The sequence below is a fragment of the Gobius niger genome (genome assembly GCF_951799975.1).
Source record: "Gobius niger genome assembly, chromosome: 4".
Classification (NCBI taxonomy): Eukaryota; Metazoa; Chordata; class Actinopteri; order Gobiiformes; family Gobiidae; genus Gobius; species Gobius niger.
The window spans coordinates 20,160,635-20,448,992 of NC_136855.1; the positions used below are offsets into that span (position 1 = coordinate 20,160,635).

The following is a 288,358-nucleotide window of genomic DNA, read 5'->3' on the forward strand; positions in this document are numbered from 1 at the left end:
AGCAGTTTTCAGATTATTCCACAGATTTTCAATAGGATTTAGGTCAGGACTTTGACTGGGCCATTCTAACACATCAAGTATGTTTTTATTGAACCATTCCATTGAAGATTTATCTTTGTGTTTAGGGTCATTGTCCTGCTGGAAGGTGAATCTCCGCCCCAGCCTCAGTTCTCTTGCTGACTCCAGCAGGTTTTCCTCCAAAATGTCACTGTATTTGGCTCCATCCATCTTCACAACTATTCTTACAATCTCCCCAGTCCCCGCTGAGGAAAAGCAGCCCCACAGCATGATGCTCCCCCCCGTATATTTGACACTGGGGATGGTGCACTCAAGACGATGAGCAGTGTTAGGTTTGCTCCATACATAACGTTTTGCATTTGGGCCAAAAAGTTACATTTTTGTCTCATCTGACCAAAGCTCCTTCTTCCACATGGAGCTGTGTCCTCCATATGACTTCCAGCAAACTTCAAACGGGATTTCTTATGGCCTCCTTTCAATAATGGCTTTCTTCTTCCACTTGTCCATGAAGGGCAGATTTGTGTAGATACGACTCATAGTTGTCCCATGTAGATTCCCCCAGCTCAGCAGCAGGACTTCACAGGTCCTCCAGAGTTATCTTGGGGCACTTGGTTGCATTTCTTACCAGTGTCCTCCTTGTTCAGTTTGTTAGTTTACGTGAACGGCCGTGTCTTGGTAAGTCTGCAGTGGTGCTTTACTCTTTCCATTTCTGAATGATGGATTGAACAGTGCTCCAGGAGATGTTCAAATCTTGGGAAATCTTTGTATAACTTAACGCTGCTTTAAACTTCTCCACAGCTTTATCCCTGACCTCTCTGGTGCTCCTTGGCCTTCATGATGTTGTTTAGTGACCGATACACTCCGACCACAGCTCTGAGGGCCTAAAAGAACAGCTGAAATTATACTGAGAGTAGATTACACACAGGTGACCTCTATTTAACCGTTAGGCCAAGGTGTGAACATTCTGGAGTCATTATGAATGTTATAAAGGCAATTTAATGCACTCAGAAAATGCTGTATGAATACTTATGCACGCCCCACTTTTCACTTTTCTATTTTTTGAAAAATAACAGAATCATGTATCATTTTGCTTTCACTTCACAGTTGTCTGTTACTTGTGTGTGAACGTTCATTAATAAAATCTAAATAAAATCTTTATGTTTAGGGTTGTAAACATGACAAAATGTGCAAATGTTCAAGGTGTATGAATACTTTCGAGAGGCACTGTAGTTGGGACTTAGGAGCCCCAAACAGTGTTAGTTTTGACAACACATTTTAATCTAGTTTTAGTCTTTTGACATTGTCTTTTCAATTTAGTCGAGATTTAGTCAAATAATTGTATTCAATTTGAGTCTAGTCTAGTTTTAGTCAACTAAAATTGTAGGTACATTTAGTCGAGGTTGCATTAACAATATTTATTATAATAATATATAATCAAGGTTCTTTCCTACATGAACAAAGCTCAGAGCTGTGCCTTTGGCAGAGGATTTAAATGTTATGAGGCTCTTTCAAACTGGCATTGGGAGTTTGGATGATTTTAGTCTTTTCTTTTCATTTTTGTTTAATGATATTTTAGTCATCAAAAACATCTGGGTATTTGACTAATAGTTTTAGTGTCATCAAAAATTTTGAATTTAGTTTTAGTCCAACTTTAGTCCACCAAAATATCACTTTGACTAAAATTATGACGACATATTTTAGTCGAGAAATTAACACTGGTCCCATAATGATTTCAAGATACACAAATTTATAAATATATTGACAGTATGGAAGCAATGTAAATTCTGAACCAGATTTTAGCCGGAGGAGTTTGTAAAAACCTTGTCTGAAATATTGTGCATCAAATACTGTATACTGACCACATGAACTTCATCCAACCACAGCCTGATACTGGCATATCATACAGTACTATAATTACCAATAAAAACCAACTACAACAAGCGTAGGCAAAGTTAATCCCTCACACCACTGGATATAATTTAATAAATCAGCTAAATTAATGATCAGTGCACATAAAATCACAGTAGGTCAGATAAGTATTAAGACATAAAACTAAAGTTTAAAACCAAGCAGAGTAATAGCAGTTTTAACAGATGAAAGACAATTTAGTTTCCCTCTATGTACATTCACTGCATAACTTAACTTTCAAAAATGCATAGAGTAGCAATATATTTTCAAAATAGCATACAAAAAACAAAAACACTTATATAAAAAGCATAAACATGCTTTAAATAGATAACTTAAATGAGGCACCTTCAAGACCATCAATAGCGCTGAGGTAATACTGGGGTACTATTAGCCAACTGTGGATTTTTTTTATTCATTTGTTTAAACCTTTATTTAACAAGGAATGCCCCACTGAGATTAAGAATCTCTTTTTCAGGGGAGTCCAGGCCCCAGAGGGGAATCATGCAGATGTCAGTCTATTGGTGCTAGATAAAAGTATAGTATGGCATTACAATAGACTATGTTACACAGTAGCCAAAGGTACAGAAGAAAAAGGAAGAAAATCTCACTCTTATTGCAGGTTAAACTGTGAAGAGTTTAGGGGCTTTTCGGCAGTGTTCTCTCTTGCACACGGTACTAGTATTTATACAGTGTAGAAACTGAAACATTTTTCAAACAACAGTCACTTTTTCCAAACAAATTCCAGTATGAATGTTACAAGTCCTTTCAGATTTACTTAAAAGGGACTATACAGAGTTTAAAAATGTTAAAAGTTCTCCCCCTAAATGTTCCAGCCATGTTCTAATGTGTAGAATGAGCTCAGATCGATTCACCACAACTGCCTCTAAAATCCTGCACTGTCACTCAAAATGGTGTTAATTCGGGTCAAAGTGCGTCCTGCACGAGCTTAATATAGAACCTGCAGTTACGCGTAAGACCTGAAGTGGCAGTAGTGAGTTTAAAAATGTATCGAGTCCCTTTAAAAAAAAATCACAAATGGAGTTGAACAGACAGTAAGAAAAACACATTTCTCCATCTCACACACTTTTTGGGGGCTTTAAGTATCTATAAAAGACTATTTAAGGATTTGAAATGATAAACCTGTTTAATGGGAGCGTTTTGGCAACTGTTTTAGCCTGCATCAGTTCAAATGTGTACCTGTAACTACTGATTTACAATGTCATCGCTGCCAACAATAATGACTTTTATCTGTTTCTGCAACATGTACATAAAAACATTGGCGATTGTGCACTTTTTTTTTTTTTTTTTTTTTACATGTTATCTTAGAAGTACAGTTCAGTTAGTCATTCAAGGGCTCTTTCTTTCAACATATACTTTAAAAAAGTAATAATAATAATAATAATAATAATAATAATAATAATAATAATAATAATGATGAAAGTAAAACAAAAACTTAAAAATAATTAGATCACAATAATAGAATAGGAAGTATTTTTTTTAGAGAATGAGGCATTTGAATGAATGGTCATCATTAAATTTGTCTTCTAAATGTCGTACTTCTGAAAAGATTGAACTAAAAATGATTTAGGTTTTAAATAAATATATAGCAACATGACTCACAGAAACTCAATATTCAGTATGCATCAGCAGACCACTACGAGACCCCACTCTTGCATTTGTGATTTGCAGTAAGTTCCTGTTTGTCACTGCCACTGTCATAAGCCGTGTGTATGCGGCCAAACACAGAGCCACTTGAAAGACAGCTGCATGTTCCTGAGCGGAGGAGGAGCGCAGAGAAAGCATGAGGTGATAGTGTTCTGCTCTACTCTAGTTTCTTCTGTATTTTCTTCTGGAAGCACACCGGTAAAATAGAGAGCACTGCCAATATTCCCAGCACTGCCAGCGAGTTCCAGGACACCGCCTCACCAGCTGTGGTCAGTTTGTAGAGAGTTGTGCCAGCGTTGATGGCGACAAAGGATGGCGGGGCAACTCCTGAAAGTGATTAAAAAAAGTTATAATAATGCGTAAGACAATGGCTCTCAATAATAATCACTGTTAGAAAGGTTAAAATGTACCTAAAAAAGTACCAATGAAAAACACCCCTAAAGGCACATTGATAACAGGAGAGGTTATATTGATAAACCAGTTGGGAAGAAAAGGGGTGATCCTCAGGAAAATTATGTAATTTATCAAATGATCTCTGTGTTTGTCCACCTGCAAACAAACAAAATCAAATTAATTAATTAATTGTCGGTACTGCATTTATATGGGAATGGATGTTATGTGATGTTTACATGATAAAGTCAATCATTTTGGAACATTTACCTGTTGAGACCATTTCTGAGCCCTTTCTGTAAGGTACTTGTAGACCATGGGTCTGCCCACCAGGTACGACAGCATATAACAGAAGGAAGCTCCTAGGCCTGAGCACTGAAAAGTGAAATGTCAAGCACATAATAAACAACCTGACTTTATTTTTTATATTATCAGTCAATGGTCTATGAATATATTTAGTTTACATTAATTTGACCAAGTACGATTAAGTAAACCATTATGCATAATCAATTCAACAGACAAAACACACATATAATATTATGATAATTATGTATAAATCAAACTTACCAGACATACTAAGAATAAAGCCAAAGGGAAAGGATAGAGATATCCAGACAGAATACTCAGAAAGATTGATCCAGGTATAGCAAAAGTTTGAAGGCTGGGTGAACAGTCAAGGTGCAAACAGAAATCTTACTTGTTGACTTGGGTGTGTATTCAATTTGACCCCACAGCATAAGGCTTGAATGAGGAGACTAAAAATACATTTATCTAGTGTAGATTTAAATCCTCTAGGTCTAGAGAGAATCTGTAGTTTCTGAAAGGATACAAAACATATGTTGCAAAATATGCAACCAACACTTGAGTGTAGTATGTGTCTTTGTATTTGGACAGCACTGTTCCCAAAGCTTTGGCATCATCCATATCTTTGGGGATCTTGATTTTCTCCATTTCATCTCTGAAAAACATTCCACAATGAAAATGTCATCAAGCTAAACAAACCATGTATAGCTACTCACTACTTGTAACACATGTTTTGACCTTTAAAACACTTACTCTGAGAGTTCGGGGAAATTTCTGTAGACCAGGTACATGAATGAGGCTGAGCAGGTGAAGATAAATGCCAGAATTAGAAGTGACGATCGTGCAGAGCCTTGAGTAGGGGGATGAGCTTCTGTGGGAGAAGGGAATTTGTTTTAAACAAATTGGTACAAGCCTTTATACCAAATGTAGTCGAAATTCAATATGAAGTGTATATTGAGTACGCGTATGCCAAGTCTTACAAGTCAGTGACGTGGATATGGTCTTCATTAAAAAGAAAGACCAAACTGTATGTCGTACACAGAAACTATGCTTGTGTTTGACCTCTTAATGTCATAATGTTAGCCTAAACATGTAGTACATGTAATGACGCGTTCCCTAAAAACAGTAGGAACATTAGGTATATCATTGACAGCCCTTTAGAAATGATTTTAACCAGTGACTTGGCTTTTCGTCAGTCTAAGCAGCGGCCGTAGCATGAACTTACCTTTGAATATTTGTGAATTACCCGCGTCTACCGTTGATTCTGCCTCTGTCGATGAGAGGCTCTCGATCTCTTGTTTTTCTCGCCGCTTTTTTGCCATTTCTAAGCTTTGATCACCTCGAAATAGAAGGGGGGAAAGCTATTGCGGACACTACCGGCGAGAGTCTTGTGACGACAACTGTGACCTTTTACCTTCCCCGGGTCCTGGTCATACAAACAGCGCCCCTCGCGGTCAAATGCAGCACTGCGCACTGACTGAAGATAAAAGGATCTGTGGCGGTGGCGCTGATATTTTCTAATAAATAAATAAATAATAATAATAATAATAATAAAAACAAAACAGTATCCCTTTGTCTTTTTGTCAGAGAAATGTTCTTGTAAAATTCTGCTGTTTCTTTATATTGACACAAAATTAACGCATGCTTGCGCATATTGAGGAAACTTTGATATGAACTTTTAAGTAATAGCCAAAAATATGTGTTCACGCAGCAAGGAAATCCTCTCTTAGAGGAATAAAACTACAGTTCCCACACACGTGTGAGAGCGGCCGGATGTTGGACTTGCACAAGTGGCGCTGAACTATCCGGGTACTTCTCTGCTCCTTCCTTTCGCGCCGGGTAACCGGAGAGCTGTGCGTCCATGTGCGCAGTGACTGGGAATTGACGGACCTCTGATAAACTAAATCCGAGTCGTAAACAGAGTTTTCGTTATGGATCCCGAAGCTTTGGTTGAGGCCCTTCGGGGCACTATGGACCCCAATCTGCGCGAGGCCGCGGAGAGGCAGCTGACCGAGGTAAAAGTCGGTGATACTGTGGCGATAGTGGCGCGTTAGCGCGGGCCTCCGCTCACAACATCAAGATGGAGCAATCTCCATTACCTTGAGCAAACATGCGATGTGTCACGCTTGTCAATACAAACAACGCGACTGTCTTGTTCGATGTCCTGGTACATGTGATGCTAATGTTTAGAGGCTGAATGTTATTTTCCATCGCTGTTACCAGAAGTGTCTGTAACCAGCGCAAGTGTTAGCTTCAAATAGAGCCAGCTGTGTCGCTAAATTCAGCTAACTCTGCCCAATATGTGGCAGTAATTTGGGGGACATTGCGCACATTTTCTGTACTTTTACTGTGGTTTACTCCTATTACTGTAGTTAGCAGTTTGTTGGACTGAAGGCGAGCCTGCCTGCTTGAGTAACTATCACGGTTGTCACATTTAAAGCCAAGCTAATCGTGTCTTGCTAAACGTGTGGGAGCTAACCTTGCTGCTTGTGGATGAGCTGGCTGCTGCTCACGTGTCACTGTGACAATACATGAAGTAAACATAATCATTTTTTAATGAAATGGCCCACGGAATACTACTGATAATGGCTCTTGTTAACACAACCATGGCACATGTTTAATTACTGTCTAAGATGGATTGTATCCTTCATGTAGGTGGCATTCTACAAGGCTAAAGGTTATTCTATGCTGTGATTTTTTCTCTCTCATGTTAATGGTGCCATACTTTTTCCTTGTTACTAGGCCATAAGGAGATAAGTATGGTTTTCCTGATTGGTAAATTGATTATACATATATATAGCTCAGCTTATTGGCCCTGATGATTTCTCTAACACCCACATAAGCATGACTAGTGCATTGCTCACATGAATGACATACTGTATTTAGGAATTCGCTTCAGCTCGTGGTTTTACTGTGCTGTCATCCAGAGAAGGCTCGATACATTTTGATACCATGCACTTTTTATATGCACTCACTGCATCACTGATTTGTTGTTTCTTATGCCGTTATGGTCAAAGTAATGTCTGAACGTGAATGTTCCAAAATGATTTAGATTCCAATATGTCAGCCTAATCTCAGACAAATGTATTTTTTGTTCACAGGGTCACTCCCAGGTTAACTTTGTGTCTGCTCTGCTGCAAGTTACCATGTCTGATCAGCTGGATTTGCCTGTCAGACAAGCAGGTAATTAAAAATGTACTGCCAATTAACACATAGACTGTATAGGGTAATAATAATTTATTGCACTTTAGTGGCAACATGGTTCACTTTTCAGCCTTGCAATGTACTAAGACTCAATGACGTTCAATGATTATTACATTTATATTATGTAAACACAATCATTAACTAGGATCAGAATCAAAGTTGACCTCACTGTTGCATTTCCAGTCATTTGTGGACTTCAGTTCGGGCTAACAATTGAAATTAAATTATAATCTGATCCTTGCGAAAATCTGCTATTTTGGGGAGATTGTCATATTGTGATTCAACGCAATTTTGTTTAATGTAGATTATGCTCAAACACTTTTCCCACTCAATCCTCAGTCTGGTAATGTGCCCAATAAGTCTAAGAATATACTTAATCACAGTAAAGTGTGAACTTTCAGAAAAGTTGGTTGATTCTTAAATACATTATGGAGTGCACAAAAATCATAAAAAAACTGACTGCATAATCTAGGGAAGGGTTGAGACAGTGTAATTTTGTCACGACCCCCGATATAAGAATATGATGATCTGGTGAAGATTAATGGGACTCTCAACCCCTAGTTCAAGTTTGCAAGTTCAAGTGTCTTGTAAATGTGTATGCATGCATACATGCATTTTTTTAAATGTTTGAAGTTGAAGAAATTAAAGAAATACAAAATCCAACAATTGTGGGATGAAATGTTATATCTTCCACCCCTAACTTTAGTGTCAGCAGTCCAATATGTGTAGCAGACCATCTACTCGTGCCCCCACTTGTTAAATATGACATTTAGAACATCTGAACTATTGGAGGTTACTTTGTGGCAAGGTGGTTTGGAGTCAGTGTTCTGTTTTGCATAGTTGTAAATATGCTGCATTTGTGTACATAGGTGTAATTTACCTTAAGAACACAATCACTCAACACTGGAGTGACACCGAAGCGGGGGCAGAGACGCCAGCCAAGAACATCCCTGAGGAGGACAGGGAGTTTATCCGGGGAAACATAGTAGAAGCCATCATCCACTCGCCTGAGCGCATTAGGTAATGCTGGCCTTGTACCGTGTCAAAGGAGATTGTACACTGTTTTGTCTTTGGCCTATTTAGTTCAATATTTGTTTTTATTTTCCAGGGTCCAACTGACAACCTGTATTCACCATATGATTAAGAACGACTATCCTGTCAAGTGGAGATCCTTTGTGGACAAAATTGCTTTCTATCTGCAATCAGACAACAGTGCAGCGTGGCTTGGAATTTTGCTTTGTCTTTATCAGCTGGTCAAAAACTATGAGTAAGTCCAACACTTGGATTTTCAAACGTTCTTACCTTCCAGTGTGTGACATAAACTGTGTGCGCAACAGATACAAAAAGCCAGAGGAGCGCCAGCCTTTGATTGCTGCGATGGATGTTTTCATGCCCATGCTTAAAGACCGCTTCATCCAGCTGCTCCCAGACCCCTCCAGTGAGTCCGTTCTGATTCAGAAACAAATTCTTAAAATCCTCTACGCCCTGTTCCAGGTAAAGCCGCACTGCATGTTTTCTTAAGCATCTGTTGTGGGTTTTGTTTATAATATATATATTTTTCTTCTCTTCAGTACAATCTTCCTCTTGAGCTCATCAACAGACATAATTTGACCGAGTGGATGGGAATCTTCAGGACAATAGTTGACAGAGATGTTCCCCCTGTAAGGGAAAGACTTAAATTAGTGCGTTTTATGGTTGATGTTTTTTATGTTTATTTATGTATTCTCTGCAATCCAGGAGACCATGCAGATCGATGAGGATGAGCGCCCCGAGCTGCCCTGGTGGAAGTGTAAAAAATGGGCCCTTCACATCTTGGCTCGGCTTTTTGAGAGGTGAAGCTTCTAACTACTTACTTACAGGAAAAAGCCTTCAAAATGGTAGTATTTATTTATATTTGCTTTTGTTTTGTAGATATGGCAGCCCAGGCAACACGACCAAAGAGTACACAGAGTTTGCTGAATTTTTCCTTAAAGAGTATGCAGTCCCAGCACAACAGGTAACTGGAATGTCTTTTTCCAATACTGCATAAAGTGTAAATTAAGTTAAAAGATATATGTATATATATGCAGTATTGTGCAGCCCAGAATGGATTTTAAATGGCTATAAAATTAAATATATGACGTCTTTCTCATAGGTACTCCTTAAAGTCTTATATCAGTATAAGACCTCACAGTACGTGGCTCCTCGAGTGCTCCAACAGACGCTCAACTTTATCAACCAGGGCATCGCACACGCTCTCACGTGGAAGAACCTCAAGCCGCACATTCAGGTATGAGATTATGTTGCTTAAACTTTTGGTATCGTCCAGATTGTGGTCTGACTTACTGTTGTTTTGCAGCTCATTATTCAGGATGTGGTTTTTCCCCTCATGTGTTACACGGACAGCGATGAGGAGTTATGGCAGGAAGATCCATACGAGTATATTCGTATGAAATTTGGTAAGATTATCCTTGTAATTGTAAATGCCCAACTGGCAATTGACTGAAGTTTACCCTAATCCTTTATATGCCCATAGATGTATTTGAGGACTTCATTTCCCCCACCACAGCAGCACAAACATTACTCTTTACTGCTTGTATGAAGAGGAAAGAGGTGCTATTTTAAAAAGATCTGACGTGTCTGTGTTATATTGCAGAACATTTATCCTAATATATGTTTATCACTCTTTTAGGTGCTACAAAAGACGATGGGATTCTGCTACCAGATTCTTACAGACCCTGCCTCAGATCCCAGGAAAAAGGATGGTGCCCTCCACATGATAGGTTCATTGGCAGAGATCCTACTGAAGGTTTTTTTTTTTTTATGCAGGTTAATTTGTTAATCTGCTCAAATCATTTCTAACATCATTCTCCTCTCATTCTCAAAACAGAAAAAGATTTATAAGGACCAGATGGAGTTTATGCTGCAGAATCATGTCTTCCCCCTGTTCCGCAGCGAACTGGGATACATGAGGGCCAGAGTAAGTGCTCATGGCCATAACATTCAAGTGCCATTGGTTCTGCGTAGATTTGAATGACCTTTTTTGTGTTAGGCCTGCTGGGTACTGCATTACTTCTGTGAGGTGAAGTTCAAAAGTGACCAGAACCTGCAAACAGCTCTCGAGCTTACCCGACTTTGTCTCATCAATGACAATGAGATGCCAGTGAAAGTAGAGGCTGCTATCGCTCTACAGGTTCTCATCAGCAACCAAGAAAAAGGTGTGTACAGCATGGGCATTTTTAAGTTACGATCATTTGATAAATAAATTCACTTTATTTTTTATTTTTGTTTTAGCCAAAGAATATATTACTCCATTCATCAGGCCTGTGATGCAGGCTCTCCTGCACATCGTACGGGAGACTGAGAATGATGACCTAACTAATGTCATACAGAAAATGATCTGCGAATACAGTGAAGAAGTTACACCCATAGCAGTAGAAATGACACAACATTTGGTAAGTGCAATTGATACCTTGTTTATAAGTGCGTGTTCTATTTTGATTCTTACTGCAACAAAACATCCAGAAGAACTTCGCTGAAAGCTCAGCCTTTTTATTAGTGAATCATCTTGGTGTCTTTTTATTTTTTATTTTTTTGCTTTTACAGGCAATGACATTCAACCAGGTGATTCAGACGGGGCCTGATGAGGAGGGAGGAGATGACAAGGCAGTAACGGCGATGGGCATCCTCAACACCATTGATACATTGTTAAGTGTTGTGGAGGACCACAAAGAGGTGAGATGCTGTTGCCCACACTCTCATCTTTACAGAGCCACTTTGGTCCAAAGCTTCAGCCAACACTCGGCCTCCCACAAACTCCTGGGAACTCGCTCTGCACTCAGTGTTTAAAATGACTCAGAGGCTGAGGCAACCACTAGGAATAGAGCTCAGCCAGCGCGCTTCAATTATTGCCGGAACTAAAGCTGTTGCCTATTTTTATATAACTTGAAGGGAATTTCTTTGACATGCCTTTTATTTAACTAACAAAGTACTCTGTATTAAACAGTCCTATGTTAATACTGTGAACACTATATATGTTGTCTTTAATTATGACGTTTTTATCTAACTTTTTTTCCCCTTTCAGATCACTCAGCAGTTGGAAGGCATCTGTCTACAGGTTATAGGAACTGTGTTGCAGCAGCATGTTCTTGGTAAGCTCACTGACCTGTCCAGTTACATTCCACATTCATGTTGCTCTGTTTTCATTGGTGCTCTTTGACTCAGCTAGTGTACTTCTGATATGCCCCTGTGCTCAGTTGTATGCGGGAAAAACAAAATAGGTAAATTTAGCACAGCTTCTTGTTAAAAAAAAATAAAAATATATATATATATATATATATATTTTCTATGGAATATCGATGCGAACTAGCACTGATTGGCGTCAGCTCGTATAATCAGCAGAAATCAATTACTGCTGTAAATTATCACATTCTGAAGCATAAGAACATATTCTGGCACAATAAACACAGCTCAAAACAAATTTCAAACAATGTCACATTTGAGCCACTATAAGGCTAATTTATATTTATTTGTAAATTAAACAAATGTCAACAATTACCTGTTTTCATCAGGGGAGTAGTGTGAACTTGTGGAGGGAAAGTACTCTAGAATAATATCTTAAGTTCTGATTGAAGTACATTTCAAGCTGTAATGTGCACTATGGCACCTGTTTAGGCGCATTGAGGTGCCTTGTGTACGAAATCAGCAGTATCAATAAAGATGCCTTTCCTGTACACTGTGTAGGCACCTTTTGCTGCTTCAGTAGCCGTAGTTATATGACAATCTTTAACATCTGACTGCATTTTGTTTACGATAACATCTGACTGCATTTTGTTTACGAGAACAAATGCTAACACACTCATGACATGTAGTTACTCATTGAGATTACCATTGTGAGGGAGTTGCAGACCATTTTTTGAGTCTTTGTGGCGTGAGGGGTACCACGGACAGATCTCATCCAGCCCCGGAGCTTTGCCACAGAGGACATTTCCAACCACCTAACTTGGGGTTGAGTACCATCTTCCAATTTCTGCTTATTTGTCATTCTCCAGAGTTTTATGAGGAGATCCTGTCCCTCGCTCACAGCCTGACCTGCCAGCAGGTGTCGCCACAGATGTGGCAGCTGCTTCCACTAGTCTATGAAGTCTTCCAGCAGGATGGATTTGATTATTTCACAGGTTTCTTTTTGTTCTTAAACTTAAATGAATTGTTTTTATTATGGCATGGGAAAATGTGGTTACATTAACAAAAATGTTTGTTTTTTTAAATTTCCAGACATGATGCCACTCCTTCACAACTACGTCACAGTCGATACTGACACTCTGCTCTCTGATACCAAATACCTGGAGATTATCTATAGCATGTGTAAGAAGGTAACATGAATCTAAATCTTATTGGATCAATTGTATTGCCAAAATGTTTTTTAGTGTGATCAGCATGACCAAGCCTTTTCTCTCAGATCCTGACAGGGGACCCCGGTGAGGATCCAGAATGCCATGCTGCAAAATTGTTGGAAGTTATTATTCTTCAGTGCAAGGGTCGTGGTATTGACCAGGTTTGTAAAACTTACTTATGACCCAGTCTGTGTGGTGTATAATGGGCCACACTCTGTTATTATAATGTGAATTAACGTTAATGTTGCTCTAGGTGGTTCCCTTGTTTGTGGCTCTGGCACTGGAGCGTTTGACAAGGGAGGTGAAGACCAGTGAGCTGAGGACTATGTGTTTGCAAGTCGCCATCGCTGCACTTTACTACAGCCCTGCTCTTCTCCTCAACACCTTGGAGAATCTCCGCTTCCCCAACAACACTGAGCCCATTACTAACCACTTCATTTCACAGTGGCTCAAAGACATTGACTGCTTCCTTGGGTAAGATGGCATTTTGATCTTGGAAACGCATTTCATTAAACCGTTGCTACTTTTTTACATCTCCATAACGTTATTCTCTGCACAGATTGCATGACAGAAAAATGGCCATCCTCGGTCTCTGCGCCTTGATGGACCTCGAACACAGACCACAGGCAGTCAACCAAGTGGCCGGTCAGCTCCTGCCTGCAGCCATTATGCTCTTCAGCGGCCTTAAGAGGGCGTATGCGTGTCGGGCGGAGCATGAAAATGAAGATGACGACGACGAAGATGGGGAAGAAGAGGATGAGACTGGTAAGACATTTGTTTAACATGAGCCCATGAATCGTATACACAACACCAATCTTGCCCCATCTTCATTCTACGTTAGCTATTCTTCCAAGTTCTGCACTGTCCCTTCCAAGACCCTCCATCCCCTTGTGCCCCTTAATGACAAACCTGTGGAGGGATAAGCGTTGTAAAGAAAAGCTCAGGGTAAACAGGAGGAGCATTGTTCAGGCTACCACCGCAGCACTAAGAATAGTCACAGGGGAAGTTAAGATTACTCAAACATACGCAAATGGATTGAAACACATGTTTTGATGAGGGAACATCATTGTTGCTTTTCATTGTTGAAACTTTTCATGAAGTTTTAGCTCGATTAAACCTTTTTAACTTAAAGCAGTACTAAGTAACTTGTTTACCTTAATAAATCCTTATCGTAGTCCCTCAGGGGGTAATACAAGTGTCAATGGTGTCTCTGGCCAGAAAACCACAATTGCAACTTCCCTGCCCCCGACCCGATGGACCAATACACACTAATGGAATCACGAAGAATACGCTAACAGGCTAATGGGCATAGCTAACTGCGGGCTAGCGCCACTGAAACAACAGTATTTACAGTCGAGTTTGAGAAAAATTATGTCCATTGTGTAATTGGATGTACAATCTCCCTCTCTCCCTTTGTCTTTTCTGTCAGCGTAGTATTCACTCTCATGGACAATTAATGAGTAAAAAAAACACAACATGCTATGACACCTGCAGTGGCGCTTATGGCCTCTAGGGGCATGAGTTACTTAGTTCTGCTTTAAAGGATCTATATCATGCTGTTTTAGCCATTCAAAAGTTAAGTATAGGCATGTATATGATATATTGTACCTCTACCATTATGGAGCACTCATTTTTGTGATAAATATAAGTGTTTTCTGGAGGTATTTTTCAAACCCGGAAGACAAACCGCTTCGATTCAGTTAACTCCGCACATACTTTACCGTAATATAAATAAACAGCAATAAGTGAAATTGCTTCACGATGCAGTTATACGGAGTTGACATCTGCAACACAGCTTCATAAATGGCTAACACACATGCTAATATGCTAACACACAAGCTAACCCGCGTTTGGATTGACTCACCACTCTGGTCCATCGCTGTTTACATTATGGGACTCGCGTTGGTTATAAAAGTTAATCCACTTTGGTTCTGGCAAAGGTTCCCCAAACATCCATCAAGAGACAGTCACAGAAAAACAATATTTTGGTGATAGTCGCTGAATCCTGGAGAAAAAAAACAGCTTCTGAGAGAGTGGCCTCTTCTTGAAAAAGGTTGAATAAAGTCCTCGTAGCCAAACGCGCTTCTTTTTCTCCGTGACATTATCGTTCGGTAAGAATAAAGAACAGATGTCCAGAATAGGTTGCAACGAGCTCCATCTTCACAGCTGCAGCGCAAACATGACTGATCTGTTCAGACACTCAGGGGATGTGTTTGTTTTGGCCTCAGCTGACCTGGAAGCACCTCTCGGGCACATCCTTTTTTTTTTTTTTTTTTTTCCTTCACTTTTTTTTTTCTCTTTGTTTCTCTCTTACAACAGAAATAATTAAAAAGCTGTTTTACAAATTAAAATCCGTCCGTAAGCATAGAATTAAGACATTGCATTACAGACGTCGAGCACTTCCGTTCCGCTGTTACGACACAACTGAACACTCAGTCGTTCACCAGGAGAGGGAGGAGCAGCTGCTCAGAGAGCAGGATTCAGGAGGATTACTGAGAGCTGCGTGAATGAAGCCACAAACCACTCTGGGGGTGTTTTTAATAAGGAAATAGCATAACAACATGGCTAAAAGCTCTAAAAAGTCGATTTTGCATGATATAGGACCTTTAACAAAGAGATAATGATCAAAATGTGTTTTTAAAAATACCGGCAAAAGAGTGAAACTTGCGCTTTAATGCCACCCCAGTTTGAAGAGGATATTTGTGTCTAAAAGAGCAGAAACAAGAAAGTCTATACATTTCCCTTATTGAGGACCGTGTGTATGAAATGTGACCGTGTGAAATCATGTTTCTGATCAACCCAACTCTAACCCTCTTTTTTCATAGCTGAACTGAATAGTGATGAGGATGACATCGATGAAGAGGGCCAGGAGTATCTGGAGATGCTGGCGAAGCAGGCAGGAGAAGATGGCGATGATGAAGACTGGGAGGAAGATGATGCTGAGGAGACAGCACTGGAGGGATACACTACAGCCGTCGACGATGAAGACAATTTGGTAGACGAGTATCAAATCTTCAAAGCCATATTACAAAGTAAGATAACTATTTGGCTACTTGATGTCTAGTTACGATTACAGGAAATAATCGTTGCTTTTTTCCATTCAGATATTGAGCTCCGTGACCCGGCGTGGTATCAAGCACTGATACAGGCCTTAGATGAGGAGCAGGGCAAACAGCTTCAGGACATTGGCACACTCGCAGACCAGAGACGGGCAGCACATGGTAATCATTTCCTATAGAGTACACAAGACATTTGGCTCAAATGGAAATACAAGTCTGATCTATATTCTCTATTTTTGCAGAATCCAAAATGATTGAGAAACACGGAGGATATAAGTTCACAGCACCTGTGGTTCCACCAACTTTCAACTTTGGTGGGGCAGCTCCGGGAATGAATTGAGACCCCATTCTACTTTTTATTACCCTGTGACTGATTGTAGTGAAGTGAAAAAGCTTGTGTTGTTCCCTTAAGTAGTGGTTCCAGAACAAGTTCTTCTCAGTCATTCTTCAAACTGTTATTGAAAATCCAGCGGAAGACTCTCGGGGAAAGCAACTAAAATGTGACCAGTGGCTGGGGAGAACAAACCAACTTGAACTTGAGCACGATGCAAGAGAAGAAGCTCTGAACAACGTTCTTCTGGAGTCCAGTGTGGAGGGGATGCCATTTGGCTTTTCCCCACTTTAACAAAATTGGGGAGTTAATAGCTACACATTAAAATGGGACAAATATTCATTTTCACGGAGGCCAAGAGGCCATGCGTGATACCTCTGGTTGTGTGATAAATGTTATTTTCTGCATAAACAAACAGGTTTATGTATATAAGCCAAGGTTCTTGATTTTTTTTTTCTTCAAGTAGCCTTGAAAAATGACCTGAGGCATTTGTAAGGTGTCAGCAACTGTATTCATATGTAGCATATTGGATACTTAATAGCACTATGTGATGCCTGATCTCTGTAAATTAATAACTAGCACTTTCATATTGTTCAGGTCTCCTAGCCTTCTGTATTGGACTGCAAATTTTTTAAATTGAGGACTATTTAAAACGAACCGCTGTAACTTTGTTACTTGGAAGTGACTTCAGTAAGGGCTGGTTGTCATGGTTAAAGAGATCTGTGGAAAACTTGTAAACGACAAATTCAGGTAAAAGAATGCTCTTGGTGTTCAGTATGGCTATAGGAAATGCATTTGTGAGCACTGGAAGTACAATTGAATACATTTACGCACGTACAATTGGACTTATCGTGAAGGTCTCAAGCTTTTGGTTGGTGTATGGATAAATCATCTATATATACAACAACATATTAAAGAAGCTAAGGGAATGTCTTGAGTGTTTTCTTGTACATCATGCTTTGTACTGTAGTCCCTTGGGGGTTTCAGTTTCTGGGTGGACCTTGAGAAAAGTCTGGTGGACCATGAGAAATGTCTTATCTATGAAAATAATTTCAATCAAGCATCTCGGGTATGTCCACTTCTCTCTGTTGTGCTACTTCAAAGACCATAGTAAAAGAATAACATCTAAGGCCAAATGTGGGACCCGGAGGAACTTTTAAAATGCACCTGGCATGCTTTCACGGCTCTGGATATCGATCATCGCGGCAAAGTGTCCAAGTCTCAGCTAAAGGTTTGTTTAATTTATAACCAATATTTTTCTAATAAAGTTGAGCCGACTTCAAATGTGCAAATTTGGCTTTAAAGTCCTGCTGGTATTAACTGTTTTGTTTAAAATGTTTATACTGAAGGGCCACAGAGGTGGAAAGTGAAAAATCATGCAGATATAGGGTGAATATGAGTGAAGGGGGACGCTTTGAAAATTCACTTTCCACCTCATTTTTGTTTGAAATAAAATGCTAGCGTAAACCTAAAAAAAAAAACTTGATGTTGAAATGTTGCTAAATGGTGATCAACTACAGATAAAAAGTCAGAAATGTAATAATCAGAAATATATTGTTAAAGTGATCTAATTGGATCATGAAAAAAAAAAACATAACATCCTGGATTGTCCACAAAATGACACTGTCCGCTTTGTCAATATGAAGCTGTCCCACTTTGCCAATAGCACATTGGTAAAATGGGCCAGTAATAAAATCTCTTTGAAAATTCCATTATACTGTATAATTTTTGAAAAAGTCAGTGAGTTTTAAAAAGACATAACCTTAAGATCATAAATCCACAAATGCTATGTTATTGGACACACCTCCACTATTTTACCAGATGGTTGTAGATTATGGTTTGCCACACCATATGAAGTGAAATAATATCCACAGAACCACTCTTTTCTTACCCTGCACATTCTAGTTATCGGATGTGTTCATATTTTTAGTCATAAAATATGAATGATTTAAAGAGGGGGTATTATGCTTTTTTCAATCACATAGCACCAGTCTATAGCACACTACAATGATGACGAAACCTTCTGTTGGTCTGTAAATGCAGTAAATTAGAATAACTGCCTTGTATAAAATTGCTCTCTCAAAATGGCTGTAGCGAATGTCTTAAAATAGGCCTCTTTCTTTAAGAACCTCTGACCCTTTCCGACACGCCCCCTCCACACGCTGTCTGTGGCATCAGTGGGGAGGGGGTTCTGCTGAGGAGCAGTGGTTGGTCACTCGGCTGGTGACGAAAGGTCGGAGGCGTCTCCAGGAGGTGGGGGCGTTCCTAGGAGGACTCAGGCAAACTTATCCCTAAAATGGCTGCCATTAGAGTTTTTACAGATTACTCAAAAGTACACGAATGTGCCAAGGCAACACTTCAGACATGTTTTTAATGAGGGAATGACATAATAACATGATGTAAAGCTTGAAAAAGTCGATTTTGCATAATACCCCCCCTTTAAAAAACAGTCATTAAAATTAAGTGTCCCAGTTTACCCATGGTCCAACTTAACCTATATACACCTGACTAATTGGCATTTGTTTGCTTTTTTCAGGTTCTGTCGCTCAATCTTTGTAATGTAATGAAGATCCATTTTGATCCCTGTGTGCTGGAAGATCATTTCAAGGATGACGATTCAGGCCCTCTGTCTAACCAAGGATACATGCGTTATCTAAGCAACTTCATTCTCAATAAAGTGACGGTATATATATGTTTTGATAAGAGGAATATTCTAAATGACAGTGAAATTTATAGAAATCTCCCTTTTTCTTTTCAGCCCCAAGATGACTTTTCTACATTGGAGTTATTCAAGTTCTGCTGGGCTTTGAGTTACAGGAAAAACCTCTCTAGACATCTGCGCATCTCACATGATGATGCGTTCAAAGTCTGGTGCATTTTCAACTTTTTATCTGAGAACAAATACCCACTGTCCATAGTGACCCAGGAGGTGAGCACTGCAAAATGCGCTGTCATTACTACTACTACTACTATGTCTGCAACAGTGCTGCGATCTGTGTCTGTGTAGGTCGAATATTTACTGAAGTTGCTGACAAATGCAATGGGCGACATATGGAGCGAGGGGAAGTATCATGTCGAGATGAGCTTGACTAAATCTAAATCCCTGACTGCTTGGGAGCTGATTGAGCTTGTGGGTTTGCAACTCTTCCAAAACAAAAGTTCTCCAGCTTTGACCGCAGCCATCAATGAAGTGTTCGAGGAACTCATCCTGGGCATCCTCAAGCAGGTATTGGAAATTCACATGCAATTATCTGTCACCTTACAAATTGTTGCTAAACTCTCATCTAACTAACTATACTGCATCATTTACCAAGGGCTACATGGGTAAAAAATGCCATGCAGGAAAAAATTGGACAGAACACTGGTTTGTGCTGAAACCCAAATATCTGGAGTATTATACTTCTGAGGATCTAATGGAGATAAAGGGAAAAGTTGCTTTAGGTGGCAACTGCACTGTCGAGGTAATTTCCAAGTACTGTTATTAAGATAATGTGTTGAATGGTGCATATAAGGTGGAACAGAGATGGAAACTTTGTTATTTTATCTGTTTATCACAAGTTCTACAGGCCTAAAGTGCAGCTTTCCCGCTTTAATTTGGAGGAAGGGTTCAAGAAATGCATCACCTTCAAAGTAGTTTTACAGAAGCCCATAATGGGACAGAAGCTGAAACACCATAAGAAACCCTATCTCATATTATATAACTGTAGATTGAAGAACAAATATTGGTCTCTATCCCAGTATTTATGGACCAAACTGAAGGTGCCATGTGTGTACAATATACATCATTTTATCCAACCATTAATAATAACTTCTTCTCTCAGTCTTTGCCAGATAAAGACAGGATTTGTGCTCTGTTGATCAAGAGCAGTGACACAAGTTTTGAGATGAGTGCATCTGATAAAACCAAAAAGAAGAAATGGTTACAAGGTAGGAATGATCTCAGTGAATCTTTGTTGTTTGAAATACTGGCCTCTCTCAACTCTTTCCTGAACTTCAGCCATTCAGAAGTGCATTCAGATCCAGGAGCTGGGGCTGTTGCCTCCTCAGCGTCAGGCTCGTGAGAATCGCAGGCAGCAGCGAGAGATGCAGAAAGTCACTGAGGACAAGGTCACAGAGCTGATGCGGCAGCTACAGGCAAACAATGAGAGCAAGCAGAGGGAGCTGGAGGCTCTGAAGAAGGTACCACACACAGTACACCTAACTAATATTCAATGTAATGAACATACAGGGGAACCACAAAGGCCAATGCAGAGAGTTGCAGTTACTGGTTTGGGCAGGGCTTTCCCTTTTCACTTCTTCTTTCATAAGTATTTGCAAAGACATCTATTTTTAGTTGGTATGAAACTTTGACTGCAATAAAGTGTATTAGTAGCCTGCTGTTTTTGTAACTAAAAGAAACATAGAAGCATGTTTATGAGTTAAAAATAAAGCAACTAACCACTTTGCAGGGCCGTCACAAACTAGATCTGGAGAACAGAGAGAATATGGTAACTGCACATTGTTTAAAAAAAGAGAAGAAAAACTATAACGGTTGTTCAAATGCTAAAATACGGAATTATTAAAAAAGTGTTCTGATTCCGCAATTAAAAAGTAAAAAAATAATAGTCTTTATCCTGTAGGTGCACCTTGAGATGGAGGAGCAGGTGGCACAGAAGTCCTCAGAGCTACAGTACTGCCTCCACCGCGTCAAGGATCTGGAGCAGATGTTAGAGGACGAGAGACAGGCCAGAGGAGGTGGTCAGGACAAGAGAAAAGAGCACATCAGGTTTGTCTTTTCTCCCCATCTTTGGGGGGGGTTTCTTCTGGGTGCTCTCCCCATCAACCCTCAAACACACACAATAGCCCAATCCTATTGCTATGTGGTCTGGACCATAAGATTAGCTAGAGATATACAGTATGTCCTTCAGTGCCCCAGCAGCATTAAAGGACAAATGTATCTACATTGACAATTAAGTCAAGTTTTTACAGTCCGAGACATCTCCGAGAGGTTGTGTCATACGTGATTTCTCCAAAGGACAATGCGGATTGTTGCATTAAGAGGTGGAAAAAAACATATCACTTTTGACCATTATTATTGACAGTTATAACTCATTTTCATTTAGAAACAAATACAAATAGACTGTTGCTCTTCATATTCAAAGATTTAAAAAACACCAAAAAATGTTTTTTAGACTTTTAGAGGACCGAGTGTTGAAGAGAGCAGAGCTGAAGCAAATGCTGCTGCAGCAGCAGAGGGCGCTGTCCCAGAGCCAGGCCCACAGACAGTTGCTGGAGACCCAACAGCGGGACAAGGAGAGGCAACTACAGGAGGCCATGCAACAGCTGGAGAAACTGAAGGGGCAAAACCATGGGGCTGATCAGCAGAATCAGGTCAAAGTTAAACAAATTCATCAAGATTCAGCTCATCATTTGTGTATTGTGTTTTGAAAGAAATCTTCTATACAGATTGACAATGCCGTTTTTTAATATATAGGATGTATCACAAAGGCTGAAGAGTGCAGTGAACAAGAATCTGAAAAATAAAGTGGCCATACATGATGGACTAATGCGTCTTTTACAACCAGGTATATGTAATGTTGTTGTGCTTGTTGTGGTTTACATAAACCTTATTATACTTTCATATCTTTAGGTCAGAAAGGGCCTCTGATGATCACTAACTGGGGGCCAGCTGCTTTCACTGAAGGCGAGTTGGAGTTGCGGAAGAAGTTCTGGCAGAAAAGTAGAAGCTGGTCCGCTACAGCCGAGTGAAGCCCAGTGGATCATCAAATGAAAAGAAAAGTCACTGACCCAAACTGTCTATACGTAATTCTTTTCAGTCAAATACATGATGTTTCATTCAAAATATAATTACACACCGTAAACCGTTTAAGACAAGATGATCTAGAGGTGTTCCATTTATTGGACTTGTGACAGTATACTGTAATATGTGCTGTGGAATGACTGATTGCTTAACAATTTGAGCTCATTGTGTTTTGAAATGTGGTTGCTGTAATTAGTGTTTTTATCCCATGATTGTTACAAACCAAATTCTAGTTATCCACCAGGGGTCCTCAGCTGAACAGTGGAAATGGTTACCGGCTGGTGGCACTGGGATTATTGATTAGAGTACTTAATCTAATCGTGTAAAGTTTAGTTAAGACACAACCTGAAATCTCCTGATAAATATTTGAAACTGATAAATCAATTAGCCTAACTTTTCCCTGCGATGGAGAGGGTTAATGGTGAGTCACCGAGCTTCTTTGCTCCAAAACTATTCTCAGAGAAAAGTAAGTCCAAAAATAAGTCCTTTCACACTGAGTGATCCGGTAAAACCCTTGTACCCTTAATGTCTGTAACAAATTATAATAATCCCTGTTAAAAATATCCACAGTCAATGTAATTTGACACAGGGACATATTTAGGATTGCTGAAAGAATGTCTGTCAGATTCCTATTTTATGAATTACAACTTCCCATATGAGCTCGCTGCTCCTCCCAAAGGACCTTAAATGCACTGAAAATGTGTTATCAACATTATAACAAACAACCAATTAAAAGTTCCACTCTGAAATCAATCATAAGCCATCTCTGTGAATGTTTTGCTGTAGCAACCCCAGACAAGCACGTTTTGTCCTTTGGCAAGACACCGACGGCATTTGTCTTGCATTTATGTAAATAAGCCTGAGGGTGGCCGTGATTACATATAAATGGAGCAAACTGCTTTGCAAATCCTGTCAAGCTTGTAAAGAAGTGCAATACAAATGGAGGGCAGGGAGGTACATAACATGTGTTATCTTCCAACAGCCACATATTATAAAATTAGAGTCTACTTTATTCATAAAATATTAATGTGGACCTTCAGGAGACTCAGGAATCTGCCCACCTAGAGTTTTGTGATGGACCAGTGAGGGCGCTGTGGAGCAGGTGGAGGGCCCCCAGCAGCTCACGCTCCACACACACTGTGGAGGAGGCCCTACGGAAACGTACCAATAAAATAAATCACCATCATCTGTCACTCCAACATTTTTGGGGGCCCTTGTAAAGCCATTGTTTCATGCAAGAAGCATTTGTCTGCAGCTGCAAAGTTCATGAAAAACAATGTACTTGATTTAGAAAAACAGTTTTTCAAAGTTTAATCAAACAAGATAAAGTCCACTAAGTCACATAAGAAAACAATTACACAGAAATTGTGTTTTCATAAATAAGATAATTTGTACTAAAGCTTTGAAGATAATATGAGCAACAAAAGGCCATGTTCATTCAATGCTTATTTCATTTCTTTGTCATTTACCTGGAGCTGATTTGGTCCTGTCTTTAGGAATGCTGTGAATAATTGACTAAAATGAAAATCTTTAGCTCCATAAAAGACATGCCGCTCTTCAAAATCTCACCGGACGAGTTTCCGGTGCATATCCTTTTCACAGGCAGAGGGCCTAATCTCTGTACCCACAGAAACAGGCGGTCCAGATGTTTTGCTGCTGTGGCTTTGCACCTGCTGCCAGTCTGAACACCCACGCCCCCTCATTTGTCCAAGAGACAAAAAACAACTTCCAAAAACACAAGGATCAAGAGAAAGACGCAAATGCAAAAATGCTCTGTGTGTTTTATAGGGTATCAAAATACAGTCTCAATCAAAAGTTTAAGACCAGCTGAAAGATGGCACAGATGAGAATGTGAATTTTTGCCATCTTTCAACTGGTCTTATTGGGAATGTATTTGATCTCATGAGAAAATGAAATTTGCATTTGCATATCCATATCCTTTTCACTTCCATATCCTATATCCATTAATATAAGTGGAGTCCAAAGAAGCAATGGATGTTTTAGGTAAAACAAAAATACACTCACATAACTTAGACTGAAAACACATTTAAAAAAAATGACCATGTTATTTTAATAGGTGGGTAGAGATAATATTCATATTGTACATCCAATTACACAATTGAGCTTTGCCCGTTAGCCTGTTAGCTTCTTCTTCGTGATTCCATTAGTGTGTATTGGGGCCTCCAACCCAGTGCAGGGAAAGTTGTAAGTGTGGTTTTCTGACCAGAGACACCAAGGTGAGATGAAAGACCCCCCAATCATACCATCAACACTTGTATTACCCCTAGAGGGACTACGAAAAGGATTTATTAAAGGTAAACAAGTTACTTAGTACTGCTTTAAATAGAAGTAAAAAGTAGTGTGGCTTATTATATTCAGGAGACTGCCCGCAAACCTAGTAGTTTGGACCACTACGAAGATGTTGACAAAATGACTCAATATTTCCGTCTTTGCGCAAAAGTTGATGCTCCTGGACGTGTTTAAAATGTATTTGTCCAAAATAAAAAATACTTTATAAATATATATTATATATATATATCTTTCTCTTTCTTTGTGTCAAATTAGAAACACCACGGCACATTCATATTTTATTCCAACTATAAAAATATATATATATAAAACAACATGCATGAAGCTTTGCTTTCAAGTACGTCTGATTTATTTTACAAAAGATTAGTGTCACCTCAACACATGGCATAGATACAGTAACAAAAACCTCTGACATAAGTAGTTTCTAGTGTGCTTCTTCATTCTTTTTGGACGAGTTTGGGACGGGGAGCTCTTAAATACCACTTTGTCCTGTAGCATTGGGTTCCTCAAGCCCTTATTAAATACAGAGCATGCTTGCATTTTAACTTGTAATTGTACTAAATCTGAATCAGGCCACCTGGGTATTTGCACCAGTAACGTTGAACATTTAAAAAGACTAATTGGTCACATTAAAATTACAGTTAGAAAAGTTTAGTACATATAGTATACAAAATGAAATGTCACACATATGTACAGGAAACATACGCACGGACAATAAAACTGTTGACATCTAATATATAAAAAATAATAATAATTTACATTACTTTACATAGGACAGACATGTTATTGGGACAACACACACACATTCAACCAAAGGAAAAGTCACATACAGTATTTAAATATAAAATGTCAGGTTTCTCTTATGACTTCGCTGTGCAAAACTTCTCCTTTACGTTACTTTATCTGTTGTTTTATGTACATAAGTAAGTAACGCCCATGGTTACTGTCTGCATCTGTTAGAAAATCTCAATGAGGAGTGCATATTTCCGAGAGAAGTGCAAACAAATTCCTTTTCCATGTTGTGCATTTAAATCTCGTGAGTTTTTGGCGGTCTATTATAGATTAACTGTTTTTTTTTAAGCAGCAACATTTAATTGTAGTAAAAATATCTGATAGAAACGATTTAATAAGCTATTTTGTGTCACTTTAAAATCTAAACGTTTACCCACAGTTTGAATGGCCAGTGATATTGCTTTGATATAATATACAAACAGCATTTAGCAGGGTATTAAGATAGTGCAGTCTCCAAAACGGTCAGCTTATATTCACTTTGTTCCTTGCTAAGGCCTGGAGGTAAACATGTCCATCTACTCGTATGAGGCTGACCAATGGAGTAGGGACAATAGCTAAGCGACAAGTGTGAAAGGTTTTAGTGTAAGTCGACACTACCAGGCACTTTGTTCATTGTGGTCCCCAAAGATGGCGGCGCAGATGTTTGTGCGGTCGTGACACTGCGTCTCGCTTTGTCCTGTCACCACTTGTATATCTGGCAGTGCTGAGGCTCCGCTGTGTCTCATGCGTCTGAAATGCAGCTCTGGATCTTGTCCATCCACACCTGGGCACTGGGAGCATCTGACGCACAGAAGTTGTAGACTCTCTTGCTAGTTTTCAGCTAAAAGCGGGTGAAAAAAAGTGTTACGAGGGATATTCATTCACTCTTACACATAGAACAATCAATAGCATATTTAATACATGGAAATGTAATGGTAGGTAGATTTTAGAAGAAGTTACAAAATTCTTTTTGCTCATTTAAACTTTGATAATGAGGTATTTTTAAATTGTTGTTTGAGCTATAACTATTAACTTTATTTGGGAGTGAGAGACCAAACAACTTAAACGATATGTTGAACTTAAGTGTCCCTTTTCCAGGGCTTTGGTTTGAATTTATAGTAAACCTCTCAACCCAAGTGCATTTTCTCCAGTTCAGCTTTACCCAAATTTAAAAGCATACAACCTATAGGCTATTGTTTTTGTCACATTTTTGAAGCATTTTGTCGTGTGTTCATACATTTTTTGTCTGGTTGCTGTATTTGCGTTTTTGTCCATTTTTGGCGGTTCTTTTTTTGCTTTATTGTCACTTTTTTTGTATTTCCATCCTTGTTTTTGTCACTGTTTTGACACTTTGTTCAAGAAGATTTTAGATTTGGGTAACTGCAAACTGGAGAAAATATGCACGGTTCAGGTGAGGCTTAAGGGGTTAATAGAAAGAAGATATGATGTCAAATTAGATTATTTATCAACGCTGTATTAAAGCAGTACAGTACGAAGTAACTCATGCCCCCAGAGGCCATAAGCGCCACTGCAGGTGTCATAGCATGTTACGTTTTTTAATTCATTAATTGTCCATGAGAGTAGATACTACGCTGACAGAAAAGACAAAGGGGGAGAAGGATATTGCACATCCATTTACACAATGGAGATTTTTTTTTTTCACTCAAACTAGGCTGTAAATACTGTTAAAGTGGCGCTAGCCCACAGTTAGCTTTGCCCGTTAGCCTGTTAGCTTCTTCTTCGTGATTCTATTAATGTGTATTGGTGACTCCGGCCCGTAGTCAATGAAGTTGCAATTGTGGTTTTCTGGCCAGAGACACCAGGAGGAGAAGAAAGACCCCCTAATCATCCCATTGACACTTGTATTACCCCCAGACGGACTACGAAAAGGATTTATTAGGGTAAACAAGTTACTTAGTACTGCTTTAAGTTATGGTACTGAAATACAAAGTTTTGATGCTTGGCGGGTCCTGAGCTCTGAAGAAAGTTAATCAATTGCCCCAGCACAGAAAAATATAAAAAATATGTTTATATTTTTTATAATTTTCTTATTGGTTATGCATGACTTTACCGTACTAATAATAATGAAGAACTTACATCAAAGAAAGCCTTTTCACTGATGTGTTTAGGAGCTCCGATCGTTGGCGCTGTGATCACCACGGACTCCACTTCCGCCAAATCAATGTGGCCTCTGCAGTTGGTGTCCTCTCCAGTGTCGTAGTACCTCAGCTGCAAAGTTATGAACGTTATCGTGGGAAACACAGATGATTCACGCATGTTGCCGTTTACTGACCTGGTGCTTGGTAATGTCCAACACAAACCAGCGAGGTTTCCAGCCTTTCAAAAGCGCTCCACGTTTGTACAAGATCCCCTCGTAAGACCTATGAGACAAGAAGAGACTTTGTTTAACAATGTCAGTCGTGGTGATGAACTGTATTATGATTCCTGCTTATTTCGTGAGTCGTGTTTTTGAACCAGTCAGTAAATATTGTGTGTCTGCAGATGATTTGAGACCGATGTTTAATTTGCAAATCCATTACAACAACAGCATGGCGCTTTCTTGTACATTGTGTTCTCATGAATGGAATGGAATAGAAATGCCAAAAACTCAGAGCAATGACTAGTTATATTCATCAACAAAAATGAATTGTCCAGGACGGAAAAATGGGTCAAGCTTTATTTGTGGACAATTACATGTATAGTTTGCCATTTTTATGAACATATGGAGGACATGGGGATGTCAAATTCTTCTTCTAGAAACAAAATCTTTATATCTGAGCCAAGAATCCCCCCAGTAATCTTGGACATATTTTCGTGAGTACAAGTATTTCTCAAGAACATGACATGTAGCATACCAAAACGTTGAATCACCTTCCAAAACCAGACTGGTCCCTCTGCAGCAGCAGTAGTAACTGAATCAAATGTGGATTTTTTTTATTGCGGTGTATTAGTTCCGGGGGATTGGGAGGCCCACCTGTTCTCCTCGCTCTTGGGGGTGAACTGGTTGTACAGCGTTGCAGCTCGCCTGTTGAGCCCATTGGCTGTGGAGGTGCCGCGGTCCTCGGTCAGCCCGCCCTCTGGCAGGTGCAGCATGGAGTGCCGCTGGATGGCCTGCAGACTTGATGTGGGAATGAGCCCTGAGACCGACGCTGCCTGTTTAGAGAGCTGGAAAAAAACATGGGGAGAAAACATGTAACTTTACAAATTTGAGGGTAGTTTGAAGATGAATTTCTTGGCGTACATTTCCTTCCTGCTTGAGATCGTCTTGTATGCTGATTCTGACTTTGTCCAGTGTTGTCTGCCACTTTTCAGAGCTTTGGTGCAGTTCAGACTCCAACTTCTCAATATCCTATAGCAAAAAGACAAGAAGTGATTTAAAGCAGAACTAAGTAACTTATGCCTCTAGAGGACATTAACGCTACTGCAGGTGTCGTAGCATGTTCTTACTCATTGTCTGTGAGAGTCAATACTATGCTGATAGAAAACACAAAGGGAGAGAGGGATATTGAACATTGTGCCACAACTCAATGACACAATGTAGATATTTTTTTTCACCCAAACTTGCCTCTTCTTCATGATTCTATTGGTGTGTATTGTGCCTCCGACTCGGAGGCAGGGAAGTTATAAGGGTGGTTTTCTGGACAGAGACACCAGGGGGAGATGAAATACCCCCAATCATCCCATTAAGACTTGTATTACCCCCAGAGGGTAGGGACTACGAAAATGATTTATTATGGTAAACAAGTTACTTAGTACTGCCTTAATATCTTTGGATAAAAAAAGCCAATAGGCCAGAGTAACGCCTCATTTGAAAGCTAAGACCCACAAAACTCATTGAAACTGATCCATTTCCCTGCGTTGTTGCTGCGTCGTCGTCAATTTTGACTTTTTTCTAATTGCATTTTGTTTCATTTTCATCAACTTTTCTGTTACTCTTTCATTGCTCTTTTGAGGCGTTTTTCATCCTTGTTTTCTTCTCATTTTCGTTGCATTTCTGACACTTTTTTTCAAGAAACTTAGATTTGGGAAAAGCCAAAATGGATCAAATGCGCTCATTTCAGGTGGGGGTTAAGAGGTTAAACACAGAGTGGAAAAACATCCCCCCAAGTCGATCATTGTTACATATCGAGTTTGGGTGCTCGGATTTATGAGAACGGTAACAATCAGGATTATGATCAGGATCTTACCGACAGCAGCTTGGTGATGGCGTCGGGTTGGGCACGGCCCACGCTGCTGTAGCATGGCCACACGATCCTCCTTTTACTGTTGGAGATGGTGTCCGCCTCCTCTGAGCTGTCGGACCTCACTGCTATAGTCCTCCAGTCGTAACACGGACCGGTGGACAGAGTCTCGTCTATGAAGAAATCCCACTTTTTCAAACTGGGGACACTGATGGATGGCTTCAAGATTACCTAAGGACATCATTAAATTGAAAAGTGTCAATACTGTGATTTTAGATTGTATGACTATAGGGAGACCTGTGGCTAAAACAACAAAAACATACATTTACCTCACTCTCTGAACTATTGTACAGGTAGTTGAAGAAGATTGGGCTCCTTCTGTGCATTCTGTTGACACAATCCCAGATACAAATGCCTCTACGTGCCTGTTTATCACCTTTGTCTTCAAACAGCAAGCCTGTAAAAAGTTAAAGATACACTTGATTTACTACTGTAGATATGTTGAAATGGGTGTTTTTAGATGCACCACAATCCAATTTCCATGGCTATAAGTGCACTATACTATACTAAACCTTCACCTCTAAATAGATAAACAAACATGAACTGAAATGCTAATAAATTCATAATTCCCCTTATATCCTATGCTGAGAGATAGAAGAAAACATCATAACACTCGAGCTGAGTGAGATGGACACTAACCGTGTTCGAAGCGCTCATAGTCGGAGTCTAAAAGGAAGTTCTTGAAGCGGTTCGAGATGTGATGATAGGCCAAGAACCTCACATAATACTGATTAAATTCAAACTCCAGAGGATATTGTTCCAAAATCTGTCAAGACAAAGAGTGGTTCAGTATCAGAGGAAGACATTATGATAGAAAATACAAGAACACAAACGACTACTTAGGTAAAGGAAGAGCCTCCTGGGTATTTAAATGGTTATGGTCATTGGTATCATGGACAGCAGACACCCACATCTGAGCCAATAGGATTTACAGGCCTATTGTTCTTGACAACGTGAAAGAATGTCAAGTGTTAAATGTTTGCGGACACCTGGGTCCGCTGGCAAAAACAACAGCTGTTTTGGACATGAGGCGTTTCTATTTTCAGCTCTTGTCTGAATCTTCTTTTCTGCTCCTCACAGCCCAGGATCTGGGCCAAAGAGTGTCATTTGCCCACAGTGGGATAAAACAAATGGAGTAACTATGAGCTGATCTATTTACATTGAACTTCGTTTTATGTACCTATTCTTGTCTTTTGAGGCTCCAAACCTCATGACAACTCCAAAACTCAGATTTAAAGCATCCTTGTTCTTAAACTAGCCAACTCTGGCTCTTTCAAGGACTCAAATGTGAAGGGCTGCTGAAACACGCAAGGAGGGAGGAGTCAGCACTGATCACTGGGTTTACACACCATCTGGGAATAGTCATTCTACGGTGCAACACAACATATTAGAAATTTAGCACAAGGAAGGCGAAGTGCAAATGTACAAGTATACCTCATGACATATGAATTTTTATTTATCTATATAATTTTTTATAGAGACTGTGATATAACAGCGAACTGTCATTGGGGAGCATCAACAGAGGAGGTTAAATTTACTTGGTGCACGCAGTCCAGAAACTGGAGGAAGATTGGTGTGAAGCCACTGCCCTGGCTGCTGGGGTTAAGGTTGCTCCGCTGGCTGAACTTGTGGCCAAAAGACAGCCACTCCTTCTCCAGCAACACCTGAAACCCCTCCAGAGTGCGGTAAAACGGATCACTCAACAGCTGCACCAAGGACACCACCTGCAGAGATGTGTTGTGTACATTACTATGCATACAAGTCAATAGATTAAGTTTGAACAACATTGCAATGACACACACAAGTCAGGCATCTGAATTGTTCATCTGCTATCAATAATGTTTATATAACTTTGCAGAAAAATCTTCACCAAACACCATTTGAGCATCACGCATGCAATATGCTTGGCCTGCTTCCCTGCCCGTGTCTCCTCCAACACAACTAATGAGGCTTGACGCTTGAGGAATGAGCGGGAAACACAATGCGTCCCTCGTGCTTTAAAAGAACATCCAGCTCGGAGAGAGGGGCATCGACACCACACCATCCAGGGACCCCACCGTGCACTTACGAGTTGATTAAAGTAGGTAGTCCAGGTGGACCGTCGGAGAGCGATTAAAACAGTTATATAAAGGAAAGAGGAAAAAAAGTGCTTTAGAAAACAGGCGCGCTTCCTGTCTGCTGGGTGTCTATGGTCCATGCACAGAGTGGAAAGCCAAAGCATATGGAGCCCATTTGCCTGTGTGGGCCTGATCAGGACCTGGCGTGATGGAGCCAGTGGCCCGTGGAGAGAGACACTCAGAGCTGAACACGTGCCTGGCATAAGGGATCCACAAATTATGCTTTAAAACAGCGGCCTGAGGCGTCAGAAACCCAGTAAACACATTTGAAGGACACGCTTGCGAGGCAAACATGTGCAATATAACAGGTCAAAATGGAAAATATGAGCTCACAGAGTAAACACGCGGAAAAATGCTGAGTGAAGCAACCCAATGGACAGTGATCAGGGCAGAAATATTTTATACACGCCCAAAATGAAAGAACAATAAGCTGTCATGTCAGAAAGCAGCACGCAACAATGACCTAAGGCCTTTTGCGTTCTATTTTTTCCATTGTAATTATTCACAAAAGCAAGGTCAATGTTGACACCACTGAAATAAAAGATCAGCTTGAAGAGCAGGTGTGGTGGTGCTGCTCAGCCTGTTTTATAACAAGGCTTGCCCTAATGAAAGAAGTCGACTAAATGCCATGCGTGCCTGTGGATAATCCCAACAGCATGACGAGAACATCTCCATGGAGCATCCTCCCTTTGGCCATGGTTACCAATAATTGGGGCACCTCCTTTATCCTGACTATTAGTGACAGAGACAAACACTTCACTAAAGAAGTTGTTAAGGCCTTGTAGTTAGCGTGCACTCCAAGTGGTTTTGGAAACGCACTACATGCACACCTAAACCTGCGTGGACAGAATTAGAACATGTTTATATCTCTGGGTCATTGAAGGGATACGTTTTGTCAAATAACACAAAGATTTTACATCCCTGAATGTATCTCTCTTTTTTTGTTGTTCCTTACTTGAGTGGTGATGTCCCAGCCTTCCTCTAAGCTCAGGAGAACAGATGAGCCGCTGTCTAAAAGCTCCACCAGAAACAGTGCCAGTGACAAAATCTTGTGAAGCTGTGAGAGATTAACACAAACAAATTGATTAATTATTAGTGCGTCCTCTCACCTGAGCTACCAGGAAATCGCTCACTGATTTAAATAGTTTCCCACAAAGTATTTACTGATGCGTGTAGTGCACAAATGTTCAAGGGTCAAGTTTTCTGGGGTCAGACAGATACAGAAACCAGTGTAATAGGGGCGGTTGGTACTAATTATGAAAGCATTTAATAAGTGTTACATGTACCACTGGTCGAACTTAGGCTTCTTCTGGTGATCCTTCTGTTTGACCTTTATTTCTCTTTTGTGTCAGTGATACTGGAAAAGGTTTGAACCACCGTAGTTTCTAAATGAAACCGATTCACCTGTAAGATCCACTCAGAGTCCTCCATTGCTTTGAGGAAGGAGTCCTGGGGGTCAGTAGAAGTGGCACTGGGAGCACAGGCTCGTAGCAGCTTTTTAAAACTGCCTTTGACCTGCCGTGCGTCAGCGAAGTCCACTGGCACCAGCTCACAGTTCAGCGACGCATCCACTCTCAGGCCCTGCACAGGAAAAAACAGCATAAGTAACACTCTTGAAGAATAACAACTAGGATCTATATGTGGGTCAAGATTAAATTATGGCATTTGCAGAAATGACTATTTCAAGATTCAAGATTCTTTATTTGTCAAACCATGTGAGTGGTTTGAAATTATGTTTCTCTCATCCTTGATTGTGGAGTGGGGGGGAGGAGGAAGAGGGGTGGGAGGGAGGTTAGGGAGTTCAGCTTCCCGATGGCCCTGTGGACGAAACTGTTCCTCAGTCGACTGGAACTGCCCCGTAGATTCCGCAGTCTCCTCCCTGACGGCATAACTTTGAAAAGACTGTGTGATGGGTGCGAAGGGTCCCTGGCGATTTGTACTAAAGAGGTGTTTTGAATATGGATATATTTACTTATATCTTAAAGGACATCTATCAATGGTTCAGACTCAAGCAGTTAGTGATTAACATATACTATGTATAATTATTATTATTATCAATATCCTACAAACAAAAAGTAATATTCATATTTAAAACGGATTCAGCCATCTCTGAAGCATGAAGGTCAAATTCCCCCTCACCCTTAAATGTGACTTTTCTCCAAATATGTAAAGAGCAGCCTGCTGTTTGAGAAGCTGAGCCTGGAGACTGCTGCTGCCTGCAGGGGGCGCCAGATCCTTCCCAGCCAGTCGAGCACCCACTTCAACTCCTGTGTGGTGATGGCTCAGCCTGGTGCTGTTCCTCAGACTGGCCCACATCCCTATAATGCAGAGGGAAAAGTCACATAACGAAACATACAGTTGGTGTATGGGTTAAAACATGCACACCACATTCATGCACTCTGCAGGAGTGTCAAGGCATTCGTTTATCAGTCCATTAGCAGCTGGACGGTTTATATAAAGAGAAAACTATCAAAAGCAGACGCTTATGTGTATAGGTTATTTATCAGGAAACCAGCGTGCAATGCTTTCCTAGCAGCATGAATCATTCTGCACATGATTTTTCACTTTTCAGTTACATTTGTTGAAACAAAAACTGACATTTCTTACACATAAGAGGAGTCAACTTTAAAGTACGGACTGTGATCCGCAAAATTAGGTAAAAAACAGTTAATAAACTAAACTAAAATGGCAATATGAAAAGGTGAAAAGAACAAACAAGCCCTGAGGCACCCAAAGAGATAGAAACCGTTAAAAATCCTTTTTTCCTATTTTCCATGGCTAGCTGAAATTAAAAAAAATAAGCATTTCGGCTCACCGCCTTTTGCCAAGTTAGGCAGGTCAAGGAAAAAACAGTTTTAACTGCGTCTAGCTTTTTAAGAGACTCATTTTATTCTATTTACATATTGACACTTTAGTTTAACTATTACACCTATCTAAATCTAAGCAAAAAGTTAGATAACACTGAAAATAAGGGGGGAATGGAAAAAAAATCCAGATGTTTAAGGCTTTGTACTGAATATCCATGAGGTCTTGCCACAGTCAGACAGGTTGGATGTGTGATTGATGTCTGGTTGGCCATAACAAACAGCCTTCCTTCCGCTGCAGACTCTGAACTGAGCACACTTGTGCTGGAGAGCCAACACATTAACAATGATGGCCACATTACAGCAGCCACATTGGTCTGTGAAAAACCACGGCTCCCAGAGGAGCGCCCGCAAAGTCAGGAAACATTAGTGCAATTCTATCAGTGTTTGTGGAAAGTGGTTTGCAGCGCAGTGCAGTCAGTGGAGCGCATGACCAGTTAGTGACCACTTGTGGGGGTTAGACAAAGGTAATGCATCGAAGCTTGATGTTAGAAAGATTTAGGCCAATGGAGGCAGTCGTTCACTGTACCTTGATTATGGGCTCGTTCCTTACTTGAATGTTTTTGGTGTGAGTGAGTAAAAAGCTTATCTCTGTACTCAAGGACTGGATGGTTGGGTTTACATGAGGTTCAGAAAAAGATGAGGGGGGCAGAGAGAGGGGTAGAACAAATTAACTTAGATTGACCAAACCTAGCCCAGACAACCTGCCCAGAGCACTGATACATGGACATGCTGTATAAAGATAAAGTTAATGTATGGAGAGGACAAGCCAGTAAGAATAATGTGTTTGGTTACTACCTTGATTACAGTGAGAACATGAAGAGTGATATAAATGATGGACTGAAAAGAAGATTTGGAAATTACACAGATCTGAAATGAAGTCTTATTTTAGAGGGAAAAAGTGACATATTAATAAATGGAAGATTGAATGGTAATCAGTGGCCATAACCTTGAGATCAGTCAGCTTGGCCACATAACTTTACATCTGATGTAATATTTCAGCTACAGCTACACTACACACACTCAAAAAAGAAATTGGAAGAAATGCCGTACAATATAAAATTTGCAATACATTTATGAATTATAGCGTGTCATTTGTGCACGTTGTGTCAGGGTGGATAATTTGTAGTGAGTGACTGCATCTTAAAGTTGATAATTGTAGGAAAAAGACAATTGAGGATAACTCTCTCACCTCCTCTTGTAAAGCTGTTAGTGAAAGGAATATCCAAATGGACAGGGGCCATCTTTGGTAACCTGGACGTCCTCCTTTCAGTGGCTGCAAAAGCACAGTTTTTCATTTTAATACAGAGAAAGTAACAAAATGAGAACACAAAAATATGGAATAATAAAGATGTCCTGAACAATATATATAAAATGTATCCGATCTACATTAGTACCCAAACCAGTGTGAGAGGAGATTTATGGGTAAGGTGCTGACCCAAGGTTGTCGTGTTATTTTTACGTAACCTTTTTATTGTACACAGTTCCTTCCACATCTTACCAAACACAGAGAAATGAGATTAGTGTCTGCGGAAAGTCTGTCATTTTCAATAGGGGGCACATGCAGTAGCCTCTGTCATTGTCAATGTACAAAAATAACTGCACAGTTGAGTCTGCAGTTCTTCTCACCACCCCAAGAAACACACTAGTGGCCTCTTGTCCACGGCAAACAACCTTACTTTTGTTCCCACGGAGCAGTAACAAACTATTATCTTTATCATCAATTCAAGTCAAGGGAAAGCAGGCCCATGTCAAAGTTTAAGTTCATGTTGCTGATCAGACATACTGTACCTGGAGAAATTCCAACAAGCGAGCGGTTAGAGAGAGTATTATTGCCATTCATCTTGAAGTAGATTGGAATGGAGTCAAGGATTGCTTGGAGATATTTCTCTTGTTCAAGGCTACTGGATGACTCTGATGATGAGGTTGGAGCTGCCACATGGAAACAGACAGTTAGTTTGACAGTCAGGTAGCTGACTTTACTTTCATCAGTGGTTCTCAAACTTTTTACTCAAAAGGTACGTACAGTATCTCATGAGATGGACCGAGACTGGAGTAAACCAGGTCTAAGTTGGCACTCAGCTGTGCCTAAGTTTGATTTAAACAAAGTGAAAACCAGGAAAACTCTCAAAGGCTACAATGGCCAATGATCTGGCGTGCTGAATGCCACCAGAAGAAGACAGAGCACCACTAGGGGTACAAATACTACAGTTTGCGAACCACTGACCAATATGTGGTGTACAATGCTCACTTGAGGAGGAAGGATTTTGTGATTTGAAGAGTCCTACAACACTTTTGCCATGGAAGCCTCCAGATCGAAGCAGGACGGCTTTGGTGCGTGGATGTTTCCAACACACCACTGGGAGGCGATTGTGTCTGTAACAGCGTGCCACTTTATGTAAACTGCTGTCCTGCACAGCCTGGGGAACCACCAACAATCCTGGGTAACTAAAGCAAACGCAAGATAACAAAGTGATACAGATGGCAATACCCAACCCTATCAAATAGATATTTATATTTCAAAATCAGTTTACAGTTTATCACTTGCGATTCATAATGCTCTAAAGTTAAGGGTTTCAGGTTTTACACATTATAAATTCCAATGTGGATAGCTTATTTAGTCTTTGCGTGCTACCATTCAAATTACGATTACTACAATTTTGAATGAAAACCTTACAGTCACTTCATTATAGTTTTTGCTGAATGCTTTACCTTCGACACACAGAGTAGAGTCTGTTCACGGCTGTTATCTTGAACTGCTCTCCTGATTTTGTGCGGGACGAACTGGCAGTGATGGTGCCTAACCCCAGCCGCTGATAGTCGCGGAAACAGGATTGTTCAACCAGCTGTTCCATTGTCGACTTCTCTGAAGTTCGTAAAGTGCTACTCGGAGGTGGCTCTCCATCATCAGATACTGAAATACACAAAAAGTTTTAAAAAAAATATTGACATTTAGCTCCAGTCTCATTTAATATATTTTGTTAATTTGTAAAAAACAAACTTGAAATGTCATCGTCATCATTCCAGGTCATTCTGCTACTTCGATCATTTTTCTTCAGAGTTGACTGACTGCCTCTTCCCATTGTAATCTTTCCTGCTCTTTTTGCTCCTTTGACAATAGTCTTGGATAGTGTTCTGTAAATTAAAAAGACAACACTTTTTACACACTCTAAAAATCACCACCATGATGTTTTGAAGAGCTGAGGAAGTCAATACCGAAAGCCAGTCGGCCTTTCTTTTTGTTTGGGAAGGATTATCTGTGGCACTGTCTGTCCAGCAGCAAAAGCAAATGAGGTAAAAATGGATTGAGGGTAACGGATCCTCTGAAGGTGCTTCCTGAAGAGTTCAACCATCTCTGAGGTCACCTCTTCATCAAATGCAACTTTTATCAACTGCAAAAAAGTTAAGATAACATTTAATTTGAGATTAAAATGGTGCGATACAAGTTATAGACTAAACCACTACCCATAAAGACTTAAAACATCTATTGAAATAATGTCATGTATACTCATATTATAACTTATGTACAAAACTCAAAAATGAATTTGACTTTATTTGACAAACAACAAGAGACAAACATGGGAAATAACATGTGATAAAGGCCACAGTTCAGCCTCAGAGCCAGGATGTTTTGGGTCAGAGCATTTCTGGACAGACAAGGATTGTGAAAACAGCCTGAGGTGAGTGGCTGAATGGCATGAAGTGACAGAAACACTGAATAAAAGCAATGCTTGCGATGTACCTGGAAGGATGCAGAGCGGATCTGCAAACCCTCTTGCATGTTTTGTTGCAGCTGATTTTGGATGCTTATCTTCTTTTCTTTGGTCATCGTGGACACTGGAAAAGCTCTGATCACTGCCTGCTCTCCAACTATAAAACAAAGACAAAATGTGCATGTTTACACGATTTCACATATAGAAGTAGGTCTTGCAACAAGTTGTAGATTTTTTTTGAGAATTTTTTTAAATAAAGGCAAACCATTTAAATTACTGCATTGATACTTTGAATTTTGCAGCACATACAATTTTGAGGATATAGTAATACATTTCATGCAATTAGGGAAACAAATCACCATAAAAATGATGATCTTGTGATCGATTGTGGTAAGCACTAATTATTAGCTTTAAAATAAGGGTACATGAATTAATGATGAATTTATGCATTAACATTATATCATTAACATCATGCATGACGTCATGTATCATGATTAACGTTCGTAAGGCTCACGTTAACACATACAAAAGTGTCCATTAACATACAGACACTACTTTTTTTTTTCAGAATAAAAATGTATGAATTGTGCTCAAAAGTTTACATACTCATAGTTAGTGGTTGTGTGAAGCCATTTATTGTGAAACAACTGAGTTTGCTGTTTTTAAACCATAATGAAAAGAGAAAGTACCAAAATGACCCTGATTGAAAGTTTACATACCCTGGTGATCTTGGCCTGATAATACGCACACAAGTGGACACAAAGGGGTTGGAATGGCTGCTAAAGTTAACCATCCTCACCTGTGACCTGTTTGCTTGTAATCAGTGTGTGTGAATAAAAGGTCAGTGAGTTTTTGGGCTCCTGACAGATCCTTGCATGTGTCATCCAGTGCTGGACTGACATTTCTGGTTTCTGAGTCATGGGGAAAGCAAAAGCATTGTCAGAGGATCTGCAAGAAAAGGTAGTTGAACTGTATAAAACAGGACAGGGATAAAAAAAAATTAAAAAAAAAGATATCCAAGGCACTTAGAAAGCCAATCAGCAGTGTTCAAACTCTAATTAAGAAGTGAAAAATTAGGGATTCTGTTGAAACCAAACTACAGTCAGGTCGACCAACAAAAACAACTGCCATGAAAATTGTTTGTGATGTAGAGAAAAACTCACAAAAAACTTTTGATGAAATACAGGACTCTTTGAAAAATAAAGTGGTGTAGCTGTTTCGAGATGCACAATAAGGTGGCACTTGGGCTGCATGGCCAAGTCACCAGAAGAAAGTAATTACTGCACAAATGCCACAAAGTATCCGCTTACAATATGCCAAACAGCAGAGAGACAAGCCTCAACATTTCTGAAACAATGTCATTTGGAATGATGAAACAAAAATTGGCATTTTTGGCCATAACCATAAACGTTACATTTGGAGGAGTCAACAAGGCCTGTGATGTACGGTGAATCATTCCTACAGTGAATCACGGAGGTGGATCACTGATGTTTTGGGGATGTGTGAGCTACAGGGAACTTGGTCAAAATTGATTCCAGGATGAATGCAAAGAATACTAAGGGAATACCTTGGGGATCATCAGCCTGGACATTGGACGTTCCAACATGACAACGATCTAAAGCACAAGGCCATGTCGACTTCTCATTGGCTACAGCAGAATAAAATTTTGGAGTGGCCATCTCAGTCTCATGGCCTCAATATTATTAAGCCACTCTGGGGAGATCTCAAACGTGCAGTTCAATCAAGACAGCCCAGAAATTTACAGGAACGGGAGGCTTCATTCTTTGAAAAAGAATACAGCTTTTGAGCAACATTCATTATGAACTAATTAATTCAAACACATTCATTATGAACTAAGGAGGAGTTAGATTTTGCTAGTTTAAGCAAAGCTTGGTCCTTGTACCCATTTGTATTTTCTGCCACAGAAATCATCATGATCATGGTTAATTACTCAGCTGAGCTCACAACCTTAATTAACTGTATAAATTCATGAGCATTTATTCATGAAAAGTCATGTTAGTGCATGATGAAGTCCTGGTTAATTCATGCATGAATTCATCATGAATTGTGCATTAACAGTATCCTTATTATAAAGCGTTTCCGGTTGTATGTGTCTCCTTTTATTGTTTTTTATGACCAGAGAGCAGTGAACAGAATTGCCCATTGGGATGAATAAAGTTGTTTTGATTTGATTTGGGTCCTGTATCAAACGAGGAATTAGTTAATTACTTACCAAGTGGATCATGGGGAATGCCTTTGAAGATGATGCGGTAGGTGGTGAGGAACAAGGCGCCCTCTGCTGGCAGGATGTGTGGACCCCCCAACATGCCCCCCGTGGCCTCCTCACGGCCGTCCGGATCCAGGAGCACCCGCAGCCCTTCTGACACCAGCTCCTCTCCAGGAAGCAGCGCAGGACGCAGAATCTTTGGCTGAGGAAGGAACACAGATAATGGCTCACGGACAGCAGTATATGGACAAACTGTACCTGTGTTTGGAAACTGACGTAATCGCTAAGAGGAAAACATGTACACAACTATGTGTATGTAAAATTAGTAGTAATGTTATACATATCACAGTACATCCATGCTTTAGCCAAAAACTGTTAACATAGAACACCGTAAAGAAGAGCAACCACAGCAACCCCCAAAAAATGGGAACTGCAGCCTTTTATTTAAACACTTTCTCTGAAAATACAACAATTCTATTTTACATATACACTCAACCAAACAAATGCTTAAGTTGTTGGTGACATTACAGAAGATAATTTATTACGTTCATTACAAGATTAAATTTTATTTGTTTCTTTAATACTTTGTGACCTTTGGAAAATGGCCAGCGGAACAGAAATGCTCTATCCAGGTTAAATTTTTGGAAAAGAATGTATTGATCATTGTTGCTAAAGAATCATGTGAATCATGTGTGTTACTACAACAGTTTTACAACAGGAAAAAAATGAAGAAGAAATTCGATAGCTGACAGTGTTTTGCATAATGACCAAAGCAAGGTGTGGACATTCATGTTCACCTCATTCAAGTGTACAAGTGCTACTTCACTCCCAAAATAAAGCAGGACCCACAACTATTATTTCTACCACATATAGTGGCACAGACTTTTAGTATTTGGCATGCTACTTGCAGCGAGCAGTCCAGGTCATGCGCTGTCCAACATATTAATGTGAGAAGTTAGCCACAAAATACACCAGACATCGTCCCAGACTGCTCACCAAGCCCTCCAAGTCGCTCCCAAGACAATGCTGGCATGATGCTTGTCTGTGTGCTTAAGTGTGCGCGAGAGGAATTACCTAAAACTGGCAGAAAAGTAACAGTAGTCCAAAAGCCAACTGGCATAATTCAAATGACGGAAAATCCTGCAGACACCTGGGAGATGAATTTCAGGAGTGTTTGACGCAATGTTCTCAGTTTAGATGGAGGAGAGATTTTACATTTTACAAAAATTTTACCATTAAGGAAAAAGACACCTTTTTGAGTTTGATATGCAAGTTTACTAGGTGTAGTTTTCATATTGGATTACATTTATTAAACATTTAAATATAAGCAGTGTAAAGTACACCTACCTTTTGTATGGGGGGTAGCCTCCTGCTCTCTCTATGAACTGCTTCAAGAGCTTCCATCTGCATTGCTACAATGCCTATGGGTCAGAAGTAGAGGTCAATCACCACATGTACACACAGTACAAGTAAAACAGCATGCACTGAGCTTACGAGTATATTTCATGTACCATGGCAAAAAACACTCATGCTGTTATTAATTATTTACTTTGCTGTAGATTTTGCGTACAAAAACACTTTCTCTAGGAGCAGTCATGATTTTACCTGGGATCATGCTGTGCAGGCTCTTAATGTGGTCCTGTGTAACCCCACTCTCCGTGCACACCTTGTCGATGAAACGTGCTATAAACCTGACCACAGAGTTAGCCACGTCACTGCTCTCAGAGTCCTCAAAGCCACTTTCGGTGTCAAAACTCTCGGCCACGCTGCCAGCAATGCTGTAAACAGAGGCATAAATGAGGAATGATAAATATGAAAGGCTAAACCAGTGTGTTAAAGAAGACAGGCCAGTGTACTGGGACTTGTGTGTTGACTTAAAAGAACTTTAGGACGGTCTGAGAGTAAAGAGCAGTAAAACGCAGAGTGATTTGCAGCCCCATAGCGCAAAGCACTGAGGCCTGTATCAATCACCAAGTCTGTTAGCCAATAACAATGTTTTACATGAGGCGCTGATAGTGATGCAAGGTCTCCGCTGTGGATCCATAAATAGACCGTGATGCGATCCAAATGTGTTCTTAAACAAACAAATTTGAGGCAAAAATAGAACATGTGCGAGGAAACAAATACTTGGCAACAACATTTCCGTCATTTCTCCATAGCATTCTTGCAGTGTTTTAACATCTTGACTAGATAAGGCAGAGCATTGTCCCTTTACTTCTGTTACAGAACAGACCTTTGGTTGTTAAATGGTTTTAAATGGTTAATAAAAACACTATCGTCCCATTCAACCAACCAGGCTTTTTGTGGTAATATAAGTTCAACAGATGGACTTTCACTGAACAGTGTAAAGTTGAATTTGGCGAGGGAAGGATCATGGAAACATCAACTTACTCCATTTCCACCCACTAATCAGCACCAGGAACAACAAATCCCAAATCATGAAACTCAAGAGCTAGGCTTTAACCAAGTGAGACTGATTATTCTACCTTTTATTTAATGAAAAATGAATTCATGCTTAAACAACGACCTAATGTAAAAAACAAAATGAGTCTGTCTGATAATCGCATCCATCCATTGATAAATGGTCACAACATGTTGCATAGCATGTGTTTATTTCATTGGAGAGAAGGGCATAAGGATTTTGAAAGATGCTAACCTGTTTGTGACAATGCTGTTGCTGCCGCTCTCCCAGTCTGCGACCGGGGCAGTGCGCAGCAGCTTGTTCTTGCTAGTGTCCAGGGGCACCAGCAGGTAAACCATGAGGCTGGCATAGTGGATGGCTTGGCTGAAGACTGTGCTCTCCTCGTTCTTCACCAACTCATGCTGCTTCTCCTTACTCAGGTTGGGCCAACACCTGAGCTGCTCTGCCGCTAAATCCATGGCCGTCTGATCTTCCTCATCTTTCACCACTGAAGAAATAGGCACAGCCTCCTGGACAGATCAGTTACACCAGAGCAGCGTTAAAACACCAAAAAGACAGACTTTGGAATCCTCACGAGAGGTGTTTTAGACAGAGGATGCCGTTTTTGTTTGGGCAGTGCTATAGCAAAATGGTCCATAAAGCCGTGCAATTTGCAGAAGACCATTTTGTAGAACATTTGCATTGAAAAAAATTGAATTGACTTGATATTTCCTTGTCTAAAACAAAACTGAACCTAAAAGCAGGGTTGGCACAGTTAACCCTGCCCCACAATGAGCCAACACAGACTGAATGGAAATGGCTGCAAAAGCTCTTCGCAGGATTATTGTTTATTTCTGTCTTACCTTAAGCTTTGCAATGACGCTGCCTTTTTCAGGTGTATTTAGGTACAAAGCTCGGATTTGGCCCTGAACCTCGCTGTAAAAAGTGGCTTCCCAGAACTGCTGGTTGGTCCAAATAGGATGGTCCTGTATGCAAGTGTAGGCAAACTGGTTCACCCCAGGAGCCAGTTTCTGCAAAACACAAGTACAGTATACAATATTATGTAACAGATTACTTATTTTTCAAACAGACCACCCAAATGACAATGGGACTTTAAGAGAAAGCTATTTGTTATCTTTTGGAGGATCCAGGAGGTGGGCGACATGATTTGTGAGCTGTAACAGAATGGCCTAAATACCAGAAAAACTAAGGGAAACAAAAGCAACTGTGTATTCACTTAATGGGGTGACAGACCACCCCTCGTCTACTGAACATATAAAGCAGAGGCAGTTGTTTTGATTTCTTTGTGTTAAAGAGTTAAGCACCTGCTGCCTGAAAAACAGCTCCAAAAGGGAACATGCAGTCCTCTCGGGCCAAAGGCATTTAAGTTGATCCATACTGTATACACAAAATCACACAGAGCTATTCATGGAAAATTACCCAATCACACTTTTAGAGTAAAAGGCTAAGTGTGGCAATAAATAACTGAAATTAACGTGAGACTGTCCCTAAGTCATATGTCAAAAGCAGATTTAGATTTAGAAATGGATTAAAACTAGCTGGTGCAGTATATCTCTCTCTCTCTATGAAGTTGGTGTTTGTACATTGTCCCTTATATAAAGATTCAAGTAAAGTAAAATATTTCCAGCTTAGTACATGACATGGTACTTTCAATCATCACTTTTACTTACTGGCTTTATGGCAATGTCGATAATAATTTCATGATTCATTATGCATCCAAATACGATACACTATATTTCATCTTTGGGTGTACATATACCTATGTGATGTTTCTTCATTGGTGAAAGAAACACAGATGAAGTGTTTCTTTGGTGTTTCTAAAGGTGAAAGTACAGTAGATTGTACATTCAGACAGGTTTTAATACTCCCCACATACTCACTGATGACTGACTCGAACCTCCAATCCCAGGTTGAAAGAAAGTGATGCTTTAAAGCTGAAGTAAGTAATTCATGCCCCTAGAGGCCACAAGCGCCACTTCAGGTGTCGTTGCATGTTGCGTTTTCTTTTTTTTTTACTCATTCATTGTCTGTAAGAGTAAATACTACACTGACAGAAAAGACAAAAGGAGAGAGGGATATTGTACATTGTGCCACAACTCATTAACACTTGTACTACACCCAGAGGGACTACAAAAAGGATTTATTAAGGTAAACAAGTTACTTAGTTCTTTAAAGTAGCCTGTGGCCATCGCTTAGAAAAAAAAAAAGAGTCCGAGTGAGGCATGGTGTAATGCCAGAGCGCAAAATCCTCTGCTTCCAATTTGCAGTGTCCTCTCATCTCATGTAACCTGCTTCACTCAGCAATTAGGCTTCTAAGCTCTTACAAGACAAACTTGATTTATCCCACTGTGAGTTAAACACAGTCTACCCGCAGGCCCCCCCATCCCGCCACGTGGAAAATATTCTACCACTATAACATCGCCATTCGCCATGGGTGTCTGTCCAGCCCTCAACCAGCCAACTAACTGCGTCAAGTCTGAAGCTGAAGATTTCACAGAGCACCCACCGTCAGCATGAAAGTCTAGTCTACAGCCTGCGTTTATGAACACAAGATCAGGCCCAATGTGTCCGAAAGGCTCAGTGCTTCCAACACATTTCTCCTAAGACTACGGTGGATGTGATGATTATCCTTATTCCTCTATTAAAGGGAAACACTTGAAAGAGCGTCACATCTGCAGCCAGCGCTAAATCAGAAAGTAAATCAGTGCACATTATTATGCGGCAGATGCTGTGACAAAGAAAGAGAAACACACAAAAAAAACACTATCTTGAACCAAGGGAAAGAATCAGACCAAGTAAATGACCAATAAAAAAAATATGTAATGAATCCGAAAAAGTCTTGTGATGTTGTGATGTAGATGCAACAGATGCAGATGTGAGTGAAGGAGCGGAGATTGTCCATTCCCTCAGCCTATACTCCATCTGACTGTTTTTGTTTTCGCTTCAGATACACTATGTTCAGGTCAGAATGACCCAGGTCATCTCTTCCTTATATGATAAATCGAAGAAAGCATACAAAAACATGTGCTCAGACGTACAGATGGAGAGAGGGAGGAAGGCACAGGAGAGGGGTAAAGCATTGTTGGAATGTAATAAAGTACAACTACTTTCTACTTATATATTTGGAATTGTCAGGGATATTGAGTTGGTGTTCGTTGTCATGTTTTGTTCAATACCCCATCATTAGTTCCCACCACAATAATACATATTTCATACTCATAGGAGCAGCAGGTATACCAATTCCAATCCTGTTCAAGTTTTGCATATGCACAGTACCTGTGTGCATTCTTTCAATTAATTTGTATTAAAAGATTTTAAATTTTTTAATGGAACAATGTTTTATATAGTATTAACGCGTTAGAGCTACTTTTATAAGACCTAGAGTACTCCATAATGAGACAGAACTAACCACTGCTGAAGATGAGGAATGCAAAGCAATGCTTTGGGGAAGATGGTCAGAAACATGGGGGGAAATTAAGTATAATGGATTGGTCTGGGGGAATGACAGTTAAACATGACTTTACGTGTTTGAACTTTGGGATCAAATCATAAAAGCGAACAGTAAAGCCTCTGCCCATCTATAGACCACTCACCCTATATGTCAAAGCTGGTGGAAGGAAAAACTGCGTCATTACTGGAGAGAACTCTAATCTCATCCAGTTCTTTTGTAGGCATTCGGTGCCCAGACCTCATGTCTGATAAGTCCCTAGCCTGGAGGCAACAACATTATTTACAAATGTTTAGAAGCATTCACAGCATTCCTAAGTTGTTTTGGTCCTCTGTGGGATGGCATGTCTGACCTGTGTGTAATCCATCTGATGACTTTCGTCAGCAAGCCAGCATAATGTGTGGAAAGGTACCAGCGTTTGGAAACTTGACTACCCTTTTTATTCAAACAATATATTTACACTTTCAGTCAAGCTAAACAAACTATAGGGAAAACATTAGCAAGATCCAATAACCAAAACCCCCCATAAGATTCATGGCCAATCTCAATGAAGAACAACACTATGTACAAGACACACAAATGTTCTCCAATAGAGTAAACATGGTTAGATATAACTCAAGTGTCGGACATCTCCGTGGGTCATGGAATACGTCATATCCGCGAAGAGGCACGCCAATTTGATACAGCTAATCACCAAGTCCAAACTGATATATAAACTATGGCTCAAAGAATGCTAACAATGGGGATTTTGTGTTGTGTAAGTGAGTCTCAGCTATGTTTGGATTACTACAGAGACACTCAACCTGGTGACACATTCAAATGTAATGAACATGGCAGAAAAGAGCAAAGGGTAGAAAAACAATGACCCAGATGTCAGCAACACCTGCTTATCTCACGATACGCATTCATTCAGCAAAGATAATCAGTACCAGAGCACTGTCCAGATTAGACAGTCGTGACAAAGTTTCATCTCTAACAAAGGGCCACTGTGCAAAGGTTAATTGACTTATGTGTAAACTTTTACTTTGCAAAATCAGCTCTATGTAAATCTTAGAGTCAAAACAATATTTTTGTATGTTCCCAGGGTCAAAGAGAGAGCAATGATTTAATATACATTACAATGTACAAGGGGTCAAAAACATCAGCCATTTAGATTCTCCTTATGAGAGGCTGTAAAACTAATACTGTCACTTCAAAAGTAGGGATGGGACCAGACACATGCGTTCCCATGTTCTCTGACCCATGAGGGACAAGACCACTTTCAGTTGCTATGGAAACAGCAAAATGGTCAACATTGTAGGATCCTAAAACGTTTATAGACTGACAGATCAACTTCAACAAAGGATTGTACAAAAATAGAAGAGATAATAGATTATAGGAGATCCTTTACAATCTTATTTTGTAAGGTGGTTCAAATTGCTAAGTAAAGAGCTAAACTATTTTTATTGCTCTTATGAGTTGTATACCTAACTATTATTTCCATAAAGGTTTAGATCAAGTACCGGTAAAATTAGACTTGCTTGTGGTGTGAATCGGTCCTGATTAAGCTGATCTAACATTGTTGCTCACATCCTTTTTGTAATCTTCAACATAATGTTTGCCAAATAGACTTGAAACAAACAAAAACAAAGAAGTGGGAAAACGGAGTAAAGGCGAGGAACAGAACATCTGCAGTGGCCTCAAAGAAACACTTTTCAGAAATTCATATCCATGCACTGTGTCTGCTCAAATTCAAGGGCCGGTTGATCATTTGTCAAGGCTGCATGAATGTTTGGAATTGCTGTAGCTCTCTAGTTGCAAGGTAACGGCTTCAATACCAGTGGCTGAGTGGTAGTTACGTAAGATTTTATATTATAGCAGCCATGGGAGGTAGAAGAGACTGAAAGATGAATATGCCACATTTGAACATTGTAAGCGCCTAAGAAAAAAAAAACTGCCACGTATCTGCACTCAATTATTGTACATATTATCCCTGCACATACTGTTCTTTAAAGGGGCTAGATGCAAGTTAGCCATTTTATACTCACTACTGCCACCTCAGGTCACATGTGTAACTGCACCTTCTATATTAAGCTTGTGCATGACGGCAATTCAGACCCGAAGTAGAACTTTTTGAGTGACAGTACAGGATTTTAGAGGCAGTTGTGGTGAACAGGTCTGGGTTCATTCTACACATAAGGACATTGCTGGAACATGTAGGGGGAGGAAAAAACTTAATTTTAACATTTTTAAACTCTGTATAGTCCCTTTAAAGCCACACCGTGTAGAATTTTACCCAATAAATAATATTGAAATACAATCATTTATTTTATGACAGATATTTAAAAATACCTCATAAATGTACAAACAAACATTTATGAGGCTCACCCCTCCTAAGATATGACTGTAAACTTTACTGGGAGTGGGTACGTCTCCAGCTCGTCTCCATGGAGATGTGACGAAAGGCAGTAGAATTTGAGATTTAAACAGGTTAGGTTCTCATCCAAATCCATTTTTTTATTACACACTGCAGTAACAGCATTTTCTGTGTCATTAGGAGCATGTTTTGTTTTGCCGCAACAGTTTAGTCCAAAATGTTACGCAGTGTACCTTTAAATCATGACATTAGAGCTGTATTTCAATGTTTGTTTATTTGACATTAAAAAGACATTTGTCAATTCTGTGTGAAGACACTGTGACTGTCGTTGTTTAGCGATCACACTATGCCACCAGCTTTAAAACTCACCGTATGATTATTGGAAAACAGTGATTATAAACTAGTTTGACCATATTTTCCTTTTAAAGAAAAAGCAATAAAAAAAACTGCCCCACCTAAGTCGCATTGTTGCAGACCAGTCTTTGAAGCAAAATAGCTCTCTGCTATTTTTGTTCCATAAAAGTAGCTCACAGGCTAAAACAGGTTGGATACTCCTGATCTACAGTGTCACCAGTTAGACAGTAAGCTTCATTCATTTATTTAGCTACGCAATTAAACAATTTCCTGGACCCATTGACAGAGTTGATGTGAACCATGATGAGTTTGAGAATCATTTTGAACCGGTCTCAAAACTTACCCTATAAAATGCAGTTGACAGGGGCAGTAGGGCAGCAGCCACCGTGAACTCTTCTGAGCTCGAGCAATCCTGTGGATCAAACATAAAACATGGAAGAAATGGTTAGGCTTTGAAGTTTTTATCTGCAAAAAAAAAAAAAAAATGCTTAGACATTTAGAGCAAATTCATCTCCAGTACACTATCTGTTACATAAAGTTGCACAGCCCTGGTAAATGTTAGAAAAGTCTCCCAAAACCACTGTGTCTGCTTGGTGCTCGTTTACATGTGCTTTCAATCAGGTTATATAATCTCTGCCTTGACACAATTGTTGAAGAACTTCTGCCACCAATTTATTGGTAATCTTCGGCTAAGCATTCTTGAATTAAAAGAGAAGTCTAATTCACAATGACCATCCAATCTTTGAGGCAAGACAAAGGGTTCATTATCAAAGAAGACACAATGATTCAATAGACAAACGTCAATATATCTTCTTACAAAACCAACAGTATTTGAAAATAACTGGTTTCGATATCTCCAAGCGTTCTTTGTTCTGGGACAGCTGTAGGGTCAGGGAGGCAGTACTACATAGCACAATGGTTCTCAAACTGTGGTACGTGCACCATTGGAGGTACTTGGGCTTCGTGGGGTGGTATTTAAGAGTCATCTCCAATTTTAACTTTATTAAAATTATTAAAAATGACATTCTATGCTTTAGTGATGGATTTAAGTTGGCTAGTTTTCTGGTTTAGTCATGGCTTACACCCAGATTTGATGTAGGTACTTGAAAGGTCAAACATTTTATGAAGTGAGACTTTAAAGCAGTTCTAAGTAACTCATGCCCCTAGAGCCCATAAGCGCCACTGCAGGTGTTGTAGCATGTTACGTTTTTCACTCAAACTTGGATGTAAATACTGTTTAAGTGGTGCTAGCCCGCAGTTAGCTTCTTCTTCGGGATTCCATTAGTGTGTATTGGGGGCTCCGGGTTGGAACAGAGAAAGCTGCAAGTGTGGTTTTCTGGCCAGAGCCTTGACCCTTGTATTACCCCCAGAGGGACTAGGAAAAGGATATATTAAGTTACTTAGCACTGCTTTAAGAACCACTGCAATAGCAATTTCTACAGAATTGTTTTTAAGAAAAACGTGTGTATATAGATCTTTAAACAGTAGACAACAGGCAAAAAAAATAATAAAAAGGGCTAAGACTGGAACTGGTTGATTTGTGTTGACTAATTTAACATTGCCTTTAAGTAAAAATGCTGCTGATGTCCTGATGCCCTGATGTCCTTGACTTGAAATATCTGGTCAAATGCAATCTTTGGCTTTTTTGAGGTTCAAACTAAATGTCCTCTGGCAATGCTCATTTACAAAGCTCAACAAACAAATCCCGACAAAGCCTTCCAGCCATAAGTACCAATTTCCTGTGGATAATGCAGAATTGCGTGGTTTCTAGTATTTTCTCATTTTCATCATTCTCTGGGCTCGCTTTAAGTAAAGCTTTGTTTGGGCCCCTAAAACCTTTTAGTCTGATGCCATGTGCGCAGAACGCTGTTGTGTGTTTGAGTCCCAGCTATGAACATTTGCAGAATGTCTCTCTCTGCTCCTCACCCCCTTTCACCCTGTGCCTTTTTTTCCCTAACCTGTTTTTTTTCTATACATTTTTTCACTCTTGTTTTAAGGGCAGAGAGTTGTGCAGAAGTACAATGCCAATCTTTTTCATTTCAATACCTCAGTCATTATTAGGTAGATTTCCATACAAACACTTTTGTGTAACTTTATTGTGTCTTAACTATTGCAAACAGTCACGGAGACTAATGCCGCAGCTCAGTCAAAGCCTATTAAGCCTTCAATAGCCCAACAGTGAGAGTTTGTTATAAATCAATATTGTTTTTTGGCGATCCCAAAGTTAGCCCGCCGGGAAACATCCTGACTCTTGAGATTAGCCAGCACGCCACTGGATTGACTGAAAAGGAAGACATTTGTTTTGAATTGTTTCATTATCAAGAGCTTGGATCATTGGTCATTTTCCATCTGGTTTCTGTAATACATTATGATTTGGTCTATTTATCCACATATTAACCACAGTTAATTTATTTTGTCATCATCGACCTGCCCAGGGACTACAGGTAAATTAACATTCATGTAACAAACAGAGCTCATTCATGTTTAGTCGACTAAAACTATGATGAAACATAGTAGTCAACAATAAGCTTGAGAGAGATAGAAAGGAATGTTTGACTTGTGATAGTGGTCTATAATGAGACCTCTTTTACCACTATCCACTGTAAAAAAAAAAAAAAAAAAAAAAAACGACAACGACAACAAAAAACAACAACTGAAGAATGTGCAGACACGAAAATGCAAAACACAAGCTCAGTTCCAGATGAAAGCCTGTCCCCGCTCTCCTCGCCCCCCATGGCCTACGCAACGTATCAGGATTTTCCCCTGCAGTTGTTTGGACTGCATTGTTTACAAGCATCCTTAAAAATGTGGCAAGTCACAGGGTCAGACTTGAAGGATAAAAGTGGAGCCACAAAAGTATTTCAAAGTAGCACAATTAAAAACAGATACAAAATGGGGGGGGCGGAAAAGAGTTTCTGGGTATGTGCTGTTAATACCATGAAAAGGGAAGCTAAGCACTTTTTACAACTGACACAGCGGTTAATGTCGCCGAAAATAAACGTAACAATTTTATGACACTGATTGAAATTAATACCAATGTTTTAAGCTGTCTTTACTACTAGGAAAGCTGAAAATGAAATGCTGCAATCAAAGTAAAGTACAAACAAACAGACTTCTATAAATGTCACATGGCCTGTTGGTGTTTGTGAGCATCCTGCTGCGTGCTTTTCCTCCAATTATTCACGGTTTCTTTCAATATTTTACCCTCGATTCAAGGACTTTCTAGGAACAATGTCAGACACACCAGTGAGTGACTAACGCGGCTCTCTGACTTTGAACACGTAGACTGATAAACAACCAGTATAAATGCAACACCTAAAGTAATATAAACCACAGGCAGCTTTCCTGATTAGTCAACATTCAGCCTTCCTGGAAGCAGAAAGAGGAAATTACATCATAGCTCGCTTTACTGGGCATATGTATCTGCTTTTTGAACAAATAACAAACATTGCAATACAATAAAATGGATTTACTGCTGATGTTTACATGAACTGGCACAAATTCTAAAGGAATAGAAAAATTGTGAGTAAAATGTAAAGAAAGAGGCAGTTAATTAAGTTTAACATTATTAGTTCATTGAAAGAGTCTGTAAAGTCTTGTTTAATAGTCCCCTCTGAACCCTGCAGGTTAGACAATATTTATAAGAAATGAAATGTAGATTGTTAGGATAATATAATATTGTTGCAGTCGTCCAAATCAAACAGATTCTTGTGGCAACACAAATAGAAAATCTGCTGTTAGCATCCAAAACTCAATGCATATGCAGCAGTAGCTTTCCATGAGCCCCATGCCCAAAACCCCTCTTAGAGTAAATGACCACTTAGAGCTTTCACCATGAGGCCCGAGACCATGAGAGAGCATAGCACAGAGGACTCATAATCCTATCGGACAGGAAATGGTTGAGATGCCAGGACACATCCACAGCAGGACGCATTCCCCCACATGGTTTGCGCAAGTCCCCCCCTGCCCCCCCACCAACAACAAAAAAAAAAAAATGTGAGAAGACGCATGCACACACTAACGCTAGTCAGTAATAAGATGGACCAATTTTATGAGTGGTCCACCACTTTGACTAATTTATGGCTGGCTGATAAGCATTTCAAAAGTACAGGAAGAACACATCATTGTAATCCAGGCATACCAATACCATTGCAACAAATGTATTTTTAGGTCTGACATGCAACGAAAAAGTTGCATGTGAGAACGAAAAGCACATTAACAAGTAGTGACAAGGTACAGAATCACCTCATGTTAACCTCTGGCCTATTGTACATTTCTCAATGCACTGCAGGCATCGTGCTGCACGCTTCATCATTCAGAGACACAGTCACCAGTGTCTGGTTCATGACACTGAGCTGTCACTTAGCCTCAAGCAAACCGTTAACTATAAATGTTGTATCATGAAAGATAATGATATGGTTATTGTAATGGAACGCATCACATGTGCCAGCAGTACTAATGAGGCATCATGTTGTCACAGTTTTAAAGAAAAATCTACATTTCTGAGAGAAAAGGTCACTTTGGCTCCATCAGACATGGAGATATCTCACATGAAGCCAACCACACAGAGCTGCTGGCACACACACACTCGCTGATATCATTTTATGGGTTCTTATCAGGCCCAGTGCTGAAACAAATTGGAGAGTGCACAATATGAAAGTAATTACTGTCAAGCAATTTACCATTTATGTTGCTTTTACAGCTCATTTGAAACAAATTTGTTGCAGTAACATTCAAGTTGAAAGCCATGAGTAAACTGTTGAAAAAGTTAACCATGATACAATATTTATAGGTAAGAGATTCATTTTACTACAGTGATGAGACATTGTCCCTCAAATGTTCAATGTTGCACATTGAGTGATCTACAACTTTAGTAAAAAAAAATAGTAAAAACATAAAACGGGTTGAAATAACATTTCTCTGAATTATTTGAGCCATTATTTATCATGTCTCACTGCTCTGTTCATTAGTGCATATATTGAAAATATGCTAGACAATATGTTTTGCGCTTTAAACAAACATATGTACATCGTGATTGGCTTTGATTTGTGTTGTTTCATAACTGTGGAACAAATGACACATCAAATGGCCTTGCGTGTCCTACTCTGGGGCAGATGGTGGGATTAATTGGCGCTCCATCATCTTGAAGGCGGAGGAGAGGAATGATTGGAATCCAAAGTCACTCCATAAAAGCTGCACTTTGTGAAGACTTTGTAAAAGTATCAAAATGCCCTGGAACAGGCTGATGCCATGTAGTAAAACCTAAGGAACCACCAATAAAGAGCGGTTTGCGCTGGTTCAGTAAAGCCTCTGTGGCTCTTTACGGGTTGCACAAAAACACATGGTTACTCCATTTGACAAGCAGCTCAAGAATGAGGGCACCAAGCAGACTATGGACCATGGTTATACACATTAAGATGCAAGAGTTCACCTGGAGAGCACAGTTCATCATTCGAATGGTGTAGTCGAACTGTTGATGGTCGAGTATTGCACGGTTCTGTTGGACGTGAAGACTCAGCTCTTCAGTCAGACACTGACGAGCCATTTTTCCTTTGAGGGCGCGCAGCGCAGCGGGCAGAGTCTGTGTGAGGAGAGATGATTTGAGAAAATGTACAAAGGTTACATGCAATTTAATGAGCAATCATGTCATTTAGAAAATATACTACATAGATTGTATCTATCTTCTTGTAACTTGAAGCCCTTTGAATTACCTTATGTATGATTGTGCTCTACATATAAACTTGCCTTGCCTACATGATTATACAAGACAACACACATTATATGTTATACACATCTGTACACGTTTTGTTTCTTTGTGTTTTGGGAATTAGTTATTACTGTTAAGTATAATTAAATTTGTCAGCCCTGCTATGGTTATATTAAATTCCTTCATTTGCAGAAAGAGATCAATGATGTCGTGTGTAAAGCGCTATTTGCACCGACCATTTGCCCGTGCAGGATTTACAGCCTCATGGGGGGCTGAGAGGATGTATGCGATATGCATTCTTACATTAACACAGAAATGCCGGACGAGGTTATATAACGGCTAAATAAAGCAGATGGCAAACATAAAAAAAAAAGATGGTAAAAAACAAGTGTGATTTCACACATTTAAACAATAGTCATTATAGATTAAATTTAAGAATGGATATGGACAGTAGTTCGTGAGTATACACTGTATCTACTAATAAGATTATCAAAGCCAATAATTATTCTTTCAGGGGCTCTACTGCAGGTGTTTCTAACTGGGAGATGTTAAAAACAAAAAAACATGTGGACAGATGTGCAAGGACGGGCTTACAAAATATAGCACAACAGGCCCAGTGTGTTATATAAACTCTGCCTTTAGCTAATGATCACCCCCTCCAAAAGGTTGATTAGCTGCATTGTAATGGCTAATGAGACATTACCTTCTCCGTCTCCAGGGTCTTGTTCTCAAAGATGAAGGAAATGCAGTTCCTCACCACCTCCAGCCTGCGGGCGCTGTTAAACACAGAGCCACACTTCCCCATAATGGACACTGCAAATGGGGAAATGTAAGACCGCTAGCACAGATTTTCAAAAGGCTGTGGTTGTTTGTCACGGTGTTCGTACCAACGGGGGGCCCAGCGGGAACCACGCACTTCCTCTCTGGGCGTGTAAAGACAGGTGCATTGCTGTGCTTGGCCACACCCTCCTGAAGCAGCATCTCCACCTTCTCATCGTCCAGCAGAGGGAAGGGCACCTGATGTACACGTAGGTGTGAGCCCTCTGATGGTCGAGGCACTTTCTGAAAAGCCATGTGTGGGTTTGGGTTTTCCTACAAGAGGCAAAGTGAAATCCAATGAATCGACTTTGACAAGATGCTGTACGTTTTGTATTTAGGAGAACTGAGTGAGTCTCACGTTTCTATACAGCTGCTCAGATAATTCCCTGATTCTTTTCTGCAGCTTGGCAGGATTGATCTCCTCTTCCTTAAAGTTTTCAATTTCTAAGGCCACCAGCTGAAACAAAAATTAATTTACCAATAATAATGACTAAATATCTATGAACATAGTAGTTAAAAATAACAGTGTAAAAAGTCTTAATTATGTACTGTACCTCATCAAAGAGATCACAGGCTCGGTAAGGCGGACCTCTCTCTGAGACAAAGCCAGCGAAGGCCATGCCATCCAAAACCTTGGCCAGAAAATCATTCTCAATGAGGCCCCGCTGGCCCAGGAAGGCAGTCTGGGTAATGTCAGAACAACATGAGTTACAATCTCACACAGATGGGAGCAATATAATGTAGATCATATGGATATGCTGTCAATTGAAAGCAAATACTGTATGCCATTTTTAGATCACGATTTGAAAAATCTCTCTCCATGGGGTTTTGAGAACAACATATTTTATCATTGAAAACATAGACACTTCTTCAGCTCGGTCAAGAGAGAAATAAATCTCGGCATAAATGAGAGCGTAGATATAAATCTCATTCATCTTATGTATAATCATTTCTGCTTGTGGCGAGGACAGATAAAATACACTTCAATCCTTCATCCACTCAGAATTTGCAGGCGAACAAGCATTTGTTTATAATGTGATCCATGTGGGGTCCACAGAGGATGATGTGCCGAGGGGTTACCACGGAGACAACACAGACACGAACAAACAAAAACCCAGCACCAAACAAAAATGTAAACCTAATACGTTTCATATGGCTCCAAGCCGGGCTTTGACCAAGGTTAGAGGACTGTGGACTGAACTTTGCATAAACAAAAGGATAGCCTCATAAGACGGTCACGGATGTGCTACAGAACATTTCTGCTCTCTATACAACACTGACAGGTTTATCTGTATGCAAGTCCTCCAGCTGGACTCGAGCAACACATTCTTGGCTAACTGGACAAATCCTTTTGTTTGCACAGCAAAAATGAGCAAAATTAAAAATCATGCTGTGGGCAAACTTGAAGTCTCAGTTTCTTTACCTTGTGAAAGTGAATAACGGGTTCAGAGTGGATACGGATGAGCTGCAGGCAGGACCTGTAGCCCTGGAAGAGCTGAGCGAACAGCCTGAGAAAGACAGCCCTCACCTCCTTGTCCTAAAACACACACAGCACTCATCAAACAGGTATGCCGCAGAGACGCACAGATTAATTAATTACGCACGCGGCTTTTATTTGCCTTTACGGTAACAAGCCTCTGTGGGGTAGTACATAAACATTGTGCACTGCTTGTGAGGGGATACGATTACAGCTTACTGAGATAACATGAAGCATGAGCTCCACTTACCAATAGCTTAATGTTTGAGGGTGCAGTGCGGGAGGGAGGGAATGCATTGTCTGCTATCTCCAAATCAGGGTGCAAAACCTAACAAAACACAGAAATTCATTTAATCAAAGCATTCCTTAATCAAACACTAAAACCTCTCAATATAATAAAGGTAGTAATTGCTTACATTTGTTGCACTTTACAAGACTGAGTTAACAATTTCAGTAAGTGCTACACTGTAGTTAATAGTCTTTTATTTACTCCACATTTGGTGGTGGTAAGCTACTACCCTGTAGCCACAGCTGCCCTAAGGTAGACTGACTGAAGCAAGGCTACCAATCTGCACCATCTGCCTCTCCGACCACCACCAACTACTCACACACACACACTACATTCACCAATAGGTCAGGAGAGAGAAGGCTTGCCCAAGGACAACAACAATCTGCACCAGATTTGCTTATCCGTTTGGACCAGTGGACGAACACTGTGCAACATAGTGCAAACAATACGTGTGTTTACCAGGGACAGTGCAGTCTGCGTTTGGTGTAACAGCGGTTCAGGGAGTAGAGATAAGTGGATACACTCAGGAATCTTTATTGTTCCTCCATCCAGGTCAGCAATAATGACATCCAACTGCGAAGTACAATTTAAACAGGGACAGGTTAAGCGGTTTGATCGCAGCTGGAGTCATTACAGTGAGGACAAACTCTACCCAAACCAACTAAATCAACAAACCACATTATCTTACCAGAAACCAGGAATGTCATGGGGTAACATCACTTCGAGTAAGCACAATGTGTTTAAATGAGTCACCAGTATTTACAGAGTAATGTTGCACTAACCAGATCCTGGATTTCAGTCTGAAACATGGAGTGGACACCAATGATGAAAGGAGTGGGTGAACTCAACACCTCTAGGAGCCGGGAGGGCAGGATAGGGATGTATGGATAGCTGTTGGCGACACAGGCACAGTTTTGATTCATCTTAAAGCAGAACAAAGTAACTCATACCCCTAGAGGCTATAAGCGCCACTGCAGGTGACGCGTTGCGTTTATTTTTTACTCATTCATTGTGTAAATACTACACTGACTTATTATACGGCTCTTCACAATGCAAGTAGAACGCTCCATTGATTTGAATGGAGAACCTTCAGGGCGAAACAAGACCCCTCCGCTTTGTGTCGGGATCCGGTTCGCCCTTTTGGTACTTATTTTCCCGATAATGACCAGCGTTCTATACATTATCCCTTACAGAAAAGACAAAGGGAGAGTAAAGTGGCACTAGCTCGCAGTTAGCTTTGCCCGTTAGCCTGTTAGTTTCTTCATCGTGATTCTATTTGTGTGTATTGCGCCTCTGACCCCGGAGGCAGGGAAGTTGCAAGGGTGGTTTTCTGGCCAGAGACAACAGAGGAAGATGAAACACCCCCAATCATCCCAACAACTTGTATTAACTACGAAAAGGATTTATTAAGGTAAACAAGTTACTTAGTTCTTCTTTAATAAACACAAAACGAAGCAATCCAGCACAGCATTATCGTCCACAAAGTCCAACCCTCCCCTTCTACTAAGCATAATCTGCCAGATGAGGCTACTTTGTCTTAATAAAGATGCTCATATACCATTGTATAACAGAGGGAGGTTGACCCTGTATCTGACACAAATCAAATTGATGTGTAAATTTTAGGTAAATGCAGGCATGATCGATTTTAAGATAAAGAACATCTAAATAAGTTACAGACAAGAAATATTTTCAGTGAAATAATGCTTAAAAAAGTGATAACTCTGCCCATGTGTTGCTCAAGGAAATAGATAATATCAAAGATGAGGCTTTGGGAACTTAAGGTCAAGGCTATATTTGCTTGACAGGTGCGTTTTACAGGAAAAATCCCGACACAATGGTTTAGGTTAATCATCAGTCAAGTCACAGGTCATTGAATCACAGAGCTAAAAGGTGTTGGTGGAAAGTCACATGAGATGTCATCTGCAGCCAGCCTTGAGAAAGGGACACTTACCTGTATTTGAGGGGAAACATGAGGGCTTCCAGGGCACGGCACGCCTCGCCGAGCCGCTGGTAACTAGTGGAGTGAAACAAGACTTTGTGCTCGGTCAGAACCGCACAGAACAAGCTTAAGACATTGTGGATTCCTGGAATGGAAACAAAGAATGAGGAAAATAAGAGCCCAGTTATGTTAATGTCTCCTTCATTAGCTCAGGCTTTATGCAGCACAATTATTTAGAAATAAGTACCAATACAGATAAATATCAACACAGATAGAAAAAAAATGTTTTTAAACTTTAGTCCTGTAGAATCATCAAGAAAATGTAGATTCTAATAATATAAATATTATTTCAAATGTCTGTATGATAATGAAACTGAATTCTAAGTTTCCAGTTCCTGTTATTGTTTTCTATCAAGACACTGACAGAGTGATTAATCATACACTGCAGATAAAGAGAGAGGAACAGCAGCAGACAGATGAGCGCCACTGGGGGCGCTGGGCCGGGATGTTTTGCCACATTTTAGTGATAAACAGGAAACTGATCTCGAGCATGAATAAAATGTTAAGCGAACATGCCTGTGTCAGAATGAACGAGCCGAGCATGTTGATATAATTCAGCACAGCTGCTCCAGATGCTGTGAAACACTATTTTTGGAAACACATTTTCTGTGAAGTAAAACAGTGTTTCCCTTTAGAAATACAGGGCTACTGCCCATTGTAACATCTTGGGCTGAGGTGTATGCCTTATCACTTTTCTAAGCCCTCAATGAAAAATTACAGCGGTTCAACTAGGACATAAGCAAAAACAACACGGCACGGCTGGTGATGGCCAGTTTTATCTTTCCCCTGGGGGACAAACTTCCTGTTGAGTGCGACATGCTAAACACACATTCCTCTGCCGTGACTGAGTGACCTGAGCTCAAAGATGTGTCGACCTGCATGTGTACAACCCTGTACGCCATATAAGGATATAAGGATGCGCTAATGAGGGAGTTAGCAAGCCCACGAAATGCCTACGTGCGGCCAATCGGCTGACCTATTATGAAGCCTCATGTAGATCTGCACACACAGCATCATTTCGGAAATAAGTAAGTCTGTTGATCTGGAGATTCTAAATACATTAATGATTTGATTTTGTGGCTAATGTTTGGCACTTGGATCACAATTGTGTCTGTATTTTGATAATACTGAGGTTGAGAAGAGATTAATTCAAATGGAAAACACTGAACATCCAGTTTGGTACAGTCTGCCATTTATCTTGAGGATCAAGGCACTACAAATGCAGGCTCACATGTTGTACACACTCAGGACTATAATTCAGCCAGAAAGACTCAACTAAATTACACATTTTACAATAGAGAATTTAACTCTGATAAGCTCTAGTTCTGGGACTACTTGAATCTCAAAAATCCACCACACACACAACAGGGCGAGTAAAAACACACCAGTGATGCCTCATCCTGTGCCTTCTTTGTAATTTGCAGAGCATCTTACTTCAACATAATGCAATGCAATGCAATACAAATGAACAGACAGCATGAAGAGAAACAAGCACTGATTGGACAAATGTCAACAACATACTCAGCCTTAGAAAATAATTCATCTTCAATTCATTGCAAAATTGACAAAGTTAATAGCCATGTGTTTTGTTAGAAAGAGACAGAATGTTAGGGATAGGGAATAGGTCATTATTGTAAAACATGGTGAAATTACCTAGCTGCTGGAAAAGCATTGCAACACTTTTGCATGTGACAGGCAGTGTGTCATTGAGAGGCGTCTGGATGAGCTGCCGGTCTCCTGCTCCGAGGCTGAACAACTTCTGTACGAAAAGAAAATGGAAGGCAAAACATGAAATCCATTCAAACCTTTCCCCACATACCAGTCTGTCTGAACATGTGACAGTTTAATAACTGTCTCCACACATAATGTAATTATTATTTTAATTGTTTGATGGTTGCGAACAAACCAAAACATTATTAATCTGTCACACATGTTTTTGTTGTTTGTTTAAATCATTTCAAATGATCACTGTCACTGTGACAGATTAAAATAAACAAGAGCCTTTCTTTTCCAATTGAGTGGTAATAATCATCAGTGATGAATTTGTATTACAAAGACATAACAGCTTGTGACTGTAGAGCTAGTCTCAATAGAACAATAGCCTTTTAATAAAAAAGAGTCTGTGTTATATAAAACTATGGTTTACCTGTGATCCTCCAGCTATAGGGACTAGGAATGTAAAGAGATTGGCCACGAGCCCGTCCAAAGGGAAATTCAAGCTGTCGATGTACACAGTGTATATCAAACCTAGACATCCCTGGTGAAAAAAAAAAAACATATATAAATATATATATATATATATATATATATATATATATATATATATATATATATATATATATACTCTAATAAACAGAATTATATCAAACTGACCATTTTAGCTTTGATATCGGCACTATTTAGTAATTCCACAGTTTAGTGAAGAATATTATGAGAGTTTGAGATGTTCTAGTCATTTTGATTTGAACATTGTGACACATGTTTCTCATCCAGATTTAGGTGTGAATATTGCTATTACCCGATATATTTCTGGATAATCCAGTCTGGATACAAGGATAAGACTTTTTGGTGCAAAGACTTCAGCCGGTTGGATCAAACCATCTTCTTCTTCTGCCTCCTCATCTTCATCTCCATCATCTTCAATGCTCTTTGAGCCCTAAAAACATTAAAAACATTCAGTTTGAGTTGAAGAGTTCACAAAGTGTTTGAGAATGCTTAGGCAGCAGATAGACTTAATACCTGGCCTTGGGGCATCACAGGTCTACATCCACAAGGTACAGAGTTAAGTTTGAAAAGGCTGGGTTTATCAAACCTGGTTCACAATAACTGAAGTATCTCAACTGCTGGAACTGCGATCACTGAATGTCCTTTTTTGTAGCAGTATCAATCAACCTCCCTCCACATACATTACAAATCAGCCTTTCTGGTTTATAACTGATACAAGATGCAACAAAAAGGTCATGAACCGAAGTTTGCATTCTAATAGAGTGACATGGGTCAAATACAAGTGCCAGAAATGTATCTGAGGCAACACATGGCATTTGCTTCAAGATATAATCACGTGCTCCACACTGAAGAGGATTAAGTTCTAATTCAGGCACAGATCAACGCTTATTTTTCACTAAACCTCTTATCACAAAGTGGTATATTTCTCCAAATAGTAAAAACATGCCGCATGTGCTTCTGTATCTCTGGATTGAGAGGTATGTGATCCTCAGATAGCAGACCTTGGGTTCATTTCAACATTATTCCCCATTATTGTAAGGCTCTTGGTTCGACATTCCTCCAGCATCGGCCCGCATTCTTGCTGGAGTCTTGTTGAGCAGATAAGGACGTCAGTTTGGAGAGCTAAGCTTGTTAAAACAGCCTCACGTTTCGGGAACATCTTCATCAACTTTATCCAGAAATGTGTGCTTGTTTTACTGGCACATGCTGTCTGCACCAGGCAAAAATAGGCTTGATTAAAATGGGGCACATGAGTAAAAGCGCTACGGCATCATAGACTAATATGCCTATGATCTGATGCTGAACCCTGAACAGAATCAGCTGCCTAAATATATAACCACATTAAGCATAGTGATTACATTAGAAAAGTGCAGACTGGTCCGCAAACCCATCATGTTTGACTCATCGGATCCTAATTCAATACCATGATGCTAAATAGCAATTTTTGGGGTCGGGAAGCCCTTCTTGCCCAAAGACAAAAAGACAATATGTGCCTGAATAGATAGATACCTGCAGATTCACTTCAGCCTCATAGAAAGTGAAGCAGGAGCAGTAGTGTCGGTCTGAATCGATGTCCGTCAACACAACTGTGAAGAAAGTGGGTATCCTCCTCTCTCTGGACAACCTCCACCCGCTCGGCTGGCAGAACTGTAACAGAGCGGAAAACAAGACACTGGAATTCAGGGCAAGGTCATTGATACTCTTGATCAAGGCAACACAAAAGGTCAAATTGCACCATTTTCAGTAATCAGACCCGCGGCATACACTACAGTGAACTGTAGACAGAACAACACTCAGAGATTACCTTAAATCTTTATATGAAAATTTATATGAAGTACTGCCTTTTAAATTGCACCTTGGGGACCAATGACGCATTTTGATTGAGTAATTGATTGTTTGATTGTTACAGAACTCGGTCGAACATGTTATGTTTCATTCAAGACCAAGAGTTCACGAGCAGTGATGCCGGAGCGCACTAGTATAATCTGACTACTTTTCTTCAGTAACTAACGAGTAATCTAATGCACTACTTTCCAAACCAGTTATCAGATTATACTTATCCAAGTACACTATCCAAGTCAAGATATATATCTTTTTTCTTCTTGCGTCTCAGGGAGACGCAATGTGTGCGACAAGTCATGTTTTCAGCATGAGACCACGGCACAAATGTAAACTACAATGGAGGAGGAAAGACCTCTAACCCTAACCTTAAAGATGACAATACTAAGGTTCATTGTACACTCTGCTGACAACAAAGTGTTAGAATCTATAACGTAATTTATCTATAATAAATTTTAAGGAACAACTTGGAACTGCAGCGTGGCACAGTCAAATCTACAGAGAAAGTAGGGCTGGGAGATATGGACCAAATGTCATATCCTGATATATTTAAGTTGAATATCGATATACGTTATATATCCCGATATTTTTTCCGCAAAGTGAGAGCTGTGAAATGAAATGTTAAGTCAAAGTCAAAGCCAAATACGAGTAGTTTTATTGAAAATCTTTTTCTGAGGACAGCATTTATATATAAAGAGATAACAAAACAAAGTGCTCAGTTCAAGATAAGATTTTTTAAACATCAGCTTGAGATTACCTGATTATTTTTGTTAACTTAATTGCTTATCTGAACATGTTCTTTATTTACTTTGATAACGGCATCCGGCTTCAGAGATGCTCTGTGGGAGGTCACAATATTGCCACTGCCTTGAAGCAAGTATTACAGCTCAAATTTGAACTTCATTGGTATATGCGATATGGTCTTATTCCATATCTCATTTAAAAATATATCGATATATCTAATCTTAATGGAAATGGCTTTGATTTAGCCACCGCACAAGGTGAAGATGAGCGGTGCATTGAACTGAATGAGGTTCAGTCAATAGGAGTAATGTAGTGCCTTATAGTGGTCACTGGACAAAATACTGCACTAATCCAACAACAGTCGGCAGCTGCTGACTGTAATAATCAAAGTAACATGGAATCTGACTTAGTTACTTTTAAAATGAAGTAATCAGTAAAGTAACTAAGTTACTTTGTAAAGGAGTAATCAGATTGCTTTTCGAAGTAACTGTGGCAACACTGCATGAGAGTCAGTAATTTAACAATCTGTCAGCAAAACATGTTTCAGTCTCTGATGCAGGAGTGACAGTAATTAATAAAAGAATAATAAAAGAAACACACGTATAACTTGAAAACAAGCCATTTGGCTAAATTTTATATAAATGAAGTTGATTTAACATAATGGTAATGTTCACTTTACAAAAGTAGTTCACAAAGAGATTCAAAGGCTGGTGCCGTCAGACAGCACAGACTGAAAGGCCATAACTATTCAGATTAGATAGACTGTGGATCATGAAGACATTGGTGTTCTTGTCTCATGAGTTCCTTCAGAAAGTAACTGTTTGACATGTTTTAGATCATCTTCAAAACAGGAATAATCAAGAAAATGTATCAATAATTACTGAATACTGACTGATTAGTAATATCTCATTTGGCTACATGTCATGTGACTTTTACAGGGAAATTGTTATGCTTGTTACTCTTGATTTAATACATGATTTGCATGTCGATGCACTGTAAGTGTTTTCTCTTACTACATCCATTGTGTTCATGAGCGGTAGTCAAGAAATATAGAAAAAATATTATATTTGGCTTGATCGTACTCCCCCTGGACCAAAATAGGATCAAGGAAGAAAAGGACAAATGCAGAGGAAAGAAACTGGAGAAAGAGAGGAAGGGGGACCGGGAATGCTCCATCCTACGGCATATACAATAGCATTCAGGAAATCTGCTTAAGCTGCTCATGAGCACGCAGAAACAATCCAAGGACAAGTGCAGATAACCGTGATCCTGTCCAGAACTATTCCAAATATGTCATTTATTGTTGTCCTGAAGAAGAGATAAACACCTTTGGGAGCACATACCGGGCGAGATCAGAGGAGATATAACATCCTGTGTGTATATGTTCTGCATATGCTCCAAAGTGACCTGCCCCGAGCACGTGGAGGACCCATTGTGGAAGGTTTAATTGACTTCCTTTATATTTAATCACAGTTTCCTTTTGAAGCGTTATCCACAGGGCAAGTCTGCACGGAGACACTTCATAATGTGCAGTTATGACATCATACGGTACCATTCAACATGTCTGACTGATTCAGAGGGGTCACCCCATAAACCCCATATCTGTCAAGAGAATCATCATTCCCGGCGTCATTTTACAACTGTATATTTCTCGGTTAATGCAAACTTATCAAATGGTATTTAATTTTTGAATATGAGGCGAATGTTTATGGATGTAACAATCAAAAAAAGAAAACTTTCAAATGCAATATGTAATTCAACAAAAGTAGACTGCTTTTGCCACAGTGACCCACAAGACTTGCTTTGTTGTTTGCAGAGCCAAAACAAATCTAGTTCATAAATGGGTTTGTGTATTTTATAATAACAAACATAACTATGGCATAGGTAAAGGGGAAAGATTGGAAGACTTTTCTGCAATAGGTGTTTATTACTGATTTGTGATTTGATAATATTTGTGGGATGACGACCATTTAAGCGTTACAGTCCTAAAAGCGCTGACAGTGATTCTCATTGCCTCTTTATACTTGGAGCAGCCAAAAGTGCACTACACATAATTTCTTTCTACAAGAATAAAAGATCCCGGGCAGATGACAACGTGAGTCGTATGTCAGTCTATTATAGAAAGAGTCTGGTCTAACAGGTGCAGTGGTCACCCCACAGAATACAACATGCTGATATGCACATACACAAAGAGGGAAATGGACACCACTTATTCCACCATTAGCCTCTAGTCAAGTGACACTGACTAAATAACACACTTCGCATTGATGTCAGAGCAGGGAACAGGGTTGCCCTCCAGCTAAAGCCATCACCATGTGACGGAGCTCGGCATGAGGGCCACTGATACAAGATCTTCTGTCTGACCGGTTAAATATCGTCACAACAAGGAGCTGGAGGGAAGGATGACCTTTCAGAAGTTTTGTGGTTTTGGAAAACGAATTAAATTCAATATTCAAAGAATATTGATTGAGATAAATAAAGAGCATGTTAAATAACTGTCAGAAGGAAATGTTGTGCAATGTATTCTCAAGCATTTGTCTTGTGACTGATCAACCAGTTTGTACTAGGGCTGAACGATATGGACAAAATTTAATATCTCGATATTCATGACAGATATCTCGATATCGATACGATATGATACAACTATGGGTTTGGTGAAAACCAAGCATTTTTTCAGAAAAATCAAAACATAATACAAAAGAGCAAAAAAAAAATCAAAACATAATACAAAAGAGCAAAAAAAATCAAAACATAATACAAAAGAGTGCAGTTTCATTGATGAAAACTATATTGTTTATATCTTTTTCGATGAAAATGTTTTGAATAACGATATATCGTTGCTTTTTCTATATTGATATCTTGAATGTTCATATCTCGATATCTATACGATAATGATATAGCTTTCAGCCCTAGTTTGTATTCAAACAAATCTTGTAAACTACAGTACATACTGTATATATAAGTTATTTTTTCCTTGTATACAGCTATTACATTTTATCATATTACTTGTCCTGTCTGCACGTGTAACACAGCAGCTGCAGTTTAGGGAAAAGTGTTTTGTTGCTGCTAGTTTTTGTTTTTCCCAACACAACAGCACTCTTAAAGGAGTTGAAGGAAATCCACTCTGAGGAAATGCTTGGTCAGTGGTTGCATTCTCACAACATGACGAGACCATGAAGCCCGTGCGTGCTAGATACAACTGGAGCAAAAGCCACTCTCAAACATGATTCAGGGAGAAACAGAAATGCTGCGTCACTTTTTAGACCTTAGCTTTTTTTAAATTAGATTTACAAGAGAAAACATGACTTGAAGCACGTTCACGTTAGTGATGATTAATGCTGGAATCCTGGACATTTTTGCTTAGATATGCCTTATCTAAACGTGCAAGATCTTAAATTAGTAGTTACTATGGAATGTCAGATTAACATAAAACATGCTTTCCAAAATTAGGACACAGATAAGAGAATAGGGTTCAGCAGAAGATGAATATGTCAAAAATCCGCCAGACTTTACAATGTGGTCAGGAAAGCCTCATTGCAGATGTGCACTAGACATTGTTGTCTGGCACTTTGTACCTCTGCAAATGTTTGTAAGAAGCCACATGCCAGGAAGACAACACAATGAGGAAAGTGAAGCGTGAAGTGTCAAAGGCCAAACAGAGACTATCCAAAGGTGAGAGGGTCAGCCAGGGAGACAAGGTGTGTGAGCTACACAAAAAACAGCTCATTGAAAAGCATAACGTCCAAATATATGGGACGTTTATTGCATAATATCAACATTGGCTGAAGTCATTTTAAGTCAACCAAGAATCACAGGTCATCTCTGACAAACCTTTCAGTTAAATAGCGGTGGATGATATGTCAACCTTCTAGCTATGAAGCACGAGTGCTAACCGCTGTGCCATATGACAACACCACCAAAAAGCAGATCATTAGCTCATGATGTGATTTTCACTGTCCTTGTCTAGGTTTTAGTCCTTGTCTAGGTTTTCTGCACCCCAGCATTTTCATGTACGATAGCACCCACTTTGTTGCTGGTCCGACCATCAGACACAGAACTGCAGAATCCGCTCAGAAAGACTGCTAGACCCAAGAAGCATACCTATGGACAACTATTGTTAACTACTGTCAATAAAGCTTAAACTTTTCTACTCAAATATCACCAGCCATAAGGAACCGATATCTCAGCAGTTATTGCACATCCCAACTGGAGCCCGATAGAGCACTGCACTCTAATAAAAAACAGTTTACTGTCGTACTGTTTCACTCCTGTCACAAACACTTCAGGGTCCCTTCACTGATATGTTATGCAACAGCAGACACATAAGGTTTATTTTAATGGTTAGTATTTTTAGCCGGCGTTGATGGACCGCAGCAATTTCACGAAAAAAATTACACAGGAAGACACATAGGAGATACTATAAATATTAATACAGCACACAGCATTCAAGCTTTATGGTTGCCATGTGTGTAAGAAGATGAAAGAGGATGAGTATTTGTAGGTATTTTTTCAGATAATGAGGACAGGACATTTCTTTTCAACGTCTCTAGTTGGAGAACTCATTACATCAGTGCATTCCAACTTTAAGTGCAAATGACAAGTCATGCCCAGTAGTAGCCATTTTGGGGAAAAATGTGGAGGATCAGGGTGTGAACCCCAGAATAACACACAAATAAATTGTAGTGTTTCTTTCTGCAAAGCGCACTTGAAGACTTGAGCAAAGAGCACCTAAACGTATTCAACTTTGTATGGTCTACACTAAAACAAACAAATATATAGTATGTATTGCTTCAAAGGCCGTTTATGGAACAAGTGGATGTAATTGTCCCAGTGAAACAAAATATTTTGTTTGTATATTTTATTGTCCCCGTAGGCAAATTTGTCCTCTGCTTTTTTTTTTTTTTTTTTTTTTTATATTTATAAATTTTATGTCCTCTGCATTTAACCCATCCTTTGATGCCACTGAGGCAACCTGTAAGGAGCAGTAGTCGACGGCAGTGCGGTGCTCGGGGACCCATCTCCATGATGTGGAGCCAGGCTGATGGTCGGAATCACCTGCCTGGAGGACTCACCTATTGCACATGTTTTTAGTGGTAGGCAAAACCAGAGGACACCTACGCAGGCACGGGGAGAACATGCAAACTCCACACAGAAAGGTCCCATCCTTGTGGGAATCGAACCCGGGACCTTCTAGCTGTGAAGCGGAGGCGCTAACCGCAGCGCTAATCTGATGTGATATGAATGTCTGCATGATGATTTGTCTGCCATCGAATCCCGGACCAGATTTAAATTGAGAGTTCCACTTGTGTCGGACTCCACAAGGAGCAGAGACTAACTGAGTTGCCAATTTAGTGAAGTTCAGGGGGTCTGTTCGTTCATTGATGGTTTGGTTTCTAACTAGGCTTGGACCTAAACGTGTAGCCTATAATTGAGAGTCCGTATATGAACCCTACTAACAGGGCTTTGGTGTTAGGGCTAGGCGATATATCGATATTAAAGATATATCGATATATTTTTAAAAGAGATAGGGAACTACACCATATCGCATATATTGATATAGTCCAAATTTGCGCTGTAATACTTGCTTCAGACAAGCCGCTGACCAGAGCTTTCACTTCACAGCTCTCACTTGTGGAAAAATATATTGTATATCAATATTGAACCTAAATATATCGGGATATGACTTTTGGTCCATGTCGCCCAGCCCTACTTGGTAAATAAAAAAGCCTGCACACTTACTCCTTTTAGGATCAAATCAAACATTGTCTGATTAAAAGCTGATTATTGTTATGGCATGATGTTCAAGGGAATTGGAATAAAATGATGTTTTGTCCTTCAGTAAATTGCAAAAGAAGACATTTGTACAAAAAACTACTATCAACTATCAACGCCTTTTTTATCATGAACTAGCAGGTTCGTTGTTGTTTAGGTTATTGTGACAGTACTTTTCCTGGAAGGTTGTGAAACATGCTCATAAACTCACACCTTCAAAGTATTTCAATGTGTCACCAAAGTTAGGAATGAATTTGGATCACAACTAAAACTGCAGAATTCAAGCGCCCACTCTTTTACCGAGTATTTCAAATATATATACTGTTGGAAGTAATGATTAGGCAATATATAGTGGAGCCTGAGATATCACAATTAAGGAACACACAGGTTACACCCCTAATCCTGTACATTCCTAGTTATCTAAAAGAAAAAAAGAGAAAACATCTGTTGTATCACGTCCAGGGAAAGTCTGCGGATTTTCCCGTTACTACTTTATGTTCAAGAGTAACTGTGTAATGTCTTTGACGTCAGGATGCATTGGCAAGTACAAGCACGAAGTGTGAGCCCCTGAGCACTTGGTTGATGCCATCATAACAAAAACATGTCAGGTATGGAATGATTCCTCGGGACATTTAAACATGAGCTCTTCACAATAAAAGCTGAATGACAAAAAACACAGCCCCATGTCCAGCCACAAGATCATAATAAAGCATTTAGTACAGCTGAATGTTTACAATGGTTTACATAATATTTATACAACCAAGAATGTGGTCTAATTCGAAGACGTTGAGGCAATATTTCGAATATTCCTCTATTGCATAAAAGACTTCACTGAGGTCAGACGGATGATTTTCAAAATATCAACAACCATGCTTTTTATCAATCCAGGATTTTATGGTTTTATCAGATTGGAAGTCATCTTTGATCTTTTTATGGCAATGTTTAACAATAATAGGTTGCATGTTTGTGTGTCATCTGCTTGGAGAACATCTGAAGGTTTAACAGCCCACTGAAAAACAAGGCATTCATCAAATACTCGGAATATAACTCTGTGATCTCTGGTTGGTTATGAGGATAAATAATTAGATTATACACATAATTAGAGTTTGACACGAGTTTATAACTCAAATAGTTCTAGAAATTATGTAAGTTCAAAAGCTTTATATGTGAAGGATCAGGAGTTTACGGCTAAATGTGGAGCCAAAAACCTTCAGTCACACTTGAATCAGGCCCAAACCCATACGATGTGAATGAGCTACAGAAAGTCAATAGACCTATGAGCCTTTTGTTTCAATAGATTCCATTTCTTGGAGACCACAAATCCACACATAAAATACAGAGGTCGACCAATATAGGTTTTTCTAAGGCCGATGCTGATTTTTGGGGATTTTTATTGGCTGATGCCAATATGCACAGACAGATATTTTTGGCAGATTTCTCCAAATGTCTGGTTTATAATCCTGTATATACAAGTACTTGGCCACTCCAGCAGTGGCCGACTTTATTTAATTACTTTTGGTGATTCAATCAATAGTTTCTGTCCCAGCATACTGTTGCTAGCTGCGGCATTTTGCGCGGCGATCAAAAATGCAATTGCGGAGGTTAATACGAAGGAGGTTTAGTGAAACTTGTGTTTAACAAACTTGTAGCTAACCAATTTCGGGGTGTAATGGTTCAGCTATCTCACAGTTCAAGCACGGTTTGATTGTACTCACACTACACTAAAGAACCGCGCTGATTGGGCTTTCAGCACTTGGTTCGGATGGACAAGTGTGAGTGCGCCCTTAGAGATCACTTTTTATTTTATTTTTTACTGACAACTAGGGCTGGGCGATTATGAAAAAAAAAGAAAATCACAACTATTTTCCCCATTTTAATCGATCTCGATTTTCGATTCGATTTTGTTTTTTCATAATAAATTAAATACATCTTGTTGATTCGTAAAATTAGATACATCTTTTATTCAAACCTAAGCTCAAACAAAAACGAAGGCTTTCCTCCAGTTTCATCTAACCAATCCTATTTCCACGCACGCATTAAGTGGTGATATGTCGCCACGTGTGTCACTGATCTATAATCCACCACAGCCTGGTCATCAGCAAAAGAAACCACTACAAAGGCACGCAAATTTGATGTGTTTTTGGAGGATGTAACGGCAGGTGTGGACTGTCTACAGCCTTCAATTTAGCCGAAGGCTAAGTGATGATGACACACATGAGCTCTGTTTTGATGAGCCCATATTCAATTCAATTCATCTTTTTTATTTGACCATCTGAGTTCCACAAAGTTCTTCATAGGAAGAGAGTTCAGCACAGTAATCAAAGTCAAAGAAAGATACATGCATAAGTAAGTAAGTAAGATAGTGAGTGAGTAATTAAATAAGAAATATAGTCTAAAACTTGTCACTTTGGTACGGTGCATATTGTCAGATTTTTGCACCACGGCCCCTCTACCAATTTTCATTGCAATGCTTCTCAGTTCCCCCGAGGCCGATGTTGTGGAAGGACTCGTTTTAAAGCCCTGATTTCACTCTTTCCAATATATATCGACCGGCTGATATATCGGTCGACCTCTAAAGAAATGACACCAGTCAAGCCTCATGTCCTGGAAATGGAGACGGTTCTGAATTTACAAATGCCTTACGGAAATCCTTGCAAGCCATTTTCGTGCTAACTTAAACTTCAAATTGCTTCTGTTGTGATTCTTGGTTAAGTGCTTTGATGAAAACAACACTTCTCTTGAAGTGTCAACAAAACATCTGACAGCCTCTAGTTGTGGCGCTTGTTGAAGATTTGGCATTAGGAGCTTATTGCTGCAGCTGCCTCACCTCAATCAGCTGAGGTTTTGTAAACACCGTTGTTTTCATCAGCAAAAAGAAACCATCAAAACAGTCTGTGCTCACATGGAGGCATAAATGAAAGAGCAGCATAAACAGCTTTGTGCTCATGTTGGAAATCAGTACAATGAATGCCCCACGTCACAAGGGGCTCGCCGGCTTCTCCGTGCTTCAAGAAAATAAGATAATAAGCTGCTCTGAAACAGGTGCTTCCTCCTGGTCCTAGCGGGGGATCCAACTCATGTACGTCTCCGTATGCCAGTAAAGCAATGTTCTGTACTGTCCGGGAGAGCAGTGTGTGGCACATATCGTAATGAAGCGTCACACCCTATGCCATGGAGCCTTTTGGGGCGCACTCATCATGTGGGGCTTGTTCTATAAATAGAACAGTTCACTCTCATGCGTCACACAGTTATATATTGTTTATGTTCCACTTCTGACCATTTTGAAAATTGTACATTTGTAACATGAACAATAGGGATGCAACGATCCGATACTGGTATCTGATATCAGAGCCGATACTGGAAAAAATCCGACATCGTGTATCGGCTACAAATATCCGATACTGAACCGATACCAGTTTTGGCTCTCAATGCCTTAAAAAACACAACTTTTACCACCTATATCTAAGTAAATATAGGCATTCTGTATGTCATAATAAAGCTAAGAACCTGGGGAATTCAACTGCTTAGTTTTAACCTCCGCAAATGTATTTTTGATCGCTGCGGAAAATGCCGTGCCAGCAATAGCATGCTAAAGCTAGTGGGTGCATGCTAATGCTAACCAAAACTAATCAAGGCTGGGTCAGAAACTATGATAGAAATACCTAAAGAAGCCTAATGCAATAAAATAACCACTGCTGAAGCCAAGTGTTTGTATTTTAGTTTAAGAAATAACTTCATGTGAATTGTTTGTATTAATGTAATCTAAAGAGGGCCATATACCCAAGGATAATTAGTGTAGAAAAGTCCAGTGATCCTTGTTAAATGTTTTTTCAAGAGTTTATCAATAGATATAGTTGACAATTGATCTGGAACATCATGACAATAAAATATGACTTTATTGATCTTAAAATTGAGAAAAGATTCAATTAAATATCGGATATGGGCAGATTCTCAAACCCCGGTATTGGTAGTAAAAAAGCTGGACCGGTGTATCTCTAATGAGCAATCAAATAGTGTAACTAAGTATTTTCTCTTGGCCCTACAGTTTGGTGACCCCAGTGTTTTAGTTAAGTTCAGCACCTCTACATTTCCCATTCAAGAGGTACTAAAAAGCATTACAGTAAAGTGATGAGACGTGTTCATCCTGTGTTGCCATTTCCCTCGGAGTGATTTTGGGCATGGAAAGTCCTCCTCGCTTGATGACAGCTCTTGGTTTCCTGGTGTGTTTGGCTTCATTGGCACACCGAGCATTGATTACTCATATGTGGATCTTCCTGTCAAACACATGATCCCATTCTCCCGAGAAACGCAAACGGCATCCTGTCACTAGGAATGCACTGTTTAGCCTCTCTCCCATAAACATCATGGGACTCGACGTGCGCCGCGACATGTCAAGCTGCTGCCGCTAATGGACTGACTGATGCAATTGTGGCGCATTCTTTCATCTGTTTGCGGTTTGTGGAGAACAGGGCCTAAACACTGACAAAGACCAAACACAATGATGATGAACAAGACCATTAGTTGTGTCATGCACATCGTGCACAAGTGCTGAAAATAGATGACGTCTTAAATGCCATGGAGTCCTTTATCGAGCAAAAACATAAAGTCACACAGGAGCCAGATGCTACAAGTGCTTCATTTAGAAGGACGATGTTATTCATTTCACACTTAAACCAGGCTTTTAAAGTGTCTTCTTGTGTTCTGGAGCCTGCAGGCTATCTACAGCCCCACATGACAGCAGCCGGGTACACATTGTAGAAATAACTCGTCTTTCCCGGACATTCAAACCTAATTAAAAACATTTTTGTGGGAGAGGGGATGAGCTCAAGAATCTAGATCTGGACATAAAACAAAACAATGGTTTACAGTTTAGTTACGTAAGACTATTTTCGAAATGGAAGTGAAACGTCGAAGGAAAAAAACAATTTTGGTTTGACTGTGTTTCCAAACCACTTTTACGATAACTCCTCAGAATATGAGAGCAATTTTGCCCATTTGATTACCGGTATAATACTACTAATCTCTTTTTGTATGAGACAATTAAAGCAGTACTAAGTAACTCATGCCCCTAGAGGCCATAAGCGCCACTGTCGTAGCATGTTGCGTTTTTTTTAACTCATTAATCGTCTGTGAGAGAAAATACTGCACTGACAGAAAAGACAAAGAGAGTTTGACCATGTTTTTTGTATTATAAAAGACCAGCTTGTGATTCAGAGAATGCTTTTACACGGCTGAATAAGGAGGGAGAAAGTGATGTGACTGGATGACTAGCTTTTAAGCATAAGCTCCATAAAATGCATCTTTGCTGCCGATCAGCTGCCTTACAGATTTGTATCTTGTTGCTGCATGAAGCTTAAATGTAATAAATGAGCACCATGATGTTTAACAGCAGTTTTAAAAGTATATATGCGGCTCAATGATCAATTGCATGATAAATAAATCATAGGCTATATATAATATTAAAATCGCAAATCCAATCGCAATATCTCAGAAAAAAATCCAAAAAAGTGTTTAAAGTGTCTGAACAAAAGCAGCCTTTAGGAGGTGGAAAAAGGTGAGTGACAGTTGTGGACACAAACAACAAACTACGTAAAGGCCCAAAGCAAAGTCAATCAAGTTTTGTCCGCTGCGTTCAGACACGTCCACAATTTGTATCGCGTCATGTCATCCTTAAAAATGTTGTTGTTAAAATTGTTAAAACGTTAAATGTTAAAATTCAACATTTTATGAATCAAGTACAATCTCCACTTATACGAAATAAGAATATTTTTTTATGTCATGTCCCAGTGGATTCTTTTCTCTAGAAAGTTTTTTTCAGAAAGCACAGGTTAATAAAGACTACTGGACAGTATTGGAGTATTTTCAAATGTGATGGTCCTTTCAATTTTCAAGGTTTTTCACCATCAGGATGATTATAAATGTCAAATGTTTCATCATACAATAATCTCTGCCCTTTGGCCACATCTCCCTCTCATTACACAGTAGCTCAAAACAACAGGCTTTTCATTTTATACAAGAGCTGGAAAATATGAAAAAAAATTCTTCATAAAAATTGATTAAAGTCACTTGTATATTAATTCTGCATGCACTATATGTGCTACTTATTGACTGCTGCTGTTGTGCGTAACTTAATAGGTTTGTGAAGCTCTTATTCTTCTGTCTGGTCGACATGCACTGGCTACATGTAATGAGCTGTTCAACAGTGAACTGCTCAGGAATGTGTTTGACCTCATGGACAATGAAACGCTGTTCACGCAGCAGACACTGAGGCCAAACATAAACACACGACTCACCACTGCATTGATGATAGAGGCATTTGGTTCAACGCTAGTAACTTACTTTGTATATAATTAATTCACTATTTTACAGAGTGTGAAGAAAACAATTATTGTCCCTTTGGGGACATTTGGTGCTGCTTTACAAAGAAAACACAGCAAAATAAAAAAGTAAGTAACAAGCAGCAAATAAAAAATAATAAGATGCTTCTACTAGGAGCGGAAGACATTGACAAAAATTAATATTTCGATATCAATATTCAGACGATATTTTACGATCGTTCAAAGACGTGTGCAGACTTGCAAAGAAGGTCTTGCTTGGCCTTTTGACCTGATGCGTCTGACCTAATATTGTATTGGTTTAGCTGCACATGAAAATATTAGTCATTAGTCATTACTGATTGAAGCGTAAATCAAGGTACTGTACTTAAATAATATTTACTCTGCTTTCAGTACAATGTATGTTATAAATGAACTTAAACAGTACTCCACAGTACCATGTGTTAAAGGGGCAAGATGCAAATTTGCCATTTTATGCTCATTACTGCCACCTCAGGTCATAAGTGTAACTGCAGCTTCTATATTAAGCTCGTGCATGACGGCACTTCGGACCCGAAGTAACACCGTTTTGAGTGACAGTGCAGGATTTTAGAGGCAGTTGTGGTGAACAGGTCTGGGCTCATTCTACACATTAGGACATTGTTGGAACATGTAGAGGGAGGAAAATACATAATTCTAACATATATTTTTACATTAAAAAATCTTACTTTTCTGTGCACTTTATTATGGTGAGATAAGAAAAGCCTTAAAATAGGCATTGTTTCTATAATATTGTGTGTGAGCGTCCCCCACTCCTCTGTTCCGCTGTAGCACTGAGCGATGGCGCTCGCTATAAAAGGCAAAGCCGAGGCGAGTGAGAGGCGGCGGGAGCAGAGGCTGCAGTCCTTGCTGAACTGCTGCTTCATCTTGGAGCTATTTTATTAAATGGTTACATTACACCGGCTTTACTGTTGCGTTTCGAGATTGTTGCTTCAACCTGGGATGCGAGTATTGACTGTAGAAGGAGCGACACAGCTAGCACAAGTAAAAACTTTGGAACTGTAATGCAGTCGGCAGCACAAGCGTTGCCTACTATTCTGCAGTTGCAGAAACATCGTGATTTGTATTTGTGTAAAGAAACTTGAAAGCTAAAAATACAGATTAACAAACAGATCTGTGTTCTAGGATATAAACCAATTACTGAAATCGTCAAGAAAAAAAGTCTTCAAAAATCTATTGTGACTGTACGTCCTCTATCTATTGACAATCAACCCCTTGCCTGAGGAGCGATAAGGTGATGGAAATGTACTCTATGCACGATGCAGTGACCCCCATCTCGACAGGGCTCATCCAGAACAGATGAGCGTCGAGCTGGTTCCTATCATCATCACTTGCCTGGAAAGATTCGAAACACATTTTTCCAGCACAAGTTGTAAACGCTTTTTCTATGAGCATTCCTCATCTGTGGTTATTTAGTTTGCTGGGGGCCTGTTGTGACCGCAAAATGCTTTTCGTGCTCAGCCTCATCCACTGTTTTCTACAGATGTGCACCTCTTGTGTTTGTAAATGACTCATTTTCTTTCTTTTTTTCAGAGAGTTGAGAAAATGTGCAAGTAATAATGGTTTACATACCAGGCGGAGACAGGGCCAAAATGCAAATTGCTTAGTGGGGTCTGTTAAACACTATGGTGTGTCTTCATTAGGGCTTCAAAGTTGGAATTCTAGTCATTTGGCTTTGGAGGAAAAGTTTGTCACACACCATCACAGACAGGCACATTTCCTGTCCCTGCTTACCCCCCTGGGTCCCTTGTGTAAGACTAAACTTCACCACCAATATGAACCATATTTAGTATCTGATCTTTGAGAGATGTTTTTTTATTAAAGAATGTAATTACTAAAGCGCTGCCAGAAAGAGATTGCTACGCATTAAAAGCATCCTAATGAAGTTCCTCCAACAATGAGGCGCATTATTGTGGCTTCATGTCAAAATCTTAGTCAGACCTGACACATCATGAAGAATTGGGTTTACATCTGGAGGAACCAAATACATCTCAGTGCACAGGTCACTGGTGACATCTGGAACTGCTAGCAATACATTCAGCAATACTCTGGGCTATATTTAACTCAGAGATCTGTGGGATGACTGGATTTTTGAGGCATGATGCTGCGGAGCCACCCATCCTCATTACTCAGCGCTAAGCAGAGCCCAAAGGAACAACTGCTTCAAATTTGACTTCATAGTTTGAATATTTCAATCCAGCCTCAAAGGGTCAAAAGTTCGACAACTTTAAGAGGTTTGTTGAAACAATCATTCTAAAACTTATTTATAAAGCTCTATATTTATACAGTACCCCCATCTTCCTGTCGAGTATAAAATGAACAGATCCTCACATGATATCTAATAAAACATCTCTATATTTCAGTATCTTGTCCAGTCTACAGTTATTTGATACACGCCTCACTCAAGATCTTTTTAAGAGCACGATAAGCAAGGGCGAAGGGATCGAAACTTACCACCATTGTTCTATTGCAAATTTTTACATTGTACATCGACAAATATACTATTCAATAATGAATCTGTACAGAATATATAAAACTGTCTCTACTGTCAGCTTTGGCCATCCAAAGTAAAATGCAAAGGTTGCACAACACCTAAAATTAGCCTCACAAAAAAAAGAGTTGATTTATGTCATAAGTGTATTTTTAGATGCAAAATGGCACAGCCCATCTTTTTGATATCCACCATCAGACTGCAGGTTACAAAGGAAGACGGCTGTGAGCCATTTAACAACCTCCTCCTCACAGTGTGTCGATTTGTCACCATAACAGACTCAATTGTCCTCATCTGACTTATAAATTGGCCTGTATACACTATAGCTGGGGCAGGCAAGTTTGGGGAAGGCCATGATTGACCGATTGACCAATCAGAGAAATGCAAGGAAAAAAACATGAAATATCGCACTGAAAAATAACATTTTCTGTAAAAAGGTGAACTATGACAGTATCTTCATTACAGGTGAGAGGAGTTATAAAGTATGTTCTGAATTTTACCCGATTTGAGAGTCTTCAGTCTCCCGCGTCTGAGTGCTGCAGTACCTGCATTTGTGACTGGAGCGATATAAAGCAGAAAAGGTAATGATTGGCTGCGAGCTGAATCGACTCTCCTGCTTTTGAGCAGAAACAGGAGAGGCTGGCTGCAGGCTGGCAGCAATGTAGTCATACACAAGCAATGATCATGACCAGCTTTAGATTATGATGTCACAGCACCCAGCATCACCCGATGTGGTTTGAAAACAGACACCATTTCCTCTCATTATATGCGAGCGTGTCAACAAGGGATTTTGAAGACTCTGATTTAGCTTAGAAACAGAAATCAAAACCATATTATGCAATCAACACCTGCTTTGGGGCTTACTTCAATACTTCGAAACTGAATTGTATATCCACTCAGCTTTTTGGCCTTTCATAACAGCATCCGATTGTCATGTGTCAGCAAGAACATCCATATATATATACCCATACTGCCCGTGAAGCATACAACAGGTACGTTGTTCAGTGGGACGGCTTTTGATTAGGTGTGATAACAAAACACGGCCAGGGGCAGACTAGATGAGAAAAATGATACAATGTTGTCCCTGATGTGAAAACAGATTTACAACAAAACCTTTTTGAAAGCTGTATGTCATGAGCAGAAGTTTGTTTCTTCATGCTCTGTGGAAATATTTCTGTGTATTTCTGTGCCAGGGCCGCTGTGAAAACCAACTACAGTTTGTTTCAGATTCATGTGTGTGACACAAATAATTCAACATGCACCTAAAGATCTCTCACAATATAACACTGAAGGCACTCACCATTTCAACCCCCTGAGGAAACGCTGTGCCCTCCCAGTCCTTTTTGGGATATCGCTGGATGATCTTCCCACATCCCTCTCCTGATCCTGTGCATAAAATACAGACAAAATCAGAAATCTACAACAGGTGCATGAAGAAAGACTACAAGAGCAAATAGACGGAAGAGAAAAAAAATACATTTAAAAATGTAAAGTATTTTTCTGTGCAGCTCCAGTGTGTTGGGCGCTGAAACAATCATCCAAGTAGCCAGCGTTTATGAGTTTGAATCCTGCAAAGAGCACGTGAAAACACTTAATAATATTTCAATGCCTTATATATTTACTAAATGTTAATACATATTTAATAAATAGAAATAGGGAGATAGGGAATGTGGGTGAAGTGTCTTCCCAATGACACAACAACAGCACTGCACTGTCAGATGTAAATTCATTTTACACATTGAGGACGGCTTTTATGCTGACAGTCAAAATCAAATCTATATTTAGAGAGTATTTGCTCCGAATCAATTTTGTTGAATTGAATTTTCAGATCAACCACAAAGCATATCATGTCACACTTATTACAACTGCACACAAAACTCTAGTGATGTCCTGCGGAGTTTGACCAATTCAAGATGTTCCTTGAGGAATGTGGCAAAAGTGAGATATGGAACGACTAACACAAAGCAGAGAGAGGTCATTCATTTTTAGTAGTAAAGCTGTGGCAAGCAGGCAATGTGGGGTGGTGAGGAGGGGTAAAAGAAAAAAAAAAACTAACCCAAGGTACAGTATGGGGGGCATTTTCTCTGACTTCTGCTCTGATCCTTTCAAAGGAGTCTATATATTCATAGATCTGAGAATGAATCTTTAAAAATGCATTTACACCAACACCATGTTCACATGCAGTCTTTCAGATGCTTTGTCATCATATTTGTTAAAGTTTTTCCTAGAAATGTAAAATAACAGCATGCAATTCAGACAACAGCACGACAGCTGGAGGCTGATCTATAGCAGGTGTACGACACTGCAGCCACATTTCAGATTTGTGAGGCAGACCAGTGCACGCTCAAACTGTGAATAGAAAAAAAACGAAAAATAATCGCTTTCCCCCGGGACCCCATATGGACTGGTATTGCAAAATGTTGAAACTTTGATCTGTGCAAATAATTCACCTCAGTGGGAAAGTGCAATGTAAAACTATAGGAAACAATATGCGTCTAGTACTGGTTACTCTGTTCATGCTTAAAAGCTGAGAGTAGGCCTGAAAATTGTAAAAAAAAATAATAATAATAATTAAAAAAAATATATAGAGAGAAAAATGGGATGTCTCGATACGATATTCAGCTTCGGTAGCCGATAAAGGCATTCTGAGAGTATCAGATTGGATTGGATTTAATGACCGTCATGGCCAGACGTATTGGGTACGATACAAAAGACGGCCGTGAATCTGCAGTCCTGGATCTGCAGTGTCTCCAGCCTGCAGGTTTACCGCAGTGAAGGTTAATTGAAGATCGCTGTAGATCCAAGACCGTACATTCACGACCTTAATGCTAGCACTAAGCTACACCTACTTCGCAAAAACTTTGTAATTGAAAGATCAAAGCTTAATCCAAAACTTCTTGCATGTTTATAAAAATATGCTATAGTTATATTTTTTCAATACATATATTAAATATGATACATGTCAACCATTAAATATGACGGCCAAACAAAAACTTACCTGGAGCACCAATATGTCATCTCAACATTGAAATCAGAATTACAGTATTACCAGTACTTGGTTTATAAATAAATGATCTTACCAATATTGGGTTGTGAAAAATAGGGAGCTGTGTGTGCGCTGTAGGGCTGTGTGTGCGCTGTAGGGCTGTGTATGCGCTGTAGGGCTGTGTGCGCTGTAGGGCTGTGTATGCGCTGTAGGGTTGTGTGTGCGCTGTAGGGCTGTGTGTGCGCTGTAGGGCTGTGTGTGCGCTGTAGGGCTGTGTGTGCGCTGTAGGGTTGTGTGTGCGCTGTAGGGCTGTGTGTGCGCTGTAGGGCTGTGTGTGCGCTGTAGGGCTGTGTATGCGCTGTAGGGCTGTGTGTGCGCTGTAGAGCTGTGTATGCGCTGTAGGGCTGTGTGCGCTGTAGGGCTGTGTGTGCGCTGTAGGGTTGTGTGTGCGCTGTAGGGCTGTGTGTGCGCTGTAGGGCTGTGTATGCACTGTAGAGCTGTGCGTGCGCTGTAGAGCTGTGTATGCGCTGTAGAGCTGTGTATGCGCTGTAGGGCTGTGTATGCACTGTAGAGCTGTGCGTGCGCTGTAGAGCTGTGCGTGCGCTGTAGGGCTGTGCTGTAGGGCTGTGTGTGCGCTGTAGGGCTGTGCGTTCGCTGTAGGGTTGTGTGTACGCGCTGTAGGGCTGTGTGTGCGCTGTAGGGCTGTGTGTGCGCTGTAGGGCTGTGTGTGCGCTGTAGGGTTGTGTGTACACTGTAGGGCTGTGTGTGCGCTGTAGGGCTGTGTGTGCGCTGTAGGGCTGTGTGTGCGCTGTAGGGCTGTGTGTGCGCTGTAGGGCTGTGTGTGCACTGTAGGGCTGTGTGTGCGCTGTAGGGCTGTGTGTGCGCTGTAGGGTTGTGTGTACACTGTAGGGCTGTGTGTGCGCTGTAGGGCTGTGTGTGCGCTGTAGGGCTGTGTGTGCACTGTAGGGCTGTGTGTACACTGTAGGGCTGTGTGTGCGCTGTAGGGCTGTGTGTGCGCTGTAGGGTTGTGTGTGCGCTGTAGGGTTGTGTGTACGCTGTAGGGCTGTGTGTGCGCTGTAGGGTTGTGTGTACACTGTAGGGCTGTGTGTGCGTGCGCTGTAGGGCTGTGCGTGCGCTGTAGGGCTGTGCGTGCGCTGTAGGGCTGTGCGTGCGCTGTAGGGCTGTGTGTGCGCTGTAGGGCTGTGTGTGCACTGTAGGGCTGTGTGTGCACTGTAGGGCTGTGTGTGCGCTGTAGGGCTGTGTGTGCGTGCGCTGTAGGGCTGTGCGTGCGCTGTAGGGCTGTGCGTGCGCTGTAGGGCTGTGCGTGCGCTGTAGGGCTGTGTGTGCACTGTAGGGCTGTGTGTGCGCTGTAGGGCTGTGTGTGCGTGCGCTGTAGGGCTGTGCGTGCGCTGTAGGGCTGTGCGTGCGCTGTAGGGCTGTGTGTGCGCTGTAGGGCTGTGTGTGCGCTGTAGGGCTGTGTGTGCGCTGTAGGGCTGTGCGTGCGCTGTAGGGCTGTGCGTGTGCGTGCGCTGTAGGGCTGTGCGTGCGCTGTAGGGCTGTGCGTGTGCGTGCGCTGTAGGGCTGTGCGTGCGCTGTAGGGCTGTGCGTGTGCGTGCGCTGTAGGGCTGTGTGTGCGCTGTAGGCCTGTCCTGTCGGATCGCTCACGGTTCAGGCACAACGTGCAAAGCCAAAGGTGGATGTTTTCTCCAACAGCGGTTGTGGCGAGTCTAAATGAATAACTATGCTGTCAGCACTCAGTGCGCTGACAGAGAGGCAAAGGAGTGATTCTTCTCAAGGATAGGGTTGCCAGATCATGCAAATATATCCTCCACAATCTTACTTGTTTCCTTCACTGTAAAATCGTGAGATTAGCGGGAGAAATGACTGCGCGGGAGCACCGTGGGAGATGGCGTTAAAAATCAGGAGTCTCCCGTGTAATTGGGAGAGTTGGCAAGTATGGTCTTAAGCGCTTTACATCAAAGAACCATTGACCCATTCACACTCATTTACATCAGTGTCAGACACTGAAGGCAAGGTGGGTGAAGTATCTTGCCCAAGGACACAATGATAGTGTACACATGTAGGATTCAAACCACCGACCCTCCAGTTACAAGACGGCCCACTCTACTATCTGCACCACTGCCACCACTAAACGTTACTGGTACCTGTACTGTACCTGAACAATACTTTTTTCAGTGCCTATGCAACATTATTTATCTGGAATTAGAATACAGAAACAAATCCATTTCTCTGAGCCCGGCATTAAAACTAAAAATTAAGTTTTTAAGTTTGCTACTTAGATTTTTTCAGTACCAGATGTAGAGATGCACCGATCTGATACTGATATCAGATATCGAAGCCAATGCCAGAAAATATACAATATCCGGGATTGAACACAAATATCCGGCACTGAACCGATTAGGGCTGAAACAACTAATCGATTAATCGTCAACTAATCGATTACTAAAATAGTTGTCAACTATTCCAGTAATCGATTAATCGTTTTCTAGTAAACACAGACTAAAATTGAGCAAAAAATACATGAATATTATGTATTTTGGATGAAAACCTACTTTGTTTTTTAAAGTTAGGGTCTGCAGTGTTTTGTACATCGTAAATTTCATAAATATCTGTCTGTCTCGTCCAATCAAAGCAGAATTAGCACAAAGAGCCTCCTACAGACGTTTACTTTAAGTTTACTCCATCCACGTGTCCTCAAGCGGCGCCACTTGAGCTTTATGTGATAAAAAAATTGAAAAAAATACAATTTCCATGCACCTTTCACAGCCAAGCGATTAATCGATTAATCGTAAAAATAATCGGTCGATTAATCGATTACCAAAATAATCGTTAGTTGCAGCCCTAGAACCGATACAAGTTTTGGCTCTCAGAGCTTAACTTTCACCAACTAAAACAAAGTGAATATGGGCATGCAGATTTTTCAATCGCAGAGTTACTTTTAAACCTCCATATTGATAAAAAAAAAAAAAAAAACTAGACTGATGCATCTCTAACCAGAAGTACATAAACCTTTCATCAAGTGGCCACAGGTCCTACTCGTCCGGTTGTACTGTATTAGTACAACAGATTGACTGACTCAGCAAACCATGGAGCAGGGCGCTTGCAGACGTCTGAGTCACAACTGGGTTGCAGGTCACATACTGTAGGTCGTTTGCACAAACACTCACTGCAGCTCATTACCATAACATCAAGTGGCACCGTTTGCCTAAAGCCTCCTGTCAACAGCTCCTTAGAACTCCACCAGACGCAGGGACAAATTCATCTCGGCAAAGCTCCAGAGACACGGCTTTGATAGGTATTGTGGGTTCATATTCGGTTTGTAGGAATTTGAGATGGCCTTTGTTCACCTGTGCAGGCTGGCAGTGAAGCATATCTTGACCCTGTATGGAGCAAAGACCCGCGCACAGCCTTACTGTAACGCGTCTTTACAGCACCTCTAATTGAAATCACATGCTTCCAGTTCCAATATTCCACCTGGGACCAAAATAAATGACAGGATTCCTTGCATTCCATGAGGCTGCACTCTTGTATTAAACCAAGCCGTGCGTTCAAATATGACCCCCCTGGTAACTGTAAAGAACCCCATGGGCGGCTTAATCGAAACCAGGCATGAAAGGAAACATGCTAATTTGAACATCCGCTGGTCGAGGAATTGGGGATACAAAAGAAACACAGATTGAGTGGTTTGTTTCATTTGTTAATTTACGTTCTGGCAGAAGCTATAAGGAAAATAAGTCCACATACGCTTGCATGTTTAAGAGTATGGCAGTTCTCAAAATGAAATGGAGCTCACTGCATGAAATGTCCGAGAATCTTTAACAGGCCATAATAAAGTTTGAAATTATGGCGCAACAATTATTGATCATACATCAACTGGTAAAGCAATGTTAGTGTATAGGCCACTGACTAAAAACACAGCTTGATGGATTACAACATACTGTCTGGAAGGGACAGCTGTTCTTAGCTCTAGAGAGGGGACGTACTTATTAAGCAGTTTACTGTAACACGTGTAACATGCATCAATGACACAAAAACACTCCAGGCATGTTTGATGAGCACATAGTACCTTCACACAGAGCAACAAACTCTTCAGAATATCTCCCAGCAGAGGCATTTTTGTTAAGTTTTGTGAACAAACAACATGGGGATGAAGAAAAAGCAGCAAAGTGCCCAGAGTGCCTTAAACACTCTATCATGCAACAATGGGCTGGACTAAGATTACGGTTAGGGCTGTGCAATTAATCAAAATGTAACCAAAATTATGAGCTCAACTTTGGTAAATCTCAATAATCACCATGGGGCTTTTTAAGTGTTGGTTTTGGTAGTAACAGCTCCTGGTATGGAGTTTAGAGAAGTAAGACTGAATTTAGTGTGTATGTTAAATGGCACTGTAGTGGAAAGCATTTATTCTTGTATAAACTGAGGTTTAATTAAAAGGTCCGTCTTTTAATGTTAAGCTATATTTGTTTTTAAAATGGAAAAAATAAGCTTCATCATCATTATGTGAAAAAAGATTATCTGTGTTGTTAAGGTTAAGTAGCTATAGCTAGTGTGGCGTGATTCAGAACAATTTCTTTGCGAGTGAAAAACCACTTTGGGTTGTTGGTTTTCTTGATTAGAGGATTTAAACTTTTGAACAGCCTTCTTTCATCATTGTGATTTATCTTACTGCTGTGAACTTAATCAGCACAATAGACGTGGAGAGGCCACAACTATACGCAAGCAAGAGTCGAGTGAGAAAGCCCTGGTTCTGGCCAGGCATGCACACAGGTTTACTAATCTGGAAAAGTTCACAAGTACTGGTTTATCAATGTCCTCCACATTGTCAAAAGTGGAATTTAACACCTGTATTAAATCTTTTTTTTTCAGGCTTAAAACGACAAGCCCAGCACTATCAGTCATTGATTTGCGTCATCCGTTTGTCAAACTGCAATTTTTCCAGTCTGCACAGTTCATTCTGATCCATTCGATTTCTACAAATGCCAGTGTTGTGTACATCATATAAGGCCTTTCTGCAAAGAAAGTTTAAGGAATTGACAGAATTCTTCACATTTCTAGAGCACTAAAACACGCATGTGAAAAATCATTTAGTACTATGATGGGCCTGACGTTGCCCTGCATTATTGGATGGCAGGAGAATCAAACCTCCTTGCTATGAGAGGAACTACTGTGTATCCCAACAATAGTCATTTCCAGTGCATTTATTAATGCATTTATTAATATTTTCATTGAAGAAAGCAATTATCGAAGTAACAAACGTAATAAAGGTAGTAAAGTAAGAAAGGTCAAGTTGGGACAAGGAAGATGCCAAAAGGGTATAAAATTAAATGTAAAAGATGGAAGCTACAAATCAGGAAGCAGTGTATTTTTCCAAAGCGAAGATTTGCTTTGGAAAGGCTGGATCAGATCAGGGACTCACTGTGTCTCTGAGCCCCGGTCATGAGACCCCATTACAGTTTTTCATACACAGGCAAGCATTTGCCGGCAAAACAAGTCTCACAGTAGTGGAGTTTCCCTAAGTATCAATATAACATAGAGCAGGGGTCACCAACGTGGTGCCTGCGGGCACCCAGGGGCCCTTTGGGGCATGTCCAGTAGCCATTGGGACTTTTTCTAAAGTGTAAAACACTTCATTTTAATATAATATGGGGTCAATATCCTATAAGTGAACAGTGTACGTTTAAGTCTTTAGGATTTCTTTTTAACTGGTAGCCCTCGAACAACTTAATGCTCTTAAAGTAGCCCTCAGCTGAAATAAGGTTGGTGACCCCTGACATAGAGGAAGAAACTCCCCCATGTGGTTTTTGTGCACCTCTCCACCCCAAGTCAATACTAAACTCTAAATTTGAAAATGCAAACACAAAGTGGAAAATGATTCAAATGTTTCACTTCTGCAAATGTTGCAATTGTTAAAGGCTGGTGGTGCAAAATGCGTATTATGTAGTTAAAGTGTTACCACATTGTAAATCTCAGATGCCAATCCAATCCACCTTCACTGTGTACAAATATCCCCAACCAAAGACATGGGGCCTAATCTTCCGCCTCGCGCAAGATTAGGCCGGTATCTTGCGCACAAACAGCGGTGCACCAGTGCTTGCAGCCGGTAGCTTGAGGGCATTGCTTACAAAAAAATTGAGACGTGGTGAGCTGAAGCAGAACTGACTACAACGAGCACTGTATACTTCCCCTTCTCTCTCCTTATCTTTACATTAACATCGCACGCAGCTTCATGTACTTCATTAGGCTACATCCTTTTTAACTCTCACAGGACAAACTGCAAACATTATTCATCCAATTGTGAGTTAAATACTGTCCGTGTTCTCGAGAGAAAAGAATATACCGATGGTCCCGCTCTAGCACAGGTACTGAAGAGCACTTACTGCATCAGGGTATGAAGCTGATGTTTTCATAGAGCAACCCCCATCAGCGCAAAAGTCTAGTCTACAGCCTACATTTAGAAACACAAGATAAGGCCCTTGATGTTAAGCACTTTGGCTTTCTTTGGAGCATCTCAGTCAGTGGTATTAAACTACAGAATATACGAAGAGAAAATAAGACAGAACTGACTTGACAATAAAAATCGGAGAAAAATTAATAATTTCCTTGAACTGGGCAACTACAGTATGTCTGACTTTAAATACCTGTATGTGCTACTTAATAAATCCCCTTTTTAAAACCACCAATAAGGCTATTAACATTAATAATGGACTTGTATTGTGCTTTAAAAGCCTGTCACAAGTTTCTCAAATTGCTCCATTATTCATTCACTCCAAACTTGGTGGTGACAAGCTGCTGTCATCGGCCCATCCCACCAACCGCACTAACACACTATATACAGGCAGTGGGTGAAGTGGACACATCTCAACAATATCTCAGTTACTGGACAACCCGTTCTAACTGAGCCATTGTCTCTTAGGTTGTTATTCAGAACTATTTATTTCCCTCTGAGCCGGCACAGCAGATCTCATATATCACAGCTTCAGGACTAAAAACTTGGTTAAAAGTAGGTTCTGGAAGCCGTTCAGACAAAAGCTTCCTGTGACTGACACTGACTGAATTGGTTCCGATCTGCAGCTGGGTCAGTCACGGGCAGATTCAAAGTGGCAGCACTCACAGCAGCACAGGCTCAGAATAAACCCTGCATCGTATTTGAACAGTATGTACAGATAGACCAAGCATGTTAGCTTAATGTTAACTTCAGCTCAGAGAGTCATGTCTCGTGAATTGGCAGTCTACATTTACTTTGCCTCCGGCACATCTTTTGGAATTGAGCTAGGTTTAGACTTTAGGTTTTATTTTCAGCACGTGGCAGCAGAGGCACGGCTGATAAAGGCCACTGAGGCAGGATGCCAGTCTCAGTTTGCTCCAGAGCATTTAGTAAGTTTACAAAGACATGTTTAATGTCAATGTTGAGTACCAACCATGACATGTCAGCCAGGTCATCCAAGAATAAGGCATCCGTCATAAAAATCATCATATCTGGTGACAAAGAAAGTAACCCCTCAAGTCAACGGGTTACTGGGACAATTCACATGTTTATATCAAGTACCGTTAGGATGAAAAGACCAGTTGAAAAATGGCACAAAATCCCATTTTGCATGGTTGGAACTTGGATCTTAACAAGGTTCCAAGTAGAACTTCAACATGCAACAAGTAGAAATGGGAGTGAGACAAAAAAAAATTAAATGAGTCCAGCTTTAATTGAAAACAAATTTGTGCAAAAATGTGGATTATGTCAGGTATTCACACTGTCATGACGTCTTGATCGCAAAACAAGACTTTTTTTTAGTTTTCCTTTGCCATCAGGACGTCGTGTGAATACCTGACAGAAAAAGACGGATTTGGCCTTTTAAACGGCTGTGGTCTTAACCTTTTGATTAGCTGAAAAACCTGCCAATTTCAGTTTAATTGTTTCACTCCCATGTCTTCTTGTTGCAAATTGAAGTTCTACTTGCAACCTTGTTAAGATTCAACCATGCAAAATGTTCATTTTTTAATGTTTATTTTTCAAGTGGTCTTAAACTTTTGATCGGGACTGTATAAAGCAAAAGCCAATTAAAGTTTTCCTTTTATTACACAACACCACACAGCTGCTAGCTATTGTATTATATAGCGGGCCGTGTCTGGTCCAAAAATGTGTTGTTTATAAGAACTGGTTTTAGAAAACAAATGACATTAGCTATGAACAGCAAACTGCTGCCATAAGTAATCCTGCTTATGGTTTCAAACCAAACCGTAATCCTTTCTTGTTTTTGTCAAATAATGTAAACGGATTCGGTTCTATTTTACATCAATATCAAACACTTGAATTTCAATTTGACACTGGTTTGATTTATTCTTCTATTAATTCAAGCCACAGAGACATAAAAACATCTTACAAAATCCTAGACATCTTATGAAAGCATTTGTGTAGTTGTCTGGAAATGCTGTTATTTTCCTTTTCCTTTTAAGTCTTTCTGGAAAGCAAGACCACAGCATCAATGTGCAACAACTGTTCACAGCTTTCTCAGTTCAGAAGTTGTAATATTGATCCAATTCACTGCTTGAGACAGGCAGATGGGCAAAAACATATTGTCAAAATTATAATTTATGAAAAACATATCCGACCAGTGAAAAAAGCATTGTCCATCTGCAAATGGAAAAAGCAGACAACACAGGTTTAGTACACTGGATCCATCTCAGCTGCCCCGCTGCATACCAGTGTTTTTGTGGAGAAAAAAAAGAGACAGGTCACTTGTCTTGAGTGATTGCAGCAAGTATTTTGCAAGAATTGTAAATCATAAATAAAGTAATAAATATGATATATTTATTAGACATTGCTCAACCTTGTCCAGCAGTCCTTACATGGAATTGCTTTTAATTTGCCTTAATCATTATTGTTCTCAATGTGAAATACCAAAGCCTAAAAAAGACTGTAGATCATACCAATGTATGACTTAAGATTTGACGTTATTGGTTGCGAGCCTCAACAGATGGACTGTGTGCTTAAAGTTAGAAGTGAAGAAGTGGGTCAGGGCCGCAGAGCAACAACCACAGCAGTCCACGAGACTCGAGAGCATGACCCAAACAGCTCTCCCTGGTTTGAATTAATGAGCACAGTGCACTGTGCACTCTTGTGTATACTGCCAGTGCCAACTTCCCTGTAAAGTAACAACAGGCTGTCAGTGATGTTATTGAAAAGACCGGTCAAATACTCAAATATACAGTATCTCATGGATCTTCTGTTCATGACAAAATTAAATTTAGGCCACATCTAAAATCCCACTACTACAATCAGAATTGATCAAGTGAACAGATTTGAGAGGCCATTCCTAGAGCATCACACTAAAGTCCTCACACACACTTCTTGGCACTGTCTTGAACACTTTGTCTTTCAAGCACAAAAAATGTCTTTGTCAGTCAGCTCTGGTTTAGTCAAAGCTGATAAAAGGCAGTTTACTTCTGTACAAACCAATAGAGAGGATTCAGCTGCACTGGCCTCTAGTCTGGATGAATGTCACAGTATGACACAAGTTACCAACTAGTTTTGTAGTCTGAATATGTCGTCTTTATCTGACATAAACGAAACCATTATAAAAGGACATATAAGCTCATGTTAAACTCATGCTGAATGCCAACAATGTGGCAATACTTTTCACTCATGTTCTGCATCATTTGCAAATGTGTAAGAATGCCCATAGGCACACGATTGTTCTGATCCACAACTACCCTCACTCAGAACAAATGTGCAGGAAAACGTGTCCTCCCTACAGCCTGAAAAGGAAAAGTGAGGTTTGTCCAAAGCAGAGCATTCCTGTGCAGGCATGGGGAGCTTCCTGTCCCTCTCTCTAGAGCTGTGCAGACTCCAGTTTAGATTCTGCCTCTGCTAGCTGCAGCTGTGTAATGCTACGCCTATTATGAAAAATCTGAGTGCTCTTCCGGCAAAATCTGCACATCCAAATTTTGACTAATGTCGCAAGAGTGGGTAAAAATAGAGCGTAACGAGAGTCGGGAGGGGCGTGAGGGCAGCTGAGGCGCAGGAACAAAAAGATTACCAAACAGAAGCGTAAAGATAGGAGCGTCTCCAACAACTCAAGCACACGAGAGGAGACTCAAGTTGAGTGCAGTTACCGTAGCCCACATTCACTGTGTTTAGGGGAACGACCAGATCAGGCAAATCACCAGTAACAGGGACAGGATATGACAGATTTGGGAATATCTTGAAAGTTGTTATTTGCCAAGTAACATATCTAAATGAATTGGCCGTTCTATCTGGCCCACGATGTCTAAAAGACACATGCCTTTTTAAAGAGTTGCAGCTTTTAGAGCCATTGCATTTTGATTCAGATTCTGGGAGTGTTTTCCTCCCGAGTGTTAGCTGTTAGCTAGCGCCAGGCTAATTGCACTGCTATCTAGCATCAACATCACCCAGTGACAGACTAGCCTGACGCAAAAAAGAAAACACAGCGTCGGAGTTCCTGACACAAAGTCAAACTTACCGGCTTTTTCATGGTCGTATCCAACAACAACGAAATAGTCAGCCAATCTCGCCATGCCTGCTGATTTTCCCGAAATATACCAACACAATTCAGCATTTTTCCTGCTTCCAAAGCACAGCCATGTTTGACAGAAGGAGTGCCAGTGCGCCTGCGTGCAGGAGCGGGACACATCCATGGGCGTGGGTCCCCAGTTTACAAATAAAGCTCTGTAACTTGGCTCACAAACTGGACAGTGGGCATTTCACACAAACTGAAACTGACCTATATAAAACTACCGATATTCAAGGAGTGAATGAGCAACGAGGTACAGCTTTGGACAAAGGTTCGATTCCATAGTCCAAAACAATAATGTATTTAGCATAACTTTATCTTAATTTATTCTAAAGAGGTTTTATTTAAATTCTTAGGCTTTATAATCATTCATATGGTATTTCTCATGGGCGTCGTCCCAAAACTACAACAGGCTTGCCAAGAAGCCTATGTCCTAATGATGATTTGGGAGAGATTACATTTGTCCGCAATTGCAAAAACATAATGAAACACTGGTTATGTGGTAATATTAGTTATTTATGGCACGAAAATGGCATGAAAGTCATCACTTACCAGCAAAGACAACTGGCCGAGGAAAACAAAGGTCATTTTTGTTTACATTGTCTTGAAGTAATTTGACTAATTTTACTCTCCCTCTGAAGGTTTTTTTTTTTTAGCAGATCCCACCCACTGTTGGTACAAAACATGTATTCATCTGTGAGGGATGTGGCAAGATTTTTGTATTTGGGCCAAAATACTACAAATGTCTAGAAAAGGTCTTGATTCGGTCTTGATGAATAATCAGAAAACAACAACACTTTTATTAGACTATGTGACTGTCATCAGCATTTCATGGCATTACATTACTGAGTCACTACAAAGGCGTGTGTTTGAAGATTCGACACTCATAATTTCCTGGCACATACTGTCTGTCAGTTTTTCACTATGTAACTCTGCTAGAAACAAACAATTAAAGGTGCTATATTTAATCCTTACTATTTCACATCTGCTTCAGACACAGAATAGTGCTATTAATGGAGCCAGTTTTTGTCCATGTTGCACAATCTCCCGTTGTAAACTCCATAGAGAGATTGCATCTCTGCTGGCGGCAATTATCATTACAAAGTGCTTACAAAATGTTTGGTGCTTTACAACATGTGGTCGGCATTTATGTATTTTTCTGGGTTTAAATTATGACACCATGTTATGTGGGAGGGGGCCACATGATAAAAATAAACCAGATATTTCTTGGTAGGGGACAATGAGGTCTTGCACGGAATAATGGGTTTACTGGATTCATGTGTTGAAACAAGTAAATTCACCCATTTCTCTGTACCTCGAAAGTGAAAGAAGCTTTACTTTTCCAGTTTCTGAAACAGGCTGTGGAAATTTCCTCTGGGGTTTTTATTTTACAGCTCAAGGCCAACTGGGTTTCACAGAATTTCATTCAGCAATAAATCAACCAAACCATTTCATTCATCTAATAAACAGTTTAAGATTCAATGCCTTTTGAAAAGAAAGGAATAGTATTTGAAAACTTGCAAATTAGTTTCTATCACCCATAGCGGTTCTCACTATATACACCAAGTATCATCGTGAAGTAACATCAAAGCTAAATTGAAAAAAGGGTCGAAAACAGAGCTGAAAATTCCTACAAATACAAAAAACAAAAAACATTCAAATCTGGTAATATCTTTCCACTCTCACCTGATGGATTATTCTCAACGCATTCCAAGGTAAAGAGCTGATTTACCTAGACTTTACAACAACAATAGAACACAGTTATGTCAAAAATGTCTGAGCTAATATTATTCATCCTAGATTCAGATTGTTGATGAAGACCATATTGAGACCAAACTTCATTTGAGACAACTGTAAAATTCCACTTTGCTCTTGTCCAAATAATAAATCATTTGTCGTCGCTCATGGAGTTAAATATTTGCCCCGTACAAACAAATTTAGTGTATTGTGTTTACAGCTGTGCATACCTGCGGCAGCTATTGAGTTACTCAAGGCTCGTGTCTTATGAAAACATTCATCTATCTTATAATGTACTTTCGCCTTGACGTGACGGGAAAACATTTCTCAAACTGTATTACAAGCAATTAGTGGAGCCGCCAGCAAAGTACAGCTATGTCCTTAGCCCTATGTTCAAACACCAAAGGGATGAATGACGAAATCTTTTTATGCTGGTTGATTGTGAATTTGTGATAGCGTTTTATACACAATAGACAGACAAGTAGAACGCCCTTAGGTACATAACTCATGTGGGAATAAAAGAGAATAGCCTACATTCTATTAAATAAACTTAAGCTAGAGAACATTCAAGAGAAAATAGTTCATTTAAGTCAGTAGTTAAGGATCTAATAGGTTATTTGTGAAGTAGCTGTAATTTTTAGTATTCTGTACCTTGTGATAGGCTATTTGTAAGTTTTATTATGTTTCTAGAAAGGCATTTATAAAAAATGAATTATTAATATTATTATTGTTAAAGTAAAGTTATAGTAGTAAAGTTATAGTAGTATACTAGTAATAGCAGTAGTAGTACCATTATTTTAGGTACAACTGAATTTTTATTGTACTTTTCTTCAGTAAGTTTAACAATAGTTCTAGACCACACCTTTTTTTTCTTTTTTTTTCTTTTACACCATGCATACAACATGTACAACATTTCTGTATTTAATTATAAAGTGTTGTAAAATAAGCTGTATGCAGTTGTCAACAGATGAAAATAGATTTTCCACTCATTTGTAAAAACAACTGTTAAATTAGTATAGAAAAGCGTTCACGGTGCAGTCCGTGGCAGAGCAGAGCAGCGCTGCGTGGGGTGGGAGCAAAGGATGAGAGGCTTTTGTGTCAGTCAATGAGCCCCTCCCACCACCACTATAAATGCTGCCTGGCTGCTGTGTACGGGCTATTAGAGAAGTGACACAGCTGCCCTACAGAAGTCAATTCAACCTGTGGAATACTCCCTTGGACCTGAAACTTTTAAGAAAAGCTTTTGCATCTTCCATTTTTTTTTACAAGTCAAGCTAACAGGTATGTGTGCTTTAAAAACTTGATCTGTGTTGAGATTCATTTGTTGCAATTAGTCAGCACAAGTGTATAGATAGGTTATCTCTGGTTATATAAGCAGTTCAAATCTAAACATGCACCAGAGAAAATGCCACTTAATGCTACAACAAATGTCCCATTTTGGGCCAGTCTTTTGCATAGGTGAATGAGTTTAATCAAATGTAGCTGGTTGACTTCAGAGTCAAACCTATTTTGGACCCCCGAGTGTCCTTGGCGTCACTGGCCAGGGGCCCAAAGCATGGTTGTAGGTTTACTTAACCCAGCAAAATGTGACCTTAGCTTAACTATTTAAATAAATGAATGATGAGTGCAAAGGCTTGACTTTTGGACTGTTTTGGATTTTATATAATATTTCATACAAATAATAAGACATTGAGAAGTTAAATATTAATTTATGAAATGAATAAATGACTAATGTTTGTCTTTCTTTTCTGATTGCAGGGTCAAAATGAAATTCATCCTGCGCTCCGTCCTCTGCAGCTGTCTGCTGGCCACAGTAGCACACTGTTTGGAGCTTGAAGTTAGCCCAGAGCTCAAAAAGAGGTAAGTTACTTTACCTAATAATTTCCTTTTCCATTTAGACTCAGAACCATACTACATTTGAGACTAATGGGCTTGCTCTTGTCTACAGGCTAAACATGTGGCTGGGAAACCGGCTCAGGCGGGATCTTCACACTACTTTGTCTGTAGAGCAGAAACTGGTCAGACCTGAAGACATTAGAGACGCAATGGCACACTCCAGGTAAATACAGCTACATTTAAAAAAGGAATAATGCTTTGGTGAACATAAATTCCAGAATATCAATGTAATTTTGATCTTCTTATAGCTCTCACACAAATGTACGCACCAAGAGATCCAACCCGCCCCGGAGAGGCTGCTCCCTGGGCACCTGCACAGTGCATGACCTGGCCCACCGCCTGCACCAGCTCAACAACAAGCTGAAGATCGGCAGTGCCCCTGTGGACAAGATCAGCCCCCAGGGGTACGGGCGCAGACGGCGCTCTGTCCCAGAACGCAGCCTCAGTCTCAGGCTGGACCAAGGCAGGATCAGGCCCCTGTGGAGCCAAAGAGACTCTCAACTCCACAAGCTAGAGGCCCTCCTCAGACGGACATGAGCTGGACTAAGATAGAGGAGGTTGAACAAAGAAGAGGGAGTAGAGGATACACGGTGTCCTCTACTCCACTCAAAGATTTTTCAGATGCCTCAGACTCGTGCCAAGTTTTCTCCAGTACATTGTTCCAAAGGATGGAGACTGAGTCAGAGCTCAGCCGGCTGCAGCTTAGCAATGTGGAACATGCACAAACTGCAGCTGGCTCATAGACACTGGATAGCACAGTGTGAACTCGCTAATGGTGCTGCTCTCTGCTTGCCAGTACAAAGGAAAGTGCTACAGACTGGCCAAGTGGACACATGGTAAAAGTGAGAACTGTATTTGAGACTAACACAACTGCTCCTCACAAACTTTGAAAAGCGTCTCTTCAGAGGATTGTTATCTGATTGTACTTGTCTGCACTTTTCTGTTGAATGAACATAAGATATCTCCATTATGAAGCCAAAGAGGGAGAAGCTGCAGATCTCCAAAGCTCCAGTTTGTATCTATGTATCAGTTCTGGACACTGTATAAGGGAAGTTCCTTAGATTCTGTGAGATATGTCCCGGTCCTTGACGGACTAAAATATACTTGAATGTCTTTATTTTTGTACAAATATAAGTGCAATCTAGATTTGTTTTTACTGCAACTATATGTATATATGTGTTACTTTATTTAATATTATATAGAGGTTACAATAAAGTACTTATGCAGATTTATTTTTGTACAGGAAGAAATATATATATATATGGGCATTGTAGCTATTTGCCGTTATTCTTTTGCAAACCGTGGTTATAGGATACTGTTTTATATGTATATTATATATTTGTTTATTTTATTTTTGTTAAATTGATATGCAATGTCATTTAATAAACTTTTTATATATATATTTTTTAATACGGTCTAAGTGTTTATTTCTTGTGACAATTCCAACATAGCAGCCTATTGTCTGGAGGTACAGCGGAGACGGAGCACCTGGTCTGTGTTAAGTGATTATAGAGTCTCATTAAGGCCCCATCCTCTCACTACATTCCCCCCAGTTATGATGACCCCCTCCACAAAAAGGCCAGACAGAGTGCCAGGCGCATTCCAGCTTGGTTCAGCTCATATTTGTTGGCTCAGATCACACTACAGAGTAGCCTTAAGAGCCATCAGAGGAGGCTGAGGCTTAGCTCCATCTGTATTCAATGCTGGAGAGATGCAGGGAGACCAAGACGGGGGGTTAGGGCTGACATACTAGGCAGTGAGAGCATCTTAGACACGGCAGTGGAGCGACCATAAACCTGTTCCCATTCCAGAAGACCCCGGAGACTGATTTGACGCGTTAACACCATCTCCCCTCAGAGAACCCGTAGAATAGTTAAGTTTGTTAGTTCTGTCGGCTTTTAGTTTATTGACCGATATACTTCTACAAGAAAACTGCAACAAATAACTGCAATATAGACTGCAAAGTAAATATTGGGGTTGCTATGCATTTCTCTGATCTGATTAACATGACAATCTTTAAAGCCTTTTAGAATTATGCAAAGTTCATTATGGGGAAGTATCCAAAGTTCATTATAGGGACACTGAATAATGCTTTAACCTTACACTAATAAATAACGTCTTTATCTAACTGGAACATCTGAAATAACCAGCGTCAGTTCAAGAATCTAGGTCCAATCTCTGCAAGCAGTGACAGTGAGTGAATAGATAGCTATAGCGGAATAGAAGTTGACCAACAATACAAATACGCCATCTAGTGGTCAAGTATAGGGTTTTTCCAGTCCACGCATACAATTAAAAGCCCATGCAGTTTTTATCCAATGGACCAAAACGAATAAAGCATGATCGTATAATAAACGCTCACCTCATTATTCTTCAACAATGTAGCAAATGGTTAGAATAAGTTGATCAGGGGCCCAGGCAAAAACAGTCTGCCAACTGAGAAGAAAGATAGACAATGAAAGGAAATAATAACACACTGTGTCGTTCCCAATACTCTAAATTTAAGCCTCCAGTTTCATGATAGCGTGCTTCAAAATCATCCAACTTTGACCTACATCAAGTGGGTTAGCTTCTCGGTACGTTTTCGTTTCAGCTGAACAGCAGGTGTAATGTAAACTTTGTAAAGGTTTTGAGTGATTAATGAGGTGATAAAAGGAAACTTGTTGGTCCACTGTGCACACTGTAGAGTCTGGGACTGCAGCAAGCCTGCCCTACATACAGAAATTGCATCTAAAAATAATATAATAATAGAAATAATAATGATTGTATTGCAAATAAATACAAAACAGCGGGTAATCGTAATGCAAACAACAGGTGCGTTAAAATGTCAAACTGACTAAGCACTTTAAAAGCAAAGCTGCAGGAGCCGAGGCAGGTCCATGAGGGAGAGGCGGATTCTCCGTGATAGTGCGCCCTCTGCTGGTAGTAGCGGATCCTCGACGGTATTATTGTGTTGATATTTTATGTTTTACAATTATTGCTAGGGTTAGTTTAGGGTCGTTAGGTTAAGGTTAGGGTTGTTTGGATTAGGATTAGGGTTAGGTTGGGTCGTTTAGGAACAAAAATAACAAGCAATTCCTATTCCTATGCTGTTTGAAGTTGTTATCTTTATCAATCAAGTGAAGAATCTAGTCGCACTTTCCAAATGTCTTTATAAGTTTTTTTTTTTTTTTTTTTTACATGAAAAAATTTAAATAACAGCTACTAACTCCTCACATGCGTTAAGTAGCTCTATCTACATATCAGCATCAACCTTCCTTCTGTCTCAGAGTCTGCAGCTTTCCCCTACTCGGCCGGGTGAGCCTGTAGTGAGACTGCAGTTAACCCAAATCTCCACGAGAGGCCACTCCCGAGACACTGACCAATAACATTGAAAGGGCAAATTCTATTTTGGTGCTTTTTGAGCGTTAAGTCAGGGGGGATGCTGCCCGCAGACTGTGCTGAGACACAAACAGAGCCCCCCCAACTAAACTAATGAATGATTACATATTCCATACATTTATTACAGCAGTGAATGGGTTAAAGAGAGAGGCGTGCACTGCAGGCTACTTGCTGGGACATCATCACAGCCACCAGAGACAACAGTCCTGCATGACTTGGATGTTTCTGAATGGGAACCTCTGCATTTAAGACTGTACTAGAGAAAGCACAGTCTTAAAGGTGAGTGGATTGTGATAGTTATTATAGGTATCTGCTCATACTGTAGGCTATGTAAATGTGCACAGATAAATATGCTATGAGTAAATCTTAATAGTGAAGGAAGTGTAGAAACATGTAGCCTAGCAATTGTAATTGTGATGTTCCTCTGTTACAAAATTGTACATTTAACTTCATTGTTTGGTAAAAAGTTGTGCTGCAGCTGTGGCATGACCTAATGATTTTGTTTTAATTATTGTTTCTTGTAAAGGGATCGATCGATCAATCAATCACTAGGAAAGATGAGAAGGACAGACCCACCTCGACTTCTGAAGCAGATGTCTAGTCCCTGTCTTGTGTGCAAGTATTTTGGTAGCACTTCACAGCACAGTAATGGCATGGAAATACTGTATTTACATCCTATTACCATGGTATTACTGTGCTAAAAATTGTGGTCACATCATACTTTTCAGCACAGTAATACCATGGTAATCGGATGGAAATACAGTATTTCCATGGTATTACTGTGCTGCAAATTATAATGTGACTACATCTCTTTACCTCTTATAAATGCCATGTAACTGTTCATTTGTGTGACTCTGACAATTTGCAAGTCCTGTAAGACAACAGTCCAAGGGAGAGTTTGAGAGAATTCCTGATATGGTTAACCTGAGTACCTAAGTCCATTTCACTTAAAGGGACTTTAAGTTAAATGGACTACTGCCTCCTCAGGTCTTATGCGTAACTGCAGCTTCTATATTAAACTCTGGCACTTCAGACCGAATTAACACCTTTTTGAGCACTTGTGGTGAAAAGGTCTGGGCTCATTCTACACATTAGGACATTGCTGGAACATGTAGGGAGAGGAACATACCTAATTTTAGCATTTTTAAACTCTGTATAGTCCCTTTAAACAAAGGTTTTAATGAAATTGTTTCTGTATGATGCGGATCTTGTTGTCCTCCTGCTTAATTGTCATGTACACCATGAATCACTTTACTTTTTGATGCTTCTGCAAAGGCATGCCCAAAGCCATAATGACTAAAGTGCTTTTAATTTGATTTTTTTGGGGACAATAATGTTATTGTTAAAAGTAAAAACTAACTATGTACCTGTTGAAAGTCAAACCTGGGGGCCAGTTGCCATGTTTTAACCTCAAAATCGATCCTCATGCTGGATGATTAGAGTATGAGGTTATGCAGGAAAGAACCCTTAATAATTGATAAGAAGGTACTTTCTCCCAGTTCTTGATTCAGCAAGTATGGATCTGATGGGAGTGTTGTGCATCCTAGTAGCAATCAGCAGGGCAGACAATCTTCCAGTTGATACAACACTAAACTGCATTATATTAAAGTAACAAGCTTATCTTTTATGTGACACAGCTCAACAAAATCACAAAGAGAAAGTTGCCTTAACTTTACTCCGTGTGATTGGACATCTTGAGGTCATGCTCCTTACCCCTATAGGTGTCCGTGAGAAGTTTACTAAACACAAACTGCTGGTTGCTTAGTTTGAGTGAGGACTGTCCTTTTTACCATAAGTCTTCTTAGCTCTCTGTTGTTCCTCTCTCTTGTAGACATGGCACAAGACAAAGTGACCTTGAATGATTCAGATGAAGAAGATTTAGAGCTCCAACCTGAGGATATGTATGAATCTGCTCTAAAAGAGACTGATGACAAGACCTTGTCCATGTTCTCTGTACCCGAGGACTGTCCGATAGGGCTGCATCAGGCCCAAGAATATGAGATACGGAAGGAGCTTGAAGAGGAGCAGTCTGTGGAGCGGGCTAAGAGGTGAGCATAGCTTTAAATAATTAATGGATTATATTGTATTTTAGAATTAGATCAAGACAAGTGAAATTGGAACCAAGTTGACACTCTGATGTTCAATACTTTGGCAGAAGGCAAAGCTTCAAGATCATTCGCTCACAGTCTTTGTCCTTCCAAATATCACTGCCACCAGAAATGAGGGCTTTGGGAGTGGTGACACCATTTCTTACCCCCAGTACCTCTGGCTCTCTGCTTGAAAACTGCCCGGATTTCCAAAGAGTGACTATCAGTGGAGACTACTGTGCTGGTGTAAGCCCAATTTATCAATAAACATTAGTATCATTCAGACAGTCGTCACTCTTTTATAACCAATACCACACACTTTCAGTTTGAATAATTCTGCTGTGAAATGTTTGTACATTATCTTATTTAGCTTGCTGTTGACGACTATGAGCACTCAGCCAAAGCTCTTTTAAAAGCTCTGCTCTTCAGGGAGAAATACTGTAAAATGGCACATCACAGATTTTGCAGAACCACTGCTCAGGTTCTGAGAACTGCTCAGAACATGACCTGGACTGAAGATGAGGAAATCCTGCCAGGTTCAGAGCATTAGAATTGGTCAGTATTTAAGTTTAGTTCGAATAAACAGTGAGTGTAACTTTGTCCTTCAGATATTTGCCCCCGTCCAAAAGACGGCGAGGACCCTTACAGCATGGAGGGCATCCCAGAGAACAAAGTCTGTGTGTTGATCATGGTCGAGGGGATTGTGAGAGTGTTTGATGATGAAAGTGCAGTGGAAACGAACACGCCGCATGAGATACCTCCTTTGGACAGGACGAGTTTTGCTTCAGACTTCTGTGAACTGCTGACTATGATAACAGATGGCCCCACGTAAGTTGACAAAAAATTTAACAGTGTTTTAACAGTGGTTTAACGATCTCTTTTTTATATGCAGGAAAACGTATTGCCACAGACGACTGAAGTTTCTGAGCTCAAAGTTCCACCTTCACGAGATGCTGAATGAGATGGCAGAGTTAAAGGAACTGAAAAGTGTGCCTCATAGAGACTTCTACAATGTTAGGAAGGTATGTGTTTTCTTGATGATCTTTCTTATTGCACATACAGTAACACAAATTAAGATTTTCCTACTGTTATTATCTAGTTTGCCCTGATTTGACCTCTTTGTTATGGTTATTTTCTCCCCATGGAAATGAGCACAGATGTGATTATTAGATTGTGATTATTATGACATTCATATTGCTCCGTTTGGACTTTCCCCACAGGTGGACACTCATATCCATGCCGCAGCCTGCATGTCCCAGAAGCACCTGCTGACTTTCATTCAGAAGACTTACCAAACTGATGCAAATCGAGTCGTTTTAGAAAAAGATGGGAAAATGATGACTCTTAAGCAGGTGTTTCGTAGCCTCAATAAAGACCCCTATGACCTAACAGTGGACTCTCTCGATGTACATGCAGTAAGTATAAAGCATCGGTACAGCTTCCAGCACGTTTCCCGCTCGTTTGAACGTTGTGATAAATATGTGTAATTTTCAATCTAACAGGGACGACAAACCTTTCACCGATTTGACAAATTCAACTCCAAGTATAACCCAGTAGGAGCCAATGAACTGAGAGAGATCTTTCTGAAAACCGACAACCTTATTGAGGGGCAGTATTTTGCTCAAATCATAAAGGTATGTTTTTGCTACACTTTGTCCTTGTTTTAAATCCAGAAATACAAATTTTGAACATAATACTATGATGCATTGGAGAATAAGTGAATTAATCTGTACCAGGAAGTGGCCCATGATCTGGAGGAGAGTAAGTATCAGCATGCAGAGCCACGACTTTCCATCTATGGCAGCAGTCGGCAGGAGTGGGACCGTCTGGCCAAGTGGTTCATCCAACACAAGCTGCACTCCCCAAACATGAGGTGGATCATTCAAGTGCCACGCATATAGTGAGTTCAAATACACCCGTGATCTAAAAGAAAGGCAGGGCGGGATTTTAGGTTTGATACCTCCTCTTTTTCAGCGATATTTTTAAGGCTAAGGGACTGGTGAAAAACTTTTCCCAGATGCTGGCAAATATCTTTATTCCACTATTTGAAGCGACTCTCAGACCACAGGATCACAAAGAACTTCATGTTTTCCTCAAATATGTAAGTCTTTTTCTGCTTCTATAACAATTATATGGAAGTGAACAAGATGGACAAGTTCTTGTTTCTCCTCACCATGTCATCTATTTCTGGGTGGGGTTTACTGTATTTCAATTAGAATCAGAAGAGCCAGCAGTTAATACTGTACTGTTATGCTTGCACTAAGTGATGTGTATTTTGGGATTTACGTATTTCACTCCAATCTATATTATTTACATAGTGGTAGCTGTAAGGCCTAAGGGCACAGACCACCAAGGCCAATCCTATAGCAGGTCTTGAAGCAGTCCACCAAACAATGACAAGGGCTCACACAGCCAGGGTACTATCCATATGAAAAGACTAAAAAAAACTAATGGAGCTTCCATAGAAGAGCCAGGCACGCTAGGAGCCGAGCCATGTCCTAAGGAGAAAGTGACAAGAGAAGCACTGCACAAGAAAGTGTGTGCAGGTGATCAGAGGATCACCTTCCTCATCGGCACTCAGTCAAGCAAGCCAGAAGCACACATACACAACAGGACCTCCAACAGCAGCCACAGGCAAAGCCACAAGACTAGGCAGAAGCAAGCACTAAAACAAATATTGACAAAGCCAATTAAAACCATACAATCAGTTTAGAATCAAACTTACTCATTACTTGCCAATTACATTGTAACTACAACTTTATAAATGTGGGATTAACAGGCTAGCTGTTCTTTCCACAACGTTGTGAGATTCGGTCCTTATACCCCCTTTCACCCTTTGCTGTCCTGTCCTGTCAGATAGAGCATATAGACAACGTCCTTTTAAATAGTTTCTAATGCACAGGATCTTTAAATCAATTTAGCAAACTTTTCTCTCCTTTGCTCCACCAAGTAGAGCTAGTACTCAAAGTTGATATGTGCTTGAATTGCCTGTACCTTATATTTAGTGTTTATTTCACCTTTTCAGGTGTCTGGCTTCGATAGTGTTGATGATGAATCCAAACACAGTGAACACATGTTTTCTGCCAAAAGTCCCATCCCAGAAGAGTGGGAATTTCTGGAAAACCCACCATACAGCTACTATATCTTCTACATGTATGCAAACATCATGGCCCTCAACAACCTCAGGAAGTATGAGCTACTCTGATGCTGAGAAAATAAGATTTATGTTTTACTCATTTTACTACTTTACCTTTTTCCTTAGAAAATGTGGATTCTGCACCTTTCAGTTCCGTCCCCACTGTGGAGAGGCTGGATCTATTACTCACTTAGTCTCGGCTTTCCTGGGTGCGGACAACATTTCACATGGACTGAACCTGAAAAAGGTTTGTCAGAAATGAAAGTGTTTCCTAATTGCTATGAAAATGAGACTCAACAATCATTTCTAATAAGACATTTAGCAGTGGTTTTATGGTATGTCAAATCAACTGTTGCATTAAAAAAAAATCAACTCAACACTGCCTTTTATATTTAGAGCCCTGTGCTGCAGTACTTGTTCTACTTGGCTCAAATCCCAATTGCAATGTCGCCATTGAGCAACAATGGCCTGTTCCTGGTGTACTCCAAGAACCCACTGCGCGAGTTTCTGCACAAAGGCCTGTGTGTGTCTCTCTCGACTGATGATCCCATGCAGTTTCACTATACTAAGGTAAACATATTACATATACATGTTTTTGTGTTCAAACGCAGTATGGACCATGTGGCCCTGGGTTATAGGAGCCGCTGATGGAGGAGTACGCCATTGCTGCTCAGCTCTGGAAGCTCAGCACTTGTGATGTTTGTGAAATAGCCAGAAACAGTGTGGTGCAGAGTGGTCTTTCTCATGAGGTGAATCATTATCGGATTTTAATTTTGTGAGGTGTACTTATGGTCTGTGACTGACCATTGTAATGTTTTCAGGAAAAGAAGCACTTCATAGGAAATAATTATCTGAAAGAGGGATCAGAAGGGAATGACATCCGCCGCTCAAATGTGGCCCATATCCGGATGGCCTACAGATATGAAACACTGTGCAATGAACTCAGTTTCTTGGTGGATGCCGTCAGATACTCATAACTGTTCCAGTGATTGATCAGATATTTACCAAAAGCACTTTTCTAAAAAGTGCAATAAATATGTTGTTACAACCAGCTTCAAACTCTATAACAATATTTATTTTCAGTGACTCAACAATTTTTGGGTTACAGGTTCCACCTTTTCTTTGCATTGCCACCTAGTGGCCAAAGTATGTAGCACCAGTCCAAGTCTAACAAAAATACTGAACAGCAGTACATTAACATATTGTACATATTTACAAGTAAACACAGAGGGCATCTTAAACACTATCCACTTTAGTCGAACCACTTTTCTTGGCGTCTGTATATTTGACATGTGTCCATTCATCTTTCTCAATGTACGGCTCTTTGTCAGCTTTACGTTTTCTGTGGGGGAAAAGAATAAAAATATATATTGCGAAACATTTAAATTGACTATTTTAAGCGGACACCCTTAAATGTGAATAATACTTACACTTTTATGTATACCACAGTCGCTAAGGCAACAAGGAAGACTGCTACAACTGATGTAATGATAACAGTTTTCCCTTTAACAGATAAAATTTCATTAGAGTCATAACTCATGTGAAATGTACCTTTTGGTGATAATCACATTATTAAAGTTTCATACTTCTAGATGATCCCTGAGCACTGCCAACTATCAAAGCTTGTTCAGCTTCACTGTCCACGTAGGTGAAGAAAATGGGCTGAGAGGTGGTAGAACTGTCTCTACGGAGGAGAGAAGTGGACGTGGAAGACATTGACGTAGTTGTGGGGTCAGATAATTCTGCTGTATCTGTGAAACAATAGCCGGACAGACAGTGATAAATGCAGGTTGCTTAACAGAGGGTTTTGGAGTTCAAGTCTATTTTTTCTTCTGATTTTCTGTCAGATGGTTAGATTGGTTATGGTTATTTTTTTCTGGTTTAGCGTTGCATTTCAAAGAGTTGATTTTGATCCGAAGTCTTAAATACCTGATTCATTGAAGCAAAACACATCAAATTTCTTGGAAAGCGCTGCCCGCCATTTGACCAAACCAGTCTGGTTTTTTCCACAGTTCACCTGTGGTCTTATGCGGGGAACGACTGCCAAATGCTCATCGGTCCATCCAAACCTGAGGAAACAAAATGTGAATTATAAGACTTAGAAATTGCTTTCAATTTTGTAAGATTAAAAGGAAGTCTCACCTGCATGTTTCTAATCCTCTGGTCAAGGCCTTTTTGACTTGTGACATTGAGGCGATGTTGACCCCCAGTGAAAGGCAGAGGCTGCGGGCTTCAGATGCATTAAAAACATAGTTTGCCTGATTCAAGTAGTTTACAAAGCTCACTTGAAAGACTCCGGCAATGCTTCGATTTAGTGCTGGGAAACCTTTAAAGACACAACATTTTAAGTTAAAAAAATTGCAACATTACATTTAGAAAGAAATACAGTGAACGTTGACTTACCTCTGATTTGGGTTGTATCAAGATCACACCTGCAGAAACCTATAGACACTACAATTGAAGACAACAGTAACAGAGCCATGACTGCCCGGTGAAAGTAAAAGCAGGATGACAAGTGCTTGGTTTTTCTGTGTCTCTGAGCCAGACTTCTGGGTTAAATAGAGGTGCGCCTGATGCTGTGTGTGCGCGTCCAATCGCATAAAGAACAGGAAAGGGAAGAGGGAAGTGCAGTTCAAAGGTTGGATTAAGAGCCATCATATGTTCTCAAACCAATGCCTCTGGGAGAAATCTAATATGTCATCAGCAGCCATCTCTGCAGAATATAATATTACAGACTGTGATAAAATTCAAGCATAGATGTGTTCTGATAACTAACATCTTGGGTAATCATCTGTATGTGCATGTTTATTAGATTTCTGTGTCTTTGAGTTGCTACATAGATGAGCTTTAAGTGGCTGGAAAAGTGCACAGTTTCTGTAAATGTCCAATTTTGTATGAATTGCTGATCTTCTGTGTACATAGTCTGAGTATATATCTGTAACATTAAAAGAGTTACATTTGCAATAAAACTAAGGTTTCTCTATCAAAGTGACGATACCCACCGACCACCTCTATTACCGCAACAAATAGTGTGATACAAAATATTTGGCTTTGACCCACAAAAACAAAGAGAAAGTGTTACCAGTCACCTTAGAGCAGGGGTCCTCAAAAAAAGATGATTTAACCCAGCCCTTGACCTGTAGAGCACAAATCTCACTCTATGTAAAAAAAAGTAAGTCTCTAGCCCATTCCTGTGCAGAGATATGATTTTTTTTTAAACTAAATAACTAGTATACTCATTCCAGCCACTAGGGGGCAACTTAAATAAAAAAGAATTCCACACGTGTCCAGCAGGGCCACTGACGTAAGAGATCCGGATATAAACAACACATTATAGCCACGTAGTAAATGAAGCTTACCATCACAGAGTGTGGATTGAATGAATAATGACTAGTGTACTTTGAGAAACTTGTGACACAGGCTTGTAAAGGACAGTACAAGTGTAAGCAGATATTACTTGGGTCACATTACGCAATAATGTTTTATTTGAAAATAGTAGTAGTGGGGATGACAGTGCCAGGCAAGTAATCTCTACTTCACAATGAGGCCTGGTGCATTTTGCTCTGGGTCATACAATTCTATTTTATAGCCAACCCGGCACGGCCCCCCATCACAGTCAGGAACGATAATGTGGCCCCCAGAGTTTGAGGACCTCTGCCTTAGAGTATCTGTCTCTAATACCAAAAAGAAAGCTGAGAGTGATCATGGACTCAGATCTGAACAGCTACATAAAAGCAATAACACAAACTTTCTTGCTTCAGCCTACTCCATTACTGTGTAATGATGTGATGATGTAAATTAAGAATGCAAATTGCTCTAATAAACTACTACAAAAACAACATCAGCAGCAGCTTTTTACCATCTGAGGAACATTGCAAAGTTCAGAGGTGTACTGTCCAGACTTAGAGAGACTTATCCACGCATTTGTCTCCAGCAGGTCAGACTACTGTAATGGCTGCTCACTGGCCTCTCTAAACGAGCTGTTAGAGCTGCAATACACCCAGAAGGCTGCTGCTCGAGTCCTGAGAAGAACCAGGAAATTCAACCATATTAGTCCAGTGCTCTGGTCTCTGCACTGGCTTCCTGTCCTCAGAGAAGTCTCTTCATGGTCTGGCACCAAATGACATGTTGGAGCCCCCATCTGGGCCCTGAGAACCTCAGGGAGAGGTCTCCTGGTGGTTCCCAGAGTCAATAATTAACAGCTAAAATCTGGAACAGAAGATCTGAGACAGGCTTCGACTCTTAAATCCAGGATGAAAAGAGTTATTTTTTAGCTGTGCAAACAACTGAAAGTATTTTATCTGCTCTCTTTGTTTTTAATGTAGTTAATAAATACATTTGTAAATTTATGTTTTATGCATTGATCTCATCTGCTTCTTTTAATTTTAGGTAATTGGCACTTTGAATTACCTTGTGTATGTATCGTGCTCTACAAATAAACTTGCCTTGCTTTAGCAGAGAACAAAAACATGTCGCATGTAAGTTATGCAATAAATAAAATCTGAGCAAATTGTTTCACAAAGCTACTTTTATTTGAGAGAATCTCTTTAAAGGTGTAGTGCCAGAAAATAATAATCCATAAGCCAAACACAGGTCAGTGATTTGAAAACCAAAATAACTGAGATCTGAACTTTTTACTGATGTATATTGTACCTAAAACTAGGAATGTGCTGTTATAGTGAACCTTTCAATACTAATTACAAGTCAAAACAAAAAAAACATGATCAATAATATCAATAAATTCAACAATCAAATTAAATAAATTTTAAATCTCACTATGATTTATCTTTTGCAACACTGGGGTGACATCATTGTATAGGTAAAAAACATACGGAAATTTAAATATATGAAATCTGACAGAGTTGGTCCCGTAGTTAAAGTATTCCACAGCGGTGAAACTATAGCATTTGAAAAAGTTCATAAATTAATTCAAGACGAGTTGTTGTCTGGAAAACACGAATGTAATCAAGTGAGTAAAAGTGTGTTGATGTGGGACCATGAGTCTTTGGCTGTTCTACTCAGTCCACACCTTGTTAAGTGTCATCACGTCGGTTGTAGTAGTTTTTGAAGAAGGAAAAAACACTGATGACTAGACACATTAACAGAACAAACACGAGGACCACAAGAAGGAGTCGTTTGCTCCAAGAAACTCTGGGACAAAAGTGTCCGAGGCAGACGAAAACCTCCTCCATGCTCCTGAGAAGAAAACAAAGATCTAGGTACGTACTGTGTACATGTGTTATTATGTGGCTCCTCAACTGTACACACCTGTGAGGCGTGATCTTCTCCCCACTTTCTTCATCTTTATGTTTCACCTCCAGAGGTAGAATATCTGAAACGCTTTCCTCCTCAGATTTGTCTTCTTGGACTTTACTCTGCTTTAGGCCCTCTTGTAATCTAAAAAACACATACACTAAATCTCAGGACTAGGACTTCCAGAGGGCACGAGTTCAGGGGTAAAAGCTTTGTTGGTAATGGCTCTTTTTCCTAGTGTGGATGACCTTTTACTTTGCAAGGGTTGCAATTGTATTTCTTTATTTACACCAAACCACCGTCTCTTGTACTAACCTACAGACCAACTTTGCAGGATCTGTATGCTCGTCTTTACAGTGATAAAGGATACATTTAAAGAAATTCATTCATTTAAATTCTAAATAATTTAAGTTCAGTTATAAAATAATAATAAATTAGGCCACCTTAAAATCATGAGTGTGTATTGTATTCATGTAACTGTTAATAGACACTTCCACTGAGGGCTATGTGCAGTGAGTAATGTGAGTAAACATGTTTTTGTGACGTCAACAGGCCTCACCCTTTATTGTAGGCCTCCTCCTCGATCTTCGCCTTGAGTTCAGCTCTGATCTCGGCTCTCAGCTCTTCCATATTGACTGAAGGCTTGGCTGCCTCGCCTTCCTGGTCCGAAGCACTCTTTCCACTGTATTGTTTCAAATAGGAAAGAATAATCAACCTTGGACACAAGCACACCAGCACTGTGAGAGCTTTTTTGCTTTATTTTGATGACGGTGTAATGATCTTATCGGCATAACACGAGAGATTACCAAAGACAAGAATGCTAAAGGTTTTATCAACACAAAAATTATGTTGCAGGAGTGTCGTGTACAAACAAAATACATTACAAACACATTCTTCTAAGTCTTTGTGCAGTGATGGGTAATGCTACTTGTATTTTCCTCTCTGGAGTTGTCATGGCCAGACAAAAAAGAAATAAAAGAATCAGAAACAAAACAGAGCACTTGTGAACCTGTGGCTTATATTTCTTAATAAACTTGCAAAGCACAGATTGTCACAAAATGTAACCACCACATTTTGGGCTAAAACTTTAATCAGTAGAGCATTCCAGATCATGTCGCTACATCGCAAGAGCAACAAAACCTGACAGCTCAAACATAGACAAATGTGCCAGCAAAATCACATGTGGTGTTGAAATACACACAAATAAAGCTATTTTTGCTGATGATTCTCAAAAAAATTATTTGGAAAGAACCTCACATATTGAAACCTCATGTTTGGCTACCTGTGTAGTGGGCTACTGTATCTATCAAAGCAAAGCAGCAACATCTGCATGACGAAGAGCAGGTAATGTCTAGCTCCAAGCAAAGTTAAGAATCAGGCATGAGTAGAGGTGTGCCCACTCACAGAAAATACTTTTTTAAAGGGGTATTTATCTTTAAACGCCCATAATAATTGTGTTTTATTCATGGAGTGAAATGTTAACATGGCTTTAACGAAAAAGCTGAGGGGGTGAAAGCATTGACGATAGCGTCACAGCTGTGTCAAACAAATACAGAGGAAGATGGAGGTGGCACTTTGCTCCACTGTGAGTGCTGTTCACAGAAACACTTGCAGCTTTAGTCAAGTTTATATGAGCAGGATATGGCTGGAGACATGAGCCTGGACTTCGTCAAAGTCTTAGACAAATGTTTGGAAAAACGTGGGACAGCACACTCCAATAAGATGGCGGCTTTTGATTATTTCTATATGCTTCCATGTTTTTTTCGCTTTGCTGTGGATACTGTAAAACACATCCGGAAAGTAACAAAACAAGCCAAAGGTCCCAGCGCAACACAGAAGCGTTTGATAAGAAACTGCCCAAGGACAATTGTTTTGAATAATGGGAGGTGGGCCTTGAGAATGTGGCAATGGCATGCATGCATAGAACAGAGTACATTTAAAACAACAAAGACATGGAGCATACCATTCGGCTGCAGACTGAGGTGCCTCTGTGGGCGTAGTGCTGCCTTTTGGATCACTGGCTTCACACTGCAGATAAAAATGATAACAAATAAAATAGGAATGCATTTTAAAATGGTTCAAATTAAAGGGTACTGCAGTGTAATTTGTGTTTATGTGATTGTTGTTAATGCTCTAGGATCTAATCTCATCAGGCGGACCGGGTCCCCAAAGGGCCATTTGTAGTGAGTCAAGGGGATTCGTCAAAAATACCTTTTAGAAGAATTATTCTGATGGTTGTTGATAGCCAGCTTTAAAAGCAATAATTAACTCAACTGAAATCTATGAGCAATTGTGTATTAAAAAAATAAATATATATTTTTACGGTTGCACTTTTTATCCTTTGAAGGTGGGTCCCAAAACTACACCAGTTGAGAAGCACCGTGCTAAGGGGCTGGAGATGGAGTGTGGGCTACTGCTCTTTTCAGATGGAAAAATTAGATGACGGCACAGACACAGAAGGGTTGACACAGGCAGTTGTTTCCTTTCCTTTCCTGATCACATTGTATTTGTATGAGTAATATAAACAAATACTGAAATGATCAAACTAATCTTTTGTAGTACTTTTGCCAGAGAACAATCCGGTCATTTAATAACAAAAATCTTCACACTAATAATATTCTCTAGACTGTTGTAATGTCACCTCAACCTAGCATGAATGCTGAGTAAAACCATATGACTTCTCCTTTTCATGTCTAGAGTTCAGTGCTAAATCAAACTTTATACAACCTTTATTCTGCGGTTAACCTTTCGTTTTGACATTTATTCAGTACTCTCTGGACAGGAAGACATACCAGGACAGGAAGTGCGGCACCAGCGGCGGGTCCTACGTTGGGGCCTGGTCCAGCAGCGGAGGGGTTCTGACCCGGGATGTTCAGGAGAGTAAACTTCGGCACAACCGCCACACTCACCCTGCGTCTGGGCAGTGCCTACGTAAGAGTGGGTGAAAAGGAGACAGGACATGCAACTGTGTCAGCCAGAAGCATCGAGCAGAGGAAGTTTATCATATGAATAGGGGATATAAAGTCGCATTATAACGTTCCACTGGAAAGCTGAAGTCTATTACTTACTTAAGTGTCATACAAAAGGCCAGGACTTACTTTTCCAAGCGCGACAGACATCGATCTTGATGACCGTGGGACTCCATCATCTATGAAAGATTATTTTTTTAAATCATTTTCAGACTGACTTGTTATAAATATGTCAGAGTTGTGTCGTATTGCCTCCAGTGTCGACAGAGCTTCCATAAGAGCGATTCGAGTTCTGGTTGGCCAACTTTTTAAACTCCATGAGCTCAGCGTGGTCCTTCTCATATGTCCTCTTCAGGTTTTCAACATATTGCATCATGACCTCTGTCGCTTTGTTCATTCGCTTCTCCTGTTGAAAAGTTCGAAGTCCGAAATCACCAAAAACAGAATTGCCAAACTTTACACTGAAAAGGCTATGAACGTATACACCCATTTGGGAGAATAAAGAGTGCTAATGACAAAAAGAGGAGTAAGGTGCTCAAACCAGGGGGAAACATCAAAATCAACTCTCTCAATTGACTGTCAAATAATAACAATGCCGCCCAAAAAGCAAAAAAAGCTGCCCAAGAAGTGACTTCCTGTTTCAATCCAGCACGCCACAATAAAAGCACACAGGTCGTCTCATTGATTAGTTCAGCAGGTGCTTGCAATATTACAAGAATCTAACTAAATATTTAAATATATATATATATATACAATAATTGTGTCTGTTAATAGTTAGGTGGAAAGAAAATTGAACCAGTGAACTGCTGAACTAATGAATAAGATGGCGCTTTTATTTTGGTGTGCTCGATTGAAACAGGAAGTCACATCTTGGGCGGCGTTGTTATAATTTGAAGTTATGCCCAGAGTCAATTTAATATTTACAAAGATAAAAAGATAAAGCTGTAGTGGAATAAAGTAGTACAACTATTGTCCTTAATGTCCTGTGATGGAGAAAACGTTACCTGTCGAACTGCCCCGACTATCTCTGCACGGCTGGAGAGTCGTGTGGCCAATCGATGCAGCACTGCGACTGTTTCGATCAAGCGCTGGTAGGCCTCACGCTGCTCCATGTTCTGCCATTGGGGGGACGTCATCTGTCAGACATATTGTGAAAAAATTGTCATGAGAAAAGTAGAACATGTTAAAAGTGGATATTTCTGGAGCTCATTTGGCTTTTTTGTCTTGGTTTTAATCACACAATGTTATAATCTGTTAGATAGGAGAGGGGCGCAAATTTCTGCTTTCTACTAGATGTCTTTATGCCATCATGTAATCTGTCACTATGATGAGATATTGATGTACTTCTAGGAAACACCCAAATGTGAGTGTAGCAGAGATACTGTTAATCTGTTAACCATCAGCTGTTTTCATGTTTTCAAAGACTGACCTTGAGTCCGTTTTTGAACTCCTCCAGTTCCTTCTCCGTGTCTTCCTCTGTCAGATTCCTCTCTCTTTCGGACTGTTTGAGCCTCATCTCCAGAGTGTAGTTGTCATTGCGATAGGCCAGTGACAGCTGGACAAATGCATTCTGTGGGAAGGAAGCGGACAGTATTGTTGCCATAAAAACAGCACATAATGTTGAGCAGAGATGACTGGTTGGAGGTGGGAGTGCACCAAGGTGACGGCATCTACCGGAGCATGCAGAGAAAACTCTCCCACACTAAAATATACATAAATTGGTAACAAAGGTGGATCTGAAGGACAACAACCATTTGTTTTTTTATTTAAATAGTGAACAAAAATAAGTGTTTTTCTCCAAAATTAGTGTTTTAAAAGTGATCAGCTGTTTTTGAAAGCATTTGAAGCATAAATGTTGGCTTTCTTTTGAAGTTTATAAATATTCCCCTGCATTTGACTCATCTTTCAATGAGCCTCTTGTGTATGTTTTGAGTTAATGGGTGAAACTGCACCCAGAGGAAATCCATTTAGACATGAGGAGGACTTACAGACTCCATACGGAAAAGACCAGTCCTGACATCTAACTTGGGAGCCTCTTGCTTTTAGGCAACAGTGTTAACCACTCTCTGTAAGGCAATGTTAGGGTTTTAAAATTAAAATATATATAGGTGACACAGTGGGTAGCGCTCATGTACGATGTACACATGTACGATAGGCCAGGATGAATGAGGATGGAAACTAGCCTGATGGAAATTAGTAACAATCCGGTGTGGTGTGTTTATATGCATGAGTCCCGTGTATGTTCATTAAAGGGATCAGATGCAAGTTGGTAATTTTATACTCACTACTGCCACCTCAGGTATTACAAGTAACAGCAATTTCTATATTAAGCTTGTGCTTGACGGCAATTCAGACCCGAATTAATCCCTTAATGACGTGTGTCGCTAATTCACGATATACCGCTTCCTGCAAGAATTTAGCATCAGCTTGGAAGAAAAAACACATCCAATCTCTGAGTGAGAGGCGGGACATGGCCACACTGCAGACTGAAGGACAGTTCCTCTCCTCTGCACACCTTCATAACTCAGACCCCCTCCATTGGATGACAGCTAAGGCACCGAAGACCATATACAGCCAAGAAGAGCAACACAATAAAAACATGAAATATCTTTTATCCCACAAGCTTTAACGTTATTTTATAAATCTGTTTAATAGATGTTTGTTTTTATTCTATTGTAATTGACACATTTCAGCTTGAACATTTTGTTCTTTCCTGCTATGTCAATGTTTAATGAACCTAAACCTAAAACACTGATAATATATATATTTTTTATAAATGGAAATAAATTCAGGCGTCAAGGGGTTAACAACTTTTTGAGTGACAGTGCAGGATTTTAGAAGCAGTTGTGGTGAATTGTCTGGGCTAATTCTACACATTAAACTCCGTATACTCTATTTAACAAGCGCTGTCCGGACCAAATAAAAATAAAATAAAATTCTGCTTCCTGTCATTTTGCATTTTAGCTTGTCATGTTCAAAGTCATGCTCCAAACGTGGGACAGAGCTGAGAGGAAATATATGACCTCTGACTGTCCCATTCTAGATAGATCCCCTTGGGGCTGAAGCCTGAGTCCAACTACGTCACTGATGTTTGCATGTTCTCCACAGGAAATCACTCGCAGTCTCTTTGGCCTGATCAGAGAAAAGCACTTTCCTGTTGTCAAAACACTGCCAAACCAAAAAGCCCTTCGTAACGAGCAACACTGGCTACAAAGCAAGTCATTAACGACTTGAGATGACACTAATGCTCAATGACAAGTGAAAAATCACATGTGCTACTGTTTGTTGGAGCAAGAGTAACTTCATCATTAAGATTTTTGGTAGAATTTTGAGATATATGTTGATATATGGATGACTTCATTGGTTGAAAACAAATGTTTATAAAAAACTAACCTCAACCTCTTTCTCGGTGAGTGGAGGAGCACTGTAATAAAAACAAAAAAAGATATCAAGCAACAATACAATTCTAAAAGCACAAGTAATATTTCATACAAGTAATTATAATTTTCAGTGGGTTGTAGGACTTTTTGATAGTTTTTAATAGATAGCTTTATCATTAAGAGACCTCTGTGCATAAATATAGTATTTGGATATCAAATACTCTACCCTGAGGCCAAACTGCTGTGTTGCAGGTTGACATTAAAGGTGGATCCCTAACCTACACCTGTTTAGAATAACTGGGTTATGACAGGGGCAGTAACACCAAAAGAGGAGCAGGTGGCCATCATATGCAACACCGAGATAAAAGCTTAGAAATCATCCCTCACCAGCCTGGTAAACCACGGTGAAGTTTGAGTTTTCTCAGCATCACATCAGAAATATTTGGCGTGGCATCAGACTTTGACTCATCTCCGCTGTTGATTGTTGGGGATGCTGGAGGACCTCCTGGGGAAGGAAAAAACGTTGCTGTTTCTATGCTTTTGAGAGACTATGAGTGCAAGTTTCGCATTCAAAAGCAAACCAAGCTCTAATTTAGCTTGGTTAAAAGAAAACTAAGCTAAATTATTAGGATATGTGTGTTTATTGAAAATGTATTGAAAAACCATGGCAATTGTACGTAACGTTTGCCATTCTGTTTATAAAGGTTTATTGTAAACCTGTTTCTTAATAATGTCCTTCAACCCAATAAAACAGTTATGTCATGTTACGTTTATCAAGATAAAAACAAAGCCATCATAATTACTCATTTAATCTTTTTGCTATCACCCCACCTACTGTTTCAACATGTAAACAGCATGTTGTTGCTTTTATTGCCAGTAAATGGGTGAGTGAGGGCAGAACAGTATGATTGTGGCTCAGGAAGAGCACACCCTGCTGTACATACTGTTCCACAGAAAACTCACTCTCTGTGAGACAGGCCACAGGGCAAACCCATGACTATTACCTTTTTCCTGTTCAGCAGCTTCACTCAAGTCCGGTAACTTAGATATGCTTTGGTTTCGCATCAACTTGTGCTCCTGTGGACGAGCATAGGCATGCCATTATCTTCAGAGAATACTTATTTGATAAGACAGGGCTCCAGAGGAACATTGCTAGCACGAACTGATGATGTTAAAGAACAGGATATCATTTTGGTGCACCACTTTAGAAATGCCCCGTAAGCATCAAAAAACATGGCACCATGCCAATACTTACATTCCTACTTAATTAATCATCTATACCAATACTTTGACAAAATAAAAAGAATATGCTTTGGCAATGAACTTAGTAGATGAATAAGAAAATAGGACTGTATCATTATTTACAGCGTATGGAGTTAGAACAACAGTTCTAAGTTACTTATACTATGAGGATCTGACTGCTTGCGCTGGAGCCAACAAGAAAAACATGTAGTCGCACCCAATACATTTTAGGTGCATATGCACCCAAATAGAGGCTCACTCTGGAACCCTGTAGGACTGTAATGATGTGAAATATCTTACGTCTCTGAATTTAGATAGCTTCTGTATGCTGCCCGGCTGCAGGGGGACATCTTTGTAACCTGAAGATTTGCTGATAGCAATATCAAGGGATTTGTCTGAGAAAGTTCCCTCTGTTGTTGGGGGGAAACTTGGCGCTCCATTTATGGGCTTAAGACTGCCTACAGCGTCCCAGGACACTGCTCTCATCAGAGGAGGGAAGGCCCCGATGGTTTTGATCTCCGCTGTGCAGGGGGCCTGCTGGGTGGGAGGTCTTGGGACTGGCTTAGCCACCCCCGTGGCAGGTGTCTGGTTAAGGTTTCGGCCTGGACTGGTCTCACCGTCTGACTTGGTGACTGAGGTAGGGCTTTTTAGCGGACCAGGATCACAGTTTTCTTTCTGAACAGCGAAGCGAGGAGTTAAAGTCCCAGATGACACTTTTCTCTTCTCGGTAGGTTTCCAGTCCAACAGTGGCCGGATTACCTTCAGTAACAGGTGCATTTCAATAGTCAGTACAGTATAAAAAGCTTTTCAGGATATTGAATATGACAATCAGGGAGCAATACAACAACATTTCAACTTGCTTAGTATGGTTGCTCAGGCAATATACAGATGAAATTGATTAATTTATCAAGCTTAGGTGTAAATTCGCCTCCTCCACCTCAGCCCACCCAAGATCCCACATTTAAGCTCTAAATGTCTTCTATTGGAATTCCTTCCTGCCAATAAAGCTTTCCTAATTCCTATTCTTGTTTCTGAGTCTCTCCAGATTGAAATGTGTATTACACTTTTCAGAATATTGTAAACAAAGTAAACTTAATAAATAATTAAAACAACGTTGTATTTCTAACTTGTATTTTTATGTATTAGGTGAATCAACCCACTGACCTCCTTTTCCTGTGTTATGTTTGGCTGCTCCCTTGGTGAAGGAACCTCCAGATGCTATGCAAAACATAGAAAACACTATGTTATTTTTCACATAAAAGTAAATTCTAGAAAGTAAATGAATGTGTAATTTTCTTTACCTGAGCGAATACAGGAGCCGCTTGGGTAAGATCGACTGGACTGAAGCCTGTAAAAGAAAACAAACTTCTCATACTCTTATTAACCTTAGATGATATCGACTAAAGGGCTACAGCTGAAGGGACGCACTTGCTTGGGGAGCCACAGTAAGTGAATTGCTTCTAGAGGCGCAGGGTGAAGATGTAGGAGATGGTGTTGGAGTTGGGGAGAGACCTGTCAAGAAAAGGTAGGCGATGACCACATTTTATAGAATAAGAATCTTTCTCTACAAAAAGTTAAACTAGTGATAGGTATGAAATGCAGCTCTCATTGATTAAACTCTGTATCCTTTGATTTTTCACACGTAACTTCATGTCCTTTTCCAATAAATTCTTCACGCTCAACTTAATTACCGTCAACATCTTAACCATTTCGCTCACTGTAATTGTTCTGTCCGAGTTTTTTTAAATTGTTGTTTCTGTGCATCGGATGCCCTTCCTTTAACGGCTAGTAAGTGTGAAAAAAACAGTAATATGTGCTTAAGTCAATACACCATTATTACAACACCCAATATATTTCGACAATGTCAGGTCCGGGAGCCACATTCCTCCCATCAGCATACACTTATCCTCGAGCCTCCTGGATGCAATTGGCCCACCATCAAGCTAGGCTACCCCTGTCCGACAATAACCTAACCGTGCTCACGTGTGGGTGAGTCGGTGAGGCTGCTGGTGGAGCGTCGGCCGCGGCGGGTCAGGAAGCGGTCGCTGGCTTTCTTTGCCTGCTCCAGCAGCTCCAGGTTCTTCTTTCGGTCCTCCTCTGACAACAGCATGTCCGGCAGTGTGTCTTTCACCAGGTCGATTACATTACCGGTGCTGTCTGAAAAATGAACGCACAGCGATTGCCAAGGAATTCTCGCTAATAACTTCAGCTACTAAAACTTCACATTTAGATCAACATAAAATGACTATAATTTGACCTAATTGCTTGAATCAAATAAAACTGAGTAATAGTGTTCCAAAACAAGAGAGCGTTTTTGACCTGGACTTGAACATCAGAGCAATTGTACAGCATGTGCTGAAACATAAAATCTGTAATGAAGTAAAGCCATTATAGAGGAGCAAGGATCATTTCCAAAGCTAAAATTTCAGGGCCTAAAATTATTGCATGTGAACAAGGGCCAAAATAATCAGGTAATCAGCGTTGAGTGAAGTGTTTTCCATCTTTCCCAGATTAGAAAGGCCAACATCAAAAGTACTGAAGGCATTTGAAATATGTGGGAGGACACTAATACAGCACTGAATCCTCTCCTGGGACAGCCCTGACCAAACTTAGACTCTGAGATGGTGAGGTGCTTTGCGTTTTTAGGGAAGAACACAAAAATCATAATATTGCATTAGGCAGGACTTAAATCACCTTAGATCAAAGGCAAGGAAAAGCAGGAAGTAGTAATCCAATCACAAGCCAAGGGGAGAAGTAAATCAACCAAATGCTGTGTGTTACATGTAGGAGTTCTACCTTTATTTTTGTGATGCGTCTCTAGACTGCTAGATGCTATTGCTATTGCTATTGCTATTGCTATTGCTATTGCTATTGCTATTGCTATTGCTATTGCTATTGCTATTGCTATTGCTATTGCTATTGCTATTGCTATTGTATTGTTTTGGTTGGGAGGTTGGTAGGTGAGTGTATATCCTAAACATCCAGCATCACTCAGGTTTTTTGGGTTGTTTAAAAACACAAAGTTTATCGGTTGTGCCCTCCATGTTTGTGAATCCATTCATTAGATAGGTTACATAAGGGTTTGGTGTTCTTTCCTTTCTGAGATCACTTTGCTAGAGTGTTGAGTTTAGGTCCCCGTTTATTTCTATAGTTTATTTTGTTTGTCTCCTACCAAAGCAACATCTAAATGAAAGTGTACAAATAAGCCACACATTAGTTATGTGTCCTGACTCTTGTCTCTTTGTCTTGTACTGGTTGTGTCTTTGTCTGATTAGGGACACTGTGTTTCATACAAATAGTCAATGAGAGGTAATGTATATTTGTCATTGTTTGCTTACCAACTGTGGTGATTGGTCCACTGGAAGATGTTCTTGCCACTCGAGCTCGAGGACTATGTGGTCTGAGGAGAGCACAGAAATATTTTGTCATACCCTCAGTTTGACCTACATTTGCAGATGTAGTTATGAAAAGATACCCAGTTAATAGGTTTTACCTGGCCTGGTCCAGAGGTCGTTCACTTTGGTGAACCGCAGTGGCCTGATTTGGGAAGACGATGGTGGGAGCAGTCATGACAACAGCTCGACTCTCTCCCGGGATGTACTAAAGAAATATGTTAACATTGTGAGACAAGTTTCATTAAAAGAAGACAATTGATGGGTTTCAGATAACATGACAAGACTATGTAGGCAGGTTGTGTTTTGATTGAGAAGGAGGGGCAAGCAAAATGTTAGTATAAATAAATACAATGGATTATATTTGCATACACTTTATAAAAAGACACATTTGCATTTTTTTCTCACTGTTTGAAAAAAAGTATTTGTCAAATTTCAGAAGAATGAGAAATAGAATTTTACACATGGTTTTATATTACTTTTTACAACACCAAACGTTTACATACATTTCATTAATATTTGGTAGCATTGGCTTTAAACTGTAACGTTCTGGATTTCCTTCCACAAACAAGTTTTGGTCCATTCCTCCAAACAGAACTGGTGTATCTGAGCCACATTTGAAGACCACCTTGCGTGCACATGCCTTTTCAGTTCTGCCCATACATTTTCAACTAGATTGAGATCAGGACTTTGTGATGACCACTTCAAAACATTGACTTTGTTATCCTTAAGCCACTTTGTAACCAGTATTGACAGTATGCTTTGGGTCATTGTCCATTTGGAAGACCCATTTTCCAAGCTTTAAAAAGCCTTCCTGGCTGATGTCTTGAGATTTTGCTCCAATATTTCCACATACCGGTAGTTTTCTTTCATCATGATGTCATCTATTTTGTGAAGTGCACCAGTCCCTCTCGCAGCAAAACAACCCCACAGCATGATGCTACCACCCCCGTATTTCACAGTTGGGATGGTCTTCTCAGGCTTGCAAGATTCCCCCTTTTTCCTCCAAACGTTACCATGGTCATCATGGCCCAACACTTTTTTTTTTTTTGTCCTGTCAGGCCACAGAATATGTCTAAAAAAATGTCTTTATTCTTTTTTTTAATTTGCAAACTCCAAACTCCAAACAGCCTTTTTGATGTTTGGATTAAGGGCTTCTTCCTGGTACCCTCTCAGCCCATGTCGGTACAGTACTTGTTTCTCTCTGGATAATGACAAACTCTTCTCAGGTTCAGCATCTTCACCAGGTCTTTTGCATTTGTTCTTTGGTTGATATTCACATTTCAGACCACAGCACGTTCATCTCTGGGACACAGAACCCGCCTTCTCTCTGATCTGTGTGATGGTTGGACATTTCCATCATTGTTTGAACCAATGAACCTGAGCCTTCATGTGTCTTGAAATTGCACCCAAGGATGAACCAAGCATGTGCTTCCAAGGACATGACATCGTCATCTGTGCTTTCCCAAATTGTTTAAAGGTATTGTAGTGGCCAAAATGTACCACCTGGGTGGTATCTAGGTGTCACTTAATGTTAATTCTGGTTTCATGTCAGACAGTGAGAAAAAAATGCAAATTTGTCTTTTTATAAAGTGTATGTAAACATCTGGTTCCCACTGTAAATATATATATTCAACATTTGTGGAATTTCCTTTTGAATATTTTAGATAAAATTAAAATTATAATTAAACAATGAAGGCGATAAAGGCATGATTTCATTCAAATAATTTCCCGTAATAAGTGATCCATAACCTAAATTAGGTAAGGTCACGCATAACCATAACAAAAATTTGCACAAACAATATTTGCCCACTGAAGTTATATAAAGTAGCTTTAGTCATTTGAAACCTTGAACCTTAATTGTGAGCCGTGTTCTGGCCTGTGTGGTTCATCGTGGAAGACGTAACCAAATTGCAAAAAGGGCACCTAAATTTAGTTTCAAGACTTGTTGTGTAAACACCAAGCTACTCTATAATCAAGAATGTGGGCTGTTGACAGGAGAACATTATGAGCTCACATTAACTGCTGTGGTTTCAGATGAAAAAGCTCATTTTGGCCAATTTAGTGGAGGATCTGCTATGACGTCCCGCTGAGGATGAATAGATTATATTGTGTTCTCACTCACATGCTTCCCTAACCCAAACAACGAAAGGACACTCACGGTGCTGGGGGAGCTAGAGGAACTGTCCATCTCCTCTGGGGAGTCCTCCTCCTCCTCGGGCAGCGTGGGCATGCTGGGAAGCAGAGGGGGTCGAGAGCGGGTGTGGGGGAAAATGAACACTGACCCAGCAGTAAAGGAGTCCTGGAGTTGATCACTTTGTTTGATGAGAGACCCCTGCCATAAATGGGTCTTCGCCTCTTCAGGCTGCAAGGACACATACACTGAATGTTAAGAGAATGTCTGTTTTGTACATATATAAACAAATCTAATATAACCAGAAGTAAGCAGATAGCAATACTGTAACATGACTATAATAGAACTCTTTTCTTTTTGTTAGTAAAAATGTCCTTCATGATCTCCGCATAAGTGCTAATCAACATCACAAATAACCTTAGATATAACACTCAATGACTCATGTTAGTCATGTCCTGTTTTCTTGCTGAAATGTTATTAAATTGAATTAAGGCTCCAGATGCATCAATGATTCTCCAACATTAACACCACTTCACAAAATATTTGGCTGTCGATGAACCACCAGGACTAAACCAGGGCTCAAATATACTTGAACCTGTACTAAATTATGACCACACTGTGGATTGAACCAGGAAACATAAACCACATTTTGAGAAGCACGAGCAACAGTATGTCATCCACTTTAATAACAAAAACTTCCCAGTGAGCCATAGCTGTTTAGTATCAGTGTAAACATGATACATTATTGGGGACATATAGGGGCAAGAAAGAGGCACTTAGAGGAAATGGCTTATTTAAGTGTCTCCCAGTGAGCAGCTTGGACACTTCCTGAGTACATGAATACTATCATGCCGGATCAGAAATGTTCCTCTTTCTCAGCCTGTAGTTGTATTGTTAGATATATAACATCATGGACATCGAATCAAACCTCAACAAACCATATAGTGGTAGAGTATCATAGTATCATACGTAATGCACTTTAACTTTCATTTTAAGAATGGAAGAAATCTCTTTTCTTACTTTATTAACCTCTAAACCCCCGCCTTAACCTAGCACATTTTCTCCAGTTCAACTTTACCCAAAATTTAAGCTTCTTGAGTTTACAGTCAGTTACAGCACGTTTTTGTTGGTTTTTGTCATTTTTGTATGGCTTTTTTTGTCACGTTTTTGTCCTTCTTTTGTTGCATGTTCATCCTCGTTTTTGACTAATTTTTGTTTAACACATTTTCAAGAAGCTTTTAGATTTGGGTAAAGCCAAACTGGAGAAAATTTGCTCAGTCCAGGTGGGGGTTAAGAGGTTAAAGAACCTATTCAAGGCACTATTTGTTTATGTATCATGAAATAGCCACTAGATAGAATAAAACAACTAAATTCATTTAAAGTTGACAGATGAACTCCCTTCTAAACATCTGTAATTACAAGAATATGAAAATGTGCAGCATATCCCCAATTATATGGGAAATAAGATGCACTAGGGAATTAATGCAGACCTGTGTCCTATTAGGTAGGTCCCCACAAACAGTGCACCTTACTCTGTGAACTTTCCATGAGATAAATACTGCAGTGTAGTTGTATCAGTCACATTATTTCCTACGGGGAAACAGGACTGACTGTAAGACCCAGAGACCAACCAACTCTGATTATCACTTGAAGAACAAACACTGACAAAACTTCTTGTCCTTCAAACACTTCGTCCTCGGGGCTGTTTCTGCTCCCTGATACAAGGGACCGGTGCCCTCCTCCCCTGCTCTGTTACATAAGCACCGCTCGCTCATGCCAGATTTGTTTAAAATTTGGTTGTGTGAAGAAGAAGAGGAAGTGGTGGCTACAGGCTGACATAACAAGAGTGTGTGAGAAACAGGAGCTGGGACAGACAAAGCAGTCACAACAACAAAGACACAAGAAGCAACAAAACTATTCAAGAAAAAGAATATGACAGATTGTTTGTAACTAGATATAAAGCAAGCTGATAACCTTTGCAAACTCATCATCACTGCAAACATCATCTTCCATAAACTATTATTGCCTGGCAAGTATCATACTATCTAGAGCAGACGTGCAAACAAAGTCCATGCATATTACCTGAATCCACCACTAGCGTAGTAAGACACACACACCACCAGTCCCTTCACAGACAACCAACTTCCGAGCGCTTCAAACTTTAAAATCTTTTGTGCAAAAAAAAAAACCTCCAGTATTAACCGGGTCTTCTCCTTGTTTCTCCCCTCGTCCTCTCCGTTCCCTGTCTTTTTTTTTTTTTTTTGCGGCAGCAGCCTCTCTTTCACTCCTGGGAGCTTTGACCATTTAAGGAGAAGGGCTCTGTATGCCTCTTTGGGCCGCTGTACTGTGAGCGTGTGTGTATGTAAGAGTGTGTGTGCGTGTTCCCATGCTGCTAGGCCACTGATCATCCCGCAAAGTGAAAGAAGAGGGAGATAGCCAATGAAAAATGGTGTTGTTTTGTGGTGGGAATGTTTTGTCAATGTTTATCAATGAGTGGGAGATTATTTAAGAGGTTTGTATAAAGGGGCGTGTTTGCAAAAGATGATGTGATAGCCGATGTGCACTTCCTTGGAGCATCTGATGCAAAACATAGACAACATAAAGGGCGTTTTGTATTAATGATGTGTATAGAAATAAAGCTGAGATGACTGAATAATGATATGCAAATCAAAGCATGCAAGTGTAGGATCAAGTATAGGAAAAGATCCCTGTTGTGGTCTATTTGGTGAACAGTGTTGCACTTTTAATGATTCAAACTTTACACTTAATGTCTCCCAGTTTGAAAAGGCGACGCGAAGTAATAAAAGTAAGACCTGATGTGGCTTGAAACCACCGTGAATAAAAAAATTAATGTGCTATCAAAGAGGCAAGCTGTGCACCAAAGTGTCAGATGATTTTCTTATGCAACCAAATTATATGCAGGACTTACAGCACTAAAGCAAAGTCATCAACTTACAGGGAGTTCAGAAAACTCCCTGATATGTCTGATATGTTTTGTATCAGACGCCTATTTCATCATGCAGGCGTCTGATACAAAAAAAAGTTTGGATTACTATTCATTGGAAAGAAATCTACAGTTATTACCCTATAATAAGTAAAAACTTGCATTTAGAACGTTTTAGACACAATAAAAAAACATTAAAACTATATAAACTCAAATTTAAAACTACTGCGGCCCCATTTCATTGCTTCAACATTCATACAAGTCCACCTGCTGTATATTATATTAATTGGTCATGATTTGGAGAGGTCAACGTCTTTGCATTTAGAATTTTAAATAATAAAGAACTCATGTGAACACTATAAGGATCAGAATGCTAAAATGGGAATTAATTTTACCTCTAGCAAACAGTAGTATTCAGTATGAGCCCACAGAACATATCTATATGAGAGGAGTGTTTCTTACCTCAGCGCAGAGCTTGCCGTGTTCCCCGTCACCTGCTGGAGCAAGAACACAAAGCGTCAGTGAGCGAGTTAATTTGCATCTAACAGGGAACACATGTGCAATGCAAAGATCATGAGACTGTTAAAGACAGACAAAAAGTCAATGAGAGATATCCGCAGTAGAGGCTTCATGCACGAGTCATTATTGTCAGCTAGCAGGAAAATTATTTATATTTGAGGAAGTATCACAGGCCCCAAAAAAATAATTTAAGCCACTGGCTCCATTACCAACGGCAACAATTACCTAGCAACCCTCCTGAGCAGGTCGCTGGTCTGAGCCGCTGCTGAAAGCTCTTGGCCCAGGAAAAGGCTATTGTGTTTCCTGCTGCGGGTGCTCTCAATTAAAATGAAGTAAACGGTCAAATTTTGAAACTTAAAAGATAGGTGTGAAATGGGGAACTGGCAGCTCTTGAGAAAGCACCAGACATATTATTTCTTTGGTTGTTCTCCTGGTTGCAAGCGCAGTCTAATCATTAAAAAAAACAACTCCTTGAAAATGTTTTTAATGACCATGCTGCAATACGTTTGTGTCTTTCAGTTGTTCCATTGCAACAAAAGTTTTGATTGTGGTGGACTGGGTCGTTTCAGTTGTGGATGTTTCAGCTGAGAAGTATAAGTACAGGGGTACACAAGCTTAAATCAAATAAATGTTACTGATATACTGTAAGTATTTGTCAGTAATAGCCTATTAGTAAAATACAATCATCTTTTTGAGAAGGCAGGGTCCTGTGATCTACTGGTTTTATCTTCAAGATCCATAATCCACCCGACTCTCGTCAACCAGCTAGTTTTATGCACAAATTAAGGAATTAAAACTACTATCACCTTGTTATTGTTTACCCGAAGACAATTGAGATGAGGACAATAGCAAGGTTAATATGTTGTAAGAATTTGATTCACACAAACATGTTTAAAGGCACTTAAAACAATATCACGCAATGTTTTATCATATGGGTTCCCTGCCAAAAGCCCTACACAGACATTACTGTGTTAGGCAAAGTATTTACTGTAAAACATCAGAGTAGTGGCATTTTAACAGGTTTTAAGGAAGCAGATGGACTCAAAACACAGAGGTATTTGCAAACCCACTGCAGCTCTAAAAGGCTCAATGATTTTACTGGAATGCAAACATTACTTTGAGAGGAGTGGTTTAAAAGATGAAAGTCTCCACTCTGGCAGACTTGAGTGTTCAGCCGTGTACAGTGACAGTCCAGTGGCATTACAATAATACTGATATTGTTCTTTTTATAGTAGGGCAGTCTATTTTGATTAACAAATGCAAACCTTCACCATCATTGCACATTGCGGTAAACTTTAGAACGAAAGCCATTAAAAACAATTGGACATAGACATGACTTTTGTATGTGCATTTCAAGCCACCCACAGCCACTCAGTACTTCAACATATATCTTACAAACATAACATAACACTTAAAGCCTTTTTAGGGAGATTGAAAGTAATTAATAATAATAATCTGCTTAAACAAACTACTCATTCTTACTCTTTCGTGTTGCTGTCTGGGGTAGATAAGTGTTCTCACAACAAAATCCCTACAGCTCATAAGTCTGGTTTATTTATAGATGATCTCCCTAATGATCCAACTCCATCCATTTATCCTGATTGGTATGAGCAAAATGAACGCACTGCCCTCTTGTGGCTGGATTGAGTTTAAATAACAAAATATCGCCCCAAAACCAGAAAACTAGGCTAGGCAACATCACATAACCTAGTCTAAACATCTGTTAAAAAACAAAACAACCATTTTTGTGTTCACTTTTATCTACTTGCTTTTGTTTGACATCTTGTTCTCCCAAAGGGCACTTGCAGCTGCTGTAAATTGAGGAAGTTCTGTTGCTATTTTTATGTCTGATCAGTGACTGTAATATAAAAAGAAAGTTTGCTCAAATGTGTGTCACAGCTGCACTACCATTCTCGTTGTGCTGCTCGATGAGGTCTGGGATCTCAGAGGGGACAGGAGGCTGGGAGATGTGGTCCGAGTCCAAAACCTCCTCCATGTTAGCAGCACTTGTCCCATCAACTCCATCAACTTCAGGATCAGCCCGTGGTGAGGGACAGGGAGGGTATTCAACAGCAGCCTAGAGGTTTGGCAGAGGCAGACATGACATATTTCTGGTTCAGTGGTGAATTATTGAAACTATTCTATAGCAAGTGGACAATTAATACACATGAACATAAGACGAACTATACACGATATCAAGCTGCATTATTTTTTAATTAAAGGTCCTGTACCAAGAATGAAAAAGGAAGCATGTGATTTTTAAATTGTTGTGGTACAAACTAGTTCGTAACTTTCCTAATGCATTTCTAACATTTAACAAACAGCGAGATCATAAGCGCGTGTCACAACTTTCAGGGAGTAATACAGTCACAGTCATGTCAAGAACTAGCTATTTGGCAATGGATAAAAAAGCCATATATAGGATGCACCAAGATTTTTAATATATATTAAAAAAACAAAACATTTTTTTTCCACTACTGAATTTTTTAAAATATATTTTAGCACCATTTGCCACAACATAGTCATGGAACATAGGAAATGTGCTAAAAGGGTATTGTCCTGTAAACAACCTGCTTAATAATATTGTGCCACTAGGTGAGGCTCAATGAAGGAGTACAGTACATAGTTAAAATGATGTTTATGTTAATACCTGAAAAACAGATATTTGGTATTTGTCACTTACTGTCTGTGTCGGAGCAGAGATCTTTGCCTCAAGATGATCTAGCTGCCTCTCAGTGCTGACGGTCCGACCCAGAGCCTCCTCCACTTTCTGTGTGATGCTGTCCATCCTCCGCTTCACCTGTGTCACCCTTTGCTCGCTCTCCTTCACTCGTTCGGCCGTTTCCAGAGCACAGTTCACCATGGCTTCCATCTTCTTTAGTGTCACCAGCACGTGGTCGGCCGTCAGCTGAAGCTTGTCCTGTTGAGATGGCAGTACACCTGTGACCTCCACAGGGTCAGTCTCCACGGCTACATCCCTCCAGTCTTTACCAGTGTGCTCCAGTGGTTCTTCCTCTGACACAGTGTTTGTTGCCTTGTCGACAAAGAGGACAGGACTGCGGTGCTTTTGTTCATTGACAAGCTCCTGTGCAGATCTTAGTGAGGCTTGCAGGTGACACACCTGCTCCCTCATATCAGAGATATTCTGCTCTGCCTCTCTGAGCTTTGCCTGTGTCTGAGAGAGATCTTGGCTTTGAGTCACGTCATTGCTTCCTTTGTTGGCCTTCTCCACCTTGAAGGCTTTCCACCAGTTCACCACAGCCACCTTCTTGGCCTCTCCGACAGATGTTGAGTTCTCGGAGTGACTTTGCTTTGTCTCCTTTTCGGAAGCTCTCCAGTGCTTCTCCACTTTCTCGTCTTTCTCCTCCCACACAGTCTTCTGAAGCTCCAGCTCTTGCAGCCTGAAACCACCAGCATTGTTGTATAAACATCTCTATTGCACAATGTTATGAGGACAGTTACCATGGGGCACTAAAACTGCACTTATGGCAGATGCAGTCTGGGACAGAGAGGAGTAACGCTATGACTTACGTAATGGAGATGCCCATAAATATGCTGTAGGGACCAGACACTCTCTTTATGAGTTAGAGTTGGCTTCTCAGAGCCGAGCTTAACATCAACCAAAACCAGCCCATTACCATAAGAGGAGAGGGAACGTAAAAACATACACATTGACGAGCTGCTGCTTGATGCTGGCCTGTTGCTGATGGCGGGGTGCAAAAGGCCTCTCCTGTGTTTCGACAAGAGCAGAGTCCTGCTTGAGAGAAACACACATTAGAGAAAGGACAAATCAAAGTGGGAGTATTTAACTGATGCTCCTCTTACCCTGTCAGGATACTTGTTTTGTAAAAGTTGCAATATTTCCACACTCCTAATTTTATGAAGAACATTTTGTATGTCCTCAGTGTGAATTGCAGGCCGGCTGATGTCATCCAGAAGTTTGTGGTGGTGCTAATACAGTAAAGCAGTGGTTAATAAAAGCAAGATTATTATTTTTATTTTTTTTGAAAAAATAAATATAACCTGTTTTTCACCTGTTGTGTGTCTTGAATCTCACTCTTTAAGGAGCGGTGGTTTGGAGGTTCTCGACTGTAGAGACTTTGAGAACTGAAGCAGTGTCTCTCATATCTCAGAAACAAGAACAATGAAGATAGTTGTTTTAATAATAATAATAATAATAATAATTTCCACAAAATATAATAATCCATCCATATTTTTCTTCCACTTTATCCAGGGCTGGGTTGCAGAGGCAGCAGCATGTCCTAGGTCTTCCTCGGGGGTCTCTTCCAATGGGATGTGCCCTGAACACCTCCCCAGGGAAGCGACCTCTATTCAGAGCTCCTCCCGAGTGACTGAGCTCCTTACCCTATCTTTAAGGGTGTGTCCATCCACACTGCGGATGAAACTCATTTCAACTGCTTGTATCCCACAGTCTTGTCCTTTCAGGCCTGACCCAGATCATTGGTGAGGGTCACTCGTGAATAATAACGATAAGATACTTGAACTCCTCCACTTGAGGCAAGGGCTTTTCACCAACACACACAACACTTTTTCTGATTTAGAACCACAGCCTCCTCTTGGTCTCCACTTCCACTGCTCCTCCTGAATCTGAGGTTTGATTATAGGTTGGATTATCCTCTCCAGCACCCTGGAAACTCAGTAGACCTTCCAGGGGGAGGCTGATGAGTGTGAACCCCTTACAATTAGAGCACACCCTCCGGTCATCCTTCTTAAATAGAGGGAACCACCCCACTGGTCTGCCAAACAAGAGGTTCTGTCCCCAACCACTACATGATGTTGCAGAGACATGCCAGCCAAGACAGTCCAGAGACTTAAGACACTCAGGATAGATCATCTACAACGTGTAATTACCTCAACAAAACTTGCAAGGACTGGTCATGTAATCTCATCAACTCTGACTGTATGCCCTTCAGTGATAGATAACAAAGAGTATTCAGTATGGACAATCTTGTTTACAGTTAACATGACAGCTTTTAACACATACCTCAATGATGCTGTGATTTTCAACATGAGTGTTCTTCATCTTATCCATAATGATGTCTTTCTGAATTGGGAGATGCATAGTTTAGACAAAAACAGTGACAGTACATTTGTGTTACAGAGCTGTACGGACCTTTGTAATTTCTTTCTCCCTTACTGTCAACACGACCAAGGTTTCTTCAAGTTCAGACTGTGCACACAAAAAGGACAAAATGTGCTCTAATTAAATTCCATATAAAATACAGTACAATAAACATGGGTAAAACGGATAATGTCCCTACTCTCAGCTCAGAGTTTATCTTCATCAGTTTGTTGATAGTGTCTTCAGAACATGTCCTCTCAAATACTAGTTTTTCATTCTGGGGGAACAAAATAGACTTTTATTTGGCTGTCAGATAGGTGCGCTTAGAGAAGTTAAGGCACAGATATTAAAGATACAGTATTATTGTAAAAAGGATACATAAATACCTTGTCTTCCAATCTCCTAATTTGCATTTTTAGGCATTCTACCTCTTTGCCCTAAAGGAATAATCAATCAATCAATCAATCAATCAATCAATCAATCAACGGTTTTGTATAGCCCAATATCACAACAGGAGTTGCATCACAAGCCGGTAATAAATATTTATTGCATTTCCCGATCGCTAAAAACTAAAAGAAAAATTACTAAAATGCTGACCAGTTTGGTGCAGCTGCCCTGACTTCTGCTGGCTCGCTCCTGGACTTCCTTGAACATGTGACGCAGCTCCTCCAGCTCTTGAGTCAAAGACTTAGTTCTCACCACTGATCGCTGGGCGCTGACCATAAAGGTTTAGGCACAGTTTATGTACAATATAAACATCCCATTGTGTATATTAATTTGAAGTATATATGAAATTGTTTGCCTCGCCAGCTTTCCACACAGGTCAGTGACTTCCAGTGTAAGCTGGAGGTTTACGTCTTCACATTGGGCCACTGTTCTCAACAGGCTGCTGTTCTGTTCACTAAGTTTGCGGTGAGCCTGCTTCAGCTCAGCCACCGTTCGCATCAGGTCTTTTCCATCACTGCAGTTAGTGCTGCATAACATACAGATATAGGTCTATATTATATCAAATATTTAATTAATAATAATGAAGTACTCTAACTAACCAAGTGCATAGGTGGTTCTCTGTAGCACTTTTGCATTGACAAGATGAAAAATCCAGCCCTAGAGCAAAAGCACTTTGTTGAACAGATTGAATCAGTATTATTAACTCAAAACACAGTGCTTACCATTTACAAGGTTTTTAGAAGAATCTGGCCCAGAGACAAGCCTACCATCAGCATCACAGCTGAAAGACAGACAGAGAAGTTACTGGAAACATAATAGCTTTTAATAAACCTTTGTCCCACAATGTTATTGTAGAGACGGTAACACACCTGTCCTGGCTGCACTGACTGATCCATTCCCTCATTTTGGAGAGAAAAGTCTCTTTGTTTACAGCAGGGTCCACAGAGTCAGGATCAAGGAGAAGCTGCAGCGCAGCCAAACGGTCCTGATCTGGACTTTGTACTGTCATTTTCTGCAGATACTGTACAATAGTAGATGCCAACACTTCCCCTAAAGACATATCATTAAGAAAAAGAGAGCCTTTCTATCACATTGTGTTTGTGAATCAGATTTAAAATAGCGTACCTGCGTTGTTGGCATCACAGGCATTGTACATAATGTCAAGAAGTTCATGCTCTGAAAAATGTGTGTTGTTATCATTTGTGTCATTACTGGGTGATTCCCAAGCTGAAAATATATATTTAAGTTTTTGTTGGGTTAATAGAAAGCAATAATTAAATTGTACCAGCAAACAAGAGCACTTACCATCATTGCCATCGGACATGTTTTAAAGAGCCTGTGATGAAACCACATAAAACCACATATTTAACATTTCTGGATGCGAAAGATTTCTTTAATCTCTTCTGTTAAATTATTAATTAAAAAATAAATAATAATGCAAACAATTAAAACATAATTTAATAAAATCTTACCAAGATATTAGCATTGACTGATTACAGTGGACTTCATATCTTCAATAACAATAAATATGAATAATAAGGTTTGGCAAAACTTACCTCCGTTTAGGAACATCTAATACCAAAATATACCTTAGTATGAATTATTCCATGATGTCTTTAAAGATTAAAAGATGCTCTGATCCACTTTTTCACTGCTTCACATCAAAACCAGATGACACCCAGGACCCCTCCCCCTCCTCACTTGTCTTTTCTCCTAAAATTATGCACAGGCTCCACGCGTTGCACACTTTAACAATTTGAACAAAACATTTTTTTTCCAAAATCCCCTGATACAGGACACATGGTTCAATATAATAGGCTATATTTTATATTCATATTTATATTTTAACAACAAAAGATTTCACTTTTGCGCCTACATTAATTTGGTGAAATGACAGAACAGTTTTGGGGTAATAATTGTAGCCTCTTAGCAATGTAATTCAACTCAAAGTAAAATGTTATTGCGGCAATCACATCACCTTTTAACGGTGTTTTACCACAAACAGGCATGAATTGGCACTAGTACTTACAGGTACTTTATATATACAGTCTATGTACTCACCATGTGGGCGGAACGTCTTTTCAGTCTTTGTTTTCTCTACGGACCCTCACTTTTGTAGCACCGTGCGCTGTTGTTTGGTTCCTCTCGGAAGCATGAAGAGCTAAAGAACAGAAAGCAATTATTTTGAGTTTTTTCATCAAATATCTGTTTGGTGGATTTACTAACGAGTCAAGATGTCTCGTGGTTCCATTGAGATCCCTCTACGGGACACAGACGAGGTAAAATCATACTCGAACTTTGCTACTTATCATATGAGCGATATTATCCGTGTAGCATTAGCCAACATTCACAAAATCGCTAATAGCATAAATGTTTATATAATGAATGTACTCCACTCCTTTCCCTTCACTAAACTTACAATTTTCACTCTCTCTCGGTGGAATGGAGTGGAATAGAAACTTATTTTTTATAGCGCTTTTGACATGACACAAGTCACTCAAAGCGCTTCACACAGTAGTGTTTTGTACTTCATTCACTCCACACGGTCGTGGTAAGCTCCGTTTGTAGCTACATTTCCCCCGGATGTTTTTTTTTATGTTGTTTTACCGTTTACGCTGTATTGTACTTCATGCTTCATTCATGGCTGATGATTATTGTGATGCTTTCTGCAGGTTATTGAGCTTGACTTTGACCAGCTGCCTGAAGGAGACGAGGTGATCAGTATCCTGAAGCAAGAGCATACACAACTGCACATATGGATTGCACTGGCGGTGAGTTGTTGTTGTTGTTGTTGTTTGTTGTCTTATTGTATCGAAGCACGTGTAAAAACTAACATATTTCAAATATGCTCTGTCTTCAGTTGGAGTATTACAAGCAAGGTAAAACAGAAGACTTTGTCAAGCTGCTGGAGGCTGCGCGTATAGATGGAAACCTTGATTACAGAGATCATGAAAAAGACCAGATGACTTGTCTGGACACTTTAGCAGCTTACTATGTACAACAAGCCCGTAAAGAGAAAAATAAAGATGCCAAGAAAGAGCTTATCACACAAGCGACCCTCCTTTATACTATGGCAGACAAGATCATCATGTATGATCAGGTAAAGGAAAAAGATGCACACAAAGAAGCAAAATGGAAAGGACTAAAATACAATTTTGCTCTCACTAATCGTGTCTATCTTTCAGAACCATCTTCTGGGAAGAGCTTGTTTCTGCCTTTTGGAAGGAGACAAGATGGATCAGGCTGATGCCCAGTTTCATTTTGTGCTTAACCAGTCCACCAATAACATCCCTGCCTTGCTTGGTTAGTTTGATCTTTGCTAATACTGTAGTTTGACTTATTTAGCATACATAAATAAAACCTCTATTTCCAGGTAAGGCGTGCATCTCCTTCAATAAAAAGGATTACAGAGGAGCCCTAGCATATTACAAAAAGGCCCTGCGAACAAACCCTGGCTGTCCAGGTAAATGTAAATAGATACAAAAATATTATAATACAATTCATTCATACAATCCACATGTTTTTCTAGCTGAGGTACGTCTTGGAATGGGACACTGTTTTGTGAAGCTTAATAAACTGGAAAAGGCCCGCCTGGCATTTGGACGAGCTCTAGAGCTCAATTCAAAGTGTGTGGGAGCTCTTGTGGGTTTGGCTGTTTTAGAGCTGAACAGCAAAGAAGCTGACTCTATCAAGAATGGAGTTCAGCTCTTGTCTCGGGCCTACACCATCGACCCCAGCAACCCTATGGTGCTGAACCATTTGGCCAACCACTTCTTCTTTAAAAAGGTAACCTATATTTGTATGTGTACACTGTACTCATTAATTTGTCTTTATTCTTTGTTATTCACACATTTTATATATTACCACAGGACTACAGTAAAGTTCAGCATCTGGCTCTACATGCTTTTCACAATACAGAAGTTGAGGCCATGCAAGCTGAGAGCTGTTACCAGTTGGCTCGATCTTTTCATGTCCAGGTAATACTAGTGATAAGTGTAAAGTAGTTTTGATGTGTTAACTGAAACTATTTAATCTTATGTCATTTTGCTTTTGTTCACAGGAGGATTATGACCAAGCATTTCAGTACTACTACCAAGCCACTCAGTTTGCATCCTCCACATTTGTGTTACCTTTCTTTGGCTTGGGACAAATGTATGTTTATCGAAGAGACAAAGAAAATGCTGCACAGTGCTTTGAAAAAGTTTTAAAGGCTTATCCCAACAACTACGAGACTATGAAGATTCTTGGGTCTCTCTATGCCACTTCAGATGATCAAGAAAAGAGAGACATTGCCAAAGTATAAATATAAATATATTGGTTAAATATTTGCATGACATGAACAAAACATGTCTTCATGTTTGCACTTCATGTGTCCTTTTTACTTCAAGGGTCATTTGAAGAAGGTTACAGAACAGTACCCAGATGATGTGGAGGCCTGGATTGAGTTGGCTCAAATTCTGGAGCAGACTGACATCCAAGGAGCATTGTCTGCTTATGGGACAGCAACGCGTATACTGCAAGAAAAGGTCCAGGCAGATGTCCCTCCGGAGATTCTTAACAATTTAGGAGCACTTCACTTTAGACTGGGAAACTTGGGAGAGGCCAAGGTGGGTAATTATAAAAACTATACAAATGCACATGACTGAAATCTGAGTTATTGTTACTTTTTACTCACGTACCTTTTTTTAACAGAAATATTTCCTTGCATCTCTGGAACGTGCCAAAGCGGAGGGGGAGCATGATGAGCATTACTACAATGCTATTTCTGTCACAACATCCTACAATTTGGCCCGACTTTATGAGGCAATGTGTGAATTTCATGAGGCTGAGAAACTTTACAAAAACATTCTAAGGGAGCATCCTAACTATGTGGACTGTAAGAAGGCATATTTTATTTCATAGGTACACACATGATTGTACAGGCAAAGACAACCTGTTCTTTATTTGTCCTGTAGGTTATTTGCGACTTGGCGCTATGGCCCGTGATAAAGGTAACTTCTATGAAGCTTCAGATTGGTTCAAAGAAGCCCTGCAGATTAATCAGGTAATCTCTCATTACTAAATAAAAAAAACTACACAAGACTAATGTCAACATTCTTAAGTCTTTAATCTTTATTACAGGATCATCCAGACGCCTGGTCTCTGATTGGAAACCTTCATCTGGCTAAACAGGAGTGGGGTCCAGGACAGAAGAAATTTGAGCGTATTCTAAAGCAGCCATCAACACAAACTGACACCTACTCTATGTTAGCTCTGGGCAATGTGTGGCTGCAGACCCTGCACCAGCCTACCAGAGACCGGGAAAAGGTGCCTATTTAGAAGTTAACCGTTTGTAGCATGATTCAAACATGCATTTTAAAGGATATTAAAATATAATGAAATCTTTTTCTCAACAGGAAAAAAGGCATCAGGACCGAGCGTTGGCTATTTACAAGCAAGTCCTGCGCAACGATGCGAAGAACCTCTATGCTGCCAATGGCATTGGTGGGTTGGATGGTCGCCTATTTAAATTGAACTGTGTAATTAAGAGCAGCTGTGCATTTGAAACACAATATTGGGTTTTGTAGGTGCCGTTCTGGCTCATAAGGGCTACTTCAGGGAGGCCCGTGATGTGTTTGCTCAGGTGAGAGAAGCCACTGCAGACATTAGCGATGTCTGGCTCAATCTGGCTCACATCTATGTGGAACAGAAGCAGTACATCAGTGCTGTACAGATGGTAAGTGCTGCTTTCTTTTGTAGTCAAAACATTTTATACACTTTTTGTTTATTGTTTATTGCATGTTATTATTCCATAGTATGAGAATTGCCTCAAGAAATTTTACAAATACCAAAATACTGAGGTGCTGTTGTACCTGGCAAGAGCACTGTTCAAATGTGGGAAACTTCAAGAGTGCAAACAGATGCTTCTGAAGGTAAATATATATTCAAAAAATTTACTTTTTTGATGGGCAAAATAACTTAAAATTTCCTTTCACAACAGGCGCGTCATGTGGCTCCTAATGACTCTGTGCTGATGTTTAATGTGGCTCTGGTTCTCCAGCGCTTAGCCACTCTTGTGCTTAAAGATGAAAAGAGTAACTTGAAGGCTGTGCTCAGTGCTGTCAAAGAGCTTGAACTGGCACACAGGTAGTAAGACAGGCTGTTTTCTTTTTTTTGTTTTTTGTTTGTTGTGTCTTTCTAGCAATGCCAAGTTCAATGTACCATTTTCGACCTCACACAGATATTTCAGCTACCTGAGCAAAGCTGGAGACAAAATGCGGTTTGACCTGGCGCTTGCTGCTTCTGAAGCAAGGTGAGATATTTATACAATATAGTGTCCTTATCCAGTCAATTCGTCAAGTTGAGTGATCATTTTAAGTAATTGTATCTGGTTATATTGTGTGGTTGCAGGCAGTGCTCGGATCTGCTGAGTCAGGCTCAGTATCATGTTGCTCGAGCCAGAAAGCAAGATGAGGAGGAGAGGGAGCTGCGTTCCAAACAGGAACAAGAGAGGGACTTACTACGGCAAAAGCTATTAAAAGAACAGGTGAGTATTGCTGAACATTCACTAATTAAACATGTAATTTTTTATTAAACCATTGACTTTGTTTTATTGAACTTGATTGTAGGAAGACAAAAAGACCAGAGTGGCTGAAGAACAGAAGAAGCTCTTGGAGCAGAGAGCTTTGTATGTGGAAAAGACCAAGAATCTGCTCACCTTCGCAGACGGACCAAAAGAAATGGCCAAAGATAAGAAGAAGGGTGGAGGAGGACGTGTAAGTGGTATTTCATTTAAAAGACTAAAACGGTATACACAATTGTACTAAAATGTGAGTATGTTTTGTTTATTTGCAGCGCAAGAAGGGAGGCGATGCAGATGACTTTGTCAATGATGACTCTGATGAAGACCTTCCAGTCAAAAGGAAGAAGAAAAGAAAGGGCAGTGGCAGCGAGGAGGAAGGGGATGCTGAGGAAGGAGAGAAGAAACAACGCAAAAAGAAGAGAAAGTAATACGGCCAGGGGAAAAAAACATTAGTAATCTAATGTCATAGATAAAATTATTTACATAAATGGTTTATCTTTTAAGGCCTGCCAGGAGTGGAGGAGATGACAGTGATGAGGAAGGAGAATCGCGGCCTAAAAAACAGCGGAAACCTAAAGGACTCAAAAAGGCTCCTAAGGTTTCTTATTTTTTTTCTATTTTTCTATTATTAACGATAATGAAACACTTCACTCATAAAAATGTTCTTTTTTTTAGCCTCAGCCAGAGCGCTTGCCTCCTTCGCTTAAAGGAAAAATTAAATCAAAGGCCATCATCTCTTCTTCTGACTCCTCTTCAGATGAGGATGGCTTAAAGATTGCCGAAGACAGGTAAAAAAAAAGCTTTTATATTAAATATCAATTTCTCTGTAAGCATATTTCTAATTGTTAGTGGAGTGAATACATGTCATACCTTTTTTCCAGCTATAGACTGTAGATTTGATTACATTAGAGATTATAGTTAACATTATACTTGGTAAAGTAATTGTAAATGGTCTCAACTTGTTTGGCACTTTTCCACTTACATTAGACACTTGAAGCGCTTTACAGTTCATGATTGATCAAATAATTCTGCACTTTCCTCATCTTATAGGAACCGAGACAGTGACTCGGGGTCAGGCGACGAAGGCGGCCACCAGAAGCGTATTGCCTCTGACAGTGACTCTAATGGTGGTAAGAACCGCTCAGGCAGTGAGGCGGGAAGCCCTCGGCGCTCGGGCGGCTCCGATGACGACTCAGGAAGTGACCGTCCCGTGAAGAAGAGGAGGAGGGTGCAGCAGCAGTCCGACTCCGAGCAGTCTGATAACGAGAGCAAAAGAAGTCGGTCCGGATCAGACGAGGAGTCACGGGCTGGATCTCCTGCTCCAGCCTCGGACCGGGGGTCTGAGGCCGGATCTGACAATGAGGGGTCACCACGGCGATCAGAAAATGCCTCGGAACCAGAAAGGTCCAATAATGAGGATGATGACAGTGATTAAATTCTCTTTTCAAGCCATGCTATCATGTATTAATAATATAGCTATAAATACTAAATGGGTAGATGTTAGTAATTCTGTTTTGGTTTCCTCCTCACTATAAACCTTTTCATTGTTTGCTTTACATGTGACATGCTGTATGTACTGGTCTTCTCAGCCATTTTACAAAATGCTGAATAGTGTCATGTCTTTTGTTCAACACATGACCTGTTTGCATTAAACATCTTTGCAATTATACATGTACTGCATTCAAATCATTGAATTGAGGACAGTAACACCTATGGTTCATATTTGTGTGCAACCTTGGACAAAATATGTAATGAATCCTCAGCAGAGCTGTAAAGTGTTACTGTATCGTACCAAAATATTTAAATCTCATGTTTGGCTGCCTTTAGTCAGCATTTTGATTGGGATGAGCTGGAGCCGTCCTGCTCCCAGTAAAGTTACAAGTCAGGTCTTAGGAGATGAGCCGCTCAGCAAAGACACATTTGTTTGTTCATTTTTATATTTTCAACAATAAAAATGAAATAAATGCTTGTTTTTTATTGTAATTATTGGGTGAAATGTAACGCAGTGTTTTCATCAAATTCCATAATGTGCAACTTGTACAACTGCTACCTACCTAAACATTTTCAGTTTCACCTTGGCCTAGATTATACATTCTTAAAGTTAGTTTGGGACCGACGTTCAACTAAAGAATCCGTGACAAAGCACAGTAGTCAGAGTTCTTATTTAAGCATTCTATAGCTTTCAAAAAACAAACTTATTTCCAGTCATTTTTTTAAATGGCCTCAGGCCCCTCTGAAAATGTCCCCATGATCCACCCGTTAAGAACCACTGGGCTAGATGAGCAGAATATTGAGCCATGACGAAGGTTTAAGTAAAAAGTGGTGCACAGGCATGTCACCAAGACATTTCGGTACATGAATTAATGCATAATTCATGATTAATTCAAACATGAATTCTTCATAACTTTATCATCAATTAACATGAGTTCATCTGACTTCATGAGTAAATACTTAAACACAGTTCATTAAGGCTCGTTATCATGAGTAATTAATCATGATCATGAATTCTGTGCAGAAGATACAGAGGTGGGAAAGAACCAAGCTTTGTATAGCCTAAACTTACAGCAAAAACTGAAATCATTCATTCATGAGTTCATTATGAATATACTTAATAGGTTAAAAACTTGGAATTATCAAACCTGTAAAGAAACAGAGAGCTCAAATTAACATTCAAACCATTTTATTCCTAAGTATTTAAATATTTGTAATAGGATTGGGACATAACATCGGATTGGATTTGGATCGCAATACTTTTTGCTGCAATACCAAGTATCGATACTTTATTTGGTGTCTTGTTCTATTATACACTCCTTTGTTTACCAGTAAAAACATTTTGTTACATTTTGTGTTTATGCATTTTTCAATCTTAACACTTCAAATGGATTTTGGTTTATAAACTTTGGACACATGACTTTGTTTTTGTTTTACACATTTTAAGGTAAACATACTACTTATAATCACTTACTGTATCGTAATATGTATCAGATCGGCCCCTGAATATCGTGATACATATCGGATCGTGACAAAAGTAGAACGTCACAGGCCTAATTTCCAAACACATTAATGTACATCTACAGCAGGGGATGGCAAATTTGTGTTGTGGACGGCCAATTTTCATAATTGCCAAAACGCCAACAGCCGGAATTCACCGTTGTTGCCAAAGTAAAGAACCATTTTCTGCAAATGCCAGTGTGTTACATTATATAGTATGATCAAGTGGGATGTTCTGCCAGGAATGCTTTAGAGTACTAACAGGTAACAGGTATTTGATTTGCATATTTCTTAAAATCATCTTGGGGGCCTGAGATTCAGTGCTGGAGGGCTGTATTTGGCCCCTGAGCCTGACGTTGCCTTGCCCTGCACTACAGCTAGATCTGATAATAATAGTGCTCAGATTATACAAGATACTCAATGCTGCTATATTTAAATTATCCACCCCTGTAGTCGTGTATGCACTGCGTTTTAATACCCCGTTGCTCTCTTACAACTACACTTACAATCATTATTCATCAGTTGTTCAGTTTTTCAAATTCCAGGCAAGAGACTTCTCCCCTGTGTGAATAGAGTGTAAGCGAGTGGGAGGGGCTGATGGTGCAGATTGGCAGCCTCCCTGAAGTCTGTCTACCCCAGGACAGCTGTGGCTACAATAGTAGTACCATCACAACAAACTGCTTAAACTGGACAGGCATCTTTCTTTACACAGACACTTGAGTGCAAGCATAAAGCCAGCAAAAAGATATTATCTGGAAACAGAGGATACAGATCTATATAAGAACACATTGCCAACAGGATAATTTACAAATAGCAACATTGTGTATATTGGATAACCTGAGCACTATTATCAGACCAAGCTATTGTGTACATTCACATGTTTAGAAAATTGTAAATACAATTATAATGGACAAAAATGGTTTAAATGTTAATTTGAGCCTTTGATTTATCTTTAAACAGGTTTATATTGTTCAGTTATCAAACCTACAGAGCTTTTGCTGCAGGTTTATACAAAGCTTGGTCCTTATATCTTTTGTTCAGAATTTGTGACCATGATCACTCATGGACTCATTGCCTTAATTCATGACTATTTACTTCATGATAAATTCATCATGAATGATGCACCAATTAATGTGCCCTTAAGTTTCACCTACATTCCAAATAAAATCTATATTTTCTACAATGAGTAAATTAAGTTTTTCAGCTACAAACTCATCAAGTCAACTATCAAATTTTGGCTCACAACAGAAAGATGAATAAAAACAAGGATGATTCTTTGTTAGACTTTATTAAAGGTTGATCTGTAGTTGTACACCTAGGCTTCAAAGCACATGACAAAAACAGTGATATTAAAAAAAAGCCTGGGTTTACACATACATAAATTCTGTAATTTCATGGAGATAAAAAGATCAATTTAAAACTTAAGAGACTTAAAAATCACCACTTTGCGATGGTGAACTGCAGCACAGGAAACTTAACCTTTGGCTGTCTCGGCATGTCCAAACTGAGACATTCAAGTATAGTCCGATACTTTAGAGGTATATCCATCTGATAAATTAAAAGGCCACACAGATCACCTAGCACAAAAAAGATTCATACAAAAGCAATGATCTAAACTAAAGTAAAACTGGAACCACATTGTGCAAATAAAAGACCATTATTGGATACAAATTACTTTAAAATAAAACACCGCTTTCAGAAAAATCCATTATTACCACAACTAACCATTGCAAAAAGATTGTTACAAATCAAGGAGAATCTGAATCTATTGCACATCTCAATGATGCTTGGCAAAGTGCATCTCAAACAGATTTTAACAAATGTAGTTAAAGCGAAAGAGCCCTTGACATTTAGAGCCTTCTCCTGTAAACAGTTCTTAAATTATGGTTAGCACTTAGTGACCAAGTGATAATAGATTAGATCCGATGCTGGTGCATTTGCCTGCAATATACTGTCTGTAAAAATTCCAAAACATAGACAACATGCAAAAAGTCAAATATAAAGAACCGCATAAATAAAGTGTTGATGATTCTGGGTTGATGAGTCACTGTGGAATGAAGTGTAACAGTGGATGAATAATACTAACCAAAACACGACAAGACAAGATTGAAAGACAAAAAAAGATGGACAAAAAAAAAAGAAAAAAAAAAAGAAGTTGCATGGCTTTTTGCCCTGTTACTCAGTAATCCTCATCCTCAGATTCTTCTTCCTCTGCGGTTTCAAGCCAGGTCAGCCACTGGTTTACCTGCATTACGCACATTTACAATTTTAGAATTGGGAACAATAATTTTCATCAGTGAAGAGAGTGAAGAAAGTGAGTGAAGAAAAAGCTAAGTTACCTGAAACAATGCTTTTCCTTTTCCTGGATATTCCTGGGTGATATCCTCTTTCCATGAGAGAAAGGCTTCTTCCTCAATTATCTCCATGTCATACAAGTGAACAAAATAGCGCAACAACATTCCTATAAAAAAAAAAAAAAAATTACTTTCACTGGTCATATTACAAATACAAATAGAACTCCAATTAACTAGAAGTGTCTGCATACCTTTGGGAAAACCTTTGCTGTTACAGTGCACTTGAAGAGCATACAGGCCACTGACTTGGAGGTCAACATGATCATGGAGGAATTTCTGCATAACAGGTTTGAAAGACAGCAGCAGTTGCTTTTCCTCGTCGAGCTGTTCTTTGCTGGGTGCTGCATGCTGCTCTTCGTCATCGTCAGGGTTGATCTCAAACATGATATACTGCAAAAAGCTAAAGACAAGAAAAAGGGTTCATCTTCAAAGTAGTCATGGGAAACAAAAACTGTTCAGGTTAATTGAGTAGCACAAAACTTACCTGGTTATGAGAATGTTGACAAAGCCTTTGTCCGTGTGAAGCGCTGGAGAGATGTTGTCCTTAATCCACTTGTAGATGGATTGTGGAGAAGGATCCACTTTGATCTGCTTCAAAAGCTCCTTTTCTAGTTTCATGAGTGGAAACAAGAAGCTCAGACCCTTGCCCTCCAGGATTTCCAGCATGCGATCCTTGTTTTGGTCGATTTCTGAAGAAAATAAAAAGTGAAATTTCTAGTTAGTTAAGTTAAGTTGCCATTTACATTAGTACAAAATAAGGAGAACCTCTCATACCAGGCAGCATCTTGAGCATGTTGATTTTACTCTGTTGAAAGAGTTCAGAGAGCCACTCACGGTCCTTGAGTTTGACCATCTGCTGCAGACACAACAGGAACAGCGGGAAGTGAGAGCCGTTCTCCAGCTGATGAGCCAAGTCTGCAATATTAATCAGCTCCGCAATTATGGCTCTGGCAGCAAACTGTGCCAGGTAGGACTTCACCAGCGGGACCTCCTCCTCTATCTTGGGACACTGATCAACAACACTCAAAATGCCCTGCAGCAGGTTTTCGCTCATCACAAGGCCGACGTTGCACAGTGTATGGACCAAGGTGCTCGCATGTTCCATGTCCTCCTCAGAGCGGTCAAGGGAATACATCACGATCTTACTCACAAGCTCAGGCAGGAAATGCTTGGGAGGCTTCAAGTCCCGCACACTATTCACAGCATCATTGACGTCCTTATTGTTTAGGTAGTTCGCCATAATGGTCTCCTGTAAAAGAGTGAATGCAGTTAATGACGTTCCTATTCTGATTCTTGTGAAATGTTAAGCTGTGAAAATGATGGGGAACTTACAGTCGTTTTGCGCAACTCCTCCTTCGTAGGTGGAGCCTTTTTGCTCGACTTCACTTTTTCTTGTATTGGTGGAGGGTTGCTTCTCAGACCAAGCTGTGGAGACTATGGGTAATAACATTATCAGACATGCTGAGGTGTAAATGCAACTTTATAACTCTGATTATATATAATTGGTACCTGTCCTAGTGGAGATCCTTGAGCACTTGGAGGCATCATCGTCACCTGTGGTTGCAATTTTGGCACTTGCTTTTTATTCATCAAAAAAGACTGTGCTGGTCTCAGGCTGATCTCATCTGTATTTAGCTTCCCCTTCTTGTTGAATCGGGACCCCATATCCTTGGACTGCATCTGGTTTGAGTGATTTTGTTTGTGGCTGAAAACCGGCGAATTCTGCCCCTAAAAAACAAAAATTAAAACTTTATAGCATACATTACGAGTACAGTACACAACGTTTCTATTTAGCATGTTGTGTGTGGGCACCTGGTTAGACTTGTTGTAATGCTTGGTTCCATTTTCATACGCGGGCTGATTAATACCATTCGAATTGCCAGTGTGGCCGTTGAACATCGGATTTGCACGATGGCGGCCAAAAGTGGGAGAGTAGTGGTCTTGAATGACCCCTGGGCCTGTACCAATGCCACTCCCTGAACAAAATAAATCAGCAAAGTGCAATAAGGTTAAATGCTATCAACAGCAAATGCAAGCTTATAGCTGATAGAAAATTACCTGGCATTTGTCCGAACATGTCAGCCAGACCTCCTATTGTCTCTCTGTCAAACTTGATTTTTGACTGCATGAAGGCGTTATCCATGAAGAATTCATTCTTGAAATCTGTTTGAGGTGGAATAAAAACACCCAACTCCTGCAAAATATACTTCTGTCAGTTTACAGTAACAGTACAGCAATAGCCTTTACTTAAATTATGGTTAATATGAATATTCATATCGAGACTCACCTTCACTGCATCTTGTCGGACCTGATTAATTGTCCTCGGTCCATTGTCAACATAGGCTTTGCGAGGCACCCATCTGTCCCCTCGCAGCTCTATGGTGTTCTGCAACAGGAAACGAATCCTAGACGGCAGCTCTTTGTTGGTAGCCAAGGCCTGCATGCGGCCAAAGTACTGATCCATTAAAGCCTGAAACAACAATCAATGTTAATAGGAACAATTATATCAAATAAAAAGGCGGCACATACAACAATTGTTTACCCTAGCTTTCGCGTGGTCAAGTTTGGGCCCCACAGTCCTCATTATCTGACAGAGGCATTCAAGGTCCTCGCCCATATCCTTGAGTTGTATTCTTTTCTTCTTCTCCAAAAGCTATAAAAGACAAACATTAAAAGTTCAAAACTGGATACAAATATCAAAAAATTTACACCGGGTTCCAAAACACGGCTTCAATTACCTTGTGTTCATAGAGCAACATATGACTTACCGTTTTGATGCACCTATGGAGGATGGATTCGTGAATAAGGCCGAGTTTGCCGAGTTCTCCGATGAATTTGATGTTGCCAAGCATCTTGATCTTTGCAATAGCCTGCTGCTCCTCTTCGTCCGAGGTGAGTGGTGCCTCATTCTTCTCAAAGACTAAATAAAGACAACATTTTAAAAGCAATCCTTTTGAAACCATTGGTCTGTTATGGGTGAAATATCTCTTACGTTCGACATTTCTGGCACGGTTCTCAAACTCATCTTGAAGCTTTGATATAAGGAGTCTTCTGAATGTCTGAGTAAAATTTAGCAGCATGAGTTAAGTCTGTTTTTAGTTTAACTTCTTCACAATTTTGGATTTGAATGCTTACTGTGTTGTGTTTGTTTGTAGTTTGATCTGGCTCTTCAAAGTTTGGTGCATCTTCTGATAAGCGTTGACAAAGCTGAGCATATAACTGACTGTACTTCGGTTCCTCAAGGGCTTTATCAACAATCTAGAACACAAAGAGAAGATGACTCACAACAACATGCACAACAAGACAACTCAGCACCATTTTAATAAGTACTCACCAACAAGATTATTCCTTTCAAGACAAACTTTGTATCAATACCCACATTGAGAAGCTCAAAGCAAAGTTTGTCAAATCGTTCTGGTGTCAACTTGTTGAGTATGCTTCAAAAATAAATAAAAAGGCAAAACACACTTTACCATAATGTACATAGATACAGAGAATGATAGAATTGACTTATTTAGTTGATTCTTACCCTCTCACTTTTCTGAAGATTCTGTCATTTTGTGTTTTGTCAATGGAGGATGCTGCATCTCGTCTAGTGCTTCGAGAAGGAACCCATCTCTGACCGCTAGCACCTGGGGGTTTCCCCAGGGACTCGCTGTGGATAGACAGAAAGCAATATAACCATGTTAATTCCAACAGTAAATCAAAGAACCCGGCGAAATAAAAACAAAACAATAATAACCTGTTGTCGACAGTCTTGGGATAGTGCTGAGGTGCACCCCCACCTCCTCCCCTTACACTGCGACAAAAGAAATAGGAATTTAACTACAAAGACAAAAAACAATGTACAATACTATGTATATCTCAAGTGGCTCGTGTTAACAATAGTTACCTGAAAAGAGAAGGTCCCCCTTGTCCAATAACACACTCCACTTTGGCGGCTTACAAAGGTATTTAGTAAAGAATAATGCGATGGAAATGGGACAGAGAAGAGCGACCTAGAGGAACAAAACACAATTGGTGAGTCAGTGATAGCATGCACATAGACTTTTGTAACAACATGTGTACCTTGTCAACACTTCAGCTCAAATATTATCAAAATAAACCAAAACAGTGTCGTCTTTTGCGAATGCCCTTGATATTTTGCCAAGTTGTGGCGCAACACTCCAGCGACACACGTGTACAAGAAGTAGGGCACAGTTAGCCTAGCTTAGCGGCACAGCAATGCTAGCTGACTTTGCCATGTTTTTTACTCTCCGTGGCAGATATTTGACGATGTAACTACACGATAACGCCTCCTATTTATAACCATTTTATACACGCATAGGTTGTCTCAATCCGCATACTTAATATACAATTATTTTTACATAAAGAGGACTAAACAAGGTAAAAACAACATGTGGCACTCCCTTTCCCCGATGAAATTTATGGAAGAAACTCAACACACAAATGTATTCGCTTTGGAATGGTTTGTTACGGGTTTTTTTTGCTGTCGCGTCCCATAAAAGGCAGTGAGATAAAAAAGTATCAGGTTTATTCGTCCTATTCAGTGATGCAATATAAAATAATTGAAATGTCTATATATTACAGAAATTGATAAAAACTGCAATAACACACTGTATAATAATACAATGTAGTTTTCTGTTAAAACAATGTTAAAAACAAGAACCTAATTACAACAGCTGTTTTTATTAGGTCTTTGTTCTCAGACCGGAAGTCCATATACGGCGACATCTTGGGGGTTTAGTGCCTTGAGTCTAGGCCTAGAAGCCAGCCACATACAAATATCTCAAACAGGTACACTTTTGTCCTCTAATTCGGGTTGAATTTGAACCACCATTTATATGTTATGTCATTATAAAAATATAACATGTATCGACGTTCAATCCGTGGTATATTTCCCTATTTATCCAAAGAGACCGGTCGGTGAGGTAGCATTAGCTGAAGAAGGAAATACAATCAATCTTACCTTTACAAAAGGGACGTCAGCGCGATTTTTCTTTTGTCTCAATGACAATTAAAATATTATACAACTATGTAAAAGAAAATCGGATATTGCTTTAAAAAAACAAGCCAGTATTGTCGTTTCCTTGTTAGTTTTCCCCGTAGTATTTGACTAGCTACCGGCTTGAGCGCAGGAAGAATGCTGACTGATCACGTACGTCATGTGGGGGTAGTTTTTGTGTGAGAGCTACGCCTGGGCTGTCCCAAAGTCACATCCTCCCACTGGCTTACGTCACGGACCGAAAACTCACATGAACCTTTCGCAATCCAGTTTCAGCCTCAGCACAATAAACCAGACATGTTTTCTTCCTATTCTGCTCTGCCCGAGGGAAATCTGTGGGTAAAGTACTCAGTCACGTGTGCTGTTGGGCTGGGTGTGTTGAGAGAGGATCTGCACAGATAAGAAGAAGACACTTAGTAGGGTGATTATTTGTCCCTCCTTTGGTTGTACAGCAAAAGCATCTGTCCTTATCTCTTTAGGAGGGAAAACATAGCGAATGAAGTGGTTTTCAGGCCCATCTTTATCTACTACTCTCTCCCTCATGCCCTCACAGTTTTGCTAAAGTGCTGTCACTTTTTCAGGCGGTCTCCTGCTTTGCCATCATTGTTATTTGATCAGGAAATAAAATATTTAAACTGATGACTATGACAACAAGAGCATTTATTAAAGAAAGCATTGTTGAGATTGCCTTTCATCACTGAAAAGAATGTTAAATCAATGGTTCCAAAATCTTTATGGCTAGGACCCTCCAAATCACCATGAGAACAATACGGCACACCCGCTTTAAAAAATAAATTGAAATACAGATAATATCAAACAGAAAACATTTTCAAAAATGCTTTAGTAATCTGTATAAAATAGTTGACTTTGTTATTTGATCTCAATTCGCAATTCTTTGCTATTTTCAATGAAGAATCATACTGTATATATAGTACATCCTAAATCAACATCCCATATAAAACACAAGTGTGTCAGCCTAAGTTTCCCTATAAAACTAAAATGCTAAATTACTTGTTCTTTTGCTACAGAAACCTGTGAAAAGAAGGAAGTGTAATTTGGCCCCAAATGAAACTACATTTACATACTGTAGATGTAACAGGTCATGCTGTATCGTCCTTACTACCACTTTAAGTTGGGTGTGGGTTTTCTTGTGGGTGTGTTTTGCTTTGCTGTGGGCCAATGGCCATGCTTTTTATGTTAAGTGGGTAGTACTAGGGGCGGGACTCCAATTATATAAAGCACCTGTGCACCTTCTGCTCTCTCTCTCACACTCTGTCTCCCTTGGTGTTCAGGTCAGTCTCCTCCAGCAGCAGCACTCACATTCACATTAAAGGCACAAATAGTAAAAATGGGGTTGTTAAGATATTTGTGCTCTCTCTCACACTCTGTCTCCCTTGGTGTTCAGGGTCGTCCAGGCTGTTAACGAGTCGGCTCCTCTGCAAGGACCAACTGGGGCACGCTGGGGACCAAGCACCACACCAGCTGTGCCAGCCGTTACGCTGCAGAGCCCCACATTGCCGACCAAAGCCTGGACCCCCAACCAACGGGCCCGCCATCTTCCAACGCTCCTCCTAGCCTCAAGTTGGCCCAACCATTCCACCAAGCTCCTCCTACTCCTCCGGGCACCAGCTGAACAACATTTGCCGAACCTGCTCCTCAGTTTTAAGTGATTTTATGAAATAAACGAACATAAAACTTTCTCCTGGTCTTGGTCTCCTTGTACCCTGGTGATCGACCCAGAGGGGGTGTTACAACTTGGCGTTGGTCGGCAGGATCACCAGAAAGTACAAGGAGCCATGCCTGAGACTGACCCATCTCAAAACAGGGAGGCCTCCACTTCCGGTGAAAATGCAGGGGCAACCTTCAGACCTGTTGCAATGTTTCCCATGCTTAACATGGTCAATAGTAAATTTAAAGGAAAAGACTCTGAAATCGGCTTAGGGGAGTGGAAAAGTAACTTGGAAACAATGTTTGTACTGCAGGGGGTACCACAAGACTACAGAGCAGAGTTAACTCTTTGTTGCTTGGAGGGGAAAGCAAAGAGGGAAATTTTAATTTTGCCAAGAGAAAGACGCAGTACTGCACAACTGATTTTTAATGAATTGGAAAAAGTGTATGGGGATCGAACCACTGCCTCCGTCCTACGCTCTCAGTTTTTCAACGCTCGTCAAGAACCACATGAAGATGTTGGCTCATTTGCCCTGAGACTACAAGAATGTTTCCAACGTCTCAAAAGGAAAGACTCGAGGGGCATTGGCAATGATGACGTTTTGCTTCGAGACCATCTTGTGGAAGGACTTAGAGATGCATCTGTGAGGGGTGAGTTCAGAACCAAGATTTTAATTGATGACACACTGACTTTTGATTCTATCAAAAATGAACTTGTCTTGAGGGAACAGGCTTATGGGGAAGCCGCTGGACTTTTACAATGTTTTACTGCTAGAGGGGAAAATTACACAAATAAACCTAATGTGAAAGATTTGGAGCAAATTAAGATGGAGCTGAAAGATGAAATGACCAAACAAATAACAGACCAGTTTAATGAACTGTCCCAGTCACTAATCAAAGAAGTTAGAGCTGAATTAATCCAAACCCGTGGCTCAGCTTCTGATTACCAACCTACAACCCGGGGGGGGTTCAGGCCTCGTTTTAACTCAAACAAATATGACGAGCAGGGTAATCCTATCTGCAACAGGTGCTCGCAACCTGGACACATAGCCCGATATTGCCAAACTAGAGCTCGGTCTGCATCTTTAAACTAAATGATCCTGCTGTTGTGGCTCAAACAGTGGGTTGTTTAAAGGCAAATGGGCCTCAGATGCAGGACATGGACAAATTGATTGGTGAAGTTCCTACAGTAGATGTGCAACTAGACAATGCCCCTATAAAATGCATTTTGGACACTGGGTCTAATGTGTCTATGATCACCGAAGGCTTTTATCAGAGACATTTCGAAAGTGCAACAGGGCTAAGGGATGCCAGTAGTTGGCTGGCCCTGGAAGCAGCTAATGGACTAAGCATCCCATATGTAGGCTATGCGCTGTTGCCTGTAAAAATAGGTGACGTTGAACTTCCTGAATGTGGCTTTCTAGTGACTAAAGACTATTGTTTGACAAGCTCGGAGGGGGTCCTAGGCATGAATGTCATTTCGCGGTGCTTTGAGGAAGCGGAAAGGCCCATTGCCTGCTTCTCTATGGACAAGGCCCAGCAGGCTGCATGGACTTCAGCTTTTCAAATATGTGCCAAACAAGCCCAGTTTTCAACGCCAGATGGCTCCATTGGATACGTTCGCACCATCAGTCGCCATCCCATCTTGGTCCCTGCCCGGAGTGATGTGCTAGTGTGGGGCCGCACAAAGTCTGGAGTGAACGACCAAGATTACGAGTGCCTGGTGGAACCTCTGGAGGTGGGTGACTTTTTTATTGCCCGCACATTGTCTACTGTTAAAAATGGACGAGTGTTATTGCGGGTTCGAAACGTCAATGACTCTCCAATATACCTTTACAGACATCAGAAGTTAGCTAAGACATTCACAATTGAATCTGCTGACATTGTACGTGAAAATGATGTGACTATGACTCGTGTGGGAGTTAATGCTGTAAGAGTGAGTACAGGCCCAATAAAACCTGAGCCTGAGCCATGTGTCCTCCCCAATCTAACCAACACTGATCTCCCAACAGAACAAAGGCAAAGGCTTGAGGACCTGTTGTACAAACACAGAGCAGTCTTTGCTCAGCACGACGAGGACTATGGGTTGACGGGCACCATCCAGCATGAGATCCCCACAGGCATCGCCCCTCCAGTGCGAGAGCGCTATAGGCAGATTCCACCAAAAATGTACCAGGAGGTCAAAGGCTTAATCCAAGGTATGTTGGATTCTGAAGTAATAGTGCCAAGTTCCAGTCCATGGGCTTCACCCATTGTGTTAGTCCGGAAAAAAGATGGCACATTGAGATTTTGTGTGGACTACCGTAAACTTAATTCAGTAACCCACAAAGATGCATATCCATTACCAAGGATTGAAGAGTCCCTTGCCAGCTTAGGAAATGCAAAGTTCTTTTCCACACTTGATCTCGCTAGTGGATACTGGCAGGTCCCGGTGGCTCAAGCAGACAGAGAAAAAACGGCTTTCACTACACCTATGGGCTTGTTTGAGTTTACGAGAATGCCCTTCGGACTGTCAAATGCACCAGCAACTTTTCAAAGATTGATGCATGCCTGTTTGGGAGAACAAAACCTACAGTCCTTGTTAATATATTTGGATGACATAGTGGTGTATTCTCCTGATTTTGCTGCTCATCTAAAAGATTTAGATTTTGTATTTGAGAAGTTGTCAAAATATGGTCTTAAATTAAAGTCCAACAAATGCCATCTCCTGAAAAGTGAAGTTCAGTACTTGGGCCATCGGGTGTCAGCAAGTGGAGTATCTCCTGACCCAGATAAAGTGAAATGTATTGTGGACTGGCCTACTCCAAAGACTGTTAAACAGTTACAATCCTTCTTGGGTCTAGCGGGCTATTATCGTAGGTTTGTAAAGGACTTTGCAAAAATTGCCCAACCTCTAAATCAAATGTTGGTCGGTGCCACACGTAATCCTAAGAACACAGATAGTAATTTTATCGCTAAATGGAGTTCTACTTGTGATGAAGCGTTTAACACCCTGAAAATGGCTCTTACCTCCGCACCCCTTCTGGCCTTTGCTGATTTTAACCTCCCATTTATTCTCTACACTGATGCCAGCTACCAAGGCCTTGGTGCAGTACTTTCCCAGGTCCAGCAAGGTAAAGAGAGAGTAATTGCCTTTGCCAGTCGAAGTCTAAGCCCAAGCGAGAAAAATGATAAAAACTACAGTTCCTTCAAGCTTGAATTCCTGGCGTTGACATGGGCTATTACTAAAAAGTTTGCTGAGTATTTGCATTTTTCCCCGTTTATTGTGTACACGGACAATAACCCACTCGTACACTTAAACTCTGCTAAACTTGGCTGTCTGGAACAGAGATGGGCCGCACGCCTTGCCAGCTTTCAGTTCGAGATCAAATATAAACCAGGACGCACTAATCAGAGCGCAGATGCCCTATCTCGCTTTCCACCAGGTGTCAATGTTGGAGAGGCCATGGATGAGGGTGACGGAGTGGAGATTCCATCCTTTGGACACGTTGGTGCCTATGTGGCCAGGGCAATGTGTGGCGCTGCAAGGGAGGTGAACCAACCCAGGCATCCACAGCTACCAGGTATCTCCCTTTGTCCAGAACGTACTGCAACCCAGTGGGCCGAAATCCAGCATAGTGACTTAACCTTGAGAAAAGTGGTGGAATACGTACAGAGACAATATAGGCCCAACAAGCAAGAGAGGCAAAAAGAGTCAAAATCTGTTCTAACCATCTTGAAACATTGGGACAGGCTCATACTGGTTGAGGGAGTGCTGCACCGCCAAAGATGGGACCCCAAGGAGGTTGACCCAGTACTACAGCTCCTGGTTCCTGCAGGTGAGCAATACAACATCTACCAGTTGTACCATGACCATGCTGGCCACTGGGGCCCAGAAAAGACCACTTCATTGATCCAGAGAAGGTTTTACTGGCCAAAACTGAGTGAATCCATTGCCCAATGGTGTTCACAATGTCAAAACTGTGTGTTGCGGAAAACCTCTGCTGCTGCTCGTGCCCCTCTAGTGCCTATTAAGACTTCTGCCCCAATGGAACTTGTGTCTACAGACTTTCTGTCCATAGGTCCTCCAGACGACCCGTATCATAATGTACTGCTCATGGTGGATCACTTCACAAAGTTTGCGTGGGCTTCATCGACCAGAGACCAAACTGCACTCACAACGGCGAAAGTTCTGTGGAGCCAGGTAATCCAACCATTTGGAGTCCCAAAACGAGTACTGTCAGATCAGGGACCAAATTTTGAGTCCAAACTGGTACAAGAGTTGTGTGAATTGTATGGAATACAAAAAGATCATACTACACCATATCATCCAGCAGGAAACGGAGCGTGTGAGAGGCTTAATCGGACTCTTTTAGGTTTGCTGGGCACTTTGGGAGAAGAGAGGAGGAACTGGCGTGAACACCTGCCAGAAATGATCCAGGTATATAATAACACCACACACAGTTCCACTGGATACTCTCCCCACTATCTCATGTTTGGAAGACATGGTTTTCTCCCTCAAGATCGTATCCTCGGCCTTACGGACACTGTTGCGTGTTCCTCTGTGGACAGCTGGGTAAAATGCCATCAGAGACGTCTGCAATATGCCTTCACCAAAGCCAGTCGAACAAGAGACTCAGAAATGGCCAGACAAAAGCGGCACTATGACCAAAGGACCAAGGACTCTGTACTGGCCCCAGGGGACCGGGTCTTGCTTCAGGACATGAGAGCAAGGGACCGGGGTAAGTTGGCTGATAAGTGGGAACAGCAGCCCTACGTTGTGGTCAAACAACCAAACCCTGAACTCCCTGTGTATGTGATTCAACAAGAGTCTACGCATAGAGAGAAAGTAGTACATCGCAACCTGCTCAAATTATGCCCTTTGCCTCCATCCACGCCCATGCAAGCTCCACGTCAAAATGCTGAACCTCCCACCCAATCGCAACATGGCTCTCAGGACTCGCACTTCCAAGCCTGGGTGGGATTCTGGCCGGACCCCAATCCTGCTTCTCGGAACGCTGCCTCCGCTCCACAACATCCTCCTGCTGCTGTTGCTGCTCCCGGCGCTCCCGGTGCTGATGGACCAAGGCGCTCGACCAGGCCAACAAAAGGCCTGCCTCCAGGCCGATTCAGAACCTAGCACCATGGAGTGGTCATTGGGACAATGACATTTTTAACAGGGAGGGGTGTAACAGGTCATGCTGTATCGTCCTTACTACCACTTTAAGTTGGGTGTGGGTTTTCTTGTGGGTGTGTTTTGCTTTGCTGTGGGCCAATGGCCATGCTTTTTATGTTAAGTGGGTAGTACTAGGGGCGGGACTCCAATTATATAAAGCACCTGTGCACCTTCTGCTCTCTCTCTCACACTCTGTCTCCCTTGGTGTTCAGGTCAGTCTCCTCCAGCAGCAGCACTCACATTCACATTAAAGGCACAAATAGTAAAAATGGGGTTGTTAAGATATTTGTGCTCTCTCTCACACTCTGTCTCCCTTGGTGTTCAGGGTCGTCCAGGCTGTTAACGAGTCGGCTCCTCTGCAAGGACCAACTGGGGCACGCTGGGGACCAAGCACCACACCAGCTGTGCCAGCCGTTACGCTGCAGAGCCCCACATTGCCGACCAAAGCCTGGACCCCCAACCAACGGGCCCGCCATCTTCCAACGCTCCTCCTAGCCTCAAGTTGGCCCAACCATTCCACCAAGCTCCTCCTACTCCTCCGGGCACCAGCTGAACAACATTTGCCGAACCTGCTCCTCAGTTTTAAGTGATTTTATGAAATAAACGAACATAAAACTTTCTCCTGGTCTTGGTCTCCTTGTACCCTGGTGATCGACCCAGAGGGGGTGTTACATAGACACCATGCTATGAAATCAGTAGGAGGCCTGTTGTATTGCTAAGTAACAGTTTACAATGACACTGAAGAAATAGCACGGCATTAACACTTTCTATTTATTTTGGCCGCTGGACCAGCCACTTTGTTACTGCATTGGTTTCAGCTTCTCCCTCAGTTACTTCCCACCAGATACATTAGGCACTCATGTTTTTGACGTTGTTGATCAGATATACTGTATTTATTACAGCGAGTGCTCCCATTGACCAATAAAGTAACCACATTACACTGTTATCTAAAATGTCAACATGTGAACGTTACGTAAATGCTTGACAGACCAAGAACATGATGGTATTTTTTGGTTCACCTCAACTTCATGTTAGTAAAGGACAGAGTGATAATACTCAAAAATGTTCTCTAAAATAAACATGGTTATAGCACACTCGTTAAATAGCTTTGTGTAATAGTTTGCCGATGACAACCTAAATACACTTGCCTAAAAATGAAAGTATGATTGCTCACAGATCTTATTTGCACCATCCCAACTATTACGTCATCAAACTTTGCCCTATTTACTCATCGTTTAAGTGGAGTGATATGACTGCATAGTCTAACTATTAGCACAGATACAAGCTCATACAAGATCAAGCTGGGGAGAAGCTTCATTCAAAAGATCAGTTATCAGTTGAGGGGATGGGGGTGGAGGTTGTGGGATGTGGGAGGGGCTATGGAGTGAGTGAGCACTGAGCACAGATTAGAATGGTGAAAGACTGCTCCAAGTATTCAAAGGCCTGTCCCGTTCTGCTCTTCTGGAAGTCCGGCTAAGCTGGCAGAGCCTGGGCATCTAGTTTGATAGGCTTAAAATGTGAAGCTACTTAGCCTATGTCATTTATGGTCATGGTTAATATATCTAATTACAATTTTGGTATTGAAGTCATAGTAAATATTACCACAGTAGCATTGTCATTTTTATTTTCACCTGGCAAAGCTTTTAATTAAAAAGCAGCTTACTTAAAAGCCCTACCTTCACCACCTTCTTCTTATTATTCTCAAAATAAAACTTCTCTATGCCTGATAATTGTTTACAAACAATGAAAGAGTAAGTGCATACATTTTAAATCGAGAATTTTTGTGCAAACTCCTTCCTAACGTCCTAACACATAAGTTTTTGCTGAGCGTGTTTCACTACATTCATAGAGCAATACTGTCACTGGAACAACTAGTTCACCAGTTTATAAGATTAGATGCACAGAACACAAAAGGCCACTTTTGTTACAGTTTTTCTCCATTGGTTTGGCTCATTTCTAGAAACAGAAATTACATTCTCAGAACAACATGGACAATTCTCCAAACCACTTGGCAACACAATTGAATTTCTAATTAATTTCATCAAATTGCAAATGTTTAAGTCCATGTCTCAATGTCTCAGCACATCTTTGCAAATGATTAAGTACATGTAGCCGACAATTAGCACAATTTCCAAGTGAATAGATCTTGTTGATCTAAATTGATTGTTGATTCTCAGTCTAATGGTTGCTGGCTCCAAAATGTGTCAGTGTCATTTCATTGTGTAAGTCATCATATGCACTATTGTGCATATGATAGTACAAAGCATTTTAAATGAGAAGGAAATTTAGTTTTGACACATGAGTAAACTGTTTTGGGACAGGTATGAGCTTTTGCAGGTGAACCATGGTGTTGTGCCGAACCATCCACGTTATTTTGGCAAAAGCACCAAGAGTATTGAGAATGTCCGGTCTGTTTCAAGAAATGAGCCAAAGCAATTGAGAAGGGTCTTTGCTATTTTCAGGGCACTGACTGCTTAAATGAGAAGGAAATTTAGTTTTGAAGCATGAGTGTACTGTTGTGGGAGGGATATGATCTTTTGCAAAGTGAGCTATAGTGTTGTGCTGAACTGCAAGACTGTTTTGCAAAATGATCTTAGATTTTTAAGAATGTAATTTCTGTTTCAAGAAATGATCCAGACCAATGGAGAAAAACTGTAATGCATTTACATTATATTGAAGGACAAAACAAATGGTATCCACTACACGAAAAAAAAATAGTTATGGAGCATTTTATTCAAGCTACTCTTTATTTGTCCTACTTTTCACAAATGTTTTCCCATTAATAATATAATGTTGTTGTTTTTTTGTATACAGGTCAAGCTATTTAGCCAAAAAAGCCCATAAAAATACCAATAAGTCATGTTAGTTTATTGCTGTCTATCACATGCTGTTCTCTGAGTGCACTCCTATGTGTGACCTGTTTCATTTGACCAGTTATTAAAAAAACTGTGTTTGTTTGATTATTTTCCCCATAGGAGAAGAGCGAGTCCTTATCTTTGCCCTTAGGGGAGCATCAATCATTCATCAAAAGCAAATGAAGCTGCCTGTCTGACAGTAAACACTCCTTCCGAGTTAATTGAGCCCACTGCGCCAATAAAGTCTGCAAAAGGAAGTGTTTCTGTCTGCTATAACAACACACAGACCCAAATTGTATGATGCAAAGAAGCTCTTAATTTTATTTTTGAGTCCGATTCCCTTTGAGCCCCATCCAGCAATCTGATGCTGCTGCTCGACTAAAGCCTTAATCTTGGCCCTGGAAAGAAATCCACAGCACAAAGGACTTTCATTAATCTGGTGACTATTTGTTAAACTGTCTTAACAGTATAACCAGTTGGTATGAAAACTAGATCGAAAAATATGTACTACTTCCAGTAATACAACAGTTTGGATTTCTGAAAACACTCATTTCCTGAAGATAAGATGCTGTAATTGAAGCTAAAGGCAGCAGATGGCGATGTAGTTCAATTTTTAGAAAGTCAAAAGTTTTCAGTCAGCCTCACAGGCCAGCAGTGAGCAGATGAATAAAACAAATTTGTATTATTTCTTGCTTAAACCTTTGATGTTCTGAAGAATCAGTGTTAAGTGCATTTGTAAAAATGTGAGACTGTTGTGTATTATTTGCGTTGTTTGCAAAAATTACACACAGATAAGTAATCTTTTAAAGAGGGGGTATTATTCTTTTTTCAATCACATAGCACCAGTCTATATCACACTACAATGATGACGAAACCTTCTGTTGGTCTGTAAATGCAGTAAATTAGAATAACTGCCTTGTATAAAATTGCTCTCTCAAAATGGCTGTAGCGAATGTCTTAAAATAGGCCTCTGTCTCTTTAAGAACCTCTGACCCTTTCCGACACGCCCCCTCCACACGCTGTTTGTGGCATCAGTGGGGAGGGGGTTCTGCTGAGGAGCAGTGGTTGGTTACTCGGCTGCTGACGAAAGCTCAGAGGCGTCTCCAGGAGGTGGAGGCGTTCCTAGGAGGACTCAGGCAAACTTATCCCTAAAATGGCTGCCGTCATGTTTTTACAGATTACTCAAAAATATCTGAATGTGCCAAGGCAACACTTCAGGCATGTTTTTAATGAGGGAATGACATAATAACATGATGTAAAGCTTGAAAAAGTCGATTTTGCATAAAACCCCCCCCTTTAATAAGCTCGCTACAGTCATTCACATTCACACTGAAGTGTCTGGCCCAAAGGACATAGCAGCATTAATTTAGTGCAGGCAGTCACAATCATATTGTCTTTAGGGGAACATACACTGACTCACTCAACTACTGCCCCACTCTGAAATTTAGCACAATGCCACCTCAGCAATATTCCAAATAAGTGCTGTATATGCCTCTGCTCACTGTGCCCAAATGGGTCAACAAGTTTAGAAATGATCCATTAAAGAATGTCGATGGCGGAAAAAAATGTCTTCTTTGGAATGCTAATTCAATTGACCGAAGTCTCGGCATGCCCAACATGAATCACATTAGGAACAACCAGAGCTGGGTTGAATTATTCATATATATATAGTGCAGCCCATTGAATCCACTCCTGAGGCTCAACCTTACACACAGCCGCTGTTATCACTCTTGAGTGGTAACGAAAAGAAAAATTAAAGCCGCAAGCAGCATTTAGAGGCTCTCGCGAGCTGCATTGGCCGGTTGGCGCGCGCCGTCGCACGCCACCACAATAACGCCTACGTGTTTTTTTTTACCTTTTTGACACTGAAATACAATTTGCATAATAATTTGGAACGTGGTGTATGAATTTGTATCCCACTATATCTGCAAACTGGAGCATATTTTAAAATTTTACTTAGGGTTGAAGGGGTTGAAGGGTTTACTTATCCAAGCACTTATCCAAGTTCCTTTGAGGAGAAATGACCTCGTTAGAACAGCTCTTGGGAGCTATTGGAACGATCTTGTCTCTTAGGCTTCAGAAGCTAAGAGCGATGCTACATCCATGTTTTTCAGTCTATGATTCAGACAACATGAGTTTTCCTTCTAATCATATAAAAATGAGCCAGTCCTTTGAATGGCTCTTTTCAATATTTAGTCAGAACAAGTAACTGTGATGTCATGAATACATGTTCAGGTGTAACCTAAGTTTTAAAGTAAACAAAAGCTTGCGCTGACGTCTCTGAAGTCTTGCAGCACATTTAATACGGGGTGAATTTAAACTACCTTACAATAACTAACTACCCTAAAGCGAGTTTTCAAATGAAGTTCAGAAGTCGTGTGCATTTCTGGAAAAGTTTTTAGTTGGCCACCTTGGTCTATAGTGAGCTGCACTCTGTTGTTAGTATGAGCTCAGCAGCAAAAACACAGAAAAAACACTTTTCTTCTTCACTTCTGTGTTCATGTGTTCTTTTTATTTGCTATGTCAAACTTTAAATACTAAATCTGCTTCCAAAATGCGCATTATTATTAAAAAATCAAGAATGACCCGAAGCAAGTGGATAAACTTTTTAGGGTTTTAACTGCAAAATGTGTTTTTCCGTCACTCATGCAATACTTGAAAATACACATTAGAATAAGGTGATGAAAAAAAAAAAAAAAAAAAAAATCCTGCGTATACCCTCGACTCGTCCTTGTGCTTGATAACTCTTCCCCCTCTCTCTCAGTCAGTGTGATATTATTGCCCTCCTCACAGTCTCGTGCACAAACACTGTACGACTCTGTAATGTGGCCTTAAGTGATTGACATGAAAATCAATCACCTTTTTCAGTCACCAGTCCAGTTTATTGTTGAGGTGAACACCCAGGTTCGATATGTTATAAACCTGTTTTTTTTTAATCATATCGATGAGACACTTCACAAAAGTCACCTTTTCATTCATTTTATATTTAAGGTGAGATGCTGCAGATGAACAGGGAAAACAATTACATTTAGAGATATCAATATGAATCTTTTGCTGTAGATTTGTGACATAAACATGAGGGAAAATGTATAGATACAGACGGCATCTCGTCATAGAAGTGGCGTGGCCTCTTTTTAGCCGTTTTCTAGTGGAATATGAACTTAATTATCACTTACAAATATAGTGTAAATCGGGTCCATATGGATATTTTCTCACAGCAGCAGTCTTTGTATCTTTATTAGTAGAAAACTATATTCAGAATTCAGCATTTGTTAACGTACTTTCTGAATAATTAGAGAAAGGTCAGATTTTTAGCGCAAAGTGCTCGCCTCCTATCAAACATGCACTAACGCACTCCTCTCGTCGTGCACGTCTCGTGCACATACATATATAATACAAAAATCAACATTGTAATTGTACAGAGCCCACAAAAGTCAATGGGCGACTGGTTACTGACGGGCACGAAGTATTTTGCAATTTTTCGCAAACAATAAATGGCTCCCATTCGCACATACGATCAAATTTTGGCCCAAAATTCAAACCCATCCGACACACCTTTTGACTATTTCCAAATTTTTGATTTCAAAATAATGGCGCGTCAGCGCCACCTCAGTTTTTTTTTTTAACATTGCGAGATAGGACGCGGGCAAAAATGAGGTTTGTCGTAGAATCCTGAAAATCGGTACAGACGTGCATCATGACAAGTTGAGCAAAAAATATTATTACGGCAACGCCGACGGCCATATTGGATGTCGGCCATTTTGGATGACAGCCCGCGAAGCGGGAATACGCTTCCATTTTTCACTTCGTACAAAATCTATCTCCTCCTAGACTGTTTATCGGAACAAGCTAATTTTGGGTGGAAAATAATCTTGAGAACTTTAAAAGTTATCCAAATTACTTTTACTTTTACGTTTTTTATGTGGCGAAGCCGCAAACTGGACAAAATATTTTGCAATTTTTCACAAACAATAAATGGCTCCCATTCGCACATATGAAACCCGATTTTGATTTTTTTGTCAGGTGTTAAAGTCACAGTCCTAAACACTCTCATTAGGCAAAATTCAAATTTGGCGCGATAGCGCCCCCTATAGGAATTATATGGTGAGTACAAATTTTAGTTTTACGAAAATTAAAATTTGGCACAAAATTCTATTTGGTCGCTCCGATCAGAAAAGTCAAACACACCTATGCCATATTTTTCACGGTGTTGCCGTAGCAATGACCAGAATGTCCCATTTTATTCTGATGGAAAAGTGTTAGACTCCATAATTCAGCAACAATTCTCTAAATTCAACTAACTTCTTTCGCTGACAGAGGGTTAGTATAAGTCCGTACGAGTCTAAAACTGTGGCTTTTGTGATTAAAGGGGGAAATTTGGAAAATTGACGAATTTCAGGAGAAACTCTGACAGAGTCCAATATGCTCACAGACAAAGAACTCTGGCTATTTTCACGGAGGATGGGCGGGCCACTTACAAGCCAATTTAAATGCATTTTTGGCGATAGCGGCTGCGTTTGCACACCATTAGGTCCAGCTGGGGAATGTGCACGCGCGCCGGATTGGGTCCGTTCCAATCTGACAAAGTCTGTGAAAGATATGAAGATATGCTTTGAAATTTGCTGAAAATTGCCTCTCAGTTGCGGCCTTGTCATGACCACGCCCAATAATGGAAAAAAAATTGAAATGATTTTGAAAGCCACATGGGTTTGGGACATTTTGGCCAAAATTGGAGACTTTCCATTGAAAACTCGGGGATCAGGGGCCAGAAGTTCAAGAGGTACGATTTTGAAGGTTTGAGGTTCGGGCCAAGATGGCCGACTTCCTGTAGCATTTAGGGCGGGGTCATAATATCATTTTTTCATGTCCTGATGTGGTCTCTGTCCCTGACCAATGTCAATTTTGTACGATGATTTTTTTTGCGACCGGGCTCTCATTGACTCAATGTAAACTGCCTGTTTGAGGGGGCGCCACTGAGCCATCTTTTATCATTTTCTCTTGTGGACCCCCCCAAAATTAGAGCTCGCGGAGCACTACTGTCTGACCCCTGTTACTTGTGTATCGGTTCACCTTTGCTACGTGAATTCTTGCGTTTTCATCCCCCGTTATTGATTTTAATTAGTCCCTCGTGGGACACTGCGGGCCAGATCTTGTGGTGGCGCACGGGGCGGCGCAGGCTCTTGGCGAATTATTTTCCGAGTGGCGGCGCTATATGTGCCATTCGCCTCCGCCACCTGTGAGGGGGCGTTACAAGAGGAGGTGACTGCACTGATGGAAACACGGCTGACATTCACTTCCTGGTTTACATTGCGCTGTCTTGTGTTCTTTCTTAAGCCTTAGGCTCTCACAGGTCAAACTAAAAACTTTATTTACCCCATCGTGAGCTAAACCATGTTCACGTCTCGAGAGAAAAAGAGCTATAGCGTCCGCTGTGGCGCGGATCGGCCGCGCTCGGCGTGAACGCGAAGCAAAACAAAAGCACATGTTCACCCCACACAACCACACAACCACTCTCCTGGACGCGGAGTCGAGCTGGTTGGAGGAAAATGTGTGTCTCCACCCACGTAAATGCGCTAAGTCTGGAGTGGCAAGATCACAAAGTGCGCTCCGACTGAGCGCAAAATGTCACGCTATCGTCTCCGTTTTGATGCACAAGATCGGGCCCTGCGTGTCCGTTGCTCAGGCCTAATAATAATAATGGAAACGATTTTTCGGCCATTATTTCTCTCCCACAAAGACATTGCTCAGAGTGACGTGGCTTTGATATGTTGTTCCCCATCACAGACAAGGTCTGTATGATTTTTTCCACACCTCCATACCATCACGTTTTTTTAATTTTAATTTTTAAAGACAAAACCTTTGAGGGGGCGCCAGTGAGTCATTTTTGGCGATAGCGGCTGCGTGTGCACCTCAATAGGTCCAGGTCGGGAATGTGCACGCGCGCCGGATTGGGTCCGTTCCAATCAGACAAAGTCTGTGAAAATTATGAGGCTTTGAATTTGGCTGAAAATGGCCTCTCAGTTGCGGCCTTGTCATGACCACGCCCAATAATAAAAAAAAAATGTAATTGATGATTTTGAAAGCCACATGGGTTTGGGACATGTTGGCCAAAATTGGAGGCTTACCATTGAAAACTCGAGGATCAGGAGCCAGAAGTTCAAGCGGTACGATTTTGAAGGTTTGAGGTTCGGGCCAAGATGGCCGACTTCCTGTAGCATTTAGGGCGGGGTCACAATATCCTTTTTTACATGTCCTGACGTAGTCTATGTCCTTGGCCAATGTCACTTTTGTACGATGATTTTTTTTGCGACCGGTCGTCCATTGAGTCAATGTAAACTGCCTGTTTGAGGGGGCGCCACTGAGCCAACTTTTATTATCTTTTATTATCTCTCGCGAACCCCACCCAAAATTAGAGCTGGCGGAGCACTAAGTTTTGACCCCTGTTACTTGCATATCGGTTCATGTTTGCTACGTGAATTCTTGCGTTTTCGTCCCCCGTTATCGATATTAATTAGTCCCTCGTGGGACACTGCATGTCCGTTGCTCGGGCCTAAAAAAGGCTTTACAACTTTTGCCGAAAAGTGTGATGTTCAAATATAACATGATGTAAAGTTTGTAAGAGAAAAGAAAAGACATGGCACTCTGAAGGCACCAGTTATCTGACAATAAGTGGACAACTTTTTATTACTGAAGGCTTACTTTAATCTATTATTCCAAAGTGTTCCTTCTGCACTCAGTTACTCAGTTCTTAAAAAAACTACTTCCCAATACTTATTTCAGTAGTTTATTTGGGTCTCCACTTTTTACAACTATTTGAGTGCATATTTTGCTGACTCTCCCCACCTCAGTCGGTCATATTTCTTAAACCCAAACTGCTGCTGATTGTGTGTTTAATATTCGGAGCACACTGTGTTTGAATAAGCTGAGGTGGAGCAACGGTGGCTGTCCTGTGTGCCAAATTGTGTTGGGCTTGAGGGACCGTCTGAGTCATCAGTGACAAGGCTGGGTCTGATTCCTTGCTCTGCGCTCACTCACCTGGGGCTGCAGTGGCGCGTATTAGGATGAGATTTGTTGGAAACGAAAGACAGTCCCCGAGGTAAAGTTAAAGTGTTTTTCACACTAATAGACTGAAAGTGCACATAGAGCCTAATATGAATATCCAGAGCTTTAGAGGGCTTTTCTACATTAAAGGAAAATTGATTAGAGCATATCTGCTAGTCCATATTCATGAAAGGTGTCTTAGAGCTGCAGGAGGAATGACCTGTGCTTCTCTGTGGACCTTTCATGAAACATACACAAACAAATGAAAGAGATAAATAACAAAATATTGTCAAACTAACTTTTCTATCCTTTGTTTGACTCTACAGATCCAGTAACAGAGGGGAGATCCAGATGTTGAAGTTATGCTTGCTTAGGAGCGACATTCATGTATGTATAGGAGGAATGGTGTGCTATTGTGTGGGAAAGAATGCTGTGTTGGTGAGAGACGAGAGTGCAGAAGATAAAGGTGGTTAGATGAAGGCATAACTTCATAGTATTGAAGGAAATTGCTAGAAAAATCCTACAGCCTGAAAAAGGTACCAGCTCATCCAGGGTGGAGGTCAATAGGCGGCTGAAAACAATATATATTTTCCCTGAGCCGGACAAACAAAAGAGGTATAAAGTGATGTCTCGTATGAAATGAGCTGTAATAAAACTCTGCTGTGGGCGAACATTCCTGTCTCTCCTCAAAAGACTATAACAGTAATGGCACAGTTGGTGGCTGAAAAACATCTTCCTTTAGCATCCACAAACCTAATAAAGCCATTTATCAGAATCACTGAGTAGCAGTCTACAGTTTCAGCTTAACCCAGCCCGAAGCTTAATAGTCTCATTCAAGGGAGCAAAAATATTCACATTTAATGCTACAAGCCAAGTTAAATGTGGTTAAAGATCAGCTTAATTATTTATATTAGTTTTTCAGTTTTGTTTGCAAAAGCTTAGAGCAGTGGTTCACAAGTTGGGCTGGGCTGAAAAAGGACTTGAGAACCACAACTTTATTTTTGTGAGGTATTTTTTTTATTGTGTTTCTGTTTTATAAGCACGTTTCACATTTACTTTTCTGTTTCTTAAGTCATGGACAAGCTGCAAGTTATTATGACATTATTACTAACCAATGTGCGTATTGCATGCTGATCTTAAGCTGGAAGCCTCATTGTGTTAACTAATAATATATTGTAGGAAAGGTCTGATATTTCCTGTCGTTCAAAGGGTCAGTCACTCACACACACGCTCGCCATGTTCAAAGACTTTCTCTTTGCTTTGACCCGACTGCAGAATATTCATCATAAGCACGCTTGAGTCATCAATAATGTTTACCGTGGTTTCTGACAGCTTAGAAATGGCCCTAGATTTTGACATAAGTGAATTTATACATTATCACACCCCATTAACTCCAGACTTTGATCAAATCAGCACCTGGACTTTCAGAAAGAGGAGCCGCCAGATGTTGCCTACTTTTTGTGTTAATCTCCTTCCTCTTATATGTTGTTCAAAGTACGGAACAGGGACCATAGGCTACTATACTATATATCAAACTTAATTCAGATATAACTTTGTGCTTTACTCTTCTGTATAAATGGATCTCTAAACTTGTGAAATTACTGTATTTGATTTATTAAATGTTTACAAAAAAAAGAGTCTTGTTTAGGGATGAGGAAGGCTTTGGTGGATTCTTTGACAGATGCAATTTTATTAGTATTTCCTCTCTGTTTCTTTCCTCTCTGTTTCAGGGGTTGACATGCATTGCCGGTGATGTCTTAATCCCATGCGGTGCAGCCTTGAGTTTTGTTCCTATAGTGCGTGGCACATGTTGACAGATGCCGTTGAGCTCGAATCGAGGCAGCCATAGATCCCACAGGACCAGCGTGACAAGGACAAGGAGCAGCTGGGCGACAAACTCTCTTCAGGCTGTGACTGTTGTGAGGTGAGGGCCCCAGACAAAGCAAATGTTGCTCGAAAATCCAGTGTGTGTCAGGGACTTGTCCTGTCTGCACACATCGCATGCCCCAAACTCAATTGTTCTTTTTGTATATGCCTGACATTTCACAACATTATGGAAATATGTATAATATAGCATATGTAGCTTATTATGGAAAAATAAAAATACCTTCAAGCATAACAATAGGGTTTAGGTGTTGTGAGCCTGCATACATTTCACAAAAGGGCTTGTGAAATGTCATGGCACTCAATTAAGAACAGCCAGAATATCACTATACTCCCAATCTCATTCAATATAACATAAGGTGGCGCAGATGGTAGAGCGGGTCGTCTCATGATTGGAAGGCTGGGTGTCCAAAGCCGGCCTCCTTAAGGTGCACGCTGTCGTTGTGTCCTTGGGCAAGACATGTCACCTACCTTGCCTCCAGTGCCTGCGTGCATTGGTGCATGAATGAGAATGTGAATGGGTGAGTGGAACATTGTTGTAAAGCGCTTTGAGTACCTAATATTGGTGGAAAGAGCCAACTATATAAGTTGAGACCATTTACCATTTACCATAAGTCTTATATGAGCGATAACAAACGATTTATAAAATTACCGAACCCTTGCAAAAGGGAAGCAATGCCCTGTTTATGAATATAGAACTATTTATTTAAAACATTACATTTCCTTCCACAGCCCACGCACGGTGACGACCTCGCAATTGCCCGTATTGTTTGGTATCATTAACATTTATATCAGAAGCTAAATTGTACAGGGCCACAAAGTGCATATTCCTAACATTGTCACCCCCTTCCCCAAAAAAACTCAACAACATTATTTTGACAAATACTAAAATCACTGACATAAAATGTGTTTAATAAGAAATACATAGCCACCAAAAAAAGTGAGTGACAGCCTACTTATGTCTGGATTTACTGTTGCTGTTTCTCCTGTATTGAATATAAAGTAGTGTACACAGCTCAAGTCGACAAATGCCACACGGCTCTTAGGGGTCATGTTGTTGCGACTCAAATTACTCACATTCCCTGCTTGTTGTTTTCCATCCATTGCCACTTTCACCCTTAACCGCTTTCTCAGCGGTTTGAATGCTTGCTATAAAAGTACTAATGCATTCTGTTCACACATGCAAATCTGGAAAAGGCGTTACTTAATCTGCATGCAATGACATTTTGAAACGCTGCACTGTTTTCTGTTACAATAGCCTCGAGAATGGGATGTTTATGTATTTAACCATAGGCAAAGTGTCTCTTGAGAAAGCAGTGAAGTGCTGTCTCCTCTGTGAGTCATAGTGTGGATGTAGTCTGTCCCACACTATTTTTAATGTGCACTTGTTTCCAGGAGCAGTGTTCTTTTGGCACTTACATGGCACTGACTTATCCCCCGCATTAGTTTGTGCGGTTCATAGTTGGCCTGAAGATATATAGAAAGGGAGTGCTATTTGACATTGGGATGCAGACGTTTAAGTTTATTGAGCGCTAACAGCCTCATGAAAAAGGTGAAACTCGGACAATTAAACTGTGAAACTATAATAGTCTGCAAAGTGCTGGAGTGCAAAGTGAGATATTTATAGCCTTTTTTGTTTTAATTTTGATTTTTATGGCTCAGCTTGTAAAAACTCCAACTTAAAAATCTCAGAAAATTAAAATATTTTGAAAATGGACTTTGTTATAATCAAAATTAAAGGCTTGACATATGTCACTTTGCATGTAATGAGTTTATGTCATGTATTAGTTTCACATTTTAAGAAATTACAGAAATAAATACGATATTCTGATTTTCCGAGTTTCGCCTTCTTACGGCGTTTGGCAAGGGCCCGCACAGGCCTTCTCTCGGCCCCATGTGTTCTGATCTCATTGTGCCTTATTTAATATGGTAATGCTGCTGTTAGAGTCCTCGTCTCGGATTGGTGGATTGGTTTCCTTCCCTGGTTGTGGTTCGTTCATCATCTCCGGATATAGTGCAGCTCGCCTTAGACTTGGATGTGAGACACTAGATTGGTAAATTCGTTGTATCTGTTTGTTTTTCGTTTGGACTATTTTTGTACTCCATTTAGAGCCTACTTTTGTTGTTATTATTTGCCTTCATTATCTCAAATAAATTGTAGACTTTCTGTTACCCACCAACATCTTGGGTTTTATATTACTTCCCTTCACCCTAGAGAAGCAGGTCGTAATACACCTGTATTTCAATTTTTTTTTTAAATTACTGAGCTAAATCAGGACTTGACTTGACGATGATCACTGACTTATTTATGTTTGTTTAGGGTCTCACTCACCCAGGGGATTTCCATTGTAATAAAGGTTTCCCAAGTTGTCAACTGGATTGGGTGGTTTGAGTTGAGGATGTTTCGAGCTATCTTGACCATAAACAGGTTCCAACACACTCACAAGAAGACACTTTTAGATAAAATGAATCTTTATGTATATAATTCCTCTATAAAAATGTCATCTTAATTGATAGGAGATATAATTTCATTGTATTATGTTGATCTATTTTTAAAGCTGCACTATGTAGCTTCATATGTGGAGAAAAAAAAAACTTGATATTTGTGCATATTTGACCTTTTAGTGACTCAGTGGCTCTATAGGTGCAGCATGGCACCTTTGCTTTCCCTTACAGTGGCCTCTATGATGCTCCAGAATCAATTGTTTTGGGGTTTCTGGCAAGTTTCTGGTACAAACCCCTCAAAACGATTGATCCTGGAGCGTCATTAAGTCCCCTGTAAGGGAAAGCAAGGTGCCAAGATGCACCCATAATGCCACTGAGTCACTTAAAGGTCAAATATGCACAAATATTGAGATTTTTTTTCCCACGTTGCATTGTGCACCCTTAACTTTTCAGACAGCATAACAGTAGTTGAAAGCAGGAGGGAAGTACTTCCTTGCAAAACAAACAAGCCTGAGCTGGTTCCCTGATCTATTTTTTTAACCAGAGAAGTATGAGAAAATAGAATATTATTTTGTATTGTCGCCAAAGGAAAGCAGGCGATGTGTGGCTGGACCTACCCCTGCCCCAGCGCCATCATTACAGCTCATTCAACAGCAGGTAAGTTGCACAGAATTGCTCAGCTGACTAAAAGCATTGTTAGCAGGATCCAGGCACCAAATTGTGTTCCTGCAACAAGAAAAAGTGGCAAAAGCTCTTGCTGTTAGAGAAATAAAAATAAACTACTGCCTCCCTGGAGCTCAGGACGGAGAAGGCGGGGGGTAAATCTGGTGGGACATCTTGGCTCGTTGATAATCAAACCCATTTTGCAGCAGCCGCATGGAGAAAATGTAGCTGTGCTGTAAATATTTTGTCATTGTTGCACAGAGAAAATCGTCTTGTGTTTTGGATCTTACACCCACTGCTCTGCTTCCAACAATCGTCTGAATTGTCTGGATAAAAGTCTTATTTTCAGTTTGTTTTTTGTTCTGTGCTGCAATGTGAGTGTTTGTTGCACTATTTCTTCAAAGCCTTTCATTCACATAAGGCCTAAATGTCTACTCCTCATTTGGATTATACAATTCTTTGTTAAATTGACATCCTTTGCTTTGGGCATTTCTGAGATGTGTGTACGAGATTCGAAATAAGAGAGAACAGACAGTAAGAGAGATAATGGAGATGGGGAGTATCTGAAACACTTTAAATCAGATATGAAACAGGTTGGAGCAAACAAATAAAATCCAAAAGGTGAGAGAGAGAGCCACAAGTAACTCTGCCATTTAATGTGTCAGTTGTATACAAGTCCAAAAGTTGTAGTGTAGGATCCTATACTTTCACCAAATTTAAACATGCCACAGCTTAAAAGATGGACCAAAAGTGCTTTAACATAGCACAATTAAGTTCAATCTTATCCAACCTTCATCTTCTCCTCCACCACATCCATAAATCTTTCCAAACCCTGCACTGTCATGTAAATTGAGACACTAATGTTCTGACCAGTTGTCTGGAGAAATCAGGAGCTTTGTTGTTCCAGAGACTTTTTATGTGAACGTAATATACAGTGCCTCTCGAAAGTATTCATACACCTTGAACATTTGCACATTTTGTCATGTTTACAACCCTAAACATAAAGATTTTATTTAGATTTTTTAACTGAACGTTCACACACAAGTAACAGACAACTGTGAAGTGAAAGCAAAATGATACATGATTCCGTTATTTTTCAAAAAATAGAAAAGTGAAAAGTGGGGCGTGCATAGGTATTCATACAGCAAGTGCATTAAATTGCCTTTATAACATTCATAATGACTCCAGAATGTTCACACCTTGGCCTAACCATTAAATAGAGGCCACCTGTGTGTAATCTACTCTCAGTATAATTTCAGCTGTTCTTTTAGGCCCTCAGAGCTATGGTCGGAGTGTATCGGTCACTAAACAGCATCATGAAGGCCAAGGAGCACCAGAGAGGTCAGGGATAAAGCTGTGGAGAAGTTTAAGTTATACAAAGATTTCCCAAGATTTAAACATCTCCCGGGGCACTGTTCAATCCATCATTCAGAAATGGAAAGAGTATAGCACCACTGCCAACTTACCAAGACACGGTCGCCCATCTAAAATATTAGATCAAACAAGGAGAGCACTGGTAAGAAATACAACCAAGTGCCCCAAGATAACTCTGGAGGAGCTGTGAAGTCCTGCCGCTGAGCTGGGGGAATCTGTACATGGGACAAGTATAAGTCGTATCTACACAAATCTGGCCTTCATGAACGAGTGGAAGAAGAAAGCCATTATTGACAGAAGGCCATAAGAAATCCCGTTTTAAGTTTGCTAGAAGTCATATGGAGGACACAGCTCCATGTGGAAGAAGGTGCTTTGGTCAGATGAGAGAAAAATTGAACTTTTTGGCCCAGATGCAAAACGTTATGTATGGAGCAAACCTGACACTGCTCATCGTCCTGAGTGCACCACCCCCAGTGTCAAATATGGGGGGGAGCATCATGCTGTGGGGCTGCTTTTCCTCAGCGGGGACTGGGGAGATTGTAAGAATAGTTGGGAACATGGATGGAGCCAAATACAGGGACATTGTGGAGGAAAACCTACTGGAGTCAGAAAGAGAACTGAGGCTGGGGCGGAGATTCACCTTCCAGCAGGACAATGACCCTAAACACAAAGTTAAATCTACAATGGAATGGTTAAATAAAAACATATTAATGTGTTAGAATGGCCCAGTCAAAGTCCTGACCTAAATCCTATTGAAAATCTGTGGAATAATCTGAAAACTGCTGTTCACAAACGCTCTCCTTCTAATGTGACAGAGCTTGGGTTGTTTTGTAAAGAGGAATGGGCTAAAATGTCAGTCTCTACATGTGCAAATCTTGTAGAGTCAGACCCCAAGACTTGCTGCTGTTATTGAAGCAAAAGGGACTTCCACAAAGTATTCATTCATGCTGTATGAATACTTATGCAAGCCCCACTTTTCGGTTTTCTATTTTTTGAAAAATAACAGAATCATGTATCATTTCACTTTCACTTCACAGTTCTCTGTTACTTGTGTGTGAACGTTCAGTAAAAAAAATCCAAATAAAATCTTTATGTTTAGGGTTGTAAACATGACAAAATGTGCAAAAGTTCAAGGTGTATGAATACTTTCGAGAGGCACTGTATGCTGAAGACAGTGGTAAGACCCGCTATGATGCTGGAGCTGAGCTGAACATGTTGAGGTTCATGGTTAATGGTAAATCTCCATTTATATAGCGCTTTTCCACATGCATTAGGCACTCAGAGCAAGACAAATGGATAATATAGGAATTAGTTTATTTAAACAGTTCATTAATTTGTGTGTATTACAAAGTCTTATGTTTTCTGTTTCTTTAGATTGATGATTTAAGCTATAAAAGCTATAAAAACAGTACAGTTGTCAAAACATGATGAATACATGAAGCTTTTTAAAAACACCTTGATAGAATTCAGCAGTCTAATTGCAAAGTGAAAGACAGCCAGATAAAGACACAGACTACTGGGGGATGACCAAAGGGAGAGTGCACAGAGGTGGATGATTATCTCTGGCTGCCTCTAAATACAACTGGGCAGTTCAAAGCACGGAACACATTACAAACAGCTGCTAATATTTGCATCATGCTGCAATGTATCACTGAGGAACTGCTGGAAGTCTCTGGCTAACTCCCACTGTCCAAAAATGTTATTTATGAAAATGCAAACTAAAATAATTAGCCCTACCTTGGGGGCATACAGAATTAAAATGAGCCCTCAAAGCTTCAGGCATCATGCTGATAATGAGCAAGCCTTGCTTTAATTCTATGGGTGCAGCTGCTGCTTCGGGGAAGTCATAAAAAAAAAGAAAACATTGTTCATGCTTGTAAATGCAATGGCTATGTAAATTCTTTGTCACGCTATTTGCTCTAATGCAGGGGTGTCCAAACTATTTTTCATCAAAGGCCGCATATCGAGGTGTATGCAGTGTGGAGGGCCAAATATCACTGGCCTGTGCAGTGCCCCTTTATTTAGGCTTGGAACCACAATGGTGTAGCTCTGTCACAATAAAATGTTAAAATTGGTCTGAGGGACACACTTTGGGTACCCCTGCTCTAATGGATTGCACAGATTAGTCAAAGGCTGTGACACTTAAGACACCTCCCTACCAGTTTTCTCTTTCTGTGTATAAGAATCTGAATCAATCATGGCCTGTTTAATGCTGTGTGAACAAATATCTAATAACAAGTAACGTTTAACAGTGTTGTGCTACATCCAGTACAGTTGAACTCATTGAACTAATTCACTTTATTCATCCTGCTTTATATATCTTGTCTTGTGTTACTTCACTCCTGTCTGTCTATATTTCGGTTTTGTCCCTTGATGGCGGCAGTAGAGGTCATTTCAAAAATTATTTTCTTTCTCTGTAATGCCATCTATTTTATGAAGTACCCCTGTGTCCTGGAGCAACTCAAGCTCATAACAATAACACTGTCCCATCTGAGATTCATGGCGGTAGAGTTACGTATACCTCGATTCCACAAAATCGTTCTTTGTGGTCACTTTTTTTGTTGTTGAATTTTTTTGCTCAAAATATCACTGTGTACAAGTGAAAAATATCCAGGTCTTTGTCTCAAATGTTCAACATGAGTCCTATCACATTTAATCCTATTCCTCATTACCAGAGGTGGTCAGTAACGAAGTGAATTTACTTACTGTACCTGAACACTGTTTGGGTCTGTATACTTAATGTGTTCTAAGTTTGTTGAGAACCTATTACTTTAACTCTACTATATATAATATATATATTATAATATATATATTTTAAACACACATATATATATATATATATATATATATATATATATATATATATATATATATATTATATATTCTATTAAGACTCAATTGCAAAATGTTTAAAAAGTTGCTTGTTTATGCCCATTGAAAAACCTTATAATGCCCACCCACAGAACAGGTGGCAATGAGCAGATGCACTGTTCATGCCACTGACCCACAACCATCATTAAAATATATTTGCATGTACCTTTGCTCTTCCGGAATGTGGATATTATTACAGTCAGTCAGCACATAAGCCCTATAGAGGGCTGTCATATTGTGGTGGTGAATTCAGACATAGTTTTTATGTTTTTAAGTTATTATGCACAACACTAACACAAACATTCAGCTAATTCTCAAACCCACAATGCTGAGGTTGATGTCCCATGTACATAACAGCCCTATCTCCTTGAAAAGAGCTGCAGTTGACTAGAAGTATTTCTACTTTTATTCAAGTTATAGCCTGAGGGTCGACTCTGGAACATTGCTCACACCAATTACAGCTTTTTATTTGTAGCAAACCTTGAAAAGGCGTCCCTGTATCATTCAGAGCAAACTTTGTGACTTCTCTCGTCTCTTTATGCTTCTCCAGTCCCATTAGATTCTGCAAAAGTCCACGCTGTTTTTTCCCGGGTATTTGTGTGATTTACATGGCTTCTTTCAGCCATTTCTTCACACTTGCATAAGCCACAATATTTGTTTTAATTTGAACAGACCATGTGTTTTTCCGATTGGTGAATCCGCCTGTCAGTTCGCATATTTGAAAGCAGAGGAATAGACAAGGTTTCAGACATTCTTTATGTGAGTCTAGCATGACAAAAGGATGAAAATGGCATGGTATCTTAAAATAATTATGGTAATGGCGATGTACGGATATGTAATACGAGTGAACGGGCAGGCACAATTCATGATGGCACCCAACGTCAGCCCTGTTTCTTTCCTTTCTCCTGCTGTTCAATGTTGCTGATCCTACCGCTTGAATATTCTGAAGCTTCTATTTCTTCTGCAGAAGCTATGATATCCCATCTTTTTGTCATTGTTTTCTCCTCCCATCCAGCCTTTTTGGGCAGGGCTCTCTTTCTGTTGCTCTGGATCATTGACCCCGCATACTTACTAAAAGACCTTGCACCTTCTTTACCATTACTCCCTATAACATCTTTTTCACACACGTTTTCTGTGCAGTGGCCATCACCTTCATGTATCCCCATTCCAGAGCAATTGAAGGATAATTATGAAGTATCTAATTGCACTTTATACTGCTCAGTTAAAACACAGGATGGAAATAGCATGGCAACTAGGGATGATTTATTTTGCAGCTCTCCTTCCATCCTATTACAGACAATACTAACCATATGGACAATTTACAATTATACAGGATTAGGGTCATAAATAATCATATAACCATGAAATATGTATCCTGTTTCCTTACAGTTACGCCACACATATTAATCAGGCTGTATAAATCATGTTTTGCACATATTTGAGAAATCTCCACTTTTCTCTTGTCTGAATGACGGTTTGACTTTTGAGCCAGATTTTTTAAAGAATATTATTCCTCCATGTTTTTTTTTTCTGTTGCCATAGCAAATCATCTGCAGTGTTTTGCATAATATTGTAAGCTAGAAGCCTTTCCATTCATTTTGGGCTTGGTACTTGTGACCTTTTGTGGTCTCTTCCGCAACATTTGACATTGATAGTCTCAAAACATACACCTTGACCTTGTCCAATAACAGAAACAGCGTGACGGACTGAAAATACCACTTCCTTGATCTGACTGAGATCACCCTGCCATCTTGCGCTCCCTAACACATTGGGTTAGCTCACTGTGGCGTAGCTCTGGCTCGATGCCAAGGTCCTGCTGAAATTGGAAATCCTTCATGCTGTCAATCAAAGTCCTCTCGTCTGCTGTGCGCACAGACCTCTTCACAGGAACTTCCGCAGGTGATGGCCACAATGAGCGACTCAATCGAAGCACTTAGATTTGTGGCTTTAGACCAAGGACCAAGTGGCATAAATGTATCTATCTGAGGCCATTTGTCACGCTGTGCACTCCTGACCCGGCATGACCTCAAACAACCTCGGGAAGTCTTGTGAGCAGCAATATCGGCAGGGGTCAGCTGTTAGAGCGCTATGCTTTAGTGTGAGTCACCGAGTTCACAAACCCGGTATTGAACGCCCAACACAAAGTCCACCCCAGCACCTCAGTAAAATCTGCTTATAATAGCGACTTAGCATGCTTTTACAGAGCTTTCTCTCTAAAGAAAAGAAGGGAAAAAAAGCAAATCTTTTGTTGCAGATTGAGTTAAGTGGTTCCTAGTCCCCATTTGTCGCTTTGCTGGGGTCATTTATCCTCTTTGAGAATGGCAAAAGGATGCATGTTGGGATGTACTTTTACACCGAAATTTGACTTACCAATGAGAGAACAAGATAATGATGAGATGTAATCAACAAACATGCACATGCCAAAGCAATAGGTCTGTCTGTGAAAGCTCTCAGTCGTACAAGCGTTGTCCATCTTCAGTGGTTCTGGAGTCATTTTCTGTACTCTGTAGTTGAAGTGTAGAATGTTTCCAACACTGACCAATACCTGCTGTTTGATTCCAATCACCCTCTCCAGCACAAACTAGGGGTCATCAGGACGCTCCAACACTGAGCTAAACAGGTGCTTATAGTGCAAAGGGAAAGACCAAAGAGGAGCAACATGTCCAGAGATCCCTCACAGGCTGTGGCTGTCCTAAATGGTCCTTCCCTAAAGCACAAAGGGGAAGAAGACCAAAAGAACAGGACAGACAGGCTACAGAGCCCAGAAGAAAGGTGTGTCCTTGTCCTATGTAGCAGGGGTCTCTCTTCAGAGAATCTTGAGACAAAACAGAATCCCAGTGTACTTCAAACCAGTTCACACACTGAGACAAAAATGAGTTCATCCTAAAGACAAAACCCCGAGCCACAAACAGAGCAATGTGATTTATTCTATTCGATGCAAAGAAAAGGATACAAGAGCATTACGTTGGAGAAACCAAACAACAGCTTCAGAAGAGGCTTTATCAACACCGCAGGGAAAGCACAAGCCCTCAGTTGGCTGTCCACCTCCACCTCAAAGCCACAAGATACTCCTTTACGGACAGGGAGGTTAAAATTTTAGAAAAGAAAAGAAAACATCCCCTATGAAACCTTATTGAGTAGATGTCTGAGTGGAAATAATAATTCTAATGTATTTTGTTGAAAGTGAGTTAATGCTTATCTAATGTAAAAGTCAAGTATTACTTTTTATAAAATTTAAATGTACTGAAGGATTTATTGTAATTGCATTTGTAGACTAAATTTTTTCTCCTTTACCTGTCCTACCAGTGCGTCAATGCAACCTGTAAGGGGACATGTCAGGATCTAGGTCGGGGAGTTCCAAGCTGGAGGATTAGCCTATACTTTTCAAGTGTGCATGTTTTTGTATTTTGTGGGTGGCGAAAGCATATGTTATCTTTTTTTTTTTTCATCCCACAATCACATTTTTAATGCAGCAGTACCAGCATTTGTACACTCTGCATGTACAATTATGCAGATTCACATTTACAAAGCTGTAGATAATTATACATTTAAACCTCCAGCGAGCATCGACTTCAGAGGTGTAAATCAAAAATGTATCATGGAATTACTGTAAAATGCAACAGCAAATGTTTTAAAGCTACAAAGAGCAAATATAATATTTTCATAAACATATATAACCCTTTCAACGAGATGTGGCGTGCTTCATGAGTTCATTTTACTTTACAGTAATCATGTTTTCTGTGAGCAACGCAAATTGTAAAAGACTGCTTTAACAAACAAAAAAAAAGGTTAAAGGGTCCCTGTTTGATAACAGTGCTGTTTTCCAAAGAGAAACCAGATAAAGAAATGTTAAATAAGTGGCTCTGCTTTTCTTGTGTGACTGGGTTTTGTGAGGACACTCAGAAATAGGTTATTGATGATTTCCCTTTCCAATATACACAGGATTATTGCATATTGCGTTGTGTGTACTCTTCCTTTTAATATGATAGCACCAGGTGCTCTGAGTCTACCCTTAGATTATTGCGCTCCATCTGCCCTCAGCCCTGTGTGTTGGATATTCCACTTCAGCCCCTGTTTATCCGAGGTTTAAATCAGCAAATTGAGTTTTCTCGGAGCCTGTGCACGGATCGCACCTGTATCGTCCAAATGTTGGATTAGTTTGACAGTTGCAGCTCTTTTTTGCTCTCAACTTATACATTTCTAGTGTTGCAACATTTTTGTTTCTATAGGTTTGCAAATTATGAATTTGTGCTTTATGTCCTTCAAAACACATCCCTGAGATGTTCAGTAACTTGCTGCTGTGCATACATCATTTGAAAGTGCCTTTTTGTAATTACAAATTTTGCATATTTGCATCCTAGATTTATTTAGTTTGTTTCTTCCAGTTTACCAATTAACAACTAGAGCAATCGTATCTCCTTTGTCTTGCTTCTGGAGATAGTAGGCTCTTTCACAGGAACCTTTTGTGGTTCTCGTGGCTGTTTCAGTGCCAGCCCCTCTTTGATGTGCTTTCAGGGACAGGGGAGAACTGGAGGACTGGGTCACTTTTCCAGGGACTGTTTCAGCTTCTTCTCTGTATTCTATACAGATACAGTCTGGTTCTGCTCTATAGAGGTTGAGTTCCCCTCCAGACAATTCGTGTCAGACCAGTCACAGCAAAGTGTCCAAAGGAAAAGAACAGGTACACACGTCACATCTCTTAGCTTTTTGTCTACCTTAAAATTACTCTCAGTGGAAGCAGTGTTAAGGTTTTACTCTGTACATGGACTAAATCACGAGGCTGCATTGATACATATTGATGACTTGTAGTTCAGGCGGGGGATAATATTTCTTGTCCTTCATGAATAGATAAGTTCGGCGAAGTGTCTTTCTCAAGGACAGAGCAATAGGCCTTGATCGAGCAGGGACACAAACTGTAGGTGAACGTTGAACCATTAAGACATTCCTGCCCGACTGCTGAAGGGTGATGTGATATGCTAGTGAACAGTTCATTCTATCTGCTGTTGCTACAATCATTTTGAGTCATAAGTCCTGGAATAAGAAGACACTTGAATCAAAGACTGATGGTGCAATGTACCACCTTGACAGAAGTACGCTGGGCTTTGTGGATAGCATCTTTGGAAAACAAAAGTATCTGTCAATGTCTTTAAAGTCGCTTGATAAGCCTCTGTGCCACTGTTTCTTACGATCAAAGACCTAAGAGCTGAAGCACGGGGCCAAATGAAAGTAATCTCTCTTGAAGACTACACATGTAAAAAGGTCTATCCTCTCAGTTTATCAGGGTAAATTGTGGATCAGCTCATTTAGAGGTTTATAAAGCCTATAGTTAAAATATATTCCAGCAGATGGTTTTACATGGAGCCTCATAAAAGCGATTGAGTGGGCGGCAGGAGACGGAATGATTGACAGACTGTGTGTGAGTCAAGAGCCGATGTGTCATATCCACAGACAGGCTTTCAGAACAAGGTGAGTGCCTTATATTTAGAACTGAATAAATGACAAAGGTGACAAATTCTTTCGTGGATCTAACACGTGAATATTTTTAAGTTATGGGGATAAAATCACGTGTTGGCAGAATGTGTCAAGTCTCTCAGTGTGAGGGAGGATAAATTTAGACGTGTAACATTGGTGCAGTGCTAATAACATTCCTCTTCCTACAACGCAGCCAACTGCAGTGATTGCACACGCAGTGAAACGCGTACATTGGTTATCTTTGCCATGATGTGTCGAGATTTCGGCATCTTATTAAATAAGATTAAAGGTAGTGATTTCATTGCTCAGCCAAGACTAAACCAGAACTACACTAGGATTTCTTAGACCTGGACTAAACAACGAGGAATCCACAACAAACAGAATCGTCTTAAAGCACTTAGTTGAGCAATGTTATAACTCGGATTTAAGCTGTAACTAAGGCAGGCCAGCATTTGTCCTAGATTCCTCCTGACTCTGATAACTAAAAGAAAAATAGAGGAGCTGACCATATTATTTCTCACTTCAACAAATGGACAGGGGACAGCAATTATAGTCGCTCTAAAATGAATCTCTGCCTGGCGCTAACTCTGCCCTTATGTCTGCAGAAAACAGCGGTGCGTGATCCGGCATGACTTGACTCATGAGAAACAAGACAAATGCGGTACGACAGAACGAGGGAAATTTAACTTGGGTGAAAACAGATTAAATGCTTAAACATGCTGACGATAATGTGGTTTATGCCCACTGTCAGGGTCTGATCTGATCCATGGGGACTCTGGCTCCTGCCGAGTCATCCATCACCGTCACAAATCACACAAATGGCAATGGAGAAAGTGTCACCGCTGATATAGTCTCGCTTGTTAACGCTTATTGAATTTACAAAGATTGGTTTGTGACATATGATGATTTACAATAATGTGTTTTTTCGAGAGGAGCGAGCTGCTTGAAGAGCACGAGTACTCTTTCATAATATTGCACAGTCTGAGGGTACGTGCTCTTTTAATTGGTGCCCCAAAGACCATGTCATTGGGAAAAGGGTTTACTTGGATACAGAGAGTGGCTGGAGAGGCAGTGGTTCACCCAGTAATCCAGTGCATACTGCTGTCCATGGCTAAGGCACTTCACGCCCCCATACCTTGTCTGTCTGACAAGGAATTGTTTGTACACTGGAGAATTAATGAGGATGTGTTTGTGAATGTGTGCTAACCAAAAAGACAAATAATGACCAAAATATAATAGTTGTAATAATTGTAATGAAAGGACTGGAGCTATTGGTTGTAGGATTGTTTAGAGTTTTCTAAAGCAGTATGTAGTGTCAGCATTTTTGGCCATATCTTGCAATAATTTAGCATAATGATAATACAATTATTTGTTTTATATGGCAACCCTACTCTGATATTAAAAGTGCTAACCAACTTAATTCTCTCTATACTGTATAATAAAAAAGAGAACTCATGTGCCACAAGAAACCCCTCCCAAAATGATGTGGAATTTTTCCCATGTTAGTGTGGCTTTGAGAAGCGGCAAAACTTTGCAGTGCCTTTTCTCATCAGCAGAAGAAGGCTATCAGACGCAACAGGGGGCCTTCACGGGGAGCTTGTGTAGCAACTGATTTTTTTTTTTTTAGAGGCTTTTAAATTCATTACTGAGATTACCAGCTCATTACATTTCTCTCTGTAACTGCAGCTAACATTATTATCACATGGCTAAATCTGATTCCCTTAATCTCCGCTCCATCATAGTGCTGCACCATAGATCACATTCTGATGTGCGCAAACATGAATAGATATGCCATCTTCATTTTCATAGGTCAAAGCGTTCAAGCAAGAACAGAAAAGGCTGAAGTTTAAAATTACATCTGCATTCAAAGCAATTATAAGCTCATAGGTATTTCGCGGTTCATGCACTCACCTATAGCCGGAGGCGACCGGGAGCATGACAGGCTGTATAGTTTTTTTCTTTTGGACATGTAACCATAGCAACACACAGTCACACGTGAAATTTCACCGTACTAGAAAACAATTAGGAGTGACATTTATCCACATGTGAAGCGTTTGGGCTTAGCTGAAGACAAGGATTGCACACCCACTCACATTGTTCCGGTAAATCTGCTTCCTCCTCTAACCTGAGATAGTGAGGGACCAGACATGTTAGATTAGGAAAGGCTTATGTTCATTTAGATGCGTAGGAGCGCCTGATATGACTCCTTGGTGAGGGGGGAGCACTGTATTCTTAAAATATACAGTATATAGAAATATATGTTTTTAGAAGGAATAAGCCTGGGTACTTGGGGTACTATGGGGTACTGCCACTTAAAGCAGTACTAAGTAACTTGTTTACATTCATAAATCTTTTCTGTAGTCACTCTGGGGGTAATACAAGTGTTGATGGGTCTTTCATCTCCCCCTGGTGTCTCCGACCAGAAAACCACGACTGCAACTTCGCTGCCTACAGGTCGGAGTCACCAATACACACTTAACCACGAAGAAGAAGCTAACAGGCAAAGCTAGCTGCGGGCTAGTGCCACTTAAAGCCGCACCATGTAGAATTTTACTCAAAAAATAAAATTGAAATACAAGTGTTTACTTTATGACAGATATTTTCATCATTGAAAAATACCTCATAAATGCACAAACGCACATTTATGAGGCTCACCTCTCCTAAGACATGACTGTAAACTTTACCAGGAGTGGGTACCTCTCCAGCTCGTCTCCATGGAGATGTGACTAAATTTGAGATTTAAACAGGTTTGGTCCTCATCCAAATCTATTCTTTGATTACCCACTGCAGTAATAGCATTTTCTGTGTTGACCTGGTCATTGGGAGCATGTTTTTTTTTTTGCCGGCAACAGTATTGTCCAAAATGTTACGCGGTGTACCTTTTAACAGTATTTACAGCCTTGTTGAGTGAAAAAAATTACGTCCATTGTGTAAATGGATATCCAATATCCCTCTCTCCCTTTGTCTTTTCTGTCAGCGTAGTATTTACTCTCATGGACAATTAATGAGTAAAAACTGCAACATGCTACGACACCTGCAGTGGCGCTTATGGCCTTTAGGGGCAGGAGTTACTTAATACCGCTTTAAATGCCATTTTAGACAAAGCACGGTAATATGATGGAAATGTCTATGAGTAATTCCAGCACTATTACAGTTACTGCAACCAAGATTATACTTAAACTTGAGAATGATTTGGAAATAACTAACTTTTTTGGCACAAGATTGCAGTACATTGTGTTACCTGTGGCTCCCCTGCAGCAGACACAACAGGCACACACTCTTCCCTGTATCTCAAACAGCACGCCGAGCCTCACGCTCCCGACAAGCCTCTTCCTTTGCGCCATATGGTGTTCAAATCTCGCCTCATTCCCTCCATCACGGGGCTCCTCCTCGTGCCAAGAATATGTGCCTTAATGTTTCATGTTGTGGTGACAGGGGCAGAAATAATGACAGGACGTGATGAGTCGCCTCTCAGATCCCTCTCCCATAAGAATGAATAGCAGACACTACAGACAGAATGGGCAAGATAGAAACCAGAGCGGCTAAGATCATTGTCAAAGGAGTGTACTGGAAGACTGTGGTATCTTATTTTTAAAGGGTTGTTTGTATGGCAAAGATAATGGCGTCAGGATACTGCAATAATAATAGAAATTATTAAAGTATAGCAGTAATGGTGGTGGTCAAGTTGCATTATTGCTGGAGAAAAGGAGTTTCTTATTCTTCAAATATACTTGTTGACTTTATACTCTACTATATGGGTAAATGTTTGCAGATTGTGTTCAGAACAAAAAGAATATCCATCTAAAATATGATTCATCAAGCACAGAAATGTCGAAAGCCGACTTGGAAAGATCCGGAGCACATAATCTCTGGAAATCTTTGCACGAGAATTAATGCTCATGCTAGTAATGACTGTACTTTATGCATTAATATTTTTAAGCTCTTAAGCTTTTCAGTTTTTAGGCAGTTTATCAGCAGTGCAGCACCCGGGGACCTCTCTCTAGATATTGAGCCAGGATCTTGGTTAGGACTGGAGCACCAAGCTGTGCAGGTTTAGGAAACAAAATGAGAAGGAGCATTTGGCAACCGGAGTTAAAGGGCAAAATGAATGGATGAATGTCCGAGATTATGTGGAAAAGCCAATAATTGAATCCGGTGTGCAAGCGACTGATACCAAATTTATCAAAAGATGTTTCCATGTTGAAGATAAATACATCAGCGTAATTTAGCTTTGATACATTTCCGAACAAAGCATCTTCATTTGCCCTGACATTCTGATGAGCTGCTCTGAAGATGTCCCCGCTATCGGCTGCGTCTCATTTCCATGGTGAGGAAAATGGCAGTCATTTTGCAAATGCTAGCAGAGTCAGACATATTATCACCGTCTAAATCAGGCCAGCACCTTGCAGACATATTGCATGTGACTCATTTGCTGACAGAAAAAGCTCCGCAGCTCTGTCATTGTGGGCTACAGCTGGATTTTTTATCGGCACACATTTGTTGCAGAATGTAATGCCTCAAAGCGAAGCCAACATGATATAAGCTCATTTCTACTCATTGTTTGTACAAGCTGAGCAGAACACACCATGGATGATTAATGTAGATGTGGGATGCTAAGCCAATGTGCATTCATATACGGCAAGAAAAATCCAGCAAAGGACTTAAAAGGCATTGTAAATAAAATACATGGCATCAGTGTTCTGTTGGATGTGCTTCGTTCTAAAGTTGCAGTGTGCGGGCTTTCTCTTTGCATATATTAAATTGAGTTGGTGTGGGGTGTCCTTTTGATGAAAGTGGGTTTGCATGTATTTTTAATGCTATGGTGTGGTGCAGATTGTGGATGGTAATGAGGACTGGCATGTTGAAAACAGGCTGCAGCACTTGTCTTATCCCAGGTGCACTCACCCCTCCGATAGCTCAGCTGGTGCCCTGTGTTTCTCTAAACAACCTGGATACATCACCTTACTGACTCTTTGTATAGCATATACTGAATAGAGCGAAATCAGATTCACACAAAGTGTTTTGCTGTCATTTTCTATATTTTACAAACTTGAAGTCTGTATAGATACATTTGTAAAATAATATTTTTTATTCAGGTGTATTCCAACACTTTGCCATTACTTTACATCCTAGGAACCTGAGACACAATGAAAATACAGTATTACAGCAGAGACAGTGTCAGAAAGCCTGCTACACAGTAGCAAATATAAAAAAGTACAAAATTGTATTGGACCCTTTACGCCTTTAGAGTCAACAGTAATCTGACTAAACAACAAGAGACCACCATTTCAAATATGGCAAGAAAATGTCTGCCTATTATGGCTGATTGAGTAGGCAAAGTAAACTGCTTCATTATGAGATGCTCTTCAGGAGACATCCTGGTGCTTTCAGTGTGTTCAGCCGCTCTGCTACAGGCGTCTTTCACTCTCACACAAGCACTTGTGCAGTGGTGCGCAGCCAGAGCCGAGCTCCTGTGTCCCTTTGGCAGTCCATCATGAAGAACTGCTAAACAGCACATTTGTTATGAACCATTTCTGTCCAGTGCATTTCTGAAGAGCCAGCTGGTAGCCAAACTCATTGTCACTGCCGGCTACAAGCTCGAGGCATCTCTTTGATTTCCTGTTCTGAATGGATCCTCCCTGAAAAGAGCAGAGATGCAGGTTAGGAATGCTCTGGATCTTGCAAAACACATAACTACTCTCCTCCGCAGCACCAGTGGAACAGACTTTACACTGCTCAATTGGAGGATTCATACACAATCCTCTCTGGGCCCAATTGAGCAACATTGTTTTACTGCAAACCGCAAATACAAACTGAACAAAAAGTAATCTTAAAATAGCCAGTAGCGATGGTGTTTGTTTTGTGTTCAAGTGAAGCCGAGGTTTAACAGAGACTTCGAATGCTACTAAATCCTCCGCAGTGTACCTTCACGATGTATTATCAAAGAGACAAGGACTCTTTGATTTGATTTTTTTCAAAAGTTCAAAAATATATATGGCTCAAAAGACTTGCACAAACATTGGTACAAGGTTAGGGACTTTATATCACAAATGAAAAATACAGCTGTTCTTACAGTCTCAGTGCACTGGTTTAGCAAAGCAGACAAGCCTCGCTTGCTGATAAAACATGACAAAGACTGGACAGTTGAGCGTGAGTAACGAACAGACACCCAATATAACAAATAGTTCTGTCGATGGGTCAGGGAAAACTTTTATATGTACTGCTTTATTACAACTCTCTCTGGCTCAGTGCACTTTTCCAAGAGACACACAGGAACGATTAAGCCGACTGATTTTTAGAGTTGTTGCTTTTGTGTGTGTGGAAACAAAAAACAATAATATGTATTTGAAAAGCTGCTGCAGGTGTCGATGTTCAGTGTTGTAAGAAAAACATTTATGAGATGCAAGATTATTTGATGTTTGCCTTTTCCCTCATATTGATCGATCAACATTAAAAATAAATATGGTTGTTACTGATATATATCAAATGTCTGCCCTCTCGCCAAGTTTAAAAAGAACAATCATGTGCATAAATAAAGACAGCGTTTGCATTACCTGAGTGAAGAGCCAGTGCATCTTCATGCGTTTGGCGGCGGCGTAACTGCATTCGATGAGGCGCGCTCTGCCGTTCACGTCCACCAGGCACTTGTTGTCGTCATCGTCAACGGTCGGACTGAGGAGCCCCACGTGCAGCTGCTGTGTGCTGGTGTAGTACACGTTCTGCAGAAGAACACAAAAACACACACACACATGGGCGGTGTAAGGCGCAGCTTCACCCACAGGGACTGACATTTAGATAATGACCCTCCGCAGCTGCAGGTAATAAAGCATGTCTCTAATATGAGCTCAGGGCTTGTCTCAAAGAACAGACACGCATTACAAATACATTAAGCTGATTTATGTTCATTATGGCATGGATCAGAGTAGCTACAAGAGGTAGGGCTCTGAAACAAGTAGAGCAAAGAGTGTACAAAGTCATAATGTAAATATACCAAATCAGGAATACCAGCACGTGTCCACCTGCTTATTATGCATCCTTGAAATGCTTTCTATATTCTGGCATTCTCAATCAGAACCAGCCTTTTCAGCACTATGAGCAACAGAGATTCACCTGTTGCCATATCGTTGATAGATATTGACCACTACCTACTGCAAACCAGGAACATCACAAGAGCTGCGGGTTTAAAAACCTATTTAGAGGCGGTAGCAAAAGTCCTTATAAAGTAAGAAGAGTAAAGTAAAGAGCAGAGCATTAGAACAACTATGTTAGCTGCCGGATCACTGCTTATATATACTTTATGTTCTACAGAAAATCTATATGTTGAAACATATGATTTTTTTGTTGGTAATTGGGTTTACAAAACGTGCCAAATCAATCTAGTGAGTCCTTTACACTAAAACCATAGGGCCGTGTGACTGAATAAAGACAACATTTTGTATAACTATATTAACCTTAGTTCATTTGTGCTGACAAAGAAGAAGACATTAATCTTTGTGCCAGTTTTGCTTCATGTGGATGGGCTCAGCAATTACAGAGAAGGGAGCAATAAACCAAGTCAAAACATCTCCATTTTACATTAACAGTTGAAAGACCATTTCTGTACTATAGGACTCTGGCCTGTCCCCATGTCAATAACAAACTATAGGCTCTTTAAGGTGCTTGGAATGTAACCAGTTCAAGCATCGCAATTCATCTCTTTACTTTACACATGCAATTTTCAGAATAAAAGCTTTCTTTGCAGCCAACTGATCTGATTACTGAGATGGTGATAAGGTTACCTGCTTCATGTTGGTGATAATGCACTGTAGCAGCTCTTGTGTAACCACAGCAGCAAAATAAAGCTCTGTTTTGTCTTAGCCTTGTGCAATTCAGCACAGACCCTAAATAACAAAGAATTATGAATTTATTTTATTCAATTGGAGAAGATTTTTATCTCCTGGCTGGAGTCTCACTCACCTCACTCACACAAGACCTTTAGTGTAAGTGTATGGGTTTTTTGTGTGTTTTTTTGCCATCTTGATGTCCTGCTCTCCATTGTAAAGCCTCACATCTAGCACAATGCCCTGGAACAATGAAAATCTATTTGAATACTGCGGTAGATTCAGCAATATTGTATTTGTCTATTATTAGTGTGTAACAAAATAACAGTAGGTTTCTGTCATATGCTTTATACATTGTCTATTCACAATATGTAGACTCAAACACATCTATAATCTTATTCTGGTTTTACTGCAATCCTGTTGATTTTCCTGGGTTTACCTCAGACTAGGTACATATTTAGTATACAACTTTTCATATTGGGTAGACTTTTGTAAATCTCGTTTTATATGAAAATTTGTCGATCAAAGATTCCCAGAAACGCTCATTATGGATTTGTATGGGGTGTGAAACATGTCCAGGAGATGGATTTGTATTTAGAGGGATTAAAGCAGATCAAACATTTTAGTCTATAAGACAAGTTTACAACTGTCAAACCAAGGTTAAGCAATGTGTGAAAACAATCTGCTCCGACATAATAGGATGAGGGATCGATGGGAGTGGGAAGAGGCCGCGCAGCAGAGTAAATGATAATCAAGGCTTTCTGATGCTGCAGCCTTTTAAACTGCCTATTATTGTGGCTGAGACATATCCTGGAGCAGCGGAGCCACATCGGCCTTTAAAAACACCATTAAAGTGACTGCTCAAAGTGTCACAGTTAATGAAAGTTGAGCAGCAGTTGGCAATGTGGCAAAAGCTGAATCTCATGCCTTAAGTCTTCATTCTAAAGGCATAACAATGGCATAACAAAAAACTTTTGTATAAACTGGGTTATGGACCCACAAAATCAGTGATTTTAGTCATTTTAGTGAGACACGCATGAAGTGCTGTTTCATAAACAGAGACCGTTCTGCCTTAATTAAAACAATCCACTGGTTTATGGTCTCATGCATCAGAGTAAGAGTGATATTTGTGATATTTTTCCTCAAAGTAAAAGGCCACAGGACAAAAACAAAATACTTTATGAAGTGTGCCCTTCAGAAAAACAGAGCTGTCACTCACCTGCGGTGTCATCCCGTGACACAGATACAGGATGGGCACGTTGTCATTGTCAGGACCTTGGTCCAAGCACAGATCGATCTTCTGGGAGTTTTTCAGCTGAAGCACAGGGACACAGTGTGATTAGACTGTAGATCCAGTTATTATTTGGTTTCATTTGCCGATATTTTGATGCCTTGCATTCCAAAACGACTTCCTTCACACAGTTAAGTCAAGCGGAGTGAATTGAAGTCATTATCAAAGTCATGGCAATTAGTAAAATACAAAATTCGAAAGTTTTAGTCTCAGAGCACGTTTTGTCTGATTAAATAATGAAGGAGGCAAAATCAGTTCATCAGATTACAAGAGCAATCAAACAGTCATTTCAGTGAAGACAAGTACCACAAACTGAAGACATAATACTTTTATGTTTTAAATGTTTCAGTAAACGTGCTGTATTTATTATTTTTTTATTATCTTTTTTTTTTTTTTTTTAAAGCTTGGTATAACTATAAATAATGGATACTTTAATTTCCCTTGTTATTTTCACTGCATAACACAGTAATACGTGCAGACTCATCTGATTTTCACATTTGTCATGGAGGATTTGTCTCTGATTGTTCGGGATGCTGTGCCCTGTGGGAAGCCTGGTTGGATTTGGATGAGACTTGGGTGAACTTGTGAATTTAGAGGAATACAGCTGGGATTGGATAAGCTCCCTGTTGACTAGAAATGTCTGTCTTATAAATTACTGTGTCACTCCAGAAGCAGACACTTGCTCCACAATTCCAAACCATAACGATGACATGATAAAAACATTTCTTTTAACATAATTTGAACAGAAATGACAGCTCCGTGACCTCTAAAACTAACCAACTCTCAGCCCTCAAACTCAAGCAGTAAATATAACATAATGAGGTCAAACACTTGGAAAAGTGAACGTAATGAGCCTGGCCTATTTTTCCTCTGCATCCCTCAGCTGTTTGTGAGCCTGCACTGGAGAAAACACATAGTCTTTTGGAAAGCCGGGCTGAATGATACTCCAGAGTGTCGGTGTGTGTTAGGGAGTCTCTGTGTGATGAGAGGTAGGAGGACCTGGAAATGAAGAACAAGAAGAGTGGGCAAATACAGGCACAGGCACGAAGGCTGCTGGCTGTCACCTCCGCTGACTAACGCAGTACTGCACAATAGCCCTAGAGCAGGCTGCGATATTTACAACTTAGAATCTGGCGGTGCCGTTTTTGGAAAAATGTTAATATACACCAGCAGAACCTTACAACCAGAATCCAAATCCTGTTACGTTCTCAACAGTGACATTTTTAGTCTCACACACTACCCATTTTGGGCAGATACATTTTATTGCCAACCTACTTTTTCTTCAGAGGTACACTCTAAATCCTGCTTCATCCTTCTTCAGTGTTCAGTTGAATTGGAATTTGTAGAAATTAAAAGTAATCATGGTTTATGATCTTTAAGAGGAGTAACTAAGGGCCAAAAATAAGCCTGATTTAAACAAAAAATAAGTGAATGCTCATTCTTCTGTTCTTCTAAAGGAAGATTGGTGGTGGTGATGTTGCCGCAGACTGGCAGGCTACTTCCATCATGTGCATGAAGAGCATTGATGACACTACCAAAATGCACGGAAGAGCGCTACATACAGTGGTATGCAAAAGTTTGGGCACCCCTTTAAATTTTCATGATTTTCCCTTTATAAATCAATGGTTGTCTGGATCAGAAAGACAAACACAGTGATATTTGAGAAGTGAAATAAAGTTTATATGATTTATGGAAAGTGTGCAAGAATTATTTAAACAAAATCAGCCTACAATTAGAGTCTGGATTCTGGTGGAAGGTATATTGGACCATTCTTCTTCACAAAACATCTCCAGTTCAGTCAGGTTTGGTGGTTTCCGAGCATGGAAATCACACCACAAATTTTCAATAATATTCAGGTCTGGGGACTGAGATGGCCATTCCAGAACGATGTACTTGTTCCTCTGCATGAATGTCTAAGTAGATTTTGAGCAGTGTTTAGGGTCGTTGTCTTGTTGAAAGCCCCGGCACAGCTTCAACTTTGTTTCCCAGATTCCCAGTCCCTGCACTGGCCACACAGCCCCACAGTATGATGGAACCACCACCAAATTTGACTGTAGGTAGCAAGTGTTTTTTTTGGAATGCTGTGTTCTTTTTCTGCCATGCATAATGGCCCTCGTTTTGCCCAAATAACTTTATTTAAGTTTCATCAGTCCACAGCACCTTATTCCAAAATACTGCATTACTCGTCCATACAGCATCTCCTTGTGTAAAGTGCACTGAATAGTTGAACGATGCGGCACCATCTGCAGCAGGATGATGTTGTAGGTCTTTGGAGCTGGTCTGTGGGCTGCCACTTCGGGCCTTCACTAGAACTGTGCCTCTGGTCTTCCAATTCCTCACCAAACCAATTTTGAGTTCTAGTTATTAGTGCTAAAAGTATTGAATCAATAAAATAACAAGGGTAAATAAAGTTTACCCTTTTCTTCAAAGTGGCTGCTGTGAGTGAATTAGTAAATGGTCCTTTTACTGTATCTCCAGTGTGAGATCAATAAAGTCTTATATTTTCTTGTCATGATGTTACAGATCAATTATCAGTTATATCTATTAATAAACTAATGGAAAAAGACTTAACAAGGATCATTGGATTTTCTACACTATGATTGGGGCAGGCTATTTTATATTAGTATAAACAGTGCACCGGTGCATCCCTAATTTACACCTAAATTAAGATAAAACAACAACAGTTTTATTTCAAGTAAATTAAGATCTCTCATCTAGTTTTAAGAGTGGTGATTTCTTTTATTTTAGTGTAAGTGTAAATATCTTGCCACATGGACAGATATCTTGAAATTAGACTCTCACATCAAAGACAAAAGTACTTATTTCAAGAAAATAGTATTTTCAAAATTACTTTTTGCAGTGTACTATGATGTTAATTGTGTTTTTAAGGCGACATAATAAGCAACTTCCCTTAAAGCTACGCCTGGAGCAACGTATGGAAAGATTGACTCATGTAATAAATGACAAAGAAGCTGAGTTCCAAAACAAATGGTCTCTCTTCAACCAAAACAGATTTATATAGTAATATAAAATAAATGAATAAATAATAATAATTAAAAAATAATAATGATGATAAAAAATTTGCATATAGGTGTATATACAGTATATATATATATTAGAATATACCCATTTTAAGAATTAGAATCCCATGATGGGGAGTCTCTTTCCTTTTTTTTTTTCAAACACATGGCAGCTTTGATGTAGTATAAAACAAGGAATTATTATTATTATTTTTTTTCAGCTTTTTTTTCCTAAATACACACACACTAAATATTGTGTGTAATAACAGAAATGTAAAAATGTACACATTTGAAATGTAAAACCACACAATAAAGTTAAAAAAATAAAAAAATAAAATAAAGCTACGCCTGATTGGTGTATGTTCAATAAATAGATCTGAAAAAAAGCGTGTGGATCTCTGGATCTCATTAAACATGATGTAACGTAACTTTCGTTCTCACGTCCTCTATGCCTCTTGTAATTATGATTTAGCAAACACAACATCTTTGCTCTAAGGACTAAATGACCGTCTGGGAAAACACTAGGGAAGACGGACTCACCACTCCATACGCGATGGTGTCACTGTACATTCTCATCTCTGGGTAAATGTTGACCAGATACCATCGGAAGGTTTTGCACTGCAGCCTCTTCCTCAGGGCTTTCCTCTCCGAGATGTCGCCGATATCTATCCCGGAGTCCTGACAGCCGCAAAAGTACACATAGGAGAGAGAAACAATGAGCATTCTTAGTTTGTGGAAAGAAAAGCGTTACTGCACAGAGGCAATACTGTACAGCAGCATAACCCACTCTCGGAAAGATTGACATGACAGGAATGCAATCAATCAATCAACCAGTCAGTCAGTCAGTAATGCACAAATATATTTATATTAATATTCATCAGTCTCTGCATAAAAGGTGTATGGGAAATAATGTAAGAGAACAAGGCATAAAAGACAGGCCTTCTTGTTTTTGCTATGAGGACAATAATAGGACTGATTGTCTGATGAGCCAAGTATTTACATAAGATTCCTCTCAAACACAGCCAGCCACATACTATGACATGAGTGGGCAGTGAAGGAGAATTCGAGTCCCGTTCATGGACAAAACCATGACAGTTTGTGCAAGGTCAAGTGTAAAGTGAACGAGCAACCTTAGTCAGAGAAAGCCGCTTGCCTTCATGTGCCACTTTCACCACTGTAATATGAGATGTATTGTCCTGTTTTGATACGTAAATGCTTATTCGTATCTGCTTATGTCAGTAACTAACTAATCTCTCTAAGGTCATTTAACATTGACAATTTCCTCTTGCCTTTACACCACGAGGCTGGGGCTAAATTTCATGCTTCTTGAGTACGGACCCTGTTAAACACCTCATTATTGACAGAATGAATTGCCTGCAGATGTTCAACTATTCATAACCTGGATTTACATATTCAAACAGATTATGCACGAAGGCAGGAAAAACATTTGATTTAGCCTTTGAGGTACGCAACGTTTTACATAAAACAACAAGATCATTTCCATGTTAATAAATCTCTTTGCTCAAAAAAAGCACAGAGTCAAACTAAAAATAGTTCACAGCTAAAACACAGGACTTCTTATTCATATCTAGCTGCAAAAATATTAAATATGGCAGAACATTAAAATGAATGATTTTTTTAAAGATCTTGATTTTATTATTAATGCCTTGGTTAAAACATGTTTCAGCCTTATTATGTATTTATTCCAGTGCACGTTTTTAATTGTGGAAAAAGGTGTTGAGAAATGGTCTTGTGTCTCGCAGTGGCCCAGAGGCCTGATTTAACTAAACGTCTTAGACAGCGAGAACAGATGAGAGCGGCTGACACTGGACCTTCTAACATTTAGATTTTTAATCCTGCAGATTTATGACTGAGGCAGGCTGTGTCTCCTGTATTTTAATATGGGTTTTGTGCAACCTTTTCGCATCTCAACTGTGCTTTCTTTTCAATATTAAAGGGACAAGTCTGGAGGTCGAACAATGTGGCAGCCATCAGCATAACTTTTATCTTACACTGTGCTCAAAGTTTGGAGAGATTTGGAGCCATTTTAGCGTCAATATAACAATATGAAGTGCTTTCTAAGATGAATGGGAAAATGCCATTTGCAAATGATCAATAATCAATGTTTTTTAGGACTTACTAATTGAGTAAATGTATGGAGTTCCCAAGCTTGGTTAATAAGCAAAACATGTGGAGCACTTTTTCATATTGAACGATTTGCATAAAAATGATAGACTGTGTGTGTGGGAGGGTGGGGTCATTTGTCATGGTAATCGTATGCAGTGTTGGAAATTATGACAAAATTAGGTAAAGACAAAACATCTTGTTCAAATGATCTATGTTTGTGTGTGATAAAATGCTGTGTAGCCTGACCTCCTGCGGGATGTTCCAGGCCATGTACACGTGACTCTTGAACTCGTCCATCCAAACCTCAGCCACTCTCAGAGCGTTTCGTCTCACGTGGGATGTCAGGTCTTCAGTGTAGGGTTTGTGAGCGCGCTCGATGTGCGCGATACGGGAACAAGGCAACACCTCCACACTGCCACCGCACTGCCAGACCTGAGGAGCATGAAAAGTGTTTTTACGATGTTGTACGCCTGTGAAATTCAACACGTAGTTTAAGGGACCAAATGCCATTTACATGTACATACATTTTGTTACATTTAGGCCATTCTAAAAATATTGTCAGAATACTATGGTGGTCTATGTACAGTAGACTTGTACTGGACTCCCCAAAAGAGATTTCTAATCTCAGTGCAATTTTTATGGTTAAATAAAAAAAGAAACACTAATAAATGAAATAAAATAACACTATAGCAGAAGTCAAGAGTATGTGGAAAAGGATGCCATATAGATTGGCCACTGCAAGACAGAATGTGTGAGAATGAGCCCCAGGGGAGAGATGAAGTTACAGATAGGTAGGGATACTTGGGGTCAATGGTCCAGCGCAGCAGAGAGTGTAGAAACAGATGAAGAGACTTTAGCATGCAGGTTGGATTTTGTAGGAACTGTGTCAGAAATGGAAGGGGTATATTCCAGTGCTGAGACCTGTAATGTTTTTAGAGTGAAGTTCAGAGAGTGTCTTTTCAAAGACCGGAGGTAGAGACGAAAATGGATAGAATTAAAAATGAGAAGGTCAGAGGGACAAAGTACGATGTTTTAGCAATTAGACAGCTTGAGATGTTAGCTCATATAGAGCAAGTATTCAGGATGTATTGGTAGACGGATACTGTGTATTATAACTGCCTGGAATAGGACCAAAGAGTAGATTTACTGCATGTGGTGAAAGAGCACATGAAGTCAGTTAAGACTCTGCAAAGGATTGTGTTAGATGGAGGAAAATGATTTGCTGTGGCTTATTGTTTGATGCAGATAGTGGAAAATATCTTCCTACAGAACATATAACTATTCATAGTTTATTGATCAAAAGTGGGGTACGAAAGATTTTTGCCTCCTCCGGAACAACAAAAATGTTCAAACCAAATATTGATTTTTCTGATAAAAATGGTAATGTTACTTTATAACAAAGAATCTAAAGAGGGTTTTATATAATGCAAACACAGACATTTTGGATCAATAATACCAACTTGCTATAGAGAATAAAAGGACTTCCTCTCATTTCCAAACCACCAGCACTTGTCACAATCAAGTAACAATTAGTCCTAGTGCAGGCTTCCATTAGTGACAGATTCTGGAGCCTAAATATGAAGCTTATGGCAACCCAGGTTCAATACGTTTATCGGTAAAATCTTTAAGTAGCCTTTTAATTTTCATTGCAGTGCCACCTTTATAAACCCTCCATTGCTTTAGCTGCAATGTTTCAGACTTCTGCACTTATTCTCCATTTTGCCCTGAACAATAACTGCAACATACTCGCAACCCAAGCCGCATTGGTGAGAAAATACGTGTTAAAAAATATCCCCGGTAAGAGTGCGGGTGATTGCGAGGCCATCGGACTGCAATCATCATCAACAAGTCGTGCAATGTTCCTCCCTGCAGTCGGCTGCTGTGTCCCTATAGTGAAAAATGCCAAGCTCCTACTGCCAAGAGGGAACCTGAATCTTAATGGTAAAAAGCTACTGGCTCTGTCGTCGCATAATGAAGACCTCTGGGAACTTTACCAACCTGGATATGTACTTCTATAGAGGCTCAGATATGCACTATCAACAAAACAGCACCTTGGCATAAACGGCAGGCTCCATTTCTTTGCCTTCATAACTTTCTTTGTTGTTGGTAATTATGTAAACAAAACGCACTGACCTAAGAACAGAAACTGGATTCATAATTCGATTAAAAAAAAAAAATCCTGACAAACAAAATATGTGGTGCAACGCTGCTGATTGCGAAGAAATAGAGCCATTACGGCAAATCAAAAGGAGCACTGAGGATGTTTACAACTTCACACGGTATGGGAGCATCAGAAGATATGTCATAAGCAGAGAAAGAAGGCGGAAATAAGCGGCGCATAGCGTGAGTCTGGGATGCCCAAGTGAGTCTGTCTGAACGCGATGTACTAAATTGGCATGCTGTGCTGTTGTTTTGGGCTGAAAGGCACAACCGGCACAGACTTTGGGAAACAAAACCTAAATAATACTGTGGATTTAAAGATGCAAAGCAATTACTCTTTGCTCATTCCACTCGATGTGATTGGCATTGATCTTATAATTAAAGCGGTTTACCATTGGTCTTTACAGTCACAAAAAGCAGTGCTGCTGTTAATGTGCTGCTATCTGGATTCAAATAACTGAACTTAGACATCCCTATTGTGAGTTTATGGGCTTTTATGTTCATTGACTGCTTTTTCATTTCATAAACAGCAGAGTCCTATTGATTTTTTTTAACTTGATGTTCTTATTCTTTTGAATCTTTTATCATCCGGCTAGAATTGTAACACTGTATGATTCAAATAAACATAACTCAAAGGTAATATGAATCACCAATCAATATAATGCCTTATAGTGTTGTTTAATTAATATTTTCTTCACTTTAGTTTGACTAATACTGCACGTTTGAGGCTCTTCACAAAGCATGTATGACGGAGTGAATATTTTGGCCATGTCTTATTGTTAGGGCTGGGTAAATAAAAGTTCAGGTTCTACTGGTATTGAGAAAAATTCAATATTGAAAGAAAAAAAAAGTTTGATGCTGTTGGTCTGTTGGTGCCCAATGTTTTGTCCAATTTGTTAAATTTCTTTTTGCCAATTTTTTATTACAAATATTTTCCCTATCCTGTCCCGCACACACATTGATTTTTTATGATTATTATTATTATTATTATTATTATTTATTTTATTTTATTTTTTTCCATTTTTTTCCTAATTTTTGCTAAATTTTTATTACTAATATTTGCCCTATTCTCCCACAATTTTTCCCAAATTATTCCCCATTTTTCCACATATTTCTTGACCTTGGAGATGAACTCGCTTTTTTGCAGATCTTCTACACATTATTGTTCTGTTTTCAGGTTCTATACAAGAAATATTTTAGTAAAGGCATCGTTCAGGTATATTGTAAACCAAGTATCACTAAAGTACTGGCATCAAGAAAAAAAACAAAAAATGAACAGTACCAAGCCAGAGAAGCCCAGAGAAGATTCAAAACGACAGTGTCCCCATTACATGCTTCTTAAAGTTGAGCTAAATGAGCTGCCAGGCCCCCCCACACCCTGGTATAGGTCCTGGCTGGTCATGTGATGGTCCGGAAAGGGGTGCGGCCTGGATTTACAGTAAAAAGAAGATCAACAGGGCCAGTAAACTCCTGGCCTCAGATAGAAACACTAACATTAGCCGCGTTGTGTGACAGTAATGGGGCCCAGGCTGATTAAAATAAACACATGACTTTGGAGAATTGTCGTGAGTGGTGTCAGCACTTTGCAAAGCACTCTGGGTATATTAAAGCTCCGAGCTACTCTCCATTCATCACTGTCAACTTTGAGAATCCCACTGAGCTTTAATTGTCTGGCGCTTTTTTCAATTAATTATGAGAAATTGCCTGTTGCTGTCAAAACAAAAATCTCCCATTATAGTACAGCTGAAAAAGGCAACCATTTTTAAACGCTGGATTTTTCTTCAACAGATAACTTTTTTATAGTCAATCAAGGCCTCCAGATAATTTGCATAGAGGCTTGTCTATTTCTCACAGAGCTGAAGAGGAAAGAGTGGCTCAAAAGCGCTGTGGCAATATAAAACCAATATTGTCTTTGGATGAGAAATTGCTATGAGCTTCAGAAGATTGGCAAATAACTTTTTTTTTCTTGAATAAAACTGCCAACATGAAATACACTCTTCTTCAGGCAACGAGCAGCAGCCTAAAAAACAACTCCACATACTAGAGTCGTGCTATTAATTGAAATGTAATCGAGATCTCAATAATTGTCAGGTGCTATGCTATTCTGCGGCTTTAACAACACCTTTATTTGACTCAAGACGAGTCACTTCTTTTGGACAGAACTATGGATAATCACATACAGTGAGAACCATTATGTTTACATACAATTCATAAAATGACACATTTGCATTTTTTTTCGTCACCGTCTGACATGAAACCAGAATTAACTTTTATTTTTCTTAGGTCAATTAGAACTAAAAAAAATGTTTTTTTTTTAGAAATGTTGCTTTTTACAAAGTCAGAAGCTTACATACACTAATACTATACCTTCAAACAATTTTGGGAAAGCCCAGATGACAATGCCATGTCCTTGGAAACACAAGACTGGTTCATCCTTTGGTGCAATTTCAAAACATTTGAAAGTGTCAGGTTCATTGATTCAAACAATGATTTAGTAAAAGTTATAAAAATTGTGTAGTTTTTATCTCTCATTTTGAGAGAAGAGAGAATTTGAGAGAATAGAAATAACTTTAAAATTATAATTGATCTAAAAAAAAAAAAATCATTAAGTTAATTCTGATTTCATGACAGTGAGACAAAAATGCAAATGTGCCTTTTTATGAAGTGTATGTAAACATATGGTTCTCACTGTACATGTCAAAACACATTTGCATAGATCTAAAGTACAGGTTCAGTACTTTGCATAGGGCGTGATATTGCCTGCATAACAGCAATCTTCTCCATTTGCTGATCACAACCATAAAATGTATGTAGTATGTCTTTTTTTTGCTCTTTGTTTCAGTTCCATCATTTTTAGGACGCAATGTTCAACCGAATATTGTTTATGCAGCCACTAAGAGCTGCCGTGGTTAAGATAATTTCTCTGACAATGGTTGTGTTGTCATGGCTGATCTGTGTTGAAAAGTGTATCTTTGTGTGCGAAGCAAAATAGATTTTCTGCAACGGCGTCATTAAAAGTCTGGTCCTCACCCCTCCAGGTCTCTCTCGGCAATCTTAATCGAAACAATCTCAAATGGGACATCGCCACTTCTCTCTTTTCTTGTAAGTTGAAACTAATCTCCAAGAAAAAATACCTCACTTCCTTTACTTCTCCCAATTGTATTACATTTCCATCTTTAGTGCAAGGTCTTTTTTGTGAACATTTTCTCAATTTTCTCTCTCATTTTGCTTTTGCGGTTGGGATAATTTGTGGGGAGAGTTTCAAATACATTTACTATAGTGGATGCATTACATTTCAGCCTCAGCTAATGTGTCTGCTGCCCTCATCATTTCGCTTGACTGTGAGCGTCGACTAAATACCTTCAGTATAATCACACTGTAATGTGAACAGCTTTATTTGCTGGCTGTCATTGGACACTAATAAGTAAACACTAAACTGCCCTGGGCTTTAAGAGGATTAAAATAACACTTTTAAACTGGTAATACATTTCTTACATATGAGATGTCAGGACTGATTGAAACTATTCACATTGTCGATATGGCTTATTCAGATAATATTAAACTTGTGTAAGTGAACTCTCGCCAGCCCTGAGCTCGTCTCTAACCTTTTCATCGATGGGAATGGATCTCTTTTTCAACATGGTTTTCCTTGAGGCTTCTCTTGCTGAGAAGGAGGATCTCAGGACATGGGACGCTCAGAGCAACCATCCATCTGCATCACTGTTGACTGATGGACATTTGGATATTTCATTTGTTTGTCAATTTCGCTGTTGGCTGTCTGTTTCATAGGTGATTTACAAATTGTTTTTTCATTGGGCTTTACAAGAACAAATTGACAGACAGTGGATCTTGGTGCAGTGTGAAGCTACTGCTAACGCTACAGTTACCGCTGATATTAAGCATGCCGCACCCTGATAGACGTTTGCATCATGTTTCCAAACTTCAGTTTGTGCCTGTGCCTCTGTGCTATCTTTGGAGCTTTGGGCCCTGGCCCCCTGCAGACATTAAAGCAAACTCTTACATGTTTGTGTTCTAAAAAAGGTCTTTGAGCTGCTTTGAGTGGTGTCAGCAACAACAGATCTGAAAAGTCAAAACAGGATCAGAGAGTTTAAAAATGTTTCAACCCATTTTTGCGCTCTAGTTCTTCCCTATGTCGCATAATTTAGCAATGAGGAAAGCAGCAAAATTCACCCATTCCTGACAAACTAATGACGAAAGGTTATTCTCTGCGAACTGCCAGTCTTCGGGCACTTTGAAGACGGTTTGTCATTCAAAAATCATGATAGGGATCTTGCAGGATATAAGAATAGCTCGCATGAATCACGATTCAAATCTAGCAAGGAACAAGATAACAAGATACTGCAGCTCTGCGTGTCGTTATCAACCACATCTCGCTCCACCATATGAGGCCAACATGAGAACGCCATTTCATTGCAAATAGATTGGCATCCTGATTTTAAAAAGTGGTGCGTGACAGTTACTACCGAGCCCAAAAAATACATGTAACACCAAATTAAGCTAAAGCCACACTGTCTCATCTCTCCGACACGTTTGGCCTCCGTGGAGCACTTCTGTGATTTGCAATTCTGCTTCAGGAGTTTTTTCTCTCATTTTTGGGCTCTGTATCTTAAGATAAATCTGCCGCTCTCTTTTCCACTCGTCTATCTATCCCACCAGAAGCCTCAGCTGGCTTTTAGTGAAACCCTAATATTTCCAAATGCGTTTGTGTCACTTTTTCTTATTAGCAGAGTATAATGGCACCATGCACATCAAAGAAAAGACTGCTCTGACTGCAAGGGCTAAGTGAAAAAAGCAAAAACGGACAGCGCATTGTCAAATTTTGCTTTGCCTTTCAAACGCTGACCGCAGAATGAAAAAGAAAAGGATGATTCAATGATATGGTCTAAATTGTCAATATGTTATGGACCCAACTTTGCAATTGTATAATGCCCAGAGATGGACTCAAACTGTGAATATGTGCAGTTCACATTAGCTCGGCATTAAACAAATCATTTCCCCATGTACAGAACTCTATCTTGATCTCCGTGGATTGTGCTTAATGCCTTCTGTAATACAGTATCACATGCTGAGAAGGCTGTGCTCTAAATTTACACGGCTCATATGCGTCTCTTGTCAGCAGCTTGTTCTCACTCTGAAGTGCTATGTCTGGATTGGAGACTGGTACACGTTTCTCTCTCAAACCCATTAGCTCTATATGAAGACTCCTACACACAATGAAAAACCTACGGGTAATTATTATTGACCACAAGTCACCACTGTACTGGGCTGAGGTAAATTCGAATAAGTTCTACATGGCTGCACCAAATGATATTTTAAAGGCACATTATTAAACCACTAATGATCGTGTAGTAAGTACTGTATACCAATCGTAATTGCTGCTGTTGCTGACTCTCTTTTGACTCGATTTACCCTTGGAAATGCTTCATGAATAAGAAACACATGCAAAACCAATGTAATGTAATTTGTAAAGGAGGACTGTGCTCGTCCATACAGACAAGCATGTGAATCACAACCTTACATTATTCATTGGGCACACCATGAAGCTAAAATGGCATTTCAATATTAATCATTGCAAATAAAGGTTTGTTATATATGTACATACACTGCTCACAAAAACTTAGGGCACACTCAAAAAACACATCCTAGATGTCAATCAATTCGATTTTTCGGATGAAAATCTTTATTCATAGTGTAGGGCAATGTGTTGAGAACAAAATAACATAAGAATGATAAATGGAAATCAAATTCTCAGCCCCTGGAGGTCTGGATCCAAAATTATAGTCAAAATCAAAGTGACAAATCAGGTCACTGGTTGATCCAAATTCTGTAGAAATTCCTCCAAACGAGTCTGTATCATCCTCAGTCGTGTGTGTGGCCTCCACGTGCCTGAATGCACTCCCTACAACGCCTGGGCATGCTCCTGATGAGACCACGGATGTCCTCCTGAGGGATCTCCTCCCAGACCTGGATTAGAGCATCAGTCAGCTCCTGGACAGTCTGTGGTGCGACGTGGCGTTGATGGATGGACCGAGACATGATGTCCCAGATGTGCTCTATTGAATACCGGTAATTTGTTAGTAAAGGTGTGGTCCCATCAAACCCTAACCCTTTCTTTCTATTGAAGCATTCCTAACAATTCTTCACAGGGTTAAGGTAATTAATAGTTCAATGTGGCCCGGTAATGTTTACAATAGGCGTTTTTGCACCCAATGGTTCATGGGGACAGTCCCTGAAAGCCCCCAGTCCCTGTTCAGTGACAGGAAGCCCTGTCTGCTCATGTTTGCACTGAAAAACCAGACGGATACGGCGCTGCGCTGCTGTGTGTGTGATATCCTGCCGCTACTTTCATCGCGGATAATTCAGAATTGAGCAGGAAATACAACGTGCAATGAACAGCCTTGGGAGTTTACAGAAAAGCAAGGATCCACAGAGTTTTATTGCTTTTGTTCTCGATGCACAAAACAAAGAGGAGCTCCACACATCGAAGTTGAAAGAGGGTCTAACTGACCTTAAATTAGCAGCTCGATTGTGTGAGAAATAATTATTTAAAGGTAAATGCCAAATGCAGTGACTGACACTTGCTTCATACATCTCTACGTAACCACATCACCAAAGACAAGGTTCCTGGTCTGACTCAAAGTACTGCTCCCAGGGTAGAAGCTGAAACAGTTCCTCTAAAGTTTAAAGCCCATTACCCTGTTGTCCCCTGTCCTCTTGAATACTGGTCCTGATTATCCACTGAACCGTCATAGAAAAGAATGAATTAATAACCACATAAAAACAATGACAATCCTACCCGTACCACATAGGAACAGCTCTTCAACTGTCAGTGATCAACATTAAGTCAACTATTAATTTAAACCTATTTACACGTCAAAATAAACTAATCTGAAAAGAAATCCATGGACTCTGTAAAGTACAGAGAAAAACATTGGCCAAAAGTGTATTAAGTCATGCACGTTGCCCGCCCTTGAGCCAGTACGTTTTATGTGCCATGATCTGTGCCCAGTCCAGTCCAGCCTCTGTGAGAATTCAGACTTTAGCTTCCACAGACAGAGGACAGAGGACAGAGCAGAGGTGTGTCCAGAGACCTTTAGCTCCTGGCTCTGAGCTCAGCCAGACCCTAGGCCCGTCCAACACAAACACACAGTCTGAAAGAAGGGCCAAGTTGCTCCAAGTTAAACAGCTCTGCACAGCAGCCCTATCTTCAGTGAATCCTTACGTTTTCAGAGCACAGCCAGTTTGAGAGGTCCGGCTTAGAGAGACCAGTCAATATCCACCTAAAAAAAGAGAGTTTTGGTATAAATGTGAAATGATCTGTCACATTTTGCTATTTGGATTTTATTGTTTCCTTTGCTTCTGCAATCTCTTCGTATCTCTTCTCATACGCAAAAGTTAAGCTTTTGCGCTGCTGCACGAGTTCTGACCATATTAGTCCAGTAATCAGATCTCTGCAGTGGCTTCGCCTTGTCCATAGAATAGACTTTAAAACATTAGATCAGAGGCAAAGCACATCCTTTGCTCTCGCCAATCCCACCAGATCTCGGATGCTAAGCAGGGAAGGGCCTGGTTGATTCTTGGATGGGAGACCATTGGGGAACAGTAGAAAACCTGGGTGACTGTGGTGTGTGTGTGAGTGAGTGAGTGAGTGAGTGAGTGAGTGAGTGAGTGTGTGAGTGAGTGAGTGAGTGAGTGAGTGAGTGAGTGAGTGAGTGAGTGAGTGAGTGAGTGAGTGAGTGAGTGAGTGAGTGAGTGAGTGAGTGAGTGAGTGAGTGAGTGAGTGAGTGAGTGAGTGAGTGAGTGAGTGGTTGATGGTGGTCAGACAGATTGGCAGCCTCGCGTCCGTCAGTCTACCCCAGGGCAGCTGTGGCTACAATAGTAGCTTACCACCGAGTATGGAGTGAATGAAAATTGAAAATGAAATTGTAAAGTGTCTTTGAGCGTATCAGGTTGAGTTTATAGTGATTATTGCCATTCAAGTGTAATTTTATGTAGCTTACTTTTAACATTCCTGTATTACTTTGTGTACTAATGAGACATCGACTGACATATCTGGTCGATAGTTAGAGCTCCCTCTGAAGTACCTACTTCACATGAATGTCCTGAATAAATCAGCCCTATGCCCCTAATAAAGCGTCCCCTGCTGTCACAGTTCAACACAGACTCATGTTACAGTTCAGAAGCATCATACACAGGATTATAGATGTATAGACATTTTTAAAAATCGGCCAAAAATATTGAATAAAAATATTGGCGTTGCATATCGGCATCAGCCAATCAAAATTGACATCAGTCTAAGAAAAACCCATACAGTGTTGTTCATCCTTTAGTTGTGCTCTAAACTTTCCTTGTCTAAACTATTTCAAAAGTTAAAATCTTCCAGAATCATTTATTCAATCTGGTATCTTATTTAAATCTTATTTCCTGAACAACAAACACAATTGCTGTGTCTTTTACCAAAATTCACAAGCTATTTTGACTTTCAAAAACATTCAACTTCAACAACTTAGGCAATATCTCTGTAAACAAAACCTTTTACACCACCGCACTGTGTTCCCCCACTTTATTTACAACCATATATTTATAATTTACCCACTGTCAAAACTGAAATATACTTTAGTTAGTAACAAAAACAGAGAAAAAGAATATGCAGACGAATAATCAAACATTCTTGTTAAAAATCCTTTATGGCGCAACATTTCTATCTGCTCCTCTGTTTGGCAAAAGACTTTTCCATCGATTGTCCTATTGGTCTGAGATTACACTGCGAGCTTCATTGGATTTCCTGCAGCATCGGGGTCATGAAACTCAATGAGACTTCTACAATTACCCGGCCAGTCATTACTGTACAGCGCTTTGTTATTCACACACTGCAAGCTTGAACACCAGGCATTTTACAAGGAAAAGCACCAATGCAGAGGCCAAAACAATACAACATGAGCAGTAATAATATACAAATCTCTGAACACAGTGAAGGCATCGGTGGGGTTTATTGGCACAATTAGAAATCTCAAGATTATTTTGGGGAAATCTTTTGTTTGGTAACTCTTTCGCAGGGTCAACAACACCAATTTGCTGTGTGTTCGACTAAAGAGACTGACTGGAGCAATTACTTCTCAGCAGAGGTGGAAAAGTAACAAGATACCACAACATTTACGAGCAAGAGTTCTTTTTGCAGAGACTACATTAAATCAACTGGAAACGGCCCACTATTTCTTTTACCTGTACAGTTTATTTAAGATGGAGTTAAGACTTATAGCGTCTTAAGTTGCCTGGCCATCAAGCATATGACACAGTTATTAATTTACAGCGTCATGAATTGCCAAATTGTTGTTGTCTGACCACACAAGATCTACGCATACAGTATTGTTGTAAAGCCATTGAATAATTCTAGCCTCTCTGCTACCCTGCAAAGTTAACTGTACAAGTCTAATGCATAAATAAAGGATTTTTTCCCTCATTAAGCATTATTGAAATGCTAATTGATGCATTGATATTCATAATCAATATCCACATTGTGAGCAAATGTGAACACGGAGCAGGGGTCCGGTTCACCCTTACCCCAGTCTGAACTCTTTCAAGGCCTGCCAATGCCACAAGCTGCTGCTGAACCAAGCTTTGTCTCTGAGGACGCCATACCAACAGACAAACAAACAGAGAGACAGACCCCACAGCCTTCTCTGTGGGAGTGCCAAGCTGTGGCTGAGCCAGTGTCCTCCAGACTTATAGCTCCTAACTCGTTGTGTCAGACCAAGTTTCAAAACCATTACTCCAAACTGCATTAACCCTTGGGCAAGGGCAAGTTCTTCTAGTTCAATAAAACGAGGTGAGTAAACAACATGCTGAGAGCTGCAGTCAAAAGCCCGAAATGACTTGTTAAGAGTAAGAAGCCGACTGACAGGATCTTGCTATTTCAGTATAAATGGTGTCAAATATATATATATAGATACGTTTCTTTTTTATTACTATTATTGTTATTTTTTCTCACTGTCTGACATGAAACCAGAATTAACTTTTTTTTTTTTTTTTTAGATCAATTAAAATATAAAAAAATATTTCTATTTGTCAAATTCTAGATGAAAAAGAAATAGAATTTGACATATTTTTTTTATTACTTTTTCACAAAACCAAAAGTTTACATACACTAAGATTACTATACCTTTAAACAATTTGGGAAAGCCCAGATGACGATGCCATGTCCTTGGAAACACAAGTCTGGTTTATCCTTTGGTGCAATTTCAAGACGTTGGTAAAAACAATGATGGAAATGACCAGTCATCATACAGATCAGAGAGAAGGCGGGTTCTGTGTCCCAGAGATGGACATGCTGTGTCTGAAATGTGAATATCAACCCAAGAACAAATGCAAAAGACCTGGTGAAGATGCTGAACCTGGTAAGAGTTTGTCATTATCCAGAGTGAAACAAGTACTGTACCAACATGGGCTGAGAGGGTACTTACTCCAAAAGAAATTTTTCAAATAAAATAAAGGATAAAGACTTTAGTTTTTGGAGTCATATGTGGTCATCATCATGTGGTCTGACGGAGATAAAAATTTGTCCAATCTTGCAAGCCTGAGAAAACCATCCCAACTTTGAAATACGGGGGTAGCAGCATCATGCCGTTGGGTTGCAGGAGGACTGGTGCACTTCACAAAATAGATGAAGACAAGACAAAAAACAAAACACATTCTGTAAAATGTACTTGACACTTAAAATCAAAGAAATATGATAGACAAAAATTGAAAAGAAACTAAGCAAATCATTGACACAGATACAATCTAAATTATATGAATAAATACAATACTACAAACAAAACACAGAAACCATTCAGACTACCTTTAAATGAGAAGACAAGTTTATATACAATGAAAGAGACAAAATTTTGACAAAATAATCAGTCGTGATGATTAGAATTCCGTGATTCAAATGACTCACAAAATGAATTTCTCCGATCTGCTTCAAGTTGCATCTCAATCATTAGCGAGGATACTTTGACTGCTTGTTGAAAAAGGAAACTCCTTCTTCCACTTTAGGCAGAGCTGTCCCTCGCTTCCTCCGGTTATCAGGCTGACTGATACAGCTGCATTAATGATCTGCGTGTGTGTGTGATCATTAGCTTTCCCATAGGACGGCCTGTCTTTGTGTAGCCCATCTGCTTGTGGTGCAGCTGAATTGAACTATGAATTAACTTAAAGTATTTATCGGCTTTGAACAATGTCAGTGGAAGGGACAATGGCGTCTGCTCTGGCATCACTCACATGTGCTGGGGAGAAAGCCCTGGTGAACTCTCAGGCTTCAGAATGAATTAGTAGTGATTATCCATTGTAGTAAGAGCTACACTAGAGACAACATGTCGCCTTGTGTTTCCTGGGTTGCAATTTAATTCAAGTGTGCACTCGTGTTCATGGGCACGCACATTTTACAAGCTATTAAGAAGCCAATAACAAGCGCGATGCAGCTAAAGTAAAACGATTCAACTCCACACAAAATTAAAGCTTTCTTATTCTTTAATTCAGCAAATGTTTTCAAATAGTGCAGCTCAGTTTCACTAAAATACGAATAACCACTCATGAGTCATGACCTTGTTCCAAGCAACCTTCATATTGTCTTGAAGTGTGTCTGAAAATGATATGATTTATTGGAAATGCAATCTGGTCACTCTGACTCAATTTCACATGTTTTTATTGTGCTGTAGGGATGACACGCAGCTCTACTCAGAGAGCACACTGTATGTCAGGAAGCTAAAATCACACATTCTTAATCAGCCAAAGTATTAGTAAGTAAGTGAGTAAGTGCTTTATTTGTCATTGTACAATCATACAATGCGCCGCCACTGTGCGTCAACCTGACCAGCATTGGAAATGAACTGGGAGAAACAAATGTGTTTCTTTCACAAAATGAATGTTATGTATAAACAGTGTCCTCTGTAATGCTTCATTATTCTATGAATGTGATTAAAATTCAATCCTATTGCACCTGCTTCTGATATACTGAACTTTAATCCATTGCTTCCCCAGATGAAAAAGAGTCTATCTCGCACCCCATACCACTTTGCCACAATAAATAAGGTCTCACTATTTTAACCTGCAGCTTTATAGCCACATTCAAACTCATCTGCCATTACCTGATAAGAGAACACAGCACACAAACCGTTCACAGCGCCATAGTTCCGATGCTTGTGGCTTGTATCTGTTGTAGCGTACCAGACAAATTCAATTATACACCACAGCTTTGTCGATAAGTGTAATTTTATGGTCTGTTATTCTGTCATCCCAGTTTTGAATATTGTTATTTATACCATGGTCTTATAGATTTACAAGAAATGCATCATCCATCTTAGCCTGGTCTCGCTTGCATAACCTTTCTGAAGTTTCTTCAATATCACAGTGAAAAAAATAGAGGGCTATAGGTCAAAGATAAAAAACATGATCGTTAAAAACCTGACCAGACAAAATTATAAGCCAAGTCTTTTCCTATTCTATTCAAACAGCATAGTCTGGATGAACCTCAGCCGATCGCACACAGGTTCAGATTGGTGAGAATAAGTAAATAAGCCAATCAGAGAAATGCACGGTCCATTTGTGAGTCCATTTGAGAAGAAATGTCTTCTACACTTAAGAGGTATTAACGGTTGTGATTGGACCCTTGTGAAATGTGATTATGGAAACAATTTGCTGCGAGCCGGGTCCCATAAGATAAAAGAGGGGGTGGTTAGCACGCCAGGCTATGGGTAAATGTTTCTGTGTCAAATTCAATTCTTTTAAAGTATTTTTTTTATCACAAATTTTATGGGATGATTTGACATTTTATTGCGTAGAACTGGACTATCAACTAACTGATGACTTTATACTGTATTAAACTTTATTATATTATAAAGTGCGTTTTCTATAGCAAGCGCCTTATTCTTTCGACAAAACAATTCTGCCGCAAAAGATAGGCTTGCAATTGCTGTACGCCCTCCAACCACCATTAGGCGTCATTATCAAAGTTAATTTCCCGCACATTATCACAGTGAAGAATGGCCGCAGGCAGCGACAGTATGACTCACCCTGATGCCCAGCTCCACGTTCTCCCCGCCGTACACCTCCATGCCCTCGTCCAGCAAACCGATTTCTTCAAAGTACAGCCTGTCCACCACGAAGCAGCCAATCAGAGCGGGGCTCCTGAGGGAACAAACATCCAAGGCTTGTTTCTTTTGTACTTGCAACAGATCTGCAGGTAGATGCTGTAAAAGTGTGAGTCCAACTCAAGCTTTTGGAAATAACTTGTTTCCAATTTAGAGCATACTGTATTGACAGACAAATTGCATTTAATGGTGATTTTTCTAAAGATTTATTGAACAAATATGGTCGATCAAGGAAAGAATGCATATTGGAGAATCAATACAAAACCGACAATGTGCCATTTCTAATGCTGCCTTCATGTGGTTCTCGTAATTATGGTAAATACCACTTGTCGAGTTGAAAATTGCACATGAACACCACCTCATCTTGTATTTTCCACTGAGAAACCGGGAGATCATTTTCATGCCTGATTTCACGAGATGAGATAACCTTTGACCTTTCAATACATCAGAGAGCAACGATGATACGTTTTCATGTCTTTTAGCTGATTGTTATGAAGCCGACATTATGCACTTAGCTACTCAGTATCTCTTGCCACTTAATGTCTTGCCAAATGTTATGTTTTTTTTCGAGCAAAGCAGAAACAAAGTAGCAGTACTACAGCAGTTTGTAGACGACGTTCTCGCATGAGTCTATTTTGTTTATAGTGTGTGTTTGGTGCTGTTTTTAATGTCTGCCACTTTGCTACGACACAAAAGCACTTGAACACAATGCACTCGTAATTTCCACTTCACGATTGGAAAGGATCATCTTTTCCAGAGCACATGAAGGCAGCATGAGGGTGGTTATGTAGTTGCATATGCTGCACTCTCGAAGATTTTTTTTTAATGAATGTTACATGTACACAATCACCAGACGCCACTGCAAAACACGAACACACTAACACCTTAGTCTTCTCTGTCTATAGTTCACCGTTTATGAGTTTCACACAAGTCCTTCTGCTGTACCTGTCGTGTCCTCTACCTATTTATGTAAAACAGATTCAGCAAAACGTGTTGGTCCATATCTTACTGTATGGGAGCGCTCTTGTTGCCCTTGTGCCACCAGTTCTTGGGCGGGTTTAGGTAGCGACACCACAGCTCCCAGTCGAAGCCCTGAGCCGACAGTGGATACTCCTCGATTTCAAATGTGTCATACTTGATGTTGTCAAAGGAAGGCGAGATGATGCGCGTCCTGTCTTCTTTAATTCTCTGGAGAATGGGTTCGGCCCTGGGAATATGAAAAGAGAAAAGTAGATTAAGTCATGAGCGCCATCTCTGACTGGCTTCTTTTTTTTTTTTTTACGTTCAATCATCATCTTGTCATCTGCGGCCAGTTTTGATGGATACATTTAATTATTTGTCAGGAAAGCATTATTTCCATTTTATCATAGTGATAGCTAAATTGTTCTTTTATTAATGTTGTGTCATGACTTTGAGGAAGGAAATAAAATGGCTTGCTCAGAGTTGAGTATCTTCTTTAAACCCTTGATACTAGTTACATTTTTTAAGCATTCATTCAGTTTTTAAAATGTTTTTTTCCCATATACCGTATTTTCCGGACTATAAGTCGCTCCGGAGTATAAGTCGCACCATAGACTGTATATATAAATGGACAGCTTCTCCTCACTCCTCCCCGTTTACCATAATGACCACGCTCGTGGGGGAAATTTACAGACTCCCCCTCCCCAGCTCTGATGAAGCATGTTCCTAAAAAGGACATAAGGGCGGGATTTTCACTGTAGACTCGGCCCTTGCGTGACGTGTAGCTCGCGCCGCTCCAATGCTAACAGTCCGACTCTCATTAAGTACGAGATTTTAAAAATTCTTACGAAAACCAGCCTGGTCTCCTTAATTGTAACCAGCGTTGTCACAGGAGGAACATCTAGCTCTAGATAGTTCAAAAAAAATTGGGACCAGGCTTTAAAGTAGTTTTTAACGTGTCTAAAGTCCAATGCTTTTCAATGAGGGCCTAGCGGCGATATGGAGGTACTACAGCAATGGCGGAACAATGGCGGAGCAATGGCGGCCCCCAGTGTCGCACCAGCCTAAAAATGCATAATGAGGAAGAAAAAAACATATATAAGCCGGATTCTAAGACAAGCCTCTCCCGGCAGCACGTTGTTCATGCGCCCATTTGCAAACTCACTCCGCCAGTTTCTCCAAATGCCCTCTAGCGGCTGGCAGTGTGAAAATAAGGAACATGTGAAATTATTTATTTAGATATATAAGTCGCACCTGAGTATAAGTCACACCCCCAGCCAAACTTTGAAAAAAAGTGCAACTTATAAAGCAATTTAGTAACATGTTTACACAATCAGGAATTAGTTAGACAGACATTTTTAGTGCATGCATGATCACACCATGGCAAACTAACTATAATTTCACATATGCTACACAAGAATGGATAATGTTAGCCATTTGTATGAGCTTCAGTATTTGAGCATTGGCATAAAACAGTAACAAGCGTCTTAACAGTTTGGTAATGAGTCAAGTGATTTCTGGCTTTGGACACATCCAGCTTCACACTCACAGCATGAGCTCCCAAGAACAAGAACAAATGTGGTGTCTTTGTTTTTAAAGTCAAATCGTGTGGACTGGAGCCCACGCAGACTGCTATGACTTTTGTGTTATTAAGCCATGGCCGAGCAGCACTAAGTGACTCACCATCCAACGGCAAACTCCACGTGGGCATCAAAAAGGGCGACCACAGGGGCTGAGGCAGCCCTCCACCCACTCACACGGGACCGGATCAGCCCCTCCTGCTTCGAGTGCCGCACCATCTTAATGAAACCTGGGCGCTGGTTGTTCTTTGCCGCCACGAAATCCTGCAGCTTCTCCTTCAGCTCATCTGGAACAAATGGTATGAATAGTTTTTTTCTCAAAACAACAAAACAAGATTAGCAAACAGAGACTAAAAACCTAAAAATGAGGACTAATCATTAAAGGGGCTGCATGACTATACACCGGGGTCTCCAATTAAATTTCGCTGGGGGCCAAAAATATATCAAGAGTGCATTGCTGGGGTCCATAAACAGCTCCAGTAAAATATGTTTTGATTGGGAATATACTATTGAGGAAACATTTGTCAATAAATGAATAATAATGAGCCTGACAGGGCTGTAACCTCAGCTTACACTTGTAGTGCACTTAATAAGCCTGTGTCACAAGTCTCTGCTACACTGTAGTCATTATTCATTCACTCAGCACTTGGTGGTGGCAGACCGTCCATTTACCACGTGATTATAATGTGTTGTTTATATCGTGATCGCTTCTTATGTCAGTGCCCTCTGCTGGACACATGTGGAATTCTTTCCTTTCTTTATGTAAGCTGCCCCCTAGTTGTTGGAGTGAGCATTGTGGTTATTTATTTAAAGGAATAGGCCACTGTTTTTACATACTGAGATATGTTCTTCTTACCTAACCTTAGCCGAGTTAATATATCCCCGTCTGGTCTTTGTCCGTGCGCTCTGTCACGCAAACGGAGCACATACGCAGCCTCTCCCACATGTCATATAGCTCCCAAAAAGCTCATGATAGAAGATACCAAGCTCTTCCACGTGTTCCCTATTTAAATAAAGTTACGTGAAGAGTTTTCATGCGAAGTATGAAGACTTACCCCCGCTCACTTCCGTCAATAACCTTTAGGAGTTACTGCGCGGACGTTGTGCTCCTGTATCATCATTACGCCTCACAATATAGTACCCCTTTTTATTTGCTTATAAAATCGACATGTTACATTTCTGTGTAAATATACTTCGCATGAAAACACTTCACGTAACTTTATTTAAATAGGGAACACGTGGAAGAGCTTGGTAGCTTCTATCGTGAGCTTTTTTGGAGCTATATGACATGTGGGAGAAGCTGCGTATGTGCTCCGTTTGCGTGACAGAGCGCACGGACAAAGACCAGACGGGGATATATTAACTCGACTAAGGTTAGGCAAGAAAATATCTCAGTATGTAAAAACGGTGGCCTATTCCTTTAAGAATTGATAACTCCACACAGAAATGGGCTAGGAACTTCCTTTTTTTTTACCTACTCAGGAATTTGCTATACAAGTCAGGGGCTGGATTGAATGATCTCATGGGCCAAATTGCCGTCTGTTGGAGACCCCTGTTATACACAAAAACAAAACAAACAAAAGTCCTGCAATTGCCATGAGATGTACATTTTAAAATTAACATTTGGTTCTCAATGCACATCACAACTTCATAAGCAAAGCTATGACCAGCTATATAAATACAAAATCATTGCTTTTGAGAACTTGTTCACAGAAGTCTAAACCACAGAGATGGCACGTTTTTGGACATAAAGCCTAATGTTGTTTTCATAGAACTTAATCAATAAGTGCAGCCTTTTTGACTCATTTGCAACCTTTAAAATTGCAGTCTCAATTGATTGTTATTAATTGGGCAACCCTAAAGTTCACACAGATAAGCAGTGCAGGAGAAACACTGCAGAGGGACTTGCTTGACCTAGTCTCTTCCATCTCACTCTCAAACATCTGCTGTGGGAAGATAATTTATACAAAAAGTCCCAAATCATTATGAAAAGAACATCGTTGGGAGTTTAAATAGGAGCATTCTCAACAATTCTGACTACCTCCCTTGGCATGGATTTTTGCCTTGACATTCCATAACAGTCTTAGGTGAGGGTGAGAGCATATAACTTCCACCCACATGATGTTAAGATAGCGTCAAGTGGGTGGTGCTTTGCTGGAAATGAGCCAAAAGATCCTCACGCTTCACAACTTTGATCAGTGAAACAGGCATCAGCGTCATCCCCTGGGTCTCACTGCCTCAAATATTGAGCTCGATAGATGCAATATCTTTGAAAAACACAATTAGGGTTAAGTGTGATGTGTTTTCACACCCTAAATCAAATACACTAAACCAGGTCTATAACAGGATTGCTTAAAATATGAATAAAACGATTTAATAACCGGGAACTGCAGAGGAGAATTGTACTTCCACCTAAAGCAGCTTGTGTATACCATAGGTTACTGTATATGCTCCTCCTGTGTCTTCTTCCCAAGGGTGGACAAATTTACATTACCACAATAAAAAACTGTCTCATTGGGATTTCCTTTGTAAATAAAGGTAAGTTAATGAGGTCCCACCCTACCCATCTCGGTTTGTTAAAAATAGGCCTGAAGCGCAATACGTCTTTGAAGATGATGAAAAGACGAGGACAGTGATGAGGCTTTACCCACAGGGATGTGTCTACTGTACACTGAAACCTCTCCCTAACAAAGCTGAAGAAAATAAATCAAACTTTTATCATTGGAACATTTCATCATCCAGTGTATAAATCACCTGAGGCTGTGCTCTTACTATTTCTGCGCCTTTGGACTTGAAAGTGAATGTGGAGTCGTTAGAAAGGCAGTCCGCGCTGTGCCAAGCTGCTCTATAGACGGCAGAGGCGTCTTACTCAGAAATATTGTGCAGGCGTCAACCTTAGAAAACTGAGCATGCTTTATCGACGTCATAATAAACTATACAACATTCTTATAGTGTCACGTTTTTCCTTCAATATCCTGTTTTTGTACGATGCATACATACAAAGAAACATTGGTTACGTTCAGTCGACGGAACAAGGCCTACATTAGACTGATTTTCCCACATGGCAGAAATCCATATCTGAGCTCTTTCGCCTGATACTGACTGCTGGCACCTGCTCGCTGTGAATGTCTGGCAAAATACAATTCCATCAACATAAAGCATCTCATGGTGTGGTGTGGAAATGGCATGACATCTGTTTACTGCCAAGTGTCTCCATGATGTTTTCGCAGGGCTTTTAGAGCAATTCCACCAATTAATCTACACAGAAAACCTTTACATAAACAAAAACAACTGCATTTTTCTGCTCTTTTTTGTACAGAAAGCGGGTAGGTGATGTTTGTGCTCATGTTTTAGTCTGTGCGGCGTGTGCTTTTGGAAAAGAGGACATTTCAAATGCTGCGGCTGGTGAGTAAACATTTGCATTACTAATGTTTTTAGTTAATGTAGCAAATAAATGCATTTTACATTTCACTGATCAGGTCGATCTGTTAATGTTGCACCAACTTAATCACATTAGTCTTTGGGTAAAAAGATTATATTATTTAATGAATGAGCACCATAATTAAGACTTTTTATGTTTGTGCAAAGTGAAAAGAAGGAGGATGGTGCGTTATGCCTCATAATAAACTATAATAAACACAGTTCATCACGCTACAATGGCCATGACCGCTCATCTGTTTCACTGGACACACCTCCTGCTGCAGCTGTCATCAAAACTGAATGGCTCTGTGAGATAGAAGTAATGAAAAGACATGCAATCTATTCTCTTTGTTTAAAACAAACCAGAACGCAAATGGATGCATGTCAGTTATGGGAGGGTGAGCACTGACAGGTGAAACCATAGAAATGGTCTGAAATGATGCTGTGCATCAAAAAGCTGGAAAAGCAGTTCTTGTCACACACATTGTAAAATAAATTCATTCACAAAAACATCTCCTTTAAAATTCAGAAGTAGTGTGTTTTTGCCGTTAGTAGATCGGACCACTTGAACGTCAGAGCACGACAGGTGTGAGAAATAGTAATTTGTTTGTTTTTCATTTGGTGCCATCTGTGCTATTCACAGGAAGATCTGCTCGTGTGTTTATGCACAAATCCTGCTGAACATAGCAGTTTAAATTACCTGTATTTCACCTTACTTACAGTATCATTGTAATTGTATGCACAATTATGCACACTCTGTGTCTTCAAGTATTCTGGTGAAGCACAAACTGGTCTGGGGATATATAGTACCCGGACACTTGACAATTTACTATAGATGGTAATGTATGAATGGAGCAACTGACAAATGTGTCAAGAATGAACTGATTGTACAGGTATAGATTCTTCAGGTATTGTTGAAAGCTTTCAGAGTATACATCTGTGCCTGCAGTAATGAAAAATTGGAATATTCTGCTCCTTGAGAGATATTTTGAGGAGCTCAATCATCGACTGACACATACCTGTCCAATAAGAAGACCCTTTGAAAAACAACATTACACAGATGAGTGTTTCTTGTGACATGGCTTGGGACATTGTCCAATTACAGAGGAATGAGCTAAGTCAATTTGCCCTACTCCCTCTGATGGCTGCCCATTTCTCCTGCATGCTAATGTCTTCCCGGGGTGAGCCCTGCAAGAATAATGTGAACTGCAGATGCCAACAAGGGTTAGTGCTGGACAATGACCCTGTCTGGGAAGCGGAAACCATGATGTGTCAGTTAGCTAACAGCATTCTGTATAGCATTTTGGCGATAATTATAATGGTGGACCTATCAGAAACACAGTGACAGAGTGCTAAAGCAAATAGGGTGAAATGCCAACAGCAAAATGTCAATGCGTGACTTGGGTCCTAAAAGAAACTGAAGGCTCCTTGGCTCGATTCACCGAGTCGAGCAGGACTGATGATTGCGTGTGATAATCCACCTTGTGAATGTGAGAACAAACTTTGCTTCTACTGTTTACAGAAGTTTGTCAAACTCTCACACAGGTTTTGAAAGGCTCTTAAAGGAAGATGTAACTTTATTTATAGAAAACTAGACAAGCCTCTCTCACTATAACAAATGTGCAGTTCATTGCACCGTTTTGCTGTGTCAATACGGCTCGAGGGATAGAGAGGCAACAAATATGTTTAACAATTGCAAAACAACACATTTACTGAAGTATGATTAGAATGGAAAAAATTCAAAAAAATATTCAAATCGAAATCGCCATAAAAACTATGATCAATCAATTATCAGCATCGTCTACAAGCCAATCCTATGGCCGTAACAGAATGTGGTTTGGACTTTGAAGCAATAAAATAGGATTATTGCATTAAATGGTAGAGTGGAAGGTATTGTCTCACTAAACATTTGCACAGTATTTAAAATTGTCTATATACTTTTTAATACATTTCTGATCAATAATAAAGGCCGGAGAGTGACGGTTCTTTTCTGTGCCAATTTATAACATATACATCTATATTCTAGCATGGTTTACATTATTGACCGCAGTTTAAATATGCTCAGCTTTCCCCCCACGCCGATTACCCTAACGCTCATCCCCGGCCTTGTTCTGAGCCGCACAAGCCCATTTAAAAGTACTATGCCTGTAAATGACCTTGGCACCATATCATTACCTTTTTATAGCCCCTTATTCTGCCTTCATAATGTACTTAAATCCTCGCACTGTAAATTACCAAGTCCTCTTTTCACAGGTGACTTCCACTGTATTCTGTGCACCCCCGCAGCCACCAATTACCACACAGCACATGGAATATGTATCTGCACTTTTCAATTCTGTTTGCTCCGCGACCCCTCCCCGCGCAGCTAGATGTGGGCATCACGATTGCAAATGCAAGACGAGATGATGCACAAACACTTCATCAACCTTGCAGGATCGTTATCTGCCTCCAGGCCAGTGTCCCGGCTTTTGCGGCTAATTAGTGCAACGTTCAACTGTCTGCGCACCACTCCTAATTAAAAACAGTGAAGCGGGGCCATAACTGAAGTGACTTCTGCCTAAAATTACCTCACACTATAAATTATGATAAAGGGTTGTCCAAATTCATTCATTTATTTGTCTTTTCACGTGATTGATCTTGAGTAAAGCACATGATTAGCGATTTATTGCGGTACATGAGCTAAAGCTAAACTCCAAAGGTATATCTACAAACAGCCGTCTTGTATCTTATCTTTCACGGTCACTCCACTTTCACACATAAGTCTGCCGAGCTTACCGTTATTGCTGTGGTCATCCACCAGGATGATCTCCTTGAGCAGGTGGGAGGGCGTGCGGTTGATGGCGGAGTGGATGGAGCGCAGGATGACAGACAAGGCTTCGTTCACAAAGATGAACGCGATGCTCACTTGGGGCAGGTTGAATGGATACGAGATGTTTCTGCACCTGCGGGGCAAAAGAAAAGTCGATTATAATGGTTTCGACAGTAATTGACGTCTAAAGCTGACATTGACTCTTGAGAGGGAGGATACCGTCAAACCAGCCACTACATAATTTAGGCCTTTAGAATTTTAGAGCAAGAAAAAGACATCCTCTTTTGTGTTAAACCCAACTATCTTCGCCTGAGGAAAACCCTGTGTGGTCGAAACGTTGCATTTTAATACACTTTCTGCAAGGCTTGATGGTGTGCGGGACTTCCTTTATTAAACCCAACTATCTTAAAATATACAATATTATGAATAATATGGCTTCAGTTGGAATACATTAGCTTTACTGAGGTGAGATTTGACATGAATCACACTCCTCTCTTTGCCTCCTTTGAAACATTGTTGCCTGCCTTCACATGCGCTGACATTTTCACAGTGGAAGAGGAGAGTACGGCTGCTCTCCCAAGAGGCCCCTGATGTGTTTGTGGGAAAGACAATAGCAGACTGTAAATATAAAGCAAAGAGCAGCAGAACAGAGGAGAGAAGCATTCAACTGAGATTATTTTTATTATTACTATATGGTGTCGGCAATAATACGTTTTACTGTTCACTAAATTTTCAACAGAAGCCCGTTTGGTCATCTTTTATATTGCTTTATAAGCAGATCAAATCCAGACCAACGCAGCTACATTATTAAATGGAATTCCATTCAATCAGATTTCAGTCAGTTCTAACACATTTAAATGCAGAGAATCAACATTTTATTTTCTAACTCCAATGATGCGAAATGACGACAGTTAGCACGACAGTTAAATAGATATTACATACAGAACAGGGGTCAGCAAAGGGAGGGAAGAGGAGAGTTCAACTTCCGGAAAACCTGGTGGACCTGTCACTGATTTAGACTTCACTATCTTCCAGGTTGCAGATCGATGAATGTTTATCATAAAATACAAACAGAAGCATCATTTTCACACTTAATCTGTTTTTACAATATACTAAGGAATAAGGAAAACATACATAATGTTGGTATCTCAAAACTATCAGATGCTCGACTTAAAGGAATAGGCCACCGTTTTTATATACTAAGATATGTTCTTACCTCACTTTAGTCGAGTTAATATATCCCCGTCTGGTCATTGTCCGCGCGCTCTGTCACGCAAACGGAGCACATACGCAGCCTCTCCCATATGTGACATAGCTCCGAAAAAGCTCACGATAGAAGCTACCAAGCTCTTCCACGTGTTCCCTATTTAAATAAAGTTACGTGAAGTGTTTTCATGCGAAGTATATTTACACAGAAATGTAACGTGTCGATTTTATAAGCAAATAAAAAGGGGGACTATATTGTGAGGCGTAATGATACGAGGAGTAAAACGTCCGCGCAGTAACTCCTAAAGGTTATTGACGGAAGTGAGCGGGGGAAGTCTTTAGGAGTTACTACGCGGACGCTGTGCTCCTCGTATCATTACGCCTCACAATATAGTCCCCCTTTTTATTTGCTTATAAAATCGACACGTTACATTTCTGTGTAAATATACTTCGCATGAAAACACTTCACGTAACTTTATTTAAATAGGGAACACGTGGAAGAGCTTGGTAGCTTCTATCGTGAGCTTTTTCGGAGCTATGTCACATATGGGAGAGGCTGCGTATGTGCTCCGTTTGCGTGACAGAGCGCACGGCCAAAGACCAGACGGGGATATATTAACTCGACTAAAGTGAGGTAAGAACATATCTTAGTATATAAAAACGGTGGCCTATTCCTTTAAGCCTGCTGTACTTAAAGACCAGAGTGGATAGTGCTAATGGTTAATGGGTTGTGTGTGATTAATGTGTGCCCTGAGAGCATCTGGAAGAGAGTAGAGCAGGTATTTAGTGGGAATAGACACTCCAGAGGCAGGGTAGTGACATGCTGCTGAAATATACCTTGTAGGCTCATAGGTCGTGTTCACGCTCTGCATGCTACAACATGTCACCTTGTACAAGTGCATGTGTGTGTTTGCGCGTGCCGACAACGTCAACTAACCTTAGCGTTGAAAAACGACACATTATCTATCGCTACAAACAAAGTGCAGCAAACAGTGCTTTAAGACTTATGGCTTTGGAAAACTACAGTGACTTTATGAGATTGAGAGTTGAGGAAAATCTCGAGGTCTTAAAAAAGGGACAAAACACTTATAGAAATTGCATTGTACCTCCTGTGAGCGAAGCAGTGCTGTTTATTACAGTATCATGGCAGCACCAAAGCACAGCTGTTGGCACTCTCGTTTCTAGGGGCGACGGTGGTCGTCTTGTGACCTGAGGGTCGGAGGTTCGATTCCCGCAGGTGCACACTGTCATTGTGTCCTTGGGCACCCACCCACCTTGCCTCCAGGCTCTGAGTACATTAGTGTATGAAAGCGAGTGTGAATGGGTGACTAGTTCCTTTATGTAAAGTGCTTTGAGTGCCTTTTTCACAGAAAAAGGTTCTGGGCTTGGTTCAGGGCCTTTTTTGAATATTACGTGTTATCCCTGGGTGCTCTGTTTTTCCCCTCCCACCAGTACCCAACAGTATGCACACTAGGGTATCCTCTGGGGCCAGGAGGATACCTGAAAAAGAGATACACTAACATTCTTGACATATTATTTTACAAAATATGTAAAAAGACATTTAAATGTGTGCGAGATAATGGAGGCCAGGTTTGATCTCAGCCTCTGTACTTTGGACACAAAGCCGAAGGGTGGACCCTTATGTCCACACACGCACAGGCAGAGGCAGCACTTGCTCTATTTCCTCTAAGAGGGAAACTTCCGTGATTACTGTTTGTGAAAAGGGCGCAGGCAGCAGTTGAACTTGATAGAGAAGCCTTTCATGAGCAGTGTGTTTGGATCTACTGAAGTCCTCAGTGCTGGCAGAGCTTTATCCCGAGGCCTCTCCAGGTAAAATAAAAACACCAGCACCCTCTCACAAACTCATAATACCTGCCCTGAACAATGAGATGAAGAAGATGTTTTGAGGCAGCGTCTTGCAGCACCTACGTGGTATCTGCCGCATAAACCAGCACAAGGACCACATCAGGGTGTCAGCAGCTGCAGAGAGACAGACAGAGCTGGTGGCCAGACTGGACCAGATTAAGATTAACACTCAGGATAAAGAGGCAGAGCTGGAAAGGCTCCAAAGGTGCTGTGTCTCAGACGCTCTGCTGATGAAGCAGTGAGGGCCCGAGGAGTCCTTCACAAAGCTGATATGTGACATGGGAGAGACAGTCGGAAGTGGAGCTGCAGATTCCAGACCAGCAGCACCAGAGCAAGGAAGACAGAGTCCAGAAGCTTCAGAAGCAGCTGCAGTGGAACATCACTGAGCTGCAGAGCACACAGGCCCAGCTGGGCCACTGGCTCTAACTTCAGATCACATCAGGTCTCTTAACTGAGATCACCTTCCGAACTGAACCCCAGCCCCTGGGCTCCTTTGAGCAGGTGATCGCTGCTCTGTCCACACTCTCAGATCTGCTACAGCACATTCTGAAAGAAGGACCATAAAACATCTCACTGACTATTCCACAAATACAACTCCTGCCCCAGTTCACCTCTAGGAAGGAATTTTTCAAATAATCACATGAAATCCCACTGGATCCAAATACTCAAATATTATTTTGTCAGTGCTTTATACTTGTGTATTATATGTTGTCATCCAATCATATTTTTTTGCCCGTTGTTGCCGAAAGTGGAGCCCTTTCTGCTTTGACCTGCTGATTGTGTTCTGGAGGCTGTGCTCCACATAAAACAATAGCAACCCTCCGGCCAATCAGAGGCTTGGGTTTACAGGGTTACACTTCCCCAGGGCCTGTTAGCTGGCCCAAGGTAACATAACGCATCTCATTGGACGAAGCCACAATCACACAGTGAGCTGTGTTTGACAGGATGTGGCGAGCATAAACAACCGACAAAGCTTTTGTTTTTATCCTTGAATGGCTGAACTTTGGTGAAATCTAGGACGTGTGTTTCATTGCGGGTATGCTGCCGTCTCTATCGCTGTTGCTTATTTTAAACTGGACTTTGTTTGGAATGGCGCGAGCCTGGACCATTGTGTTGCCCAAAATTGCACACTTTCAGCCCACGAAGCGAGAGCATCACTTGGGGCTCATACACTCGTGTCTGGAATAATGAGCTTTGAAAACTGAAGGACTTCATTTGTGTACACAGTGCTGAAACACGGCCTCAGGAGATTCTAGCAGTACAGCTTGGAGACCACTGAATGAACGAAGTTTGCAGGCGTCGGCGATGGTATTACGGCTGTGGTAAGAGACAGCGTCTGTAGCGGTGCTAGTCAGGTGTCGTTGTCCGTGTGCTGTACTGTGAGGCATTGGCTGGTTTAACTGTGTGGGCAGCGTAATAGTGAAATATAAAGCTTGCAGCTATTTGTGCTGTGTCTGCACGTGTCCACAGGTCGACTCAGGGTAGGGGGTCCTTTGATGCATCAGTGTGTGAAGGCCTAGCCCCGGCACAGCCCGCCACTGCCGCAAACGAACCACAGTAGTAAAGAGTGTAGGAACAATAGTAAATCAATGTACAGTAGATTCAGAAGCACCGTTCTACCTGTGCCTTACCCATCAGGCCGGAGGTCCGAGATGGGCCTATCCAGTGAGAGGCGGTCGCTGAGGTAGCTGTTGTAGCCGTAGTACTGGAACATCTTCAGTGCCACTCTGCGGTTTTCTGGGGTCAGCTCCTGCCCCCAATGAGCAAACAGCGACGAATCAGAGAAAGACGCGTCCCCTTGGCTGTCCTCTCCTCTGCCCGGAGTCTCTGTCCAACACAAGGAGCAAAGCATATGAGCACTTGCCAAGGTTATGGTAAGATTAGAGAACACGTTATTGTCCATAGGGAAATCTGTCTTTTACATTTCACCCATCCTTCAGTGCTGCATGGGCAATCTGTCAGGTGAAGGGCACAACACAGTGCCCAGGGACCCATCTCTTGAGCTATAGCGCATCTTAGCTTGAAAATGTAGTTTGTTGTGCTTGCTGTAGGTTGTAGATACCAAATTGGGCTCATATGCATTGTGATAAGTTGAACTGTCATCAAAATACCTGAATTCCACTGACTTTTAGTCTCACAGTCACTCTGGTATAGGGAATATTAATTAAAGCTTATTTCACAAAGCATAGAATAGAAAAATTACTGAATTGATATTTGACAATGATTGAAACTGCAGGGATGATTGGATGGGAAGTTAATCCAGAGTAGTTCCCATGAAAATTGGTACAGAGGTTATTATTATTTTTTTTTACATGTATTTAAAATGAATTTTCCAGCTTTGATCACTTTTGACTGTGCGAGAAGTTTAGTACCCTCTGGGAGTGCTTTGGAAATTTGTGTACCATAGACTTAAACTACAAAGTCTTTTGTTGACCTCCCATGTCTAAATCAAAGTGAAATTTATATTACCTGCAATCTCCCATTTTAAAAAAACAACGTTATACATTTTGCCCACTTTTCTTTCTTTCTTTCTTTCTTTCTTTCTTTCTTTCTTTCTTTCTTTCTTTCTTTCAATCAATCAATCAATCAATCAATCAATCAATCAATCAATCAATCAATCAATCAATCAATCAATCAATCAATCAATCAATCAATCAATAGTTTTGTATAGCCCAATCTCACAGGTCTGCACAAACATTAAACCAATGAAACAAAACAACAGACACTTTTAACCTCTTACCCCCGGCCTCTATTGTGGATCTAAACCAGAGATGGGCAAACTGAAGCCCATGGGCTGCAGTTTGGCATTTTCCACAGTGCAATTGCTGCTCTTTCGCATCACATTCACTCTAAATTGCCTATCGGTGTATCAGAGCCACCATGGCCATCCCCTCCAGAGTGGGCTCAAATGGCTCTATATAATTTAGTGCATTTTGCAATGAAAGAAAGTTGAGCAGAATCAAGTTCACATTATCGTTGGAGTGGCTCTCTAACTCAGTTCAGTTTACTCATGTGGCCCCTTGTAAATATGAATTGCCCACCCCTGATCTATGCAGTCTATGTATCTATTGACTACCATTATCATTTATCATCTCTAAACCATGGTCAATGGGACGCAACAGACACAACCACACCACGCATGACTCGCAACTGCAATGGCGACAACACTAATCACCTGGATTCAGTTGACCGATAGAGGAAAGAGCTGTGGAACAACATCTTCAGCTGCCAGGTCACCACTGATAAGTACAACTAACACTCTGTCATGACCACATATTGTACAGTATGTGTGATGTGTGTTTTCTTTAATGATAACTCCAGCATTCATTTCATTTATATAATACAATATTATGAAATGTGCCAGGAATTGCAGAGGTTTTGGCAATACAACCCCAAACTCTTATACATACTTTGGTAAAAAAAAATAAAAAAAATCCTAAGCTGCTGTGATGATACGCCCAAATAAAGCACCTGATAAAATCCAGTTTCTAGGAACTTGAGTGCGTGCCATAAAAGGCGTATGTAAACATTTCGCTAAGTTCTACCCACATGATTACAGCCTTGGCACCGGAGTGAAGCAATGCTCTATAGGTAATAATTTCCTCTAATCCAATGGAGGGAAGTATTCAAGTCAGCAGGAAAGCAGCTCATGCAGTCTAAGTAAAGCAGAGCACGGTGATGTGTATGATTGGTGCGAATGTGGGGGTGTGAGTGAGCTGTGAGCTGCTATACCTGAGGACTGTCATTTTGTGCTCACTTCAGCGGGGTTTGGTGACTGTAAGCTGGAGTGATGTGTGGGTTTAAGTGCCCTATAGGAAAAGAATAATCTCAATATATCCTGCTGCAGCACAGTATAGGAAGACACATGGGACAGGATATTTTTGCTTTAATGTTGCATTAATTGACATTGACTGTTGCAAAACTCACAAAACTGTCATAGCTTTGCATTTAAACATATCAAGCTGTAAAAGAGAAAAATAATCTTGTACTTAGAACATGTTTTTTTATTTAGTCAGTCAGTCTGTCTGTCAGCCAGTTAGTAGTTAGTTTGTTGGTTGGTTAGTTGGTTGTGATATGCTATATATACAATAACTTTATCACTGACCTTTCCTAAAGAAGCCACATTATTACGACAACCATTGTCGCTTTCTTCCCTTCAGATAAACAGTTAAACCAATTCCAAAATCCTTCCCTTGGACGATTTGTTACTCACAATAAAATAGTTTGACATTTCTCATGAGTGAGAGGTTTGCCAAGGAATCCAAAGACACAGTAAATGTTTTATAGATAATGGTTAAATCTTGATGGGTGCTTTAACTCTGTGTCCATAAACTAAGAAACTGATGAGGAAGCACTTCGGCTATGCCATCATTTGTAGAGTGCAGATAAGAACTGTTGCAGAAAAAGAAAATTCTACCAAATCGACAAACGCCTGGTTTACTGCAGTTTATTCACAGGAAAGCGTGCAAGTTAAACCTCAGAGGAAAAGAGGGCAGGGATTACAAATATTATGACAAAATGAAGCAGGTGCAGATTAGATCTGACTGGAATACTGGAGCAGGAATACTGGAGCAGGTGTGCACTGTCAGCTGAGATTCATACAAGCTAACTCTGTCAAACATCTGCTTGTATAGCACAATGGAGGTAAGAACAGAAAATGTATACAATTGGTAAAACGTCTCCTCTGATTATAGTACAAGACAACATTAAAAATAGAAATTGTTCTACTTCATAATTGTGCTGTTTTTCAACTAAAATGTGGGCAGTGATTTATTTGTTCATGATACAGAAAGGTACAGTGTGCAGGTTTTTTTTTTTTTTTTAACAGCAAAACAAAATGTGAACCAACATCAACATAATGAAGCCTAAAATTTACCATTTACCATTAAAAATCGTAGGAACACGTCTAGAACTCGCTGTGTATAAAGGACAGATCTATAATAGAAAACGCAATCTCAATGGCCGCCGCCTGGGCGCCGCCATGTTTATTTCCCATACCGACTTTGAAGCTAAGCAGGGACGGGCCTGGTTAGGACTGGGATGGGAGACCGTTTGGGAACATCAGGAAGCCTGGCAACAGTAGTGAGTTTGTGCGTGGTGCCGGCCCCCACGTTGCAGTCCCGCTGCCCGCGGGCATTGACCACGGCTCCATATGGACCGCGGTGCTGCTGTCCGAGGACAACCCGCCGTCACAACAACGCGAGTGCACGAGATCTGACTGCCGTGCGTGTGCGCGCATCCAAACAGGGCGATGTGTGTGTGTGCGCGCGCGTTTGTGTGTGCGGTGGTGCCTCGGTGCGTGTATGTGTGCGCGTGTGCATCAAACCAGGGCGGTGTGTGCGTGCGTGTGCGCGTGCGTGTGAGTGTGTGTGTGTGTGTGTGCGCGCTCGTATGTGTGCACGCGCGCATCGAAACAGGGCCATGTGTGTCATTTGCTTTCACGTATTGTGAGCCCAGAGGTACATTTTATTCTAAAGCAGCTTTGAAAGCATTGCCAATTTTATTGTAAGGTTTTAAATACTGTCTAACAACGATCATTAGGCTATTTCACTTCAAAACCCACTGGTCTACAGCTGAACTGTGTGACCGGTTGGACATTTCTTTGTAATAACACATAATCCCGGTCAGACTATCAAATGTGGAAACTAGCGAGGCCCGGCCGAAGGCCGGGTCTCAGCTAGTAATTATATATAACAGAGTGAAATCACAAATGTGCTACACTAAAAAAAAGTTGCCTGGTTTAAAATGTTAACCTATACCGCTTGTAATAATAAATAAGAAAAACTAACCGAAAATACTTTGCAAATCTGAAACTAAAAAAGGCGCATCATAAGCCCGAGGCAACGTCTTTATGAGGCAACAGCATTAAAAGAACACAGTCTTATTGAGCTGAAGGATCCTGGAGGCCTCATCACTTCACTCTTTATAATTGGCATTAATTAGTCCTATGTCCTCATCCTTATGCATCATTCATGAATAGACGGACAGACTTTATGGACAGGAACACATATTTACCACTCCCTCTGCTGCTACTATACTACAACTACCACTACTGCTACCACAATTATAACTACAACCCAGACTATTACTGCTATGATGCTGCAACTGTTACAACAACTACTACTACTATCTATAGTGTCATTTTTTTCTACTGGTACCAGATTTCCTGATCACTTCGTGTTGGAGCGAGGCTTTCATTAAGTCTACAAAGGCCCTTTGCTCATCTGGGACTGGAGACACAGTGAATAACTAGACAGTTAAGAGTTGGCACATCATTCTATATTTTATTGCTGCTGTGCTTATGCTATATGCTATATATTTACCATAACAAAACTCATTATAGATAACTGAAAACAAAGGATAGATTTCACCAATGTATTCACGACTGGAGCACAGGACAAGAATTTTATTTGACTTCATCTAAAAGTTCAGTAAAATCTTTAAATTTCTTAAGAATCTGTGGGACAAGTAAAAATAGAAACCCTGATTTCTTGTTGGAACCATTGAAGCTTTGTAAAAGCTATTAACCATTGGTGAAAAAACAATGCAGGAGCAACAGCAGCATAGCTCAGCGCAGGTGTTGTGATAAAATGTAACCTTGATGTTTTTGAGAGTGCATTCCTCTGGAGCCTACAGTCAGTGTGCTCACCTTGGTGCTAACTTCACAAGAGAATGGCCAAATACCACAGACAGTTGTGCAGTCAGAGAGTATTCCCACAGCTTTCAAGAGACACTTCAGGCATGTGCGCAAACAAGACACACTTAAAGCCAAAAAAGTCTCATGAGAAAAGATATTCTAAGACACAACAGTGAAACAGAGTAGGGCAGGGCGATATGGCCTAAAATCTATATCACGATATAAAGAAGAAATATCACACTAACAATATATTTGACAATATAATTCACAATGGACAAATTACTTAAAAATCCCAGCCTTACGCCTATTGGGAAAATTAATTCAGTGATATTTTATTCTTTTCCTCACAAATATGATCTACTCAAGCAGTTTACATCCTTTATTTACTTTTATTCTAAGCACCTGTCCTTAGTTCTACAGTCAGTGTTTATGCTGCTCTGATGGAGCTGAGCGTAACATAAATTATATTGTGTCCACAACGATACAAAAAATTACAACAATATCAAAAAATTATATTGTGATAACGATATGCGATACGATATGGCCCACCTCTAAAACAGACAACCAAATGCTATGTCCAAATGAACAGTCAGCACTCAGTGCTGCCCTGGACGGTCCTCGACCTCAAATTTAAAAAACATGTGGGAGAAAAGCAAAACCCAGTGGGGAATCTCATTATGGAGAGATCCAACTCCCTTGGATGGAAAAGCAAAAGGCTGAGGGGTGATGGGAGTCCCGCTGCAGATAGGGCTGAAGACTGTGGAGCAAAGAGTCAGTGCTGGGGCTTCAGGACTGCAGGGTTAAGAGGGACGTCCATAGACAATGATGGGGTCAGTTTTTGTTGAAATGCATCTAAAACATTAAAACATACAAAGTATGTAGAATAAATATCTCTGTGCCACTTTTTGTATTAGTGTGTACTGTGATGATATTTACAAACAAGTTGGACCAAGAAACGCTAAAGCTCCAGGTCGTCCATGAGACTCATGTCATGTTCAAAGATCAGATACAATTGATATTGAATAAAATATATTGCCTACAGATTATGATGATGAAGTTACCAAACAATGCGCAGTAAGATATTATCAGATTATATTTATGCATCCCTAGCGGCGCGCAAGACAAAATGTTTAGAATTTCAAAGGGAAATCATTATCATTTTGACACCTCAGAGATAAGTCTACAGTGTGCTGCGCTAACTCATGGCAGGACACAGGGCGTTTGATGAAAGCGCTGTAGGAGAGAGTTTTCTGCCACGCAAGGATAAAGAGGAGGCAACATCTGTGCCTTTGAACAATTACACAGTAAATCAATAAAACACAGTCTTTTGTTGTGAACAGCCTACAACTGCAACATGGAAAATCTGTCACGGCAGTTCCAATTCTCTGACTCCATATGTTCATGTAATAGCTCTACAAATGTCCTGCTTGTGTCAGCTAAATATTTTGTATAGGCTACTGCAAACACTGTTTCAGAGAGAAGAAAGATGTTCAAAATGAAAGAAATTAATCTAAATCATAAAATAGTGTATAGTATGTCACATTGTTGTTGTAACTTGGACAGATGATAAACTCACCTCTGTGTTCAGGTCACAAACGATGTTAAATCAAAGCTCTATCTCTGCCCCGCACAGAGCAACAGGGCCGCTGCGTGCTTTATGGCTGGGCCGCTGTGTTCATCTCTTTAACATTTTCGCCTTGGGCACTAAGTCCACGCTGGCAGCCACAAACACAAGCTACATGCCACCACCACATTATTCACACCAACTGCCTCCGAGCGTAGGAATTAATTTACACTTTTAATTGTTCACAGCCTCCAAATGATTTGATGTTTCTAAAAGCCAGAGAAGAGTGAGCCATATTTCAGAGGAGCTAAGAGACTGCTTGGACTAGACAGGCACCACTGAGTATTTCTTCATTCAAATTCATGCCCCAATTCAGCATAAAATCTCGAATGGAAATGTTTTCCGAAGAATATCATCTGAAATTCAAATGTTGATCTTCCCCAGATTTGGCTGTGCATCTTCATATTGAACTTTAATAACAATTTCACTTGATGAGTCTAAGCGCCTCTTATGTAATATTATTCATGTTGCCGAGCATAGAAATGAGTCACAGACATGTCTTTAGCTATCTGAATCTGTTCCTACAAATGCACACATTTGTTTAGCCATCTGCTCCCGGATTTAACTTGAATGTTCCATCCCCATACAAATTAACAGGGAAGCCTGGCGCCCATACTAATGACTGGGGAGGTATGTTTTGTCCTTTTCATGGCATATATACTTTTTCTGTGGGTTCTTTATCAACAACATGATAAGATAGTGGCCACTGGAAGTGTACCCGCCCCCACAAAAAGCACAAACTTAACTGCATTTGAGTTAGCATTTAGCTCAGGAGACTCTTTTACACCCTAATTTGTATTTCATTAATGGTTTCTAATGAGGCTTTGACCTAAATGTGGTCGACAACATGAGGAGCGTTCATCCTCATGTTTTAGCATTTTTGTAGCATGCCGTTAGCATTAGCCATCAAACAATTTTCGATGTTTGATGGCTAATGCTAACGGCTATCGGGAAAATACATTGAGCAGGCTAACGGACTCTGAAAAGTCTCCTGGACTAGCACTTGCTACATGGTCTGCAAACGTTAGGATCGAAAAAATCATTTTATTTCTATCTGGCTGTCTTGCCAAGTGTTTTCACTAGCATTGCAATTAGAACTGTGATTTCATTTGTGATTTATGTCTTAAAATAAAGTCTCAGTTGAGTGTGCACATTTTAAGCATGATCAAGAGGATTAAAGCAGTACTAAGTAACTTGTTTACCTTAATAAATCCTTTCTGGGGGTAATACAAGTGTTGATGGGATGATTGGGGGATCTTTCATCTCCCGCCTGGTGTCTCTGGCCAGAAAACCACACTATCCTGCACTGGGTCGGAGCCACCAATACACACTAATAGAATTAGGAAGAGCGGGCAAAGCTAACTGCGGACTAGCGCCACTTTAACAGTATTTACAGCCGAGTTTGAGTGAAAAAAATATTCTTCATTGTGTAATTGGATGTACAATATTCCTCTCTCCCTTTGTCTTTTCTGTCAGCGTAGTATTTACTCTCACTGACAATTAATGAGTAAAAAACGTAACATGCTACGGCACCCGCAGTGGCGCCTGTGGCCTCTAGGGGCATGAGTTACCTAGAACTGCTTTAACAATGAGAGAAGACTACAATATGAATGTTTGTAGAAGTCTTAGCAACAGGTTAGCAGGATATAAAAAGACCCCATAGCGAAAGGATATTTTGTTGTACTTACCTAAACACTGACTGCAATGTCACTGCACTGACTGCAATACAGTAGTAATTAAGTAAGGATTAAACAACGAGGAGCCGTGCATTAGACGGTTATAATGCACGACGCGGAGTCAAGAACAGTTACTCCGCGAAGTGCATTATAACCGTCTAATGCACGGCTCCGAGTTGTTTAATCCGCTTATACCATGGTCCCACAAACGTAACATTTATAATAAATGTTTTTTTCATTTACTAAACTCACTAAATATGCCAGACTACCGGGACTATTTTATGTGGGTTATTAGCCGGTCACTGAAGGCTCAGAGCGAGTCATTCTCCGCAGCTATTACGAGGATCTCAGTCAGGCGCCACGAAAATAATATCAGCACACGCTGCATCGCCAGAATCACAACACAACAGGACTAACCCGGCACTTTTCCGTGGAAGGAAACACCGATATGCGGCACTCGTGGGCAGGAGTTATTTCACTTTTACGCTGTTTAACCTGAAGCTAGCTAGCTAGCTCAACGAGCTCAACTGTTTATGGAAACAGCTGCGGTTGAGTCGCTTACACCTGGGCTCCACGAACTGAAACTTTTATGTTTGATCCAGCCAAATATGCTCAAGTGCAGAGATCATTTTATGTACGCCTGAAAAAAAAAGAATAGTGCCTTAACCGTTTTCAATAGAAATGGAAAGCTCATATTTTATGAACAGTAGGCTAACCTAGCTGCTCACTCTCCTCTACTTCCCATTTATCAAACGTTTTGTTTTGGCCAAAAACGTTGAAATTAACCACAAAATCCATCTCATACGTTCCTGTCAGTCACTAATTACGTGTTTTTCTGATTCATGCCCACAGCGGAGTGATATCCCAGTGATTTAACTACCGCACTACGTGTGCGGTTATACGAAAATAATGCACGCTTGTTAGCACCCACCAGCCAATCAGAATCCAGTATTCACCCAGACCATGGTATAATTACACATACCCATTCCCTCTGCCCCGTAATCAAAGCAACTAAAATGTAATTTCAAATTACAACAAACAGTTCCCTTTTATAAACACAACAAATGCAGTAACTGTTGTTGAGTTGGTGTGTGAAAAAACAAAGAAATACTTTTGGTAATTGAACTTAAGAACAACTCTCTACGCATACTTAAAAGAGCACACACAACTGATATTGGCTCTGTCACAACCCTTTCTTGACGATAAATGCAGCTAATGACCAATTAGTACGTTTACTGCTCAGAGTACTGTATAGGTGCAGTATAGAAAAGCTCATTAGGATACACGACTTCAGAATGACACTTTCCTCTTGAGAGTGGAGAGGGTTGCTCCAATCCTCTTTGTTTATTCCCCAACGAGGGCACACACAGAGGCAGAATTTAGGAGAGAGGTCACATGGGCTTTGTCATCTTCGCCGCCTTTTGTTCATTCGTCCTCATTAAAGCGCTCATATCAGCTGTGCCCTTCCCAAAGACACAAAGCCCTGCTCTGTGTGCATGCTTTTGTCCTTTCAAGATGACAGGTGCTGCTCCATAAACACACTGACGTTAATGGGAGAATCAGATTGTGGTGGTAACAGGTCACCGGAGACACATAAGGAGAATAAAAATAATAAAGAATGAGCAGATCTTTATAGAATATGGAGCTAGAATTATTAATAAATATGATGGAACACAGAGGAGCAACAACAACACCACCACCCATAACCCATACCCGATAACCATTAATTTTCCTCATTAATCTAAGAATGCAAAGGCTATGATGAGACTATGATCACTACTGAACGTTAACATTTCACATAAAAGCAAATATTCAATACGGACAAGATGGCGAAAAGCTTTTGCAACTGTTTGGCTTACTTTGAACTGTTAAAGGGACTATACAGAGTTTAAAAAATGTTAAAATTAAGTATTTTCTTCCCCCTACATGTTCCAACAATGTCCTAATGTGTAAAATGAGTCCAGACATATTCACCACAACTGCCTCTAAAATCCTGCACTGTCACTCAAAAAGGTTTTTAATTCGGTCCGAAGTGCCGTCATGCACGAGCTTAATATAGAAGCTGCAGTTACATGTATGACCTGAGGTGGCAGTAGTGAGCATAACATGGCTAACTTGCATCAATCCCCTTTTACATTGTGGGCCAGATCTTGTGCCTGGAGAAAGCACTGCGCAAACTCTAACACAATGGCTATTTTCTGAGCGTTGTTGCACTTGTGAGAGGGCGTCAAAGAGTTCGACTGAGACGTGTCTTTTTGCAAGCAGCTGAGAGCGGTGTTCTTCCTTAAGCATTATAGGCTTTCACAGGTCAAACTAAAAAAATAAAGAGATGCAGCCTCGGAACTTGCTTGGCAGCGACCAAAACAAATGCACATTTCCCCCCCACGACCTCTCTCCCTCGCCCCTTCCCAGCCGGGGAGTCTGGTTGGAGGAAAAAGGCTGCTGTACATAACACTGCCATTGGCCATGGCTGTTACTCCACCCCATGTGCTACAGTGCTACTTAAATGTGCCAAATTTGGAGTGGCAAGATCTGAAAGTGTGCTCCTTGTCAGCGCAAAATTTTAAGCTATAGTCTGCATTTAGAAACACAAGATCAGGCCCACAGTGTTTTGTGGTAAGGCTCAGACGCACAGATGATTAATTTCCATTCTTTTTAACGCTTCCTTCATAAATTCTGTGGGGAAATAAATGGCACATACACCTTCAGTACCACATCAAACAAAATAGACGGAAACACTTTATTTAACACTACCCTTGATACATTGTAACTTACAATGTGTAATAACTTGAACCTCTGTATGGAATAATGTGTATTAGTACTTTGGAGGTACATAATGTAATAAGACATAAGAAGCAACTCTAATCCTAACCTTAAGCCCTAACCCTTAACGTCTTATGTCTTATTACATTATGTACCTTCAAAGTACAAATACACATTATTCCATTGTGTATGTAGAACATAGGTACAAGTTATTACAGATTGTTACAAAGCAGATTACAATGTACTAAATTTAGTTTGGTACAATGTATCAAGATACTGTGAAATAAAGTGTGACCAAAAAGTTTTTATAAAAACATTTTAGAATAAAGTGAAGTCCATACAGTATATCTAAAGTTAAAATTACTTTTCAGTTATGAAACAATCGCTATGTTCTGACCCAATGTCACCTGATACAAAGCCATTTCTTCCACAAAACTTTCTCACATTCATACTTATATTTCATACCATACACAGAGAAACTAATTCTGGTGTAATAACTATCCTCTATCTTCATCTCCCAATAGTGTAAAGAAGTGTTTTCAAGGCCGATCTATTACTCTTTATCTTCTGAAATTGTACGTGTGTCGTCCATTCAACACCATTCGTCCCTCAGCAAACTGTTTCTTTTTTCTAAATCAAAGGGCACAGCCATTTCACAGGAAACACTGTTACATATCAAATATAAATCATAGATGTTTCTAAATGGTCGCCTGAAGCCTGAAAATAAATGGTTGTGCTTGAAGCATGTGGTGAAAAACACACAAGATCTGTCTCTAGGGCGTCCATCTTTCAGGAGCCAAAGCCTAATAAACATCAAGACTCAGCCAAACACCAGCTTGACATTGGGGTGATATGTTGTTCATAAGGACTGAAATTAAATGAAAATGAATTAATAAAGATACAAGGTTGAGAAAACAATGAAATTTAATTACATCAAAGCCCCAGTAACATGTTATTCTGGGGACAAGGTCATCAGACGCAGCAAAATTAGAAAATTTCCATCATAACAAAAAACTAAGAAAATTAATTTCATCTCAGACAAAAGATTGAGGATATGAATGCATCAGTTATAGGATAGCCATAATTCATTTTCTAGAGCATAACATAATTAGATAAGCGTGTAGTTCCCGACTGGCCCCCTGTACTTGTGTAGCAAAAAGGCCGCAGATGTTTTACTATATGATTGAGAAACTGAGAACGAAGAAGCAAAAGCACAGATTAGGAAACTTAAACTTGCTGCTGGTCTAGTCCAAATCTATCGACCCTTTTCTCTGCTCTGTTTTGTTGGTAGATGTCTTTCACCCGTTGCTCGAGGCAGGAGCGGCTCAGAACATGCAGCACTATCAGATGAGCAACACTTGTGAGGAGTCAGTACATCAAAGCACCAAGCCGACACGGCGCTGACACACAGACACGTATAAGTGGAGAAGTCGTGACAAGGCGAGGAGAGCCGATGGATGGGTGACTAAAGTCTGTGATTTAAGCAAAAGTGTGACAGCTAGATAGAACGATGCATATAGAAATGAAGTTGGAGAATTTTCCGGAAGGAAGCGTATTAGTGATATGAGCGTCTGCAATCAAATTATACAAAAGGACAAAGGGTAATCATTGGTGTTAAAGTGTGTCATGTTTTGTGCTTTCAGACTGCCACAAAAACACGTCATTGTTGTGCAGCCAGTCGTCTAGTATAGTGGATAAAGCTGCTGCGCGTCTGGAAGAACACTGTTCTGTCCTCAGCGTCATGGGCTTGAGTCATGGATCTGCTGTCCTGTCAAATAAAGACTAAACAACACTTTTAAATAGCATGGCATTCAATGTTAATCTTTAACTGTGTGCTTGAGCAAATACCAGCTGTTTCTCTCATCTTAAAGGGGGGGGGTATTATGCAAAATTGACTTTTTCAAGCTTTACATCATGTTATTATGTCATTGCCTCATTAAAAACATGCCTGAAGTGTTGCCTTGGCACATTCACGTATTTTTGAGTAGTCTGTAAAAACTCTGATGGCAGCCATCTTGGGGATAGGTTTGCCTGAGTCCTCCTAGGAACGCCTCCACCTCCCGGAGACGCCTCCGAGCTTTCGTCACCAGCCGAGTAACCAACCACTGTTTCTCAGCAGAACCCCCTCCCTGCAGGTCCAGCCCCAAGATGTAAACAGTCAGAGTCATCATGGAGGATTAGCTTCATGTGTTGTGTACCCGAGCTACAGCAGCTCTGAGACTTTTACAAAGACACAGATCAGTGTTTCTGTTACCTTCTCCATCTGTGAGATCAATAAAGTATCATCGTATCTCTCTTTCTGTTACCTAAACACCCAGGATTAAAACCGGTGACAAGAACACTTATTTCACTGACTGGTTCTGCGCTGGAAATGTCTTAGGGCCTTGATGATGCACAGAGCCTCCGGAGAAAGCTAGTGCTAAGCTAAACCTCGAGTCATCATGTGAAAACGAGAAACATGCACAAATAAAGTCAATAAAACCACCACACACATAGAACAGAACCGTTTAACAACGATCACAGTGTTGATTTGGAAGTTTATTGCTCACATTTCATCTACAGTGGGTCGTAGCCAAGTGGTTTTCTCCCGGAGCTAACAAACTAGCCGCGAGGTGCTAACGGCTAGGCTGGAAAATTCACTGAATACAAGCAGCATATTATGCACTAATAACGTCAATAAAGCAGGCAACTACTTGAAGCAGCCTTTACGATGATCACACAATGAGCCTGGCTTTGCACATGTGGTTTGTTGCAGACTTTTCATCAACAACGAGCTGTAGTCGATTATAACAAGCTAACGGGTAACCTCGAATAACCATTGTCCACCTGCACAGATAATGTCTTTTGAGTCGTATGGGCTCCTGCAGATCCTGGTGTCGTCCATTGGGGTATAGTTAGAGATCAATAGGGCATGGCAGTCGCAAAGGGGGACCAGATAGCCTCCAAACAGCAGTTATTTTTCAGGCAAGAGCCCCTTCTAAACGTGCGGTGTGGAAGTTCGTCTCCAAAGTCACTTTCCAGGTCAGACGCTGGATCAAATTATATCCTGTGTGGCCATTGTTCACAAAGTGATAAACAGTAGCTCCTTTCCAACAACAAAAATTTAAATGCACCGAAAATCTATCGTAGTTTGAATACGTGTGGAGACAACGAGCGAGTGTTGTGATGCCACAGACAGCGTGTGGAGGGGGCGTGTCGGAAAGGGTCAGAGGGCGTCTTAAAGAGACAGGGGCCTATTTCAAGACATTCGCTACAGCCATTTTGAGAGAGCAATTTTATACAAGTCAGTTATTTTAATTTACTGCATTTACAGACCAACAGAAGGTTTCGTCATCATTGTAGTGTGCTATAGACTGGTGCTATGTGATTGAAAAAAGCATAATACCCCCTCTAAGAAATATGCTATAGGCTACCGTATATCCAATGATGTTTTAGAACATGTGCAGTATGTTTTAATGCACACAATCAGTGCAGGTCTTCTGTGAGAGGAAACTGGGAAGACAAGACATTAAAGCAGTACTAAGTAACGTGTTTACCGTAATAAATCCTTTTCGTAGTCCCTCTAGGGGTAAAACAAGTGTTAATGGGATGATTGGGGGATCTTTCATCTCCCCCTGGTGACTCTGGCCAGAAAACCACAATTGCAAGTTACCTGCACTGGGTCGGAGCCACCAATACACACAAATGGAATCACGGAAGAAGAAGCTAACAGGCAAACGGGCATAGCTAACTGTGGGCTAGCGCCACTTAAACAGTATTTACAGCCAAGTTTGAGTGAAAAAAAGTATCTCCATTGTGTAATTGGCTGTACAATATCCCTCTGTCCATTTGTCTTTTCTATCAGTGCCGTATTTACTCTCACGGACAATTAATGAGTAAAAAAACGTAACACTCTACGACACCTGTAATGGCGCTTATGTCCTCTCGGGGCATGAGTAACTTAGTACTGCTTTAACAGTCAACATGACAAAGATTAAGATTATGGTATAACAATGGGATAAAGAACCTCCCTCAAAAAGCTCTCCTTTAGGCTATGAGGATGCTAAACCCCTCCATTTTAGTAATTGGTGTCGATCTTTGGAGGTACCACTCAAAAAGCATTTCTTTATGTGAATGTGTTTGACAAGCAGCAGTTAATGTTACAACAATGCAGCCTACGCTAGAACAGTTAACTGTAAGTAGCAACACATCCCCTGTTTTACTGAACCAGATCACGGAGCAAGCTTTGAATAATAAAACACTCTTCTTATTTTTATCCCCATCTGAAAATCCCCTTTTTCTCATTCCCCATCTGATTTTTGTGTTTTGCTTTTGATTACAGCCTCGGTTGGTCTTGTATCCAACATAAATCAATTATTCAGATGAAGAGATCCTTGATTTTATACTCGGGGAATTTGGATGAAAATATGGCACAGGTCAATTTAGAACGAAGCTTTTGTAGCAAACCTTTTCAAAAGGCTTTTCGACTCACCGGGATTGTGGCTCTCCACCCAACAAACACTACAGCACAGTGAAAAATGTACCATTCACACCCTTTACACTGCCATGAATAGGAAATGAGCAGCAAAGGATTTGATTAAGTTGTTGTTGTTGTTTGGGCTTTGATATAGTGGGCATTGTGCTGTGCTGTGTGTGCATACACTTGCCTCTCCATAGTGATTTTTACACAAATCACTGTTATTTATTATCACAAAAACACAATCTTTGTTTCAGAGAATTCACAGAGCGGTAGTTTACCCACTCTTGTCCAAACATCTTAAGGCAAGAGAAGTTACTGTTTGTTAAGTGAGCTTCAGTCTTTTCTTGTCATAAATTGTTAAAAACAAGGTAAGAAAAAAGAACATTGTCGGCTGATGAAAAATAATCCAAAAAGAAAGCATTCAGAAATCCCAAAATCCATGTTTGTTTCAGTAAATGTGATAGTTTTTCTCCAAAACATCTGGAGGCAATATACAATCACTTTTATTCTTTATGATCTTCAATACAACTCTTCACAAAACTTCCTTTAACTTGGCAATAAAACAACGTATAAGCGCTATTGTATATAAATGTGCATAATCCATAACTACAAAATACAGTGACATTGAAGGCTTTAATTAAGCTTGATAGTTGCTATTCTTAGCTTACCATTGTTCTACTGATCTACTGAACATCGCAGTTAATGCACTTTGGGTTAATAAACCTTTTTATTCCTGTTTTTTACAAGACGTTTTTTCATCTCTTCAGTAATAACACCAAACTCATCTCTGACATTTAATGAGCTGGAACTACACAAGGATGCTCAACTTATTCGTGCACTATTTCTGACAATCTTGTTCATATAAAAAGGTTCTCATCTTGAAAGCATTCGTAATATCTTACAAACTGCACTTCTTTGTTAATCACCGGTATGCTTTTTTACAAACATCATAAACACCACTGAAAATGACACACTGTACAGTAGTCTCATTTACTATTTTTGTAATAGTTCACATTGTCCCATAACGTCTTTGGCCTAATCTTCTCAATATATTTTGCTTAATGTATTCTCCTGTGTCCTGTCAGACCCATGTCAGTCTATCCATAATCATCAAAAGCATAACAAGTCAGTACAACTATCGCTAAACCGGAAGAGAGTAGAAAAAACACCACAGCAGACTTTGGAAATTACCACAAAATTAAAGCGGCATTAACAAAAGTTAAGTTAGTGATGTGAAACAAAGCTGTCATCTCAGACAAAATACAACAGACCATTTTTAGTGATGATAACCCACTATCCATGTCTGAGATCTACAAGTCGACAGAACAACTCAAGACAAATTTATCTGGACTCCTCCATTTCGGTGGAGAGGTGCACTGACCTGCGTGACCCTTTAGAATAAGAGCTGCATGTCAGAGCAATGGAAACCGCCTAAAGGACAATGGTGCTGTCAATCACCTAATGCAAGTTAGCGTTTTTGACTTTTTTGTTTGTCTAGATAAACAAGTCAAACATTATTTTTACTGATGCAATGTTATTTCTTTAGGGGTATTTTCTCATCAGGCCCCTTTTAATTAATTGCCCACCCTTGGCATAATAAACAACAGAGGACAGCCAGAGTACTTCTGTTTGTTTAAACAAAAGGCTGCACAATTTCCTCACAAATTCACTTGCTTGTAATATTATTCAAGTTATCGCACAATTACAGGTTTTTCATACTAATTTTCACTCACTGTACTTCCATCGCTCTTTCATGACTACAGGTGTCTTCTGGTGCAGATATTAAGCTTGTGTCCTTGTTTCCTATTTGCCCTTTCTTTATTGAAGAGATATTTTAATGAGTCCGCTGAGATGCCTTCATCTCACCTGAGGTTTTCATTTTTGCATCCTTTTATCCCTTCAATGCGAGTATAAACAGCAGCATGAAAATAACACAGTTTTAGTTTGTTATTACAGGTTACAAAAACGCTTTCTAGACACTTAATAAAAGTTGAACATGCCTTTTGTAGCTCTGTTTACAGGTTTATTATTAAAAATGTTTTTTAAAAGTAATACCTTAACTCATTTTCATTGATTGTTAGCATAAATAATCGTATCAGCAAAATAGAGGTTAGCAATGACAAAATGAAACAAAATGAAGGCATTTAAGAGGTACAGTATAACTCCCGCCACAAACAGAGTAATGTGGTTTAAAAGTACACAATTGAGAAAATACTATTGTCCCATAATGTGTGTTTTTTACCTGTTATTTTCATAAATCTCAGGATATTTTTTATAAGTTTTATAATAATAATAATAATAGAAACCATATGAATGAAGCAGGTCCCAAAGAAGAGACTAAACTCTGCCTCGTTTAGTCTCATGGCCCAATCTTTTGGTCCATAATGGCAAAGCAAATGTGTTTGTCGAGAACAATTCATACACAAGGCGATTCACAGTTGGTAAATTTTAGAAGAAGGCAGATAAAATCAATTCATAAAACATCAATTTAATCATTAATTAATTACAGTAAAGGCAAATAGTGCATATAAAGTACTTTCAGTTGTCATAAGCACAGCTAAAAAGAACTGCCTGAACATTGTCAAAGTTGAAGCCTGTCTCACATCTTCATGAAGTCTGTGGCAGTTTTGAGCTGCATGAAACTGAAACACAGCCTCACCGGGTTTATTATTGACTCTGGGGAAATCCTTACCTGCAGCTCTCAAGGCCCGTAATGGACCATATGGCTCAAACATGTCAGAGCCATATGATGAACAATCATAATGGTCCAAAAGATTACGATTATGTCAATGGCTGATGTCAACAAACATAAATAATAGTTAACAAAGGAAGCAAAAATACCATTATCAACTGACTGATCATGTGACTTGACACAGATATTGTATTTTTGAACAGGCTTTTCAGAAACATGAGGTCCTAGGAAAAATGTGTGCAAAATATGTAGCTTATATCACAACGTTAACCATTTGGCCACGTTTCTCACATGTAGAGCTACATTTTTCATTTACTGAGTAAAATTAAGTATCATATTTTGACATTACTCCTGCATGCAGTATGTTAAATTATGCACTCAAGCCCAGTCTTGCACCACACTGCTCCGTTTATCGGTTGCCCTCTGGGATATTCACTATTCCTCAAGTGAGATCATCTTGGATGTGCACTCAACATGCACCTTGCCCTCAAGCTGTGAACCACCAAACCACTTAGTGCTCCTTCCCCGCTCAATAACCGTCGGCATCAATTGCAACATAGCACCTGTTCTGGAGACTTTGACTTGTTCAGTATCCTCCTTTGTTAAATAAGGATTTTTGCCGAGAGCTTGAAAGCTGTTGGATATTTAGATCTTTCTTGTTCTTTGTTCAAATGGTGCCAGCTTTTTAGCACAAGCGCAGCTACAGACGCCTCATTAATGGCCATATCTCGCCTCCTCACCCTGGACTATTGAAGAGGGAGGTGCTAGCTCACTGTTTGCCAGCTGCTTCTGAGGATGCTGACCACCCCAGGCTGTTTTTCTACATTTGCTTAGAAGAGTCAATTTGAGGTTTTTATGGATCCAAGGTTAATGACATCACAGAGGAAAATGTGTTTCTCCTTCAAACTTGTCAAACCTTAATTTGTTTTCAGGATAGGGAGACACTCAAGACTGCTACAAGGTTGCACATGAAACAAACTGTGCTATTACTTCAAAGCTTCAACCTTTTTCTCTGGTCATTTTGAGGCTTTGCTTTACGGGAGTTGAAGAGAAAAGAGACATTTATCAAAGCATTGAATTTTCTTAAACCTGAGATCAACTGTAACTGAAAGTATTACTGATTTATTCATTCATTCAATTTGGTATATGCAAAGTCATATATAGACATTTACTGTACATCATATTCCTTCTTCTTCTCTTTCTCGAACAACTTGTATCATGATTTTGCATACAGTCTTTAGAGTTGAGAAATTACAGTTCAGCAAACCCCACTCCTGATTCACCGGAAAGCGGCCCTCTGCTAAAGTACACGTAAGTTGCAGAAAAGCATACATTGCCGTGACAAAGGAGAACTTGCTTATCTGTGCTTCCAACAACAATGTGGCATTTATAATTATTCCGAAAAGTCTGCTGAAAAAGTAGCCTTATCAGTGCTGAGCAGATGTCCCGACACAGTGCGTAGCAGGGGAGTTTTGCCGCTCGGGGCGGGTCGAGCTGGGGGACAGTGGTGGCAGCCATGCCCTCTGTACAAAGCATTGCCCAGAGGCTCTGTCACATATTCTGTCAGCAGATCCTAAAGCTTTATGTGAAAGAAATTATTCAGTATCAAAGCCTCGTCTCTAAGAAGTAACTCCTGAGCTGAGACTAAAGAGGGGATTTTGTAGGTGAAAAGTTTAAGGGTGTATCGACGTATAAATATGTGCTTAGATACGAGCAAAATGAACTCCCTTCAACTTTGCTGGCGGTTACCAAACATTGGCATAGCAATTACAGTGAGCTAAAGGTCAATATAAATTGACTGCTCTTCCTGCCAGGACAAACAGAGGCATAGCCGTCAGTGCCCACAAACAGCACTGTCCTTGGGCAAGACACTTCACCCAGCTTGCCTGCAACAATTGTATCTGCTTTATGATGACTCGGCCATAGGCACAGAATAACCACTCAATCATGCCATCTCATCCTCAAGGCCACACAAAAGGGTGAATAAAAAAATGTGGCAAATAAGAATAGTGCCATCTCATTATTGCACATAATGTTTCGATTTAACAAAAAAGTAATAAATATTTAAAACAAAACTACACTTTTCTATCGTAGAAGAATTGTAGCTAAAGACAGCAAACATACAATGGCATAGGACCAAATATTTAGGAAAAATATCTAAAACGTTCAAAAAAGTATAAAAGCTGCCAGTGCTGCATATCACTGATCAGAGATAAATTGATTTGGATGCCAATTATGTGATTTATTGATTTTTTTAAATATTTTTTTTGTGATGAATGTTTCATTGAATACTTTGTTATTCATTGCTTATTTACACAGCCCAATCTTTCCCAGGGTGCCAGATTGGCTAGGGCCAGGTCGCATTACTGTATTACAGAGGTCTTTAACATTTTCACTACTTTTACTTAATAAGCACATCAGAGAGCAACATGCTATACTTGACTAAGTACAGGACTTCCTGGGAAGTATACTCTGGATTATGCTTCATATCAGTTAAAAAAAATCACCTTACTTTCTCTTTTGTTAATGAAAGACATGTATTTTTAATTTGCAAATATTTTCAGAATCTGTTCAGAAGAAAGAGAAAAATAATCTCAAATCGCACTAAGTGTTTGGAGAGCCCCAGAGCAGATTGGACATCCTTCTTATGTTTTTTTTACCCCTTCACAACTATTGCACTATGCAGCAAACCAACAGCAAAGGTTTCACCAATTGTTTTCCACTCTCCAGCTCCTCGTGGGACTTCCCTGTTCAAACACACTCGAAAGTGCGCGGTTTCATTTTTATACAAAATGCATTATCACTGAATTATCACATTGTATGGAAGTCTCTTTAGCACTTGATTTTCTATTTATACTCGGAGCATTTGCATTTGAGAGGAGTTCTGAATATTTGATGGTGTGTGCAGTTGTGTGGAGAACAGTCAGACAGTCGGGGGATTCACCGCTTCAGGCGCCGGCCGCTGCACATTGTGATTGGAATCAGCTATGTGTGTGTGTGTGTGTGTGTACAATTAATCATTTATAATAAGGGAGAGGAATTAGACCAGGCCTGTGTGGTTATTGCTGTGGGCTCGCTTTGTGGGGGTGTGATAAAGGTGCTGTTTAAAGTGGAAAAGGTCATTTTTTTGTGTTGACGGATAAAAATCGATGAACAAATGTGTGTGAAGAGAGGCAAAACATTAAACTGGCAGACATTCTTGCTCAACTGAGTGGAAAGGTAAAGGTGAAAAATTTTAAGGAATCTTTTCGGCACTCTACAAAACGAACGGTGATTGAGCAACTTTATAATAAAATTGTTGAAACAAACTAATTAAACATACATAGTGCTACTTCTTTCTAAAATTTAGTTAGTTTAGTTTAGTGATGTGCCATCTCATTTTCAAGGGGATCAGCATGAAACGTTAAAAAGACACAAAACTGAGGCACTGATAATTGGTTAGAGGCCATTATCAGTGATATTTTTAAATGTATTTCTAGCTTCCTTACCTGCTTTTACTTCTGTATTTAGTCTTTAGATGGTTTCTTATTTTAGGCTCTCTCAGTGTTTCCTCTGAAGCGGCCCTCTAGCTTGGGAGCAGTGACAGGCTGTGGCTGCGTGGATGCTGTCCTGTGGGTGCTCAGGTGGAGGTGTGGTGTCTCTGTCCTGTGGGTGATCAGGTGGAGGTGTGGTGTCTCTGTCCTGTGGGTGATCAGGTGGAGGTGTGGTGTCTCTGTCCTGTGGGTGATCAGGTGGAGGTGTGGTGTCTCTGTCCTGTGGGTGCCAAGGTGGAAGTGTGGTGTCTCTGTCCTGTGGGTGCTCAGGTGGAGGTGCGGTGTCTCTGTCCTGTGGGTGATCAGGTGGAGGTGTTGTGTCTCTGTCCTGTGGGTGATCAGGTGGAGGTGTGGTGTCTCTGTCTTGTGGGTGATCAGGTGGAGGTGTGGTGTCTCTGTCCTGTGGGTGCTCAGGTGGAGGTGTGGTGTCTCTATCCTGTCTGTGCTCAGGTGGAGGTGTGGTGTCTCTGTCCTGTGGGTGATCAGGTGGAGGTGTGGTGTCTCTGTCCTGTGGGTGATCAGGTGGAGGTGTGGTGTCTCTGTCCTGTGGGTGATCAGGTGAAGGTGTGGTGTCTCTATCCTGTCTGTGCTCAGGTGGAGGTGTGGTGTCTCTGTCCTGTGGGTGATCAGGTGAAGGTGTGGTGTCTCTGTCCTGTCTGTGCTCAGGTGAAGGTGTGGTGTCTCTGTCCTGTGGGTGATCAGGTGGAGGTGTGGTGTCTCTGTCCTGTGGGTGATCAGGTGGAGGTGCGGTGTCTCTGTCCTGTGGGTGATCAGGTGGAGGTGTGGTGTCTCTGTCCTGTGGGTGATCAGGTGGAGGTGTGGTGTCTCTGTCCTGTGGGTGATCAGGTGAAGGTGTGGTGTCTCTATCCTGTCTGTGCTCAGGTGGAGGTGTGGTGTCTCTGTCCTGTGGGTGATCAGGTGAAGGTGTGGTGTCTCTGTCCTGTCTGTGCTCAGGTGAAGGTGTGGTGTCTCTGTCCTGTGGGTGATCAGGTGGAGGTGTGGTGTCTCTGTCCTGTGGGTGATCAGGTGGAGGTGTGGTGTCTCTGTCCTGTGGGTGATCAGGTGGAGGTGTGGTGTCTCTGTCCTGTGGGTGATCAGGTGGAGGTGTTGTGTCTCTGTCCTGTGGGTGATCAGGTGGAGGTGTGGTGTCTCTGTCCTGTGGGTGATCAGGTGGAGGTGTGGTGTCTCTGTCCTGTGGATGATCAGGTAGAGGTGCGGTGTCTCTGTCCTGTGGGTGATCAGGTAGAGGTGCGGTGTCTCTGTCCTGTGGATGATCAGGTAGAGGTGCAGTGTCTCTGTCCTGTGGGTGATCAGGTGGAGGTGTGGTGTCTCTGTCCTGTGGATGATCAGGTAGAGGTGCGGTGTCTCTGTCCTGTGGGTGATCAGGTGGAGGTGTTGTGTCTCTGTCCTGTGGGTGCTCAGGTGAAGGTGTGGTGTCTCTGTCCTGTGGGTGATCAGGTGGAGGTGTGGTGTCTCTGTCCTGTGGGTGATCAGGTGGAGGTGTGGTGTCTCTGTCCTGTGGGTGCTCAGGTGGAGGTGTGGTGTCTCTGTCCTGTGGGTGATCAGGTGGAGGTGTTGTGTCTCTGTCCTGTGGGTGATCAGGTGGAGGTGTTGTGTCTCTGTCCTGTGGGTGATCAGGTGGAGGTGTGGTGTCTCTGCCCTGTGGGTGATCAGGTGGAGGTGTGGTGTCTCTGCCACGCCTCCCTGGGATCTCCTGGGTCAGTTTCCAGTGGAGTAAAATTTTGAGTGTGTGTGTGTAACGTTTGTATTCGGGGGGATGGGAGGGTGTGCCAGGCGAATTGTTTAAAATGTTGTAATCTGTAAAGCACTTTGTGATACCTTCCGGTATGAAAAGCGCTTTGTAAATAATGTTTGATTGATTGATTGATATTTTTAGCATGGCCAGACGATTAAAACAGTACCCCAGCCTTTGTTAAGGTAAGTTTGAGAACTCTGTCAGGATGCAGCTTTTAAACAGCAGTAGGTGGTCACATGCACCATGGGGGCTGGAACTCAGCTGATGCAGTACATCCTATGAGCAGCATTTCAAAGTAAAACAGTAGCCTACAGATACCCTCCCTAGTCCCTACAATGGACGAGGGATGGTACCGATCCAGGTATTTTGAGAGAACTTCGGATTGGACTGGATTTAATGACTGGATCAGGTCCAATCCCCCAAAAGAATCTGCCGCGGCTCCGGCCTGCAGGTTTACCACAGCACTGCTAATGCCATCGTTAATCTACTAGCAATAACAGCCACAGCTTGAACATTGAGATGCCCAGCAGCTGCTTAAAACATAATAAGGGCAGAGAAAAGTTCTTTGTTAACTTTGCAGTGCTGTTATTTAGCTTTTACGGAGGAGCCAGAAACTCCGGCAGAATAGAATCCAACAGTGGTGATGAGAGCGCTCTCGTAGGTAGGCTACGCAGATACAGCATATTAGAAACAGATAGAAACTATAATATCTGCTGCTTTGCTGTTGTTTTGTGAAGAGCCTATATCCAAGATTACCTTCTAATTTAAAATTCAAAACTTCTGTACACTACCAATTAGTGAAACTGTATGCAATAGATTTACAATCTATTATTCTTGCAAGAATATAAAATATATTAATATATATTATATAATATATAATGATATATTTTCTATAACAATATAATAATACAAAAGACTTTATTGGTCGTGTCAAAAACATCAGATCGGGACATCCCTAGTAGATGGGACATTACATTTCAATACATTTAGGCAAATATATGCAATAGTATATAAAATTAACTGCAAATTAACAGCAAAAAGAAGCATTAAAGCAAAGGGGTGAAATCCAGTTCTGCATTGAGTCCTGACTTCTGGATACTGTAACATTAAGAGTAGGGGTGCAATAGTTCAGCTAGTATCGCAAGTGCGATATAAATAGGTTGGTTTTAAAATAACACAGCCTAAATGTTCATTACTTATTATATATTGTATATTTATGATCTCAAAAAAATATCCATCCATCCATCCATCCATTTTCTTCTGCTTTATCCGGGGCCGGGTCACGAGGGCAGCAGTCTCAGCAGAGACCACGCACACCTGCTCCAGCTGTTCTGGGGGGACCCCGAGGCGACACCAGGCCAGCTCAGAGACATAGTCCCACCAGCGTGCCCTGGGCCTTCCACGAGGTCTTGTCCCACTAGGACATGCCTGGAACACCTCCCGCGGGAGGCGACCCACAGAAGAATATCAAATCTTTATAATAAAATGTGTCCCCCTCACCATGCAAAACAAAATAAAAAATAAATGTGGCGCACTGTCACATGTGAGTCTTTAGTTTTGCTTTAGACGGTAGCTAAAACACATATTTCATTTGAGGCTTGTGTTTGGGCTTTTCCTGCACAACAGCTTGTACTTTTTTGGAACCAAAGCTTTTGAAGGCCGGATTATGACCAAGACTGGATCTTACACATTTGTCTGCGCCTCTGACAACGCACAGTGCACTTGATCTATCATTCACCGCAGCCTGGTCATTTGTGTGTTTTTGGAGGATGTAACTTTGCAGTGTCTGCAGCTATCAGTTTAGAGGTAAGAGATGATGATGTATATGTGCTCAGTTTGCAAATATACACACGCCATAGAGCAGCTTATAAATGAAAAAATATAGGCTAAAACTGGCACCGTCACTTTAAAACGATGCATATTGTCCGTGTTTAGAACAGTGCATTGTTACACCACTACTTAAGAGTGTAAATCCAGAAGGACTCCCTTTGCAAGACCCTTTAAAGGACTATGTGGGGTTTAAAAATGTTAAAATTATGTATTTTCCTCCCCCTACATGTTCCAGCAATGTCCTAATGTGTAGAATGAGCTCAGACCTGTTCACCACAACTGCCTCTAGAATCCAGCACTGTCACTCACAACGTTGTTACTTCGGGTCCGAAGTCCCGTCACGCACGAGCTTAATATAAAAGGTGCAGTTACACGTATGACCTCAGGTGGCAGTAGTGAGTATAAAATGGCAAATTTGCATCTAGCCCCTTCAAAGTCTGTCACCTCCCCTAATGAAATGAAATAAAATTGTTGTGTAGAGGTTCTTTTGCTTTTCATTCAAATAACGATTAGCGATCCCAAACTAAAGCTGTACAGCAGCAAACCGTTTCCTGACTACATTATTTACAAAGTCTGCATGTTTTTTCAGCAATTTGAGCCACATCTGTTTGTCACTTAGACTGGACCACACTGAACCCTATTTCATATCCAATTCTTGGTTATCCAGTTTAGTGGTTACTATTTTGGATAATTTTTTTGAAATGTGACATACATTTCATAAGCTTTATGTTGGTAGATTTCAAGGCAACACAATATGACGAGAGAAATGATCAACTATGACAACTATCTTGAATATTCTGATGACAATGTATTCTACAAAACCATTTCCACACATTACTTACCACAGAATTTGAACAAAAATGGTGAAAGAAAAGGAAATCCCGAAATCAGGGCCATGAACAATTTTTACATTATCTTACCATGGCCTTTTCATTCTTTCTTGGGCTGAGTTATCAAAGACTGTGTAAATCTCAGTCAGATGGAGGACCTCAGGGATTTAGTGATGTATTGTGGCTTCTTTGCGATATGGAGATTGCGTCACTTAATACTGCAATAATGATAATTTGTCACATGAATAATTTCATCTATTTGCCCATCCTGTGAAATGGGACCCAACTGATGGACACATCTCATTCTATTCACCAAAATTTAACATTGACCCAGTAACATATTTGAGCCATGTATGTGCTACACCACTGGCCTGTGTGGCCTGTGCACTCGAAGGTTGATTGATTTAAGTGCCAGCACATAAAGTACTTTTACTACCTTTGCATTTCATGCGTACAATCCCAGGTTTTACCATAGTGATTTACATCTCAACTCCGCCATAAAACATCAATATTATAAAAGGTTGGTCTGACAGAAAAGGCAAACTGGATTAGAAAATACCGACAGGATACCACCTTGGCTTTGGAAATATCTCTGTACTCTAGAAACCGCAAGGCACATTTTTGCATAAATAACCAAGATGCCATATGCACATTGCTCATTAAAGTGAAATTTATGCATGAATGTATTGATGTACGCATTTATTTTATCTGCAGCGCCCTTGGTCAAGAAAAGCATTCAAACCATTTTGGAAATTACTGTATGTCTGACGTTGGCCATGAAACTCAAATTAAGATAAGACAAGAGATAAGAAAGGATTTTATTGATCTCACAATGGAGAAATTCACTTAAACATCAGCTCTCAGGAAACACTCAGGGGGCTAAATAGACAGGAAAATGTGCAGTCAAGTAATAGTAACTAGAGGTTTCTTATACACAATGAATACAATATATTAATATACATTCTGAGAAGAGCAAACTTGTATTAAAATATAATATCATAGGAGACAAACTCCATTTGTTTTATGGGATTTTGAGAGTAAATGCTTCAACTTCTTTGTTTATAATCTAGCAATCCACCGTTCCTATATTTGTTTCAGATTCAATGTCCCATTCCATACAGGCAACAGAAACAGCAGCTGGACCACTAAAATACATGTCAAAGCGACTACCTAACACTAATCGCAGACATAGTATCTTTATAATGAAGCTTTGATTATATTGAACTTCTCTAAGTTCAGAAAAATGTTCCCTTGCAAACCAAAGCCCATGTCTAGATCAGTGACTGACCCAACTACGTAATCAAAGGCCAGCTTCATTCGCCAGGCTGAACTCTTCCCTTCCCTCCATTTGCTGTTGCGCCCTATCGTGTATTTGATATTGCTCTGTATACAGTGTTACCATTGTCTTTTTATCAGTAGTTTGAGTGAAAATACATTTCTATTACCACAAGTGCTTTACGTAGTGGAATAGACAATGAATTGAATGTCTCTAATTAGTGATTAATGATATTTTATTTATCTATTCATTTGACATGTTTCTAATATTTTATTAGTGAGCAACATTTCCATCTGTGCCACACTGTGCTGTCAAGGGAAAACAATAAATTGTGACTAAATTCAAGGCTTCCCAGTGAAAAATTTACCCTTGCGCAAAAGAAACACATATTGTCTATTATTAATGTGTCTGTTCACAGCTGGAATCAGGAGGATTTAAGCACAACGTCCCTTAAGTGCTATTTTCTCCAGCCCTGAGCAGCTCGGCCTCTCTGTCACCGCTGTGAGGGACATAATGTGTTTCAGGGAGACTGCTGGAGAACCAGTGTAAAAGGACCTGGTTTATAAAGGGAAGAGTGTGGTGGAGGAGGCATAAGTGCATATCAGGGTATGGTCGAAAAATCTCAATAATTGTATGAATAAACTGTATTTAATCTCATAATCTTTAAGTTTACAGCCAAGTCTGGTTTCTCATTTATTTGTGCAGTTTGTGCTGTTCTACCAGGTGAACTTTTAAGAGTGCAGTATTAGGCCTGGGCACCAAAGCTTACATTTTTGTGGCAGTTTTTGGTACTCAGTTTTCCCTAAGCATTGTTCATATATGATCACAGACCTGTATTTTTCCCATTCCAAGTAAAGTTCTTGCTCCATGTGCATAGCGTCATAGTACCTTTGATGAGAAAATAATAATTTGATTGCTCTTGAGTCACAGCCTTGTCGTAATTAAAGCTGTAGACTGTATTATTATAATGAACCTCAGTAGGACCCAGGAAAACACAAGTGAACCGAGTGCGAGGCTGTGGACGCTCCCCACATGCGCTGCATGAGCTGCTGTGTAGCCTTTGAAAGCGCGCCTCGTTCCGGCTCTGCCAAATCTCAATAATAGTTTGCTTTGATGCATTTGGATTCAGGGGGAGGGTAATTCACCTCTGCTCATCTAGTTTCACCCAGAAATCCATCTCAGGCATCGCAAATGATAAAAAGAATCAGGAAGTTGATGAAGACAAATTGAGTGTTATTGAAAACCATTCCCGTTGGGATAAGTCAGGTTAGAGGGTTACTTAGATTGATGTACTTCAGACGAGAGAGAGTACACAAAACTGGATTTGCACAACAACATTCATATTCAAGGCACATGGAAACTTCAGGGAATTTATAATACTGGAGAGACCAATGCGTCATATACATGAAAAAGACCTTCCTGGTTAATTAAAGATAAAATAAAATAATCATTGCGAGTTTCAGTTGTGCTACTAATGCTACTTCTACAAAACAGCCTCAATGCCAAAAGTTACAAAAGTGAACATAAAGGAACATGAATCATGAATGTTTCTTGACTTATAACGACTGACGAGAGACATTGAAATCAGTGTTTTATCACGTTAAAACAGAGAGCGGGTGAAAACACTCTGAATGTAATGGCCTGGGTGTGTCTGAGGCAGCACATCCTTCTCTTAGCGCCATTAATTATAAATAAGAAAGAGAGGAATGAGACGACAGAAACAGCTGCTGTCAAATCTTCAGTGATGCAGCTTTCACATTTACAGTGTCTGGGAGGCTGTGAAGTGGATAAAACGCTGTCTGAAAGTGGGGTTTGGACAATAGGTAACAAAGTAACAAAAATGAGCAGTCTCGTCTTCAGCAGGTACAAAATTCTGCAGCCTGGTTACTGACTCGCACCAACAGAAGGGCTCATATTACTCCCATTCGAAAATCCCTTCACTGGCTCCCTCCCAGTCACTTTTTGCTTCAATTTTAAAATCCTGGTGCTGACTTTCAGAGCCTTGCATGGTCAGGCTCCCTCCTAGAGACTTGTTATGTCTCCCCCTCTTGGAGGCTTTGGACTTTCTTGTGGTGCATCATCCTATTTTAAGGACCTGAGGATATCGCTCATTGATGTTTTAAAGAGCAAACTATAAACCTTTTGTTTTGGAATGCGTTTTAATTCCAGTAGATTAAGCGTTGATTCATGACATATCTTGAGACTGTAACTGTACTTTGTCATTTCTATTGTAATCTTGAGAAGCTCTTCTCAAAACATGCTTGTTAATGGAGATGTTTTCAATGGAGAGATGTTTGCAAACTACTGTAATGATTTTAAAAAGCTACTATGTAAAAATGTAGTTTGGAATTTCTTATTCTACATTTGTTTCTAGGGCAAACGTACATATTCATTCATCAGTTTGGGTTAATCCGAAATACAGTCAAAATTAGTTTCCGCAAGTGACTGGAGCTATCTCCTAAGAAGCTAAAGTAAACGAATCAGCATGGAGCTTGGCATAGAGCTGCTGGTCCTCCATTTCTAGAGGAGCCTGTCGAGTTGGCTCAGACAAGGCTCAGGTTTCAGATTCCTCCATCTTTTATAAACTTGTTTCATGCTTAACTCTGACGCTCACTGTTTCTGCGTCTGCTGCTTCAAACATTTCCACTTATTTTGCAATTTCTTCATGTGTTTGTGTTTGAATGGTGGCAGGTGAGGGGTGTGTTGGGGTGCGCTGGGGGAGGAGGAGGTCCGGAGCTCGTCTCTGCCTCTGCGGGACAAAGTTAGAGCGCTGCTTTGAAGGTGTCGCACCTAGCAATGCAATGTGGAAATACAACAATTCAGGGCCAGCAAATGTAGTAGCTGAGGGCGACTTTAAATCTAAAGACGATCTGCTCTATGATCTAGACAACAGGGGTAAACTATACATGCTGCTGTAGCTGTTTTAGTAAGTCCAACTGTGAAGAGAGCCACAATGCAATTAAACTATTTCTCAATAGTTGTTTCAATTAGACAGAGGCCTATAAATATGGTGAGAGTAAATAGGATCTATTTAGTTTAGCTGAAAGCAGAATCATTTTGTGGAGAGAAGCATTTAGGAAACCAAACAAGACAGGCTTTAGGGAGCGGCAAAACAAACTGGGGAAGAATGAGAACTCCAACTGCCTTCTGCAGCAAAAAGTTTCAGAATGAGCTCGACTTTTCCTGTCTCTGTGACAAAGTGAAGAAGCTCCAAGCTCCAAGAGAGAGTTAGCTGCACCTGTGTTTCACCAATGGCACATCATCACAGCTCAGGGGTGTGCTGGGACCTCATTTCGGCCCGAGAAGTTAAGATTTAGACCGGCCTAGTTTCCTATGGAATTACAGTTAAAGTGCGCTGGTTTCATATACCAGAGATAGCAGGTTCAAATACCGCTATGACAATTTTCTACCAATTTCTCTTTTCACACGGGCCACTGCACACAGTCTGAGCTTGATACAACTCCACAATCAGCAACAAGTTTTGTAGATAAAAAATATACATTATTAGTCCACTTTTTCTACTTTTCACCTGACTTTTTCTTCTTTACTCGAGCGGACACTTGTTTCCGCTGGATTGGACTGCACCAACTTGAACTAAAGGGTGTTCCACTTAAACCCCCCTTGTCTGACATCAAATGGTATCTTCCTGCCACAAGAATGAAGAGTTTGATGCAAAAATTCAGTCAGAAAAATACAGTCATTATTTACTACATTTCCATCTGGAACAGCTGCCCATGGCTCCTGCTGCAGCCCAGTTAAAACCTTTAGGCCTGGAATAGCACAACTGTGAGTCTGCTTTTAATTCATTATTTTATTTTGACGGCCCAAAAGCACCACAGCTGGGCGGCACACCCTGGGAAACGTCCCGACTCTCCCAATTACCCAGCACGCCTTTGTCACAGCTCCTCATAAATCTCTTACAAATATTTACCAAATGCAATTACAAATCACAGAGAAATATAGAAAAACAATGAACTGAATAAATGCACACTAAAAGGTAAATGCAATGACAAACCTGGATAGAAAGATAGACGTATCTGGGCCTTTAATTCTTATTTTTCTGACAGCACTCTCTAGTGCTCACGCTAAAACATTATCAAGGTCCCCAAAACACATTTTAAATCTCAACAAAACAAGTCATAAAACACATTATCAATACTTAGCGTGAATTGTTACGGGATGACCTTCTGCTCTTTTGGGCTTTTTACTCATCAAATGTGTTCTTTTCACACAGATTTTGCCCTCTAGTGTCAGAATAGTTAACTATTTTCATTACTCAACATCCTCCAGTGCATGTATGTACATCCTTGTGTTTCAATAACATCTTGATTTATTAGAATTAACAGACTATCACCAGCTTTCTATTCCCTCCTCTCTCCCTCCACAGACTGCAAGCGCTGACAGATGAATCAGACTTGTAATAAATCCAGGTGTTTATAAGGGCCACACTGGCATTAATTTCACTTTTATGTTGTGTAGAATGCAAAAGCTCTTTCACTTTAATCACTTTCTATCAGAGGCCATGCTTCCTGTTTGGGTGGATGTGCTAGTCTTTACACTAAAACCTGAAGGCACTGGTCCTGATATTAGAATTTAACTTAGGGCTGGGCAATTAATCAAATCTTAATCTAATCGCGATTTTCATAAAGGCCGATCTCAATAATCGCGTGGTACGTTTTAATCGAAAGAATAATTGACCAACAAACAGGCACAAGAAGAGGATCTGATGAACTGAAAGCGTAAAATCAGCTACAAACTCATGCTAACTCGTTTAAGTGGCAGAGGACCAAGTTTGCCTTCCAAGGGGAAAACCATCAATCGCTATATTTGTACCATGTGGATTTTTTCGAGGCTGCTGCCTAAAGAAGAGTGGATTAGCTGGACTTCTGTAAATTTGAGCCGTCTTTTATACAATGTGCTGTTTTATGTACATATTAAGTTAAGTTGTTAAAACTCCATGAAGTCTTGGCCTTCATGGAGGCTCCGCACACAAACCATGGACTAACTCTCGCTTCTGACATTCTTCAAACATTCTCACTTTTCTGCAGCTCCTTTGCAGATGTGTGTTTACATGGTACAGGGGCAGATGACATGGGGGTGTTGTGGAGGTTTGGAGGTGTGAAGCTTGTCTTTGCTGCAGTCCGACAGTTAGCCGCAGTTTTCAGTCCGACAGCATCTGTGTGCTGTTTTTTTAATCATTAAAACAAAAACAAAAAATCGAATCTAAAATTGAGATCGATCAATATGGGGAAAATAATAAAGTTTTTTTATTTATTTAATTGTCCAACTCTAATAAAACTGACTTTGAAAATAAATGTATTATTTTACAGACACACGTTAATAAGTGAACTTCTGAAGCACAAACTGTAAGTCAATGGCAGGTATACTATAACAGTTTGCTTATGTTAGAGCTTGATTTCCCTTTGAATCTGTGCATTCATTTGAAGGTCCTGTAAATTCTTCGAAGGTGCTGAAAATGTGACAGTAAAGGGCAGTATTTGCATTTTATATAGCACAAGGTTTGCACCTGTTGCAGGCCTGTCTCCCGAAGCAAAAGTAAAAATGTACTTGCAGCTATAGCAAGTCTTGAGTGACATATATATATATATAGGATGTATTATGAGTTTAAGCAAATATTCCGGCTGAAAACAGCAATTCTGTACACCGTTGAGATAAATGACTAATGTCAATACTGTTTTTTAGAAAAGAACAGTCAATGATATGCAGGGCCAGTTTTAAGTAACTTTTCTGCTAAGCTATGATAATGAATTATTAATAACTAATGACAGAAAATAATATCTAGCATTTTAGATTTTTAGATATCCACTCACAAACCATTCAAACAAATAACTCTCACCTGGAGAGAATATCAGCCAATGCAGGCCAGTAGCTGATACTCAAAGCAACAGAGATGGAGATCAATCTCACCTACATTTTAAAGATTTGGTTTTCAGAGTATTTAAGGTGTCTTCAGAGGAACTTAAAACCACAAGTAACTTCATACAGAGTACAGACTGTGTAAAAATGCTTAGTTCTGTGCCCTGCAGTTACTCACCCACTCGTTTGGACTTGCCCGTTTATTCGAGACTGAGCAGCCGTCTCATGTTCTCTATGGCTCCTTGACCAAATGATCATCACCTGCCAGCGCACCTGCCCTCAGTGCACCCAGCAGACTGCTCTTTAATATCCCTGCAACCATCATTTACTGCTCAGCCATTGTGCCTTGTGCCATTTGCAAATCCTGAAGTGCTCCATGTCTGTCACGCATGAATCCAAAGGAGTGTTTTTCAGCCACTGCACCAGCAGCACTCTTCCTACCTGCGGAGGTAATGAGCACTTACTGTAGCCAAATGAAACTTTTGCAAAAGCATTTACAGAGGAAAATTAAAATTTCCAATTTAACATCTGAAATACAACATTCATTTACAAATGTTCCACACCAAGTTTCTCCATAGAAATGAATTGTCTTTCCAAGTACTTGAAAAAGTAAAACATGGTGACACCATGAACTCAGGGCGAACCCATAATGTATCTTACCAGAAAAATACTATGCAGAATATTTACAAACCAACAATTAATTCTGACTGAACTTGGCCTTAAGAAGGAATCAAAGGGAGAATACTGAAAGTGCCACATTGAGTCCAACTGGCCTGCACAAGCCTGCAAATATGTATGCACGATGAAAAGCATTCATTCTGTTCTGTGTTCTCTCTGCCATCTATGCAGCGGTGGTTGTCATGGTGGAAAATTACAGATGATAAAGGAGCGACTTTATCTGTCCTCCGAGCATCACCAGAAATGCTGATTTACCGAGCTGCTGAATCAACTTGAGTAGTGGATTTGCTTGCAGCCATCTTGGGAACTGTCACAATCATTTACAGCCAAATCAGCAATTTGTTAATGACTAGCTTTGTGAGGCCTTATGGTCTGCTCAGTCAGGCAACACAGCAATCCCATAATACTCACTGTCAGGGGTCAATGAGAAGGGATTACTGCTGATCTCAATGCTCAGATGTGACGTTGTAAGCTTAAACCACACAACTTAGCCCTTTAAATTAAGTTGTGTGGTTTAAAGAAGGTCTCAAATAGCCTGACACCCAGCATGATACCTCTCTATATATTTTATAAACTGGGATATCATCTTGGGTACATTTCGCTTTTGCTGCTGCTGACACCCTCAAACGGATCCGTGCAATCTGAATCATTTATTTGCGGTCACGTGTTTGAATAACCACTAATAAGCCGCTGATTTCCCTTCACTGATTGGTTTACTCCGCTTCCTGTTTGCTCACGTATTTTCCACCAGTTGATGCCGGTGAGACTGTATGAAGTCAGGAAATATTTAATGATGGGGCTGTTGAAGCGTGACCTGAATTGAAGGCACACCTTGTTACTGCTCCGTCACACATGGGATCTGATCGGCCCAAAAAGTATGTCTGTCCACTGAGAAAACTCAGAGTGCTCCCGATGGGTAATCCTGTCCTGGCTGGACATAAGTGAAGAGAAACACTGTGGAGGTGAGATTCCTGATTGGCTGTTGCATTAGTAGCAACGCTACAATCACTAGCAACAATCGTAAATATGAAACATGTTTGATTCTTACGATTTCAGGTTTCGAGAGTCTCCAACCCAACAAATAGTCATAACACAATCACAGTGACACCACATAGACAAGGAGTGCCTTATTATTAATAATACTAATAACAATAATAATGCATTAGACTCAATAGTGCTTTTCCAGATGCTCAAAGACGCTTTACAATTTTGTGCATTATTATTTCACACCATACCCGGTGACATGGCCCCTTTAATGTTTTACACTACACTCAGCATTTGGCATTGACTTTTGGAAACCTAACACCGATGCTTGAGAAGAGGAGTACTTTGTGGGCGAGTGTGAACCTGCTCTGTCCAATGCCTTCAGTAAATCCTCGCAGGCTCATTGTGCTCATCCCGGTTCAGCCGACTCGTGCGGTGTTGCCATGTTGATTGTCCTGGTAACAGACCACTTAACACCACATCCCGTAGTTACAGTGTCCATTTTTTTCCCTCTCTCATCTCCACTTGTAGAAAACATATCACTGTCCTCTGTGAGTCAAAAACAAGAGCTTGGTTTGGCATTATATTGACTATTTTTGTACAGGACTGAGGGCTTGAAGAGTGCTTGACTATGAGTGTAATGTAGGATGTATAATACAGTTCCAAGTGCACACATGACTGTAGCATTGTGTCTTTTGATGCCTCTGTCTAAGTGGTACAGTGGCTCGATTATAGACAAATAATCATTACATCACAAATAATCGTCACGCTTATTTCTGTAATGTTCACGATTATTCAAACGATTATTTTGTTGCCTCTTTAAAAATCTTTATTTTTTTTAATTAAAAAAACTATGCAAAATATTTTCTTTGGACAGTTAAAAAAAAGTCCACATCATATTAAAGGGACTATATGGAGTTTAAAAATGTTAAAATTAAGTATTTTCCTCCCCCTACTTGTGTCAACAATTACCTAATGTGTAGAATGAGCTCAAACCTATTCACCACAACTGCCTCTGTAATTCTGCACTGTAACACAAAAAGTTGTTACTTCGGGTCTGAATAGCCGTCAAGCACGAGCTCAATATAGAAGGTGCAGTTACACATATGACCTGAGGTGGCAGTAGTCAGTATAAATTGGCCAGCTTGCATCTAGCCCCTTTAAATATGCTCACGTTTCTAAACTAATCCTCTATTAGAGACATCCCTGGCTTACCTGCCCCTTGCTGGTCAGCCCTCACACCTGCCCAAGCAAACCAAGTGCGCTTGTTTATGTCGGACCAAAGCATTTGCCAGTAGCACGTGAAATGCGAAGGGGGAAAAAACAATATTCCCAGCGGCATGAAATAATACGAGTTTGCTTTGAGAGATCTGCTCCTGAAGAAGAGTTTTAGACTTTTCTGCACCAGCCCTGAGCAAAGGATATAGAGGCTTCTAAAATTTGGTTCTCCTTTCAGCAAAAGGTGAGCACTTACCAGTGGCGTTATCTCAAGCTACACATAAAAAATATTGTTATTCTATTATTATTTATGTGACAATTACAACGGTTCATCCCACTACGCTGGCAGCTCAGCCAATCAGCCGCACTCACACAAACCACGCAGGAAAGACTTTCAGCGCTTTAAATGGACAAGCGGGAGGGCATCCTTAATAATATTTTTTTCTCGATTATGCGATTTTTATCCATTGTCTAGTGCAATAATAGAAATCGGGATTGAATTTCGACTAATTGCAAGCCCTAGTAAGTGGACATCTACTTTTCAGGAAAATGCATTTAGACCAGCAGATTTATACAATATCACTCCCAACTCGTGCTGCACTATATCATAGTATGCGATACGAGTGAGCAGTATTGCAATAATAATATTATAGCAATATTTTACTGAACCATTTCAACGAACGCAGTGACCCAACGCAACATACGCACATATCATTGGCTATATTTTTATATAGCCAATGAAATACATGAAAAGGATTATGTATTGCATTCAAGTCAGAAAAACACACGTCTATATTATAGCTAAGCCGCAATGACATTTTTTGCAGTTAATTTAAACAAATACATGGTTTCTTTTTCTCTGTGGATCCTGTGTATATGTTGATATAAACACCTTTTAATTAAACAACCGAAATAACCCTACTTTAACGCAAAGATGTAGGACGGTATGTTCCCTACGGGCAAAGGCACCTGGACCGATGCTCCGCCCCTAATGCACAAGGTATTAGGTGCCAAAGTGAAATGGAGACTTCCCACCAGGAGGAATGTTTACCCAGGCTTAGCACACAGCCCGCTGCCTCAAACAGCCTGTGTGTAGCTCCCTGTGTGTGCTTCATTTCTGCACCAGCTCTGTTCCAAATCAAACCCGGACCTGCCCAAAATGACCCCCTACTCCCTCGTTTCCTCCTTCCCTGCCTCCCCTGTCCTTAGTGTAAAGACAAGAATAGCTCCTTTAGAGACACACAGTGGAAGCAAATTAACTCAGTGTGTTCAAGCGTACAAGAAACAGTATACTGGAAGAAACAATATACTGGAAGTTATGTTAGGGGAGGTTTGAGAAAGGTTTAGGGAGAGAGACAAATTCCAGGGATTCCTACAACACCAGGTGACATTCTGTTTCTATGTCAAAGCATGAGTTGAAGTACATTGGTTCATAAAATAACTTTAGCGTATCAGAGGGTATATTTTAGGATTTGTTCTGACCCTATGTCCACAATTGAACATCCAAGAGATAAGATAGCGCTTTATATTGATCTCACAGCTAAGCAGTGAAAACTATACACACACAAAATGTACTGTGTATGATATTTTTATATTTTCAGGGTGGACCTGGTACCAATCGAGGTTAATAAAAGGTTAAATCTCACTTCGTTATATCATTAAGTCAGTCTTTTTCAACGAAGCAAAGCAATGCATGGTCACAATTACTCCTTATGTGAATGAGTTACATCAAAGATAGAGATATTAAAAAAAAATAAAAAAAAATAAAAAAATTGAAACTTTCCCCGCAGTTTTCACGCATTGAATGTACTAAGTAAATCATGTTTGTTAGGTTTTTTTTTGTGTGTTTTTTTTTTTAAAGCGGCATGTTGTAGTTTATTACCTTGTATGTGTTGGTTCACCACGTTCTCCAACCGGTCCAATCGTTCAATAATCCGAAGCGTGTCTCCTCGTTTGTCCCCGTCAAACTTTCTATCCGGCAAAGGCATGGGCACTTTGATGTAAATATTGGCGATGTAGTTAGTTACCCATCCGACGTACAGCAGGCAAACGATGTTGGTCATGCCACTCAGGATCACGCATGTGGACACCAAAGTTTTGGTTCTCCTGGTGCAAGCCATGCCGACACCCCTCCATGCAGGCTGCAGTCTCCCGCTTTGGAACCCGAGGAGAGGGCGAGTGTCACAGAACAGCGAGCCCCAAATGTCTTGCTGCAAGTTCTCTCCTCACAATGCGTAAAACAAGGCCAGCCGAAACTTCAAAGTCAGTGCGCACGAGTGTATTCATAAAGAAAAAAAGATATAGATTCAGCGCTTTGCATCTACAGGTGAGGCGTCCGTGTTTCGCTCCATGGTGAAGTGCTCCTCAGACAAGTCCGCACGCGAATGAGAATCAGGGAAACACGGGAGATAGAGAGCATCCAGCGTCAGCCAATGAGAGGGGAGAGGGGACTGACAGACTACCGCTGCTGCTGCTGCTGCTGCTGCGGGCGTCCCTCGTGCGCGCAGGTTCGCTATCAAAAGTGGGGCTTGACACATTACTTAACTGTGGCAAATCGGACTCCGGTTCCTCTTTGATGCATTAACATTTCATATTTTTGAACTAGGAATGCTATAGTCTATTAAAACATGATAGCAAAATGATTCAGTGTTTTCTCGCTGATGGCTTCAGTAAGTATAAGAAAATAGGTGTTGGGATAGGTGTGGCACGTTATTGGTTCTGAGTTTACATTTTGGCTGTTAACTGTGCACCCAAGAAATGCATTGCAATTGCATTGTGTTCTGTATGCTTTGATTGAATTTTGAGACCCAAATTCTTTAGATGATGATTATTTTATAATAATAGCTTTGTGAATGCTCAGCCAATCTGCCTGTCAGGCTCCAGCCCAGCAGGCTCCCAGAAAGACGCATGAAGACGCTTTTCATCAGTGTAATGGATTATTTTATTAATTTAGAGATTTTTTGTTCCCACCCAAGTAGGAAGTAGGAAATGCAGTGGTTCATTCAGAGACTTTCACCTAAATTAAACTGAATCACGTGCTGTGGTTTGCCTTCATATGTTTACAAACACAAATAAGGCAGGTAATCTGAAAAATCAAAGTCCCAGTTACATTATAATCGAGCTGAGTGTCACAATGAAAGACGCTTCTTGTTAAGGGTAGGAGCTTACAACAACTCTTTTTTTTTATTGTAGTGGTTGTGCTTTGTGTTATAGCCGTGTGTACGTGAGATGATCAGCACTGGACCGCACTCATTCATCTCTGCTAAAACACCTGCCATGCCCACAGAAAGTTATTTTCTCCTCATCTCTGATCTTTTTTTTTTTTGTTCTATTTGCCATGAGACTGGTAAAAGGCCCTTCCCCCCCCCCCCCCCCCCCCCCCCCTTTAATCTTTCTTCTTATCCCAATCCTAACAGATTTGCACCCCTTTTAGTAAATGGCCTTTGGATGCTCATATGATGGAGAAGATGTAATTTAGGATTATGCAAATGAGAAGGGCTTTTAGTCACAAATTTATCATTCACTGAGTCGGCATTTCTTATAATTACCTTGTGTCACTGAAGCCTTATCAATCCCTGACTTTAATCTTTAAACAACGCACAAATGCAGAGAACACATTTTTCCTACAGAGATTAATAATAAAGTATAATTTAACTTAACTTCATCACTTTAAAAACAATCTTAAGTTTTGGCTTATTCTTTTTCTTGTAGTGATTTTCATCATTTGTAAATATTTTGCATGGGTTTTACGCCAGATGTCCTTCCTGATTTAAATATAGCTGCAAAAATAACTCTCAGTCCTGTGATCACATCTCACGGGGCTCTTATGACCTAAAATACACTTTCAAATTATCATATATTAAGCCGTTTTGTAAATTCAAAGGGATACTTTTCATTATTATCCTAATCAAATCTTGGCCTAATGCCGTCTGCTGAGTTCAAGTGTTGCGAGCTTGCCAGACATCAAACTGCGCACAGTGTCGAGGCGAGTACAATTAAAGCGGATTGAAATTATAATGAGTAAATGATATCTTGGCAGCAGACGGCCACCCCAAGCCCTGGCGAGTGGCGAATCACAGATTAGGTTGTTAAGTGTTGCACCATGATGTATGAGTATAGCTGGGGAATGGGTTCAGATTGTTGACACTCTGTTTGTTCTTGTGTTTACTTTGCGAGACGTCCCGATAACACGAAAAGAAACTCATTGCACATTTTATTGACAGGACGAGCAGTTTAGCTTGCACTTCGCAACTTCTATTGATTTCCTTTGAATGTGTGCCACTGTATAGCAGACACTTTGAGGTTGGTATGAGGACTATGAACTTTTCTGGCTTTGGGTGAGTACAATGAGTTGTAATGGGACAAATTAAATTGCCACACACACACACACGCCATTAGATGTCATTGTATTCATTATACTAGTGAAACATAAAACATATTTCTTAGCTCTTTTCTCTTTGGCTGTATAAGTGAGTCTCAAATTATTAAGTTTCGGGACCCACGATTAAGAGAAGGAACAAGGAACGAATATCTAAAAGCAACATAGGCCTTTATAAAAAGATACAGTTTTGTCATCACAATGCAACTTGTCAACAGGACCTTTTTCTAGCATTTTTGGCCCTTAATTGACCATTTCCATTCTGAAAGAAGGACTCTCCAGGTGACAGAATGAGTAGTAAAAATGTAAAAATGGCACCTTAAAGGAACAGGCCACCGTTTTTTCATACTGAGATATGTTCTTATCTGAGCTTAGACGAGTTGATGCGTAACTGTCTGGTCTTTGTGTGTGCGCTCAGTCACGCAAATGTTGCATTTAGCCTCTCCCAGCATATTCCTATAGCTCCAAACGGGGGTGAAATTAGAAGCTACCAAGCTCTTCCACGTTTCCATCCATCCATCTTCTTCCACTTGTCCGTTGCCGGGTCGTGGGGGCAGCCATTGGAGCTGCCCAAATCACATTGCATTTCCCTTATGGCTCTTCCTGCAGGTGGTGGGTCCACAGAAGGACGGCCTCATGGTTCCAAACCGGGCCTGTTGGTCTCTCATAAGGGGCTTCTGAACCGCTCCCCAACAACAAAGCTCCAGGATCATTTGGGCGCTCAAACCCCTCCACCACGTCAAGGTGGCGGTTCCAGGAGGGGCTCTTCCACGTTTCCCCTATTTAAATACAGTTATGTGAAAAGTTACACGATCCAAGTCTAGTTACACAAAATCAAACATGACAATTTTCTAAGCTGAAAAAAAGGGGTACTATATTGTAAGGCGTAATAATACCTTAGGAGCACTTTGACGTCCCGGCGCAGTAAAGTCGAATTGCTCCTAATATTATTACCTTACAATATAGCACCCCTTTTGATCCACTTAGAAAATCGTCATGTTTAATTTTGTGTATCTAGACTTGGATCATGTAACTTTTCACGTAACTGTATTTAAATAGGGGAAACATGGAACAGCTTGGTCGCTTCTAACTTCACCCCAGTTTGGAGCCTGGGGGAGGCTAAATGCTAACAACATTTGCATGACTGAGCACACGCACAAAGACCAGACAGTTACGCATCAACTCGTCTAAGCTCAGGTAAGAACATATCTCAGTATGTAAAAACGGTGGCCTGTTCCTTTAATATCTGATGAAAATCATTACCATTTGCAGTAAAACACTCACATTAATACATGTCAATTCGTTTGCACTCTCAAAAATATGTAAGATCAAGGATTTGTTGATTAAAAAATAGCCAAGTTATAGAAATATGAATCGCCACAAAAACTCACATTCTTCTCTTCAGATTAATGACTGTCCCTCCTCTGCAGAGACATTAATAAATTAATTATCCAACTATGCTCCATAATCATCTTTATTTCGCTACGTTTCTTCCAGGAGAAATCAATTGACTCACCCAAATCATGGACTGCTATTTTGCCCGTAAAGTGAGCATTATACAGTCAGGCGCAGGGATTTGCCGCCCACGGAAGGAGCTGCTCGCCGTCTGACCCGCTGAAAATGCTGCAATCCTTTCATTTACGGTAGAAATTCACCTATAACATATGAAAGTGGGCCGGCCCTCATGATGTGAACCCTTTGGAAGCAGTGGATTCTCATGAGAGATTGGATCACTTTCAATTAGCTGCAGCTCGACACGTTCAATTGCTTCACATGAGCTGAGATTTGTAAATGCTATGCAACATTATAACACTTGATGCTGTGTTTTGTCCATCCGCATTTCCTGTTTTGTTATTTGCCTCAAATACAGTTACCATTATTCCGTGGCAATAGCTGAAAGGCACATGTGCAGATGCAGAATACTCTTTATTGCTTTGGATTTATGTTCATTCAAACAAGGTATATCATCTTCATGGAAATGTGCAACGCTATGTAGTTGAATCACATAGATTTTCTTCCTCATTATTAATAGTGACCTTCATCACAGGGGAACAAAGGGCCCAATGGTGGATAGGAAACAAGGCAATATCTGCTGGTACGCTGAATAACGCTACAAAATGAGATGAAACACATGATGAAACAAGTGAAACAGGAGAAGCAGCAAAGGCCTTAATTAGTCCATGTGGAACTGCAGGTAAACACTGACCTGCCGCTCCAACGCCAACAGACCAATTACCGCTACTTTGGAATGCTGTGTACAACTATTCAGAGCGCTTTCTGGTAATTATAAGGTGTATTGTAATGCTCTTTGAATTGTGAGTGGCAAAGTGTGTAGCTGTGTGCCATGATAAACTGTTGCTGGTGTCCCTAATTGGCCTGGAAGGTTTCTTGTTATTAATTTGGTTGTATAGATACACCTTGAGGGTATATAGAAACTGTTTGCACTGTGTCCATGTATGATGCAGGGATGCGAACTGGTAATCATTACGAATTATAAAACATTCAAATATCTGGACAGTCAAATACATTTCAGCAAGTAAAAGATGGAAATTCCTGATGTATAATTTGCAATCCTGCCCACATTTTCTTGTGGGGTTTCCAGCCTTCTTCCCTTCATGGTGCGAAGACATGCATGTAAAGGTGCATTACTGAATCTTGTAGAAGCCGCATCCATCCATCTGATAGCACGCTAGACATGATGGAGCCCACTTAGAAACCGGCTTCTGAAAGGTTCCCATTCTTTTCCCCCATACACTATAGTATAAGATGTATCCATTACTTTATATTGTGCTCTATTTAAAGTAATTGGTGTTTTCTTTCAGTTGTATAATTCATGTTGACTTAAATGCCAGTGTTTCACCACAAAACATGTATCTTCTTCTGCTCTCTTTGTGCCAAGATCAACTGAGAAGATTGGATGTAAGCAGAATATTAGCCCTTAGTTCCAATTAGATGTTGCTATATGATCATAAGAAAAGAAATCTCCTCATTGACCTTCTGTTCTAACTCCAAAGCATTTTCTTATTCACCTTCTTTTATGGTCTTTTCTGTGATCTCAGGCTGCTGTTGCATTATGCTTAACCAGCAACAAACGGTGCAACCTCCTTTGGCATAACTCTTTGTTATTACATGCATAGTAGCAAAGAAACAAAATAGTTTTACACCCTGTTGGCATTTTTTTTTTTAAAGGAGGTGAGACCATGGCTGAAAGTGAGAATAAAAGAGGAGAGGCAATTTAATATTTTGTGACTTTAGCCTGCCCTCTGTCTGTGTATGGTAGAAAGGTCATGACAACACAAATGAAAGTCACAATTCTGATATAGAAGTGTCCTCAGGGGAAAGACGATATGAAGCAATAAATAAAGGACGAGTTTTTTAATATATTGCGCCCTAAATAAATAATGAATGAGACGGAGAGGCTTGTGTTACTGTGACACCAATGATCTTGAACCTGCAACAAACAGTAAACAGGGAAATGGCTCGAACTAAATACATAATAATAAAATGAGTTCATGTGATTGTAAATACTAGTCAAACTGTTATTATCTTATTTTGTATCAAGTATAATCCGACCCTAACATTTTAGCTCAAGCACATTAGTATCTCACGACACAGGTTAATGCCAGTCTTGATCTTCTAACAATGTTTCCATTTCCTTTTTTATTCTCTTTTTACTCTATCAGTATTTGGTTGTTGAGTCCCAAGTATGAGGTCTAAAGGGCAACTTTTTACCACTTGGCCTTTTCTGCGACCCCACTAAGTAGAGTGAAGAGGACACACACTGATGGTTCGACTCAGTGATACAAGAATGTATTGTAGGGGTTTGCATTTATAATATTGCACAAATGTATTTTTTGTTTCCGCTATGTGCGGCTGACACCAATAACCTTGATCCAACGCAGTAAACAAAAACATTAAAAAAAACACCTCTCCTCTGGTTGTCACAGCCAGGGTCCGCCTGCTGAAATCTCATTCACAGTATGGGACCCTCTCACTGTCATCACCATCTGAATAATCTTATCCCAGAGTGTTTCCTCGGGTCAGCACTGGGGTTTTCAATAACAAGCCGTTCACACAACCACTAGCAAGACTCATAATTACAAATATGGAAATGGTATTTTAAAAAAATAAGTGGCTCGATTTGAGAATTATTTTATATATAATTGGAAGGGAAAAAAAGGTAACACTTTATTTTACACCCTTGATACATTGTTCCTGCCACATTAAGTACAATGTAATGTGCTATGCAACAATGTGTAATAACGTGTACTTATTTTCTTCGCACCATCGACAACCGTGACAGTACATACACAATGAAATAATATGTATTAGTATTTTGGTGGTACATAATATAATAAGAACCTAACCTTAAGCCCTAACCCTAAGGGTCTTATTACACCTCCAAAGTACCTCAAAGTACTAATACACATTATTCCAATGTATATGTACTGCATAAGTACAAGTTATTACACATTGTTTCATAGCACTTTGCATTGTACTACACTTAGTTGGGTACAATGTATCAAGGTAGTGTAAAATAAAGTGTTACCAAAAAAGAACAATATTACCCATTTATGTTTGGAAAAGTGTTTAACTTTACACATACAACCTCTTGACATCCACCTGAACCAAGCACATTTTATCCAGTTTGGCTTTACCCAAATCTAAAAGCTTATTGAAAAAAGTGTCAAAATAGCAACAAAATGAGACGAAAACAATGATGAAAAAAATAGTGAGAAGCAATGGAAATGTGTCAACAATGTAATGAAAACCAAACCAAAACGCGATGGGAACCAATTTTTTTTTCTTTTTTAAGTAATGACAATGTGACGAAAAAGATAGGTTTTAGCTTTCAAATGAGGCGTTACATTAGCCTATAGGCTGCAACCTGTAACCTTTTAGATTTGGGTAAAGCTGAACTGGAGAAAATGCACTCGGTTAAGGTTAAAGGAACAGGCCACCGTTTTTACATACTGCGTTAGATTCTTACCTGAGCTTAGACGAGTTGATACATAACTGTCTGGTCTTTGTGTGTGCGCTCAGCCACGCAAAAAGACCAAAGATGTTGTTAGCATTTGGCCTCTCCCAGTATATTCCTATAGCTCCAAACGGGGTGAAGTTAGAAGCGACCAAGCTCTTCCATGGGCACGCACAAAGACCTGTTGACAAAGCAAAGCATCTCCATAGAGAATCCACACACACACTCTAACACGTGTTTTTATTTGTTCACCAATATACACACCCATAGCGAAAGGGCTTATACTTAAACCAATATATGTTGATGTTATGCAGGATGGTTTTATACAGGAATAGCATTGGCAATAAAAGGTAAAACTGGAATAACTTAGAGTAATGTCAGCTTGTATTATCATTACAGGTGTTATGACTAGAGCACAAACCAGGGTCCATTTGATTGGTGACTGCTTTGACTCATCACACCATGATGCATACAAATCATCTCTTCAGGAGGCTGGAGTGCAAACAACATCAATTAGTTGAGAAGGGGAAGTTGCCTTTTGAATTTGTGGGATAAATGAGCTCAGAAAATGGATGAAACCCAAATCCCAACAATGGAGCATAACTAATACACCGGGAGTGCATTTAATTTGCCAGTCAGGGAGAAAGAACAGTGCAAGCCTGTGTGGAGATGAGAAATGAGCTGATGCAAGAGGTGGCAGCTGAGAGTGAGGAGGGGCTGGAGTGAGTGCAGCATTCATGGATTTCATGGTTTACTTTTTCATGATATGAATGCCATTGTGAGCTATACTTTGACCATTTAAAGCCACACTGAAGAACAAAAACTACTAGAGGCCTAACTGCTGCAAAACACTGATAAATAAAAGTTGCCAGTGCTATTAAACACAGATGTCTTCAAAAACTGTCATGCTGGAGAATAAAACTTGTCTTGTTTCACTTCACAAGGTTGAGCCTCTTATGATGAGTATTTTTTTTTCACCATGTAGTAAGTGAGTGCTGTTCATTGTCCGCAAATACTTAGATGGAATTGCATTGGATTGTTACAAAATGTCATGGGCTTATTTTTATAGAGCGCACAACTATATTTTGCTACTTATCTTGCTTAGCTCATACCGCATCATATCTCTGGTCTGTCCTGGACTGAATATCTCACAATGGCAAACACTGATGCACATCTTTGGAACAGTTGCATCAAAAGCGTCTGTTTGTGCCTGTTTGTGGCTGCTCCTCAGGTGTGGGACAAACTGCCTCCTTAAATTTCTGCCCTTAGATGTGAATGTATAAAAGTGTCCTTGAATAAGACACAACCTCCAGCTGCTGCTCTGCCCCTCGAGGAGTAAACAGGAATATTCGAGCATTGAAGCGTTTTGAAAGTTTCCTGCTTTTCGCCCCACATAAAAATGATTAATTGCTGCCACTTTTTGAAGCTGCGAAAACTGCGTGCTGCACTTTTACAACGTTCTTCATTCTTTTATTACCATGCATTGAACAAATTGACAGGTCTTTGCAGCCGCAACCTCCAAATCATTGTAATTGACTACCTGAGCCATTTGTCTTTGTTTTGTCTTGTTTCGGTGTATACATTTCTGTCAAGCTCCCATTGACGGATGACTCCATTTCATTAAATCAGCAGAAGCAGCAAGCAGTGTCCACTTTAAAGACCCTCACGCTCAAAATCATTCGATGTTTGTTGAAATATCTCTTATGATGTGGGATGGAAAACACTGAGAAAATGCACTTAGAGCAATTACGCCTAAATGTAAATCAATGCATTCTAGTCCATATTTTCCGCTGTGTACATTATGGTTTGAAATTGACAATTTTCCACACACATACTCACAAAAGAACTGCACAAGATCTTCTGCCAAGACCCGAGCAAAAGCAGTGATCCACTAGGGTAATGTTCTGTGTTATGTCTGAAAGATGGACACAGTTAGAGCAGAACTAAGTAACTCATGCCCCTAGAGGTCATAAGCGCCACTGCAGGTGTCGTAGCATGTTGCGCTTTTTTTTACTCATTAATTGTCCATGAGAGTAAATACTACGCTGACAGAAAAGACAAAGGGAGAGAGGGATGTTGTACATCCAATTACACAATGGAGATTTTTTTTTTTTCACTCAAACTTGGCTGTAAATACTGTTTAAGTGGGGCTAGCCCACAGTTAGCTTTGCCCGTTAGCCTGTTAGCTTCTTCTTCGTGATTCCAGTAGTGTGTATTGCTCCTCCGACCCGTAGGCAGGGAAAGCTGCAATTGAGGTTTTCTGGCAAGACACACCATGGGGATATGAAAGACCCCCCAATCATCCCATTAACACTTGTATCACCCCCATAGGGACTACGAAAAGGATTTATTAAGGTAAGCAATTTCTTCTTAAGATACCGGATAGTATCATTGCCGTTATCTTGCAGTAGTCTATTAAATTGATAAATGATGTCTTGAGAGACGCTTGGTAGAGGTCCTGTGTCATATCCTTGTATAGCAGCAGTCCAAGGACGCAGATGTGAGGTGTTACAAAAGCCAAAGATGTGCACTTGAGATTTATTTTACTGAAGTTATTTGTGTATCATACTTCCTGGTCCCTGGAAAACGCGTCTTATGCATGGTTTGATTCTTCAGTGAAACAAGATCTTGGCCAGGTGTGCAGTAGCTCAGTATTACCCTGTTGTGTGCAAGCTTTTAAGAAGATGAAACCAGATCAAAATCGACACGGTAACCTGAATCCTGCACTTTGTCTTGCTTATATGATTAGTTTGCTTCTCGACAATTCCCAGTGAAGAATATCTTCTAAATGTATAAACGAGGCAGCAGCAGTAAACCCGCTCCATAGGTTCCCGATAAAGTGCCTAGTTGTGAAGTGCTCTCCTTCCCAATTCCCGGGTCAGGGTGCCGTTGACCTACACATTTGGTTCTAAAGATGACAGACATTATGTGCCTGCACTTGACATAGCCCCGGTCACTGGTGTAAACACTCTCCGGCATACAGTCTGCACTTCACTTTCATATATCAGATCAGATTTGCACTTCAAAGGGGCGTGTAGTGAGGGACAAGGGAAAGACAAGGGAGAAGAGGCTAATGGCATTGCTTTAGATGTCTTTCTATTATTATTTTATTATTTTAATGAGGAACATAAAAGTAAAATCTGTTAAGTGGCCGTCTGTTTTTTTCTTTTCTTCTCCATCTGGTCACAGGAGTGAGTGGCAGAAAGATTTGCGCCCCACACCATGCCACTGTAGCCATGCCAATCAAGAAAGTCCACTTTTTATGGAGTCCTAATCACTTAACCACTTGAGAGTTCAAGTTACAAAAGATTTAAAGAAGAGCTTTAGTCGGGTCTGTTTTCAAGACCCTGTGATTGAGAAAATTATAGTCTCGTTCCAGATGGGTTTCAGTCACATAAGTTCTTGAGGGCTTTTGACCTCAAATTAAATACTTTATTCTCAATTGCCATGACAGCAGTCCTAATTTTACATCGCTGTAGCTGCGTCCCAGTTCGGGGGCAGCATCCTTCCCTTCGAAGGCTATATTTGAAGGCTGCCATCTATTGAATTAGTTATCTTGGGCTGTGTCTATTCCACTTAAGAGTACTTCTAGTGGCAATGCCTGAGTTGAAGTATAGTCTTCACCAAAAAGGTATGTATTCAAACTTTCTACAACTATTTTTAACATCTCTATTCTACATCTAGTTACATCACCCACTTGATAAGAATGTGATGTAGCATGTGTATAGGCCTCTTAAGGTTTTCAATGTAAATACACAATGTTAGATATTATTGAACCTATTTCATGACCTCAAGTTGTCTTTTTACTAGCTTTACTTTTATGTGTAAAGTATTTTCTGCGTGACTCAATATGAGTCTTAAAATTGCTCACCTTATCATTGCTCTTCCCAGTCAGCCTTTCCTTTGTTCCCCATTGATGGAAGAAGCAACTAACCTTTGCTTCAATACAAGCTGTAACCCGTCTGGCTTCCCTTTTATATTACAAGCAGCTATCAGCCAATTCTAGGGACTGCCTTGTGCGATGTGTGGAAGTCTAAGATTCTGCTGCTTTAAATATCTCTGACCTTATTTTAATAACGTAAAAACTGCCGATGTTTCCTTTATATTAAGTGGATCATGCTCATCTCTGGAGATGCACGTTCTGTATGGTTGCAGGGCTGAAGCCACATGAAACATAATGAGATATTTTCCCCATTTTCTCTCAGTACGGTGATGACGATAGTACTTATATAAAAAGTGTCTTTCTTTTCTATGTCCAAAAAACCATCACCTTAATACCACGCTCTATTATAAATCAGTGACCGGCCCTGATGACGCCCTTGGATGAAGGTTTATGGCTCGAGACTGACTCACTTTTTTCATTCTGCCTTTTCAGCGCTCACCTCACTCAGAGATACTGCTGCTGCTCCTTGTGTTATAGCAGAAGCTGGCCATATGCCGTTTTACAGCACAATCAAATTCAATATCCTTCCTCAGCATGGAAAAGATTGAGGAAACGCAGGTAAAGTAAAGGTTATAGCCAACGGCTTGGTGTCAGTTCCATGGTTTGTTTGTCCAGGTCTCCCAGATGAGACCTTTACATAAATATTTTGCTGTGGCGCATTTCTGCAGTATTCACAATACCTCGAATTGTCACTATTTTTACCATGTGTGAAAGCAAACTCACAAACAGTTATGATGTCTAAAACCCTGATTTCTTTTTGACTTTTGAAAATGTTTGTGCAGCAAGCTCATCACAGTAAGTGTTTTTGTCCTGAAGCTAAAGAAAATTTAAATAGTGCCAAGAACGAGCTGCTCAAAAAATAATTGGCCTATCATCAGTATAATTACTTTTTAGCTGTTTAATTTTTGTGATGTTGTTTTTTTGATAACCATCAGCTCTGAGATAAAAAAAAAAAAAAAAAAGTCCTACCTCAATAAGACAAAAAACCAACAAAGCAAGTGACAAAAAAAAGAGCAACAAAAAAAAGCTATAAAGACGTGACAAAAACGCAAAAAGTGGCAACAACACGGCAACAACGTGAGGAAAAAAATCCGTTTAGGTACGTTTTGTAGGTCATAGCTTTCAAATGAAAGGCTCTGGCCTAAAGGTTGAAAACTCCAGTCAGCCCAGAAGCGTATAGATTTGGGTAATGCCGAACTGGAGAAAATGCACTCGGTTAAGGCCAGAGGTTAACACGATGCCAGTGACTTCCCATCAGTATCTCAATGTCCGTGATGTTTTCTTGAACTATCAGGTGATTTGTGCAAGACATCGCTAATCCTTATTGGGAAAACAGCGAGAGAGGGAGGCCAGCGCTGAGATTGCACCTGGAATTCACGCGTTCCTCGTGTGCAAGAGCCTATTACGCTTTACACCAGGAAGCTTATTGTAGCCACATTTCAGGAGATGGGTCAAAGTCCAAGCCTTTTAGTTGACATTCATAACCAAAAACGACTCTTCTTTACCATTGTGGTTTGGGTCCATTGACATTGTAAGACCAACATTATATCAGCCAGCTACAGGATGTTTAATCAAAATCTCTGCGATCACTAGGGGTCAGTAAAGGAGCAAACAGTTACATATTAATGCCCATTGTAGACACAAGTTCTAAAGCTGCCAACTGTACTGGGTTGTCTTAGAACAGATGACGGCTTGAGAACACTTTTCTATGATGGATGGAAAAGTCGTAGCCAACATTATCGTACCGGTGGATATGCTATTTGGGTCAATAACGAACACGTGTAACGGAGAGCAGTGGAAATGTGAACAAGAAGGGAAAACACAAATCTCACAAATCTCCCTGCTTGCTTTCTCAAAAAGTATGAGGTCTGTACTCTCAGTGCACCTTGTTGGTTCTTTGGTTTAGTTGAATGTGTGAGACATGTAGAATCACTTGGCTTATCCTAGATTGAAAGTAATGTGGATGCAAACTGTGCCACTTGCTCCCTCTGGTAAGGAATCGTGTCTTCCTTTGGAGAAGTCTTCTTGCCGCAGTGTTGGCAGTCCCTGCATTTATAGTTTTCCTTTTGATTGAAGAGATCTTCCCTGAAAGCTCTCGAGGGCTCTGGTGGATGCTACTCACAGTGAGAAGAGCTGACAAACAAGGCATCTTTCACAAACATGTTTTTCTAAAGTTTCTGCCTGAACCCACACGCTCCCTTGACTCAGTGCTTTGTGTTGTTCCGGTACAACATCAGCAGTGTCAAAACAGCTTTCTTTACCTCACAACTGTATGCAGCGAGGGGAAAAAACTCGGCACTTGTGCTGCAAATAGTCCCTCTGTGATACATAGAAGTTATAAGGTGTGAACAGACCTCAGCTGGTCTTACGTTATTGGTTTCTGCCTCCACCACCTGTGAATCTGTTTGGCAGAAATGTTCTCTGAATATAGTCCGGGACAAATAATCACTTTGTGAGTCACCTGTGTATGAAAAGCGCTCTATGATTGATTGATTGATTGATTGATTGATTGATTGATTGATTGATTGATTGATTGATTGATTGATTGATTGATTGATTGATTGATTGATTGATTGATTGATTGATTGATTGATTGATTGATTGATTGATTGATTGATTGATTGATTGATTGATTTGTATATATATATGGCAATATAATGAACGTTGTATATAGTACATATGAACAGTCCTGATCAATTGGCAAAAATCACATTTTGCATGGTTGGATCTTAACAAGGTCCAAAGAAGAACTTTCATATGCAACAAGAAGAAAAAGGAAGTGAGACAAAAAAATGTTGTAAATCTTTTATTGACAACAACCATTAAACTGCAATCAAATCACATGCCTTTAAAAGGCCAAATCTGTGCAAAAACGTGCATTCAGTGTTGGTTGTTGAGCTGCATATGCAGGGCCTCGGTGTCGAGATGGGATGCTGTAAGACAGTCATTTTGAATATTTTAAATGATCCTGAGGGTTATGGAGCAAAAAAGTGGAAGACGTCCGTGAAGAAACTAGATGATCCTCAACCCAAATGAAGGCTGTTACTGCTGCAGACTGCAGCCCATTAACCATCAGACGGCATTTGCAGGTGAAGGCCTTCAAAAAGAAAATATGTCTTCAGGGGCCTCATCTCCTGGAACGCCACAGAACTGTCCATTTGGACTGAAGAAAGACCAAACATGGGACATTGAAAGGTGGAGAAAGTTTTAATGAGAAATTGTGACCTTGATGGTCCTGATGTGTGGTGGCCAGTCTTTGTTCATTTTTTGTAGAGGAGGTTTGTAACTCAAATAGCCCAAAAAGCACTCGCGGAGGTCCAGCATGCTGTTCAAACAATAGTATTTATTCTCCGTGGTTGACAAATGTGGGTTTTCTTTCATCAATTTGTTACAAAACAGTATCTCCTCTCCTCCCCAACTACTGACACCCACAAACTGCCCACAGGTGGGCTGATAAGGCTGCCTGATTAGGAGGGAGGGTCAGAGGTCACAAATAAAAAACAAAACAAAACATACTTCATATCATTCCAAAACAAATAAACTGGCCCCAACATGATGGTTTCCAACATTGCTGGCATGACAAGCAGATCCACCTGAAATGTTTTCTATGGGCCACAGCGAGGGGGCGACATAATGATCTGGGGCACTTTTTCCTTCAGTGGAACAATGGGGTTTCAGGTGGTGCAGAGGCATCAAACGGCCGCTGTCTCTGTGTAGATGTTACAGACAGGGTCACTTTGGTGTAAAAAAAAAAGAATCCCCCCGGAAAAATACAAATGATCTCCTCATTTCAATGCTTTCTTAACACCCCCTAGTGTGACTGTAAAATACAATGACACAATGATGTTGAAACGACCAGGCCAGTGTCCACACTGTAACAAATGTGAAAAAATGTGTTTGTACAAGCTGTACTCCAAAATGTTACAGTTTTGGTTTTATTTCATGTTACGGGTATTATTGCAGCTAATAAAGATACTAACTACTATAAGTAGTGTTTCCCAAACTAGAAGACTGACCCAAGTACTGTATCCATCCAACCATCTGCCAAAAGAAAACGCACAGGGAAAACTAAAAGTAGCAAGAGTAAAGGACATCCTAAAGACAGTACAATGCTGGAGAAAGGACACTGGAGTCCAAGGTGATTGTGAAAGCAGCATATTACAATCTCTGGGCTCTGAAAAACTAAAGGCCGTATTCTCATATAATATTGATCATACATTGCACTTGCACTCATAAATTGCCTCTAGCTCCACTTACAGCAGAAGAAACCTGACACCCACATGTCTCACATAATAGCCTATCACTAAATCTATAACTTCCTCCATGCCAGTACACGCAGATAATTGCATTGGGGGAAGGCTTTATGGTTTCCTCTTAAATGACAAGACAATGTAAGATTTCCTGGAAGATGATGTTGGCTGGTCCAGAAAATTGAAAGTGGTGACATTTTTAAGCTTTACGCAGACTTAAGCATGGTCCAAAGACTAAATGATTCCTCCATTGTACCATCAGGTCTTAAGGACAGTTTCATTCTCTAAGCCACCCATTCACACACTCGGGTCGCTGAGCCATGTAGGGGGTCAGTGAAAAAGAACTTTCACTGATAATAATCTATAAAGCTAATTTTAAATGAAGCCCGTGCCAGGTTGAAACTCTTGAGTTAAAAGTCCTTGTTCAGTAAAAGACTTCAGAGTGACATCAGAGTGCCTCGGACCCTCCATTCTTCCTGCTGTTTATGTACACAGTGTCTTTAAGGGTTTTATCCTCGAAGAGCATCAGATTTTTATTTTTTCATCTATATTTGGACCTATTGATGCACTCACCCCCCGCTTTGTATCCACAACTTTAAATCCATTTTTTGTTGTTGCTTAAACTATTAACTCTGATTTAAAGGTGAGTATGTTTTTTATCCCTGAATTTATCTTAACAATCACATTGTTTGGGGACAAAGGACATTCAGGGGTCCTTGGGATTTTTTTTGCTTTTCAACAGGGGTTCCCCAATCTTTAAACATTAGAGAATAGCATGATCGTCTTACCACTTACCACCAGCTTTAGCTCACCAGACTTTACTCCTCACTTCTGTTCCACACTCTCGTAGACCCCCAAGTGTTTGAAACCCTCTACTCCCTGTAACCTCAACAGTCTCCCTCATTCATACACATGTATTCTGTCTTTGCAACTACCATCCATCCCGCTGTTTTCCTGAGCATACCTGCAGGCCTCCAGGGGTTCAGACCTCATCTGTCAGTCGGTCTATCCATCTCAAACACAAGCAAGGAGCTCAGAGGAAGTCACACCACCACCTGTTGTATATTCACTGAGTCCTGGCTCAACATTAAGGCGAGAGTTTCACAGGTGACCCTCAGGTGAAGAATGGCGTCAGAGCCAGGGGAGAAGGAGGAGGACAAAGATGAAGATGAGAAGCAGCGACGGCGGGAGCTGTGCAGGAGGACTAGGGAGGAGCAAATCAGTGCGGGACACCACGCTCTGAATCTGGGACAAACCCAAAAGCCGATGCTTCGAGCACCGAAGGCAGTCAGCCAGGTTTCCTCTAGGTACCTCAAAACACCCTACATCTGATCTACACAAATTGTATAATGACAAATAAAGCTCATACATACTTACTTACTGACGCTTATCTCACATCTGTAAAAGAAGCATTTTATTGATTTACTTTTAATTTAGATTTGTTCATTATGGGGCCTGTCATCTGAGGTCAGAACTCAGATCTGAAAAACATTGTCATAATGTCACAGTAAAGTAATAGTGAGACACATACAAAGAATTAAGCTGAAATTTGGACAAGTCAATAGACAAAATATGGACCTAATTAACATATTTCATTCACCCATTTATTGTGATTTTCTAAGCAATGTGAGCATAATATTACAAGTCAATCAGCGAGCAGAGATTGCTCTTGTCAACAGCCCATGGCGGATATGAGCAACATTCGCATCACATCATCGCAGAACAAACAAATACATTTTATAAGTAATGGCAGAAGCAGTTCTCACAGCGGTCCAGCTGGCAGCACAAGCACCCATAACAGAAAAAAAGTCATGTGACTGAACCCATCTAGTGGTTACAGTCTAAGATCCCTAATAGTGAGCCCCCTGCTGGGTTGGTGCAGGTGCTCATCAGTGAGCTTGTTCACTGGCATCATTAATTGCACCTCAGCTCACGAGTCGACGGCTGTAAATGCTTCGTCCCGGCTGCACTCATTTGATCAGGGCTCTAATGGCCTCCGCAGGAACAGGTCTGGAGCTCTTCACTGATCAGTGGAAGGTTTTTGTTTCCTGTGACTGATCAATGGGGCTCCTTCACCGTCTGCCGCCTTGGTTAATGTACAGAGACTCTGGGGATAAGACAATTGAGAAAGTCATTCTACTCTTGCAGATCAGAATCAGGATTGTAGTTTTTTAATCTCCACTGTGGATATTAAAACAATATGATTAAGTAACTAGGCCTATGAAAACCATGATGCAACAAACTACAGCTCAGGTTGAAATATTTAGCTTTTAACTTTTCAGCTAATTTAAATGTTCATTAATGGTAGCAGGTTACTTTTCAAGCAGCACAGGAAAGTGACACGTAACTTAACCACCAGCTACTTTCAAAAGTAATGTTACACTGAATGAAACAATACTTTTAAAAGTAGTGCTGCATGCAGTGTATTCAGTGTATTGGCAATTCAACATCACTTCATGACAAAACATCAATTTGGACTAAACTATGGCTCATTACCACTCAATGCTTGTGAACCATAGTGTTCACAAAAGTAAAGGCAAGGCTCCAACCAAATCCGGTGAGAGCCACGTGAATTAAACCACATTTTATGTTCTCCACACTGGAGCATGTTCAAGTTAAGCACCAGTGATGTCAGAAACCTTTTCCAGACCAGTAATCAGATTAAAGTTACTTTTCCAAGTCACTGTGAGTTTCTATTCCGTAATTTTCCATGGGAAAAATAATGCAATTGCATGTCGTGGAGTGACCTAACGTGTGCGACAAGTCACATTTTCTGCATGAAGACAACTCACAACATAAACGTAGACAACAATAGAGGAGATGGAAATACTATCGCTGTTGTTGCTGTTAAAATGCATGCGGGTATTGGCAAAATCGGTTGCATTTGCATTTTGAGTCGGGAGAGGAGATGTCGGCAGGTGATTAATGTATCTAATAAAGTAACTTGTAATCTAACCTAACCTAAAGTAATCAGTAAAGAAACTGCGTTACTTTTTAAAGGAGTAATCAGGAATGAAGTATTCTGTGGCAACACTGTTAAGCACACACAACAGACTTCTATTTTCTGACATATTCCCTTAATTGTTAGTAATCCGTGGGTGTTTTTCCTAAGTTCACAGCAGTTACTTCTGAAGCCCATTCAACAAAGTGCTGTTTTTGTCAGCTGCTGTCAGGCTGGCCCTGTCATCTACAGATTGTTTTCGTGGCTCATGTGTCTAATCAGTTGCTCTCGGCGACTGTGCACACAGGATCGGGGGACAGTGACCTTGAGAAGTGCATCTCCCTACAGCTAATTATTACGTTATTCTCTTCCTCAAAGTGCCATAAATCAACCTGTCACTGTCCAACTGAAAGCAGATGTAGACGGCAGTACCCTATCTATTTTATTCTATATTTAGTCTGCTTGCTGATACAAAAACTATTATGTTGACATGGATGAGGGAGCGTAAGTGTCTGCAAAAAGTAGCCACTTTCAACTCCACGTCTCAGCAACATCGTTTGCAGAAAACTGATTATTCATTGATTTACACTTCAGCCCACCATCAAGATTAAGTGTCGAAAACCACTCCTTCAGCCATTTCTCAAACTATACCTCACCTTAATATAAAGAAAGATCGATATTTCATATACCAAGAGAACACATTCAAAGAAATCTAAATTTCAATCAATGGAACCAAGAGAACAATATCATACACTGGCCTTTAGTGCACTGCAGTATATGCATTTATTCAGTCCAATGTGCTGGGTTTAATCAGTTCAATTATCTCTGGGCCCATTGCTTTATATAGGTATGGATCTAATGTAGAGGGCACATATAGAGAGTTCATTCCCATGATAATTGAGGTTCTGAAGCACTCGGAGACCATCGCCTTAAGGAAGTGGGCTTATCTTGCAAAGAAAGTGCTCAGATTTGAACATAAAAACAGTTCAAATCTACCCCAAGAATGAATCACTCAAAACCTTTGCCAGGCTATCTTTACCAAGCTAAAAACAACAATGACAAAATTATAGGGCTGTACAATTCTTCGCAATTCAAATCATGATTTCAATGGTGCGCGTCACAAAAACTGCCGTTATTTCAGCAGTTATTTCCTTTGAAAACAATAAGATATCCTGTCTCTGTTGTATTGTGTTTAAAACCAGCCCAACCTGTAGTTTAAACCATCAAAACATGTTTGGAAACTCATGTGAATCTGGAATGTTTAAACCGTGCACAATGATTGAAATCCTAATTTGAAAGAAAAATCCAAGTGTGATATTTTGCAAAACTCTGCAGCCTCATGAAACAATGATGGTTAAAAAGAGTCACCCTTAGTTCATTTCAACAGGATAGTCAATGCTTCAGTAATACAGAACCAAGTGTATTGTGTCTTTTTCCCCCACAACATGGCTAACAAAAACTACCAAGGGTCACTCCTGTGTTTACTAATCCCTCATCCAACCCCCAGTTCAGTTTCCACTCATTCTCTAAGGGCCACGACTGACCACCCAGGAGCCAGTGTGTGAGCAGGAGGGGGCTGTGTTCAGGTGCATGGACCCCTTGGACTTGCCAGTCTCACTTACCTGCACACCCCCACTCCCCCACTCCTCCATCCCACACACATATACACACAACAGGCACTGCACCTTTAATCCTCCTCTAACTGAAGGGTATTAGAACTCAGCACTTCAACAAAGAACGTCCTTTAGCGGCTGTGATGAATGGCTGTGTTCACGCTGCCGCTGGAAAATGTAGAGGTTGCACTACCGTCTCGTTTGTGGTTCAAGAGTGCTCCAGACAAAATTGAAAATCTGTTCATTTTATTAAATCTTTGTCTTTAGGTGGAAGTTTTGTGCTTGATGTCATGGTTTTACATAACAAGTCAAGGAAATAGATATTCTAAAATATGTCTGTTTCCTATCTTTATCTTCCAAGCTCATGTCCGTCGGCTTTGTAATGAAATATGAGATGTCTATCACACAGTTTGCTCTGGTGTTTGACTGCAGTTGTTAGGGACTTGCATTTTTAGAGTCACTTGTTAGTAGCTAACTCCCACCAGCACAGAGAAAGATGCCGCATCCACTGGGAGAGACAACACTATTGTTATCAGCCTCCTAAAATAAAAGCTGTAGTGCTGACTGGCCCAATATAATGGGCCTCGTCAACCAAGATAAATTCTTCTATTTGTATCAATGAGGTAACAAATAATGCTTTTTTGCATCGTGGGAGATACAAATCGCCATGTCACAGCACAGCAGAATGAAGCTGGAACAGAGCTATTTTGTGCTGTTTGTATATTGCAGGCTGTCATTGACAAGACACCCCAAAAAACAGATGATGAAGTATTCCTCTGATGCGCTCAGTCAGCACTCAGACAACTGTATAAACAAATAAGTCGTTCAAGTTTGTGGTACTTTTGAGTTTGACACTTTCTGTATTCTATGAATGATATATTTGTGTAACAAGAAAAAAAATGGCATTTCATTTATGTACAAGTGGCTTTAACGGCGTTGGCTTAAAGGGGCTGGATGCAAGTTCGCCAATTTATACTCACTACTGCCACCTCAGACCATATGTGTAACTGCACCTTCTATATTAAGCTCGTGCATGACGGCGATTCGGACCGAAGTGACACCTTTTTGAGTGACAGTGCAGGATTTTAGAGGCAGTTGTGGTGAACAGATCTGGGCTCATTCTACACATTAGGACATGGCTGGAACATGTAGGTGGAGGAAAATACATATTTTTAACATTTTTAAACTCCCTAGAGTCCCTTTAAGTTAACGGCTTCCAAATCCTACAAATCTAAAACACAGGTCTATTGTGTATAATGTGTTTTAATGTTTGACTTTCTCGGAATTGCAAGACAAATTTACCTACGGGTACAAATAAAGCAACCTAACCTAACGGATTGATTGATTGATTGATTGATTGATTGATTGATTGATTGATTGATTGATTGATTGATTGATTGATTGATTGATTGATTGATTGATTGATTGATTGATTGATTGATTGATGAGTGATTGATTGGACATAGAAATTACACTGGACAATTTTAGTAGGACTGCAAATTATTCAGCACTCTTCAGGCTTTTAAAGGAATAGGCCACTGTTTTTGCATTCTGACATATGTTCTTACCTTACCGACTTTGCTGCACGGACGTTGAAGTGTATTGTGCCTACAATATAATTCCCCTTTTTATCCACTTAGAAAATCGACATGTTTAATTTTGTGTGACTACACTTGGATCGTGTAAACGCTCACAAAACCGCATAGGGAAGACGTGGAAGAGGTTGGTCGCTTCTACTGTAACTTCACCCTCGTTTGGGTCCATGAGGAGAGGAGGAGAGGCTAAATGCTTACAGCATGTTCTGTCTTTTTGCATGACTGAGCGCAGACCAGACAGGTACGTATCAACTCGTCTAAGCTCAGGGAAGAACATATCTCTGCAAAAACTGTGGCCTATTCAATACATTCAAGAGACATAACAAATGAGTTAAAAAGGAAGTAGGTCATTGAGGAGGTGGACAGTTTCAAGTACCTGGGTGTTCACCTCAACATTAAACTGGACTGGTCCCACAACACCAACGCCCTAAGGGCCAAAGTCACCTTCACCTCCTGAGGAGACTGAGGTCCTTCGGAGTGAGCAGGCCTCTGCTCAGGTCTTTTTATGTCTCTGTGGTAGCCTCTGCTCTCCACTACTCTGCTGTGTGCTGGGCCCCCGGGCAGCACAGAGCGGCACAAGAACAGACTGAACAAGCTGGTCAGCAGGGCCAGCTCTGTCCTGAGCTGGCCCCTGTACTCTCTGACAGAGGTTAGGGACAGGAGGGCGTCAACTAAGCTCACCTCTATCATGGACAACACCTCCCACCCACTGCACGGGATTGAAGAGGAGCTGAGCAGCTCTTTCAGACTGAGACACCCTCAGTGCAAGAAGGAGCAGGTCCTTCATCTCCACCGCTGTCAGACTCAGACTCATGTGCAATAACTCCTGTGCAAAAATACGCACAATAGTCTCTGTATCAACCTCACTTTATTAACCATCTGCACAAGGACTGTTAACTTTCCACTGCCAATGCTGACATTTTGATATTCTACATTTTTTAGTTTGTTCTAATTTTGTCATTTATACTTGTTGCCCTGTAAAGCTTTTTATTCATTGTATATAAGATACCTCTATTTGCTATTTAATTGTTTGCACATTTCTTGTCTATTTTGCACACCCAGTGTTTCTTGAGAGCTGATGTAACAAGTGAATTTCTCCATTGTAAGATCAATAAAGGCTTATCTTATCTTATCTTTTCTTAGCAGCAATATGTTCGCTCCACAATCTATGAATTATCCATTGATGTGTAGATGATCAAACATGGACGACTGGACTAATGGTCGGATTAAGAACATTTTGCTTCAATTCTCAAAAGTAAATTTTCGCTCCTGTGGTCTGAAAGCAAGACGAGAGTAAGTCTCTAATTGAAGACAACCGTGTTAAAATCGAGGTACTATATTTATCAACCTGAGATACAGTACACGTGCTACAGGCTTGAGGAGATTTCCTTGTCCAAATCACAGAGTTTTCTAATCGAGTGAACAAGCAATCACTAAATTTCATCTTGCAGAGAAATCAAGCTGCTCCCCGATGCAAAACACGCCCAGCATGACTTGTGAAATGAGCTCACCTTCATTTAAAAGTCATCCCCTGTGTCCTCATAACATCTGTATTGTGAATGGCTAACTATTCTACAGCACATGATGTAATGTTTTACGCCTGGCATGGCTTGCTTCGGCACATCACATGAATCAACTCACTACATCTGCTGCTCGGCTTGAAGCGTGTCCTGCGTGAGTGGGGAAAAAGGGAAGACAAATGCACCATGACGAGCCACTGTGGAAAGCAGATTCAAAAGATGACAAATCTGCCTTGAGGTTTTGTTAAATCTTCACTTAAATCTCATCGCATGCCACACTTGTTTATGTTGAGTATTCGGGTAACCACAGATTATCAACAGCAAGAGGCCTGGGTCAGAGTGATAGCATGAAATGCGTTTAAGCATTTTTCCTTATTGTTTATATTTCTTTGTGAATTACCCCATCTGCAACCATCTGAGTGTTGAATTTGTTCCTTGCACACATCAGTTTTTCTTGGCACAACATTGAAGGCTAACGTTAATCACCTATTAAAATGCCATGGTCAACTTGTGTTCTTGGATTTCAATATGACTTTTATGACCAGACGGCAGAGGTGGGATTAAAATTTGCATGTGGTAGTCTGATCCTGTCTTGACAGCCTAATGTGGTGATATGTGTGGTAGTAGCACAGGGTGGGTTCTTCTTTCTCACTGTACAAACATCACTTTACCACGGGTTGGGTGGCGCAGTGCTCAGCCCTCATGCTTCACTGCTGGAAGGTTCCACATTAGATCTCAGGCCGATCGGGGTCTTTCTTTGTGTTTACATGTTCTCACCCCCAGCCCTGTGCTTTGGTTTCCCTACCACCAGGATGAGTGAAAGTCAGTGAGTGAAAGTCCATATGTATTCATTGACTGTACATGCACTGTCTCAAACAAATAAACAATAGACACTGGACTTGTAAACGTCCAGGAAACCTTAACCAAAATCAAGGTATTAGGAGAACAAGACATAAGTATTAAGCAATGCTATTTCTTTATACCAGGGGCTCAGAGAAGAGCTGGAGATGGCCTGGGAGGGGAAAGCATCAGTGCCCGTGATCATTGGGGCACTCGGGGCAGTGACTCCCAAACTGGAGGGGTGGCTACAGCAGATCCCAGGAATTACATCAGACATCTCAGTCCAGAAAAGTGCAGTGCCAGGAACAGCAAAGATACTGCACAGAACCCTCAAGCTCTCAGGCCTCTGATAGGGGACCAAGCATGGAGGGATAAAAAGAGACCGCCCACGGAGGGTGAGGAAGAGTTTTCTTTTTATATATGTCCATCCATCCATTTTCTTCCACAGTCTCAGCAGAGATGCCCAGACTTCCCGATCCACGCACACCTCCTCCAGCTGCGACACCAGGCCAGCTCGGAGACATAGTCCCACCAGCGTGTCCTGGGTCTTTCATGAGGCCTTGTCCCAATAGGACATGCCTGGAACACTTCTCGAGGGAGGCAGCCAGGAGGCATCCGAAACAGATGCCCGAGCCACCTCAGCTGGCTGGGCTTGTGGAAATAAAGTGACCAATAAAGCCAATAAATAGCACTGAAGAAGCCAAGGGGTTAAACCCAACAAACAAATCCCAAAGAAATGTCGGTGACAGGGCGCAAGACTGGTGGGGCTTAACACCAAAAGCCCCGAAAAGCCAGAGGCACCAGCACAAAACAGTGTTTGTGTGAGCACAGGGAAAAGGGAACCAATGAGTCATATAAACCTCCTCTCATTGAAGTGCTGTATATGGACTGACCAATGCTACCACAGTGTGTTGTGTGTTCAGATCTCTGGGTCCTGTTATGGTGGTAAACATACCTCTCCTGCCTCACATCTATGCTTACATCCTGAATTTACAGCTCCTCTAAACAAATTTAGGACATACCCCGCCCCCAAAAAAGTTTAGTATTAGTATTGGGTGTAGGCACATCAAGAGAGGAAGTCAGAAAGGCTAGCAGTTGATGAGTGGTTCGCCAGTAGCCACAGAGCAAGAACGTCAGTCCTTTCTGTGCCAAGTTTGAATGCTCTCCTCATGCTTCCATTTGTTCTGGTTTCCACTACTCAACCAAAATCACTGGCTCCCCTTACGGCATTGAATTGGTCAAATTTCCCAATGGGAGACTATATAGTTAACCATACGATTGAAATTATTTGCCAAGGTTAGAGGATCCAAGGAAAGATTGAAAAATCTAAATTATCAAGTTTAATCATTGCTCTGTGAACACTCTTCACTCTGTATATGTGACATTTCCATATCATTTTTATTATTTTGTTGCTGCTCTATTTTCAGAGTGGACATGCATGCACAACAGCACCATCAATCAGCAAAGTAACAATGAGAAACATGTGATGAACAGGGGTCAGTACACGCTGCCATCCGTGCGGAACAGCTTGTAAAATCGATTTTTTTTCCTCCACTGTCGGGCGCCTGCTGTTTTGAGAAGAAAATACATTCTAACTGCCTGAGTGAGGCGGCGCTCTTAATATCATGCACACTGGGTTCACAGCGGCAGCATGAGAATGAAGCCGACGATGCCACTCACTTTTTTGGACACCAGGAGCGACCACAGAAGAGGGAAAAAGCAGGTCTTATCTATAGCCGTGCCTGTATGAAAAAGAACAAGCTGCAGCCACTGCCAAAGCTTTTAATTCTTCTGCTTAATTGCATTGAGGGCCTCCATTGTTCACGTTTATCTGCAAGCTTTTGCCTCCCAAAAGCATGTCTTATTCAGTCTACGTGCTTCACAGAGACTAAAACTCTACAATTTGTTCTTCAATAAAGCCAATTAATGAGAAGAATAAACCCAGTTGATGCGGTCCTAATAAATATTGAACGTCTCTTTGTAATTGGAAAATTAAATGTAGATTTACGGAAAACTGATTTTTATCTGAGTGACCCGCAATACCCACCCAGAATTGCTGACTCAATTAAAATAGAGTTTCTTTACCAAAAAATGCCAAATTATGATGGATTCCTATAATGGCCTTGACAATTAAATCATCAGTCCATTTATGAATAGTCTGATTTCAATTACCAGCTACATTTAAAGAACTGCTGACTCAAATTTAGATTTTTGAAAAGCTTCCATTTGAGGTTCAAGTTTCAAATGACTAGGTTCAATGCTCCGCTACATAAGAGCATTGAACCTAGTCATGAAGAACAAAGAATAATGGCGGCACGGTAGCGCAGCGGTTAGTGCTCTCGCTTCACAGCTAGAAGGTCCGGGTTCGATTCCCACCTGGACGGGCCTTTCTGTGTGGAGTTTGCATGTTCTCCCCGTGTCTGCGTAGGTTTCCTCCGGGTACTCCGGTTTCCCCTACCACTAAAAACATGCACAATAGGCCAGGATGAATGATGTGTGTGAGTATGGTGGTGTATGGTGGTGGTCAGAGGGACTGTTGGCGCAGACGTGTGTAGTCGCGAAAGCGCTTCTGAAGCTACTAACGTAGCTTTCCACCACCGAGTATGGAGTGAATGTACAATTGTCTCATGTAAAGCGCTTTGTGACCATGTCTGTGAAAGGCGCTATATAAATAAAGATCTTCTTCTTCTTCTTCTAAAAAGAAAGCCCTGGCCTGCGGGAATAAGTTAAATTCCTTTAAGAGAGATCAGACATGTCATTATCGGTCAGACTTTTACGTATAAACCTTGGCCCGTATGTCATTTATTGTACCACAAAGTTGGTTGGTTGCATGTCAGTAAAGTCGGGTTTGGTTTTGGTCACTTTTTCCGGGCCGTATGCTGGCACTGTTTCTGTGTTCATGCATTTATTTCGTATATTCCATGGAACAACTTGGACTCTGCGTCTCAGCTGCCAGTACTTTCTCAATGTGTCT

At 40.4% G+C, this 288,358-nt stretch overlaps 11 protein-coding genes across 15 annotated transcripts; 5 read left to right on the forward strand and 6 right to left on the reverse strand.

Moving 5' to 3' along the window:
- Positions 1-3,516: 3,516 nt before the first annotated feature.
- Positions 3,517-5,691, reverse strand: tmem41b (transmembrane protein 41B). Its single transcript, XM_079555184.1, has 7 exons — positions 5,510-5,691; positions 5,038-5,155; positions 4,811-4,939; positions 4,549-4,642; positions 4,252-4,356; positions 4,002-4,140; positions 3,517-3,918 (listed from the first exon to the last, which is right to left on the reverse strand). Exons 1-7 carry the CDS (start codon positions 5,604-5,606, stop codon positions 3,749-3,751), a joined length of 852 nt encoding a protein of 283 aa, XP_079411310.1. The 5' UTR covers positions 5,607-5,691; the 3' UTR covers positions 3,517-3,748.
- A 405-nt stretch (positions 5,692-6,096) lies between these two features.
- On the forward strand, positions 6,097-17,105 carry ipo7 (importin 7). The gene is made up of 25 exons (XM_079555959.1): positions 6,097-6,299; positions 7,386-7,467; positions 8,358-8,508; positions 8,597-8,755; positions 8,826-8,982; positions 9,060-9,149; positions 9,226-9,320; positions 9,400-9,484; positions 9,623-9,757; positions 9,827-9,926; positions 10,004-10,080; positions 10,160-10,276; positions 10,358-10,447; positions 10,520-10,685; positions 10,762-10,922; positions 11,074-11,202; positions 11,552-11,618; positions 12,519-12,644; positions 12,742-12,839; positions 12,926-13,021; positions 13,114-13,334; positions 13,420-13,625; positions 15,686-15,892; positions 15,965-16,081; positions 16,162-17,105. The coding sequence occupies exons 1-25, from the start codon at positions 6,216-6,218 to the stop codon at positions 16,257-16,259; spliced, it is 3,114 nt and encodes a 1,037-aa protein (XP_079412085.1). The 5' UTR covers positions 6,097-6,215; the 3' UTR covers positions 16,260-17,105.
- Positions 17,106-17,324: 219 nt separating this feature from the next.
- On the forward strand, positions 17,325-22,216 carry LOC306962421 (switch-associated protein 70-like). The gene is made up of 11 exons (XM_079555543.1): positions 17,325-17,481; positions 18,787-18,933; positions 19,009-19,179; positions 19,258-19,476; positions 19,565-19,711; positions 20,072-20,177; positions 20,248-20,429; positions 20,870-21,015; positions 21,422-21,620; positions 21,724-21,814; positions 21,880-22,216. Exons 1-11 carry the CDS (start codon positions 17,386-17,388, stop codon positions 21,996-21,998), a joined length of 1,623 nt encoding a protein of 540 aa, XP_079411669.1. The 5' UTR covers positions 17,325-17,385; the 3' UTR covers positions 21,999-22,216.
- Positions 22,217-24,694: 2,478 nt separating this feature from the next.
- On the reverse strand, positions 24,695-92,234 carry sbf2 (SET binding factor 2). Of its 2 annotated transcripts, XM_079554868.1 has the most exons (42): positions 92,096-92,234; positions 79,911-79,996; positions 62,900-63,037; positions 61,683-61,820; positions 61,311-61,421; positions 60,818-60,923; positions 59,117-59,249; positions 57,948-58,056; positions 57,625-57,738; positions 57,127-57,204; positions 56,823-56,936; positions 55,954-56,082; positions 55,758-55,856; positions 55,468-55,672; positions 55,284-55,393; positions 54,305-54,454; positions 49,217-49,285; positions 43,558-43,725; positions 42,950-43,224; positions 41,899-42,071; positions 41,641-41,714; positions 40,300-40,495; positions 38,096-38,223; positions 37,570-37,745; positions 37,355-37,488; positions 37,066-37,267; positions 36,605-36,801; positions 36,145-36,285; positions 35,546-35,629; positions 34,883-34,957; positions 33,629-33,807; positions 32,894-33,070; positions 32,445-32,546; positions 30,911-31,096; positions 30,012-30,138; positions 29,642-29,769; positions 29,319-29,543; positions 28,373-28,480; positions 28,106-28,296; positions 27,425-27,512; positions 27,229-27,360; positions 24,695-25,972 (listed from the first exon to the last, which is right to left on the reverse strand). In XM_079554868.1, exons 1-42 carry the CDS (start codon positions 92,148-92,150, stop codon positions 25,874-25,876), a joined length of 5,709 nt encoding a protein of 1,902 aa, XP_079410994.1. In that variant the 5' UTR covers positions 92,151-92,234; the 3' UTR covers positions 24,695-25,873. The 2 variants fall into 2 exon arrangements, with proteins under 2 accessions (XP_079410994.1, XP_079410995.1); XM_079554869.1 differs by lacking the exon at positions 34,883-34,957.
- Positions 92,235-95,052: 2,818 nt separating this feature from the next.
- On the forward strand, positions 95,053-97,000 carry adma (adrenomedullin a). Its single transcript, XM_079555192.1, has 4 exons — positions 95,053-95,164; positions 95,642-95,743; positions 95,832-95,942; positions 96,028-97,000. Exons 2-4 carry the CDS (start codon positions 95,649-95,651, stop codon positions 96,314-96,316), a joined length of 495 nt encoding a protein of 164 aa, XP_079411318.1. The 5' UTR covers positions 95,053-95,164; positions 95,642-95,648; the 3' UTR covers positions 96,317-97,000.
- A 2,697-nt stretch (positions 97,001-99,697) lies between these two features.
- On the forward strand, positions 99,698-105,499 carry ampd3a (adenosine monophosphate deaminase 3a). Of its 2 annotated transcripts, none has more exons than XM_079555882.1 (15): positions 99,698-99,787; positions 100,992-101,208; positions 101,316-101,493; positions 101,618-101,783; positions 101,856-102,075; positions 102,140-102,269; positions 102,468-102,662; positions 102,750-102,881; positions 102,984-103,147; positions 103,222-103,348; positions 104,273-104,436; positions 104,510-104,630; positions 104,780-104,953; positions 105,022-105,132; positions 105,205-105,499. In XM_079555882.1, the coding sequence occupies exons 1-15, from the start codon at positions 99,718-99,720 to the stop codon at positions 105,358-105,360; spliced, it is 2,325 nt and encodes a 774-aa protein (XP_079412008.1). In that variant the 5' UTR covers positions 99,698-99,717; the 3' UTR covers positions 105,361-105,499. The 2 variants fall into 2 exon arrangements, with proteins under 2 accessions (XP_079412008.1, XP_079412009.1); XM_079555883.1 differs by having other exon boundaries at positions 99,698-99,775.
- Positions 105,500-105,604: 105 nt separating this feature from the next.
- On the reverse strand, positions 105,605-107,223 carry lyve1a (lymphatic vessel endothelial hyaluronic receptor 1a). Its single transcript, XM_079555884.1, has 6 exons — positions 106,787-107,223; positions 106,526-106,709; positions 106,313-106,452; positions 105,970-106,134; positions 105,814-105,886; positions 105,605-105,725 (listed from the first exon to the last, which is right to left on the reverse strand). The coding sequence occupies exons 1-6, from the start codon at positions 106,863-106,865 to the stop codon at positions 105,620-105,622; spliced, it is 747 nt and encodes a 248-aa protein (XP_079412010.1). The 5' UTR covers positions 106,866-107,223; the 3' UTR covers positions 105,605-105,619.
- A 1,802-nt stretch (positions 107,224-109,025) lies between these two features.
- On the reverse strand, positions 109,026-133,140 carry mrvi1 (murine retrovirus integration site 1 homolog). 3 transcript variants are annotated; one of them, XM_079555268.1, is made up of 38 exons: positions 133,052-133,140; positions 132,872-132,973; positions 132,616-132,796; positions 132,469-132,527; positions 132,346-132,403; positions 131,897-132,272; positions 131,686-131,736; positions 131,499-131,576; positions 131,351-131,407; positions 131,222-131,281; positions 131,089-131,144; positions 130,251-130,344; positions 130,042-130,167; positions 129,885-129,970; positions 128,900-129,617; positions 128,125-128,293; positions 126,160-126,194; positions 122,781-122,984; positions 120,721-120,827; positions 120,566-120,627; positions 119,211-119,384; positions 118,656-118,739; positions 118,529-118,575; positions 118,392-118,445; positions 117,528-117,986; positions 116,990-117,062; positions 116,373-116,490; positions 115,999-116,029; positions 114,035-114,175; positions 113,610-113,741; positions 112,858-113,011; positions 112,735-112,784; positions 112,429-112,563; positions 111,600-111,664; positions 110,196-110,318; positions 109,652-109,780; positions 109,413-109,579; positions 109,026-109,329 (listed from the first exon to the last, which is right to left on the reverse strand). In XM_079555268.1, exons 6-37 carry the CDS (start codon positions 132,020-132,022, stop codon positions 109,417-109,419), a joined length of 4,161 nt encoding a protein of 1,386 aa, XP_079411394.1. In that variant the 5' UTR covers positions 132,023-132,272; positions 132,346-132,403; positions 132,469-132,527; positions 132,616-132,796; positions 132,872-132,973; positions 133,052-133,140; the 3' UTR covers positions 109,026-109,329; positions 109,413-109,416. The 3 variants fall into 3 exon arrangements, with proteins under 3 accessions (XP_079411394.1, XP_079411395.1, XP_079411393.1); XM_079555269.1 differs by having other exon boundaries at positions 109,026-109,579; positions 117,528-117,902; XM_079555267.1 differs by having other exon boundaries at positions 109,026-109,579.
- Positions 133,141-133,873: 733 nt separating this feature from the next.
- ctr9 (CTR9 homolog, Paf1/RNA polymerase II complex component) lies at positions 133,874-139,947 on the forward strand. The gene is made up of 23 exons (XM_079555709.1): positions 133,874-134,025; positions 134,419-134,517; positions 134,607-134,846; positions 134,932-135,049; positions 135,120-135,209; positions 135,276-135,532; positions 135,616-135,723; positions 135,807-136,043; positions 136,135-136,353; positions 136,439-136,622; positions 136,702-136,790; positions 136,868-137,053; positions 137,143-137,230; positions 137,314-137,462; positions 137,542-137,658; positions 137,727-137,872; positions 137,967-138,038; positions 138,137-138,272; positions 138,355-138,501; positions 138,581-138,732; positions 138,813-138,906; positions 138,984-139,096; positions 139,359-139,947. The coding sequence occupies exons 1-23, from the start codon at positions 133,981-133,983 to the stop codon at positions 139,741-139,743; spliced, it is 3,471 nt and encodes a 1,156-aa protein (XP_079411835.1). The 5' UTR covers positions 133,874-133,980; the 3' UTR covers positions 139,744-139,947.
- A 2,631-nt stretch (positions 139,948-142,578) lies between these two features.
- eif4g2a (eukaryotic translation initiation factor 4, gamma 2a) lies at positions 142,579-147,449 on the reverse strand. The gene is made up of 17 exons (XM_079554577.1): positions 147,396-147,449; positions 147,183-147,308; positions 146,988-147,090; positions 146,789-146,911; positions 146,646-146,712; positions 146,422-146,573; positions 146,196-146,306; positions 145,941-146,123; positions 145,712-145,847; positions 145,466-145,629; positions 145,163-145,381; positions 144,986-145,087; positions 144,428-144,902; positions 144,138-144,342; positions 143,845-144,053; positions 143,639-143,760; positions 142,579-143,544 (listed from the first exon to the last, which is right to left on the reverse strand). The coding sequence occupies exons 6-17, from the start codon at positions 146,503-146,505 to the stop codon at positions 143,479-143,481; spliced, it is 2,076 nt and encodes a 691-aa protein (XP_079410703.1). The 5' UTR covers positions 146,506-146,573; positions 146,646-146,712; positions 146,789-146,911; positions 146,988-147,090; positions 147,183-147,308; positions 147,396-147,449; the 3' UTR covers positions 142,579-143,478.
- A 37,996-nt stretch (positions 147,450-185,445) lies between these two features.
- Positions 185,446-261,697, reverse strand: galnt18b (UDP-N-acetyl-alpha-D-galactosamine:polypeptide N-acetylgalactosaminyltransferase 18b). The gene is made up of 11 exons (XM_079554610.1): positions 261,209-261,697; positions 223,125-223,320; positions 218,388-218,554; positions 212,296-212,479; positions 210,662-210,859; positions 209,575-209,689; positions 194,591-194,776; positions 192,758-192,895; positions 189,126-189,221; positions 186,641-186,805; positions 185,446-185,725 (listed from the first exon to the last, which is right to left on the reverse strand). The coding sequence occupies exons 1-11, from the start codon at positions 261,444-261,446 to the stop codon at positions 185,579-185,581; spliced, it is 1,830 nt and encodes a 609-aa protein (XP_079410736.1). The 5' UTR covers positions 261,447-261,697; the 3' UTR covers positions 185,446-185,578.
- Between the last annotated feature and the right edge of the window lie 26,661 nt (positions 261,698-288,358).

Excerpts from the sequence above, each read along its gene's own strand:
- tmem41b (XM_079555184.1), bottom strand. The coding sequence starts at position 5,606 with ATGGCAAAAAAGCGGCGAGAAAAACAAGAGATCGAGAGCCTCTCATCG. Across the intron at positions 4,643-4,810 it reads TATTTTGCAACATATGTTTT|CCTTCAAACTTTTGCTATAC; the intron begins GTATCCTTTCAG and ends CTGTTCACCCAG. Across the intron at positions 4,141-4,251 it reads CTCAGAAATGGTCTCAACAG|GTGGACAAACACAGAGATCA; the intron begins GTAAATGTTCCA and ends GTTTGTTTGCAG.
- ipo7 (XM_079555959.1), top strand. The coding sequence starts at position 6,216 with ATGGATCCCGAAGCTTTGGTTGAGGCCCTTCGGGGCACTATGGACCCC. Across the intron at positions 6,300-7,385 it reads CGGAGAGGCAGCTGACCGAG|GGTCACTCCCAGGTTAACTT; the intron begins GTAAAAGTCGGT and ends TTTTGTTCACAG. Across the intron at positions 15,893-15,964 it reads CTTCAAAGCCATATTACAAA|ATATTGAGCTCCGTGACCCG; the intron begins GTAAGATAACTA and ends TTTTCCATTCAG.
- LOC306962421 (XM_079555543.1), top strand. The coding sequence starts at position 17,386 with ATGTGGGACCCGGAGGAACTTTTAAAATGCACCTGGCATGCTTTCACG. Across the intron at positions 19,712-20,071 it reads GTGGCAACTGCACTGTCGAG|TCTTTGCCAGATAAAGACAG; the intron begins GTAATTTCCAAG and ends TTCTTCTCTCAG. Across the intron at positions 20,430-20,869 it reads AGCTGGAGGCTCTGAAGAAG|GTGCACCTTGAGATGGAGGA; the intron begins GTACCACACACA and ends TTTATCCTGTAG.
- sbf2 (XM_079554868.1), bottom strand. The coding sequence starts at position 92,150 with ATGGCGAGATTGGCTGACTATTTCGTTGTTGTTGGATACGACCATGAA. Across the intron at positions 61,422-61,682 it reads ATTATCCAGAAATATATCGG|GGATGTCTAGGTTTGATATA; the intron begins GTAATAGCAATA and ends TTTTTTCACCAG. Across the intron at positions 57,205-57,624 it reads CGCAGACTGCACTGTCCCTG|GTTTTGCACCCTGATTTGGA; the intron begins GTAAACACACGT and ends GTGTTTTGTTAG.
- adma (XM_079555192.1), top strand. The coding sequence starts at position 95,649 with ATGAAATTCATCCTGCGCTCCGTCCTCTGCAGCTGTCTGCTGGCCACA. Across the intron at positions 95,744-95,831 it reads AGCCCAGAGCTCAAAAAGAG|GCTAAACATGTGGCTGGGAA; the intron begins GTAAGTTACTTT and ends TCTTGTCTACAG. Across the intron at positions 95,943-96,027 it reads GACGCAATGGCACACTCCAG|CTCTCACACAAATGTACGCA; the intron begins GTAAATACAGCT and ends ATCTTCTTATAG.
- ampd3a (XM_079555882.1), top strand. The coding sequence starts at position 99,718 with ATGAGAAGGACAGACCCACCTCGACTTCTGAAGCAGATGTCTAGTCCC. Across the intron at positions 101,784-101,855 it reads AGATGAGGAAATCCTGCCAG|ATATTTGCCCCCGTCCAAAA; the intron begins GTTCAGAGCATT and ends TTTGTCCTTCAG. Across the intron at positions 104,631-104,779 it reads ATGGACTGAACCTGAAAAAG|AGCCCTGTGCTGCAGTACTT; the intron begins GTTTGTCAGAAA and ends TTTTATATTTAG.
- lyve1a (XM_079555884.1), bottom strand. The coding sequence starts at position 106,865 with ATGGCTCTGTTACTGTTGTCTTCAATTGTAGTGTCTATAGGTTTCTGC. Across the intron at positions 106,135-106,312 it reads GTTTTGCTTCAATGAATCAG|ATACAGCAGAATTATCTGAC; the intron begins GTATTTAAGACT and ends ATTGTTTCACAG. Across the intron at positions 105,887-105,969 it reads TGCTCAGGGATCATCTAGAA|GGAAAACTGTTATCATTACA; the intron begins GTATGAAACTTT and ends TATCTGTTAAAG.
- mrvi1 (XM_079555268.1), bottom strand. The coding sequence starts at position 132,022 with ATGGTCAGCGCCCAGCGATCAGTGGTGAGAACTAAGTCTTTGACTCAA. Across the intron at positions 128,294-128,899 it reads TCTCTGCTCCGACACAGACA|GCTGCTGTTGAATACCCTCC; the intron begins GTAAGTGACAAA and ends CCAAACCTCTAG. Across the intron at positions 118,740-119,210 it reads CCTCACCGACTCACCCACAC|GTCTCTCCCCAACTCCAACA; the intron begins GTGAGCACGGTT and ends TTTTCTTGACAG.
- ctr9 (XM_079555709.1), top strand. The coding sequence starts at position 133,981 with ATGTCTCGTGGTTCCATTGAGATCCCTCTACGGGACACAGACGAG. Across the intron at positions 135,050-135,119 it reads TAACATCCCTGCCTTGCTTG|GTAAGGCGTGCATCTCCTTC; the intron begins GTTAGTTTGATC and ends CTCTATTTCCAG. Across the intron at positions 135,724-135,806 it reads CTCGATCTTTTCATGTCCAG|GAGGATTATGACCAAGCATT; the intron begins GTAATACTAGTG and ends TTTTGTTCACAG.
- eif4g2a (XM_079554577.1), bottom strand. The coding sequence starts at position 146,505 with ATGCTTGGCAACATCAAATTCATCGGAGAACTCGGCAAACTCGGCCTT. Across the intron at positions 145,382-145,465 it reads ATTACAACAAGTCTAACCAG|GGGCAGAATTCGCCGGTTTT; the intron begins GTGCCCACACAC and ends TTTGTTTTTTAG. Across the intron at positions 143,761-143,844 it reads CAGCAAAGGTTTTCCCAAAG|GAATGTTGTTGCGCTATTTT; the intron begins GTATGCAGACAC and ends TTTTTTTTATAG.
- galnt18b (XM_079554610.1), bottom strand. The coding sequence starts at position 261,446 with ATGGCTTGCACCAGGAGAACCAAAACTTTGGTGTCCACATGCGTGATC. Across the intron at positions 209,690-210,661 it reads AACAAGAGCGCTCCCATACA|GAGCCCCGCTCTGATTGGCT; the intron begins GTAAGATATGGA and ends TTGTTCCCTCAG. Across the intron at positions 185,726-186,640 it reads TGCACTGGCTCTTCACTCAG|GGAGGATCCATTCAGAACAG; the intron begins GTAATGCAAACG and ends TGCTCTTTTCAG.